General features: G+C 44.2%; 3 protein-coding genes, 1 long non-coding RNA gene and 3 pseudogenes across 7 annotated transcripts; 2 read left to right on the forward strand and 5 right to left on the reverse strand.

Moving 5' to 3' along the window:
* Window positions 1-1,219: 1,219 nt before the first annotated feature.
* LOC125344632 (E3 ubiquitin-protein ligase HECW1-like) lies at window positions 1,220-8,611 on the reverse strand. Its single transcript, XM_048337069.1, has 5 exons — window positions 8,595-8,611; window positions 6,807-6,905; window positions 5,841-5,970; window positions 4,631-4,777; window positions 1,220-1,465 (listed from the first exon to the last, which is right to left on the reverse strand). Exons 1-5 carry the CDS (start codon window positions 8,609-8,611, stop codon window positions 1,220-1,222), a joined length of 639 nt encoding a protein of 212 aa, XP_048193026.1.
* A 27,095-nt stretch (window positions 8,612-35,706) lies between these two features.
* LOC125345746 lies at window positions 35,707-45,321 on the reverse strand. Its single transcript, XR_007209784.1, has 3 exons — window positions 45,251-45,321; window positions 38,150-38,362; window positions 35,707-35,837 (listed from the first exon to the last, which is right to left on the reverse strand). It is a non-coding gene; the product is annotated as an uncharacterized LOC125345746 (long non-coding RNA).
* Window positions 45,322-66,250: 20,929 nt separating this feature from the next.
* Window positions 66,251-79,984, reverse strand: LOC125346665 (ral guanine nucleotide dissociation stimulator-like). 2 transcript variants are annotated; one of them, XM_048339407.1, is made up of 15 exons: window positions 79,819-79,984; window positions 74,150-74,343; window positions 73,592-73,651; window positions 72,655-72,848; window positions 72,172-72,301; window positions 71,165-71,379; window positions 70,289-70,504; window positions 69,928-70,031; window positions 69,414-69,474; window positions 68,674-68,742; window positions 68,175-68,258; window positions 67,653-67,685; window positions 67,246-67,367; window positions 66,959-67,054; window positions 66,251-66,641 (listed from the first exon to the last, which is right to left on the reverse strand). In XM_048339407.1, exons 4-15 carry the CDS (start codon window positions 72,676-72,678, stop codon window positions 66,383-66,385), a joined length of 1,413 nt encoding a protein of 470 aa, XP_048195364.1. In that variant the 5' UTR covers window positions 72,679-72,848; window positions 73,592-73,651; window positions 74,150-74,343; window positions 79,819-79,984; the 3' UTR covers window positions 66,251-66,382. The 2 variants fall into 2 exon arrangements, 1 of the variants encoding a protein (XP_048195364.1); XR_007209998.1 differs by lacking the exons at window positions 66,251-66,641; window positions 66,959-67,054; window positions 67,246-67,367; ... (9 more) ...; window positions 73,592-73,651; window positions 74,150-74,343 and adding an exon at window positions 76,580-76,967.
* A 1,914-nt stretch (window positions 79,985-81,898) lies between these two features.
* On the reverse strand, window positions 81,899-191,813 carry LOC125346666 (biliverdin reductase A-like). 3 transcript variants are annotated; one of them, XM_048339410.1, is made up of 7 exons: window positions 191,768-191,807; window positions 190,603-190,642; window positions 188,659-188,691; window positions 87,524-87,645; window positions 84,958-85,077; window positions 83,294-83,391; window positions 81,899-82,047 (listed from the first exon to the last, which is right to left on the reverse strand). In XM_048339410.1, exons 3-7 carry the CDS (start codon window positions 188,668-188,670, stop codon window positions 81,914-81,916), a joined length of 486 nt encoding a protein of 161 aa, XP_048195367.1. In that variant the 5' UTR covers window positions 188,671-188,691; window positions 190,603-190,642; window positions 191,768-191,807; the 3' UTR covers window positions 81,899-81,913. The 3 variants fall into 3 exon arrangements, with proteins under 3 accessions (XP_048195367.1, XP_048195365.1, XP_048195368.1); XM_048339408.1 differs by lacking the exon at window positions 191,768-191,807 and adding an exon at window positions 188,831-188,922 and having other exon boundaries at window positions 190,603-190,632; XM_048339411.1 differs by lacking the exon at window positions 190,603-190,642 and having other exon boundaries at window positions 191,770-191,813.
* Window positions 155,068-156,379, forward strand: LOC125342218 (annotated as a pseudogene).
* LOC125342227 lies at window positions 156,417-158,295 on the forward strand (annotated as a pseudogene).
* Window positions 176,231-185,837, reverse strand: LOC125342234 (annotated as a pseudogene).
* Window positions 191,814-213,470: the final 21,657 nt, after the last annotated feature.

The following is a 213,470-nucleotide window of genomic DNA, read 5'->3' on the forward strand; positions in this document are numbered from 1 at the left end:
GAGAAAATCAGGACTACAGAAAGAAGAATGTCCTGATGATGTTCTGGCCCCTAGGAGCTGCCTGTATGGGGCTTTCCCTGAGTCTTTACAGACTTGGGCCAGGATTATGGAAACATGAAGGAAAGTTCAGATGGAAGCAGAATAAGCACTAGCTATGCTTTGTAATAGGCCAAGGCTTATTTTTAGTTTTGGTACCAACCTGGAGCTTGAACTCAGGGCCTGGGGACTCTGCTTGAGCTTTTTTGCTCAAGGCTAGAATAGAGCTCTACCACTTAAGCCATACCTCCACTCCCAGATTGTTTTTGGTGGTTAGTTGGAGATAAGAGTCTTAGGGACTTTCCTGCCCAGGCTGTCTAGAACTGTGATATTCAGATCTCAACCTCCTGAGTAGCTAGGAGTACAGGTGTCAGCCACCAACACCCAACAGACCAAGGTTTTTTTGTGTGATAAATTGGGCTTGGAATGCATGTGGCTTAATGGTAATGTACTTGTCTAGCCAGCACAGGGTTCTAGTTTCAATCTCTCACACTGCATTGCAAATAAGAACAAAATCATGAAGCATATATACAGATGACAGATTATTACTGTCAAAGAAAAGAAAGAAATACTAAAATATGTTACCATGTAGATGACTCTCAAAACTGTATGCTAAGTCAAAGACCTGTTGGAAGCTGGTGGCTTAGGCCTGTGATCCTAAGCTACTTTGAAGGCTGAGACCTGTATGGTTATGGCCCAAAGCCAGCCCAGACAGAACGGTCAATGAGACTCCATCTCCAATTAACCAGCAAAAAGTAGAACTAGAAGCATGGCTCCAGTGGTAAAGCACTAGCCATAAGTAAGCCAAATAAGCTGAGTGAGAGTGTGAGATCCCTGAGTTCAAGCCACATTACCAGCAACAGACCCCAAAGGCAGCATTTGAATGATTCTATTTATACAATGTATGTAGAACAGTTAAATCCAAAGAAACCTAATTCAGACTGAGTTGCTGTAGGTTGGTGAGAGGAAAGAAAAATTGCTTAAAGGGTACAAAATTTCCTTTTGGAATGGTGTGTGTGTGTGTGTGTGTGTGTGTGTGTGTGTGTGTGTGTGTGTTTGGTCAGTCCTGAGGCTTGGGACTCAGGGCCTGAGCACTAAGCCACATTCCCAGGCGTGCACCGATAAACGTGTTTTAAAACTAGCTAAAGGGTATGGTTGAACAACATTACCAATGTCCTAAAGTCTATTGAATTGTCCACCTTAAAATGGTCAGCTTTATGTTAGTCAACTTCACTCCAACAACAACACCACCAATTTCCGAAGATTTCAATCCTGTTGGTGACAGTTTCACCGCCACCGCCTGGGTCAGCTCACCTCCCCGGTACTCCGTGTTGTTCCGCCAGTCGTTCAGGTCAATCTCAGCAGTCCCCGCTATCACTAGCTCCAGCTCCCTGGCATCAAACACTGAGACGAGTCTTGAATCTACCACCTGAAAGACAGATGGATTCAGCTCATGACCCAGGTATGCAGAAAGGGCACATTGACTATTTTCCTTCCCGTGTGTTACATTGAGAAACTGAGCATCATTTACAACTTTCCAACATGCAAGCACTTCTGAGTTCAAATCCAAGCAGTAGTAGTCTGTGATCTGAATGTTTATGTTCCTGGTAATTGTTGCTTTCAAAGTGGTGGTCATAGAGGGTGGGAATATTTGGGATGTGACTGGGTTATGGAGTCCCTAATGAATGATGTTAGAGGGCTCAACAAGGAGACCTGAGGGGGAATGCTGGTCTCTTGCACAGTGTGAGCACAGGACCAGAAGCTTCCATGTGTGGCCCAGAAGTGCACCCCCATCACACGTGGAATCTGCTTGTGGGCTGAGATAGGATTTTCCAGCCCCTAACACTGAGAGGAATAGATTTCTTTGCTTATGAGCTACCCAGGGTATAGTATTTTCTTACAGCAGACCGAATGGATGAAGAGAGCCATGGCGTTAAATATTTTAGAATGTAACCTATCCTGGAAAACAGGACATAAAGACTCTGTGGTTTTCTCCACCTGAGACATGCCTCTGCTGTTGATGTTCCAAACAAACCCAACTTCGCTCTTCACACTTAAGTTTTCACAGAACATGGAATATTAAAGGCAAAAAGTCTAGCAAGTCAGCTTGCAGTGACTGTATACCTTTCGCTCTACTTAACATGTATGTAAATTATGACTCATTCCTAAGATGGGACACAGAATACTAAAATGACTGGGCTTCCTTTCTCTCCTTGCTTCATTCCTCTCTTGCTCTCTTTTTTGTCAGTAGTGGGGCTTGAAGTCAGGGCTTGGTCATTGTCCCTAAGCCTCTTTGAGCTCAAGGCTAGTGTTCTACCACTTGAGCCACAGCACCACTTCTGGTTTATTTTTATTTTTATTAAATTCAACACACTAAGCTGGAGGTATGACTCAGGTAGTAGAGTGCTGGCCTAGCAAGTACAAAGGTCCTGAGTTCAAGACTCCAGTCCTGCCAGGCACCTGTGGCTCATGCCTGTAATCCTAGCTACTCAGGAGGCTGAGTTCTGAGGATTGTGTTTTGAAGCGGGATTAAGCAGGAAAGTGTGTGAGACTCTTATCTCCAATTAATCACTGGAAGTAGAGCTGTAGGTTAAGTGGTAGATCCTTAAGGAAGAGAATCTAGGTAGTGAGCTCAAGCTCCATCTCTCTCTCTCTCTCTGTCTCTGTCTCTGTCTCTCTCTGTCTCTGTCTCTCTGTCTCTGTCTCTCTCTCTCTCTCTCTCTCAGACACACACACCACACAGAGAAAAAGAAAGAAAAAAAAGGAAGGAAACCCTAACACACTAAACAGTTACAAAAACCATCTATCTTGCTTTTCGGTGTTTAACCCAAGAATTCCAGGCAAGTAGGCCAACTGGGTACCCTATGGATAGCCCTGCTGCTCTGCCTGCCGCTGTTGCAAGTGTTTTTCCATCTGCCCCACTTCTAGTTTTTGAGTGTTAATTGGAGGATAAGAGTCTCACGGGGAATTTTCTGCCTGGGCCTGCTTCAAAACAAGATCCTCAGATCTCAGCCTCCTGAGTAGCTAGAATTATAGGTGTGAGGCACTAGTGCTTAGCATTCCTCCCTTTTTAAAGATCTACAGGAAGTGTTTATTGGAGCTTTGTTCTTTTTTGTTCTTTTTTTTTTTTTTTTTTGGCCAGTCCTGTGGCTTGGACTCAGGGCCTGAGCACTGTCCCTGGCTTCTTTCTGCTCAAGGCTAGCACTCTGCCACTTGAGCCACAGCGCCACTTCTGGCCATTTTCTGTATATGTGGTGCTGGGTAACCGAACCCAGGGCCTCATGTATATGAGGTAGGCACTCTTGCCACTAGGCCATATCTCCAGCCCTGGAGCTCTGTTCTTTACATCCTCTGCAAGCCTGCCAGACTCAAGTTGTGTCTGCCATGATGCCTTCCTTGATCAAACCAGTGGTGGGTGGACACTAACCCATGTTCCTACCCATCCTGACAAGGCAAGAGAATACCTTCCAAGCTGTAAGAAAAGAATTCACAGCTCTTTTCTTCCTCCCTCCCTCCCTCCTTCCCTCTCTCCCTCCCTCCCTCCTTTCTTTCCTTCCTTCCCTCTTCCTTTCCTGTTTCTCTCTCTCTCTCTCTCTTTTTTTTCTGGCTCTAGAACTCAGGGCCTGGGTACTGTACCTGAGCTTCTTTGCTCAAGGCTAGTGCTCTACCACTTGAGCCACTTGAGCCCTACTTTTTTTTTTTTTTTTTGCTGGTGGTTAATGGGAGATAAGTCTCACAGTCTTTCCTTCCCAGGTTGACTTAGAACTACAATCTTCAGATCTCAGCCTCCTGAGTAGCTTGGATTACTATCATGAGATACCAGTACCTGGTCACCCTCTTATATCCAAGCTGGCAAAGAGTAAGTGTGTCATTCTCTTTTCTTTCTTTGTTGGTCCTGGGGCTTGAACTCAGGGCCTAGGCACTTACTCTGAGCTTCTTTTTGCTTAAGGCTAGCATTCTACCACTTGAGATACTGTGACACTCCCAGCTTTTTCTGAGTAGTTGATTGGAAATAAAGAGTTTCATGGAATTTCTTGCCTGAGCTGGCTTAGAATCGAGATCCTCAGATCTCAGCTTCCTGAGTAGCTAGGATGACAGGTGTGAGCCACCTGTGTTTGGCTAAGGGTGACATCTTATGCACAGGAAGCCTATCAGTTGTTGTTGTCTCTTTGATTTCTGGTTCAGCCAGGATTATGTGGCTGTCACAAAATTAAAATGTGCTGAGAGTGGAAATCATCTCCCAATGCCTTCCTTTCATGTTTTGTCTGTTTGTTTCAATTAGCCAGAGGAAACCTTAGTTGCACATGTGTAGAAAAGGGAGGCTGTGTGTTTCTGTGTCTGGCACAGCAGGGCCATACTAATGTCAGGCTTTTGAGAGTAGTTTCCACTTTTGATAAAAGCTAGGTTTCCCACCCCAGGTAGGCCTTCTTATATTCTGGAAAGGAGAGCTGAGCTCTTGGCCTGCCTTGCTTCTTTCTAATCTCCCAGACTGGCTTGCTGGTCTTCAAGAGCCTTGAGGAGCAGAGACCCCAGGACAAAGCTCTGGGGAGGCAGTGGGAAGAGGTCTGCCTCCTTTAGGCTGGCTGGGCCTCACCTCATAGAAGCCCCGCACCAGGGCCTCAGCCTGCTGCACCACGCCTCGCTCCACACGCCACTTCACCATCCTCTCGATGTACTCCTTCTTGTTCTTCTCCGTCACCTGGGTGTTGGCGCCTCCCGACTTTAGCTCCCTCTCTGTTACCTTGAGGGAGAACAGAAAGATCATGATGCCTGTCAATTTCTGCTTGTCTCCCAAGGAGCCATTGCGAGTCTAGGAGGATGACTACAGGAGAATTCCTCGTTATGTAATTTGACATGATCTCCTGTCGTGTCCTTAGTCCTTTGTCCTTTTGTGGAAGTCACTAGGAAAACTTTGGTTACTTGAAGTAGATTCTCAAGTACCTTGGAATAGCTACAGTATTTGTTCTAGAAGAAGGAAACACATTTCTTTAACTCAAAAGGTGTAATAGGAATAGAAGACAAAGAGAGTTAGAGTGGGGGAGAAGGCAAACTTCCTGTTCAATGCATATCTTAGAAAACTAGAGAAATTGAGGGGTGGGGGAGAATGATGAGAGAGGTGATATTGATCAAGCTGCACTGTGCTCATACAGTGACCTACTGAATGGTAACTCCTTTGTATGACTACTTAAAGACAAGAAAAATATAAATATTTTAAAATAGGAAATGTTCCAGGTTGTCCCTTATCTGAACAGAATGTGCAATGTGTACATGGTACTGCAGTCACATCTACTGAAATAGAAATGTCTACACATAATCTAGACATGCCTTCTCCCCTTCTCCCACTTAGATGGCCAAAGCAGAGGCTAAGAGAAGTGAATGGCTTTTTTTTTTTTTTGTCAGTCATGAGGCTTGAACTCTGGGCCTGGGAGCTGTCCCTGAGCTCTTCAGCTTAAGGCCAGTGCTCTATCACCTTGAGCCTCAGCGCCACTTCTGGTTTTCTAGTGGTTAATTGGAGATAAGAGTCCACAGGCTTTCCTGCTCAGGCTGGCTTTGAATCACAATCCTCAGATTTCAGCTTCCTGAGTTACTAGGATTACAGGTGTGAGCCACTGGTGCCTGGTATGAATGGCTTTCTAATGGATAGAGCTTCAGTGTTAAAAGATGAAAAGTTCTAAAGACTAGATGTCTAGCAATGTGAATACACTTAATAACACTGAAGTGGACACATTCATGATTAAAATGCATTCCATTCCATGCGTTTTTACAATATAGGACGCAGTTTGCCAAGCTCACATCACACAAACCTGTCCGAACACCTCTTCGTTAACGGTGAACGTGAGGTCCAGGATGTCTGTGATATTGTTGTCCTTCATCCACTGCAAACTCTGGTGAAACTCCTCATCCAGATATTCCAGGTCACTCAAATCGCAGGGCCTGGGGGAATCCAGGGAAAGGCAAACACTAGGGCTGAACAAAGGGCCGCCACACTTCATTCTAAAATGTGGTGATGTCATTGCTACCTAAACCATCACTGTCTTACTTGAATGCCATACTTTGAAATGTGCTGATGAGTCAGTACACTCAATAGATTTGGTTCATTCAGTAATTTTCCTTTGCAAAGGAACTGTTCAAATATTTACATTAATTAACATGAAATAATGATGGACTCATGGCTTTTCAATTTAAAACAACTAAGTTATAAACAAGTCAGTTCTACTTTAATAACATGCTTATAAAATTATAATCATCATCAACATATTTACTTATCATAATTTTGTATAAGCAGATTCATATACACTGTACAGTTTTGCCAGCAGTCTTCTCTTATCCCTATACATTATCTACAAATGCTTTTTCTTGTGTGTGTGCCGGTCCTGGGGCTTAAACTCAGGGCCCGGGTGCTGTCCCTGAGCTTTTTTGATCCCAGCTGGCACACTATCACTTGAGCCACATTTCTATATCTGGCTTTTTGGTGGTTAATTGGAGATAAAAGTCTCATGGACCTCCTTGCCCGAGCTAGCTTTGAACTGTAATCCTGAGATCTCAGCATCCTGAGTAGCTAAGATTGCAGGTGTGAGCTACTGGCACCTGACTTCAAGTGCCCTTTTATGACACCAAAAGATGGGTACCATGTAAGCACTTAGAACAGGAAACTACCAGGTGCCTAAAAAGAATGGTTGCCACAAAACAGGGACGAAGGGCATCAGGAAAGACAGTGGTGTCACACTGCGGGCAGAGCTGGGTGAACCCATGCTTTCCAGAACACTTACAGCCTCAGGAGTGCCTTATAGAAGGGCCTTGTGAAGAAAGCATCCAGAAGGTACTGATGGATCAAAGCCAGGCCAAGGATACGACCACTAAACCTGAACCTGGAGCACAGACAAGGCAGAGAAAATTGGCTGTCAGTAAGAACGTTGTCAAATATTTTAAACTGATATGTTTCTTGGAGTTTATATTTGTCACGATGGAGACCAAACTCAGAGTTTCTTATATTAGGCAAGTGTTCTGCCACAGGGCTATTTCCCCCAGCCCAATCTGATGTGTCTCTGTGTAGTAGTCATCTTTTAATCTTATTTATTTATTTATTATCTTTTAAGTAGTTGTACAAAGGAATTGCCATTAAACAAAGCAATTTATGAAAACCATGCATCTTGATCAATGTCACCCCTTTCAACATTCTCACTCATCGCTCCCCTACCCACGCCTTCCCTCACTTGCCTTACTTTTGTAGGTTATACATTGAATTCTAGACTGCATTCTTCCCTGCTTCTCCTTTCTCCCTGACCCCACCCTACCCCTTTCAAGTACCCACTTCTTGGTGCTTATTTTGTTGAATTTTGACTTGGCCTTTCTAAGGAATTACACTATTTGAATTCTCCCTGGAATCTACCATATGTCAGTTAATACATTTGTCATATCACCTAATGTCATTCTAATGCTTTAATTTACCCATTAGTGCTATAAGGGAGCACCTATCCTCTCTCTTATTCTTTACTATAAACAATGCTGTGTGCTTGATATGTACTTTATTTCATAATTTATTTCAGGTTGCAGTCATTTTTTTCCCCCAAATCTCTTCTCAGACATGATGATCAGAAGATTTAAGCAGAGCAAAGTTCTGGAGAAAGAAGAGGAGTGGAGGAATCTGAGATAAACACTGAACCTAAAGGGATCTAGACCTAAAGGAAACAAAGGCTTTCTGGAAGGTGATTTCGTACCTATCCAGACATTCTATAACATCACCTGAAGTCTGTGCTGAGGGGTGGAACACTTGAAAGAGAATGAGTCCCACACAGTTACAGACAGGAAGTGTTGCATCACATGATAAGAGAGAAGCTGAGCGAGGTTCACACCCAATGAACCAAGTCTTTGCGGGGAAGAATCGGTCATACCTCCAGATGTCACACTCTTAGTGATTTCAATTCTTGGAGCAATTGGCTGCCTAGAATTTTTGCTGGTGAACTACCTGGAGCCTGATCAGGTCCTTGCCTTGCTCCTAGGCCAGCTTCCAGTCTTCCAGGCCTGCCTAGTTCCCTGTGGCCATCCCATCATGCGGGCCTCACCCATCTTCATACCTACCCCAGAAATTGTGTGTGTGTGGCGGGGGGAGTTCTCTTTGCTCCCTATCTAATTAGGTTTTCAGCTACTCATGGACCTAGTTGCAACTTTGCTCAGTTCATTGGAAATGAGCTCAACTCCACTGCCTTTCATGAGGTTCTTTTTAGACTGAAAAGATTCTCTGCTGTGAGGGCATAGGGGCATGCATGGCTCACATTCAGTACAGGGCTTGTCTGTCAGGGGCCAAGTTCTGGGCTCTATCTCTGGTCCACTCACCCAATTATTTAAAAATTATATGAATGTAAAAGGAGGGCTGTTTTTGGTAGGACAACCAGCCAGAGGGTGATGAGGACGATGAGTAACATCAGAGTATTTTATATGTGTTCCTGTGAAAATAGAATAATAAAACTTTTTTTGAAAAAATAGGGAGTGGGTGCTGGTGGCTTACCCTACTCCTTCCTCTCTGGGGTCTTAGGAATCTTGTCTGTTTTATATGCTACCTTTGTTCCTGGGGCATGCTGTTTCTCCCCACTCCCCCCCTTTTTTTGAGAGGTTGTGAGGCTTGAACTCAGGGCCTGGGCATTGTCCCTGAGCTTTTTCACTCAAGGCTAGCACTCTTATCACTTTGAATCACAGTGTCACTTCTGGCTTTTTGGTGGTTAATTGGAGGTAAGAATCTCTCTCATGGATTTTCCTGCCCAGACTGGCTTTGAACTGTGATCCTCAGACCTCAGCTTCCTGAGTAGCTAGGATTACAGGCCTGAGCCATGAGGGCCTGGCTTTCTCTCCTCTTTCATCTGCCATTCTTCTTTTCTTTTGAGGCAAGCTTCTTTCCATTTTGCCCTATAGCCCAGGTTTTCCTTGAATTCATGATGCTCCTTCCTCAGCCTTACAAAGCTGGTATTAGAAGCATGCAACACTACACTTAGCTTTTGAAGTACTAATATGAGTGTGTGTGGTGTGTGTGAGTACACACAGGTGTGGCACCTTGAACTTAGGATCTCATGTGTATGCTCAGAGTGTTTGCTCATGGCTGGCATTCTACCACTTGATCTATTTCTTCAGTCTGACATTTTGCATTTTGCTTGTTAATTAGAGATGGAGTCTTGCAGATTTTTCTGCCAGGGATAGCTTCAAATCATGATCCCCCAGGTCTCTGCTTCCTGAGTAGCTAGGATTACAGGAGTGAGCCACCAATACCTGGCTTGAGCTGCCATCCCAGAGGCCTTGCTGGAGTGTGGCTCCTGTCCTCTCAGCCTCTGTACCCCAGAACCCCTTGTCTCATGTCATGACTGCCTACCACAGGCTGCCTCAGATCTGCTTTTCTGAATGGTCTGTGTTCATTTTAATTTAAATAAATTCCAGAGAATGAGCCCTCTGTCCTATCTTGTCCTTCTCCATTAGAGGAGATTCATGACAGAGTTGGTTGGGCCCTGATAATTAATTAATTAACGAATTTATTTTTGTGCCAGTCCCAGGGCTTAAACTCAGGGCATGGGCAGTGTCTCTGAGCTTTTATGCTAAAGGCAGGTGTTCTACCACTTGAGCCACAGCTCTATATTCAGCTTTGGTGTGGTTAATTGTAGATAAGAATCTCATGGACTTTCCTGCTCCAGTTGGTTTTGAACCATGATCCCAAGATTTCAGCCTCCTGAGTAGCTAGCATTACAGACATGAGTCACCAGCACCCAGGGGTGTACTGAGTTTTTATAGTGAATGTGCATTACTATTGAGTGGTTATTTACGTCTAATCTGAGAGGGACCAGGAAAACCAAGGATGGTGGCTTCTCAGAATTGAAGTGGGTAGCATTTCAGTAGGATTTTCATAGTGGTGGCAGAACAGGGTGAAAGAGAGATTAGCTTTCTGTGTTGGTCAATTTCAAATCAACTCAGATCTTGTTAGGTGAGGAAGAAAATGAGGAACAGGAGCCAGAAGTGAAGGAAGGGTATAACAGGTGAGGGTGGAAGAGAAGATGAACGGAGGTTGGCGGGGGACTCAGAACTGAGTGGGAGGGTGCACCATGAACAGTGCAGGAGCCTCCTGCAAGTCATGGCTGAGGACATTGTACTGGGCGTAGAAAATTGAGGTGTCCGGCTCAGGATTGCTATTCCAGCAAGGCCTGAAGCATTCCCCGGAAAGTAGGGGTAACAGTGGCTGGTAGAGGCTTCTCTAACAGCCAAGAGGAAGAGGTGCCAGTAAAAGGACCTGAGGGTTTTCTAGAGAATCTGCTGAGGTTGGAAAGCGCGTGTATGTCACCCCTCGTGCTGCAGGTGTAGGACAGGGCTCTGGCATTGCCCACAGGGCAGCACATGTCCATATTGATCCACAGCAGCGCCTTGTGTGCATCAGCAGGCCCGCAAGGGCGAAGGGGACAGAACTGTATGCACAGGGCAGTATGAGAGGCCTCCGGAAGGGTACGGGAACTCAGGGAGCAGCTGCACTGGGGAGGAGGTGAGAATATGCTACTGATTGATGGCTGGTGGGACTTTAGAGACTTCCATTTCTGTTGTGGCACAGTTTGGGGTGATAATGAGGTCAGGAGCCTCACTGATGGAACAGATGGCAAGAAAGAACATAGACCAAAGCTATGGGGTACAATAGCTTCCACCTATTCTCTGCATCCACCTTTATTCAGATAATATTTTCTGAGGGTGTTTAAAGAAACCCTTCCTCTAGGCACTGAAAAAAATTGTTTAAATACTGCAGAGGTAAGGCCTAATTGATTCTGGATTTCCATCACTTCTCTGTGGGATGCCATCTTCCAAACTAGCTGAGAAAACTCCAAGTTGCCTTCATCTGCCATGAAAGACTAAGCCAACTCAAGATAATGACAGGATATTATTTTCTGATTGCTAATTAGCAACTGAAATTAATGTTCACCCCTGATGTTGCCAATTCTGCCCCCACACCCAATCTGCCTACAAAGTCAGCCAGAGAGCGGGAAGATTTTCCTCAATACCACAGGCCAAGGGTGCAGCATTATTTTTTTAAAGAAAGTTCTGAAAGTTTCATGCAGATTTATACATGTAGCATGCAAACAACTTACTATCGATTTGATACTAAACTTCTAAGCAATTTAGCCATGGCAAAATGGGAATATTGATTTTTTTTAAAAGGTCTAAGTCTGGAACTTGAACTTAGTACCTGCCGCTTTTGTTCACTGGCTAGTGATCTACCAACGGAGACAAATTTCCAACCTCAGCAATAGTAATCTTTGAAAAAAAAAAAAAACACGTGAACAGTGTTTTGGGCATGGGGGCACCTAGCTGCCATCCTGGTATCCAGGAGGCTGAAGTGGGAAGATTGTGAGTGTAAGGCCAGTATGTGTTACATTTGTGAGATTCTACCTCAAAACCTATTAGAGGTACTGTGCTAGGTGCTGGGATAATTAGAGAAAACGGGGAAGGCCCCCAAGTTCCCATGGAACATATAATCTAGTAATGTGACGTGTCAGGAAAATATTGGAATTATTTAAACACTACCTATGTGTAAGCTGGAGTTGCATTTTGTAATTCTCACATGACTAGCATAATAATAAGGGCTCTGACAACATCCAGTTCCCATACTATCAAAAATCTATGGACTGATACAATCAGGACAGAAGACAGATTGAAGCTATTTAAGTAATTGGTTCTAGCAGGAAATACGCTTATATAAGTGAAACAAAGCAATGAAACAACAAGATATTGAACGATTATAAGCTCTGCAGCTCTATTGTTTTGAAAATTGGTCTACTGATTGGAATTTCCTTTAGATAACAGAATTAATGATGTGCTTTGAGATAAGAATATAAAGAAATTGTCTCTAGGGCTGGAGGTGTGGCTCAAGCAGTCAAGAACTTGCCTAACAAGTATGAAGCCCTGAGTTCAAACTCCAGTTGTGTGTGTGTGTGTGTGTGTGTGTGTGTGAGAGAGAGAGAGAGAGAGAGAGAGAGAGAGAGAGAGAGAGAGAGAGAGAGACAAAGGCCAGATTCCAGCCCTGCTACTCCAGAGGACTTTGGCTCATAAAGATCAGAGAAAAAAAGTGAGACCTTATCTAAAATCTAAAAACAAAAAACAAAACAAAAAAAACCCCCAAAACCTAAAAAACTAGACCAAAAAGGGCTGAAGGCATGGCTCAAAAATAGAATCCCAGCTACTCAGGAAGCTGAGTTCTGAGGATCATGGTTCAAAGCCAGCTGGGCAGGAAAACTCCATGAGTCTCCAATCTCCTATTAACCACCAGAAAATCAGAAGTGGAGCTGTGGCTCAAAGTGGCAGAACAATAGCTTTGAGAAGAAGAGCTCAAGGACAATGCCCAGGCTGAGTTCAAACCCTATGACACCCCTCACCCCCACCCCCACCCCACAAAATATAAGAGTTCCTCCCTAGCAACAGCAAATTTCTGGGCTCAAATCTGAGAGAGCAGGGAGGTGGGAAGAAAAGAAATCTGGTTGTGTGCAAAGCCAGTCTTGGAGTCTCTATCTGCTAAGCAGCACGTGAAAGCAGGAAGCCCTTCTTTGTCTGTCCTCTCAAGAGCCCGAGACACATGTCAGATCTGTTCTCAGCTTAGGTAGGGAGTCTACCACCTAGATTCTATCACATATCTTCTTAGAGGTCCAGAGCATTCCTATTTATTTTTTGTGATGATTTTCCTGATAGTTGGCTTTATATGTTATCATCAGTCTCTCCTTGTCCATATGTCCTGAGATTATCTGGATACCTTGCCTCTCTCCTCAGCTTTATTAGGGTTAATTGTCTGTTCTGGGTTCTCCTCTGCCAATGCCAAATTCAGTTCACTTTGTTTATTTAAGCTCAGCCAATTAGTCCCCAAATTGAGACCCAACATCAAATCCATATTTTTTGGTATGTATCTACATTAGGATTTGAACTCAGAGTGTCATAATCTCACCCAGCTCTTTTGCTAAAGTTGGGTGGTCCACCACTTGAGCCATGCCTCTAGCCTTGTGTTTTGCTACTTATTTTGGAGTTGAGTCTCAGAGAATTTTCTGCCCTAGCTGGCATGGAGCCTCAATCCTCCACATCTCAGTCTCCTCTAAGTAACTGGATTGTAGGTATGAGCCACCAGTGCCTGGCTCTCATAGTTTACTTTTGAACCTTCTCTCAATAGACTAAAAAGTCTCTTGAAGAAAAGACTCTGGCTCTGTTGATTTGATTTGACATCTAAGCAATCAGAAAATGAAAGGAATTCACGGAAAGTACATCTTTCATGACTTAAGCAGTAACTGGAACTCTGTCAAGACTAAGACTACTGACCACATATTCTTATCCATACTCAGATCTAATGTTGCTTGTATAGAACTATCATTTTCTTTGTCCTCAAAGAAAAACTTTGATATCGGCAGCATTAATTTCAATAATGTGATGCTAAAAAAAACCCACCAAACAAATAAGTTTAGGCTGGCTAATCAAATCACCATTTTAATGCTTAGTTGATATGTTAGGATGCTGACATAAGGAAATGAAAATAACTCAAGTTAATTATTGTGAATTCTTTTCAAGCCTTTCTTCATTTTAAAGCCTAACAATTTGGGAGGCTTAGCAATGACTTCTCCCATCCTTATGCAAGTCACAAACTCCTTCCATTCTCCAGCAACGGTTGCCTACACACAATTCCCTATAACTTATTTTTCAATGCAACAAGCACACAGAAGAGCTAAACAGACAACTGTTGCCTGGGATGAACGCCTTGTACACATTAAAAACTAAAAAACAAAGACAAAAACACCAAAGAAGTCTTTTCAATCTGAAGTCTGCATGGGCATGCTACAGCCTTTCCAATCCTCTCTTCTCATCTACAAATAAGGGATAATAATGCTAATATTTGCTTACCTACCTCACAGGGGAATTAAAAAGAAGAGTAATTTCATGTTAATAGGTGCTTTGAAGATTAAAAGCTCTTGATAATTGCTAAGTTCTAGTACATTTCAAAAATAATCTCAAAGATATTCTCTCCTTATCCTTAAAACATTGATTAATTAAAAATAATTATCCTTCATCAACATCATTTTTTAAGTATGTAAAACCTTCAGGATACTCCCACCTAGTCTGTTTTCATGCTTTACCCAAAGTTATTGCCATCATTTTTGGAACTTTGTGCTTTCTTTTCCCTCCCTCCCTCCCTCCCTCCCTCCCTCCCTCCCTCCCTCCCTCCCTCCCTCCTTCTCTCTCTCCCCCCTCTCTCTTTCTTTTTGTGCCAGTCCTGGGACTTGAACTCAGGACCTGGGCACTATCCGTGAGCAAAAAAACTCAAGGACAGCACTCTACCACTTGAGCCAAAGCTCCACTTGCAGCTCTTTGGTATTAATTGGAGAGACAAGTCTCACAGATTTCCTTGCCCAGGCTGGCTTGGAACAATGATCCTCAGATCTCAGCCTCCTGAGTAGCTAGGATTATAGATGTGAGCCACCAACACTAGTGAACTTTGTGTTTTTTAAACTCTCATGTATTGGGAAAATCTAATTTAAAAAACCCCAAACAACCATGTTGCTTATGCCTGAGATTGATTTCAACTCTAGACAAGAAAACTGAACAAAGAGCTAGCTTTTTCTCCTCTTATTTGATGGGCTCCCAATGATGGCAGTGTCTAAAGCAATATTTCTCAAATGGGGTGGTCTTCCCTTGGCATCTGAGTCCCTGGATTGTTTGTTAAGATACAGGCTTTAGAGCAGGTCATTTGTGGTCAAGTATGAGAATCTGTATTTGAAACAACTTCAGCATGCATCCCCCAGTCTGTTTTCAGAATGGAAGACGCAGCTTGGCAGTGAGATGTGACATTTTTGCCCTTGACAACACTTACCCAATTTTCTGCATGGCTACTGGAAGAGAGGATGAAGTAGAGAAACTTCATTTCCTCTTCAAGGAGGGGGTGTGGATGCACGTACGCAGCCTGCTCTCACCTCTCCTATCTGGCCTTTCTAGCTCACCAAGCACAGAGGAGTCTTGTTTTTGTCTTCATGTGTCACCAGCCTCTTCCCCCCTCTGGTTCTTCGCCTTCCTGTACCTCTTTCATCAATAAATAAGCACAACACTTCTGTGCAAATCATCCCAGCATCCCAGTTCTCTGAGAAGTGTGGCCTTTGTCTACTAAGCTTTGCCCTGAGTCCTGAAGAAGTGGAGGGGAAAAAATCAAAATGGAGTAGCACTGGTGAGGGGAACCTAAAATACAACTGGAAGGCTAGGGCAAGTGAAATTGCAAGCCAATTTGCTGCTCAATCTTTGCACAACCTGCCTGTCTGATAAGTTTAGACCTTTGAACTGAGCCAACTGCAGTTCACTATTCTTATTTTTTTAATTTATCATTTCTGAAAAACCCCTTGCCTTCTCTAAATGATGTCCAGATTGAAACAACACCTAATCCCTCAATTAAAAAACAGCTTAGGGGCTGGGGATATGGCGTAGTGGCAAGAGTGCCTGCCTCAGATACACGAGGCCCTAGGTTCGATTCCCCAGCACCACATATACGGAAAACGGCCAGAAGCGGCGCTGTGGCTCAAGTGGCAGAGTGCTAGCCTTGAGCGGGAAGAAGCCAGGGACAGTGCTCAGGCCCTGAGTCCAAGGCCCAGGACTGGCGCAAAAAAACAAAAAAAAAAAAACAAAAAAAAAACAGCTTAATTCTAATTAGTAATAATCATAGTTCTTTACAAGCAAATGACATAACCACCATCCCTTTGCAATTTTAAATGTTTAATATGGCTTTCTATTTGCAAAACCTTATACCAAGTTTTCAAGAAACGTTGAATCTATGGGACCCTAATCCACCCCCATTAAATGCACTTTTATTTGTTCTCAAGTATGCTGTTTTTTATTCTGTATATAGTCTTTGTCACGGAAAATAAATAATTAAAGCAAGTGGGAGATTCTCTATTGGATGGTCCAGAAAGGATTTGGGCTGGGTGTGATAGACAGTGCCTAGATGGGAGGTGGAGGATGGAAAGATCATGGTTCAAGGACAGCGTGGGCAAAAAAAAAAAACAAGTTCAGAAGACCTCATCCCAATGAGTGAACGGGCATGTCATGTGTGCCTGTTGTTTCTGCTACACGGAAGCATAAATAAGAGGATTGAAGACTGGGCTAGACAAGGTAAGAGATGAGACCCTATTTGAAAAATGTCTAAAATAAAAATGCCTAGGTTAAGTGGTAGAGTGGATGCCTCGCAAGTCCGTGGCTCTGTGTTCATATCCAGGAACACCAAAGAGTGAAGCAAAGCAGGAAGGAATCAGAACATAAAGGTCTGAACAACTACTCAGCTGCTCAACAACATGTATCCATAACCAGAGATGTCTAAGACATGACTTCCTTTGTCTATTCCTGCTGCTATAATATTGAGAACCTGGTAATTTACAAATAACAGAATGTCATTTGTGAATTATGGGAGGAAAAGGAGTCCAAGTTCAAGGCGGCAGCAGATTCCGAGTCTGGTGAGGCCTTGCTCCCTGCTTCCAAGTTGACACACAGAACAAGGGAAGAGTGGAGCAGCCAGGCACTCTTTCAGCCTCTAAAAGGGCACCAAGCCTGTTCATGAGGGTGGAATGCTACTGATGCAGCTATTTTCCAAAAGTGCCCACTTCTCAATATTACTGTGTTGGCGGTTAGGCTCCAACTTAGGAATTTTAAGGGCACATATGCATTCAAGCTACAGCAATTATTTATATAAGTATTTATTCCAAGGGTATATATATTTTTTAACTAAGGGTCTGGAAAAATATTCTTTGTCCTGCAAAATATTCTTGGTGTTAGATTTTCATTTTCCTTTCCCCCTTCACCATGTTTCCATATGAGGGCACACAGACGGTGGCTCTCAACAGTGGTATGGCCTCTGAGGAGACACTGGCAATGTCTGGAACCATCTTTGGTGTCATTTGGTGGGGGTGCTTTTATGCCTCATTGGCTGAGATCAGGGATGTTCCTATTTATCTTACAATGCACAGGATGGTCCCTACAATACCGAGTTTCTCAGCTCTCATTGTCAATACTGTGAAGGTTGGGAAATCTTTGGTTTGCAGAAAGCAATCTAGCTTTCTTTAATACTTTTAGATGTCCCTACACAATGTACAAATATTCTCATGGGAGAATGATAGCACCTGTCTGTCATTTTTAAGATGCCTACTAAGAGCCATTTTATTTTCCTGTCTTTCCAGCCACCCGGCAGAATAGGTGTGGTCATGGTGTGAACTGTGTCCTCCTCTCAATTCACTCCTAGTGCCTGAGAATGTAATTAGGTTCATGAGATCATATGTGGGAGGGTGTTAATCCAGTATGACTAGTGTCCTTATGAGAAGAGAAAAAGACGACACACACGTGAGGCCACTGGAAGAACACAGTCAGCCACAAGACTTGGAGAGAGGTTTCACAAGAAGTTATCCCCGAGAACATCCTGCTTTCTTACTTTTCAGGTTTCAGAATTTAAAATTTACATAGATATAGGGATCTCTACTTTCCCTCTTTCCATATATATATATGTATATATATATATATCCACACATATATGTATACATATGCACATATATATGTATGTATGTATACACACACAGAGTCTCCACTCTGTACTACTTTGTTACGGCAATTCTGGTAAACAGATACACAAACTATGCTGCTATACCGAAGAATTATAGACTACACAATTCATAAACAATAGACATTTATCACATTTCTAGAAGCTGAAAAGTCTAAGATCACATCTAGTGAGAGAGGACTTGCTACACTGCCTTCTTTCCTCCCTTCCCCCCACCCCCAGCCCTGCAGTTCTGAGGCTTGAACTCTGTACCTAGGCACTGTATTTTAGCTGGGGCTTTTGTGCTCAAGGATAGCACTCTACCGCTTGAGCCACAGCTCGCCTTCTGGCCTTTTGTGGTTGATTGGAGATAAGTGTCTTACAGACTTTCCTGCCTAGACTGGCTTTGAACCAAGATCCTCAGATCTCAGCTTCTTGAGTAGCTTGGATTACAGGTGTGAGTCACTGGTTCCTGGCTGACCTGCCACATTCTTATATGTTGCAAGGGAGTAAACTGACTCTTTAAACCCTCAATAAGGAGTCTAGTCCTAGCTGGGAGAGCTCTGCCTTATCTCTTAATGCTATGACACTGGCGATTAAGTTCTAATATAGGTGTTTGGGGAACACTTATTAAAATCATAACAAACCCTCTGATCTCCTCTGTATGGAGAGGCTGAGGTTCAGAGAGGGTAAGAAAGTTGCCTAGCAAAAAAAGCAGTGCAGGAGGTATCACAATACCAGACTTCAAGCTCTACTACAAGGCCATCATAACAAAAACAGCATGGTATTGGTATAAAAACAGATCGGAAGACCAATGGATTAGAATTGAAGACCCAGAAATAAAACCGCACTCCTACAGCCAACTGATATACGACAAAGGAGCTAAAGACATACAATGGAATAAACATAGCCTCTTCAACTACTGGTGCTGGGAGAACTGGGCAGCCATATGCAGAAAACTCAAAGTAGACCCAATCCTATCACCATGCACCAAGATCAATTCAAAATGGATCAAGGACCTCAATATCAGACCTGAATCCTTGAAACTACTGAAGGACAGAATAGGAAAGACGCTAGAACTTATAGGCACAGGAAGGAACTTCCTGAATAGAGTCCCAGGGGCACAACAAATAGGGGAAAGACTCGACAAATGGGACTACTACAAATTAAAAAGTTTCTGCACAGCTAAGGTCATAGCCAGCATAATAGAAAGACAGCCAACCATATGGGAAAGGATATTTACCAGCACAGCAACAGACAAAGGCCTGATATCTGTCATCTACAGAGAACTCAAAAAACTAAGCCCCCCCAAAGCCCAATAAACCTATTAGGAAATGGGCAAAAGAGCTAAAGAGAGACTTCACAAGAGAAGATATAAAAATGGCAAAGAAACACATGAGGAAATGCTCAACATCCCTGCTAGTAAAGGAAATGCAAATAAAAACAACCCTGAGATACCACCTCACCCCAGTTAGAATGGCCTATACTCTGAACTCAGGAAACAACAAATGCTGGAGGGGCTGTGGGGAAAGAGGAACCCTTCTCCATTGTTGGTGGGAGTGCAAATTAGTACAACCACTTTGGAGAACAGTATGGAGGTTTCTCAAAAAGCTCAATATAGACCTACCCTATGACCCAGCCATACCACTCCTAGGTATCTATCCTAAACAGCAAAACCCAAGATATCAAAAAGACATTAGTACTTCCATGTTTATCACGGCACAATTCACAATAGCCAAAATATGGAAACAACCCAGATGCCCCTCCGCAGACGAATGGATCCAAAAAATATGGTACTTATACACAATGGAATACTACATAGCGATTAGGAATGGTGAAATATTGTTATTCGCAGGGAAATGGTCAGAACTCAAACAAATAATGTTGAGCGAGACAAGCCTAGAACACAGAAAACAAAGGGGCATGATCTCCCTGATATATGACTGTTAACAAAGGGAGACGGAGAGACAATAGAGACCAAGTCTGTGAACACTGTATACTTTCTTTTTTTTTTTATATAATTTTTTTTTTTTTTTTGGCCAGTCCTGGGCCTTGGACTCAGGGCCTGAGCACTATCCCTGGCTTCTTCCCGCTCAAGGCTAGCACTCTGCCACTTGAGCCACATTGCCGCTTCTGGCCGTTTTCTGTATATGTGGTGCTGGGGAATCGAACGTAGGGCCTCGTGTATCCGAGGCAGGCACTCTTGCCACTAGGCTATATCCCCAGCCCTGTATACATTCTTGATACATTTTATATTGCATATGTGTCTACCTGACCTAGACAAGGGATGGAAAAACAGGTCGTAAGATATCACAAGAAATGTACACACTGCCCTACTATGTAACTGCACCCTCTTTGCACAACACCTTGTAAAAAAATTTATGTTCAATTAATAAAAAAATTTAAAAAAAGAAAAGAAATTAGCAAGATTCACATCTGAACAAACAAGCCAGATATTGTGATAGGCCTATAATCCCAGCTATTCTGGAGACAGATGGGAGGATCACTATGTGAGACTGGCTATGGGCAAAAAAACCCAAAATAACTTGATACCCCAACTGGAAAATAAAAAAGCTGGGGGCATAGCTCAAGCAGTAAGGCCCTGAGTTCAAACCTCAGTACCACCAGCAAGAGCAGCAACAATACCAAAAAGGTTTTATTGAGGTATGGAGATGGGAAGACTACAAAGGCAAATAAATACAATCATTCACAAAAAATAATAATAATTGAACTCATTGATTGATTTTGAGTAATTCCTTCTGTCTATTTGTTTATTTATTATTATTCTGGTACTGGGGTTGAACTCAGTGCCCGGGTGCTGTCCCTTAGCTTTTTCACTCAAGGATAGTACTCTACCACTTGAGCCACAGATCCACTCCCAGCCTTTTGGTGGTTAATTGGAGTTAAGAATCTCATGGGCTTTCATGCTGAGGCTGGCTTTGAACCATAATCCTCAGATTTCAGACTTATAAGTAGCTATAACTACAGCTATGAGCTACTGATTCCTAGCTTATCTTTCTGTTTAGTCATTTGTACCAACTGGTATTATGAGCACTTAGACTCTTTCTTCTTTTTAATATTTTATTGCATACTGCTTAGTCCACAGAGAATTAAAAAATTATTGAAAGCATTTGTATTTGGTCTAAGTCTATCTCCCTTTCTTAGAGGTAAAATTTCCCTACATTCTATCCAGTGAATTTGGAATATTCCTTTATAGACTTTTCATTAACTCCTGAAAACCAAGGAAAACACAGTAAGAGGATTGAAGCAGAATTTAAATAGTCTCAAGGTGTAAACCTGAAAGGAAAATTGTACTGCAAACCCCATTGCCTTTGGAATCAAGATACCAAACCATCTAGGGAGCTTCCCCATCTCACTCCCCACCAGCATTATAAAAGAGAAAACTTTCTTTTAGTCAAGTTCATTATGTAAACTGCTTTCATACTTAATGCCTTTTTTTTTTTTGCAGGTTGTGGGGCTTAAATTCAGGGCCTGGGCCCTGTCTCTGTGTCTCTGTTGAGTCACAGTGACACATCCAACTTTTTCTGAGTAGTTTATTGTCTTACAGCCTTTCCTAGTGGTCTAGCTTCAAACTGCAGTCCACAAATCTCAACCTCCTGAGTAGCTAGGATTACAGGCAGGCACCACCAATGTCCAGGTAACAAAAGTGTTTTTAAAGAAAAAAATATGAGCTGGGCACTGGTGGCTCACATCTGTAGTCTTAGCTACATAGGAGGCTGAGATCTGAGGATCAGTGTTTGAAGCCAGCCCAGGTCAGAAAGTCTGGGAGACACTTATCTGCAATTAGCTACCAAAAAGCTGGAAGTGACGCTGTTGCTCAAGTAGTAGAGTACTAGCTTTGACAGGGAGAGAGACCGACAGAGACCAAGACATTCAGAGAAAGAAGCCCTCAGGGACAGGGCCCAGGCCCTGAGTCTAAGCCGAAGGAAAGGGGCTCCAAAAAACCTTTGTAATAGGGGAGTAATTTTGTACTCTCAAAATCATTCTTGCCTTTGATGACTTGAATTCTTGTCCCAGTACTGCCAAAAAGAAAATAAAAACACAAAAGGATTTTTGCTTGTAAGTACATAAATACTTTGGTTTTCTTTGTAGCCTTATCTTGTAGGGATGATAGCAGATAAGATGAGCAGGATTTATCAGGGTAGACGCTAGAGTTCCTGTGGAGAGGATCGTATTATAATTTCTGTGAGTTCTGGGATCCCCTTTTGCCTTTCCAGTAGCCAAGAACACCCAGTTGGTCACGGAGTGCCCAGTGGAAGGTGTTTACCCTAGTTGCAGAGCCCAGTGTGGTTCTCATTTCCTAACACAGTATTTGTGAATTCTAGACTATGGGCCACTCCACTTAGTTCTTTAAATGGGACTCCAGTCAGTGTGGACATTGAGTATTGCACTATAATTTTAGGTCTTTCCCCCTCTTCTCTATATGGATTCTCCTACATTTAAAAAAAAATCCAGGAAGATAGAAGCTAAGCCTACAGAATTTCTCCACGAGACAAATCAGAGGCTTTTTTTCTGTTCTTTTCTATTGTGTCTTACTCACTTGTCATGAAATGTTTCATTATAATTTGAGGACAGAGCTAACAGACACACATTTTATTCACTGTCTACATTCCGCAAATGTCAGTCTTGCAAAAACAATTGTGAGATCTCTTCTCAACCAGCAAAAAAAAAAAAAAAAAAAAGCTTCATGTGGTCATGTGGTGGGGAAGTATCGGTCATCCCAACTATATGGGAAGTATAAATAGGAAGACTGGGTTCTCAAATTGGGCAAAAAGTGAGACACTATTAGAAATACATCAAAAGCAAAAAGGGTGGGAGGCACAACTCAAGTAGCAGATCGCCTGGGTCCAAATCCAGGGCCATACACAAAAATGTTAATTTTCACTGATTTAGGACTGTCATTTCTGTCTCAACGTTTCACATTACTTATTTTTTTCCAGTTTAAAAAGCAAGGTTACCACTAGATGGTGATAAATATTTAGGTACTTATTTTGATCAAGCCTACCAAACCTTAGAGAATCAGTTAAGTAATTGCCTGTCTTTAAAGAGTTTATAAAGATATTCATATAAATATACTCATATATTTAACTTAGAAATACTAGATGAAAAGTCAAAAGGACAAAGCAAAAATATACCTAATATAGTCCCACGTTCCCATTTATAAATTTGAAAAGACCAGTTAATTATGCTTCAAGAATTCCTACCTTCTGCCTATTTTTTCTTTCAATGTATTTCTCAAATACCTCTGTCAATGACTTCCAAGGTAGTTCAGATTCTGAAATGACAGTGTGCATTATGGTAATTGACTAGGTGTTAGGATTTCAAAAGCATTTGAGACTTCTGCATAGGATATGTTGAGTTTAAACATTCCACAGCAATATTGTTTAATGTTGGCATTTTGAGGGGGGAAGCTGTTCAGTAGTGGATCTGTCTATAGTAAATAGGTGAAATCCTTTGAAAACTGGACTCTGTATTAGAAGGAAATATAAAACACACCCATGATAGTTACTACTTAGAAAAAAAAAACCTTAAACAAAATAAGCTGGGAATGTGGTTTAGCAGTAGAGTGCTTGCCTAGCATGCATGAAGCCCTAAGTTCAATTGCTCAGCACCACATAGACAGAAAAAGCCAGAACTGGTACCTTGGCTCAAGAGGCAGAGTGCTAGCCTTCAGCAAAAAGAAGCCAGGGACAGTGCTCAAGTCCTGAGTCCCAAACCCCAAAACAAAACAAAAAAATACATTCTTTCTCCCTTATTTGTAGTTCTGAATTATGCAGTTTTCTATATGGACAGCTGTGGTCTGAAAATATTAATTGGAAAATTTCAGAAATACACTGTTCATTGCAAATTACTTTTTATTATGGTATTTTATTATAATTATTGTATTTTATTGTTAATTTCTTATTGTGCCTAATATATAGAGTACACTTTTTCTGGTAGGTATGTATGTTACAAGAATAAACAGTATACATGAAGTTCAGTACTCTCTAGTTTCAGGCATTCACTGGGTCTTGGAATACATCTCCAGCCAATAAAGGGGAAGGAACTGCTGTAATGACTTCATGCTGCTCCTAGTTTTATTTTTATAATTACTAGTGAGTGTATATATAATTTATTCAGAAGATTAGCTGCGGTTTAAGTGACTAGCAAAGTCCTACATCTTGTAGTCTGGTGAAGGGAAATGGAAATGAGCAGGCAAGAGAATGCATAGAGAGTACACACAGATAGTAAGTGCTCTGGACAGAGGAGTGAGCACAGGCCATGTTAATAAGTGGTGGGAGGAGGAACATTCCAGGCAGAGAGTATTCTCTGCAAATGACCAGACCCTTGTGCATGTGTTCACCACCAGGAGTGCGGTATGATTGGAATAGTGAGTAAGGGGCTGGGAAGAAGGAGTTAGGATGAGAGAATCACTAGGGGTCATTAAAGACTTTCAGTTGGAGTGTTACCATCTGTACTTTGAGGGGTTTGATCACTGTTTGAAGCCAACCTGGGCAGGAAAGTCTGTGAGACTGTTATCTCCAATTAACCACCAGAAAACTGGAAGTAGCACTGTGGCTCAAAGTGGTAGAACACCAACCTTGATCCAGAAAGCTCAAGACAGCACCTAAGCAGTGAGTTCAAGCCCTATGACCAACAAATAAGAAAAGAAAATAGGATCTGTGTATAGTGGAGGGTTTGACCACTGTAAGAGCACAGATTCTTTATCCATGGTGGCAGAGGGAAGGTTAGTAAACTTTGGCACAGATGTAGAGAAACTGATAGGTCTGATTGCTTCTCTTGTTTCAGTGAATTAAGAAATAAGGTCATCTTGGGGCTGGGAATATGGCCTAGTGGCAAGAGTGCTTGCTTCATATACATGAAGCCCTGGTTGGATTCCTCAGCACCACATATACAGAAAATGGCCAGAAGTGGCACTGTGGCTCAAGTGGCAGAGTGCTAGCCTTGAGCAAAGAGAAGCCAGGGACAGTGCTCAGGCCCTGAGTCCAAGCCCCAGGACTGGCATGCATGCATGCATGAATAAATAAATAAATAACAAAAATTATAAAGAAATAAGGTCATCTGTTGTGTCTGAGGGGTGGGAAAAATATGGAGATGAGAAGAAAGGAAAAGGTGTGATCCATTCATCATTAGACAAGAGAACTGGTGTGTGATTACAAGGCCACATAGAAAGCCCACTTGGAGTCTGTGGTCCTGAGTGTACAAGGAGGTCAGTCAGCAGTTCTATGTAGAATCTTTCTCTAACTAAATTTATTTGTGCAGATTAGATTTACGGTAGGATTTATCTGCTGATAGCGAAAGAGGAGGCAAAATAATTGGTGGGTCATAGTTTAAGCTAGTTGAAGGATAATGAAAACAGGGTAGGGTCAGTAGATGGAAGACTGGTGTTTAAAAATATGAAGGTATGATGGGTGCTAGTGGTTCACACCTATAATCCTAGCTACCTAGGTGGCTGAGATCTGAGGAGCATGGTACAAAGCCAGTCTGGGCAGCCAAATCCTTGAAACTTTTATTTCCAATTAACCAGTGGTAGAGTCCCAGTCTTTATTAAAAAAGCTAAGTGAGAGAAAGAGCATGAGGCCCTAAGTTCACATCCCCTGCCCCCAAAGGAGATAAGGAAGGTTGGTTGGAGAATGATATTCTAGAAATTGAGATTATAGAGAGCCATTTTAATGGTAATGACAGATACTAGAGTGTGCCTGAGGGAATGAATAACTCAAGCCAACTGGAGTACTATAATATGGGCAGACAGGATGATATCAAGGGTCATCTACACGGTTATCAATATCTTCATGTGTTCTGCTGGAGAGAATGTCATGACCATCCTGTAAGGATTAAGATTGAGGTGTCCTCTTGACCACTACAACAAGTAATTTAGGGGATGTTGTGGTCTGATAATGTGATTCTCAAAGCTAGGGTTTTAGAAACCCAAGATATCAAAAGGACATTTGTACTTCCATGTTTATCGCGGCACAATTCACAATAGCCAAAATTTGGAAACAACCCAGATGCCCCTCCACAGATGAATGGATCCAAAAAATATGGTACTTATACACAATGGAATACTACATAGCGATTAGGAATGGTGAAATATTGTTATTCGCAGGGAAATGGTCAGAACTCGAACAAATAATGTTGAGTGAGACAAGCCTAGAACACAGAAAACAAAGGGGCATGATCTCCCTGATATATGACTGTTAACAAAGGGAGATGGAGAGACAGTAGAGACCAAGTCTGTGAACACTGTATATGTGCTTGATACATTGTATGTTGCATATGGGTCTACCTGACCTAGACAAGGGATGGAAAAACAGGTTGTAAGATATCACAAGAAATGTATACACTACCCTACTATGTAACTGCACCCTCTTTGCACAACACCTTGTAAAAAAATTTTTTTATGTTCAATTAATAATAAAAAAAATTAAAATTAAAAAAAAAAAGCTAGGGTTTTAGAGAGGCAGGTAAAAGTGGCAATGAGAAACAAGAACACTAACCCTGTCTGTGGGCCTAACGGGAAGAAGGGTTTAAGAGAGAAGCCAGTCACCTCCAAAGAGGCCAGCAGGAGAGCCAGGTTTCAGCTGGCCATGGCTTCCAGCCAGGGTTGCTTGCACATTTAAGTCAATCTGGTAAAGTATGTAAACATTCCCTTTCCTGATTCCAAATCCTAGCAATTCTGATTCAGCCTGGGGTGTAGCTAGGTAATACTTTAACTCCCAATAATTGAGATGTGTAGCCAGGCTTGTATCCCTGTTTTACCTGTAGGAAAGAGGTTGAGTCATTGGGAATGGTAGACATGCATTTCTGATTGGACAGGCAAAAGGCTTTGGGAGTCTGGAAGGTTGCAACCCCCCACCTTTCCTAAAAAAATTCAAGACTGGGGCTCAAATCCAGGTCGTTGTGTATGCTACCCCTCATTGAGCCACATGCCCAGCCTCATTTTAAAATCTGTTGATCTTATAAATTATCTATTCTCAGTCACAACTCAATTTTCTCCTTTCTTTTGGTAAATGGTGGTTTTAATTTTGACGGGTATTTTTTGTATCATGTGAATGCTGAAGATGATGTGTCTAAATACATCACGGAATGAAAATCCCAATCACTGGCATCTAGATATTGTACTGGCATCCTCTTTTATCCTCTTCACTGCAGAATACTTTTATTTTTATTTTTTTTTGGCCAGTCCTGGGCGTGGACTCAGGGCCTGAGCACTGTCCCTGGCTTCTTTTTGCTCAAGGCTAGCACTCTGCACCTTGAGCCACAGGCCACTTCTGGCCATTTTGTATATATGTGGTGCTGGGGAATCGAACCCAGGGCTTCATGTATATGAGGCAAGCACTCTTGCCACTAGGCCATATTCCCAGCCAGAACACTTGATACAGAACGGTCTTTTGCCCGCTTTGAACAAGATATGTCTCTTTATGTGAAAGTGTACTGTGGGTCGCATGGTGTATCATGGAGGTCTAGCTGTGATACATGTCTTATTTTCCTCTTGAGACACATGGAATATACAGAAGAGGGCTTATAAAATCCAAGATAATCTTAGTTTTCATCTGAAAACCAGCCTGCTGGCAGTCCCTTCTGACTAGGAATATACAAAAGAACATGGCCTTTTCTGCCTGTGCCTACATTAGCTCTCTTCCTGGCTGACTGAACACGAGCTGTGTTGGTAAGTGGAGGTGTGCCCCAGGTAACAGGACCTCGCCTGGCTGGCAAGCTCAAGACTTCTACACCTGCATGATTGTGGTCTGCATTAAGGTTATAAGCTGAGTTAGAGAGACAAGAGCTTGAGGAATGGCACCATGGCTTTCCTGCCCTCTAAAATACATTGAATAAATATAAACTGAGAGTTTCTGCTTTATCAATTTTCCATATTAGAAAAACACCCTGAATTTTTAGTTGAATGAAGAAACAGAAGGAACAAGAAAATGAACTTCATTTTTCATTTCTAAAAGCTGTAGGACATTGTAATGAAGCTCTTCATTGCTGTAAAAAGAAGGAAATACCAATATTGCTTATTTTAACTGTATCTTTAGGGTGTATTAAAGAATAAAACGAATGGTGATGCCCCTCCTTCCTGCCCTGGTAGTCTGAGCACCATGAGTGCAGGACACTTGGCAATCCCTTCTAGCAGGTCTGCAAGATGGCTTTTTCCACCTACTTCAGACCACTCACTGTTGACAGCGCCAAGACTTTTTTGAGGCTCTCCAGAGCCCAAGACAGTCCTGGGTTGTCCTACCAACAGATCCATTCCTGTGGTCCTATCCAGTGCCTGCGCAAGTCACTATAATCCTGTTAGATATTGAAGGTACCACAGTTCTAATGCTTTGTGGAAGAACTTTTATTCTTTATATCAAAGAAAAAGAGTATCTGCTGACACAGTGGAAGAGGAGGAATGCCAATAGGATTTCAGTCTTTTGAGCAAACAGGCTGAGGACCACCGTGTATGGACTGCTGCAATCCCTGCAGCATGTGGGACTACGATGTATGATCTATAACATAATCCAGGCCATGCTAGATAGTGAGTGCTGGCCTATGTCTCTGGACTGAAAATGCACAATGCTCAAACAGTGAGTGGCAGGGCCACACGTGGAGACAGCATTCACAGCTGGGTGCAAACAAGCAGAGTTCATTACAGGTGTAGATCCTGAAGTCATGGAGTGGAGAGAGACTGGAAATAGAGGCACAGAAACTACTATTTGGGCATTCTACAGAGAGAGAGATTCCTGAGTTTGTTGACAAGCACTTTGTTGTGTGTGTGCGTGTGTGCATGTCTTTGTACAAAGCGTGGAAATGCTAGAAAGAGTTACTAAAAGAATTGAGGTGTGCTTCACAAATTTTTCTAATGGCTGTGAAACAAATGTTGATGGCAAGAGCTCCGGCAGCCATCTTGACTTTAAAATGGAAGGTACATGTTCAGAACAGCTGGCTATGAGGATGAGAAGAGCCCCTGACACTGAGCTACTCACTGGACTATGTCTTGGCTTCTTTTTGTTTAGAATACAATCAGTTTCTATCTTATATAGGCCCTTGGTAGATCTTGTTTTTGTTGGGTGTGTAGTTGATCCTAATGCTAACTAAGGAAGGCAGTGTGATAGAAATAGGATAAAAACCTAAACTGAACAGGTAGTGACACATTTTGTGATATTAATAGGACACAGAAGAAACAGACAGGTTAGGTTTGGTTTGCCTGTTAAACAACTACAATAATGATGTGGATAAACCTCTGTGATTTAAGAAAAAGTTTCATCCAAAAAAGATTCAAGTTTTACTTGAAAGTCTTTTGTTATCCTATGCATATACATTGACTTCATGCTCTAATTACTTTAGGAATTTGATGACTTACACTAATGTCATAGTAACATCAAGGCTTCTCAGCTTCATTTTCCTGTCTGCTAATGGAGATAGAATTCTCAGCCACATTCTTGAATTATAAAGAGATAAATTAAAATAACATGCAAGTATGCACAGTGCATTTGTGCTATTTATGTGGTGTTATTTTCTCTTTGGATTAGATCTCTAGCCTTATTCATCAATTGCTAAAGAACTTTTATCATATGTTTTGAAATTTCATGTGAAAATTATTGCTTCATATTTTGGGAAAATTAAATTTAGTCTCTCCCCTTAATTTATTACCATAAAACTTTTCAGTGCTGATACTTTTTTTTTTTTGGCCAGTCCTAGGCCGTGAACTCAGGGCCTGAGCACTGTCCCTGGCTTCTTTTTGCTCAAGGCGAGCACTCTGCCACTTGAGCCACAGTGCCACTTCTGGCCATTTTCTGTATATGTGGTGGTGAGGAATTGAACCCAGGGCCTCATGTATACGAGGCAAACACTCTTGCCACTAGGCCATATTCCCAGCCCAGTGCTGATACTTTTAAAGCAAAGATTTCACTGTGATTTTTCTTTTATTCTTCATGCTATTGGAAGAATGTTCAGGATGCAGGTATATATCAGTCTTCCCCTCTGATCTTTCTCCCTCAGGACAAATATGATGGATTTGTACTGGTGACTTGAAGCTTAAAGCTATCAAGGAAACACTTCAAAATGTCTTAGGCAAGCCCATTTTCTCTCTGGTGATATTAATGAAAGCTGAGGATTTCATGTGTTGTCTAGAGGATGGCAAACAAGTTGGCACATGAGAGACCCATGCAGTCTTTCCTAGTTATGACCACAGGTGGGAAACAGAACCTGTAAGGCATTTTCTTAGCTGGAGCTGATGTAATGTATCGTGGGAAGCAGTGGTTGAATTCAGCAAGCTTTGAAGATGTAATTTAATACCAGAAGATACTGCTAGAGAAGCACAAGGACTTTAAACAGTAAGACTACTGATGGCAAAAACAACAACAAGAAAAACAGGAGAATAAGATTAGGGGTCTCGGGCTGGGAATATGGCCTAGTGGCAAGAGTGCTTGCCTCGTATACATGAAGCCCTGGGTTCGATTCCCCAGCACCACATATATAGAAAATGGCCAGAAGTGGCACTGTGGCTCAAGTGGCAGAGGGCTAGCCTTGAGCAAAAAGAAGCCAGGGACAGTGCTCAGGCCCTGAGTCCAAGGCCCAGGACTGGCAAAAAAAAAAAAAAAAAAAAAAAAAAAGATTAGGGGTCTCTATGCAAACCCTTAGAAACCAGATGATGTATATTACACTGTTTCATTTTTCTTTTCATGTAAGACTCTCAGTACTTAAGAGGCCTAGGCAGGAAAATCTTTTTGAGGACAGCTTTAGCTATATAGTAAAACTTGTGTGGAAAATAATAATAACAGCTGGGTGCTCACACCTGTAATCCTAGCTATTCAGAAGGCTGGGATCACAGTTCAAAGGCAGCCTAGGCAATAAAGCCCATGAGACTCTTATCTCCAATTAATCACAGAAAGGTGTGAAGTAGGGCTGTGGCCCAAGTGGTAGAGTGATAGCCTTGAGAAAAAGGAGCTCAGGGACAGCTCCCAGGCCCAGACTTCAAGCCCCAGGACTGGCAACCAAACAAAACAAAAATGTAATAATAACAGGAAGACAGGCTAATGTCAATGTGGAAATCTGGGTATTTTATCAACGTAGTTTTTCATACTTGTATTATAACACTGGAGCCTTTCAAAATCAATGGACAGTTTTGTGTCTATAAAGATGAATAGCACTGTTCTGGTAGATAATTCACGAATCATCAGCGAACCATCCAAGGACAAAAAGTGCCATATGGCAGCCTGGTGACAATTGGGGTGATTCTCATATCACTTCCCCACCTGTTTCCTTCTCTAATTGAAAGAAAGCCAGGCTTATGTAGTCAAAACACAGTACCTTTGGAAAATTTTACGTAGGCAAACATTAACAGAAGCATTTGTTTAGTAAAAACCCAGCCCAAGTTGTTTGTGTTAGTAGAAATTTTATTCAAAATGAAAGCCAGATTTAAACTATTAATATAAAGTAAAACTGGTAAAGCGATTTTTATTTTTTAAGACAAGTACAAAACCAGTAAATATAGATAAATTATACTTAAACAGTTATCTTAGTTTTCTGCAATCATTCTTTGTAAGTAAACCATGAATGTATCATAGTTGACTATGTTTCTATACTTTTTCTAGCATATAAACCAAAACAGAAGCATTCTTGATTTTTGTTTTTGGTATTAACCAAAGGTTTGTTAAGGAATACTACTACTGATTTTATTTATGTATTTATTTATGCTGGTACTGGAGCTCACTTGGCTTTTTTTGCAATGCTCTACTATTTGAGTCACAGCTCCATCTTTTGACATTTCGTTGTTTTTTTTTAAGAGATGGAGAATTTCCGACTTTTTCCACCCAGGCTGTCTTTGAACCATGATCCTTTACTCTCAGCTTCCTGAGTAGCTAGCAAAACCTGATGTTAAGCAGTGGCCCACATATACTGCTTGAATAAAATGAGTGATTCTTGTATCTTTGATACAAATTATGTCATTGTTTTTCCAGAAAGGCACTACTGAATAAGACTCATGAAATTTAGGGTACTGAATTATTTGGCTACACAAAAAAACAAAAGGAAACAAAAAAATGCTGATGAGCTACCCTTTAATCTTATGAAAATCACAACTCAACCGTATTTAAGAGCATAAAATCTGGACTAGAAGCTACTTTTTTATATGTTTTATACAACCTAGGACACCATTTGAGTTCTCAATTTAAGACATTAATGAAATTTCTTACTACCAATAATAATGGTGAACTAGGTTTTAGAAATCATTTTTCCTGCTGAAAATAGTTTAAAATATATTTTTATTGCTGGGCCCTGGTGGTTCACGCCTGTAATGCTACCTTCTCAGGAGGCTGAGATTTGAGGATCGCAGTTCAAAGACATCCAGAGCAGAAAAGTCAGTGTGAAACAATGATCTCCACTAAACTACTCAGAAAGCTGGAAGTAGCACTGTGACTCAAGTGGTAGAGAGCTAGCAAAAAGAAACTCAAGGAACTCAAAAAACTAAGCCCCTCCAAGCCCAATAAACCTATTAGGAAATGGGCAAAAGAGCTAAAGAGAGACTTCACAAGAGAAGATATAAAAATGGCAAAGAAACATATGAGGAAATGCTCAACATCCCTGCTAGTAAAGGAAATGCAAATAAAAACAACCCTGAGATACCACCTCACCCCAGTTAGAATGGCCTATACTCTGAACTCAGGAAACAACAAATGCTGGAGGGGCTGTGGGGAAAGAGGAACCCTTCTCCATTGTTGGTGGGAGTGCAAATTAGTACAACCACTTTGGAGAACAGTATGGAGGTTTCTCAAAAAGCTCAATATAGACCTACCCTATGACCCAGCCATACCACTCCTAGGCATCTATCCTAAACAGCAAAATCCAAGATATCAAAAAGGCATTTGTACTACCATGTTTATCGCGGCACAATTCAAAATAGCTAAAATATGGAAACAACCCAGATGCCCCTCCACAGACGAATGGATCCAAAAAATATGGTACTTATACACAATGGAATACTACATAGCGATTAGGAATGGTGAAATATTGTTATTTGCAGGGAAATGGTCGGAACTCGAACAAATAATGTTGAGTGAGACAAGCCTAGAACACAGAAAACAAAGGGGCATGATCTCCCTGATATATGACTGTTAACAAAGGGAGACGGAGAGACAGTAGAGACCAAGTCTGTGAATACTGTATATGTTCTTGATACATTGTATATTGCATATATGTCAACCTGACCTAGACAAGGGATAGAAAAACAGGTTGTAAGACATCATAAGAAATGTACACACTGCTCTACTATGTAACTGCACCCTCTTTGCACAACACCTTGTAAAAAAATTTATGTCCAATTAATAAAAAAAAAAAAAATTAAAAAAAAAAAAAAAAGAAACTCAAGGACAAGGCCCAGGTCCTCAGTTCACTCTCCATGACTGGCACTAAAACAAACAAAGAATCTTTCCAAGAAGGCTAAGAAAGTGAGCCAAAAATGGAATTGCCTACCCAAAAGTACAGGGAGAATTCAACAAATGGCACTGGAAAAACTAAGCATCCACATATAAAAGAATGAAGTTGAAGTTGAGTACTGGTGGCATATACCTATATGGTAGCTATTCCTGACAAACTTCACTTTTTCATTTAAATTCTCTGCCCCCTCATCCCTGACACCTACCAGTGGGGCTTGAACTAAGGGCCTGGGCTCTGTTCCTGAGATTTTTATGTTTGTTTGTTTTTTGCTTAAGGCTAGTGCTCTACCACTTTGAACCAAGCTTCACATAAGATTTCCTGATGATTAATTAGAGATAAGTCTCACAGACTTTCCTGCCTGGGCCGATTTTGAACTGAGACGGTCAGATTCCTGAGTAGTTAGGTGAAGAGCCAGACTTTGAAGTCAGGCCCCAATTTTCCATGCGAACCTGAGATAAGCAGGCCCTGTGAGCAAACCCAGGACAAGGTTATTAGGGCCCAGTGGGTCAAGACCTCTAACCACTGGGAATGCCTAACTCTAACTACCCCCAGAATGCCTCGAGCCCTGAGCCAATCAGATTTGTACCCGTGTCCTAATCTTGCTTGCTTGAACACCTGATTGTACCAGAGAAAGAACATGGCTAGAGATGAACTTTTGTATTTAATCCATTATCTCTAAAGTTTGCTTACAGTAAGGTACAGCAACTCTTTATACATCAATAAAAGAAAATAGAAATATGGGGTGATCATATCATACATCATTCAGAAACAGTGTGAATTCCCTATAAGGAAATCAATGCAGAATTTATTCTAATAATGTGGTATAAGAAAGTAGGATTACTTCCAAGTTTTCAATATTAAAAGCAGAAACAAGTCTTGAAGACATAATTAAAGCACCAGTCATAAAATTTATGATACGTATTTTTTTATGAAGCTATACTACTTTTTAACAAAACAGCCAACACTACAGCTGGAAGGCCTATGGATCTGTCACCAAGTGAGTTGCATGCCAACTATCTCTGCTGGATCCCTCACCCCTACCAAAAACAAAAACAAAAAAACAAAAAAAACACCAAAAAACTGATTCAAACATGAAAGTAAAGGCATCCTGGCAATGTTTTCTGTTGTTATTGTTGCTATTGTTTTGGATTTAATGAGACGGGGTCTCACTATGCAGCCAAGGCTGGCCTAACACTTGCTAGGTAGCCCAAGTTAGTCTTGAATCTTTTATTGTCTTGCCTCAACTTCTTCAGTACTGGAATTATAAGCATGTAACACCATGTTTGGGCTGCAAATATTTTCAATATTTGGTTGAGTAAGAAGACTGGCTAGCTGGGTGTCAGTGGCTCACACCTGTAACCCGAGCTACCCAGGAGGTTAGGATCTAAGGATCATGGTTCAAAGCCAGTCTGGACAGGAAAGTCCCTGAGATTCTTATCAGCAGTTAACCACCAAAAAGCTGGGGGTGGAGCTGTGGCTCAAGTGGTAGTGTGTGTTCACCTTCAGCAGAAAAGCTGAGAGAGCGCAAGCACAAGACCCCAAGTTCCAGACCCAGTACTAACACATTCAAAAGAAAACAAAAACAAGAGTGTCTCTTCAAGGCCTCTTGTTGAAGGGTAGCACAAGTCAGATCAGAAGCTTGTATCACCAGACATGTGGGTGGAAATAGAATTACAAGACAAGGTAGTTCAAGTTTCTCTACAAGACCTGCATCTTCTATGGCAGGAGGAGCTTCTGTGCCACACTGAATAAAGCTCAGTTTTCTTACCAGTGTAATGTACCTTATTTACCTTCCAATTTGGAACAAGAAAATAATTTTGGAGCTTTACAATCTCATGTGTAGCTAGCTATGAAATACTACCATGTGGCCATATGCTAAAAGCTATTTAAAACATACGAGAAGTCTAGAAAAAGATTTTTAAAAATTCAAATTGGACATTTGACACGCAGGGCGCTAAGCCAGAGGGCACCCAGCGCCAGGGCTGAAGCGGCGCTCTAGCCGCTGGAGGACTCACTCTGGAAGTCTCAGCTGGGATGGCCCCGCCTCTTCGCTAAAGCCCCCTGAATGACCGCCTAGCTCTCCAGGGCCTTTCAATGGCTGCCAAGGTAGTCTGTCGCCACTCTGGAGTCCCCTTCAGCCCCTCTCGAGCCATTCACGCTGCCCCTGTCCTGCTCCTCTCCAGGCCGCGTTCGGGGAGCACCGAGCCGCTGCCCCTCGTGTCCCCACCCCCGATTTTACGGAGTCTCCTGGCATTCATGAGTGGCAGATTGGGGGTGAATGGTGGGCTGGGCCCTTGGGGCACTGGGACTGTTGTTGAGGTCCAGGTGACAGTACCTGAGAGGGGCTCTGCTAGGGGAGGAAGGCAATGCGGTTTCTGGTTTAGGAGTCCTAAAACCCTGCCCTGGTACCTTGAGGAGAGGGCCCCTCCCCCAGCAGGTGACTGCAGAGGGCTTCTGGGTAGAGTATGGATGCGAATATCCCCCGTGTCCTATTGGCCTACGTGTAGGTGACGTGTATATGGTATATCCTCCCATGACACCTGCGGATTGCAGATACATGGGTGTAGCAAGCATGTGTATGGGACCTGCAAAAGACATGTACATGACATGTACGTGCCACCAGTCACTTTCCACCCTCTGGATGTATGTGCTGACAGATCATACCTTCAAATCAAGATGAACTACATCATGAGTGTGTATAAAGTGCACACCTTCTAAAATCTGTCGCATGAGTCTCCGAACATCTTTTTCTTTAAAGGCATCTTCTCGGTCTGCGACACACTGATCAAAGATTTCACCCCCTGCAGCACTAGAGAAGGACAAATTAACGTAAAATGGGATTCATAGGAAAAGAAATAGTCACTGGATGTCAGTGTCTCATGCATGTAATCCTAGCTACTCAGGAGGCTGAGATCTGAAACTATGGTTCAAAGCTAGCCTGGGCAGGAAAGTCTGTGAGACTTTTATCTCCAATTAGCCACTAAAAAGGCTGGAAGTGGAGCTATGGCTCACTGGGCTTGAGCATAAAAGCACAGGGACAGCACCTAGGTCCAGGTTTACACATGTGTGCAAGCCCCCCCCCCCCACACACACAGAAAGGAAACAGTGAATGAATAATACTAAAGAGGGATCATTGGCCGACCGTAGATTGTGTGTGAACAGAGATGAAAAGAGCTGGAGAAGAAGAGTGTGAGCCAAGCCCATCCATCCCAGGAGCTGAAAAAGCCAGGATGATGCAGTGTGCTGTCCCCACTGCCTCAGGAGCTGCAGACAGCAAAGCAGTGTGGAGCAGAGGCTGTGGAATGGTCCCAGGCTGCGGCCCTGGCTCTGCAATCTGTCGTAGGACCTCAGGCTGATGATTTTTCCTGTGCCTTGTTTTCTCACATGTAGAAATCTTATTAGAAAGCTTAACAACATAAAGACTAATCTGTAAACAATGCCTACAAGGCACAAAGCAAATGTACTGGCTCAAGGCTTGACCAAGTGGCTGGGACAAATGTAATTCATCATGGCCAGTAAACTTTGTGCTCAGGAGCATCCTCAGGAATTTCTGGTAAAACACCGACAAGACACATCTCCTACGAGACCTTTAGCACCTGGGGGGTAGAGCTGTGTATTTTCAATTTTATATTATTAGTCCTGACAGCACAAGTCAGAGTGTCAGGAATAGGTAAACATAGTAATAATAAGCTGCCTGCTTCCACAAGTACAATCCATTAATGTGGTTGAGAAGTTTAATACCTCACTATCCAGGGTGTGTCTCTAGGCCTTCCTTTCTCAAACTGAAAACAGAGTGTAAAACCTTACAGCCAAATTGCACTAATCTGGGTTTTAGAAACCTGGTCACTAAATCCAGACAATCCACCTCTACAGTGGGCTTCTAAGCAAGATCAGCTTCAGCACATCTCTGTTTCCCTCACTTATCTCACAGCAGCAGAAGGGCCAACCTAGGCGGGGAAAGTCAAGGGATAAGGAAGGAGTTACTGGAGAGGCTGAAGGAGGCCACCCACTCATTTATCATGCATGACTGTTAATGTAGATAATGGAATCAAGGATGGCTGCAAGGTTTTCTGGCATAAGCAATGAAAGAAAGGAGACACCAGAGGAAAAGGGGAACAAAAGAAACATAGATCTTAAAGAGTCTGAATTTGCAATGAGTTAGAAATACATGTAAGTAACAGACAAAGCTACTCAAAAAGATGTACAGAACAAACACAAATAACAGCATCAATAATGGAACCATAGGGAGTACTCAAAAACAGAATACAGTAAAATTAAAACAAGGAAGAGTATAATTTTAAGAAAAAAATTATAGTACCATATTTAAAAAGAGTAAAGAAATGGAATGATCACTAAACTGAGCAGAGTAACTGTCAAAAAGGGCTAGTTTTTGGAAGAGCAGTGGCATTGAGTTGAGTTGTGAAAAGGGCACTGACTCTTGAGCAGGCGAATGGTTCAGTGAAGGAACACGGTGGACTGACAGAAGGGGAAGAGAGCTGTAGACCATTCCTGGGAGAAGTCATCATGATAGTTTAAGAGCCAAAGCTGAGGAGGGATTTCCAAAGAGATGGAAAGGACAGAGGGTGTGAGAGGACAACCAAAGGAAGAGGTCTGAAACCGCGAAAGACAGATCTCAGAAGAGGAACTATGAAGGACACAGATAAGTCATGGAGCTGAGAAGCTGACTCTCTTTCTTCTTTAAAGGGGAAGGGCAGGGGCTGGGGATATGGCCTAGTGGCAAGAGTGCTTGCCTCGTATACATGAGGCCCAGGGTTCAATTCCCCAGCACCACATATACAGAAAACGGCCAGAAGCGGCACTGTGGCTCAAGTGGCAGAGTGCTAGCCTTGAGCAAAAAGAAGCCAGGGACAGTGCTCAGGCCCTGAGTCCAAGCCCCAGGACTGGCCAAACAAAAAATTTTAAATAAAATAAAGGGGAAGGGCAGGAGGAATGGGGTCCCAAGGGTGGGCCTCTCACCATCTTGTTTCTTCCACAAAGGGAGAAGAGGCTGGCCAATAAAAGCTAGGTACAAGTGGCACAGTAAAGCAGAAGAAGGTGTTTCTGAGGATGGAAAGGTGAGACCCAGGCCCTGGCTCACCAGCCACAGGGAACACTACTTACTATTCCAGAACCAAGATCATTTCTGATGGAGTCTCATAGACTTCATGTAAGTTAATGACCCAAGGGCTGTCCTGGGCCAGCTCGAGCACCGCAATCTCATGAATAATTTCCATCCGACAGTCTTGGCCTTTTCTTCTTTTTCTCATGAACTGTGCTGCAAATTCTTTTCCAGAATCTTTCTTTACACATTTTCTCACCACTGCAAATTTCCCCCTAGGATCAAACACAAACACTCACTGTTAGAATGCAAAAATGTTCAGATGGTCAAGTTTTTCCTTCCCCAGCAGGGCCTGGGCACTGCTCCTTAGCTTTGTAGCTGAAGGCTTTAATTTGGCCCACCAATATCTATCTAACTTCTAGGTTTGGGCTCACTACTCTAGACTACTGATGTTGCTGAACAGAAGATCTTCCTTCCCTGCAACTGTTGACCACAAATACGCTTTTCATTCCTCTACATTTCTGTAACCATTTTAACAACCCCAAGTAACAGATAATTTGGCACAGACCTATGCCTGCACAACCTGCTGAGTCTACCCAGCACCACCCTTACTCAGATCAAAGTGCTTTTGTCTATAGAAATCATGAAGACTACCACCTCTTTTTATTGTATTCCCCAAAGTATTGAGTTGCACCTCCACCAGAAGCTTGGTTCCTAATGACCTGAGACCTTCTAAGAAAGAAAAAACTTCACTAATGATTTGATTCTCTTCATACCTATGTGTCACGAGAAGTTTCAAAAGAAGAGAAAGTTCGTGTGTGTGTGATTGTCTTGGGGCTTGAACTCATGGCCTGGGTACTGTCCCTGAGCTTTTTTGCTCAAGCCTAGTGCTCTAACACTTGAGCCACAGCTCTACTTCTAGCTTTTTGGTACCTAGAGATAAGAGTCTCATGGACTTTCCTGCTTGGGCTGGCTTTGAACTGCGAACCTCAGATCTCAGCCTCTTGAATAACTACATGTATAGGCATGAGCCACCAGTTCCCAAACAGCTGTTACTCTTAACCCTAATTTTCAACTATTAAAAACAGCTAAAGAAGAATCTTTGCTTTTGAGTGGCACAAAATTTGTCTGCAGTTAGCTGACCCTGCACCACAGCATGCTGAAGAAAACTTTCCACTTTTCTGCTACTGCACTTCAGGAAACGAACCATAAGATAGCAGAACACATGTCTGATGGAAACACGAGTGCCTTCACTCTAAATGACTGGTGTTATGGTGGGGTAACCCTTAAAGCCATTCAAGAAGACGACAAAAGGAGATTTCTTGGGTACAGAGTAAACCTCAGAGTTCCGAGGCCACACCTGCCAAGCAACCATAATGCACACCATGCCATGACTACATGGAAAAAAAACTGCTGTGTCACAAACCTTCACTGCAGATCATGGAGACCTGTGTAACACACACCACAGTACAGCGGGTCAAGGAGGATTCAAGAGCAGATGCTGTTTGTTGCATATTGCTTTTCTTTGTTGACTGAAACAGCCAAACTTTTTCCTGAATACTTTCAGAATTACTCATTCATTTCACTTATCTTCAGCTGACTGCCTGTGTACAAAATTGGGAATGCAGGTATTCATGGAAGAGTCTAGGGTAAAGTACTCAATGACACAATCCAGAGTAGAGGTAAAGAAAAGATACATATAAGGCAATTACTGCAAAAGGAAATGACGTTTCAGTGGTTGCCACCAGTCCAGTTATTGGAAGAGCAAAGATTGAATCTTTTTCATCTCTCCATCACCAGTGCTTACCACAGTGCTAGGATGGTGGGCTGAGTATCTGTGGGGAGGTATGACTTCCTAAGGAGTTTGGACATTTTTCTTGTGTGTGTGTGTGTGGGGGGGGGGGTGATCCTGAGGTTTGAACTTGGGGCCTGGGTGCTATCCCTGAACTTTTATGCTCAAGGCTATAGCATTCTGCAACTTGAGCCACAGCTCCATTTCTGGCTTCTTAGTTATTAATTGGATATAAGAATTTTGTGGAGTTTCCTTCCCTGGCTAGCTTTGACTTGTGATCCTCAGATCTCAGCCTCCTGAATAGCTAGGATTACAGGCATGTGCTACTGGTACAAGGCAGAGATCATTCCAATAGATTATGAAGAACATATTGCCAAATGACCCTAAATGGAGAAGCTATTGGAAGAACTCAAGACTGTGAGCTTGAACCCATGTAGCAGCAGTGAGGCAGGGAAGAGAGAACATTTATAAAACATTCAAGATTCAAGAGCACTGAGGCAGAAACAAGATGGTAGTGGTGGATACTGGCTTCTAGATTTTTTTTTAATGCAGGTATTATGCAACTGTACAGATAAATGCTATGACAAAGATTAGAAATGTGGCAACAAGGTTTAGCAAGATTATGTTTGGGATACAAGTCTGAGGTGTCTTTTGTGGTAAAGAGAATCCTTTTCAATGGATGTATATCAAATATCAGTTCAAGGGCTGATTTAAAGGCAAAGGTGAGAAGAGAATGTAGATTGTTATTTGAACAAAACATGGAGCAAGCAAAAATCAAGCAAGGTTCTAGGTCCTGTTTGAGACCAGCTGACAAAGGAATTATCTTGTTTAGACTTTATTTAATCAATCTGATATGTGACAATGTGTTGTCCCAGGGTCTTCTTTACCAGTCACCTCACATCTCTGTTGTACCAGCTAGCACAGTGGACCAATATCCGCCCTTTCATTTTACTGGACAAATATTTTAGGGCAACTTGACATCATAACCTTTAACCTGCTGGACTACTTGCTATCCTCCCTTTATTGAACTTTGCTGCTACTGTCAATGGCTGGTGCATCTTATATCACATCCATTCTTTATGGCTCTGTTCAAATGTGATTTTGCTATAGGATCTTCTGGTGACATGTCATCTTGCCTGTAAGAGGATGGTGACTGATGGGTTACATTTGGAAATGACTTTTAGAGCCCAGTGTAGTTTTATGTGCTTCACATGTAAGCATGTCACAGTCATACGTCACTTAGATGGTGGGGACATATTCTGAGAAATGTGTCCTCAGGTAAGTGACACCACATTACTTGCAAACCCAGATTAGAACCCAGATAGCACACAACATACTAAACAGAGCGGGTCACTATAACTCAATGCTATGTACTTGTGCATTAAAAACATATCTAAACTAAAGGGTCCAGTAATAATACATTATGAAAAATTTACTTTTAAGTAGTTGCAGTACAAAAGGGTTTCCAATTCAACAACATTTCTAAAGTGCATAGTATTGAGCAAATCCTAATAATCAGTATTTTTCCTATGCTGGACACTAATTTCAGATCTATGATATAATCAATCGTAATGATTTGTACAAAGTATCATAGAAGAGAGCAGAGGCCTCAAGGCAAATTTAGTTTTAAGTGGAGGTCAAATCCAGGCCTTGTGCCCATTAGGCAAATGGCTCTCTGCCACTACTCCCTCAAGCCTCAGGAGGTGATCTAATTTGAATTCCACACGTGCAAATTCACTTAATAAATTTAGCTCCTTCTAACTTACCCTAAGAAGTGAATAAATGACTATCACTGTTTAGCTAACTAATGCATTTGATTCAAATATCAGATGGGGGGGGCACTGAGTTTGCACTCAGGTACGCTACCATTTGAGCCATGCTCCCAAGCTTTTTCCTTTCATTATTTATTTGGTTATAGTCTCTCTCCTTTCCTCTCCTTTTCTTCCCTTTCCCTCTCCCTCTCCCTTTTCCTCTCCTTCTCCTTCTCCCTCCCTCCCTCCCTCTCTCTTTCTCTCTCTCACCCCCCTCTCTCTCTGGCCTAGGGCTAGCCAGATCTCCATCCTCTTAGTTAAACCTCCAGCATAGCTGGGATTACTCAGCTTGGCTGAGATAGGGTATTACTAATGTTTTAAGGCCCAGGTTGGCCTTGAACTGTGATTCTCCCATCATCATACCCAAGCCTCAGTGATCAGATTTCTGTTATTCATAGTTTTAGAAAGTAACTAGAATTAGTTTCCCTTTTATTTGTCCAAAATGATCAGAGTACCCCCCAATATTAAAGGAATGTGAAAGCACTTATAAAACTGTAAAGCCAGGGGCTGGGGATATGGCCTAGTGGCAAGACTGCCTGCCTCATATACATGAGGCCCTGGGTTCGATTCCCCAGCACCACATATACAGAAAATGGCCAGAAGTGGCACTGTGGCTCAAGAGGCAGAGTGTGAGCCTTGAGCAAAAACAAGCCAGGGACAGTGCTCAGGCCCTGAGTCCAAGCCCCAGGACTGGCCGAAAAAAAAAAGAAACACTTAAAACTGTAAAGCCCACGTACTTAGGAAGGACCAGTTTCAGAAAGGAGCTAATATTTGTAACTCCTTTCCCATATTAGGAAAATTCAACTATGAGTATGTAACACAAAGAACAAAACATGGTCATTTGGTGTGTGTGCATATGGTGTGTGGGGTGTGTGTGTCAGGATCAAATCAGGGCTTTTGCACGTTCTAGTCAAGAACTATTTCGCTAAGCCAGGTGGCTTAGTGCTGGTGGCTCACGACTATAATCCTAGCTACTCAGGAGGCTGAGATCTGAGGTTACAAGTTCAAAGCCAGCCAGTCAGGAAAATCTCTGAGATGCTCATCTCTAATTAGCCAGCAAAAAGCCCCTGGTAGTCCTGTGGCTCAAGTGATAGAGCATTAGCTTCAGCTAAAAAAACTAAGGAAGAGTGCCCAGGCACTGAATTCAATCCCCAGTACTGGCACAAAACAAAACATGCTACAGCCTCAGTCCTTGACCTAAATTTATAAACATGTTTAAAATAATGTTGTAGTTGAAGTCTAGACAAGGAAAATATATCTAAGGCATCATCTCATGTGAAATCAACATCATTTTAAACATAAAAAACCTTTCTGCTGCTCTATTACCAACAAACTCAAGGTGAAATCAACATGCAAAACTTCTAAGTACTCAAATCCATTTATCTATCTCATGCCTCAGTAATGAAATCATGAATGTGGGTTACATTGGCACACATCCGGACTTAGAGCAAGTCAAACTTGAAGCCATAGAAGAAAGCCTGACCTTTTATATCGACACACAAGAAAGGTTGCTATAGCCTCAGCTAGGCACATGAAAGAAGGTGCATTTTTTTTTTAAAAGATCAGCCTCACACCTTGTTACTTTGCAAACAACGCTGACCATCTTGGAACAGCCATTATAAGCAACACCTAAAAGAAATAGATTTCTGACTGAACACTTAGCTCTCTGAGCCCTTTTCCATTGTACTACATTAAAGTCTGTATTAGAATGGATATATCTTGTTTTTCCTCCCACATCACAGAAATATAAAAGAGGGAATTTTGCAAGTCATAAACAGTCCCATAACATATTAAATTTACTGAGGACTTCACCTCAGCTACGCACGGCCTTAAGGCTATAGATGTGTTTTCTTTCAACAACTCTATGAGGTAATCAATGTCGTGAGGCAATGTAACCAAGTGCACAGAATTATAAAAGCCAAGATTCAATCCCAGACCTACTAACTACAAAGCTCACACTGGCTATTCAAAGACTTCTTCCTGATTAAAAGAAGGGGACCAAAGAGGAAAAAAATGGATTAATAGTTTTATTGTTCAGTTTCAGGCTTTGACTTCAAGTATCTAGCTCTATATTGCTCAGCCACTTCAGAATTTACTCCTACACACACACAGCAACTTCAAAAAGTAAAAAACAGAAATTAAAAGAAAATTGGGGGGGGGAATCAGTACCCTAAGAGGTGGTAAGAAGAAAATCCAGCTTTTCATCTGAAATCACTCATTATGAAGTGTACAAGACAGGTCTTGCCACCTGAGGACGTTTGGGAATGCCTGACTTCCTTTTGTGGAACACAGCCAGACAACTCAACCAAACAATGGAAAACTCACTTTTCCCTTTTCAGGTAATCAGGGTTACTTTGGAATGTATGGAATCTCAAGGAATCCCAGTCCCTTGCTGAGTCTAGCTGAGTTTTCTCCTGGTGTCATAATCAAAGCCTGCACTGTGTGTCAAGGCCAAGAGAGAAATCAATATTGTTCTGGAAGGCATATTTCCCCCCCCTCTGTGAACATTAAAAAACCTTTTTAAATTTCACACCTGTCGAGGAGGGGGGGTGGACACTAAAAATATTTAAAAGAAAAAAGACAACATTCTTTCTATACTTGTAAAGTTACCTTAATGGCTGCCAAGATGGGTAATTTTGGGTTTCTGTTGGAACTAGAGCTTTTCCCAATACCCCATCTGCAGGCTGTCCTACCTGGAAGACCCTATTCCAGTTACAACACGGCAGTATTATGCAACTCTGACAAAACTTCACGATAACAAACACAAATGTGATATCCAGGCCCAGATGGCAGGAGGTCACAGGCATCGCGTCTGTCCAACCCACGCACGGTGAGGACGGCAAGTGAGACTGCTTATTTAAGGGCCAGACAAGCCAGGCTGGGGAGTCCACGTCCCCTACCCACGTCAAACACAAGCAGCTAACTTGGGACCGACCCCCATGCCAACGCACCCACCACTTCTTCCAACTGTGCTTCCGGGCGGCAGCCCACCCGCCCGCACCACGCCAGCTGCAGGCTCCGCCTAACTCCCCGAAAAGCAGCAGGTCAGGGCAGGGCCGGCTCTTCGCGGGGCACTGCAGCGGTGAGTCCAGGGCCGGGAACCGAACCCATGTGCACTCACTCCCAGGCAGGACTGACACATTCTAGAACTAAGAAAGGTACAAACCCACCAAGAGAACCACCGCGGCGGAGCCGCAGTGGCGGCGGGCCGAGGGCACCCCGCTCCCCTCCCCCCCCTCGGCGGCTGCGGGAACGCCAAGCAAGCCACCGAGCAGAGCCGAGGCAGGAAAAAGTCACCCTGATCCACGGGGACCTGGCTTGATTTCACCCCAGCCTCTGAGCGGGTAGGAGGTGCACACGCACCTCCATTAAACCGGCGCCTACTGCACTGCAGGTGCTGCAGGAAGGGCGCGGGGTCCCACCGCGGACAGCCGAACCTGGCTCCTTTCTAAGCGGCACACCCGGGCCAAGAGGAGACTCGCCGGGCCGCGGCCCCACCGCCCAGTCTTCGCCGCCCCCAACTTCGTGCAGTCCCCGGCGGTGTTACCGGCGCCCCTCACCTGCCCAGCTCCCGGCCCGGGCTCACTTTAGCTGTCCTGGAAGGGCTCGGTGCGCACCGCGGCGCGGATCTCCGTCAGCAACCCTCGAGCCTGGGGCGGCGGACCGTGACGTACCGTTCGACCCCTGCTGACCGGGCCCAAGCCGGAGGCGGCGGCCGACGAGGGGCGGCCGCTGCCGGGCTTGTCCAGCGGGATCATGGTGGTGTTCGGGCGTTCGTCTTTCCCGGCCACCCGGCTCGCTCCCGGCAGCAGGCGGGTAACCGGCCCACCTCCGCCTCCGGCTGCTGCTTCCTGCCTGCCCGGCGAGCCCTACACACCAGTCTTTCTCGCGCACTAGGAAGCGACCGCGGCCGGCGCCCAACCGCTATCCTCGCCCACGCAGGCCCGCCCCGCGCTCGCCACGCCCCCAACTCGTGCACGCCCCCTCTAGCCACGCCCCACGCAGGCCTGCCTCAAGCTAGAGTCGCCCCCAACGCATGCACGCCCCCACTAGCCACTTTTGAATAAAAGTGGTTCAATTGAATATGCAATAGTTACTGTCTCCTACTAAGATGATAGTTAAACTCATTATGATTAGTTTACCTGATAGGTGATTATGTGCTATTTTAATATAATAAGGTTTCCCCCCTCCCCCTCCCCCACCCCACTCCCAGGTTGTGCTGGTCCTAGGGCTTGAATAGAAAGGGACTGGGCAGTGTTTCTGAGCTCAAAGCTGGTGTTCTACCAGTTAAGCAATGGCTCCACTTCCAGCTTCTTTAGTAGTTAATTAGAGATTAGAATCTCATGGACTTTCCTGCCTGGGATGGCTTTGAACTGAGATCCTCAGATCTCAGTCTCTTGCATAGCCATGATTACTGGTGTGAGCTGTTGGTGACTGGCTCATATAATCGTTTCTTAAACTATTATGTGTTGTGTAATTAAAACAAACACTAGAATATAAAGAATTTGTTTGACAATAATGCCTCTTTAAAAAAGAGATAATTTGAAATCATTTCCACTGTATTCTATGATCTCAAAAGAGATGGCAGGAAATTATTAGGGCAACAATAATTCTCTTTGAGTCAGGTTGTTCCAGAATCAGGGAGGTTCCAAGGAAGCCTCCAAAAGGCAGGAGGCCTTTACCTGGCCCTCGTGTACCAGGTGGCTGATGTTATTGCAGAAGACAATGTGAGGACACAGTGAGGTAGAGACCAAGAAGGCTGGTTGGGGAAGCAGAGCCAAGGACGGCGGGGGTGGCACTCCTGAGAAGAGGCATGCCAAGTGCTGTGACATCAGGGGTATTTATGGTGAAAATGGGGATGATGTTTGTCACAAATTAAGTTCAAGCTTGCCTTGGTGCTCCCCTTGGTTCTGGGCACCTGGTACAGTTCATCCTCCTTACTGTAGAACTGTCATGGCATTATCCACTGGGTGTAGGGATATCCAGTCTGATCAGTCCACTAAATGTGTGTCACGCTGACATAGATGTCTGCTTTCCCTGACTATCCCTTTAAACAAAGAATGGATTTTATCAGATGCTTTGGGAGGAGGGGCTTCTCCAGATGTCAGCCTCCTGAGTAGCTAGGATGGTAGGCAGGAGTCACTAGCACTTGGTGACTAATAGGTTTATCTTTGAATTCCTGGTTTCTGTTTCCAATGCCTTTCTTCCCCCATCTGTTCTGCCTTGATGTGAATTTTTTTCATGTTCTTTGTATTTCCCAAACATCCTTAGTTGAATATATATGTATATGCGTGTGCATGCATGTGTGTGTATGTGTGTGTGTGTGAGAGAGAGAGAGGGAGAGAAAGAGAGAGACAAAGAGAGAGAGGGAGAGTGCTAGGGCTTGAAGACAGAGCCTTATGCTCTCATTTTATTCACTCAAGGCTGGAGCTCTACCACTTGGCCCATACCTCTACTTCTGACTTTTTGCTGGTCAATTGGAGATAATAGTCTCTCAAATTTGTTTGCCCAGGCTGGGTTTGAACCAGGATCCTCAGATCTCAGCCTTCTAAAGTACTGGGATTACAAATGAGAGCCACCAGCACCTGACTTTTGTAACTAATCAAAATAAACTATTTTAAAGTATATTCCCTGCATATAAAAGCTGTATTTTCCTTAAAATACGGCTAGACTGTATAACTATTTCAGTCACATCTACTCAGTTTCTCCCTGCCTCTCCCTTCCCTGATGAGGACTAGGCTCATATACTTCTTTTTCCTCATCAAGTTAAAGCTTCCTTATGCTGTTATTCCTCTTTATTTTTTTTTTTTGGCCAGTCCTGGGCCTTGGACTCAGGGCCTGAGCACTGTCCCTGGCTTCTTCCCGCTCAATCCTAGCACTCTGCCACTTGAGCCACAGCGCCGCTTCTGGCCGTTTTCTGTATATGTGGTGCTGGGGAATCAAACCCATGGCCTCATGTATATGAGGCAAGCTCTCTTGCCACTAGGCTATATCCCCAGCCCTGTTATTCCTCTTTTAAAAATATTAGCCTTCCAAGAGTGCCTGCCTCGGATACACGAGGCCCTAGGTTCGATTCCCCAGCACCACATATGCAGAAAACAGCCAGAAGCGGCGCTGTGGCTCAAGTGGCAGTGTGCTAGCCTTGAGCGGGAAGAAGCCAGGGACAGTGCTCAGGCCCTGAGTCCAAGGCACAGGAATGGCCAAAAAAAAAAAAAAAAAAAAAAACGAAGGGAAAAATATTAGCCTTCTACATGCAGCTCTTCAAGGAAAAGCTCATTTATGAGATTAGAAGTTCAGCTAAACACCGTCATTTCCTTTGACAGCTGCTGTATGAGTGAAAACCCTGATAGCTATTTTATACAGCAGGTTCTTGTGCCAGAGTTCACCTTCAGATGGCATGTGAGAGTGGACTCTGGTCTCTCAGAGATGAGTTTTCAGAATTTATCTCAGAAAATGGCAGCTTGTGCAGGTCTTCTCACTTTTCCTTTACCCTTTGGCAATTTCTAAACAAATATGATATTTGAAAGGATGGCAAGATTGTTGTTGAAGCTGTCTGTCCACAACAACTCTGGCAAAGAGATGTATTCTGAAATGAAATAGAAATGTACAGAGAGCCAAGGATCAGGAATGGGAGGCAGAAGAAGCTGAGAGAACATTCCTTGGGACAGTCACGCCATGTCAACAAACAGTTGCAGGGACATGATAAGCCAATAGCTTGGAAAGGCTGGTGAATGCGTTTCCAGGTTTAAGCTTTGCAGGTGGCTTCTGATTTATTCATGGACTAAGAAAAGAAATAGAAGGATTTATCATAATAGGTTGTATTAGGGTTCTCCAGAGAACCATAACCACTGGAAGTGTATGTGAATATCTATGTCTATGATGTATATGCTTATATATAATTACGAAAGGGGACTTGTGAGATTGGCCAGTGACTAAGGTGGAGTCTCTTAAACTTTTAGAGGCTGGCCTTGAATCACCACGCTTTGATCTCCCAAGTAGCTAGGATTACAGGCTTGAGCTACAGCAACTGGCTTCTTTTCTATTCTGAAGACATTATACAGGATTTTTGAAAGTAGATATAATATTTTACACTCCTGTCAGTAATATATAAAACGTGTAGTTGCTCCAGGTCCTTACCAATTTGTTGTTTTGTCTTAGTTTTAAACTATTAGTCAGTCCAGTAGATCCGTAACAGCTGCTTAATTTGGACGAAGATAGTTTCCCAGTTCTTTTATTTCACTGAATATTTTTTGTTCTCTTTCTGGACTGTCTATTCCTTTGCCATTCTGTTTTTTTCCCCCTTGGTGCTGGTCCTGGGACATGAGCTCAGAGCCTGAGAGCTGTTCTTGAGCTTCTTTTGCTCAAGGCTGTTGCTCTATCACTTGAGCCATAGCACCATTTCTGACTTTTTCTAAGTAGTTTATTGGAATAACACAAGAGTCTCACAGATTTTCCTGACCAAGCTAATTTCAAGACATTAGCCATCTATCTCAGCCTTCTGAGTAGCTAGGATTACAAGTCTGGGTCACTAGTGCCCTGTTCCTTTACTATTCTGTATGTATCCACTAGCCATCTGCAGTTATTTCAATTGCATTTAATTTCACTAAAATTAAATTCTTTAGTACACTGTCCGTATTTCAAATGTCCATTAGGTAAGTGTAACATATAGATACTGCCATATTTGACAGTATAGATTATTTTTATCATCTTAGGGAATTCTGTTAAAAACCACTTCTCTAGGCTGTCATTAACTTTTCTTCCTTTTTGGGGGGGCCAGACTTGGAACTTGGACTCAGGACCTGAACACTGTCCCTGGCTTCTTTTTGCTCAAGGATAGCAATCTGCCACTTGAGCCATAGCGCCACTTTTGGCCATTTTCTATATTTGTGGTGCTGGGGAATTGAACCCAGACCTTCATGTATACGAGGCAAGCACTCTTGCCACCAGGCCATATTCCCAGCCCCTAACTTTTCATTTTTAAAAATCATTTTGATGGTGCTGAGGATCAAACCCAGGGCTTACTATACATTAGGCCAGTATTCTACCACTGAACTACATCCCCAAACTCTTTTCTGCTATGATCACTGTAGGCTCATAGTCAGTCTTGAAAACAAATACATTCAGCCTTTCAGCTTTATCCTTTTATGCCTTTTCTAGCTTCTCTGAATTTCCACATATGTTTCAGAATCTGTTGATCAATTTCTACAAAAATTCCCCTTAGATTTTGTTGGGGATTGAATTTGGTTCATTTGACATCATCTTTTAGAAGACAGTCTGAGCAATAATAGATTTAAAAATATTTTTATAATTACCTTTCCAATTTTGATACTATAGTTGTATTGACTTTATAAAATGAGTTAGATTCTCATGTATTTTGTTGTTGTTGTTGTTAGTTGTGAGGCTTGAACTCAGGGCCTGGGTGCTGTCCCTGAGCCTCTTTATGCTCAAGGCTAGCATTCTACCACCTGAGCCACAGTGCCACTTCCAGTTTTTGAGTGTTTAATTGGAGATAAGAGCCTCATGGGGACTTTCTGCACAGGCTGGCATTGAGCTACAATCTTCAGACTTCAGCCACCTGAGTAGCTAGGATTACAGGCCTGAGTCCCCAGTGCCCGGCTCATAGGTATTTTGATAAGACTGACACATTGATTGATTTAGAAACTATCCAATGAATAACTATTCTTAACCAAAAACTATCTTAATATTTGGCAGTATAATGACAAAAGAAAACAGTATCTCTGCTTTCCTCTGTGCTTATGGAGGGGATGTATAATAAACAGATATAATATCAGCTAGCCGCAAGGGTATAATGAAAAGCATGAAATACGAAAAGGAACTAGGGAGGGACTAGAGGCTGTATTTTAGATCTGTTGGTTAGGAAAATTCTGGAGAGGAGTGATTTAAGAGGAGGAACTCTGGACTGTGAAGAAGAATGTGTGCTTGTATGTGTGTGTGAAGGAGGGAAAGCAGTTAGAAGATGGGAGAGACAGCCAGGGACATCTTCTGAAGGGTTTGCCTACTGATGGGAGACCATCATGAAGAGTGGCATGATGTCACTGGGGTTCTATGAATTGCTCTGACTATGCATGCTGGGAAGGGTGGGGGAGAAATTGGGTGCAGAAAGGCACATTAGGAGGCTGTGACGACAGTGCAGGAAATCACTGTGTAATGTAGAAATCTGTGACATAGATAGGAAAGCAGCAACAGAACTTGTATAAGAGAATGGAAATTCAAGGTTGGGACAACTGGAATTGTTGGTGCATTCGATGAGGAGCTTGAAAAAAAAGAATCTTTGGCGCAGTTTTCCTAAGTCCTAGATCAGGTACATCTGGGAGATCTATGGAAAAAAAAAATGTTTCTGGAAGCTCTCCCACATTTATGAGGTTGGAGGCAGTAAGTAGGGGTGTGGGCACCTTCATTGATTCTGGTGGGTTTCAGTTTATACTCATGATAAGATTTGCTTGTCCTGGTTCTCTATAGGTTCCTACTTTGCTTCTATTCCTGAATCAGGCCAACCAGAAGCCACACATGCTACCATATTTATTTATTAGCTTCCACAACCATATAAGATTTATCTTATTCCATGCCACATGGAATCATTATCTTCCTGATAAAAAAAACTTGGCTGATAGAAGTTCATTATGTCTGCTAATCAGCTTTCCACCAGTGTGACAAAAAAAAAAAAAAAACAAAGGAGACAGAGAGGTAGAAATCTATCTACAAGCCAAAACTCACCTGGAAACCACCAGCATATAGGACACAGGGATGGGACAAATACTCTAACCCTCTGACCATCTTGATCTCAAACCATCTGCTTTGTGTTCCTTTGTTTCAGCAGCTCTCTAAACCACAAGAAGGGGCTTGGAAGCAGGCCTCCCACTGCCTGTGGCACATTCTCCTATCTCCTCCACACACCTTACCATCCTGGCACAGTGCCTCCTGTTAATGCCAGGTCCAGAAGCCTAGGACCTTTAGGGATATTGTGACAAGGCATCCTTTTAGCCCCAAGATAAAGCTGCATGGCCCTGAGCAAGTCAGTTCTTTCTGTTTTAGGTTCTCAAAGCTCCAATATAAAACATACAGGCAAAAGTATTGAGGCCCAACGTACAAGATCAATGACTTGTGTGCACTGATAGAAGTCAGTCCCATCTTCTCTGATAGTCTGTTTGTCCTGCTAGAGAACCTACTTTTGTAACCATATTTAGACCACATCTTGAATGAAAATGAGTGTGTCATCTTTTTCCTGTTATCGTATGTAATTATAATGTCAGTATACTCCATGAAAAAATATAGCCAGAGAAATCAGGAGTTCCAAAGTCTAATCTTCATTTCAGAATAGTGGCCCCAGGTTAAATTAAATAATATAACTTATGCCTCTCTGTAAATTATAGTCCAGGCCAATTGTTCTTTTATGCCCAAAGAGAAAAATTGGTTTCAATCAGAAAAAATCTGAAGCAAGCCCAGCGTATTTATAAAACTATTAAGATTCTGCTGGGTGCTGGTGGCTAAAGCATATAATCCTATCTACTCAGGAGATTGATGTCTGAGGATCATGGTTTGAAGCCAGCCTGGGCAGGAAAATCCATGAGACTGTCTCCAACTAACCATCAAACAAAACAAAAGAGAAACCTGGAAATGGAGTTGTGGTACAGTGGTACAAGTGGCACAGTGCTTGCCTTGAGAGCAAAAGGCCATGGAAAGCACCCAGGTCCTGAGTTCAAGCCCCATACTGGCCAAAAAGAAAAAAAAAATCAAGATTCTGACTGAATCCTAGACAGTCCCTCTGTTTTTGTTCTCTCAATCTTTCATAAGAAAATTGTTTTCTTCAAAGAATAAATCAGTTTCTGATCACACAGTGAGAGTTGCATGCTTGGGCTTTGGAGGTGTGGAAGGGGGTGGTGGTCACTTTGATATTAAGGCGGATTTTGTATCAGCCAATGTCAACTTGTTCTTGCAGGAAGGACACACATAGACAGAAGCCCACGTCGTTTCCAGGGAAGTCTGACAGGTGCACTCCTGTTACACAGGCTGCTCCTTTGTTTATGAGTTCCTGACCCTACTCTATGGGTCCTGGAGCAATGATTGACTTCTGAGTTATGTTTCCCTCAGCCGTCTGTGTAGCTTCATCGAGATGAGCAGCAGGAGCACAGGCAGGGTGCAGATTGCCACGATGCCCTCCACTTCCCTTTGTAATAAGGAGCGTACACAGTGCCATACCAAAGTGAGTTTATTGACATTCCTTGGAGGTGCATGATGAAGAGAAAGCGGGCCTGAGAATCACGTGACATTTCTCTTGTCGATGTACGCAAAATCAGCCCAGTAAGGTGGGCTTCTCTTGCTATAGACTAGAACAAAGACTTTTTTTTGTTATTTTAACAAAATGTTACAGACATTTCTTTAGGTAATTTGGAAGCTGCAGGAAATAGGCTAATGGAACAATACTTACTCTACACACTACCTCTAGGCACCTTTTTTTTTTCCTACTAGAACAAAGGGACTACATGTCACTAACAGGAAAAGAACACTTTCTCTTTTAAACCTTGTGAGAATTAGAACTTCCATTCCAGATTTTTATGATTATAGTATTGCAGTAATTTTCATAATGAACACCAAAATACAGAATAATGATAATAAAAAAGCACCACGTTTGTTATGTAAAGTTCTAACTACTTTCATTTGAAAGTGTTTCATCTTGACTGGGAAAACCTTGGTAGCAATTAAGAAAAATTTCTGAATCCGTATTTCAGACACACGGCCTGATACATGAGAGGCTGGTTCACACTGGAACTGTCCTGGAAAACTTGGCTCCTTGGCTTGCCACATTCCTGATGGACATTGTTTAAAGCCTGGGAGAAGATCACATCTCTCCTAATTTTCTCATCACCCAGAAGGTTTTTGTGTATTGTTGTGAAAGAATTCACAATTTCCACCAGTTTATACACATAGGAGGAAGTCATAAAAATTTATAGATTCACATTGCTGACTCTACTGATTCAATTTTTATTTAGTAGATTAACATGGTAATATTATAGAATAAAATGGTTGTTGTATTCATGGAATTATTATACCTTATAGTGCTTTGAATGTATTTTTCAAAATTGTGACATAAAATTTCTCTTTATTGTTCTTGTGTTCCAGGCAAGGGTATTGTAATTTTACTAAAAGTAGACTAAAAAGATCTTGTTGTGGGGAGTTGGGCTTATAAGGTGATTATTTTTGTTTATTTATTTATTTACTAGTCCTGAGGCTTGAACTTAGGGCCTGGGTGCTTACAAGGCTAGAGCTCTACCACTTGAGCCACAACTCCACTTCTGGATTTTTGGTGGTTAATTAGAGATCAAAATTTTGGGACTTTTCTGACTGGGCTGGGTTTGAACCAAGATCCTCAGATCTCAGCCTCATGAATAGCTAGTATTATAGGCATGAGCCAGCAACTCCCTGCTGGTGATTATTTTTATAATTCCCTTAATGGAATAAACTCATGTTTTAGTTTCAAAACATCTCCACCTGGTGCTATTAATAGTAAAATTTAGTTCTACATATAGATAAAATGAAATCATATAGAATTAAAAATCAGCTTAACTGTGAAGTAAAAAGGATCCTCTACCACTGGCTTCTTGGCTTTGCTGCCCTTCATCTATGTGAAGCTGAAACAGAATGCTGTGGTTCCATCCCAGGTAACTTTGATGACAGCATCTCCTTATGGCATTTCTACAGACCTATTGCTCTTTTCTTGGTGAGATCTGTCTAGAGGTGGCTGACAATGAAAATAGGTGGCAAAGCCATTTATGCTCAAATTTCATATCCACTATAATTCCTATGATAATTTGTTCTTTCTGCATGTGGATAGAATATGAATTAATTTAATTAATGCATTAATATTGATGTAAGTTGTAAAGTTCTCCAGTATACATGCCTATGTTTCTTGTGAGCTGTCTTCCTTTGTAATACCTGACAAATATACAACCAAAGAGGCTGAATGCTTGAACTAGTGGGTATTTATATGTATCGCACCAAATTCTAAAGATGAAAGGTGCCCTGTATTAGACAAACTGTATAAATGTTAGAGTAGGGATATGGTGAAATGATTTGGATAATTCTTAGCATTTCATAAATAAATAAAAACTCTACTGGAATCCCTTACTTTTCTGATGTATACTGAATTTTACCTGTCCTTCAAGTTCTATATCCTGTAACTTATATATTCTACCCCATCTTATAAATCTGTTTAGACAATAGCAGAAGAGTAAGTCTCTCTAATGTACCCTCTGCTTGACATCAGCTACTTCATGCCACAAGAATTGCTGGTATTACAAATAATTCCCTCAAGAAAATATTTTATTTGGGAGTGCCAGCAACCTAAACAATGCACTGCCCAGACATAAACTGGTATACTGAGCCACAAAGCATAACATCATCTAAAATTGATTTTAGTCGTACCTTTCTTACCTTTCTTCCTTGCTTTAATAGACTGGAAACACAGGGGATATTGAAATAGTTGGGTATCTCGATTTTCTTTTCCCAGTGAAGAAAAACACTTTCATTTAAGACACATTTCTGACAACATGGATACAAGGTTACAAAAATAGCCAATGACCATTATGGTTAGGTTTCTCTCAAATGTAATCCAGATATCCGGCTGCTTTGGAAGCCTACAACTGCTTTTCTGAACACAAAACAAAACAACAAAAAACCATAGTTTTCTGAGATATCACTTTACTGAATGCTAAAAGAACTTGGATGTTTATTTGGACACACATCAACGTGCCTTTGAGGTTGCTATGGGTGAAGGAGAGGTACATATTGCCCTTGATCCCTAACAAGCACCATCGCTCTCTGCAGCTTCTTAGTTAGTATGGTCCCTGGGAACAGTCAGATGGGAAGGAACTTGAGCATTGTGTTTAAAACATAAATAAATAAAGAGAAAAAAGTACAAGGGAAAAAACCAATATCAAAGATAACAAGAAAGTTTGTCTGCAAAGTAAATAAATTTGGCTTTAATACAAATCATGAGATTATCTGTATGTGTGTGTGTGTGAAAAACCATAGCTAGACTAAACAAAAACAATACATAATTTGAATATTCAAATGAATGCAATATGTCCTTTCCTTTCCTCTGTTGACCACATTCAACACAATGGGGGTTGAAGTCTCATCCTTTGGGCTACAGGAGTCAAGAAAGGTTTCCTTCTTGGACATGTGCACAAGTTTGTGCTTCTGATGTGGTCAGCGCTCCCGATGGGTGCTTCTCCTCCTAGACTTGTCTGAACTTAAGTCCAGCCCCGGGTCCCCACAACCTTTGGGATGCACTGCCTTGTATCAGCAGGACGTGCTTAGCTTGCTGCTGTTAATTGTTGGAAGTGTCATATTTGCACCATATGTCTAGGCTAGTCCACGCTGATAGGACTGATGCCACATAGGAATCATGAGGCAAGTGTAGAAAAATTTCAGTCTTGCCCCTGCTGTCCTTCCGATGGATTGAATGCATGGGGTTGGGTGGGAGTAGAGTGGGAGGAAAACAAAGAGTTGATCAGCTCCTAGGTCTGGAGTTGGTTGTTAGAAATTATTAAAATAAAATGGTGGTTCTGCTCAGAGGATGTGTGTATATAAAAGCTTGGAATGCTTACGGCTTAAAATTTCCCCTACATGATAGAAATGGACGTAAACATGGATTGCCATTTGCTCAGGTGCAGCGTAACTTGCACTCATATTTCATTGTTAGTAATGGAGGTATGTGGGGATATGAACAGACCTTGAGACAGCTCTTAGTTTTTGTTGTTGTTGTTTAAATATTGCATACAGGCTAGCAGTTCATTGGAAACAGAGGAGATAAGTCTGAAGGTTAGCTCTTAGAAGAAGGCAGTTCTTCATGCACAGCTTGTGTCAATCCTGATTTGGTTTGAAAATTAAAAAAAAAAACAAAACACAACAAAACATCATGGAATACCAAAATCAAAGGAGAGTTGATACAGGGAGAGAGGGGAAAACGGTGATGTCACTGGCTGGGTCTATGTCCGATGGGGCTCCATTCCCTTATTCAAGTCCAAACGTGCTGGTTTCTTCTACAGCTGTTAATAGCTTCTCATACAACATGGAGTATGAGGGATAAGGTGGAAGGTCCAATCGATTGAAGCACGTGTGGGCCCTGAATGGAGGAGAGAAGATCAGTGAGAGTCTTTTGTGAATATTGGTGGTTCTGGATATATCTATGATTTCGAGTGAGTTGGACCATGATTTAGGACAACCACAATACACTGCAAATGACAATGGCTGTGTAGATGTGAATAGGTTAAGGGAATGAAACGAGAAGACATAGAGAGCTGGCATCTTTAAGCCAATATGCAGTAAATAGCAATCACCTCTATGCTATCAGCCTGGATTTACAACTCAAATATGAACTTAGACACAGCCAGCGAAGGATGTAGAAATATTAATTAAATGAATATAAATTCCTGAACAACTACTCAGCTGCTCAACAACATGTATCCATAACCAAAGATATCTAAGACATGACTTCCTTTGTCTATTCCTGCTGCTATAATATTGAGAACCTGGTAATTTACAAATAACAGAATGTCATTTGTGAATTATGGGAGGAAAAGGAGTCCAAGTTCAAGGCGGCAGCAGATTCCGAGTCTGGTGAGGCCTTGCTCCCTGCTTCCAAGTTGACACACAGAACAAGGGAAGAGTGGAGCAGCCAGGCACTCTTTCAGCCTCTAAAAGGGCACCAAGCCTGTTCATGAGGGTGGAATGCTACTGATGCAGCTATTTTCCAAAAGTGCCCACTTCTCAATATTACTGTGTTGGCGGTTAGGCTCCAACTTAGGAATTTTAAGGGCACATATGCATTCAAGCTACAGCAATTATTTATATAAGTATTTATTCCAAGGGTATATATATTTTTTAACTAAGGGTCTGGAAAAATATTCTTTGTCCTGCAAAATATTCTTGGTGTTAGATTTTCATTTTCCTTTCCCCCTTCACCATGTTTCCATATGAGGGCACACAGACGGTGGCTCTCAACAGTGGTATGGCCTCTGAGGAGACACTGGCAATGTCTGGAACCATCTTTGGTGTCATTTGGTGGGGGTGCTTTTATGCCTCATTGGCTGAGATCAGGGATGTTCCTGTTTATCTTACAATGCACAGGATGGTCCCTACAATACCGAGTTTCTCAGCTCTCATTGTCAATACTGTGAAGGTTGGGAAATCTTTGGTTTGCAGAAAGCAATCTAGCTTTCTTTAATACTTTTAGATGTCCCTACACAATGTACAAATATTCTCATGGGAGAATGATAGCACCTGTCTGTCATTTTTAAGATGCCTACTAAGAGCCATTTTATTTTCCTGTCTTTCCAGCCACCCGGCAGAATAGGTGTGGTCATGGTGTGAACTGTGTCCTCCTCTCAATTCACTCCTAGTGCCTGAGAATGTAATTAGGTTCATGAGATCATATGTGGGAGGGTGTTAATCCAGTATGACTAGTGTCCTTATGAGAAGAGAAAAAGACGACACACACGTGAGGCCACTGGAAGAACACAGCCAGCCACAAGACTTGGAGAGAGGTTTCACAAGAAGTTATCCCCGAGAACATCCTGCTTTCTTACTTTTCAGGTTTCAGAATTTAAAATTTAAATAGATATAGGGATCTCTACTTTCCCTCTTTCCATATATATATATATATCCACACATATATGTATACATATGCACATATAGATGTATGTATGTATACACACACAGAGTCTCCACTCTGTACTACTTTGTTACGGCAATTCTGGTAAACAGATACACAAACTATGCTGCTATACCGAAGAATTATAGACTACACAATTCATAAACAATAGACATTTATCACATTTCTAGAAGCTGAAAAGTCTAAGATCACATCTAGTGAGAGAGGACTTGCTACACTGCCTTCTTTCCTCCCTTCCCCCCACCCCCACCCCTGCAGTTCTGAGGCTTGAGCTCTGTACCTAGGCACTGTATTTTAGCTGGGGCTTTTGTGCTCAAGGATAGCACTCTACCGCTTGAGCCACAGCTCGCCTTCTGGCCTTTTGTGGTTGATTGGAGATAAGTGTCTTACAGACTTTCCTGCCTAGACTGGCTTTGAACCAAGATCCTCAGATCTCAGCTTCTTGAGTAGCTTGGATTACAGGTGTGAGTCACTGGTTCCTGGCTGACCTGCCACATTCTTATATGTTGCAAGGGAGTAAACTGACTCTTTAAACCCTCAATAAGGAGTCTAGTCCTAGCTGGGAGAGCTCTGCCTTATCTCTTAATGCTATGACATTGGCGATTAAGTTCTAATATAGGTGTTTGGGGAACACTTATTAAAATCATAACAAACCCTCTGATCTCCTCTGTATGGAGAGGCTGAGGTTCAGAGAGGGTAAGAAAGTTGCCTAGCAAAAAAAGCAGTGCAGGAGGTATCACAATACCAGACTTCAAGCTCTACTACAAGGCCATCATAACAATAACAGCATGGTATTGGTATAAAAACAGATCAGAAGACCAGTGGATTAGAATTGAAGACCCAGAAATAAAACCGCACTCTTACAGCCAACTGATATTCGACAAAGGAGCTAAAGACATACAATGGAATAAACATAGCCTCTTCAACTACTGGTGCTGGGAGAACTGGGCAGCCATATGCAGAAAACTCAAAGTAGACCCAAGCCTATCACCATGCACCAAGATCAAGTCAAAATGGATCAAGGACCTCAATATCAGACCTGAATCCTTGAAACTACTGAAGGACAGAATAGGAAAGACGCTAGAACTTATAGGCACAGGAAGGAACTTCCTGAATAGAGTCCCAGGGGCACAACAAATAGGGGAAAGACTGGACAAATGGGACTACTACAAATTAAAAACTTTCTGCACAGCTATGGTCATAGTCTTTCCTAGTGATGACCACAGGTGGGAAACAGAACCTGTAAGGCATTTTCTTAGCTGGAGCTGATGTAATGTATCCTGGGAAGCTGTGGTTGAATTCAGTAAGCTTTGAAGATATAATTTAATACCAGAAGATACTGCCAGAGAAGCACAAGAACTTTAAACAGTAAGACTACTGATGGCAAAAACAACAACAACAAAAACAGGAGAATAAGATTAGGGGTCTCGGGCTGGGAATATGGCCTAGTGGCAAGAGTGCTTGCCTCATATACATGAAGTCCTGGGTTCAATTCCCCAGCACCACATATATAGAAAATGGCCAGAAGTGGCGCTGTGGCTCAAGTGGCAGAGGGTTAGCCTTGAGCAAAAAGAAGCCAGGGACAGTGCTCAGGCCCTGAGTCCAAGGCCCAGAACTGGTAAAAAATAATAATAATAATAATAATAATAATAATAATAAAAAGTTAGGGGTCTCTATGCAAATCCTTAGAAACCAGATGATGTATATTACACTGTTTCATTTTTCTTTTCCTGTAAGACTCTCAGTACTTAAGAGGCCTAGGCAGGAAAATCTTTTTGCGGACAGCTTTAGCTATATAGTAAAACTTGTCTGAAAACTAATAATAACAGCTAGGTGCTCACGCCTGTAATCCTAGCTATTCAGAAGGCTGAGATCTGAGGATCACAGTTCAAAGGCAGCCTAGGCAATAAAGCCCATGAGACTCTTATCTCCAATTAATCACAGAAAGGTCTGAAGTAGGGCTGTGGCCCAAGTGGTAGAGTGACAGCCTTGAGAAAAAGGAGCTCAGGGACAGCTCCCAGGCCCAGACTTCAAGCCCCAGGACTGGCAACCAAACCAAACAAAAATGTAATAATAGGGGCTGGGGATATAGCCTAGTGGCAAGAGTGCCTGCCTCGGATACACGAGGCCCTAGGTTCGATTCCCCAGCACCACATATACAGAAAACGGCCAGAAGCGGCGCTGTGGCTCAAGTGGCAGAGTGCTAGCCTTGAGCGGGAAGAAGCCAGGGACAGTGCTCAGGCCTTGAGTCCAAGGCCCAGAACTGGCCAAAAAAAAAAAAAAAATGTAATAATAACAGGAAGACAGGCTAATGTCAATGTGGAAACTCTGGGTATTTTATCAACGTAGTTTTTCATACTTGTATTATAACACTGGAGCCTTTCAAAATCAATGGACAGTTTTGTGTCTATGAAGATGAATAGCACTGTTCTGGTAGATAATTCATGAATCATCAGCGAACCATCCAAGGACAAAAAGTGCCATATGGCGGGCTGGGGATATAGCCTAGTGGCAAGAGTGCCTGCCTCGGATACACGAGGCCCTAGGTTCGATTCCCCAGCACCACATATACAGAAAACGGCCAGAAGCGGCGCTGTGGCTCAAGTGGCAGAGTGCTAGCCTTGAGCTGGAAGAAGCCAGGGACAGTGCTCAGGCCCTGAGACCAAGGCCCAGGACTGGCAAAAAAAAAAAAAAAAAAAAAAGTGCCATATGGCAGCCTGGTGACAATTGGGGTGATTCTCATATCACTTCCCCACCTGTTTCCTTCTCTAATTGAAAGAAAGCCAGGCTTATGTAGTCAAAACACAGTACCTTTGGAAAATTTTACGTAGGCAAAGCATTAACCAGACTATGCAGGAATATCATGCAGTGGCTATTCAAATTTAGCTTCAGCCTGGTGCCAGTGGTTCACAACTGTAACCCTAGCATCTCAGAAGGCCAAGTTCTGAGAACCTTGGTGTCCAGCCAGCCTGGGCAGGATAAGGTGAGACATCTCCAATTAGCCACCAGAAAAGCTGAGAGTCGAGCCGTGTTTCAAGTGCTAGAGTGCTAGCTTTGAGCAAAAAAGCTAAGAGACAGTGCTTAGGCCCCGAGTTCAAGTTCCAGGACCAGCATACATACCCACAAAAAGAAAACAAAAAGTTTAACTAGATGCTTCAGTTTTCATTGCTTTAATATGGTTCATCGTACATGCATCTAACTTGTAATGATTCACTCATACTTATAATGAGGGAACAAGGATATATAGTGGAGGTGAGCTTCTCAGGGCTTCAGGATGCTAAACGGAGACTGCAGAGCCACAGTATGAATGAGAAAGAGGAGTTGCACAATAAGCACCTGCACCCTCAGCCTTTGCAACCCTTGCCTCCTGAGCCTGACAACTGTGTATTTTCTTGCCAAAGCACTTCAGCTTGTGGCATGGTGGGTGAGCTGGCAGGGGCACAACTTTCTCCTCAGCAAGATGGGGTACCAATGTCCACCTCCCCAGTGTAGGAAAGAGTTCAGGGAAGGCAGGAAGGACTTGGTAGAGACCGTGGTCCCCAGTAGCTGCTCAACCGGTGCCTAGATGAAGACAGCAGTGTTGGCATCCTGGCCTGGTCATGGACTCCTAATTCAGAAGGCTACATGTTTCCCCCTTTCTTTATTTGTGAACATCTTCAGAATCTTTAGTTTCTACAGATAAAACTAAAAAAGGGAATTCTGCTTCTTATCTCCTATAGCAAACCATTCCAAACAGAAACTAGCAGCTTTATATCCTGTATTAATAGTTTCACATAGGATATTTTGCGAGGGGAAAAGTGTCCTAAGCAAAATCATTTCCTCTCATGTGTAAACTAACATGTGGACTTGAGGAACTCTTTTCTCCTATACCTGGGCTCTGAATCAAAAACAAAGTTTGGCCTGAATATCTGTAACTAAAGAATAGTCATTGGTAGCTAAGGGTCTTGATGGAACTGTTTTAATAAAAATAATTGCAGTGAAGACTATAATGCTATCAGGACAAAGCCATTCTTTTCAGAATCGAAGATTGGTCAGACTTTGTCTTCCTTGTGATTTGATTTATTTTCCCTTTCAATACTATGAGGTCATTCTAATGTGGACAGTTTGTATCTATAGATACTCAAAACAATGTCTTCAATGAGGATCCAGGCAGGACTTAATCAAATGAGTTATTTTGCTACCATAGCTTATAGGACAGAGGCAGGATGTGTTCTGTGACCAGGTACAGGGAGTGCTAATGTAAAGTCAGTCCAGTAGGCAAGATACAGAGAAGCCACATTTTGAGAGGTCAGATTGGGAGTCTATTAAAAAGCTGCTGCCTGCAGGAAGACTCCTGTCACAGACCTGCAGCCCATAAATATACTTAACATTGTTAAAAAAAACTGAGCCATGACAGCAGAAGAAAGAGCAAAAAAACAATGCCAACAGCCCTGATCAGCCCCAGTGGGTTGATGAAGTGGGAGGCCATTTTGATCGGGGGAGAGCCAGGAGATGGGACACAGCACAGGAGGCCTGGCTTAATGGCTTCTGAGCTGTCTGACCCCAAGATAGGGTCAGGTCACAGGGCAGGGTCACAGGAAACTGAGAGTCTTCCAAGGCACTGGTTTGCAGGGCCACACCCATCACCTGGGAGGTGGGACTTCTCCTTCTTTCACCATGAAGACAGCACCAGTTAAACCCTATTCCCTATCCACCATGTGGCCAAGATGGCACCGGGAGATCCAGCATCCTCTTACTTCACTAAGATGCTAGAGATTGAGAGAATTGCAGTTTGATGCCAGCCTTGGCAAATGGCACTGGAGATCTGGCTTTCACACAATCTTAAACACAAATGAGGTCAGGTTAGAGAAATTCTTTCCTCTCCTGCTTCAGGGAATGTTTTCATCCTGTTTGGAAGTTGCACTGACTGTGTGAATCTTCCTCCACTGTCCATTGAGATGACCCTCTGGGGTTCTCCTTTATCCCATTGGTATGGAAATATGTACTCAATGAATTCCTGTGGAATGTTGAAACTACTGCATTCCCAGGTTAAGAGATGAGGACCTGAGGGATGTTGTTATCCTCTCTTGATCTCCTGCTGGTGTCCCTTTGCCACTGTTCTGTGCACGATTCTAGGACCACAAGCCCTACTTTCCTTCCTTGTCATGGTTGGAGTTTGGTATACTGCGGTTTTGTCCAGAGAAATTCTGCTTTTGTGAAGTCAAAGGAATTGGGAATGGCTCTGAAGGGGCCAGTCTAAAAGCCCAGCTGACTCCATTTTGACCCCAACCTAGAATGAACTCAGAGTCACCCTGGCTGATGTAGTTTTGCTCGAATTGAGCACAAACCAGAACATCAAGAGTGCGGAACTGCCCCAAAAGGGAGCGGCAATCATTTCCAGACACCTGGGCTGGCTCCTGGCAGCAAAGTCACAATAGGTGATTTAAAAAATAATTAACGATCAACTAGGTAACAGCAACAGTGCCATGGTGAAGTTCTCCTAGTATGATTGTGATCAAAGGTCAGGCATAGCCCTGTGGTTTGTGGTTTTTCCCTATAAAGTTAGCCTTTAAGATTGAGTCAGGGTGCTCCTGTTCAGGAGTAGTCCTGGCCCGTCAGTTCTTTCTTGATGCTTGGTGCAAAATAAAGCTCTACTTAACTTTTGCATCTTATCAGACTCATTCCTTTGTTTACGGACTTAACAATTCTTGCTCCGGCTTTCTTTTTTTTTAAATTTAATTCCTGATTTTATTATTGTTGTTTTGGTCAGTGCTGGGGCTTGGACTCAGGACCTAAGCACTGTCCCTGGCTTCTTTTTACTCAAGGCTAGCCCTCTATCGCTTGAGCCACAGTGCCACTTCTGGCTTTTTCTGTGTATATTGTGCTGAGGAATTGAATCCAGGGCTTCATGCATGCTAGGCGAGCACTCTATCACTAAGCCACATTCCCAAGCCCCCTGCTCCCTCTTGAAACTGTTTAGAACAATGATTAGAACTCCTCTTCCTATAATTGGCATGTGTCAATGAGGGCAACCATGCCTTCACTTTTTAGGTCAGAAGGCTCTACACTGTTTGTTTCACTGAGGTGATACAGAATATTTCCTAATAGTGTTATGTTACACAGGGATTCAACCAGGGGAAACAGAGAAGCCACATCTTCAAAGGTTGAATTGGGAATCTTTATTAGAAAGTTGGTGACTGCGGGTAGATTCCTTTCCCAAAGACCTACAGCCCTGAATGCAGTTAGCACAAGGCAGAAACCACATAACCAGCACGAGAAAAGTGTTATACGTAAGCAAAGCAAACACTGGGTAAATAAGGCAGAATGGGGAAAGAAAAACTCAACAGGTTTTTTAAACTGGTGAGGATACAGCACTTACAGAATGCTAGGCTGCACGCAGGTGGCCAATAGAGTTACAGTCTATCTCATAGTATGTTTGGACCAACCTATCATTCTAGTTAGAATTGCCGCATGGATTTGACATCAGGTGGATATGCCCACTCATGGGAGGGCACAGGTTCCCTTGAACCTCCCAGGCCTCAGATGGTCAATTTACATAATTTATCATAATTAAGGGGAACTTCCCTGGATAGGGTGAGGGAGATATTAGGGAAGATGTGTTGGGCTCTGGCTATACCTTTAAGGGGCAGTCCGCTCCGGAGAGGCCTGCCTCTTCTCCTGCCCTGAGGCTTCATGGCTGTTAACCACTCATAACTTCCCCACTGCCCCCCCCCCCCCACTCCCCTCTGGAACTGGAAAGGTGGCCCAAACCAGCCCCACCTCCCAACTGGCTTGGAGCACATAGATATCATAATGGTGCTGAGTGGAGCCCAAGGAGGCGGTTCTGTGAGCTGTGATCTCCGCCTCTGAGGGAAGCTCCATGATATCACTGTGATTAGCGCCAGGCTAATCTGAGCTAGGGACTCCAGGTCCCTCCCTTTCCTGCCTCCATTACTGTTATATAAACCCCTCCGCTGAGTTAAGCCCGTGGAAGTTCCAGCTTACCCCAAAACGCCCGCCTGACTCCCGAGTTGTTCTTTAAGTGTGCGAGGGGAGGAAGGGTGTCTCGCGACTACACACCACCAAGGTATGCACATTGGGCTGCACTCCAGCTTTCTGCCCAGAAGGACGGGGCGGAACACGCGCGAGGGTGAAAGGGGTCCCGACAAAGATAGAGTTGGCTTCTGCTCTAATCTGAGCTGGAGTCAATCTGACACCCCTCCGCAGTCAATGATGGTGCTGGCCACATCTGACCTCCCTATTACAATCATGACACATCTGCAATCCAAAAAATGTCCTCCATCACCTCTAGAGTTCTCAGAAAGTTATCATCAGCTACTAGCTTCTATTAAGATATCAAGTTTAGGTTACGTAGATCCAGTATCCATATTTCGATAGGACCGTTCCAGTTATGCTTTTGTGAGCCGCGGTAGATTGTATCTTCGAAGAATTATTTTATCTCGATGAAATCCCAAGGAAGGAGAATTTGAAACTTAATAACTTATCAGAGAAGCCATGTTCTGAGAGACCGAATTTTGGTGTCCTTATTGAAAGGCCTGGGAAGGCATAGGAGACTCCTGTCTCCAAGACCAGCAGCATGAAACAACTTGCACCAAGCTTTTAAAGACAAAGCTACTTGTTGGGTGGAGAACAAGCCTCGCCGAAACAGAGCACAAGGGGTGGGGGACCTGTTCTTCCATACTCTGCAAGACATGACCTCGAAGCCTGAGAAGATATCATCTTAGAATTGGATATGTTTGAGTCTCTACCATTAACTTAAAACCTACAAAACCTTGCTCTCATAGAAAAACGGTTTAAATGGACTAGGTGTGTTTTAACTCAACATTTTAATCTAAATCACCCACCCACCCACCCACCCTCCTTTATTGGTAAACCATGACATTTGAGGCTTTGCGCTTCACACACTGTGTTTGCCAGGATGCACTGGAAGTTGGTATTTTCTTCTGTTCAAATCTACACCAATGAGTGTATGCAGGCATCTGGGGTGAAGAGATGCAGCTTAGGTTATCTCCTCCTGGCCAACTCTCCTGAAGGTCTGGGGGCTCAGGAGTGGCAAGATTCCATCGTATTCTTGAAGTATCTTTGACCTGTAGATGTTTGGGGCAGAATGGTACAAATGATAGCAGTGGCAGCAAGGACGGGGTGAGTAACCCAGCTGCACGGTGGGTGGAGCGCTGCTAGTCCCACTGCGGAGCCGGTCACTTGTCTTCAACTGGGAGCTGCCATCTCTGCTGAGCTGTCTGGTAGGAGCCTGGAGACTGAACGGAGAGGCTGTCTTAATTCCAGGGACTCCCTGAGCACACATGGCTGCCCCAGACCCCACTGCCCTCCCACCCCCATGCCTGAGGTAGCCTTCATTATTCTGCTCCCTTCCAAGTAGCCCATCTGCCCAGTGCTCTGAGGGCCACCATGTGAGCCCAATGAAGAAAGTGAGCTGGGCAGAGCTCAGGACACACAGCCTAAGCACGAGGTGGCTGTGTGGAAGTAGGTGGGATGCCGGGGCCAGTTTCTCGGGTTCGCTATGCCACCATGCAGACCCTTGTGATTCCCTTGCCCAGTGGGCCCAGGCACTCACTGTCTTGAGGGCTTCCTCATGAGAGGGCTCCACCTGGGGTTCCTGTCCAGGAAGCCTGCCCTGACGGGAGGCTCCAGCTCCATAGACAGCTTGGCACTAAGACAGGAAGTGGCTGTGAGGATAGCAGGCTCCACACTGGGGCTCCCTCCCAGGAAGCCTGGGGACTCAGGAGCCCCTGCACCCTGCCTTCCATGGGCCCCAGTGCGATGCTGCCTCAGGATACAGGCTGTCAAGGTTGGTTCTGGACATCCCCATGTTTGCTGCCCCCAGGATCCGCTGCAGCTCACCATTCAGTTTCACTGAGGCGTTTCAGATTGGTGAACCATGACACAAAGTTCACCTCAGGAACCACATGGAGCTCCTGACACGTGCCCTGCAGTTCCTTGATGAGGGACATCACCTTGAACTCCTGGTTGAGAGAAAGGCCAGGAAAGTGATGGGCGTAGACCAGAGCAGGGTAGGCCTACCCTGGGGTCTTTACCTGGGCTTACTCTCCTCTCTCTGTCTCACACTCAGTGTTCTCCTCATTTTTCTGCCAGGATGCAGTGCCCACCCCCAGGAAGCTGTCCTAGATGCCCCCTCAGGACCCCATGTCCTATCCTCTGTACCAAATGTGGCCATCTTCAGAGGCAAGGAAGGACCTCAGGGGCCTGCACAGCTTGCCTCCCTGTGGTGGAAGGCTTCATCTTCTCACCTCTCGTCTTTGTTTCATGGATATCCAAGTGCCCTGAAAATCAAAGAGCCAATGTGTTTGGAAAATGGGGCTTCCACATTGAAGGCAGCCTGGTCACTTTGTGCCCCCAATTCAGGCCGGCAGAGGGCAGCATGGGTCCACACCTGGACCAGGGTTGCTCTCAGTCTAGGGCAAGGAGTCCCTGGGGTCTCAGGACAGGGATCTGACTGCTCAACTGTCTCTGGACATTGCGTTCACCCAGGCTTCCAGTGACAAGGCCACGCTAACCCCATAGGCTTTGTCACCTTAAAGACCTGGTGTCACATTCTCACTCTCCCTTACCACCCACTGAGAAATGTCCCCAAGTCATCAGCAACATTGGGGTGTGGAAGCTTGGGGAATCAGCAGGGGGGATGGCTGTGGTGCTTGGCACCCTGGGGCTGGGGAGGACTGGGTCTCTTGCTGGAAGTCAAAGGGTCAAGGTCAGCAAGACACTCCATTCCCCAATGTGATTTCCCAGCCCTGAGCCCCCTGCTCACTCACATTCTTGGAGTCCTTGTCTTTTTGCAGTGAGGCCAGGTGTGTGAGGATGGTGCCCAGGTGAGGGACCGTGCCCTCGGGATAGTCCTGTGGCAGTGGGTGGAGAAAGATCAGAAGGGTCCTCTTAGGCTCCTCCCTGGCCTCCCCACATTTACCCCATCCCCATGGAGCCAGCCACCAGGAAGATCTTGTGATACACAAGCTCATTCCCCCAATGATCCACCCTTCAAGCCCAACCCAAGGCCACAGCCCTGCATGTGGGAATCACTCTGGGTCTGTTTCATTCCTGGGCTGGCCCTTGACAGATGTGCAAGCTGTGTAGCCCAGCCCATCACCTGCCACTGGGGTGGCTGCAGCTCCACATGTTGACTCTGGCAACATGCCAAGTGGACGGAGGCCAGGTGTGATGGGGAATTCAGGGAGTGGGCCAACAGGTTGGCTGGGCTGTGGGAGTCCCCTCCACTCCTCCTCGAAGTGTCTGGCCTCAGGCATATACACTCACCAGTTCCTTCGGTTTCCTCTGGCCTCTCCTGAGTTTCTTCCAAATGGCCATATATTTGGATGGTCGCCCCTGGCAGGATTTCACATGCAGTTAGAAGACACTTATCCTCTCACCATCCAACCCTCCAGAGTCCCCACTTGCCATGTGTTGGGACAGCCACAGCCTGGTCTCTAGTATCTCAGGCTCCTGGTAGCCATCAGGACTCTTTCCTTGGGATGGTCAGAGATTCGACCAAGGCCTGTCTACACTGTGGTAGTGGACATTTGGATCCCCAAAAAGATTTCCCTCCGGCTGCCTGGTCCCGAGGACTCCCCACCCCTCCATCCCAACCCCATGTTCCTGGCAAGGCCTCTGTCCTGGGATGTGGATCCCACATAGAATTAGAGCAAGGCATGATTGGCTGGGTATAGAGAGGCTAGCCTCTTCATAGGCCACCCAGTAGGAGGAAGGTTGATAGGAAATCCCAGCAGGATGCTGGAGATCTCCAATCCTGACAGTTGCTCCACCTTCAGACACCCAAGTTGGCTCCTCTTACACTCATTCACTGTGTTGCCAGGGTTGGCCTTTTGCTCCCCTTACAATATACCCCATACCCAAGCATAGAATAGATGCTTCTGGTTTCTTAGGAGTCATACAGAATTCATACATGATTCCCACTACAATTTGGGAAAGGGAATCAATGGGGAGAGAAGTCTTGCCCTTCCTCCCCTGGACAAAACTTATTCCAGGGCTCACGGCACCTTGTAAATTGTCTCCTTGGAGAACATCCTCTTCAGCTCCTTGAAGACCGCGAGACTGTCCCTGGAGGATGGGCAGAGACAAGGTAAAGGTGGGAGAAGGAGGGAGAGGAGGAGTGTGAATGGATTTCCTTTTTGAGGACAGACTTTATCCTAATGGGAGAGGAACTTTGGGTGTGGCTCTTGCGGGGCCCTTAGGGCCCATGGTCTGGAGCAATGCCTTGGGGGAGAACCCACTGCCACCCCCCCCCCCTGCAAATTCCAGAGTGTCTTTGTTTGCAGAACCCTGTACAGACTGGTGTGGCTACAGTGTCTACAAAGGACAAAGTCCACTGTGGCCTTGTGCCATATGTGACAGAAAAGGAAGCCGAGTCTAGCAGGCAAGTCCTGGGCCAGGCCCCAAGGTGTCTGAGTTGTGCAGAGTAGCAGTGCCTGTGCGGGATATTGCCATGGGGCTCCCAGAGGAGGGCTGCTAGGCTGAGGAACCAACATTTGCCCAGGAGAAAGGCACACCCACCTGGACACAGCTCTCCACGTCCTCTTCAGGCCTTGGAGAGGGCTGCTCTGCAGAGCAGAGAGTACTGCGAAGAGGGAGCAGACATTCCTCAGCAGATGGCACTGCTAGGGATGAGAAATGTGTGAGGTGAGCTGTGGAGCTAGCTCCCGTGCTCCTGCTTAGGCCCTAGGGCTGGGCCTTGTCACTGGGCTGAAGGGTGTGGTGCTTGGGGGAGATGGCAGAGCAGGGTTGCAAAGAGCCCAGGCCAGGGCAGAGCATGGGCAGGGCTTCAGGCCTCAGGCAGGGGGCTGTGAGTGAGCAGCAGCCTCATGGCATGGGTGGGAGAGGGAAGAAGGGTGCCTGGGCCCCGGCTGCAGCATACCAAGGCCACCTCTATCCAGTGTTCCACCACCTCAGCCCTCTCTGCAGCCTGCACACTGTGGTCCCCCAGACAGGTGGTGATGACACAGCTGGCCACTTGGTCGCAGTGCGTCAGTATGGCAAGCACAGTGGGTGCCAGGCGCTCCTGTCTCTCATCGTTGGGGTCTGCTCGTACGTAGTGCAGGCAGTGGTAAGGCTTGAGCTTCTTGAAGAGCTCCTGGACAGAGGAAGTGAGTGGTCAGTGAGAGTCTGCCCTGAGGCACCCAAAGCCCCTGGCTGGGCAGGGAGGCAGAGCTAGGGACTGGGGCTCAGGAAGCTGACGAGTGTGTCTAGGGTTTCAGGAATCTCCAGGGTCTGCTTCTGGATCATTGAGAGCCCCGGGAATGTGGGTGAACCTAATGAAAGCATGGGGACACAGGAAGGAGGTCACCCTTTTACTAAGGTGATTTCTTTCTGCCAACCTCAGGTGCCTTGGCCTGCACGCCCCAGGCAGGGCCTGATTTGACTTTCCCCATGCACCTCCCTTCTGTCTCCAGTCCCCTGGCATTTGGGCTCCAACCTCAGGCTGATCCTGTGTGTGTGCCAAGAGATGTCTAGAGTCATCAGGACCCTAGTGTGGGCAAAGGGTGCAAAGGCCAGGGGAAAGACCAATGGGACTAGGGTCCTGCCTGCTCCTCCATGTCAATCCTGGAGCCTTTTGGATCCATGTGGACCCTGTGGCTCCCAAGGGCCCTGTGGAAGTGGAGATGGCTTGACTGGGATTGGCAACCGTCAAGCTGGGATATGGAGGAGAAATCTCCTGGGCAGGGAAATGATGTGTTTGGGCAGTAGAGGTGGAAAGGAAAGACTGCAGGCCCACACCTGCCTAGCTCCTCACCACTGTCATGAGGGAGAACTGCTCTGCCTTCAGCTCAGGCAGCCACTCCAGCACGTGTGCTCGGGTCAGGTCATTTTCAAAATCCTTCATGGAAATCTGCGACGGCTCCCTGGAAGAAACCTGAAAATCCTCCAGGTCCAGGAACTCCCTGGGAGCTGGCTCTACTTCAGCAGGCATGTCTGCCTCTTGAGCTGGAGGTGGAGCGGGCTCTGGCTCTGCAGCACAGAGCAGAGCAGGATGGGTCTCATCAGCCACTGGCAGGTCCTGCTGTGCATCCATGGCACCAGCTGCATCCGAGTCACCTCCTGAATCTGTGGCATCCACGTCTAGGTGTGCAGTTGGGACGGCTGCCACATCCAGGGTGGTGGGTAGAGGCTCTCGTGCAGATGGCTCTGGTTCCTCATCAGGAGGAGGAAGGCAGGCGGCCTCTCCAGCAAGCGAGCAAGACTCCTCTTGCTCCACACAAGGACCCAGAGCAGAGTCCAGTCTTCCATCGCCTGGGTCCTCTAGCTCTGGCCCTGTGTTATATGATGCAATCGCCTGGGGAGCCTCTGGCTGAACGGCACATGCTTCCAGTGCTGGAGCGCATGTTGCAATTGGTTCAGCCTTGCCCTGAGGTGGCTGGTACTTTGGAGTGGACACTGACATGGCCTCTCCTTCTGCATGGCCTGGGTCCTCTAGCTCTGGCCCTGTGTTATATGATGTAATGGCCTGGGGAACCACTGGCTGAACGGCACATGCTTCCAGTGCTGGAGTGCATGTTGCAATTGGTTCAGCCTTGCCCTGAGGTGGCTGGAACTCTGGAGGGAACACTGACATGGTCTCTCCTCCTGCATGGCCTGCTGCTTGGATTCCTGGCGCTGAAGTTGTTGGTGCCACTGGGCTAGGTGACCCAGGCACAGAGCTGCATGTCACCCCTCCTAAATCAGATAGAGGAGCTGAGTCTTGGAGTTTAAGCTCCAGACTTGGTGCTGGGGAAGGGGAAAGGCTGTGGGTCATGGACTGACCTGCAGATGGCTCCATCAAAGATGGTGCAGGGGAGCCAGAATATCCATCTCCCAGTGGCTCATGCTGGAGCTCCACAGCATGTCCTGGAGCTGAGGGGGGTTCTGAGGCTGTACTCAGTTCTAGATATGACTGAGATGGGAGGATTGCTTCCATGCTGGGTGTTGGAGCCAGTGCTTCAGGTGCCCATTCTTGTGCACTTGCATTGTCTGCAAGCATTGGGAATGTAGGCACAGCTGCAAGAAAAGATCCACTCCAGGACCGCCTTCCCCTCAGTCTTTCCTAATGCCAGAAGACCCTTGCCTCCCTGACAAGCACCAGTGCCTCCATTCCACCCCAGGGAGCCTTGCCAGGCTTCCTTCAAGGCCTCTGGATTCCCTGGCTTTCTCTCTCTCTCCTGGGCCCATGGTAGGCCTGAGCTTTCTTCAAGTGGACAGAACTCAGAATCTCACAGCGGTTGTCTCCTCTCCAGCCCATGTACTCACCCTCCAGCTCAGGCTGCTTGGCATGCATGTGCTCCAGCTGGGTGAGCAGACGGCGGGCCTGAAGCTCCTCCAGGGACCCGGCCATATTGTGGTGTAGGTACTGGACTAGCTGATTTAAGCAAGTCGCATCCTGTGCTTGAAGAAAGTCTTCTGGGTATTCCTTCATCCAGGAACCCAGGATGAATGAGAAGGCTCTAGTTGCAGGGTGGGAGGGGGGAACAGCAGAGTCACAGGCTGGACCTCTCCTCTCAGATCCCCTCAAGCACATGGGTGGGAGCTTTGCTCCTGAGCCTGCTCATGTCCATAACCCAGGGCAGGCCTGCTGACCTGGCTGGGTTCCAGGCAACCTCTACAGGAGGGTGAGACTAGACTTAGATCACAGGTGTGAGCACCACTCTCCCCTTCACCAAAGCCCCACACCCACCTCCATGTGTCCCTGGGTGCCCTTCCCAAAAGGTCAACTCTGGGCTGCGTGGTCCTGTTTCTTGGTACCCCCAGAACCCTGCACGTCCTCACTGAGGCACTTCCAGTATGCTTCATGAAGTCCTTGAGCCTTGTGTGAACTGTCTCTGTCTGACTCTTGATACAAGTAACACATCCTGACCCTTGAGCGCTCACTGAGCCCCAGGAAACCTACTGAATGCCCACAATGAAGCAGGGTGTGCCTCCCCCTTCTGTGTAGCCCTGATGTTTGCCAGGGCAGGCAAATGTGCCTGGGCTTTCCCGGTGCCAGAGGCCTCTCCCACTCTCCTCTGGCACAGAGGATCACAAACCTAGCTCCTTGTGTGGACACATTTCTGCCTGGAATCAAGCCCTCCTCCAGGAATCTCAAGTCAAGTGGGTGCCATTTGCCTTTGCCCAAGCCTCCCCAAGGCCGGCTCTCCAATGTACCCGCCCTGAAGACAGATGGTCTCCATCTTCTCCCAAGCCCACTCACTGTTGAAGCTGCTCCTGCGCTCCTGCCTCCTCATCATGACGATCAGCAAAAGAGCCGTATCTAGGGGACACCACGACATGTCACTTGCACTGTGTCTGCTGGTGACATCTACACTTCCTGGTGGTCCCTCTGAGCATTGGATGGAGCTCAGGATGACAAGAATCTCCCTGTTCTTTCCACTGAGTGGGGCCAAGAGTCTGCAAATGCATCCCCACACTAGACCGTGAGCCCACTAGCTTCCTTCCACCTAGCTCAATGGGTGCAGGGTCTCTTCGGTGTCCCCATTGGGCTTCCCAGTGTGGTTTAGTTAGGTCAGGAACTGACCTCTCTTCATGAGAGAGGGGGCAACTCCCAGCAACACCCACAGTACTGGCTACCCTGGTGTGTAAGGCCAAAAGTGGGAAAGTCATGTTGAGGGCCCATCCCACTGCTCCAGCCTCAGGCAGTTTGGATGTTGGTCTTAGCATGCTAGGTCCTAGGATGCAAGTGGATTCACACTGGTACAGCCCATGCCGAGCCCTAGCCCCTGGGCCCGTCCGAGTCAGACCTGGTACATACCGATTGAACAGTAGGCTCAATACTTGGTGGGGGGTTGAAAAAGTCCGGTAGGTCCCCAGAAATACGGGGATAAAGGAGGCATCGCCAAAGAGCAGGGAAGGCACCAAATGGTCGACTAACTTCTCCAACTTGCCTCCTGGAATATATCCTGCTTTGCAGGGATCTGAAAGGGTTGGGGCTAAAATCCGCCCATACTAGGGTGAAGAAAGGAGAAACAGATGAAACATGGAAACAACAGCACATTGGGCAAAGGCTCATGGCCATACAATGAAAACAGCCTGAGGCATACATCTGATCTGCATGTACACATAGGTAAGCTCAGTCACACTCACACACACACACACACACGTACACACCCATGTATCCACAGCCCCCACATAAATGGAAACACACAGGGGGTCTGAGGCTGCCAGAGAGTAGTAGGTGAGTGGAGTACCCCTCTTTCCTCTCCTCGGGCTCCCTAGATTCACCTGTGGCATGCATGGTGGATTTCTGCACAGACGACTGGGACAAGGGATGACCCAGCATTGGCGAATTATATCAAATTCTTCATTTGGATTTGATCTGCGAAATACTGGGCAGCAGCAGGAAAACATGTTGCTGCCCCCAGTTTTCCTACAACAGAACTGACACAGCCGCATAGAATTGTGGGCTCTGCCTTGCCCATTGTGACATCACCTTTGGATTTGGTGTCATCACTGGAAGTCCCTCCCTTTGAGCCTCAGTCTCAATGGACCTCCTCAAAGGTCCACTGTGTGCTGTCTGGGCCCTCTGGTAGGTCAGCAGCAAGACCAGAAGGACACACACCTCCACACACCTCCCCACTGTCTTCTGTCCATGGTTTGGGGGACACACTGACTTGGGTTGAGACTCAGTCACTTCATGCAGTTCAAATGCCTTCCCGGGCACAAGTGTTTTTGCTTCACAGGAGTCCCCAAGTCACCCCACTTCCTCCTAGTGCTTCCACTTAGCATCCGTTTGTGTGGATGTCCTACGCTGAGTAGGACCCTACGTCTATCCTATGATTGCGGATCCCAAGAGTTCATGTCACCATTTGCACTGCACTCATGTACAGATGAGGTTCCTGTACCTTGTGTCCAGAGAGAGAATAAACTGTAAACCAGTTGTGCAGGCCTCTCATTCCCACAGTGGGGAGACTGAGGCAGGAGGATCCCAAATTCAAGGCTAGGTTGATCTTTGCAAGAGTCTCAAAGTCATGCAAGACAACAATGAACCACAGAAAAAAGGGGGACCGGGAGTGTGTCCTAGTGGCAACAGTGCTTGCCTCGTATACATGAAGTTTTGGGTTCAATTCCTCAGCACCACATATATAGAAAATGGCTAAAAGAGGTGCTGTGGCTCAAGTGGCAGAGTGCTAGCCTTCAGCAAAAAGAAGCCAGGGACAGTGCTCAGGCCCTGAGCCCAAGCCCCAGGAATGGCAAAATAAAAAATAAAAAATTATAATAAAAACTAAGAACAAAGGGAAAAGCAAGACTTGAGCTCCACATGGGTGTCAGAAATTCACAAGTGCAGACACAGACAAGGACTTCTATATTTGGGAACTTTCCCATGAGAAACTCCCATGATCAATACACCTATCTATGGAGAGATGTACAAACAGGACCTCATAGATATAAACAGGGCACAATAGTGATGTACTCCCATCTACAGAGACACAGTGGTGATCATGTGTATTCCTCACATTCATGCATTGTAGTGAGATACTGAATTCAGCTCTGCTTGCTGCAAGGTCTGGGTGCTTAAGAAAGGATGGGTGAGAGGTGGGAAGCTCCGGAGGAAGACCCCTGACATCCGTCTTCCTCTAGAGTCCTAGGCGGGGCCTTTCCTTCGGCATTACATTCTCCCTTGCACCAGATGTCACAGTCAGTGCTGAAGTCTCTGATGATGGCAAATTGTACTCACTGCCACCATTCACACATTGAGAATCAAGGTAGTCTATGTATTCAGCCTGACTTGGAGCCATGGTACAGGCATTTTCTCAGGAAAACCCAAGGCCACCCTCTAACCCGGTGTGCACCACCATCACTGGGACTGTGCTGCCGGTCCAGCCACCCAAGGCGCTAATGCTGTACCCTATCCTGATGCCATATGGTTGACACCTCCTGCCTGTTCTAGGATGTGACGCCTGTGTGAGCGCTACAGGTATAATCCATGCCTGTGACAAAGTACTTGGTGTGCCTTTTCTCATTCTTTTATAATGATGTAGACTTATTCTTTTTTAATTTCCAAAAGCCAATATACCAATAACCTACTCCACGTCACAGCGCCGTAGGGAGGAGAAAACCGAAGCTGTAGTACAGAACAGTCAATTCAGCTTCACCGTGGTAAGTACTTTCTGTGTCTCCACCTCCAGGACCCCATCCCCATGTGTTACTCCCACAGCAAGTAGAGGCATAGGCATCATCTTTCTCCAACACGGGGATCAGGCTACTGGAAAGGAGTGAGGGCAACTCAGCTCCTCTTAAGAATGGAGGGAAAGGGAAACAGCTGAGAACAGCAAACTGGGATCCGGTGCTGCAGTGCCCATTGCTTCCTGTCCTACTTCTCTGGGCGGCAGCACATCTGGACTGCCTCTGCCAGCGCCAGGCAGTGAAGGATGTGCTTCCTTTCTGTGGACAGTTCCTTCTCAGACACCTGGCCTAAGAGCTTCTGGACAAACAGCTCTTGATCTTTCAGGAAAATCTTCTGGTTGACTCCTACGCTTGGCAGATTCTCCAGAGACCCACATTTGAAATGGAAGCTTCAAAATCTGTTTCGTTTGAAGCCAGGCCCCTTCTCCTCAATCCAGGTTAGTGGACTGCAAAAAGACAAGAGAATCCTCATGATAAAAAGCACATGACAGGAAAGAGGTGGGAAGGCTTGCCAACCTCCTGGGGCCAGGGCCTCTGTGGGCACCCAACTTCCTTGCAGCTGTGGCTCAACATGTTGGCTCAGTGACATCCAGATGTTCACCTCTTTGCAAGACATTAGGGACTGCGTTTCCAACTTTGGTGCCAACTGCTCTTGGTTACTTTGGTCCCAGCATAGCAGAATCTACTCATTGACTTTGTGGAAACAAGTCTGGCATTCAGACCTTTCCTTTTGTGCAGTTCTGGGGCTTGAACTCAGGGCCTAGACACCGTGCCTGAGCTTGCCTGCTATAAGCTAGGCTAGTGCTCTTCCACTTCAACCACAGCTCCCCCTGTGGCTCTCTTGGTGTTTATTTGGAGATAAGAGACTCATGGACTCTCCTGCCTGCAGTGGCTTCTTCATATGGGGTCCTCAGATCCCAGCTTCCTGAGTAGCGAGAAGTACACAACTAATCCCTAGCCCAGAGCCTCTCAGGACTTTTTTCCTGGAGTTTTATTGTTCCTTCCAGAGTGTTCATGTATGGAAGACAGGCCATCCAAGTACCACTTGCAATCATGTGTGTTTAAAGTGTGAACATTTCATGAGGAAGGATCCTTAGTGTTCTTCTCATCACAATCTCAATGACTCTCTCACCATCACCTCCCATGCAGGAAAATGCAAACTATTGGTTCAAAATCAGTCCTCTCTATTCTATTCAGATTCTCACTGGAGCACATATCAGAGCTCCTGAAAACCTAAAATCAAAGTCAGATACATGTCAGTTCTTCAAAGTGTGACCCTCCTTTCTCTGAGTTGCTTTTGGTTGTTTCTTTTCTGGATTTCAGGTAAGAGCTGTGATGTCTGCCTGTGCAAAAGGAAGAATCTTTTCCCAGGTAAATTCTGACCTAAAGGAGAGGCCTGGTCCATTCATATTCTGAGTGTGTACAGCAAGTGATTCCACATGGTCCAACAAAGCCAGACGTGGGCTCCCTAGGGCTTCCTCTTTTTCATCCCTCATCAATAGTGACAAATCAAATATTCACCAACCAGAGCACTGACAGTGCTTGTCCCCTTTGCAGGAAGCTGCCTGGCCACATCCTCTACCCAGTGTCAGCCCCTGTCTGTAGTGCTGCCGAGGTGGCAATTTTCTAGCCAGTCCTGAGGAACCAGGCAGGGCACAGGCCTGTGATCTCCTTCCACAGCACCTTGAGGACCCGGATGCAGTCGATTTAGTCACTGCTTATATACTGGATAGCTGCATGAGTTTGGCTTAAGCAATATCTGAATGCATAGCCATAAAAACAATTGAAAAACTGCCAGTAAGTTAGGAGGGACTAGAGTTTGGGAGTAAGCAGCACTGAAATGTCCTAACTCCCTCTGGGATGTGGGGCCGGTGACCCTTCCCCTCAATGCTAAGTGAGCACTGTGAGGAAGTACAGACAGTAACTCCCGAAGTCTAAACTTGGTTCAGTGTGCTTCCAGCACTGTTAGGGAGAATTCACACAGCTTGAGTGCTGCAAAAAGCAACTGGCCTAGGGACTTCAGAGCCCTGTATCAGTTAGTGGTTGAAGAGAAAATGGCTGCATAGTGTCCCAAGTTGAAGGCTCGCTCCTTTGTTGTGGGTCTATTTGGGGAGGTGCTGAAAACCTATGAGTTAGGGTCTAGTGCAAGGAGATCACTGGGTGTGTGTCTGACCCTGCCCCTTCATGGACTGTGCAGCCTGCTTTGGCCGCAGGAGGTGAGCAGCCTCTGCCACTGCTCACTCTTGATTTCATGATGTCAGCCTCACCACCAGCTCATCACAACTGTGCCTGCGCTGAAAGGCCTGAAGGGGAGCCAAAACACACCTTTCCTCCTGAAATCAATTTCTCTCTGTCATTTGTTCCAGACAAGGAAAGGTCTAACAGCGTCCTTGGGAAGACTTTTGGATGCCCACCTCACTAGGCTGGTATAAAGACTGAGTTTGCAAACGCTCGTGAATGGTCAAGCCATGCTAGCCACAAAGCATCGCCTTAGACTGCATTTGTACAACAAGGGTCGGATGGTTGACCGCTACTTTTCTAGGTATTCTGTGGGCCATTTTCACGATTACTTTGTGTTCTCATTCACTCAACTACACTGTCTGAAGGTAACTTGAGGAATTCTGTCCTACGACAACAATTATCAGTAGCTCCAAATGTGTGCCGTTTCCTTCTTGGAGCTGAAGTGTCTCATTCTAGCTTACAGAATCAGATAAGGGGGAAGGAAGAGAGAAAATAACTGGACACATGCCAAAGCATTCCTCCAAGGCACAGTCACAAGCCAGTCACAGGCTAAGAAGACAGCTGAAAGACAGTGGATAGAACCTGAGGTAATATAAATACTCTGAGTTATCTCAGAAAATTTCTCAAGTCCTTCAAATTTGAGGCACTGAAGAATTTTAAGATGTTTCTTACACATCCATTTCCACATCAATAAAGCTACAAGAAAGGAGCTGGGAGCAGGGGTGCAGGCCTAGAGTCAAACTACTTGGGAGGGTGAGGCAAGAGGATTACCTGAGCCAAACAGTTCGGGACCTTCCTGGGAAAACAGTGAGAACCCCATCTCTAAAGTAAGTACACAAACAAAACCACAGTAAACATGCTTCAATTCCATAAGCCACGACCCACTCACTGGCAAATGGAGACAGCACAAGTGAGGATCCTTCCTAGACTTTGGAAGCTGCCAGCTCTCTGCAGTAAACACCTGGCTGTGCCCCTTGGGGTTTTCTCTATTGTCATCCTTGTGAACAACGGACACATCCCAATGTCTCCTTCCTATTACTGTCTCTCACAACTTACCATTTGTCCTTGGTCTCCAGATGCACAGTCATTTTCATATATTGCTCCTCTTTTCGCTCTTCCAAAGTGGCAGACACAAGAGAAAGCTCACCAAAGAGGGACACCAGCCAAGTCAGACGAGAGATGGCACTAAATGCAGGAAAGCCAAACTGCGCCTCTTCCAATGGGCAAGCTGTGGGGAAGCACAAATACTGTGAGGACTAGCAAGAAGAGAATGCCTGACAAAGGGCCAGTGGTGTGGAAGCACAAATGCTGAGGGGACTGGCAAGAAGAAAATGCTTCACAAGGGAAAGAGTCCAGCAGCCAGGGGAGAGCAGATGGACACAGGGACCTTGCCTTACCTGGTGGCTAAATGTGGACTCACAAAAACAACTCCCTTTTAATTTTGAAATTCCATTTTGCTAGTAAAATGAGACGTGCTACTGGCAGCAGCACGCAATTCAGCTAAAGAGGGTAATAAGGACTTTTAGGCTTCTAATATAGTCAGCATATTTACATGCCCATACATAGCCCCATATGCGTGTGCGCACAAGTGCGTGCACACACACACATACACACATATCTCCATGCTCTTCAATAAATGATTGAAAGTCATCCAGCAGCCAAGCACAGTGGTGCAAACCTGTAATATCACCTACAGGACAGGGACACTTTTGCCCAGGCCAGCCTGGACAAAAGTTAGTAAGATTCTATCTCAAAAAGCAGGACCTGTAGTCCTAGGTACTCAGGAGGCAGAAGGGGTAGGAAGATCACTGACTCAGGCTGGCACCAGCTAAATGTGCAAGACCCTATCTGAAAAACAAACAAACAAAGCAAAAGCAAAAGCTGAAGCATGGCTCATGTGAAGCAGGTCTGAAGTCCTGAGTTATTTCCCATCACCACCCAAAGGAGACGAGCCACCCTCTATCGGCCCTGAAACATAGATTCTTATAAACTCCACAAGAAATGGCACACATCAGAATATCTTAAAAGACTGGAGAAAACAGCAATACCTTTCATCTAGTTCAAGGTCAACAAGCTGACAGAGTACAAAATGTTTCCTTAAGTCTTCATAAAAAGTACACTCAGGTATTAGGATTAAGTATTAGAATTTCTGCTCAAACATGATGCTCAATGCTCACCTCTGGCCTTAGCCCAAATCTTAAACAGAACCTAAACTGAAGACTGCGTATATGTTGCATTATGTTGATGAAACATTTGTTATAACTGTGACATTAACACTTAAAACAATGAGTATGCTGTAGAAGAAGATCCAGAGAATTTGGTAGCTCATGTCTATAAGCTAAGCTACTTGATTTGAGGCCAGCTGGGCCAGGAAAGTGTGTGATACTCTTATCTTTAGTTAACTTCCATAAAGCCATAAGTGGAGTTGTGGCACCTGTGGTAGAGTGCTAGCCTTGAGGGAAAAAGCAGAGAACATTCAGACCTAAGTGCAAGCCCCAGCGTGACACACAGAAAAGTTCTAAGTAAAAGCAAACAAAAGTAAGAGAAAGCACTAGGATCGAAGGGAAGCATCAGACTTAGAAGGAAAATCGGCTCTGTCTGGGTTGCTTACCATCTCCTGTAGTTCATCTCCTCTGAACACATTACTAAAAAGCTCCTGTAAGTTTCTGCCACATAGTGAAACTCCAGCCTGGCTTGTCACATGACTGGTGTGTGAGCTCAAGGCCTATGAGCATCTATTGTTTTACCTGTACCAAAGGTAATAATGGCCAACTTTACATGACTATCATATGAGTTATATGACACTTGAATTGTTATCCCTCCTGTCACAACTCTTGTATGACATTTTCAATGACCAGACAAACTATGAAGTTGCCTTGTTTTGAAACTATTGAACACATGAAGGATCTTACACTCAATGAGGTCGAGGATCCTAAAGATCTGCTTTCCCTAAGAAAAATCACTCAGGTGACTGAGTGATCACTCAGGACTCAGGTCCTGACTCCCACATGAGAATCCATCCATTCATGAGAACAGGAAGCTCTCAAAGAATGACTACCATACAGTATATAGTCCAATATACAATACATGAAATACTGTCCACCCAGCCAATGTTCCTATAACTTCCGGAAGAAGGAAAGGAGCTGGGCATTCAATGTGTCTGCACACTAAACTGACCTGTGAAGTGAAGGGATCCTTTCAGCAGTTCTTTCCCCACGACTTCTTTTTTCAGGAATGCAAATTCCTCCATCAAGAGTTCTATGTGCTCTTCATGCAAGACCTTTCCTGCCATGACAAAAATGGGAAACACAAGCCAGTTAGGACCACTGTGTACAGTTGCACATCTTGAGATTCTGTGTCTGCCTCAGGACAGGACACATGTTCCTTATAAATATTGCTCCCAGCAGGGTTCCAGTGTCTTACTGCTTGGTTGTAAACATGGCAGAGGGGTCCAGTGGGATGAATCTGGGCCCCTCCTCCCACAAACAGACCAATGCTTTTGTTTTGCCCTCACAGGATGGAAGTGGCTCTTAAGGGGAGTTCAGATCTTCTCTGTGTGAATGTGCCAGCCAGCCTTTCCACATTTCCACTGGGTGTGGGACAAAAGGAGGCCCACTCCACATGCCAAGTGGATACAGCTGGTTAAGCCTGGAATTCTAGCTTTTGTACTGAGCCTCATGTAAATCTGTTTTCTTTATGAGATACCAAGGCTCAGGGATTCGGTTACAGCAGGAGCAAGTAAAACACCTTCTTCAAGAGTTTATCTGAGCATTAAGTACAGTAAGTACATAAAAGAGTTTTCACATTCTTCACATACAGTGAACATTTCTAAATAGTTGTTACCTAGGTGAAAATGTAGAAACTATAGAAAATACACATAGAACAATCAAGTACTCTGATTGGGGCACTTTTCTATTGGCAATATAATCAGCAAAAAGTCCTGACTCTAGCTTGTGTCGAAAGAAACTACATATATATATATACTCATATATATGAAACATTTTCTATATGAAGCCCAAATATGTGGAAACGAAGGACTTTTTTCTGAATTTATTCTTTTTTGCTGACTCTGTATTCTTTACCTTATATATGGCGTATTCATATTTACGTCTGTGGCACGTGGGGGGAAGGCACAGAATCAGAGAAAAAAGGGAGAAAACGTGCAGCAGTGGAGTGCACGGACTGCACCGGACATTGATGAACGTGAACTATGCAAAGTGTGGGTGGAGCTGGGAGAGGGAGAACAGATGACATTGTGTGGAAGAGAATGTACTTATTTCTGGATGTATGTGAAGGACACTGCACTGTTTATCACCTCTAAAACAACAATAAAGTAAACTGGAAAAGAAAAGTTTACACATTTGCACCCATCCCTGTGCCCGCCATGTCCCTTGCTTGTGCATCCATCCATAGTGGAGGCAGAGCAGCATGGCTGAAATGGGTTCAGCTTGAAAGGTACAGAGATGAAGTCACACTCCTCAAGGTGGAACACCTTAGGAAGGGAGTCGTGCAGACAAAGAGCATACATCACCTTTCTCGTGCGCCAGGTCCCACACTTCCTGAGCGGCTGCCAGTGACAGTGTCATGGGGTATTCCACAAGGACGTGCTTGCCAGCACTTAGGAACTGCCTTGGAAAAACAAGAAACATAGCACAAGAACTGTTCAAACGAGTGTCACTCAGGGGATCCTCCAGATGGAGAATAGCATCTGTGTATGAATGATCACTGACAGGGTGGAAGGGAGTGCTGGGAGATGGCTGAGTACCCTTTGAGAGCCTCTTCAGCTCTGATATACATGTCCAATCAGTGGCTTTCAGTTACATACTATTTTTCAGTTACTGTGGGACACACATATATATGTGGGACACAAATATATTCTCAAACAAACTACTTCTTCCACAGTATTAGAAAGACTACAGACCCCATAGCAGTGAGCCGTCTCTGAAGCAGTCTGACCAGGTTTAGCCTAGGACATCTGAATTAGGTCCTGTTAGTAGAAGTCATTTTCCAGATTCAGTTTTGCCTAACATGTTTCTTGGCATTTTCTGAGATTTTTTCCATTTGCAAATTTTAGTGTGCTGGAGGTAGGCTGGGGAGGGGAGGGGATAGGGGGTAGAGAGAGAGAGAGACAGAGACAGAGACAGAGAGACAGAGACAGAGAGACAGAGAAAGAGAGAGCGAGAGCGAGAGCGAGAAAGTGCTCGCACCCGTGTGTGTGAGAACATAGTAGTCCCTGAGGACCATACTTTGAAAGACCTTCAACGCTGTCCTGTGGAGTGTGAAAATGATTGTCTTCATACCAGGCTGTAGGCATTTAGAGATACCAGAATAAATAGATCACCTTTTCAAGGAAATTTACCCTGGTGCCCAAGAAGTTGGAAGGGGACTCAAAGGAAATTTTATTGTCTACTTAGGGCTAAACTGACTCTCAGGAACAGCAGTAAGTGGCCTCTGGGTTTCCTGTGAGAACCCAGAAAGGAAGCTGCACCTCAGGGAGGCAGTGACAAGCCTTGTCACCTGGCCCAGCTCCTCCCTGGGCCTCCTCCCAGCGTACCAGGCCCTGCCAAAGGCTTGCAGAGCTCTGGGCTGTGCATCCACTCCCCGGAGATGCCCCACTGAGCTTCTCCTGCTCTGCAAGCAGAAACATCTCCTGTCTTCCAGCACACCATCTCCTTACACACATATGGCAAGAACATTTCAACATGGAACAATTAAAGAGCCAAAAGAGCTTTTGTAAATGTGCAATCTTTCCTGCCCTCCCATTTTTAGGGGCTTTAGGGGATCAAACAGACTTACTAGACAGGCTCTCTAAAAGGAGAGATGCCTCCCTCAGGCTTCTTTCCACCGGCTCCACACCTTTCCTCCAGCCTCCCCTCTCCACAGGCCACATAAGCTTCTCAAAATGAAGCCTTGTTGTGGTCCCAGTGAGTGCCTCAGGATCCTTGAGCAGGCTCTGAGCACCAGCCAGGCAGGGATATAGTGGCTGTGCATCCTAGATTCAGCATGCTGTCCAGGGACATGGAGAAAATCACCACAGTAACACACACTATCCCAGTAGAGGCCTGACAGCAGCTTTTAAAGATTCCAAAACAACCACAAGTCTTCTCTTAGCCTTAAAAACCCAGGTGCAGGGTTCTAGCTGGCTCAGCGCTTATTCCGTGCACAGGCAAAGACTGCCTCCAGCAAAGAACCCACCTGATGTAGCACTCATGGCTGGAGGTCTCACTGCAGATGAAGGCCACCTCGACCTCTGGGCTGGAAAGAGCATCTTCCAAAGACATCTGCTGCACGTCTGCGATGCTGCCAAGCTCCCGTCTAGTTCAGAACAGTGCAGAAAGGGTGCTCACAATAGGACTGCCCTTCATCCTTCCCAACAATGCCCAGACATCAGCCTTTGGAAAGGACCTAATGTCCTCCCTCCCACATCTGGGGCATTTCCCATGTAACTTTGGGTAGTCAGGGGATCTGGACCTGGGAGCCAACACTGCCAGTGCTGGTAAGAAGCCAAGAGAGGCTCTGAGTACTATTTTTCTAAAATAAAAGAATAATATCCTTTAATGTCAAATAAGTTCCAGACACTTAGTCAAACTTGGGTACAAAATATAGCCTAGATCCAACCAGAACATTCCTGGGGTGCCATTCACCTTCTGAATTCAAGCTCTTTTGCTTACTTCAAGGCCTGGTGACTGTCAAGCAGAAGGTGAGGGTCTCTGCCTCCTCTACCAAGTGCCACAGCTGGATGGGAGCAGGACCAGGACAGGAGCACAGGTACTCTGACTCATACAGGACATGGAGGAGTCCAGCGATGGAAGAACAAAAGGCATGGTAGTCTGTCCCATGCCCAGTGCTGAGGCTGAACAACAGATGACCTCAAGGGACAATGAAGGTGTGGGACAGGCCCAGAGTCAACCAGCTGGTCCCGCCTGTTTCTCAGTCCTTGGGCCACAGGTGGCTAAGATGGCGCGTAACGATGAACCCGGAGGCGATTCTGTGGGTTGTGACACACCAGCTCTTCTGCCCTTAGGACAGCTCATGCCTCCCCCCTTACACCCCTCCCCATCCTGCCGATCTTTGACCTGATTGGCTCCTCTGCCCTATTTAGCTGTATGTACTTCCTCAATAAACAAGATCTTGCACAGACTTGACTCCCAGACGCATCTGATTGTCCTCCCTGGAGGGAGGGCTGGGTGCCAGCAGTCTGTCGACCCTATCCTTTCTTGGCTCCTTGGTTGGGGCATGCCTTCCCCATCTCTCCCACAGGTCGGGGGAGCTGGAGGGAGGGGCAGGGCTAAAATCCCTGACAACAATGGACATAGCTACCAGCAGAGGCTCCAGCCAATCGCAGTCAAGGCAAGAGGAAGGAATTTGGGGAAGTTGTCTCCCCAAGAATAATATGCTATGTTTCCTTCCATGGACCATCCAACTCACTATAGGATGTGATCAGGATTAGTGCATGCCAACCATATGCTAGGCACTCTAGGAGAAATAAAATTAAACAAAACCCTAACCTTTCCATGAGCAGAAGGCACACATAGGCATACCCACCCCCCCCCACACACACAATGGAAAGCTGGCCACATGAGGAATGTGCTGAAAAGCAGGGGTTCAAGGATAAAAGGCAAAGAAGACTGCTAGCCTAGGGTTTCAGAAGAGGATTCCTGGAGGGTACAGCAGAAACAGGCCAGGGGGTAATGAGGAACACTGTGGTAATGGCAGGGTGTAAGCTGTGTGGGTATAAGGCATTGGCATGAACTGCCCATCTTCCTACCACTATGGGGCTGGGGAAAAGAAAGTCCACTTTATCCTTGAGCTGGAGTGGGGTTCCAATGCAGCCTCAGAGAAGTATACACAGGCTGTTACTGGGTGTGAAACTCTTAAAGTGTTATATGAAGAAGCTTGGCAAAGAGCAATTCTAGAACTTCTAGGGCTTCCTGGGGCTTAAAAGTTCACATTCAACACTTAGAGGAACAAACAGACTGTAAGAATGTGTCCTGATGAATTACAATATGAAGACTCTCCAGCATGAAAAATTACAATAGTCTGCTTATTTAGTTTAGTGTCTCCATCTAGCTGACTATTAATGCTGGTAAATGACATTGTACAGAATCAGCTTGGTGTGATGGTTGGTGAGTTTGTGTGTGTGAGTAGGGTTGGGGAAAGGAAGAAACAGAGTGATAGGCTTGGTTTCCTATCTGTTGTAGGAAATAAATGGTCTTTAAAGAAAAGTGGGTTTAAAAGTATTAATGTAAGAGAACACCCAGTGTTTAAAAGATTAGCTTTGGAATCATTCAGTCTTACATTCTTAGGTTTTCCAGGTTGTGATCTCTAGAAAACTACTTAACCTTCCTATGGCTCAGCTTCCTCATTGAACTAGTGATGTTGACTATGTATGGGACTCAGAATGCCAGAAGGTGTGTGACTCCTGGGGCCACCATAAGGATGCCTTCTCTGATAGCTGGTGGAATGATAAACTCCCACACATCCACCAGCCTTTTGTAGGCCAACCCCACCCTGTATTTACTGTGTCCCTTCTGTAGCAGACATGCCTGGTGCTCGTTTTCCCTGTTCTGTCTTGGGGTCCCCACTTGATGCCCACACCAGCTTAAGGCCCCTTCCTTTTCAGTTGCAAGTTCAGCTCAAACCTGAGACTTTGTGGGAAAGACTTGTATGGTTTTCTCATCTAGACGATGTCTATGTTTTGTTGCCTTATCTTTTACCATGCTTTCTGCAAATTATAGGGTACCAAGCAAGTCCAAGCCACCTGGAAACGAAGCCGATCAATTTCAGGCACACCGAGGATCCTTCTGGATTCTGCAAGTCCCTCATCCTCACGGATCCAGCTCTGCCAACACCAACCACCACCACGCCCAACTTCCTCACAGGCTGAAACACAACAAACCAGGTGGAGTTTGTCATTTAGCAGAGAACAGCAAAGGACAGCCAAGAGGAAGCAGGAAGAGCTACCGTCCCACAACACAGGCCAGCTGTCATACTGTGGCTGGACTAAGGTTCTCCTGGGCTCACAGGTAAGTCAGCTCTGCCCAACACATCCTGATGTGGCTTTACTCATGTTTTTGTGTGAAAAACTTTCCAAGTGCCCACCTCCAATTGGCTTTCTCTACCTATTGCCACCTCTCTAATGATGAAAGAATTCTCTGCTGAAAGTTCTGCTACCCAGCCTGAGCTGTGGCCTCGTCCTCTATCTTCCAGGGACGTGAGTATCTGATGAGTCCTTCAGCAGTTACTGCAGCTATATAAGATGCTGGCAGACAGGGGCACTTGGAAACAGGACCTACGTGGTTGACGTCCTTACTATAGCTCTCCACAGGTTAGCCACCACCATGGCCACTCTACTGTGACACCTTACATACCATCTCAGTGCACTGCAGGAGGCTACATGGATATTGATTACAGGGAATATCAGGTCTACATTTCTAGATTATGAGACAACTCAATGTAATCTGATTTCTACAAATTACTTCCATGTATCCCTTAAACCCAGGTGTTGAATGTTTCTGAGCACAGAAATAGGAATGTCACCTCAGACTTGTCCCTTCCCTTCACCTTTGTGATCTGTCACCAGCTGCCACCCCTGACACTGCCCCTCTTCTTTTCTCTTTTGCTCTAGCCTTAGCTCAGATTTCTTCCAAGTCTTTCAAGGTATGCTAGAAATGTTCTTATTACTGACATCTTATTTTGTTCCACGTGGCCAGAGAATATTCTTTCAATGATATAAATCTCTTGCAGTGTGCAGAGACTTTTCTTTTGGCATGTGTGCCAGTACTGGGGCTTGAACATGGGGCTTCATGCTCTCCCTTCCTTGGCTTTTGCCCTTAATGCTGGTGCTCTACCATTTCAGCCAGACTTCTACTTCTGATTTTTTGCTGGTAAATTGAAGAGCTGCTCAGATTTCTCTGACCAGGTGAGCTTCAAACTAGGATCCTCAGTTCTCAGCCTCTTGAGCAGCTACTGTGAGCCACCAGTACCCAGTTCTGAGACATGTTTTATGATACAGAATATAGTGCTATAATTTGGATCTGAAGTGTCTCTCCCAGAAGCCAAGGTATTCAGCATCAAGAAGTTAGCAATCCTGGATTGTGGGGAACCTTTATCAGGCAGGACCTAGCAGGAGGTCTTCTGGTTATTGGGGACCATGGCTTCTCCCTTCTGCTCATGAGTAAACGGCTTTCTTCTGAGACATGTGTCCTGTTGTGTTGGGGCACCTTGCCACAGGCCCAAAGGCAATAGGGCAAATGACCATTGACTGGCACCTTCAATTTCTGACCCAACATAGACCTTTTACTGTATGAACCAATTATCTCAGGCATTTGTTTCAGTAATGCTAACGTGAATAGCCTACTTGGTAATGTACAGAGCAGAACTGAAAAGATGGTATTAAAGAAATCAGTGTGGTTTTTGAGAAAGCACAAAGGGAACACACCTATTAATCATAAAAGTAAATCAAAGTCCTAGATTAAACATCCTCCCCTCCCCTCAGTCTATGAGACACTAATGTTTGGCACTCCAGACCTGAAAACAGAGTTCAAGAAAGTTAGCATTCAGAGCATTATGTTCCACCAACTTAGAGAAAGGAATCTTTATGAGATGAAATGTTTGGAGAAAAAAGGAGAGTCACTAGAAGTTTAAAGTAAAGTGAAGTGAGGACACAGGATGTGGCCATGGAAGAGATATTGAAAACCCAGGTTCTTCCTCTTTGCTTCCTGACTGCCATGAGGTAAAGAGATCAGCTCCTCCACGGACCCCACTGTGAGGTACTGGGACACCACAAACCTCAGAAACTTTGTCATAGTAAGAGAACACTAGTGAACATGGAGAGAAAAACAGGCAAAGGAAGAGCAAGTTAGAAATAGCCATCATAATAGAAATCGCACTTACCTTTTGGCTCCAACAAATCATACTCTGAGAGCGTATCCTACAAGCTACCCAGTAAAAAGAATTTGGCTTACCCTTGTTTATAAGAAGCCAATGATAAAAATAATCAGCTAGTAGTAGAGTAGTTATGTAAGCAATGTTGTATCTATAAAATTGAATATGACATAACTACACAAAAGAATGCATTGGTTCCCTATGTACTGGAAGTAAATACTCTCCAAGATATATATTGTTGGGGGAGAAAGACAAAGATACATAACAGTATAAATTCTCTGCTACACTTTATATATAGCCTGGTGGCTCATATCTGTAATATTAGGTACTCAGGAGGTTGAGATCTGAGGATCACTGTTCAAAGCCAGCCTGGGCAGAAAACTGTGAAATTCTCACCTTCACTTAACTGACCCCCTTCCCATCCACAAAACCAACAGAAAACAAAAAACAAAACAAACAAAAAACAATGGATGTGGACCTACAGCTCAAGTAGTAGAGTGCTAGCCTGGGGCCCCCAAATTCACAGACAGGGGGTGGGGATATAGCCTAGTGGCAAGAGTGCCTGCCTCGGATACACGAGGCCCTAGGTTCGATTCCCCAGCACCACATATACAGAAAACGGCCAGAAGCGGCGCTGTGGCTCAAGTGGCAGAGTGCTAGCCTTGAGCGGAAGAAGCCAGGGACAGTGCTCAGGCCCTGAGTCCCAAGGCCCAGGACTGGCCAAACAAAAAAAAAAAAATTCACAGACAGTGCTCAGGTCCTGAATTCAAACCCCAGGACTGGGACACACACACACACACACACACACACACACACACACACACACACACACACACACTAAATGGATGGATGAAGGGAGGAGTGCTTGTATGATTATAATCTCTCTGACACGATGGCCAAGAAGAAACTAGCCCCATGTCCTAAAGAACATGAGTTACTGGGGAACTGAGAAACAGAGGTAGGAGAAAGAGGAGGGTTCATCTTCAGTCTTTCAATGTCTTTTATCATTTAGAAATAGGGGAAAGCATAAACAACCAATTAAGATGGGTGTGGATAACTGAAGGGTGCTCAGAGGTTAACAAAAAACAATAACACCAGAGCTGGCAGTGCCTCTACTGACTCTCCTACGTGGAGTTCCTATGAGCTGGATGTCCTGTGCTGTTCCATCTCTGGGACTATCTTCGTCTCACCGTGTCCTAATCAAAACTCACTCCCAAATCATTCTGACTCCTCATGCATTTAGGTACAACTTTGGTCTCCTCTCACCCGCTGGGCTCACTGCAAACTTGCTTTCATTTCCACATGTCTCTGTTTCAGCAAGGAATGTGGGCCACAGTGCATCCAAACCCCACTGCCACATTCCAGATTCCTCAGCCACATGTCCCTGGACCTCACAAATAGCAGACACACCACTGGATCTTCTTTAAAACTCTCCTTCCTCATCTTTTCTCACCTCAGGCCGCTAAGGTTTGCTGACACATATCACCCTGTTCCTTCTTCACCCTGCCCTACAGGTGAGCTTATCTCCCTAAGCTCAATGGTTATGCCTCTGTGGTTGGCTCTCCCCCATCCCTCCAGAGTGGGGAACACCATTCTTCAGGCTTCCATGACCACCTCTGTGCTGAAAGGTTGTAAGGCAGCAAATTGCGTTGTGGGTTGTTCCTTTCTGCCAGATCCAGTTCCAGCACAGAATGCAAACTGGGAATTCTTCAGACTGTCTCATCATCACCTGGACATTCATGCTCTGCTGAATTCCAGTCTTTCACCCACCTGACAACCTTCTCACCTTCTGGGCAAAGACTCATGGCCACAGTTCTATCAGCCTGGAATGCTTGTCATCCAGGGTCATTCCTTAGGCAATCATTCTCTAATAACAAAGGGCTGGTAGTGCTGAGGATCCTCTGCCCTTTGCTCCCCAGCCAACTTCGGAGTCAGCAAGATTTCTTGACAATTTCTGCCATGTGATTTCCTTCCTCTACATTTTCACTGACCACTCCAGCCCTGGACTGGATGACTGGATTACGCAATAGCCTGGGAGTCACCCAGTCTTTTAGTCAACCAACATTCAGTGAGGACCAAGTGTATCTGAGGAATTCAGTGAGAGGCCATGGGGACACATGGAGGAACCAAGCAAGCTGGGAAGCTCAGCTTGAAGTGAGAGGATAGAAGATGAGGAGAGGTAAAGAAAGAGCAATGATCCAGGCAGTGGTGGCTCAAACCTGTAATCCTAGCTAGCCAGGAGGCTGAGATCTAAGGATTGCAGTTCAAAGCCAGCCTGGGCAGGAAAGTCCATGAGACTCTTATCACCAATTATCCACCAGAAGACTGGAAGTGGTGCTGTGGCTCACATGGTAGAGTGCTAGCCTTGAACTCAAGTGGCCAGGGACTGTGCCCAGGCCAGAGTTCAAGCCTCACAACTGACTAAGAAAGAGCAATGATGGAAGTGACAAGAGGGATGGTGTCCCCTCCAGACAGACAGCTCTGAGCAAACCCTTCAGCCAGCAGAAATGGCAGAACTGGATGGACAGGATTAGCTAGATGTGGACATGAACAAATGCATTCATCCCTGTCTGCACCTTAGCATCTCATTCCTATTCCTTACAGCAATTTGCGTAGCACTCACTCGCCTCATCCACAAAACACAGATGAAAACAGCATCTTTCTCAGCATCCTGGGGATAGGAGGAAATACAAGCACAACCCCATGGGTTTTACAGTGCCTAACTGTATGTTACACTTGGGATGCAGCACTGAATGGGAAAATGGGATGGAAAAATGACACAAATGTTAAGAAAACTGAATAATGTCAATTAAGGGTATATCACACAGTGGTTGTCAGGTATGAGGAGCAAGGAGAAAGTGTAGCTACAATCTGGGGATGAATTACATGCATGGTTGTACCCACAGAAGATACTAGTTTTATTTTATGTCATATTAAAAATTATTGAAACAAAACCACAAAACATTTTCATGAAAAATATAGTAATACAAAGGAAAATATGTAAGACATGAGGACAGATGTCTTTGCCAAGGTGAGAACAGGGATGTGGAAAAAAAAGGGACAAAAATAAACACACCTGGGAGGCCTTCCATGGATGACAGAGACAATGGGGCGTGCAGTCTGGAGGAGGGGTCATCTTGTGCTGGCAGGAGAGGGAGCAGAGGAGGGAGAGTGTGGCACAGGGTACTAGGTAAGGAATTAAGTGAGAAAGTGAGGAGGCAGAAGGAAACATCAGAAGTCAACAGTCTTGAGATGTTGCATCTTATGGCTGCAATTATAAGCAGTGTTCCATGAACAAACATGCCATAACTATAATGTTTTTTTACCACAAAGGTCTCCAAATCTGATCTAGAGCAACTCACAGTATGGAGTGATACAAACTTTTATGACTGGTGAAATCAGGGAGATAGCTGGAATTCTAAAATTGGGTAACTATCTGTTGGAATGAGGTCCCTGAGGAGGCGACTTGGGACTGGTGACATACTAAGACCAGGTTGTGCTATCATGAGATTGGAGTACCCATGGAAATATTCAGTGTGGATGAGCACCCGGCTGCTGATTATATGGAAAGACCTGCTTGAACAAATCCACTCAGGACTTCCCTACATACACAGCCTAGAATGAATGCTGTGGGAAGAGATGAGTGCACAAGGTCATGGGTAAGACAAGAAGTACCTGAGGAAATACAGACTTGGAAAAAAGAAGGCAAAGGAGCATAAGTAAGAGCTAAGGGAAGTGAGCAGGACACAGACACAAACCCCGAGGCACAAAGGATCAGTACTCACTCAAGAAGCAAGCAGTGATAGTTGTTCAGGGGCAGCATTCCCTCGGTACAGCAAATATCTGAGATAACCAAGGCATTATGAAGAAAGGCTTACCTTTGTGTAAAAAATAGTTTTGCATTCATTTTTTCAGAGCTGCTATGTCAAAAAGGCTAAGAAGAAAGGAAAGAGGCCTCTGGCCTCTGAAAAGACAAAAGAAGCTCCATCATTTGCTGCAGCCCTGTCTGATTCCTTTTGGCTACAGGCAGGGATGGTAATCATGACTAACAGTGAAATTAATAACCCTGATAAGTAACAAACCTTGGCTCTGGGGAATCCAGTCTGGTGTTGAGAAGATTCAGCTATTTCTTCCCTTTCCTTTGCTCCTACTGCCTTTAGAGGGGAGTCTCATGTGCCGGTACACACACCAGGTATACAGAGACCTTTCACAAGCTGCGACCTTTCCTTATCTAGGAAAAATTTTCACCATATTTTAATAGGTCCTAAAACATCTAAGTCCTAATCCTATAACAAGAAGTCTTAGGTTCTTTCTTTCTTTCTTTTTTTGCCGTCCTTGGGCTTGAACTCAGGGCCTGAGCACTGTCCCTGGCTTCTTTTTGCTCAAGGCTAGCACTCTGCCACGTGAGCCACAGTGCCACTTCTGGCCTTTTCTATATATGTGGTGCTAAGGAATCGAACCCAGGGCTTCATGTATATGAGGCAAGCAGTCTTGCCACTAGGCCATATTCCCCGCCGCTTAGGTTATGTTTTTAAATTTTATTTCAAGGACTTATTATTTAATTGGGTAAACATGGAAACATGTTTTCTGACTTTCAGTGTGATGTTCAAAAGTACTTTCTTTCCTAGAGAATTTTTGGAGTACACTTCAATGGTAGATTGCTTGCCTACCACTCACAAAGCTCTGTGTTTGATCAAATTTATAAACTGTGACTATAAGTGTATTGAATTTGTAAACTAAATTAAGGCAAATTAATAAGCCCTCCCAACCAAAGCATGGAATGCCTTGCTAGGAAAAAGGGGGAGGGAGAAGAAATCTTGAATGGGTTCCTGAATTACTACTAAGGTTCAAATGATAGCCAAGGTTGCAGTAGTTGCATAGAAATAAGAAGGGGAAGGTCTACACACTTGCATAAAATAACCTGTTTCCAGGCTTCTCCTCCTCCTGTATCTACTGTACCAGCTTTGGTGTTTGAGTCTTTGATTTGCGCAGGGACTTTGTCAACCCATCTCTGTAGAGATACAGTAGTATCTTGTGATACAAGGGACCACCATTTGAGGCTTGGCTGGATATTCACTGGCTATGTGAACCAGGGTCAGATAGGTGGTCTTTGGGCACCTTACTTCCTGAACCTAGAATAGGTTCAGAGGAACAAAGATGAGTTTCCATCGCTCCTCAGCCCTCTTTCATGCTGATAGACTTGCTCTGTAGTTCTCTCTTAGCTTAATTTTCTTGGGTGTTTGGCTTAGTCAACTCAAAGTTCTTCTCTTCTCTTGTGGTCCTGGGATGGTCAGACAGACCAAGTAAATTAGGTGCAGCCTCAAGTATTAGAGATAGGAAGCTGAGGTCACCCAGGCCCCAGGCACAAAATTGCTAAATGGATGCAATCAGTTCTGGCTTTGCCTTTCCCCCCCAACAAAAGCCATGCACTCCTTCCCCTATCTTTTTCCCAGCCCTTCCCATCTGCCCCATACCCTCACCACAAAAGCTTCTACCTTGCATTGAAAGGGATCTTCATGTAACAGGAAAACATGACATAATATGCTCATATGATGCCAACTGTTCTAAGGAATACATTTCTAGTATTTTAAAACTTGGAGTGAGCCTATATTTGAGAAAAGCTGATTATTAAGGAAAATGAGTGTAGAAAATACGCAACACAATTGGAAAACTGGGCTGAGAAGATGGGGGGAGGGTCCCACATGTGGTCCTAGGTGTGGACTATCCTCCCAGTCCAAAAGGCCAGGTGGAACCTTGGCCTCTATTGCTGCAACTCCGGCTCCTCCCAGTCTGGTGATAGGTAAAACAGGAACTGCTGGACCCACTGGTGGGGCCCCAAGGAATGCATATATTAACGTATCTTTCTTTTGTACTTGAGCGAGCACCCCTCTCCCTGTTGGATAGGACCCATGGCTTCTCCCAGGCGCTGTGGTTGGGCATGGGCAGCGAGGTCAGGGCTGGGCAGGACACGGTCCAGCGGTGGGGAGGCTGCCGGGGGCTCTGGGCCCCTGCTCTCTGTGCCACTCTGGTCCACCCGCACTGGCCCCCGCAAAGGAGACTGCAGGAGCTGATCCCCAACAGTGCCCTCGACCCCCATGTGCTCCGTCCCCAAGTGCGGGAAAAGTGAGCCTGCATGAACCCTGCCAGCATACTGGATCCCAGTGAATGCACGCCAGATGCCCGGGAGCGCGCCCGATCCCAGCAAGCCTACAGAATCCCCAGGAGCAGGACAGATCTCTGTGAGTTTACCGGGTCCCCGTGAGCATGCACATTTCTGCGGGCGCGATCCCCGTCAGTGCACAGGATCCAGAGGAGCTGGCTGATCCCAGTGCCCTTCACCCTAAGCCACCGAATTGGCCAGCTTGGCCTCTGGAGCCCGCCCACCTCGCAGCTGCACAGTTCTTCCCAAAGTGCTGCTGCCTAGATCCCACTGGCTGCAGTCTTGCTTTGGGCGGAGACACCTAGGGAGGAGGAGCCTTACATTCTGTGTTTTATTTATGGCTACAGGAAGTGGCACTGTGGCTCTTGCCTTGAAGGAAAAACCTTAGTGCCCAGGTCCTGAGTTCAAGACCTAGGAACCCCCTTCCCCCCCCCCCCCCAACACACACTTTATTTTTGGCTACAGGGAGAGAAGGCAAGTCTGCCTTCTGTCCACTGAATCTACCCCATCAAAACTATCATCTGCTTTGGTCCTAAATTCCTTAGTTTGGATGATTTCTTTCCAAAGCATTTGTGGCCATCTAACATAGTATTTATTTTTTTAGCTTACTGTTTTTCCATGCATCTCTTCTATGTCTCAATCTCTGTATCTCAGACTATGATAAGCTCTTTAAAAAAAAAAGTCCCTGCAGTGAGAAGTCCTCTTCTCACTGGCAAGGCCTGGGTCTCAAGCCTAATCCCAGAGTCTGAACATGAGAGCAGGGTGTTTCCTCTAAATGAAATGTTGAATTGGGGTACAAGGAGAAAGGATGCTGGTTTGGCAAAGTCCATGGATGATGACTTCCTGAGTCGGAAGAGCTTTGGGGAAGTCTGGACCCTACAAGTCCTTGAGAGCAGCGATTAAGCATGTGACCTCCACACCCCCAAATTCTTGAAATGTTATGTTAGGAATGGGTTAGTGCATGTTATGGTCAGTTCTGACTCTCTGTGTGTGTGTGTGTGTGTGTGTGTGTGTGTGTGTGTGTCAGAGCATCCCACTGCACAGAGTGATTACTTGTTAAAGCCTAAAGGATTTTGTGGTAGGTTAGGGATACAGTAATAGTTGCCTTAGCTCACAAAACACATAAAATCCCCATTCAAATAGTGTTAAACCATAAGAAAATAGCAACAGGCGGGGCACTTATGGCCCATGTATGTAATCCTAGCTTCTTAGAAGGCTGAGATCTGAGCATCAGGGTTGGAAGCATCCTAGAGAGGAAAGCCCATTAGAGTCTTCTCTCTAATGAACTCTCAAAACAAGTCCTAATCTCACATATGGGACTTAAACATTTCCCCAAAGTCCAGCTTTCAATCTGATCACGAGGGGTTTTAGGTTCCAATCTCCACACTTTGTAGGACACTGAAATTCAGACCATACCACATGCATCTCAGAACTGTTACTATAGGAACTGTTCACTGAAGTTCCATATGCTATCCTTTGCCAGCTGGAATCCTTTCATGTCCCAGAATCAACAAATTATTTACGAACTAATTTTGCTTGCTCTATTGCAGGTTTTTAATTGAAGGTATTGTCTCCCTAAATTTACTTCATTGAAATGTCAGACTTGTTTTGATTTTCAGTCTCAGAGATGCTGACTTCTATTTATGGTCACTTGCCAGAATTATTTAGAGGATTAGATGGTTAAAGAATTAGGAAACGTCTACATGAACTATTTGTCTTTCTCTTGTGTTTCCCAATAGAAAGTTTCCTACTGGATCCTTGGTCCCACAAGGGATAACATGAAAACACACTGGGTAAACAATCTGCTAGTAATATACTGTGCTTCGACACAAAAACCAGGATTTCACACCAAAAAACAGAAACACAATGAAACCTATTTGTACAATTACTAACCACTAAATAAAAAAAAAATCCACATTGACCAGTTCCAGCAGTTCCTGCCTCTAAGGGCATCAAGTATAATTTTAAGGCTATATAAAGTTGTGCCAGAAGTAGTCTCAGGTCTCCATCTATCTCCAGGATATTCTGGGAAATATACTGAATATAGTGTTTAGTGGGTCTTATTCTCTCAGCCTTCTATAGAATAACCAAGCCCATCACTCTAATGTTAGTATTTTCTGAACAAATACCATTTGCACTCATCCAAAGCATGAGGAAAGCATGTTAAAGGGATAGTTCTGAGAGAGAACCTTGAGGATATTGTAGTTTGGGAGCATCTCAGGCAGAAGCAAGGAGTCACTATCCAGCATGAACTGGCCTGTCTTTGGACCTTTCTGTGAAGCCACCTGAGGAAGATTCCACAGAGTAAGGTTTTGTATGTCTATTTAGAAGTAACAAGCTGGAAGAAAATGGGGGAATAAATACAAACATGCCCTTGAGAGCATCAGGGGGAAAAATCTTGTCACCCCCCAAGCCCAGTGGATTCTAGGGAAATCTGAAGCCAGGCTACCCTTCCACCAGGTGTACTTCCGCTGGGGGCCCAACAGGTGGCCAGCGATTTGTGCAAACACAAGGAGAAGCCCTACCTCATCTTCATTTGAATGAATGTCTGTTGGGATAGGTGCAGTCGGCCTGGCCACATTCCCATTCTGAATATATAAACTAGGCTGTTGAGCTTGGTTTTCAAGTCAGCTGGAAGACATTGTCCTGTGCTACCCCCTCGTGTTGTAACACCAGGCTACACAGAAGGCTTCTTCCTAGTGGTCTTGCTCTTTCTCCTTAGTAGAGCAGGCTGAGCTGAGACATGAAGAGAGGCAGCAGAAAAGATAGCAGAGCCACAGTGACCGTGAAGGCAAAAGCAGCAGCAGTGGTGGTGGCAGCAGTGGCAGAGGTAGCAATGGCCGCTGGCCCAGCAGTGACAGTGATAACAGTGGCAATGGCTGAAGACCAGCAGAGAGAGAGAGAGAGAGAGAGAGAAAGAGACAGAGAGAGAGACAGAGAGAGACAGAGAGAGAGAGAGGGAGAGAGGGACAGAGAGAGACCGAGAGACCGAGAGACCAGAGCAGAAACACCAGGGAGCAAAGGGAATGAAGACAGAGGGCTGTGATAAGGGGAAGATGAGAATCAGTGGGCTGTGGTCACTGGTAGAGTCCCAGAGAGCTGCCAAGCCTTATTATGACCAAGGTCTCAGGCACCCTAGGCCATGAGCCATTACACTTCCTGTGGAGGGCTGAGGATCCCAGCATTCTTAAGAACTGGAATACTTACTACTCTAGGCCTGAGGGTCGATCTCAGAGGCCTGTAAGAGAACACCACAACCTTAGGTGCCACCTCTTGCTGCTTGTCCACTTCCCACTGCTGATGGATGCCAAGAATTACAACAGCTGTCAGGTGCCAGGGGTTCTAAAGGCTAAAGCCCAGAGCAACAAGCCTCCAACCGAATGCCTAGAGCCCCAGAAGGCCCCTAGCTATTAGGATTTGGAGCTGTAGGCCTCTAGGTCTGCCAGTACTGACCCTAGGCCTTAGTCTATTATCGATTTTTTTATAGAATGAACAAATTTACATTTGTTTGAGAACACGTTGACAAATTGAAAATTCTTCCCAAAGACATAGAGAAGTGGAATGGCGCTCTCAAGATTATGTTGCTTCTTCTCAGAACCTCCCCCAACCCCGAATAAAAACAAAAAACCCACTAGTCAGAGGAAAAGGAAGATGACAGTGCAGTTTTGCTTCTGGGTGCCGTGGATACACGTCTACATAGCCAGGGCATTCCAGTATCAGTGAGTTGCACAAAATGTGATGTAATTAGTGTACCAGAGAAAGAACATGGCTAGAGATGAACTTTTGTATTTAATCTATTATCTGGAAAGTTTGCTTACAGTAAGGTACAGCAACTCTTTATACTTCAATAAAAGAAAATAGAAATATGGGGTGATCATATCATACATCATTCAGAAACAGTGTGAATTTCCCTATAAGGAAATCAAGACAGATCTCAGAAGAGGAACTATGAAGGACACAGATAAGCCATGGAGCTGAGAAGCTGACTCTCTTTCTTCTTTAAAGAGGAAGGGCAGGGGCTGGGGATATGGCCTAGTGGCAAGAGTGCCTGCCTCGGATACACGAGGCCCTAGGTTCGATTCCCCAGCACCCCAGCACCACATATACAGAAAACGGCCAGAAGTGGCGCTGTGGCTCAAGTGGCACAGTGCTAGCCTTGAGCAAAAAGAAGCCAGGGACAGTGCTCAGGCCCTGAGTCCAAGCCCCAGGACTGGCCAAAAACAATTAAAATAAAATAAAGGGGAAGGGCAGGAGGAATGGGGTGCCAAGGGTGGGCCTCTCACCATCTTGTTTCTTCCACAAAGGGAGAAGAGGCTGGCCAATAAAAGCTAGGTACAAGTGGCACAGTAAAGCAGAAGAAGGTGTTTCTAAGGATGGAAAGGTGAGACCCAGGCCCTGGCTCACCAGCCAAAGGGAACACTACTTACTATTCCAGAACCAAGATCATTTCTGATGGAGTCTCATAGACTTCATGTAAGTTAATGACCCAAGGGCTGTCCTGGGCCAGCTCGAGCACCGCAATCTCATGAATAATTTCCATCCGACAGTCTTGGCCTTTTCTTCTTTTTCTCATGAACTGTGCTGCAAATTCTTTTCCAGAATCTTTCTTTACACATTTGCTCACCACTGCAAAATTCCCCCTAGGATCAAACACAAACACTCACTGTTAGAGTGCAAAAATTTTCAGATGGTCAAGTTTTTCCTTCCCCAGCAGGGCCTGGGCACTGCTCCTTAGCTTTGTAGCTGAAGGCTTTAATTTGGCCCACCAAGATCTATCTAACTTCTAGGTTTGGGCTCACTACTCTAGACTACTGATGTTGCTGAACAGAAAATCTTCCTTCCCTGCAACTGTTGACCACAAATACGCTTTTCATTCCTCTACATTTCTGTAACCATTTTAACAACCCCAAGTAACAGATAATTTGGCACAGACCTATGCCTGCACAACCTGCTGAGTCTACCCAGCACCACCCTTACTCAGATCAAAGTGCTTTTGTCTATAGAAATCATGAAGACTACCACCTCTTTTTATTGTATTCCCCAAAGTATTGAGTTGCACCTCCACCAGAAGCTTGGTTCCTAATGACCTGAGACCTTCTAAGAAAGAAAAAACTTCACTAGTGATTTGATTCTCTTCATACCTGTGTCACGAGAAGTTTCAAAAGAAGAGAAAGTTCGTGTGTGTGTGATTGTCTTGGGGCTTGAACTCATGGCCTGGGTACTGCCCCTGAGCTTTTTTGCTCAAGGCTAGTGCTCTAACACTTGAGCCACAGCTCTACTTCTGGCTTTTTGGTACTTAGAGATAAGAGTCTCATGGACTTTCCTGCTTGGGCTGGCTTTGAACTGCGAACCTCAGATCTCAGCCTCTTGAATAACTACATGTATAGGCATGAGCCGCCAGTTCCCAAATAGCTGTTACTCTTAACCCATTAGGGTTTCAACTATTAAAAACAGCTAAAGAAGAATCTTTGCTTTTGAGTGGCACAAAATTTGTCTGCAGTTAGCTGACCCTGCACCACAGCATGCTGAAGAAAACTTTCCACTTTTCTGCTACTGCACTTCATGAAAGGAACCATAAGATAGCAGAACACATGTCTGATGGAAACACGAGTGCCTTCACTCTAAATGACTGGTGTTATGGTGGGGTAACCCTTAAAGCCATTCAAGAAGACGACAAAAGGAGATTTCTTGGGTACAGAGTAAACCTCAGAGTTCCGAGGCCACACCTGCCAAGCAACCATAATGCACACCTTGCCATGACTAATGGAAAAAAAAAACTGCTGTGTCACAAACCTTCACTGCAGATCATGGAGACCTGTGTAACACACACCACAGTACAGCGGGTCAAGGAGGATTCAAGAGCAGATGCTGTTGGTTGCATATCGCTTTTCTTTGTTGACTCAAACAGCCAAACTTTTTCCTGAATACTTTCAGAATTACTCATTCATTTCACTTATCTTCAGCTGACTGCTTGTGTACAAAATTGGGAATGCAGGTATTCATGGAAGATTCTAGGGTAAAGTACTCAATGACACAATCCAGAGTAGAGGTAAAGAAAAGATACATATAAGGCAATTACTGCAAAAGGAAATGACGTTTCAGTGGGTGCCACCAGTCCAGTTATTGGAAGAGCAAAGATTGAATCTTTTTCATCTCTCCATCACCAGTGCTTACCACAGTGCTAGGATGGTGGGCTGAGTATCTGTGGGGAGGTATGACTTCCTAAGGAGTTTGGACATTTTTCTTTTGTGTGTGTGTGTGTGTGTGGGGGGGTGATCCTGAGGTTTGAACTTGGGGCCTGGGTGCTATCCCTGAACTTTTAGGCTCAAGGCTGTAGCATTCTGCAACTTGAGCCACAGCTCCATTTCTGGCTTCTTAGTTATTAATTGGATATAAGAATCTTGTGGAGTTTCCTTCCCTGGCTAGCTTTGACTTGTGATCCTCAGATCTCAGCCTCCTGAATAGCTAGGATTACAGGCATGAGCTACTGGTACAAGGCAGAGATCATTCCAATAGATTATGAAGAGCATATTGCCAAATGACCCTAAATGGAGAAGCTATTGGAAGAACTCAAGACTGTGAGCTTGAACCCATGTAGCAGCAGTGAGGCAGGGAAGAGAGAACATTTATAAAACATTCAAGATTCAAGAGCACTGAGGCAGAAACAAGATGGTAGTGGTGGATACTGGCTTCTAGATTTTTTTTAATGCAGGTATTATGCAACTGTACAGATAAATGCTATGACAAAGATTACAAATATGGCAACAAGGTTTAGCAAGATTATGTTTGGGATACAAGTCTGAGGTGTCTTTTGTGGTAAAGAGAATCCTCTTCATTGGATGTATATCAAATATCAGTTCAAGGGCTGGTTTAAAGGCAAAGGTGTAAGAGAATGTAGATTGTTATTTGAACAAAACATGGAGCAAGCAAAAATCAAGCAAGGTTCTAGGTCCTGTTTGAGACCAGCTGACAAAGGAATTATCTTGTTTAGATTTTATTTAATCAATCTGATATGTGACAACGTGTTGTCCCAGGGTCTCCTTTACCAGTCACCTCACATCTCTGTTGTACCAGCTAGCACAGTGGACCGATATCCGCCCTTTCATTTTACTGGACAAATATTTTAGGGCAACTTGACATCATAACCTTTAACCTGCTGGACTACTTGCCATCCTCTCTTTATTGAACTTTGCTGTTACTGTCAATGGCTGGTGCATCTTATATCGCATCCATTCTTTATGGCTCTGTTCAAATGTGATTTTGCTATAGGATCTTCTGGTGACATGTCATCTTGCCTGTAAGAGGATGGTGACTGATGGGTTACATTTGGAAATGACTTTTAGAGCCCAGTGTAGTTTTATGTGCTTCACATGTAAGCATGTCACAGTCATACGTCACTTAGATGGTGGGGACATATTCTGAGAAATGTGTCCTCAGGTAAGTGACACCACATTACTTGCAAACCCAGATTAGAACCCAGATAGCACACAACATACTAAACAGAGCGGGTCACTATAACTCAATGATATGTACTTGTGCATTAAAAACATATCTAAACTAAAGGGTCCAGTAATCATACATTATGAAAAATTTACTTTTAAGTAGTTGCAGTACAAAAGGGTTTCCAATTCAACAACATTTCTAAAGTGCATAGTATTGAGCAAATCCTAATAATCAGTATTTTTCCTATGCTGGACACTAATTTCAGATCTATGATATAATCAATCGTAATGATTTGTACAAAGTATCATAGAAGAGAGCAGAGGCCTCAAGGCAAATTTAGTTTTAAGTGGAGGTCAAATCCAGGCCTTGTGCCCATTAGGCAAATGGCTCTCTGCCACTACTCCCTCAAGCCTCAGGAGGTGATCTAATTTGAATTCCACACGTGCAAATTCACTTAATAAATTTAGCTCCTTCTAACTTACCCTAAGAAGTGAATAAATGACTATCACTGTTTAGCTAACTAATGCATTTGATTCAAATATCAGATGGGGGGGGCACTGAGTTTGCACTCAGGTACGCTACCATTTGAGCCATGCTCCCCAGCTTTTTCCTTTCATTATTTATTTGGTTATAGACTCTCTCCTCTCCTCTTCTTCCCTCTCCCTCTCCCTCTCCCTTTTCCTCTCCTTCTCCTTCTCCCTCCCTCCCTCCCTCTCTTTCTCTCTCTCCCCCCCCTCTCTCTCTGGCCTAGGGCTAGCCAGATCTCCATCCTCTTAGTTAAACCTCCAGCATAGCTGGGACTACTCAGCTTGGCTGAGATAGGGTATTACTAACGTTTTAAGGCCCAGGTTGGCCTTGAACTGTGATTCTCCCATTTCCCACCAAGTAGATGTGGTTACAAGCATGCATCATCATACCCAAGCCTCAGTGATGAGATTTCTGTTATTCATAGTTTTACAAAGTAACTAGAATTAATTTCCCTTTCATTTGTCCAAAATGATCAGAGTACCCCCAATAATAAAAGCATGTGAAAGCACTTATAAAACTGTAAAGCCCACATACTTAGGAAGGACCAGTTTCAGAAAGGAGCTAATATTTGTAACTCCTTTCCCATATTAGGAAAATTCAACTATGAGTATGTAACACAAAGAACAAAACATGGTCATTTGGTATGTGTGCATATGGTGTGTGGGGTGTGTGTGTGTCAGGATCAAATCAGGGCTTTTGCACGTTCTAGTCAAGAACTATTTCGCTAAGCCAGGTGGCTTAGTGCTGGTGGCTCACGACTATAATCCTAGCTACTCAGGAGGCTGAGATCTGAGGTTACAGGTTCAAAGCCAGCCAGTCAGGAAAATCTCTGAGATGCTCATCTCTAATTAGCCAGCAAAAAGCCCCTGGTAGTCCTGTGGCTCAAGTGATAGAGCATTAGCTTCAGCTAAAAAAACTAAGGAAGAGTGCCCAGGCACTGAATTCAATCCCCAGTACTGGCACAAAACAAACATGTTACAGCCTCAGTCCTTGACCTAAATTTATAAACATGTTTAAAATAATGTTGTAGTTGAAGTCTAGACAAGGAAAATATATCTAAGGCATCATCTCATGTGAAATCAACATCATTTTAAACATAAAAAACCTTTCTGCTGCTCTATTACCAACAAACTCAAGGTGAAATCAACATGCAAAACTTCTAAGTACTCAAATCCATTTATCTATCTCATGCCTCAGTAATGAAATCATGAATGTGGGTTACATTGGCACACATCCGGACTTAGAGCAAGTCAAACTTGAAGCCATAGAAGAAAGCCTGACCTTTTATATCGACACACAAGAAAGGTTGCTATAGCCTCAGCTAGGCACATGAAAGAAGGTGCATTTTTTTTAAATGATCAGCCTCACACCTTGTTACTTTGCAAACAACGCTGACCATCTTGGAACAGCCATTATAAGCAACACCTAAAAGAAATAGATTTCTGACTGAACACTTAGCTCTCTGAGCCCTTTTCCATTGTACTACATTAAAGTCTGTATTAGAATGGAAATATCTTGTTTTTCCTCCCACATCACAGAAATATAAAAGAGGGAATTTTGCAAGTCATAAACAGTCCCATAACATATTAAATTTACTGAGGACTTCACCTCAGCTACGCACAGCCTGAAGGCTATAGATGTGTTTTCTTTCAACAACTCTATGAGGTAATCGATGTCGTGAGGCAATGTAACCAAGTGCACAGAATTATAAAAGCCAAGATTCAATCCCAGACCTACTGACTACAAAGCTCACACTAGCTATTCAAAGACTTCTTCCTGATTAAAAGAAGGGGACCAAAGAGGAAAAAAATGGATTAATAGTTTTATTGTTCAGTTTCAGGCTTTGACTTCAAGTATCTAGCTCTATATTGCTCAGCCACTTCAGAATTTACTCCTACACACACACACAGCAACTTCAAAAAGTACAAAACAGAAGTTAAAAGAAAATTGGGGGGGGGAATCAGTACCCTAAGAGGTGGTAAGAAGAAAATCCAGCTTTTCATCTGAAATCACTCATTATGAAGTGTACAAGACAGGTCTTGCCACCTGAGGACATTTGGGAATGCCTGACTTCCTTTTGTGGAACACAGCCAGACAACTCAACCAAACAATGGAAAACTCACTTTTCTCTTTTCAGGTAATCAGGGTTACTTTGGAATGTATGGAATCTCAAGGAATCCCAGTCCCTTGCTGAGTCTAGCTGAGTTTTCTCCTGGTGTCATAATCAAAGCCTGCACTGTGCGTCAAGGCCAAGAGAGAAATCAATATTGATCTGGAAGGCATATTTTTCCCTCTCTGTGAACATTGAAAAACCTTTTTAAATTTCACGCTGGTCGGGGAGGGAGGGTGGACACTAAAAATATTTAAAAGAAAAAAGACAACATTCTTTCTATACTTGTAAAGTTACCTTAATAGCTGCCAAGATGGGTAATTTTTGGTTTCTGTTGGAACTAGAGCTTTTCCCAATACCCCATCTGCAGGCTGTCCTACCTGGAAGACCCTATTCCAGTTACAACACGGCAGTATTATGCAACTCTGACAAAACTTCACGATAACAACAAACACAAATGTGATATTCAGGCCCAGATGGCAGGCCATCACAGGCATCGGGTCTGTCCAACCCCTGCATGGTGAGGACAGCAAGTGAGACTGCTTATTTAAGAGCCAGACAAGCCAGGCTGGGGAGTCCACGTCCCCTACCCACGTCAAACACAAGCAGCTAACTTGGGACCGACCCCCATGCCAACGCACCCACCACTTCTTCCAACTGTGCTCCAAGGCGGCAGCCCACCCGCCCGCACCACGCCAGCTGCAGGCTCCACCTAACTCCCCGAAAAGCAGCAGGTCAGGGCAGGGCCGGCTCTTCGCGGGGCACTGCAGCGGTGAGTCCAGGGCCGGGAACCGAACCCATCTGCACTCACTCCCAGGCAGGACTGACACATTCTAGAACTACCAAAGGTATAAATCCACCAAGAGAACAACCGCGGTGGAGCCGCAGAGGCGGCAGGCCGAGGGCACCCCGCTACCCTCCCCTCCTCGGCGGCTGCGGGAACGCCAAGCAAGCCACAGAGCAGAGCCGAGGCAGGAAAAAGTCACCCTGATCCAAGGGGACCTGGCTTGATTTCACCCCAGCCTCTGAGCGGGTAGGAGGTGCACACGCGCCTCCATTAAACCGGCGCCTAAGGCACTGCAGGTGCTGCAGGAAGGGCGCGGGGTCCCACCGCGGACATCCGAGCCTGGCTCCTTTCTAAGCGGCACACCCGGGCCAAGAGGAGACTCGTCGGGCCGCGGCCCCACCGCCCAGTCTTCGCCGCCTCCAAGTCCGTGCAGTCCCCGGCGGTGTTACCGGCGCCCCTCACCTGCCCAGATCCCGGCCCGGGCTCAGTCTGTAGCTGTCCTGGAAGGGCTCGGTGCGCACCGCGGCGCGGATCTCCGTCAGCAACCCTCGAGCCTGGGGCGGCGGCCGGTGACGTACCGTCCGACCCCTGCTGACCGGGCCCAAGCCGGAGGCGGCGGCCGACGAGGGGCGGCCGCTGCCGGGCTTCTCCAGCGGGATCATGGTGGTGTTCGGGCGTTCGTCTTTCCCGGCCACCGAGCTCGCTCCCGGCAGCAGGCGCGTAACCCGCCCGCCTCCGCCTCCGGCTGCTGCTTCCTGCCTGCGGGGCGAGCCCTACACACCAGTCTTCCTCGCGCACTGGGAAGCGACCGCGGCAGGCGCCCAACCGCTACCTTCGCCCCGCGCAGGCCCGCCCCGCGCTCGCCACGCCCAACTCGTGCACGCCCCCTCTAGCCACGCCCCACGCAGGCCCGCCTCACGCTAGACTCGCCCCCAACGCATGCACGCCCCCAACAGTGCACGCCCCCACTTGTCACGCCCCCAACAAGGCACCCTCCTCTCCACACACCACTAGCCACGGCCTCACGCGGGCCTGCCCCCCACCCTGCTAGCCGCGCCCCAACAGGCCCGCCCCGCGCAAACCGTTCTCCCACCCTGATAACCAGGCCTTGGTGCCTTGTGGGTCCACGTTCGTCGCGCGCTCCCTCTGCAGCTCAGAGGGCGAAGGTGCAGCCTAAAATACTGTAGAGCATGCCCAGCGCTCCAAGCGGCCAGGAAGACCGACTGCATCTCCCGGATTGCAAGTGCAGACCAGCGATTTATAAGGTAAAGGACTAAGGGCTGGAACTTTGCTGTCCAGCCGGTTGGGCTGGGGAGTTGCTACTAGCTCCTTCCTAACACTGGAAGCCAGAGGTTTGAATATGTTATTAAGCACACACACCAGCTCAATGAAATAGCACTAATAGGATACTGCCTTTGCGTCTGCGCGTGTGTGCGCGCATGTATGTGTGTGTATCTGTGTCCTGGGTCTTGAACCCAAAGCCTAAGTGCTGGCCCTCAGCCTTTTTGCTCGAGGCTAGTGCTCTTACTTGAGCCACAGCTCGTTAATTGCAGGTGAGTGCCCATAGGCTTCGGGGTCTGGGCCAGCCTCCAGCCGTGATCTTCAGAGCTCAGCCTCCTGATAACCTAGACTTACAGGATGATAGTGACTAGCCACAGTTTATTTTTAAGCATTGATTGAGAGTAATCTTTTAAGTATCCAAATCGTTGTATATATTTGCTCCACTCAAACTGTTCAAATAGAGGTTTGCTTCTACCAAGGATGGACTAATTTTATGATCCACACTTTTAATGAGAATTGTTTAAAAGGTTGAAAACTTTTAAACCTAAGTGTACTACCTCTTCCTGACAGCATCAAGGAACTTAAAAAGCAATAAAGATTTAAGTGACTGAAGTTCTGGACAGAAGTGCAGTCCAGGAAAGCATTATGCTTCTATGAAATATTCAGTGGGTGAGAAAAAGTCTTCAACAATCTTAGAGTATAAAAATAATGGATTCGCTTCCTGTTGAGGAAATATGCTGTAAATATGCAGGCTTTTGTTTGGGCATCTAAGGGCTACATCTTAGAAGTTTTAGTATACGGGACATAGACCATCCCTCACAAGGACTAAAGGCTATTCTGAAAAGGCACCAGAGATTCCCCTGGAGGAAAATCCTGTCAGTCACAGCCACACATGTGATGTATAATACCTTACAAATCATGTTAACACAATTAAAAGAAAAACAATTAAATTAAAAATTTTCATGTTTCTGGGCACATGGTTCAACTGTATAATCTTAGCTACTTGGGAGGCAGCAATTGGGTAGGTTGTAGTTCAAAGCTAACGTGGACATAAAAATTTTCAAGTCTCCATTTCACTCAATAGTTGGATACCAAGATGCATGCATGCCTCTTATCAGCTCATAGGCGAACAATGGCTGGGCACAGCGGCATGACTCTGTCATCTCCAGGGACATAAGGAAGCAAAAGTAGCAGGTTAATATCCCAGGCTAGCCAACGCATAAAGTGAAATCTTACCTTGAAAATAACCAAGGCACGAAAGGTTTAGAGGCATGATTCAAGTGGTCGAGCACCTGCCTGGCAAGCATGAGGCCCTGAGTTGAGTTCAATCTCCATACTGTTCTTGCATGTCAACAATGTTGTTGACAAAATTTAAAGTCAAGTAAATTGTACTTTTGTGATATGGATAACAATTGCATCCTAAATAAAGAACGTACAATAAGAGCTTCGCTAAAACTAGATTATAAAGAAGTCAAAGAAATTGGAGAGATTTTTTTTCTTTATTGTCAAAGTGAAGTACAGAGGGGTTACAGTTTCATATGTAAGGCAGTGAGTATTTTTCTTGTTCAACTTGTTACCTCCTCCTTCATTTTTCCCCTGCCTCCTCCTCCCTCTCCCCCCCGCCCAAGAGTTCTATAGTTGGTTTACACCAAATGGTTTTATAAGTATTACTTTTGGAGTCATTTGTCTTTTTATCCTTTGTCTCTCGATTTTGATATTCCCTTTCCCTTGCCTAGTTCTAATACTAGTATATACAGTATCCAGGGTACTCAGATGAGATACAGTGATAGAATGGGGACAACCACAGGAAGGGGATACAAGAGGATCATTAACAAAAAAAAAGCTATGGTTTCACATGGCATGTTGAAAATAATTACAACAATAATAAAACACTTGTTTCCATAACATGGACTTCATTTCACTCAGCATCATCTTATGTGTTCATAAGGGCATAGCTATTGGGCTCTTGTGATCCTCTGCTGTGACTAGCCTAAACATGTACTAATTATTCCCTATGAGGGAAACCATAGTGTCCATGTTTTTTTGGGTCTGGCTCACTTCACTTAGTATGGTTTTTTTCCCAAGTCCTTCCATTTCCTTACAAATAGGGCAGTGTCATTCTTTCTGATAGAGACATAGAATTCCATTGTGTATATGTACCTCTTTTTCCTGATCCACTTGTCTACTGAGGAGCATCTGGGTTGGTTCCATATTTTAGCAATGACAAATTGTGCTGCGATAAACATTGTTATGCTGGTGTCTGTGTGGTTTTTCTTGTAATCTTTTGGGCAAAAGTGGGGCTGCTAGGTCGTAGGGGAGCTCTATGTTTAGCCTTCTGAGGAACCTCCATACCACTTTCCAGAGTGGTTGAACAAGTTCACATTCCCACCAACAATGTAGTAGGGTGCCCTTTTGGCGATCCCATCCAGCATTTGTTATTGTTAGTTTTCCTGATAATGGACATTCTTACTGGGGTGATGTGGAATCTCAATGTTGTTTTGGTTTCCATTTCTTTTATGGCCAGTGATATAGAGCCCTTCTTCATGTGTCTCTTGGCCATTCTCATTTCCTCTTCAGAGAAACCTCTTTTTAGGTCTTTAGCCACTTGTTGAGGGGGCCATTGGTTCTTTGAGGATTTGTTTTGGAGGAATTTAATTTTTTGTGTTCTGAATATATTTTAGATATGAGGCCTTTGTCCGCTGTATGGTTGGCAAAGATATTCTCCGAATCTGTGGGCTTTCTGTTTATCTTGCAAGCTATGTCCTTTGCCCTGCAGAAGCTCTGTAGTTTGATGCAGTTCCATTTGTTCAACCTTTCTTTGATTTGTTGCGTTTCTGGGCCTTTATTAAGGAAGTTTTGTCCTGTGCCAAGGAGCCCAAATGTTTCTCTATTCCTTCTTGTAGTGTTTTCAGGGTATCTGATTTTACTTCAAGGTTTTTGATCCATTTGGAGTTGATTTTGGTGCAGGGAGATATATGAGGATTTTGTTTTAATTTGTTACAAGTGTTGAACCAGTTTTGCCAGCACCATTTGTTGAAGAGGCTGTCTTTCTCCGTCCTATTTTTTTTTTTTTAGCTCCTTTTTCAAAGATTAAGTAGCCATAGTTCTGCAGATTTATTTCTGCGTCTTCAGTTCTGTTCCTCAGACCTGGTCCTCAGGCCTGTTCCTATGCCAATTCCAAGCTGTTTATTATTATTATGGTTTCAGAGATAATTTTTAAAGAGGAAAACAGAAAGGATCTATATAAAAGACTCAAACTTACCAGGAATGAAGGAAATATCAGTGAACTAATCAGATTCCATATTGGCAGCAAAACTGGCAGAGATTTCTAGTGTAATTTAATGCCCAACATGATAATGGGAAGATAAAACACAGAGACAGAGACTTATGTGTTTTTTATTCTCTTCATTTATTCTGATTTATATTTAACTGTGCATTTCTGGAAACTTAGGTATCATTTTCTGTTTGTACCTGATTCTAGCAGTTTCCCTGGCCAGTCTGCTTCTGTATACAAACATGAGTTTATCGTAATCATGTTTTTTTCCATGCATACTTTTCCCTCTTCCAGGTTCAGTAAAACAGGAACCATTTATTTCTGTATCCTCAGTGTGCTTACATTGAAGTGCCAGACTTTGAAGTCAGGCCCCACTTTACCACGCGAACCTGGGATAAGCAGGCCCTGTGAGCAAACCCAGGACAAGCCCATTAGGGCCCAGTCGGTCTAGACCTCTAACCACTGGGAATGCTTAACTCTGACTGCCCTCAGAGTGCCTCGAGCCCTGAGCCAATCAGATTTGTACCTGTGTCCTAATCTTGCTTGCTTGAACACCTGATTGTTGTAACTTTGTTTTTTGCCTTTATAAGCCCTGTGTAATCACAGCTCGAGGCTTCCTCCTAACCTCCGCTGTGTTGGTGGGTAGGACAAGGCCCGAGTTGCAGCTAGCTTAAATAAAGCCCTGACTTGCTTTTGCATTTCGGAACGTCTGAGTCTCGGTGGCCTTCTTGGTCGTCTTGCGACTTGGCACAACAACATGACACTATAAAAATTGATGAATAAAAGTGGTTGAATTGAATATGCAATAGTTACTGTCTCCTACTAAGATGATAGTTAAACTCATTATGATTAGTTTACCTGATAGGTGATTATGTGCTATTTTAATATAATAAGGTTTCCCCCCCTCCCCCACCCCACCCCCACATTGTGCTGGTCCTAGGGCTTGAATAGAAAGGGACTGGGCAGTGTTTCTGAGCTCAAAACTGGTGTTCTACCAGTTAAGCAATGGCTCCACTTCCAGCTTCTTTAGTAGTTAATTAGAGATTAGAATCTCATGGACTTTCCTGCCTGGGATGGCTTTGAACTGAGATCCTCAGATCTCAGTCTCTTGCAAAGCCATGATTACTGGTGTGAGCTATTGGTGACTGGCTCATATAATCGTTTCTTAAACTATTATGTGTTGTGTAATTAAAACAAACACTAGAATATAAAGAATTTGTTTGACAATAATGCCTCTTTAAAAAAGGGATAATTTGAAATCATTTCCACTGTATTCTATGATCTCAAAAGAGATGGCAGGAAATTATTAGGGCAACAATAATTCTCTTTGAGTCAGGTTGTTCCAGAATCAGGGAGGTTCCAAGGAAGCCTCCAAAAGGCAGGAGGCCTTTACCTGGCCCTCGTCTACCAGGTGGCTGATGTTATTGCAGAAGACAATGTGAGGACACAGTGAGGTAGAGACCAAGAAGGCTGGTTGGGGAAGCAGAGCCAAGGATGGCGGGGGTGGCACTCCTGAGAAGAGGCATGCCAAGTGCTGTGACATCAGGGGTATTTATGGTGAAAATGGGGATGATGTTTGTCTCAAATTAAGTTCAAGCTTGCCTTGGTGCTCCCCTTGGTTCTGGGCACCTGGTACAGTTCATCCTCCTTACTGTAGAACTGTCATAGCATTATCCACTGGGTGTAGGGATATCCAGTCTGATCAGTCCACTAAATGTGTGTCACGCTGACATAGATGTCTGCTTTCCCTGACTATCCCTTTAAACAAAGAATGGATTTTATCAGATGCTTTGGGAGGAGGGGCTTCTCCAGATGTCAGCCTCCTGAATTGCTAGGATGGTAGGCAGGAGTCACTAGCACTTGGTGACTAATAGGTTTATCTTTGAATTCCTGGTTTCTGTTTCCAGTGCCTTTCTTCCCCCATCTGTTCTGCCTTGATGTGAATCTTTTCGTGTTCTTTTTATTTCCCAAACATCCTTAGTTGAATATATATGTATATGCGTGTGCATGCATGTGTGTGTATTTGTATGTGTGTGTGTGTGAGAGAGAGAGAGAGGGAAAGAGAGAGAGAGAAAGAGAGAGGGAGTGTGCTAGGGCTTGAAGACAGGGCCTTATGCTCTCACTCATTTTATTCACTCAAGGCTGGAGCTCTACCACTTGGCCCATACCTCTACTTCTGACTTTTTGCTGGTTAATTGGAGATAATAGTCTCTCAAATTTGTTTGCCCAGGCTGGGTTTGAACCAGGATCCTCAGATCTCAGCCTTCTAAAGTACTAGGATTACAAATGAGAGCCACCAGCACCTGATTTTTGTAAGTAATCAAAATAAACTATTTTAAAGTATATTCCCTGCATATAAAAGCTGTATTTTCCTTAAAAATATGGCTAGACTGTATAACTATTTCAGTCACATCTACTCAGTTTCTCCCTGCCTCTCCCTTCCCTGATGAGGACTAGGCTCATATACTTGTTGTTCCTCATCAAGTTAAAGCTTCCTTATGCTGTTATTCCTCTTTTAAAAATATTAGCCTTCTACATTCAGCTCTTCAATGAAAAGCTCATTTATGAGATTAGAAGTTCAGCTAAACACCGTCATTTCCTTTGACAGCTGCTGTATGAGTGAAAACCCTGATAGCTATTTTATACAGCAGGTTCTTGTGCCAGAGTTCACCTTTAGATGGGATGTGAGAGTGGACTCTGGTCTCTCAGAGATGAGTTTTCAGAATTTATCTCAGAAAATGGCAGCTTGTGCAGGTCTTCTCACTTTTCCTTTACCCTTTGGCCCTTTCTAAACAAATATGACATTTGAAAGGATGGCAAGATTGTTCTTGGAGCTGTCTGTCCACAACAACTCTGGCAAAGAGATTTATTCTGAAATGAAATAGAAATGTGCAGAGAGCGGAGGATCAGGAATGGGAGGCAGAAGCTGAGAGAACATTCCTTGGGACAGGCACGCCATGTCAACAAACAGTTGCAGGGACATGATAAGCCAATAGCTTGGAAAGGCTGGTGAATGCGTTTCCAGGTTTAAGCTTTGCATGTGGCTTCTGATTTATTCATGGACTAAGAAAAGAAATAGAAGGATATATCATAATAGGTTGTATTAGGGTTCTCCAGAGAACCATAACCACTGGAAGTGTATGTGAATGTCTATGTCTATGATGTATATGCTTATATATAATTATGAAAGGGGACTTGTGAGATTGGCCAGTGACTAAGGTGGAGTCTCTTAAATTTTTAGAGGCTGGCCTTGAATCACCACGCTTTGATCTCCCAAGTAGCTAGGATTACAGGCTTGAGCTACAGCAACTGGCTTCTTTTCTATTCTGAAGACATTATACAGGATTTTTGAAAGTAGATATAATTTTACACTCCTGTCAGTAATATATAAAACGTGTAGTTGCTCCAGGTCCTTACCAATTTGTTGTTTTGTCTTAGTTTTAAACTATTAGTCAGTCCAGTAGATCCGTAACAGCTGCTTAATTTGGACGAAGATAGTTTCCCAGTTCTTTTATTTCACTGAATATTTTTTGTTCTCTTTCTGGACTGTCTATTCCTTTGCCATTCTGTTTTTTTCCCCCTTGGTGCTGGTCCTGGGACATGAGCTCAGAGCCTGAGAGCTGTTCTTGAGCTTCTTTTGCTCAAGGCTGTTGCTCTATCACTTGAGCCATAGCACCATTTCTGACTTTTTCTAAGTAGTTTATTGGAATAACACAAGAGTCTCACAGATTTTCCTGACCAAGCTAATTTCAAGACATTAGCCATCTATCTCAGCCTTCTGAGTAGCTAGGATTACAAGTCTGGGTCACTAGTGCCCTGTTCCTTTACTATTCTGTATGTATCCACTAGCCATCTGCAGTTATTTCAATTGCATTTAATTTCACTAAAATTAAATTCTTTAGTACACTGTCCGTATTTCAAATGTCCATTAGGTAAGTGTAACATATAGATACTTCCATATTTGACAGTATAGATTATTTTTATCATCTTAGGGAATTCTGTTAAAAACCACTTCTCTAGGCTGTCATTAACTTTTCTTCCTTTTTTGGGGGGCCAGGCTGGAACTTGGACTCAGGACCTGAACACTGTCCCTGGCTTCTTTTGCTCAAGGATAGCAATCTGCCACTTGAGCCATAGCACCACTTTTGGCCATGTTCTATATTTGTGGTGCTGGGGAATTGAACCCAGACCTTCATGTATACAAGGCAACCACTCTTGCCACCAGGCCATATTCCCAGCCCCTAACTTTTCATTTTTAAAAATCATTTTGATGGTGCTGAGGATCAAACCCAGGGCTTACTATACATTAGGCCAGTATTCTACCACTGAACTACATCCCCAAACTCTTTTTCTGCTCTGATCACTGTAGGCCCATAGTCAGTCTTGAAAACAAATACATTCAGCCTTTCAGCTTTATCCTTTTATGCCTTTTCTAGCGTCTCTGAATTTCCACATATGTTTTAGAATCTGTTGATCAATTTCTACAAAAATTCCCCTTAGATTTTGTTGGGGATTGAATTTGGTTCATTTGACATCATCTTTTAGAAGACAGTCTGAGCAATAATAGATTTAAAAATATTTTTATAATTACCTTTCCAATTTTGATACTATAGTTGTATTGACTTTATAAAATGAGTTAGATTCTCATGTATTTTGTTGTTGTTGTTGTTAGTTGTGAGGCTTGAACTCAGGGCCTGGGTGCTGTCCCTGAGCCTCTTTATGCTCAAGGCTAGCATTCTACCACCTGAGCCACAGTGCCACTTCCAGTTTTTGAGTGTTTAATTGGAGATAAGAGCCTCATGGGGACTTTCTGCACAGGCTGGCATTGAGCTACAATCTTTGGACTTCAGCCACCTGAGTAGCTAGGATTACAGGCCTGAGCCCCCAGTGCCCGGCTCATAGGTATTTTGATAAGACTGACACATTGATTGATTTAGAAACTATCCAATGAATAACTATTCTTAACCAGAAAGTATCTTAATATTTGGCAGTATAATGACAAAAGAAAACAGTATCTCTGCTTTCCTCTGTGCTTATGGAGGAGATGTATAATAAACAGATATAATATCAGCTAGCCGCAAGGGTATCATGAAAAGCATGAAATACGAAAAGGAACTAGGGAGGGACTAGAGGCTGTATTTTAGATCTGTTGGATAGGAAAATTCTGGAGCGGAGTGATTTAAGAGGAGGAACTCTGGAGTGTGAAGAAGAATGTGTGCTTGTATGTGTGTGTGAAGGAGGGAAAGCAGTTAGAAGATGGAAGGGACAGCCAGGGACATCTTCTGAAGGGTTTGCCTACTGATGGGAGACCATCATGAAGAGTGGCATGATGTCAGTGGGGTTTTATGAATTGCTCTGACTATGCATGCAGGGAAGGGTGGGGGAGAAATTGGGTGCAGAAAGGCACATTAGGAGGCTGTGACGACAGTGCAGGAAATCACTGTGTAATGTAAAAATCTGTGATACAGATAGGAAAGCAGCAACAGAACTTGTATAAGAAAATGGAAATTCAAGGTTGGGACAACTGGAATTGTTGGTGCATTCGATGAGGAGCTTGAAAGAAAGAATCTTTGGCGCAGTTTTCCTAAGTCCTAGATCAGGTACATCTGGGAGATCTATGAAAAAAAAATGTTTCTGGAAGCTCTCCCACATTTATGAGGTTGGAGGCAGTGAGTAGGGGTGTGGGCACCTTCATTGATTCTGGTGGGTTTCAGTTTATACTCATGATAAGATTTGCTTGTCCTGGTTCTCTATAGGTTCCTACTTTGCTTCTATTCCTGATTCTGGCCAACCAGAAGCCACACATGCTACCATATTTATTTATTAGCTTCCACAACCATATAAGATTTATCTTATTCCATGCCACATGTAATCATTATCTTCCTGATAAAAAAAACTTGGCTGATAGAAGTTCATTATGTCTGCTAATCAGCTTTCCACCAGTGTGACAAAAAAAACACAAAGGAAACAGTGAGGTAGAAATCTATCTACAAGCCAAAACTCACCTGGAAACCACCAGCATATAGGACACAGGGATGGGACAAATACTCTAACCCTCTGACCATCTTGATCTCAAACCATCTGCTTTGTGTTCCTTTGTTTCAGCAGCTCTCTAAACCACAAGAAGGGGCTTGGAAGCAGGCCTCGCACTGCCTGTGGCACATTCTCCTATCTCCTCCACACACCTTACCATCCTGGCACAGTGCCTCCTGTTAATGCCAGGTCCAGAAGCCTAGGACCTTTAGAGATATTGTGACAAGGCATCCTTTTAGCCCCAAGATAAAGCTGCATGGCCCTGAGCAAGTCAGTTCTTTCTGTTTTAGGTTCTCAAAACTCCAATATAAAACATACAGGCAAAAGTATTGAGGCCCAACTTACAAGATCAATGACTTGTGTGCACTGATAGAAGTCAGTCCCATCTTCTCTGATAGTCTGTTTGTCCTGCTAGAGAACCTACTTTTGTAACCATATTTAGACCACATCTTGAATGAAAATGAGTGTGTCATCTTTTTCCTGTTATCGTATGTAATTATAATGTCAGTATACTCCATGAAAAAATATAGCCAGAGAAATTAGGAGTTCCAAAGTCTAATCTTCATTTCAGAATAGTGGCCCCAGGTTAAATTAAATAATATAACTTATGCCTCTCTGTAAATTATAGTCCAGGCCAATTGTTCTTTTATGCCCAAAGAGAAAAATTGGTTTCAATCAGAAAAAATCTGAAGCAAGCCCAGCGTATTTATAAAACTATTAAGATTCTGCTGGGTGCTGGTGGCTAAAGCATATAATCCTATCTACTCAGGAGATTGATGTCTGAGGATCATGGTTTGAAGCCAGCCTGGGCAGGAAAATCCATGAGACTATCTCCAACTGACCATCAAACAAAACAAAACAAAACAAAACAGAAACCTGGAAATGGAGTTGTGGTACAGTGGAACAAGTGGCACAGTGCTTGCCTTGAGAGCAAAAGGCCATGGAAAGCACCCAGGTCCTGAGTTCAAGCCCCATACTGGCAAAAAAGAAAAAAAAATCAAGATTCTGACTGAATCCTAGACAGTCCCTCTGTTTTTGTTCTCTCAATCTTTCATAAGAAAATTGTTTTCTTCAAAGAATAAATCAGTTTCTGATCACACAGTGAGAGTTGCATGCTTGGGCTTTGGAGGTGTGGAAGGGGGTGGTGGTCACTTTGATATTAAGGCGGATTTTGTATCAGCCAATGTCAACTTGTTCTTGCAGGAAGGACACACACAGACAGAAGCCCACGTCGTTTCCAGGGAAGTCTAACAGGTGCACTCCTGTTACACAGGCTGCTCCTTTGTTTATGAGTTCCTGACCCTACTCTATGGGTCCTGGAGCAATGATTGACTTCTGAGTTATGTTTCCCTCAGCCGTCTGTGTAGCTTCATCGAGATCAGCAGCAGGAGTACAGGCAGGGTGCAGATTGCCACGATGCCCTCCACTTCCCTTTGTAATAAGGAGCGTACACAGTGCCATACCAAAGTGAGTTTATTGACATTCCTTGGAGGTGCATGATGAAGAGAAAGCAGGCCTGAGAATCACGTGACATTTCTCTTGTCGATGTACGCAAAATCAGCCCAGTAAGGTGGGCTTCTCTTGCTATAGACTAGAACAAAGACTTTTTTTTGTTATTTTAACAAAATGTTACAGACATTTCTTTAGGTAATTTGGAAGCTGCAGGAAATAGGCTAATGGAACAATACTTACTCTACACACTACCTCTAGGCACCTTTTGTTTTTTCCTACTAGAACAAAGGGACTACACTAACAGGAAAAGAACACTTTCTCTTTTAAACCTTGTGAGAATTAGAACTTCCATTCCAGATTTTTATGATTATAGTATTGCAGTAATTTTCATAATGAACACCAAAATACAGAATAATGATAATAAAAAAGCACCACGTTTGTTATGTAAAGTTCTAACTACTTTCATTTGAAAGTGTTTCATCTTGACTGGGAAAACCTTGGTAGCAATTAAGAAAAATTTCTGAATCCGTATTTCAGACACACGGCCTGATACATGAGAGGCTGGTTCACACTGGAACTGTCCTGGAAAACTTGGCTCCTTGGCTTGCCACATTCCTGATGGACATTGTTTAAAGCCTGGGAGAAGATCACATCTCTCCTAATTTTCTCATCACCCAGAAGGTTTTTGTGTATTGTTGTAAAAGAATTCACAATTTCCACCAGTTTATACACATAGGAGGAAGTCATAAAGAATTTGTAGATTCACATTGCTGACTCTGCTGATTCAATTTTTATTTAGTAGATTAACATGGTAATATTATAGAATAAAATGGTTGTTGTATTCATGGAATTATTATACCTTATAGTGCTTTGAATGTATTTTTCAAAATTGTGACATAAAATTTTTCTTTATTGTTCTTGTGTTCCAGGCAAGGGTATTGTAATTTTACTAAAAGTAGACTAAAAAGATCTTGTTGTGGGGAGTTGGGCTTATAAGGTGATTACTTTAGTTTATTTATTTATTTACTAGTCCTGAGGCTTGAACTTAGGGCCTGGGTGCTTACAAGGCTAGAGCTCTACCACTTGAGCCACAACGCCACTTCTGGATTTTTGGTGGTTAATTAGAGATCAAAATTTTGGGAGTTTTCTGACTGGGCTGGGTTTGAACCAAGATCCTCAGATCTCAGCCTCATGAATAGCTAGTATTATAGGCATGAGCCAGCAACTCCCTGCTGGTGATTATTTTTATAATCCTCTTAATGGAATAAACTCATGTTTTAGTTTCAAAACATCTCCACCTGGTGCTATTAATAGTAAAATTTAGTTCTACATATAGATAAAATGAAATCATATAGAATTAAAAATCAGCTTAACTGTGAAGTAAAAAGGATCCTCTACCACTGGCTTCTTGGCTTTGCTGCCCTTCATCTATGTGAAGCTGAAACAGAATGCTGGGGTTCCATCCCAGGTAACTTTGATGACAGCATCTCCTTATGGCATTTCTACAGGCCTATTGCTCTTTTCTTGGTGAGATCTGTCTAGAGGTGGCTGACAATGAAAATAGGTGGCAAAGCCATTTATGCTCAAATTTCATATCCACTATAATTCCTATGATAATTTGTTCCTTCTGCATGTGGGTAGAATATGGATTAATTTAGTTAATGCATTAATATTGATGTAAATTGTAAAGTTCTCCAGTATACATGCCTACGTTTCTTGTGAGCTGTCTTCCTTTGTAATACCTGACAAATATACAACCAAAGAGGCTGAATGCTTGAACTAGTGGGTATTTATATGTATCGCACCAAATTCTAAAGATGAAAGGTGCCCTGTATTAGACAAACTGTATAAATGTTAGAGTAGGGATATGGTAAAATGATTTGGATAATTCTTAGCATTTCATAAATAAATAAAAACTCTCCTGGAATCCATTACTTTTCTGATGTATACTGAATTTTACCTGTCCTTCAAGTTCTATATCCTGTAACATATATTCTACCCTATCTTATAAATCTGTTTAGGCAGTAGCAGATGAGTAAGTCTCTCTAATGTACTCTCTGCTTGACATCAGCTACTTCATGCCACAAGAATTGCTGGTATTACAAATAATTCCCTCATGAAAATATTTTATTTGGGAGTGCCAGCAACCTAAACAATGCACTGCCCAGACATAAACTGGTATACTGAGCCACAAAGCATAACATCATCTAAAATTAATTTTAGTCTTACCTTTCTTACCTTTCTTCCTTGCTTTAATAGACTGGAAACACAGGGGATATTGAAATAGTTGGGTATCTCGATTTTCTTTTCCCAGTGAAGAAAAACACTTTCATTTAAGACACATTTCTTACAACATGGATACAAGGTTACAAAAATAGCCAATGACCATTATGGTTAGGTTTCTCTCAAATGTAATCCAGATATCAGGCTGCTTTGGAAGCCTACAACTGTTTTTCTGAAAACAAAACAAAACAACAACAAACCATAGTTTTCTGAGATATCACTTTACTGAATGCTAAAAGAACTTGGATGTTTATTTGGACACACATCAACGTGCCTTTGAGGATGCTATGGGTGAAGGAGAGGTACATATTGCCCTTGATCCCTAACAAGCACCATTGCTCTCTGCAGCTTCTTAGTTAGTGTGGTCCCTGGGGACAGTCAGATGGGAAGGAACTTGAGCATTGTGTTTAAAACATAAATAAATAAAGAGAAAAAAGTACAAGGGAAAAAACCAATATCAAAGATAACAAGAAAGGTTGTCTGCAAAGTAAATAAATTTGGCTTTAATACAAATCATGAGATTATCTGTATGTGTGTGTGTGAAAAACCATAGCTAGACTAAACAAAAACAATACATAATTTGAATATTCAAATGAACGCAATATGTCCTTTCCTTTCCTCTGTTGACCACATTCAACACAATGGGGGTTGAAGTCTCATCCTTCGGGCTACAGGAGTCAAGAAAGGTTTCCTTCTTGGACATGTGCACAAGTTTGTGCTTCTGATGTGGTCAGCGCTCCCGATGGGTGCTTCTCCTCCTAGACTTGTCTGAACTTAAGTCCAGCCCCAGGTCCCCACAACCTTTGGGATGCACTGCCTTGTATCAGGAGGACGTGCTTAGCTTGCTGCTGTTAATTGTTGGAAGTGTCATATTTGCACCATATGTCTAGGCTAGTCCACGCTGATAGGACTGATGCCACATAGGAATCATGAGGCAAGTGTAGAAAAATTTCAGTCTTGCTCCTGCTGTCCTTCAGATGGATTGAATGCATGGGGTTGGGTGGGAGTAGAGTGGGAGGAAAACAAAGAGTTGATCAGCTCCTAGGTCTGAAGTTGGTTGTTAGAAATTATTAAAATAAAATGGTGCTTCTGCTCAGAGGATGTGTGTATATAAAAGCTTGGAATGCTTACGGCTTAAAATTTCCCCTACATGATAGAAATGGACGTAAACATTGATTGCCATTTGCTCAGGTGCAGCATAACTTGCATTCATATTTCATTGTTAGTAATGGAGGTATGTGGAGATATGAACAGACCTTGAGACAGCTCTTAATTTTTGTTGTTGTTGTTGTTTAAATATTGCATACAGGCCAGCAGTTCATTGGAAACAGAGGAGATAAGTCTGAAGGTTAGCTCTTAGAAGAAGGCAGTTCTTCATGCACAGCTTGTGTCAATCCTGATTTGATTTGAAAATTAAAAAAAAATAAAACACAACAAAACATCATGGAATACCAAAATCAAAGGAGAGTTGATACAGGGAGAGAGGGGAAAACGGTGATGTCACTGGCTGGGTCAATGTCCGATGAGGCTCCATTCCCTTATTCAAGTCCAAACGTGCTGGTTTCTTCTACAGCTGTTAATAGCTTCTCATACAACATGGAGTATGAGGGATAAGGTGGAAGGTCCAATCAATTGAAGCACGTGTGGGCCCTGAATGGAGGAGAGAAGATCAGTGAGAGTCTTTTGTGAATATTGGTGGTTCTGGATATATCTATGATTTCGAGTGAGTTGGACCATGATTTAGGACAACCACAATACACTGCAAATGACAATGGCTGTCTAGATGTGAATAGGTTAAGGGAATGAAACGAGAAGACATAGAGAGCTGGCATCTTTAAGCCAATATGCAGTAAATAGCAATCACCTCTATGCTATCAGCCTGGATTTACAACTCAAATATGAACTTAGACACAGCCAGCGAAGGATGTAGAAATATTAATTAAATGAATATAAATTCCTGTGTCTCCTTGTTTAGGTCTGAGTTCTGGACCTCTGGCAACTACACGTATCAACAATGACCTAGAATTTTTTTATTTTTTATTGTTATCATAAATGTGATGCACAGAGGGAGTTTCAGTTACACAAGTCAGGTTATGAGTACATTTCCTTTTGAATAATGTTGCCCCTTCCCTTGCACTCTCTGTTCTGGAATCCTGAGTTCTACTTCTCCATCCATCTCAGGTAGACCCTAGAGACAAACCTGAATCCTTTGCCACAACAGAACATGCCCCACCTAGACCCCAAGTACTGCCTTTCCAAGCACACCTGAGCTTTGTGAGACAGCCTTTCCTCATGCTTTGTGCATTTTCATACCACCTCCCTAGGTCTGTCTTACTTGGTATGTATTTAGTCCTGTAAGCCCACACTTACTAGGGTTTGCCCTTGACCAGGGAATGCCTTCCCTGCCAGGCAGCTAACACTCAGGCTGGAATCTCCACTGTGGGTCTCCAGCAGTGAGTGACAGGCTCAGCATACACAACTTCCCTTGAGCCCCATTTCCCTGGCTGATGGCTTCCTTTGTTATTGCAGGTCTATGAACCAGAAGGAGTAAGAAAAGCAGATGGATGCAAACAGAAGTTCATTTTATAACTTTTCCTATCCAGGAGGAAATTGTGTTGTAACATTCTAAGATACACAGAAAAGGACTTCACAAAAATCACAAAACCAACCCATACACAAACAAAACTAAACTCTTCTCCTTAGAATGTCATTGGGTAAAATTCTTCTTTTTGATTCCAAGATCCCTTAGGAAATTTTTTCTTTTTTTTTTATTTAAATGAGACTACCAGCTATGTCTTGGATACAGAAGGAGGGAAGAGGCAGAGAGGAAGTGGAGTTCCCTGCACTAGGAGAATCTGGGAGATGCTGGTGTTTTGTTTTGTTTTTTTCAAATTTTTATTATCAAACTGATGTACAGAGAGGTTACAGTTTCATACGTTAGGCATTGGATACATTTCTTGTACTGTTTGTTACCTTGTCCCTCATGCCCCCCTCCCTCCCCCCCTTTCCCTCCCCCTCATCCGAGGTGTTCAGTTCACTTACACCAAACAGTTTTGCAAGTATTGCTTTTGTAGTTATTTCTCTTTTTTTACCCTGTGTCTCTCAAATTTGGTATTCCCTTTGAATTTCCTACTTCCAATACCAGTAAACACAGTTTCCAATACACACAGATAAGATTGCAGAGATAGTGTAGGTACAACCATAGGAACGTGATACAAGAACATCAACAATAATAGAAACTACACATACACATAGGACGTTGAAAGTAGTTACAACTATGATATAACAATTATTTCCATAACATGGAGTTCATTTCACTTAGCATCATCATATGTGTTCATAAGGGTATAGCTATTGGGCCTTGTGATGCTCTGCTATGGCTTGCCTAAACCTGTACTAATTATTCCCAATAAGGGAGGCCATAGAGTCCATGTTTCTTTGGGTCTGGCTCACTTCACTTAGTATAACTTTTTCCAAGTCCTTCCATTTCCTTACAAATGGAACAATGTCATTCTTTCTGATAGAGGCATAAAATTCCATTGTGTATATGTACCACATTTTCCTGATCCATTCATCTACTGAGGGGCATCTGGGTTGGTTCCAGATTCTCGCTATGACAAATTGTGCTGCGATGAACATTGTTGTGCTGGTGGCATTACTGTGATTTTGTTTGTGGGCTTTTGGATAGATACCCAAAAGTGGGGCTACTGGGTCATAGGGGAGTTCTATATTGAGCCTTCTGAGGACTCTCCATACTGCTTGCCAGAGTGGCTGAACCGATGCTGGTGTTTTGTTTCCCCACTATCCATCCATTCCACCCCTTGGTGACAGCCTCCTCATTGTTCTTAGGGGACAAAGACCTAGCTCTCACCACCAGCCCATTCTTCCAGCCCTCCCCCCCCCATCCTTTCCTGTTGTAGGACAGGCACAAGACAACAGAGTATTTGGCCATAGGTCTTAAGGACTTGATTGGGAGGAAGTATAAAAATAGATTATCTGAGTTATCTATGACCATTATCTAAGATTCAAGTTCAAACGTACACAGAAAATAATCACTAGAGTGTTTGGTGGACAGGGCAAAGAAAAGTAAACTAAATAAGACCATGATCACAGTGTTTTTTTCTGAAATTAGAACACACATGGGGCCATGGTTAATCAAGTTAAGTGGGCCAGGAAAATCCCAGGTGTGCCCTTGGAAATAGGTGAAATAGGAGTGAGATGTGAGCAGATAGCTTGATTTCCTTCCACTGGTCATTTTAACAGCCCTTGTGTGTAGGAAGAAAAATCTCATATTCACAAGTCAGAAAGAACTAAATTAACTCCATAGGAGATAATCTGGAGAAATAAACCAAAGGCATTAGCAGACAGAACTTGCTCTTGATGCCCAGTGCTTCTTTACCAGTTCCTTCTGTTGCATTCATCAATAGCCTTGATTAACTCCTGTAGATAAATTTGACTCTCTCCTAGAGAATGGATGAATATAACCAAGTCACGACTGGCTCCAGCATTCCTTCCTACTTGGCATCACCACCTTCCAGGCGTGGCTTGGGCAGCACAGGGTACTTGCTGACCTCATTGTCTATGCACTGGACCAAGAGCGGCCAGTTCAGTGTGGAGCAGTGGGTGAGCGATGGATCCAGGTGTGGAAGACCCCTTTTCAGATACCTGAGCAGCTTTATTACCCTGGGAAACCCAGCTAGTCCTTGGGAGCTCCAGTTTTCCCACTTGTAAAATGGAGATAATAATATGTGCTGTGTGCACCTCAGAGGGCTACTGGGAGGATGGATACACACAAATGCCTTTCATGACCCTCTGAATCATTCCAAGAGTCTCTTATTAATGCAGCCATCATTGTGAGAATGATTTTAGGAACTGGGTCATATTTGTGGTGACTTAAGACCCTGGCCTTTTCTCCCATGGCTTACTAGCCCAGTGAATCACCGTCATCTCATAATTAATGTTTTGAAACTCCTCAAGGATCTTTTCAATGCCACCATGTCAAATTCCACTCTGTTGATGCCAACATTCTCAAAATCTAACATTGAAACAGATGACTGGAAATTCTGCCTTCTTATTTTCCTGGCAGATTTAGTTCAGTAAACTTAGCTCTTAATGGGCTCAGGCAGTTGAGCTGAGGTTCTGCTGCTGACTCAAGTGAGGGCTGACTCTGAGAAGTGGGTACCCCCAATGCCCACCAGTACTTAGCAACATCAGATGTCCTTAGGACACCAGAAAGTTCCATGAGAACTATAGACCAGTACATCTCTGCATGATAAGGATTTAGCAAAAGTGTTTGGGTTGGGTTGTGGTTGGAATCTGGAAAAATGCCTGAAAAGCCTGTGTGTTGAAAGCATGGTCTCCACACGAGAACCAGGGACCAGGAAGCCCATCACTATTGGGAGGTGATGAGAACTTTAGAATGGGGAGCCTCCTGACAGGAAGTTAGGTCATTGGGAGCTTGCCATCAAAGGAGATGTGGAGACTAGTATTCTTTTCCCATCTGCTCATGAGTTGAATGAGTCTCTTCTTACCATGTGTGTTCTGTCACACTCAGGCCCAAAGCAATGGGACCAAGTACTAACAGGCTGAAACTTGCAAAATTGTGAATCCAAACACACCTTTTCTCTTTCCAAGCTGATTTATCTCAGGCATTTGTTACAAAAATGGGAGGCTGACTAACAACAAATGGCTACATAGGAACAGCTCTGAACTAAACAAACACTTCTTTTAAAATCAGGAAATACAAGAAGAAGAGAGTGAAGACTATCTTCTGTTTGTTGAGGCAATATTTATTACGGTAGCACCTATGCAGACTTGTCTGCCCATGTCCCTTATTCCTATCAGGAATACCGTACCCAGAGTGGCAGAGAAAGATCCTTGGTTGTATTGGGATCAAAAGTCATGGCATAGAGAATTGATACTGTAAAACTTCCTCAAGACCAATGCCTACTTTTCTGCATTCATCTCACAATGTTTTTTGATACTCTGCTACACAGAAACTAATGTAGAGACACAGGGAGTTATATGACCTCATCCTCACACAGTTTTAAAATTTATTCAGAAAGAAAATGATGCACACATCAAGTAGAATTTCTAGTGATATGATGTAGGTATAGATTATGATAGTGGAAGGGTTTCTTTGAGTTTCCAGTATTTTCTTTGTTGTGAGTACCAGTCCTGGGGCTTGAATTAAGAGCCTAGGTGCTGTCCCTGAGTTCTTTTACTCAAGGCTAGTGCTCTACCACTTGAGCCACAGCTCCACTTCTGGCATTTTGATAGTTTATTGGATATAACAGTCTCACGGACTCTCCCGCCCAGGCTAGCTTTGAACCATGATTCTCAGATCTCAGCCTCCCGAGTAGCTAGGATTACAAGTGTGAGCAAGTAGTGCCTGGCACTTCCAGCAGTTTTGACTAATGCCCTTGCTGTCCTTCTCCCCATGTTAAGACATTCCTTTTGAAATTAAGTTAGGCTACATATGGATTGGGAAGTGTTATGTGATTAGCATATGCCCTGAGACATTTTAGCCCAGATGCCATCAATCATCAAAAAGTCACTAAGGATATGGTGTCAACCCAAGTCTCAGGTACATCTCACTTGTAACTCTAATAACAAAAAAGTTGGAGGACAAGAAGGAAGTGAGGATTTGGGAAAAGGACAAAGCAGGCACAGGGAGAGAATGGAGCACAATAGGTATGTTAACCAAACTAGCTTAGGTCTGCTGATTTTGCTAATCATGGCTTTAGATATGTAGTTCTAAAACCACTTGTGTAACTAAATTAGGTCAGGTTTCAAATAAAAACACAGCTTTAGAAAATAGCTATTTTATAAAAGGAGTTTATATTCAGAGACATGTCCTAGGAGACATTTGCTTTCTATTTAAACAATTGGGACACTTCCCTGGGATATTCTTGCCTTATATAAATGTAGACAAGGACAGTAAAGGCTTGGCTAAGTCAGACCCTCCATGAATATATAGCATCTTATCGTGCTTTAGTTGTTCTGGTGTCTTACATTTCCTGGGAGAGTCTAGAACACCAAAGAGGATGAAGATGGACAGCAAACCTGCTGAAGGCTCAGGGTTCTCCCTGCCAGTTTCCCCTCAGAAGGAAATTCTGCCCTATCACAGTTGTTTTCCAGGTCAAGCCTAGGGTGAGGTACACTGGGCCCCGTGGCAGACATACTGATCCTCTCAGAGCATGGATGGGGAGACCAAGCTCAAAGATCAGTTAAGATAAATGATTCACTACAAATGGAAGAAACATCAAAGACGTGAGACAGTTATGGGGGCTGGGATAGAAACAGAGCAAACTTCCTAAAGGAAGTTTGGTGGGAGGGAGCACAGCATGTGTAGGTAGAAGGAATGGGGAGGACACATGTGCAGGGGAAATAAAGAATACTAAGTGGGAGGAACCAAGAATCCAGCTAGCACAGAGGAGAATCTGATGGGATGGGGAAGCAGGTTGGCAGCATTAGAGGCCTTAGGTGAGCACTCAACACCTTAGGCCAGCCGAGAGCCTCTGGGGGTTCTTGCGGCTGAGTGTACTTGGGGAATGAAGGATGCTGAGTTGGTGCCCCTAACTCTCTCTGTGTGTCCCTAACTCACTCTCTTCCTCTCTCTGTCTGCAGTATTTCCCATGAACAAAGAGTTTTGACACTTTTAAAAAGCATTAAACAAAACCCCCAACTCCTGTAAGTAATCTGTCGATAGGGAAGTGACTTGTTTTGGCATGGGTATTAGCAAAATACAAGGTGAATGAACAGTAAGGAGGGACTAGAAATTGGACTCAGACAGACCATACTTAGCCCCTGTGGTAGAAAATCAGGACTACAGAAAGAAGAATGTCCTGATGATGTTCTGGCCCCTAGGAGCTGCCTGTACGGGGCTTTCCCTGAGTCTTTACAGACTTGGGCCAGGATTATGGAAACATGAAGGAAAGTTCAGATGGAAGCAGAATAAGCACTAGCTATGCTTTGTAATAGGCCAAGGCTTGTTTTTAGTTTTGGTACCAACCTGGAGCTTGAACTCAGGGCCTGGGAACTCTGCTTGAGCTTTTTTGCTCAAGGCTAGAATAGAGCTCTACCACTTAAGCCATACCTCCACTCCCAGATTGTTTTTGGTGGTTAGTTGGAGATAAGAGTCTTAGGGACTTTCCTGCCCAGGCTGTCTAGAACTGTGATATTCAGATTTCAACCTCCTGAGTAGCTAGGAGTACAGGTGTCAGCCACCAACACCCAACAGACCAAGGTTTTTTTGTGTGATAAATTGGGCTTAGAATGCATGTGGCTTAATGGTAATGTACTTGTCTAGCCAGCACAGGGTTCTAGTTTCAATCTCTCACACTGCATTGCAAATAAGAACAAAATCATGAAGCATATATACAGATGACAGATTATTACTGTCAAAGAAAAGAAAGAAATACTAAAATATGTTACCATGTAGATGACTCTCAAAACTGTATGCTAAGTCAAAGAAGCTAGACCTGTTGGAAGCTGGTGGCTTAGGCCTGTGATCCTAAGCTACTTTGAAGGCTGAGACCTGTATGGTTATGGCCCAAAGCCAGCCCAGACAGAACGGTCAATGAGACTCCATCTCCAATTAACCAGCAAAAAGTAGAACTAGAAGCATGGCTCCAGTGGTAAAGCACTAGCCATAAGTAAGCCAAATAAGCTGAGTGACAGTGTGAGATCCCTGAGTTCAAGCCACATTACCAGCAACAGACCCCAAAGGCAGCATTTTGAATGATTCTATTTATACAATGTATGTAGAACAGGTAAATCCAAAGAAACCTAATTCAGACTGAGTTGCTGTAGGTTGGTGAGAGGAAAGAAAAATTGCTTAAAGGGTACAAAATTTCCTTTTGGAATGGTGTGTGTGTGTGTGTGTGTGTGTGTGTGTGTGTGTGTGTGTTTGGTCAGTCCTGAGGCTTGGGACTCAGGGCCTGAGCACTAAGCCACATTCCCAGGCGTGCACCGATAAATGTGTTTTAAAACTAGCTAAAGGGTATGGTTGAACAACATTACCAATGTCCTAAAGTGTATTGAAATGTCCACCTTAAAATGGTCAGCTTTATGTTAGTCAACTTCACTCCAACAACAACACCACCAGTTTCCGAAGATTTCAATCCTGTTGGTGACAGTTTCACCGCCACCGCCTGGGTCAGCTCACCTCCCCGGTATTCCGTGTTGTTCCGCCAGTCATTCAGGTCAATCTCAGCAGTCCCCGCTATCACTAGCTCCAGCTCTCTGGCATCAAACACTGAGACGAGTCTTGAATCTACCACCTGAAAGACAGATGGATTCAGCTCATGACCCAGGTATGCAGAAAGGGCACATTGACTATTTTCCTTCCCGTGTGTTACATTGAGAAACTGAGCATCATTTACAACTTTCCAACATGCAAGCACTTCTGAGTTCAAATCCAAGCAGTAGTAGTCTGTGATCTGAATGTTTATGTTCCTGGTAATTGTTGCTTTCAAAGTGGTGGTCATAGAGGGTGGGAATATTTGGGATGTGACTGGGTTATGGAGTCCCTAATGAATGATGTTAGAGGGCTCAACAAGGAGACCTGAGGGGGAATGCTGGTCTCTTGCACAGTGTGAGCACAGGACCAGAAGCTTCCATGTGTGGCCCAGAAGTGCACCCCCATCACACGTGGAATCTGCTTGTGGGCTGAGATAGGATTTTCCAGCCCCTAACACTGAGAGGAATAGATTTCTTTGCTTATGAGCAACCCAGGGTATAGTATTTTCTTACAGCAGACCGAATGGATGAAGAGAGCCATGGCGTTAAATATTTTAGAATGTAACCTATCCTGGAAAACAGGACATAAAGACTCTGTGGTTTTCTCCACCTGAGACATGCCTCTGCTGTTGATGTTCCAAACAAACCCAACTTCGCTCTTCACACTTAAGTTTTCACAGAACATGGAATATTAAAGGCAAAAAGTCTAGCAAGTCAGCTTGCTTGCAGTGTCTGTATACCTTTTGCTGTACTTAACATGTATGTAAATTATGACTCATTCCTAAGATGGGACACAGAATACTAAAATGACTGGGCTTCCTTTCTCTCCTTGCTTCATTCCTCTCTTGCTCTCTTTTTTGTCAGTAGTGGGGCTTGAAGTCAGGGCTTGGTCATTGTCCCTAAGCCTCTTTGAGCTCAAGGCTAGTGTTCTACCACTTGAGCCACAGCACCACTTCTGGTTTATTTTTATTTTTATTAAATTCAACACACTAAGCTGGAGGTATGACTCAGGTAGTAGAGTGCTGGCCTAGCAAGTACAAAGGTCCTGAGTTCAAGACTCCAGTCCTGCCAGGCACCTGTGGCTCATGCCTGTAATCCTAGCTACTCAGGAAGCTGAGTTCTGAGGATTGTGTTTTGAAGCCGGATTAAGCAGGAAAGTGTGTGAGACGCTTATCTCCAATTAATCAGAAAACTGGAAGTAGAGCTGTAGGTTAAGTGGTAGAGCCTTAAGGAAGAGAATCTAGGTAGTGAGCTCAAGCTCCATCTCTCTCTCTCTCTCTCTGTCTCTCTCTCTCTCTCTCTCACACACACACACACATACACACACACACACACACCACAGAGAAAAAGAAAGAAAAAAAAGGAAGGAAACCCTAACACACTAAACAGTTACAAAAACCATCTATCTTGCTTTTCGGTGTTTAACCCAAGAATTCCAGGCAAGTTGGTCAACTGGGTACCCTATGGATAGCCCTGCTGCTCTGCCTGCCACTCTTGCAAGTGTTTTTCCATCTGCCCCACTTCTAGTTTTTGAGTGTTAATTGGAGGATAAGAGTCTCACAGGGACTTTTCTGCCTGGTCTTGCTTCAAACCAAGATCCTCAGATCTCAGACTCCTGAGTAGCTAGAATTATAGGTGTGAGGCACTAGTGCTTAGCATTCCTCCCTTTTTAAAGATCTACAGGAAGTGTTTATTGGAGCTTTGTTCTTTTTTGTTCTTTTTTTTTTTTTTTTTTGGCCAGTCCTGTGGCTTGGACGCAGGGCCTGAGCACTGTACCTGGCTTCTTTCTGCTCAAGTCTAGCACTCTGCCACTTGAGCCACAGCGCCACTTCTGGCCATTTTCTGTATATGTGGTGCTGGGTAACTGAACCCAGGGCCTCATGTATATGAGGTAGGCACTCTTGCCACTAGGCCATATCTCCAGCCCTGGAGCTCTGTTCTTTACATCCTCTGCAAGCCTGCCAGACTCAAGTTGTGTCTGCCATGATGCCTTCCTTGATCAAACCAGTGGTGGGTGGACACTAACCCATGTTCCTACCCATCCTGACAAGGCAAGAGAATACCTTCCAAGCTGTAAGAAAAGAATTCACAGCTCTTTTCTTCCTCCTTCCCTTCCTCCTTCCCTCTCTCCCTCCTTCCCTCCTTTCTTTCCTTCCTTCCCTCTTCCTTTCCTGTTTCTCTCTCTCTCTCTCTCTTTTTTTTTTCTGGCTCTAGAACTCAGGGCCTGGGTACTGTACCTGAGCTTCTTTGCTCAAGGCTAGTGCTCTACCACTTGAGCCACTTGAGCCCTACTTTTTTTTTTTTTTTGCTGGTGGTTAATGGGAGATAAGTCTCACAGTCTTTCCTTCCCAGGTTGACTTAGAACTACAATCTTCAGATCTCAGCCTCCTGAGTAGCTTGGATTACTATCATGAGATACCAGTACCTGGTCACCCTCTTATATCCAAGCTGGCAAAGAGTAAGTGTGTCATTCTCTTTTCTTTCTTTGTTGGTCCTGGGGCTTGAACTCAGGGCCTAGGCACTTACTCTGAGCTTCTTTTTGCTTAAGGCTAGCATTCTACCACTTGAGATACTGTGACACTCCCAGCTTTTTCTGAGTAGTTGATTGGAAATAAAGAGTTTCATGGAATTTCTTGCCTGAGCTGGCTTAGAATCGAGATCCTCAGATCTCAGCTTCCTGAGTAGCTAGGATGACAGGTGTGAGCCACCTGTGTTTGGCTAAGGGTGACATCTTATGCACAGGAAGCCTATCAGTTGTTGTTGTCTCTTTGATTTCTGGTTCAGCCAGGATTATGTGGCTGTCACAAAATTAAAATGTGCTGAGAGTGGAAATCATCTCCCAATGCCTTCCTTTCATGTTTTGTCTGTTTGTTTCAATTAGCCAGAGGAAACCTTAGTTGCACATGTGTAGAAAAGGGAGGCTGTGTGTTTCTGTGTCTGGCACAGCAGGGCCATACTAATGTCAGGCTTTTGAGAGTAGTTTCCACTTTTGATAAAAGCTAGGTTTCCCACCCCAGGTAGGCCTTCTTATATTCTGGAAAGGAGAGCTGAGCTCTTGGCCTGCCTTGCTTCTTTCTAATCTCCCAGACTGGCTTGCTGGTCTTCAAGAGCCTTGAGGAGCAGAGACCCCAGGACAAAGCTCTGGGGAGGCAGTGGGAAGAGGTCTGCCTCCTTTAGGCTGGCTGGGCCTCACCTCATAGAAGCCCCGCACCAGGGCCTCAGCCTGCTGCACCACGCCTCGCTCCACACGCCACTTCACCATCCTCTCGATGTACTCCTTCTTGTTCTTCTCCGTCACCTGGGTGTTGGCGCCTCCCGACTTTAGCTCCCTCTCTGTTACCTTGAGGGAGAACAGAAAGATCATGATGCCTGTCAATTTCTGCTTGTCTCCCAAGGAGCCATTGCGAGTCTAGGAGGATGACTACAGGAGAATTCCTCGTTATGTAATTTGACATGATCTCCTGTCGTGTCCTTAGTCCTTTGTCCTTTTGTGGAAGTCACTAGGAAAACTTTGGTTACTTGAAGTAGATTCTCAAGTACCTTGGAATAGCTACAGTATTTGTTCTAGAAGAAGGAAACACATTTCTTTAACTCAAAAGGTGTAATAGGAATAGAAGACAAAGAGAGTTAGAGTGGGGGAGAAGGCAAACTTCCTGTTCAATGCATATCTTAGAAAACTAGAGAAATTGAGGGGTGGGGGAGAATGATGAGAGAGGTGATATTGATCAAGCTGCACTGTGCTCATACAGTGACCTACTGAATGGTAACTCCTTTGTATGACTACTTAAAGACAAGAAAAATATAAATATTTTAAAATAGGAAATGTCCCAGGTTGTCCCTTATCTGAGCAGAATGTGCAATGTGTACATGGTACTGCAGTCACATCTACTGAAATAGAAATGTCTACACATAATCTAGACATGCCTTCTCCCCTTCTCCCACTTAGATGGCCAAAGCAGAGGCTAAGAGAAGTGAATGGCTTTTTTTTTTTTTTTTTTGTCAGTCATGAGGCTTGAACTCTGGGCCTGGGAGCTGTCCCTGAGCTCTTCAGCTTAAGGCCAGTGCTCTATCACTTTGAGCCTCAGCGCCACTTCTGGTTTTCTGGTGGTTAATTGGAGATAAGAGTCCACAGGCTTTCCTGCTCAGGCTGGCTTTGAATCACAATCCTCAGATTTCAGCTTCCTGAGTTACTAGGATTACAAGTGTGAGCCCACTGGTGCCTGGTATGAATGGCTTTCTAATGGATAGAGCTTCAGTGTTAAAAGATGGAAAGTTCTAAAGACTAGATGTCTAGCAATGTGAATACACTTAATAACACTGAAGTGGACACATTCATGATTAAAATGCATTCCATTCCATGCGTTTGTACAATATAGGACGCAGTTTGCCAAGCTCACATCACACAAACCTGTCCGAACACCTCTTCGTTAATGGTGAACGTGAGGTCCAGGATGTCTGTGATATTGTTGTCCTTCATCCACTGCAAACTCTAAAACTCCTCATCCAGATATTCCAGGTCACTCAAATCGCAGGGCCTGGGGGACTCCAGGGAAAGGCAAACACTAGGGCTGAACAAAGGGCCGCCACACTTCATTCTAAAATGTGGTGATGTCATTGCTACCTAAACCATCACTGTCTTACTTGAATGCCATACTTTGAAATGTGCTGATGAGTCAGTACATTCAATAGATTTGGTTCATTCAGTAATTTTCCTTTGCAAAGGAACTGTTCAAATATTTACATTAATTAACATGAAATAATGATGGACTCATGGCTTTTCAATTTAAAACAACTAAGTTATAAACAAGTCAGTTCTACTTTAATAACATGCTTATAAAATTATAATCATCATCAACATATTTACTTATCATAATTTTGTATAAGCAGATTCATATACACTGTACAGTTTTGCCAGCAGTCTTCTCTTATCCCTATACATTATCTACAAATGCTTTTTCTTGTGTGTGTGCCGGTCCTGGGGCTTAAACTCAGGGCCCGGGTGCTGTCCCTGAGCTTTTTTGATCCCAGCTGGCACACTATCACTTGAGCCACATTTCTATATCTGGCTTTTTGGTGGTTAATTGGAGATAAAAGTCTCATGGACCTCCTTGCCCGAGCTAGCTTTGAACTGTAATCCTGAGATCTCAGCATCCTGAGTAGCTAAGATTGCAGGTGTGAGCTACTGGCACCTGACTTCAAGTGCCCTTTTATGACACCAAAAGATGGGTACCATGTAAGCACTTAGAACAGGAAACTACCAGGTGCCTAAAAAGAATGGTTGCCACAAAACAGGGACGAAGGGCATCAGGAAAGACAGTGGTGTCACACTGCGGGCAGAGCTGGGTGAACCCATGCTTTCCAGAACACTTACAGCCTCAGGAGTGCCTTATAGAAGGGCCTTGTGAAGAAAACATCCAGAAGGTACTGATGGATCAAAGCCAGGCCAAGGATACGACCACTAAACCTGAACCTGGAGCACAGGCAAGGCAGAGAAAATTGGCTGTCAGTAAGAACGTTGTCAAATATTTTAAACTGATATGTTTCTTGGAGTTTATATTTGTCACGATGGAGACCAAACTCAGAGTTTCTTATATTAGGCAAGTGTTCTGCCACAGGGCTATTTCCCCCAGCCCAATCTGATGTGTCTCTGTGTAGTAGTCATCTTTTAATCTTATTTATTTATTTATTATCTTTTAAGTAGTTGTACAAAGGAATTGCCATTAAACAAAGCAATTTATGAAAAGCATGCATCTTGATCAATGTCACCCCTTTCAACATTCTCACTCATCGCTCCCCTACCCACGCCTTCCCTCACTTGCCTTACTTTTGTAGGTTATACATTGAATTCTAGACTGCATTCTTCCCTGCTTCTCCTTTCTCCCTGACCCCACCCTACCCCTTTCAAGTACCCACTTCTTGGTGCTTATTTTGTTGAATTTTGACTTGGCCTTTCTAAGGAATTACACTATTTGAATTCTCCCTGGAATCTACCATATATCAGTTAATACATTTGTCATATCACCTAATGTCATTCTAATGCTTTAATTTACCCATTAGTGCTATAAGGGAGCACCTATCCTCTCCTCTTATTCTTTACTATAAACAATGCTGTGTGCTTGATATGTACTTTATTTCATAATTTATTTCAGGTTGCAGTCATTTTTTCCCCCCAAAATCTCTTCTCAGATATGATGATCAGAAGATTTAAGCAGAGCAAAGTTCTGGAGAAAGAAGAGGAGTGGAGGAATCTGAGATAAACACTGAACCTAAAGGGATCTAGACCTAAAGGAAACAAAGGCTTTCTGGAAGGTGATTTCGTACCTATCCAGACATTCTATAACATCACCTGAAGTCTGTGCTGAGGGGTGGAACACTTGAAAGAATGAGTCCCACACAGTTACAGACAGGAAGTGTTGCATCACATGATAAGAGAGAAGCTGAGCGAGGTTCACACCCAATGAACCAAGTCTTTGCGGGGAAGAATCGGTCATACCTTCAGATGTCACACTCTTAGTGATTTCAATTCTTGGAGCAATTGGCTGCCTAGAATTTTTGCTGGTGAACTACCTGGAGCCTGATCAGGTCCTTGCCTTGCTCCTAGGCCAGCTTCCAGTCTTCCAGGCCTGCCTAGTTCCCTGTGGCCATCCCATCATGAGGGCCTCACTCATCTTCATACCTACCCCAGAAATTGTGTGTGTGTGGGGAGGGGCAGTTCTCTTTGCTCCCTATCTAATTAGGTTTTCAGCTACTCATGGACCTAGTTGCAACTTTGCTCAGTTCATTGGAAATGAGCTCAACTCCACTGCCTTTCATGAGGTTCTTTTTAGACTGAAAAGATTCTCTGCTGTGAGGGCATAGGGGCATGCATGGCTCACATTCAGTACAGGGCTTGTCTGTCAGGGGCCAAGTTCTGGGCTCTATCTCTGGTCCACTCACCCAATTATTTAAAAATTATATGAATGTAAAAGGAGGGCTGTTTTTGGTAGGACAACCAGCCAGAGGGTGATGAGGACGATGAGTAACATCAGAGTATTTTATATGTGTTCCTGTGAAAATAGAATAATAAAACTTTTTTTAAAAAAATAGGGAGTGGGTGCTGGTGGCTTACCCTACTCCTTCCTCTCTGGGGTCTTAGGAATCTTGTCTGTTTTATATGCTACCTTTGTTCCTGGGGCATGCTGTTTCTCCCCACTCCCCCCCTTTTTTTGAGAGGTTGTGAGGCTTGAACTCAGGGCCTGGGCATTGTCCCTGAGCTTTTTCACTCAAGGCTAGCACTCTTATCACTTTGAATCACAGTGTCACTTCTGGCTTTTTGGTGGTTAATTGGAGGTAAGAATCTCTCTCATGGATTTTCCTGCCCAGACTGGCTTTGAACTGTGATCCTCAGACCTCAGCTTCCTGAGTAGCTAGGATTACAGGCCTGAGCCATGAGGGCCTGGCTTTCTCTCCTCTTTCATCTGCCATTCTTCTTTTCTTTTGAGGCAAGCCTCTTTCCATTTTGCCCTATAGCCCAGGTTTTCCTTGAATTCATGATGCTCCTTCCTCAGCCTTACAAAGCTGGTATTAGAAGCATGCAACACTACACTTAGCTTTTGAAGTACTAATGTGAGTGTGTGTGGTGTGTGTGAGTACACACAGGTGTGGCACCTTGAACTTAGGATCTCATGTGTATGCTCAGAGTGTTTGCTCATGGCTGGCATTCTACCACTTGATCTATTTCTTCAGTCTGACATTTTGCATTTTGCTTGTTAATTAGAGATGGAGTCTTGCAGATTTTTCTGCCAGGGATAGCTTCAAATCATGATCCCCCAGGTCTCTGCTTCCTGAGTAGCTAGGATTACAGGAGTGAGCCACCAATACCTGGCTTGAGCTGCCATCCCAGAGGCCTTGCTGGAGGGTGGCTCCTGTCCTCTCAGCCTCTGTACCCCAGAACCGCTTGTCTCATGTCATGACTGCCTACCACAGGCTGCCTCAGATCTACTTTTCTGAATGGTCTGTGTTCATTTTAATTTAAATAAATTCCAGAGAATGAGCCCTCTGTCCTATCTTGTCCTTCTCCATTAGAGGAGATTCATGACAGAGTTGGTTGGGCCCTGATAATTAATTAATTAACGAATTTATTTTTGTGCCAGTCCCAGGGCTTAAACTCAGGGCATGGGCAGTGTCTCTGAGCTTTTATGCTAAAGGCAGGTGTTCTACCACTTGAGCCACAGCTCTATATTCAGCTTTGGTGTGGTTAATTGTAGATAAGAATCTCATGGACTTTCCTGCTCCAGTTGGTTTTGAACCATGATCCCAAGATTTCAGCCTCCTGAGTAGCGAGCATTACAGACATGAGTCACCAGCACCCAGGGGTGTACTGAGTTTTTATAGTGAATGTGCATTACTATTGAGTGGTTATTTACGTCTAATCTGAGAGGGACCAGGAAAACCCAAGGATGGTGGCTTCTCAGAATTGAAGTGGGTAGCATTTCAGTAGGATTTTCATAGTGGTGGCAGAACAGGGTGAAAGAGAGATTAGCTTTCTGTGTTGGTCAATTTCAAATCAACTCAGATCTTGTTAGGTGAGGAAGAAAATGAGGAACAGGAGCCAGAAGTGAAGGAAGGGTATAACAGGTGAGGGTGGAAGAGAAGATGAACGGAGGTTGGCGGGGGACTCAGAACTGAGTGGGAGGGTGCACCATGAACAGTGCAGGAGCCTCCTGCAAGTCATGGCTGAGGACATTGTACTGGGCGTAGAAAATTGAGGTGTCCGGCTCAGGATTGCTATTCCAGCAAGGCCTGAAGCATTCCCTGGAAAGTAGGGGTAACAGTGGCTGGTAGAGGCTTCTCTAACAGCCAAGAGGAAGAGGTGCCAGTAAAAGGACCTGAGGGTTTTCTAGAGAATCTGCTGAGGTTGGAAAGCGCGTGTATGTCACCCCTCGTGCTGCAGGTGTAGGACAGGGCTCTGGCATTGCCCACAGGGCAGCACATGTCCATATTGATCCACAGCAGCGCCTTGTGTGCATCAGCAGGCCCGCAAGGGCGAAGGGGACAGAACTGTATGCACAGGGCAGTATGAGAGGCCTCCGGAAGGGTATGGGAACTCAGGGAGCAGCTGCACTGGGGAGGAGGTGAGAATATGCTACTGATTGATGGCTGGTGGGACTTTAGAGACTTCAATTTCTGTTGTGGCACAGTTTGGGGTGATAATGAGGTCAGGAGCCTCACTGATGGAACAGATGGCAAGAAAGAACATAGACCAAAGCTATGGGGTACAATAGCTTCCACCTATTCTCTGCATCCACCTTTATTCAGATAATATTTTCTGAGGGTGTTTCCCTTCCTCTAGGCACTGAAAAAAATTGTTTAAATACTGCAGAGGTAAGGCCTAATTGATTCTGGATTTCCATCACTTCTCTGTGGGATGCCATCTTCCAAACTAGCTGAGAAAACTCCAAGTTGCCTTCATCTGCCATGAAAGACTAAGCCAACTCAAGATAATGACAGGATATTATTTTCTGATTGCTAATTAGCAACTGAAATTAATGTTCACCCCTGATGTTGCCAATTCTGCCCCCACACCCAATCTGCCTACAAAGTCAGCCAGAGAGCGGGAAGATTTTCCTCAATACCACAGGCCAAGGGTGCAGCATTATTTTTTTAAAGAAAGTTCTGAAAGTTTCATGCAGATTTATACATGTAGCATGCAAACAACTTACTATCGATTTGATACTAAACTTCTAAGCAATTTAGCCATGGCAAAATGGGAATATTGATTTTTTTTAAAAGGTCTAAGTCTGGAACTTGAACTTAGTACCTGCCGCTTTTGTTCACTGGCTAGTGATCTACCAACGGAGACAAATTTCCAACCTCAGCAATAGTAATCTTTGAAAAAAAAAAAAAAACACGTGAACAGTGTTTTGGGCGTGGGGGCACCTAGCTGCCATCCTGGTATCCAGGAGGCTGAAGTGGGAAGATTGTGAGTGTAAGGCCAGTATGTGTTACATTTGTGAGATTCTACCTCAAAACCTATTAGAGGTACTGTGCTAGGTGCCGGGATAATTAGAGAAAACGGGGAAGGCCCCCAAGTTCCCATGGAACATATAATCTAGTAATGTGACGTGTCAGGAAAATATTGGAATTATTTAAACACTACCTATGTGTAAGCTGGAGTTGCATTTTGTAATTCTCACGTGACTAGCATAATAATAAGGGCTCTGACAACATCCAGTTCCCATACTATCAAAAATCTATGGACTGATACAATCAGGACAGAAGACAGATTGAAGCTATTTAAGTAATTGGTTCTAGCAGGAAATATGCTTATATAAGTGAAACAAAGCAATGAAACAACAAGATATTGAACGATATAAGCTCTGCAGCTCTATTGTTTTGAAAATTGGTCTACTGATTGGAATTTCCTTTAGATAACAGAATTAATGATGTGCTTTGAGATAAGAATATAAAGAAATTGTCTCTAGGGCTGGAGGTGTGGCTCAAGCAGTCAAGAACTTGCCTAACAAGTATGAAGCCCTGAGTTCAAACTCCAGTTGTGTGTGTGTGTGTGTGTGTGTGTGTGTGAGAGAGAGAGAGAGAGAGAGAGAGAGAGAGAGAGAGGAGAGAGAGAACAAAGGCCAGATTCCAGCCCTGCTACTCCAGAGGACTTTGGCTCATAAAGATCAGAGAAAAAAAGTGAGACCTTATCTAAAATCTAAAAACAAAAAACAAAAAACCAAACCCAAAACCTAAAAAACTAGACCAAAAAGGGCTGAAGGCATGGCTCAAAAATAGAATCCCAGCTACTCAGGAAGCTGAGTTCTGAGGATCATGGTTCAAAGCAGGAAAACTCCATGAGTCTCCAATCTCCTATTAACCACCAGAAAATCAGAAGTGGAGCTGTGGCTCAAAGTGGCAGAACAATAGCTTTGAGAAGAAGAGCTCAAGGACAATGCCCAGGCTGAGTTCAAACCCTATGACACCCCTCACCCCCACCCCCACCCCACAAAATATAAGAGTTCCTCCCTAGCAAGAGCAAATTTCTGGGCTCAAATCTGAGAGAGCAGGGAGGTGGGAAGAAAAGAAATCTGGTTGTGTGCAAAGCCAGTCTTGGAGTCTCTATCTGCTAAGCAGCACGTGAAAGCAGGAAGCCCTTCTTTGTCTGTCCTCTCAAGAGCCCGAGACACATGTCAGATCTGTTCTCAGCTTAGGTAGGGAGTCTACCACCTAGATTCTATCACATATCTTCTTAGAGGTCCAGAGCATTCCTATTTATTTTTTGTGATGATTTTCCTGATAGTTGGCTTTATATGTTATCATCAGTCTCTCCTTGTCCATATGTCCTGAGATTATCTGGATACCTTGCCTCTCTCCTCAGCTTTATTAGGGTTAATTGTCTGTTCTGGGTTCTCCTCTGCCAATGCCAAATTCAGTTCACTTTATTTATTTAAGCTCAGCCAATTAGTCCCCAAATTGAGACCCAACATCAAATCCATATTTTTTGGTATGTATCTACATTAGGATTTGAACTCAGAGTATCATAATCTCACCCAGCTCTTTTGCTAAAGTTGGGTGGTCCACCACTTGAGCCATGCCTCTAGCCTTGTGTTTTGCTACTTATTTTGGAGATTGAGTCTCAGAGAATTTTCTGCCCTAGCTGGCATGGAGCCTCAATCCTCCACATCTCAGTCTCCTCTAAGTAACTGGATTGTAGGTATGAGCCACCAGTGCCTGGCTCTCATAGTTTACTTTTGAACCTTCTCTCGATAGACTAAAAAGTCTCTTGAAGAAAAGACTCTGGCTCTGTTGATTTGATTTGACATCTAAGCAATCAGAAAATGAAAGGAATTCACGGAAAGTACATCTTTCATGACTTAAGCAGTAACTGGAACTCTGTCAAGACTAAGACTACTGACCACATATTCTTATCCATACTCAGATCTAATGTTGCTTGTAGAGAACTATCATTTTCTTTGTCCTCAAAGAAAAACTTTGATATCGGCAGCATTAATTTCAATAATGTGATGCTAAAAAAAACCCACCAAACAAATAAGTTTAGGCTGGCTAATCAAATCACCATTTTAATGCTTAGTTGATATGTTAGGATGCTGACATAAGGAAATGAAAATAACTCAAGTTAATTATTGTGAATTCTTTTGAAGCCTTTCTTCATTTTAAAGCCTAACAATTTGGGAGGCTTAGCAATGACTTCTCCCATCCTTATGCAAGTCACAAACTCCTTCCATTCTCCAGCAACGGTCGCCTACACACAATTCCCTATAACTTATTTTTCAATGCAACAAGCACACAGAAGAGCTAAACAGACAACTGTTGCCTGGGATGAACGCCTTGTACACATTAAAAACTAAAAAACAAAGACAAAAACACCAAAGAAGTCTTTTCAATCTGAAGTCTGCATGGGCATGCTACAGCCTTTCCAATCCTCTCTTCTCATCTACAAATAAGGGATAATAATGCTAATATTTGCTTACCTACCTCACAGGGGAATTAAAAAGAAGAGTAATTTAATGTTAATAGGTGCTTTGAAGATTAAAAGCTCTTGATAATTGCTAAGTTCTAGTACATTTCAAAAATAATCTCAAAGATATTCTCTCCTTATCCTTAAAACATTGATTAATTAAAAATAATTATCCTTCCTCAACATCATTTTTTAAGTATGTAAAACCTTCAGGATACTCCCACCTAGTCTGTTTTCATGCTTTACCCAAAGTTATTGCCATCATTTTTGGAACTTTGTGCTTTCTTTTCCCTCCCTCCTTCCCTCCCTCCCTCCCTCCCTCCCTCCCTCCCTCCCTCCCTCCTTCTCTCTCTCCCCCTCTCTCTTTCTTTTTGTGCCAGTTCTGGGACTTGAACTCAGGACCTGGGCACTATCCGTGAGCAAAAAAACTCAAGGACAGCACTCTACCACTTGAGCCAAAGCTCCACTTGCAGCTCTTTGGTATTAATTGGAGAGACAAGTCTCACAGATTTCCTTGCCCAGGCTGGCTTGGAACAATGATCCTCAGATCTCAGCCTCCTGAGTAGCTAGGATTATAGATGTGAGCCACCAACACTAGTGAACTTTGTGTTTTTTAAACTCTCATGTATTGGGAAAATCTAATTTAAAAAACCCCAAACAACCATGTTGCTTCTGCCTGAGATTGATTTCAACTCTAGACAAGAAAACTGAACAAAGAGCTAGGTTTTTCTCCTCTTATTTGATGGGCTCCCAATGATGGCAGTGTCTAAAGCAATATTTCTCAAATGGGGTGGTCTTCCCTTGGCATCTGAGTCCCTGGATTGTTTGTTAAGATACAGGCTTTAGAGCAGGTCATTTGTGGTCAAGTATGAGAATCTGTATTTGAAACAACTTCAGCATGCATCCCCCAGTCTGTTTTCAGAATGGAAGACACAGCTTGGCAGTGAGATGTGACATTTTTGCCCTTGACAACACTTACCCAATTTTCTGCATGGCTACTGGAAGAGAGGATGAAGTAGAGAAACTTCATTTCCTCTTCAAGGAGGGGGTGTGGATGCATGTACGCAGCCTGCTCTCACCTCTCCTATCTGGCCTTTCTAGCTCACCAAGCACAGAGGAGTCTTGTTTTTGTCTTCATGTGTCACCAGCCTCTTCCCCCATCTGGTTCTTCGCCTTCCTGTACCTCTTTCATCAATAAATAAGCACAACACTTCTGTGCAAATCATCCCAGCATCCCAGTTCTCTGAGAAGTGTGGCCTTTGTCTACTAAGCTTTGCCCTGAGTCCTGAAGAAGTGGAGGGGAAAAAATCAAAATGGAGTAGCACTGGTGAGGGGAACCTAAAATACAACTGGAAGGCTAGGGCAAGTGAAATTGCAAGCCAATTTGCTGCTCAATCTTTGCACAACCTGCCTGTCTGATAAGTTTAGACCTTTGAACTGAGCCAACTGCAGTTCACTATTCTTATTTTTTTAATTTATCATTTGTGAAAAACCCCTTGCCTTCTCTAAATGATGTCCAGATTGAAACAACACCTAATCCCTCAATTAAAAAACAGCTTAATTCTAATTAGTAATAATCATAGTTCTTTACAAGCAAATGACATAACCACCATCCCTTTGCAATTTTAAATGTTTAATATGGCTTTCTATTTGCAAAACCTTATACCAAGTTTTCAAGAATCGTTGAATCTATGCGACCCTAATCCACCCCCATTAAATGCACTTTAATTTGTTCTCAAGTATGCTGTTTTTTATTCTGTATATAGTCTTTGTCACGGAAAATAAATAATTAAAGCAAGTGGGAGATTCTCTATTGGATGGTCCAGAAAGGATTTGGGCTGGGTGTGATAGTGCCTAGATGGGAGGTGGAGGATGGAAAGATCATGGTTCAAGGACAACGTGGGCAAAAAGAAAAAAACAAGTTCAGAAGACCTCATCCCAATGAGTGAACGGGCACGTCATGTGTGCCTGTTGTTTCTGCTACACGGAAGCATAAATAAGAGGATTGAAGACTGGGCTAGACAAGGTAAAAGATGAGACCCTATTTGAAAAATGTCTAAAATAAAAATGCCTAGGTTAAGTGGTAGAGTGGATGCCTCGCAAGTCCATGGCCCTGTGTTCATATCCAGGAACACCAAAGAGTGAAGCAAAGCAGGAAGGAATCAGAACATAAAGGTCTGAACAACTACTCAGCTGCTCAACAACATGTATCCATAACCAGAGATGTTTAAGACATGACTTCCTTTGTCTATTCCTGCTGCTATAATATTGAGAACCTGGTAATTTACAAATAACAGAATGTCATTTGTGAATTATGGGAGGAAAAGGAGTCCAAGTTCAAGGCGGCAGCAGATTCCGAGTCTGGTGAGGCCTTGCTCCCTGCTTCCAAGTTGACACACAGAACAAGGGAAGAGTGGAGCAGCCAGGCACTCTTTCAGCCTCTAAAAGGGCACCAAGCCTGTTCATGAGGGTGAATGCTACTGATGCAGCTATTTTCCAAAAGTGCCCACTTCTCAATATTACTGTGTTGGCGGTTAGGCTCCAACTTCAGAATTTTAAGGGCTCATATGCATTCAAGCTACAGCAATTATTTATATAAGTATTTATTCCAAGGGTATATATATTTTTTAACTAAGGGTCTGGAAAAATATTCTTTGTCCTGCAAAATATTCTTGGTGTTAGATTTTCATTTTCCTTTCCCCCTTCACCATGTTTCCATATGAGGGCACACAGACGGTGGCTCTCAACAGTGGTATGGCCTCTGAGGAGACACTGGCAATGTCTGGAACCATCTTTGGTGTCATTTGGTGGGGGTGCTTTTATGCCTCATTGGCTGAGATCAGGGATGTTCCTATTTATCTTACAATGCACAGGATGGTCCCTACAATACCGAGTTTCTCAGCTCTCATTGTCAATACTGTGAAGGTTGGGAAATCTTTGGTTTGCAGAAAGCAATCTAGCTTTCTTTAATACTTTTAGATGTCCCTACACAATGTACAAGTATTCTCATGGGAGAATGATAGCACCTGTCTGTCATTTTTAAGATGCCTACTAAGAGCCATTTTATTTTCCTGTCTTTCCAGCCACCCGGCAGAATAGGTGTGGTCATGGTGTGAACTGTGTCCTCCTCTCAATTCACTCCTAGTGCCTGAGAATGTAATTAGGTTCATGAGATCATATGTGGGAGGGTGTTAATCCAGTATGACTAGTGTCCTTATGAGAAGAGAAAAAGACGACACACACGTGAGGCCACTGGAAGAACACAGTCAGCCACAAGACTTGGAGAGAGGTTTCACAAGAAGTTATCCCCAAGAACATCCTGCTTTCTTACTTTTCAGGTTTCAGAATTTAAAATTATATAGGGATCTCTACTTTCCCTCTTTCCATATATATATATATATGTATACATATGCACATGTATATGTATGTATGTATACACACACAGAGTCTCCACTCTGTACTACTTTGTTACGGCAATTCTGGTAAACAGATACACAAACTATGCTGCTATACCGAAGAATTATAGACTACACAATTCATAAACAATAGACATTTATCACATTTCTAGAAGCTGAAAAGTCTAAGATCACATCTAGTGAGAGAGGACTTGCTACACTGCCTTCTTTCCTCCCTTCCCCCCACCCCCACCCCTGCAGTTCTGAGGCTTGAGCTCTGTACCTAGGCACTGTATTTTAGCTGGGGCTTTTGTGCTCAAGGATAGCACTCTACCGCTTGAGCCACAGCTCGCCTTCTGGCCTTTTGTGGTTGATTGGAGATAAGTGTCTTACAGACTTTCCTGCCTAGACTGGCTTTGAACCAAGATCCTCAGATCTCAGCTTCTTGAGTAGCTTGGATTACAGGTGTGAGTCACTGGTTCCTGGCTGACCTGCCACATTCTTATATGTTGCAAGGGAGTAAACTGACTCTTTAAACCCTCAATAAGGAGTCTAGTCCTAGCTGGGAGAGCTCTGCCTTATCTCTTAATGCTATGACATTGGCGATTAAGTTCTAATATAGGTGTTTGGGGAACACTTATTAAAATCATAACAAACCCTCTGATCTCCTCTGTATGGAGAGGCTGAGGTTCAGAGAGGGTAAGAAAGTTGCCTAGCAAAAAAAGCAGTGCAGGAGGTATCACAATACCAGACTTCAAGCTCTACTACAAGGCCATCATAACAAAAACAGCATGGTATTGGTATAAAAACAGATCGGAAGACCAATGGATTAGAATTGAAGACCCAGAAATAAAACCGCACTCCTACAGCCAACTGATATTCGGCAAAGGAGCTAAAGACATACAATGGAATAAACATAGCCTCTTCAACTACTGGTGTTGGGAGAACTGGGCAGCCATATGCAGAAAACTCAAAGTAGACCCAAGCCTATCACCATGCACCAAGATCAATTCAAAATGGATCAAGGACCTCAATATCAGACCTGAATCCTTGAAACTACTGAAGGACAGAATAGGAAAGACGCTAGAACTTATAGGCACAGGAAGGAACTTCCTGAATAGAGTCCCAGGGGCACAACAAATAGGGGAAAGACTCGACAAATGGGACTACTACAAATTAAAAAGTTTCTGCACAGCTAAGGTCATAGCCACCATAATAGAAAGACAGCCAACCATATGGGAAAGGATATTTACCAGCGCAGCAACAGACAAAGGCCTGATATCTGTCATCTACAGAGAACTCAAAAAACTAAGCCCCCCCAAAGCCCAATAAACCTATTAGGAAATGGGCAAAAGAGCTAAAGAGACTTCACAAGAGAAGATATAAAAATGGCAAAGAAACACATGAGGAAATGCTCAACATCCCTGCTAGTAAAGGAAATGCAAATAAAAACAACCCTGAGATACCACCTCACCCCAGTTAGAATGGCCTATACTCTGAACTCAGGAAACAACAAATGCTGGAGGGGCTGTGGGGAAAGAGGAACCCTTCTCCATTGTTGGTGGGAGTGCAAATTAGTACAACCACTTTGGAGAACAGTACGGAGGTTTCTCACAAAGCTCAATATAGACCTACCCTATGACCCAGCCATACCACTCCTAGGCATCTATCCTAAACAGCAAAACCCAAGATATCAAAAAGACATTAGTACTTCCATGTTTATCACGGCACAATTCACAATAGCCAAAATATGGAAACAACCCAGATGCCCCTCCGCAGATGAATGGATCCAAAAAATATGGTACTTATACACAATGGAATACTACATAGCGATTAGGAATGGTGAAATATTGTTATTCGCAGGGAAATGGTCAGAACTCAAACAAATAATGTTGAGTCACACAAGCGTAGAACACAGAAAACAAAGGGGCTTGATCTCCCTGATATATGACTGTTAACAAAGGGAGATGGAGAGACAGTAGAGACCAAGTCTGTGAACAATGTTTACGTTCTTTTTTTTTTTTCATAATTTTTTTTTTTTGGCCAGTCCTGGGTCTTGGACTCAGGGCCTGAGCACTGTCCCTGGCTTCTTCCCGCTCAAGGCTAGCACTCTGCCACTTGAGCCACAGCGCCGCTTCTGGCCGTTTTCTGTATATGTGGTGCTGGGGAATTGAACCTAGGGCCTTGTGTATCCGAGGCAGGCACTCTTGCCACTAGACTATATCCCCAGCCCTGTATACGTTCTTGATACATTGTATATTGCATATGTGTCTACCTGACCTAGACAAGGGATGGAAAAACAGGTCATAAGATATCACAAGAAATGTACACACTGCCCTACTATGTAACTGCACCCTCTTTGCACAACACCTTGTAAAAAAATTTATGTTCAATTAATAAAAAAATTTACAAAAAAAAAAAGAAGTTAGCAAGGTTCCCATCTGAACAAACAAGCCAGATATTGTGATAGGCCTATAATCCCAGCTATTCTGGAGACAGATGGGAGGATCACTATGTGAGACTGGCTATGGGCAAAAAAACCCAAAAAAACTTGATACCCCAACTGGAAAATAAAAAAGCTGGGGGCATAGCTCAAGCAGTAAGGCCCTGAGTTCAAACCTCAGTACTACCAGCAAGAGCAGCAACAATACCAAAAAGGTTTTATTGAGGTATGGAGATGGGAAGACTACAAAGGCAAATAAATACAATCATTCACAAAAAATAATAATAATTGAACTCATTGATTGATTTTGAGTAATTCCTTCTGTCTATTTGTTTATTTATTATTATTCTGGTACTGGGGTTGAACTCAGTGCCCGGGTGCTGTCCCTTAGCTTTTTCACTCAAGGATAGTACTCTACCACTTGAGCCACAGATCCACTCCCAGCCTTTTGGTGGTTAATTGGAGTTAAGAATCTCATGGGCTTTCATGCTGAGGCTGGCTTTGAACCATAATCCTCAGATTTCAGACTTATAAGTAGCTTTGACTACAGCTATGAGCTACTGATTCCTAGCTTATCTTTCTGTTTAGTCATTTGTACCAACTGGTATTATGAGCACTTAGACTATTTCTTCTTTTTAATATTTTATTGCATACTGCTTAGTCCACAGAGAATTAAAAAATTATTGAAAGCATTTGTATTTGGTCTAAGTCTATCTCCCTTTCTTAGAGGTAAAATTTCCCTACATTCTATCCAGTGAATTTGGAATATTCCTTTATAGACTTTTCATTAACTCCTGAAAACCAAGGAAAACACAGTAAGAGGATTGAAGCAGAATTTAAATAGACTCAAGGTGTAAACCTGAAAGGAAAATTGTACTGCAAACCCCATTGCCTTTGGAATCAAGATACCTAACCATCTATGGAGCTTCCCCATCTCACTCCCCACCAGCATTATAAAAGAGAAAACTTTCTTTTAGTCAAGTTCATTATGTAAACTGCTTTCATACTTAATGCCTTTTTTTTTTTTTTTTGCAGGTTGTGGGGCTTAAATTCAGGGCCTGGGCCCTGTCTCTGAGTCTCTGTTGAGTCACAGTGACACATCCAACTTTTTCTGAGTAGTTTATTGTCTCACAGCCTTTCCTAGTGGTCTAGCTTCAAACTGCAGTCCACAAATCTCAACCTCCTGAGTAGCTAGTATTACAGGCAGGCACCACCAATGTCCAGGTAACAAAAGTGTTTTTAAAGAAAAAAATATGAGCTGGGCACTGGTGGCTCACATCTGTAGTCTTAGCTACATAGGAGGCTGAGATCTGAGGATCAGTGTTTGAAGCCAGCCCAGGTCAGAAAGTCTGGGAGACACTTATCTGCAATTAGCTACCAAAAAGCTGGAAGTGACGCTGTTGCTCAAGTAGTAGAGTACTAGCTTTGACAGGGAGAGAGACCGACAGAGACCAAGACATTCAGAGAAAGAAGCCCTCAGGGACAGGGCCCAGGCCCTGAGTCTAAGCCGAAGGAAAGGGGCTCCAAAAAACCTTTGTAATAGGGGAGTAATTTTGTGCTCTCAAAATCATTCTTGCCTTTGATGACTTGAATTCTTGCCCCAGTACTGCCAAAAAGAAAATTAAAACACAAAAGGATTTTTGCTTGTAAGTACATAAATACTTTGGTTTTCTTTGTAGCCTTATCTTGCAGGGGTGATAGCAGATAAGATGGGCAGGATTTATCAGGGTAGACTCTAGAGTTCCTGTGGAGAGGATCGTATTATAATTTCTGTGAGTTCTGGGATCCCCTTTTGCCTTTCCAGTAGCCAAGAACACCCAGTTGGTCACGGAGTGCCCAGTGGAAGGTGTTTACCCTAGTTGCAGAGCCCAGTGTGGTTCTCATTTCCTAACACAGTATTTGTGAATTCTAGACTATGGGCCACTCCACTTGGTTCTTTAAACGGGACTCCAGTCAGTGTGGACATTGAGTATTACACTATAATTTTAGGTCTTTCCCTCCCCCCCCCCTTCTCTATATGGATTCTCCTACATTTAAAAAAAAAATCCAGGAAGGCAGAAGCTAAGCCTACAGAATTTCTCCACGAGACAAATCAGAGGCTTCTTTTCTGTTCTTTTCTATTGTGTTGTACTCACTTGTCATGAAATGTTTCATTATAATTTGAGGACAGAGCTAACAGACACACATTTTATTCACTGTCTACATTCAGCAAATGTCAGTCTTGCAAAAAAAATTGTGAGATCTCTTCTCAACCAGCAAAAAAAAAAAGCTTCATGTGGTCATGTGGTGGGGAAGTATCTGTCATCCCAACTATATGGGAAGTATAAATTGGAAGATTGGGTTCTCAAATTGGGCAAAAAGTGAGACACCATTAGAAATACATCAAAAGCAAAAAGGGTGGGAGGCACAACTCAAGTAGCAGATCGCCTGGGTCCAAATCCAGGGCCACACACAAAAATGTTAATTTTCACTGATTTAGGACTGTCATTTCTGTCTCAACGTTTCACATTACTTATTTTTTTCCAGTTTAAAAAGCAAGGTTACCACTAGATGGTGATAAATATTTAGGTACTTATTTTGATCAAGCCTACCAAACCTTAGAGAATCAGTTAAGTCATTGCCTGTCTTTAAAGAGTTTATAAAGATACTCATATAAATATACTCATATATTTAACTTAGAAATACTAGATGAGAAGTCAAAAGGACAAAGCAAAAATATACCTAATATAGTCCCACATTCCCATTTATAAATTTGAAAAGACCAGTTAATTATGCTTCAAGAATTCCTACCTTCTGCCTATTTTTTCTTTCAATGTATTTCTCAAATACATCTGTCAATGACTTCCAAGGTAGTTCAGATTCTGAAATGACAGTGTGCATTATGGTAATTGACTAGGTGTTAGGATTTCAAAAGCATTTGAGACTTCTGCATAGGATATGTTGAGTTTAAACATTCCACAGCTATATTGTTTAATGTTGGCATTTTGAGGGGGAAGCTGTTCAGTAGTGGATCTGTCTATAGTAAATAGGTGAAATCCTTTGAAAACTGGACTCTGTATTAGAAGGAAATAGAAAACACACCCATGATAGTTACTACTTAGAAAAAAAAAACCTTAAACAAAATAAGCTGGGAATGTGGTTTAGCAGTAGAGTGCTTGCCTAGCATGCATGAAGCCCTAAGTTCAATTTCTCAGCACCACATAGACAGAAAAAGCCAGAACTGGTACCTTGGCTCAAGAGGCAGAGTGCTAGCCTTCAGCAAAAAGAAGCCAGGGACAGTGCTCAAGTCCTGAGTCCCAAACCCCAAAACAAAACAAAAAAATACATTCTTTCTCCCTTATTTGTAGTTCTGAATTATGCAGTTTTCTATATGGACAGCTGTGGTCTGAAAATATTAATTGGAAAATTTCAGAAATACACTGTTCATTGCAAATTACTTTTTATTATGGTATTTTATTATAATTATTGTATTTTATTGTTAATTTCTTATTGTGCCTAATATATAGAGTACACTTTTTCTGGTAGGTATGTATGTTACAACATTATACATGAACAAAAGTATACATGTATACAACAGTATACATGAAGTTCAGTACTCTCTAGTTTCAGGCATTCACTGGGTCTTTGAATACATCTCCAGCCAATAAAGGGGAAGGAACTGCTGTAATGACTTCATGCTGCTCCTAGTTTTATTTTTGTAATTACTAGTGAGTGTATATATAATTTATTCAGAAGATTAGCTGCGGTTTAAGTGACTAGCAAAGTCCTACATCTTGTAGTCTGGTGAAGGGAAATGGAAATGAGCAGGCAAGAGAATGCATAGAGAGTACACACAGATAGTAAGTGCTCTGGACAGAGGAGTGAGCACAGGCCATGTTAATAAGTGGTGGGAGGAGGAACATTCCAGGCAGAGAGTATTCTCTGCAAATGACCAGACCCTTGTGCATGTGTTCACCACCAGGAGTGCGGTATGATTGGAATAGTGAGTAAGGGGCTGGGAAGAAGGAGTTAGGATGAGAGAATCACTAGGGGTCATTAAAGACTTTCAGTTGGAGTGTTACCATCTGTACTTTGAGGGGTTTGATCACTGTTTGAAGCCAACCTGGGCAGGAAAGTCTGTGAGACTGTTATCTCCAATTAACCACCAGAAAACTGGAAGTAGCACTGTGGCTCAAAGTGGTAGAACACCAACCTTGATCCAGAAAGCTCAAGACAGCACCTAAGCAGTGAGTTCAAGCCCTATGACCAACAAATAAGAAAAGAAAATAGGATCTGTGTATAGTGGAGGGTTTGACCACTGTAAGAGCACAGATTCTTTATCCATGGTGGCAGAGGGAAGGTTAGTAAACTTTGGCACAGATGTAGAGAAACTGATAGGTCTGATTGCTTCTCTTGTTTCAGTGAATTAAGAAATAAGGTCATCTTGGGGCTGGGAATATGGCCTAGTGACAAGAGTGCTTGCTTCATATACATGAAGCCCTGGTTGGATTCCTCAGCACCACATATACAGAAAATGGCCAGAAGTGGCACTGTGGCTCAAGTGGCAGAGTGCTAGCCTTGAGCAAAGAGAAGCCAGGGACAGTGCACAGGCCCTGAGTCCAAGCCCCAGGACTGGCATGCATGCATGAATAAATAAATAAATAACAAAAATTATAAAGAAATAAGGTCATCTGTTGTGTCTGAGGGGTGGGAAGAATATGGAGATGAGAAGAAAGGAAAAGGTGTGATCCATTCATCATTAGACAAGAGAACTGGTGTGTGATTACAAGGCCACATAGAAAGCCCATTTGGAGTCTGTGGTCCTGAGTGTACAAGGAGGTCAGTCAGCAGTTCTATGTAGAATCTTTCTCTAACTAAATTTATTTGTGCAGATTAGATTTATGGTAGGATTTATCTGCTGATAGCGAAAGAGGAGGCAAAATAATTGGTGGGTCATAGTTTAAGCTAGTTGAAGGATAATGAATTCAGGGTAGGGTCAGCAGATGGAAGACTGGTGTTTAAAAATATGAAGGTATGATGGGTGCTAATGGTTCACACCTATAATCCTAGCTACCTAGGAGGCTGAGATCTGAGGAGCATGGTACAAAGCCAGTCTGGGCAGCCAAATCCTTGAAACTTTTATTTCCAATTAACCAGTGGTAGAGTGCCAGTCTTTATTAAAAAAGCTAAGTGAGAGAAAGAGCATGAGGCCCTAAGTTCACATCCCCTGCCCCCAAAGGAGATAAGGAAGGTTGGTTGGAGAATGATATTCTAGAAATTGAGATTATAGAGAGCCATTTTAATGGTAATGACAGATACTAGAGTGTGCCTGAGGGAATGAATAACTCAAGCCAACTGGAGTACTATAATATGGGCAGAGAGGATGATATCAAGGGTCATCTACACGGTTATCAATATCTTCATGTGTTCTGCTGGAGAGAATGTCATGACCATCCTGTAAGGATTAAGGTTGCGGTGTCCTCTTGACCACTACAACAAGTAATTTAGGGGATGTTGTGGTCTGATAATGTGATTCTCAAAGCTAGAGTTTTAGAGAGGCAGGTAAAAGTGGCAATGAGAAACAAGAACACTAACCCTGTCTCTGGGCCTAACGGGAAGAAGGGTTTAAGAGAGAAGCCAGTCACCTCCAAAGAGGCCAGCAGGAGAGAGCCAGGTTTCAGCTGGCCATGGCTTCCAGCCAGGGTTTCTTGCACATTTAAGTCAATCTGGTAAAGTATGTAAACATTCCCTTTCCTGATTCCAAATCCTAGCAATTCTGATTCAGCCTGGGGTGTAGCTAGGTAATATTTTAACTCCCAATAATTGAGATGTGTAGCCAGGCTTGTATCCCTGTTTTACCTGTAGGAAAGAGGTTGAGTCATTGGGAATGGTAGACATGCATTTCTGATTGGACAGGCAAAAGGTTTTGGGAGTCTGGAAGGGTGCAACCCCCCACCTTTTCTAAAAAAAATTCAGGACTGGGGCTCAAATCCAGGTCGTTGTGTATGCCACCCCTCATTGAGCCACATGCCCAGCCTCATTTTAAAATCTGTTGATCTTATAAATTATCTATTCTCAGTCACAACTCAATTTTCTCCTTTCTATTGGTAAATGGTGGTTTTAATTTTGACGGGTATTTTTTTGTAATATGTGAATGCTGAAGATGATGTGTCTAAATACATCACGGAATGAAAATCCCGATCACTGGCATCTAGATATTGTACTGGCATCCTCTTCATTATCCTCTTCACTGCAGAACACTTTTTTTTTTTTTTGGCCAGTCCTGGGCCTTGGACTCAGGGCCTGAGCACTGTCCCTGGCTTCTTTTTGCTCAAGGGTAGCACTCTGCACCTTGAGCCACAGGCCACTTCTGGCCATTTTGTATATATGTGGTGCTGGGGAATCGAACCCAGGGCTTCATGTATATGAGGCAACCACTCTTGCCACTAGGCCATATTCCCAGCCAGAACACTTGATTTTTATACAGAACTGTCTTTTGCCTGCTTTGAACAAGATATGTCTCTTTATGTGAAAGTGTACTGTGGGTCGCATGGTGTATCATGGAGGTCTGGTTGCGATACATGTCTTATTTTCCTCTTGAGACACATGGAATATACAGAAGAGGGCTTATAAAATCCAAGATAATCTTAGTTTTCATGCGAAAACCAGCCTGCTGGTGCCTTGTGACTAGGAATGTACAAGAGAACATGGTCTTTTCTGGCCTGTGCCTGCATTAGCTCTCTTCCTGGCTGACTGAACACGAGCTGTGTTGGCAAGTGGAGGTGTGCCCCAGGTAACAGGACCTCACCTGGCTGGCAAGCTCAAGACTTCTACACCTGCATGATTGTGGTCTGCATTAAGGTTATAAGCTGGGTTAGAGAGACAAGAGCTTGAGGAATGGCACCATGGCTTTCCTGCCCTCTAAAATACATTGAATAAATATAAACTGAGAGTTTCTGCTTTATCAATTTTCCATATTAGAAAAACACCCTGAATTTTTAGTTGAATGAAGAAACAGAAGGAACAAGAGAATGAACTTCATTTTTCATTTCTAAAAGCTGTAGGACATTGTAATGAAGCTCTTTATTGCTGTAAAAAGAAGGAAATACCAATATTGCTTATTTTAACTGTATCTTTAGGGTGTATTAAAGAATAAAACGAATGGTGATGCCCCTCCTTCCTGCCCTGGTAGTCTGAGCACCATGAGTGCAGGACACTTGGCAATCCCTTCTAGCAGGTCTGCCAGATGGCTTTTTCCACCTACTTCAGACCACTCACTGTTGACAGCGCCAAGACTTTTTTGAGGCTCTCCAGAGCCCAAGACAGCCCTGGGTTGTCCTACCAACAGATCCATTCCTGTGGTCTTATCCAGTGCCTGCGCAAGTCACTATAATCCTGTTTGATATTGAAGGTACCACAGTTCTAATGCTTTGTGGAAGAACTTTTATTCTTTATATCAAAGAAAAAGAGTATCTGCTGACACAGTGGAAAAGGAGGAATGCCAATAGGCTGTCAGTCTTTTGAGCAAACAGGCTGAGGACCACCGTGTATGGACTGCTGCAATCCCTGCAGCATGTGGGACTAAGATGTATGATCTACAACAGATAATCCAGGCCATGCTAGATAGTGAGTGCTGGCCTATGTCTCTGGACTGAAAATGCACAATGCTCAAACAGTGGCAGGGCCACACGTGGAGACAGCATTCACAGCTGGGTGCAAACAAGCAGAGTTCATTACAGGTGTAGATCCTGAAGTCATGGAGTGGAGAGAGACTGGAAATAGAGGCACAGAAACTACTATTTGGGCATTCTACAGAGAGAGAGATTCCTAAGTTTGTTGACAATCACTTTGTGTGTGTGTGAGCGTGTGTGCATGTGTGTGTGTCTCTTTGTACAAAGCATGGAAATGCTAGAAAGAGTTGCTAAAAGAATTGAGGTGTGCTTCACAGACTTTTCTAATGGCTGTGAAACAAATGTTGATGGCAAGAGCTCCGGCGGCCATCTTGACTTTAAAATGGAAGGTTCATGTTCAGAACGGCTGGCTATGAGGATGAGAAGAGCCCCTGACACTGAGCTACTCACTGGACTATGTCTTGGCTTCTTTTTGGTTAGAATACAATCCGTTTCTATCTTATATAGGCCCTTGGTAGGTCTTGTTTTTGTTGGGTGTGTAGTTGGTCCTAATGCTAACTAAGGAAGGCAGTGTGATAGAAATAGGATAAAAACCGAGAGCTGGCGCCGCTCCGGGACGCTCGTGTCTCCCGCCGTCCCATCTGGTCCCGTCCCATTCTCGTCCCGGACGCCGCCGCCAAGGCCGGCCAGCCATGAAGCCCTCCCCGGTACCAGAGCCCTTGCGACAGCGGTGCCAGCCTGCTGCCTTCCGGGAGATGGAGCCTTGGACAGAAGGGCAGGGCCGACGGGAGGCGCTCCAGGCCCGAAGACGCCGAGGATGGCGAGCTCCTGGCCGCCGACCACAGGCCCGAGAGCTTTACCACTCCTGAAGGCCCTAAGCCCCGTTCTAGATGTTCAGACTGGGCAGGTGCAGTTGAAGAAGATGAAATGAGGACCAGAGTTAACAAAGAAATTGAAGATGCAAAAGGAAACTCCTCGTCAATGACTTTGGAAGAGAGAGAAAATTGTCATCAGGAAGCTCTGATTCAAAGGAGTCTGCATCTGCTGTGCCTGCTGACGTGGAGACTGACCAGTGCGTCTTGATGAGAAGACAGAAGCAGATCAACTATGGGAAGAACACCATCGCCTATGACCGCTGCGTCAAAGAGGTGCCCAGACACCTTCGACAACCTGGAGTTCATCCCAAGACCCCCAACAAGTTTAAGAAGTATTCCCGGCGGTCTTGGGACCAGCAGATTAAACTCTGGAAGGTGGCTCTGCATTTTTGGGACCCTCCAGCTGAAGAAGGATGTGATTTGCAAGACATACACCCTGTAGACCTTGGAGAAATGGAGACAGAATCCATAGAAAGCAGCTCTGAATCCCAAACAAGCTCACAGGAAAACTTTGATGTGTACTCCGGCACACCCACCAAAGTTAGACATCTGGACTGCCCAGTGGAGGATGAATTTTATTTGGAAGCTTGTTTAATGGAACCCTTGAAAGACTTGTCAGCCAGGAGCTAACTGCCATCTGGCAGCAACCACATGAGCATTTCCTCCCCCTGGCCAGGTCAAGGCTGGAGTAGCATGTGCTGTGCATTTGTACTTGATGGCCTGTTAATAGATTATCTCATGATCACTTGTTATATTTGCCTTATTTTCTTAAGCAATGTTCATTTTATTTATAGTGTGTTATGCATGTTTTAAGTTGTAAATGGAGTTAAAGCAAGGAACATTGAACCAGGAAGCAATATTGCAACAAACTTAACTGCTGATGTCCAAGTCAGACTGCCAAGTGTACTTCAGCTGGTTTCCTTAATGTTTCAGACTTTCTGTTGCCACTTGTTTGATGGGTTGGTTGTCAACCATATATTCATGGGAACAGTCTGGAGTCAGATTCTTTTATGTATGTATCTGACAAAAGAATTCTGAGTCAGACTGTTACAGTGATTTTGAAAACTTTCTAGCCTTTTATCAATATGTCAAAGTAGGATGTCCCCCTCCCCCCATACAGAGCTCTGAAAAGTCAGTTAAACTGAATTGTTAAATTAGTGGGTTTTATGTTAGCTATGCAGTCTTAACTTGGAACTTGTAAATAATGCAAGATCTTAATACTCAAGAGTTAAGGCACAAATTTAGAACATATTTCTTAAGACCAGTTAATTTACCATGTAAAAGATAATGTGTACAGATTTTCTGTTGAAGTTTTCAATTGTAAACTTGTCAAGACTTGCATTTCTATTGCTTTTGTATGGAATGATGTTGCAGAAATAAAAAGCCCCTTCTGTAAAAAAAAAAAAAAAGGATAAAAACCTAAACTGAACAGGTAGTGACACATTTTGTGATATTAATAGGACACAGAAGAAACAGACAGGTTAGGTTTGGTTAGCCTGTTAAACAACTACAATACTGATGTGGATAAACCTCTGTGACTTAAAAAAAAGTTTCAATCATAAAAAGATTCAAGTTATACTTGAATGTCTTTTGTTTTCCTATGCATTACACATTGACTTCATGCTCTAATTACTTTAGGAATTTGATGACTTACACTTATGTCATAGTAACATCAAGGCTTCTCAGCTTCATTTTCCTGTCTGCTAATGGAGATAGAATTCTCAGCCACATTCTGGAATTATAAAGAGATAAATTAAAATAACATGCAAGTATGCACAGTGCATTTGTGCTATTTATGTGGTGTTATTTTCTCTTTGGATTAGATCTCTAGCCTTATTCATCAATTGCTAAAGAACTTTTATCATATGTTTTGAAATTTCATGTGAAAATTATTGCTTCATATTTTGGGAAAATTAAATTCAGTCTCTCCCCTTAATTTATTACCATAAAACTTTTCAGTGCTGATACTTTTAAAGCAAAGATTTCACTGTGATTTTTCTTTTATTCTTCAAGCTATTGGAAGAATGTTCAGGATGCAGGTATATATAAGTCTTCCCCTCTGATCTTTCTCCCTCAGGACAAATATGATGGATTTGTACTGGTGACTTGAAGCTTAAAGCTATCAAGGAAACACTTCAAAATGTCTTAGACAAGCCCATTTTCCCTCTGGTGATATTAATGAAAGCTGAGAATTTCATGTGTTGTCTAGAGGATGGCAAACAAGTTGGCACATGAGAGACCCATGCAGTCTTTCCTAATAATGACCACAGGTGGGAAACAGAACCTGTAAGGCATTTTCTTAGCTGGAGCTGATGTAATGTATCCTGGGAAGCTGTGGTTGAATTCAGTAAGCTTTGAAGAAATAATTTAATACCAGAAGATAGTGCCAGAGAAGCACAAGAACTTTAAACAGTAAGACTACTTATGGCAAACACAACAACAATAAAAACAGGAGAATAAGATTAGGGGTCTCGGGCTGGGAATATGGCCTAGTGGCAAGAGTGCTTGCCTCATATACTTGAAGCCCTGGGTTTGATTCCCCAGCACCACATATATAGAAAATGGCCAGAAGTGGCGCTGTGGCTCAAGTGGCAGAGGGCTAGCCTTGAGCAAAAAGAAACTAGGGACAGTGCTCAGGCCCTGAGTCCAAGGCCCAGAACTGGCAAAAAAAAGAAAAAAAAAATTAGGGGTCTCTATGCAAATCCTTATAAACCAGATGATGTATATTACACTGTTTCATTTTTCTTTTCATGTAAGATCCTCAGTACTTAAGAGGCCTAGGCAGGAAAATCTTTTTGAGGACAGCTTTAGCTATATAGTAAAACTTGTCTGGAAAATAATAATAACAGCTAGGTGCTCACGCCTGTAATCCTAGCTATTCAGAAGGCTGAGATCTGAGGATCACAGTTCAAAGGCAGCCTAGGCAATAAAGCCCATGAGACTCTTATCTCCAATTAATCACAGAAAGGTCTGAAGTAGGGCTGTGGCCCAAGTGGTAGAGTGATAGCCTTGAGAAAAAGGAGCTCAGGGACAGCTCCCAGGCCCAGACTTCAAGCCCCAGGACTGGCAACCAAACCAAACAAAAATGTAATAATAACAGGAAGACAGGCTAATGTCAATGTGGAAACTCTGGGTATTTTATCAACGTAGTTTTTCATACTTGTATTATAACACTGGAGCCTTCCAAAATCAATTGACAGTTTTGTGTCTATGAAGATGAATAGCACTGTTCTGGTAGATAATTCATGAATCATCAGTGAACCATCCAAGGACAAAAAGTGCCATATGGCAGCCTGGTGACAATTGGGGTGATTCTCATATCACTTCCCCACCTGTTTCCTTCTCTAATTGAAAGAAAGCCAGGCTTATGTAGTCAAAACACAGTACCTTTGGAAAATTTTACGTAGGCAAAGCATTAACCAGACTATGCAGGAATATCATGCAGTGGCTATTCAAATTTAGCTTCAGCCTGGTGCCAGTGGCTCACAACTGTAACCCTAGCATCTCAGAAGGCCAAGTTCTGAGAACCTTGGTGTCCAGCCAGCCTGGGCAGGATAAGGTGAGACATCTCCAATTAGCCACCAGAAAAGCTGAGAGTCGAGCCGTGTTTCAAGTGCTAGAGTGCTAGCTTTGAGCAAAAAAGCTAAGAGACAGTGCTTAGGCCCCGAGTTCAAGTCCCAGGACCAGCATACATACCCACAAAAAGAAAACAAAAAGTTTAACTAGATGCTTCAGTTTTCATTGCTTTAATATGGTTCATCGTACATGCATCTAACTTGTAATGATTCACTCATACTTATAATGAGGGAACAAGGATATATAGTGGAGGTGAGCTTCTCAGGGCTTCAGGATGCTAAACGGAGACTGCAGAGCCACAGTATGAATGAGAAAGAGGAGTTGCACAATAAGCACCTGCACCCTCAGCCTTTGCAACCCTTGCCTCCTGAGCCTGACAACTGTGTATTTTCTTGCCAAAGCACTTCAGCTTGTGGCATGGTGGGTGAGCTGGCAGGGGCACAACTTTCTCCTCAGCAAGATGGGGTACCAATGTCCACCTCCCCAGTGTAGGAAAGAGCTCAGGGAAGGCAGGAAGGACTTGGTAGAGACCGTGGTCCCCAGTAGCTGCTCAACCGGTGCCTAGATGAAGACAGCAGTGTTGGCATCCTGGCCTGGTCATGGTCTCCTAATTCAGAAGGCTACATGTTTCCCCCTTTCTTTATTTGTGAACATCTTCAGAATCTTTAGTTTCTACAGATAAAACTAAAAAAGGGAATTCTGCTTCTTATCTCCTATAGCAAACCATTCCAAACAAAAACTAGCAGCTTTATATCCTGTATTAATAGTTTCACATAGGATATTTTGCGAGGGGAAAAGTGTCCTAAGCAAAATCATTTCCTCTCATGTGTAAACTAACATGTGGACTTGAGGAACTCTTTTCTCCTATACCTGGGCTCTGAATCAAAAACAAAGTTTGGCCTGAATATCTGTAACTAAAGAATAGTCATTGGTAGCTAAGGGTCTTGATGGAACTGTTTTAATGAAAATAATTGCAGTGAAGACTATAATGCTATCAGGACAAAGCCATTCTTGTCAGAATCAAAGATTGGTCAGACTTTGTCTTCCTTGTGACTTGATTTCTTTTCCCTTTCAATACTATGAGGTCATTCTAATGTGGTATCTGTAGATACTCAAAACAATGTCTTCAATGAGGATCCAGGCAGGACTTAATCAAATCAGTTATTTTGCTACCATAGCTTATAGGACAGAGGCAGGATGTGTTCTGTGACCAGGTAGCAGGGACTGCTAATGTAAAGTCAGTCCAGTAGGCAAGATACAGTGAAGCCACATTTTGAGAGGTCAGATTGGGAGTCTATTAAAAAGCTGCTCCCTGCAGGAAGACTCCTGTCACAGACCTGCAGCCCATGAATATACTTAACATTGTTAAAAAAAACTGAGCCATGACAGCAGAAAAACAATGCCAACAGCCCTGATCAGCACCAGTGGGTTGATGAAGTGGGAGGCCATTTTGATCGGGGGAGAGCCAGGAGATGGGACACAGCACAGGAGGCCTGGCTTAATGGCTTCTGAGCTGTCTGACCCCAAGATAGGGTCAGGTCACAGGGCAGGGTCACAGGAAACTGAGAGTCTTCCAAGGCACTGGTTTGCAGGGCCACACCCATCACCTGGGAGGTGGGACTTCTCCTTCTTTCACCATGAAGACAGCACCAGTTAAACCCTATTCCCTATCCACCATGTGGCCAAGATGGCACCGGGAGATCCAGCATCCTCTTACTTCACTAAGATGCTAGAGATTGAGAGAATTGCAGTTTGATGCCAGCCTTGGCAAATGGCACTGGAGATCTGGCTTTCACACAATCTTAATCACAAATGAGGTCAGGTTAGAGAAATTCTTTCCTCTCCTGCTTCAGGGAATGTTTTCATCCTGTTTGGAAGTTGCACTGACTGTGTGAATCTTCCTCCACTGTCCATTGAGATGACCCTCTGGGGTTCTCCTTTATCCCATTGGTATGGAAATATGTACTCAATGAATTCCTGTGGAATGTTGAAACTACTGCATTCCCAGGTTAAGAGATGAGGACCTGCTGGATGTTGTTATCCTCTCTTGATCTCCTGCTGGTGTCCCTTTGCCACTGTTCTGTGCACGATTCTAGGACCACAAGCCCTACTTTCCTTCCTTGTCATGGTTGGAGTTTGGTATACTGCGGTTTTGTCCAGAGAAATTCTGCTTTTATGAAGTCAAAGGAATTGGGAATGGCTCTGAAGGGGCCAGTCTAAAAGCCCAGCTGACTCCATTTTGACCCCAACCTAGAATGAACTCAGAGTCACCCTGGCTGATGTAGTTTTGCTCGAATTGAGCACAAACCAGAACATCAAGAGTGCGGAACTGCCCCAAAAGGGAGCGGCAATCATTTCCAGACACCTGGGCTGGCTCCTGGCAGTGAAGTCACAATAGGTGATTTTAAAAATAATTAACAATCAACTAGGTAACAGCAACAGTGCCATGGTGAAATTCTCCTAGTATGATTGTGATCAAAGGTCAGGCATAGCCCTGTGGTTTGTGTTTTTTCCCTATAAAGTTAGCCTGTAAGATTGAGTCAGGGTGCTCCTGTTCAGGAGTAGTCCTGGCCGGTCAGTTCTTTCTTGATGTTTGGTGCAAAATAAAGCTCTACTTAACTTTTGCATCTTATCAGACTCATTCCTTTGTTTATGGACTTAACAATTCTTGCTCCGGCTTTCTTTTTTTTTAAATTTAATTCCTGATTTTATTATTGTTGTTTTGGCCAGTCCTGGGGCTTGGACTCAGGACCTAAGCACTGTCCCTGGCTTCTTTTTGCTCAAGGCTAGCCCTCTATCACTTGAGCCACAGTGCTACTTCTGGCTTTTTCTGTGTATATTGTGCTGAGGAATTGAATCCAGGGCTTCATGCATGCTAGGCGAGCACTCTATCACTAAGCCACATTCCCAAGCCCCCTGCTCCCTCTTGAAACTGTTTAGAACAATGATTAGAACTCCTCTTCCTATAATTGGCATGTATCAATGAGGGCAACATGCCTTCACTTTTTAGGTCAGAAGGCTCTACACTGTTTCACTGAGGTGATACATAGTATTTCCTAATAGTGTTATGTTACACAGGGATTCAACCAGGGGAAACAGAGAAGCCACATCTTCAAAGTTTGAATTGGGAATCTTTATTAGAATGTTGGTGACTGCGGGTAGATTCCTTTCCCAAAGACCTACAGCCCTGAATGCAGTTAGCACAAGGCAGAAACCACATAACCAGCACGAGAAAAGTGTTATACGTAAGCAAAGCAAACACTGGGTAAATAAGACAGAATGGGGAAAGAAAAACTCAACAGGTTTTTGTAAACTGGTGAGGATACAGCACTTACAGAATGCTAGGCTGCACGCAGGTGGCCAATAGAGTTACAGTCTATCTCATAGTATGTTTGGACCAACCTATCATTCTAGTTAGAATTGCCGCATGGATTTGACATCAGGTGGATATGCCCACTCATGGGAGGGCACAGGTTCCCTTGAACCTCCCAGGCCTCAGATGGTCAATTTACGTAATTTATCATAATTAAGGGGAACTTCCCTGGATAGGGTGAGGGAGATATTAGTGAAGATGTGTTGGGCTCTGGCTATACCTTTAAGGGGCAGTCCAGTCCGGAGAGGCCTGCCTCTTCTCCTGCCCTGAGGCTTCATGGCTGTTAACCACTCCTAACTTCCCCACCCCCACCACCCCCCCACTCCCCTCTGGAACTGGAAAGGTGGCCCAAACCAGCCCCACCTCCCAACTGGCTTGGAGCACATAGATATCATAATGGTGCCAAGTGGAGCCCAAGGAGGCGGTTCTGTGAGCTGTGATCTCTGCCTCTGAGGGAAGCTCCATGACATCACTGTGATTAGCGCCAGGCTAATCTGAGCTAGGGACTCCAGGTCCCTCCCTTTCCTGCCTCCATTACTGTTATATAAACCCCTCCGCTGAGTTAAGCCCGTGGAAGTTCCAGCTTACCCCGAAACGCCCGCCTGACTCCCGAGTTGTTCTTTAAGTGTGTGAGGGGAGGAGGGGCGTCTCGCGACTACACACCACCAAGGTTTGCACATTGGGCTGCACTCCAGCTTTCTGCCCAGAAGGACGGGGCGGAACACGCGCGAGGGTGAAAGGGGTCCCGACAAAGATAGAGTTGGCTTCTGCTCTAATCTGAGCTGGAGTCAATCTGACACCCCTCTGCAGTCACTGATGGTGCTGGCCACATCTGACCTCCCTATTACAATCATGACACATCTGCAATCCAAAAAATGTCCTCCATCACCTCTAGAGTTCTCAGAAAGTCATCATCAGCTACTAGCTTCTATTAAGATATCAAGATTAGGTTATGTAGATCCAGTATCCATATTTCGATAGGACCGTTCCAGTTATGCTTTTGTGAGCTGTGGTAGATTGTATCTTCGAAGAATTATTTTATCTCGATGAAATCCCAAGGAAGGAGAATTTGAAACTTAATAACTTATCAGAGAAGCCATGTTCTGAGAGATCGAATTTTGGTGTCCTTATTGAAAGGCCTGGGAAGGCATAAGAGACTCCTGTCTCAAAGACCAGCAACCTGAAACAGCTTGCACCAAGCTTTTAAAGACAAAGCTACTTGTTGGGTGGAGAACAAGCCTCGCCGAAACAGAGCACAAGGGGTGGGGGACCTGTTCTTCCATACTCTGCAAGACATGACTTCAAAGCCTGAGAAGATATCATCTTAGAATTGGATATGTTTGAGTCTCTACCATTAACTTAAAACCTACAAAACCTTGCTCTCATAGAAAAATGGTTTAAATGGACTAGGTGTGTTTTAACTCAACATTTTAATCTAAATCACCCACCCACCCACCCTCCTTTATTGGTAAACCATGACATTTGAGGCTTTGCGCTTCACACACTGTGTTTGCCAGGATGCACTGGAAGTTGGTATTTTCTTCTGTTCAAATCTACACCAATGAGTGTATGCAGGCATCTGGGGTGAAGAGATGCAGCTTAGGTTATCTCCTCCTGGCCAACTGTCCTGAAGGTCTGGGGGCTCAGGAGTGGCAAGATTCCATCGTATTCTTGACGTATCTTTGACCTGTAGATGTTTGGGGCAGACTGGTACAAACGATAGCAGTGGCAGTAAGGACGGGGTGAGTAACCCAGCTGCACGGTGGGTGGAGCGCTGCTAGTCCCACTGCGGAGCCGGTCACTTGTCTTCAACTGGGAGCTGCCATCTCTGCTGAGCTGTCTGGTAGGAGCCTGGAGACTGAACGGAGAGGCTGTCTTAATTCCAGGGACTCCCTGAGCACACATGGCTGCCCCAGACCCCACTGCCCTCCCACCCCCATGCCTGAGGTAGCCTTCATTATTCTGCTCCCTTCCAAGTAGCCCATCTGCCCAGTGCTCTGAGGGCCACCATGTGAGCCCAATGAAGAAAGTGAGCTGGGCAGAGCTCAGGACACACAGCCTAAGCACAAGGTGGCTGTGTGGAAGTAGGTGGGATGCCGGGGCCAGTTTCTCGGGTTCGCTATGCCACCATGCAGACCCTTGTGATTCCCTTGCCCAGTGGGCCCAGGCACTCACTGTCTTGAGGGCTTCCTCATGAGAGGGCTCCACCTGGGGTTCCTGTCCAGGAAGCCTGCCCTGACGGGAGGCTCCAGCTCCATAGACAGCTTGGCACTAAGACAGGAAGTGGCTGTGAGGATAGCAGGCTCCACACTGGGGCTCCCTCCCAGGAAGCCTGGGGACTCAGGAGCCCCTGCACCCTGCCTTCCATGGGCCCCAGTGCGATGCTGCCTCAGGATACAGGCTGTCAAGGTTGGTTCTGGACATCCCCATGTTTGCTGCCCCCAGGATCCACTGCAGCTCACCATTCAGTTTCACTGAGACGTTTCAGATTGGTGAACCATGACACAAAGTTCACCTCAGGAACCACATGGAGCTCGTGACACGTGCCCTGCAGTTCCTTGATGAGGGACATCACCTTGAACTCCTGGTTGAGAGAAAGGCCAGGAAAATGATGGGCGTAGACCAGAGCAGGGTAGGCCAGGCCTACCCTGGGGTCTTTACCTGGGCTTACTCTCCTCTCTCTGTCTCACACTCAGTGTTCTCCTCATTTTTCTGCCAGGATGCAGTGCCCACCCCCAGGAAGCTGTCCTAGATGCCCCCTCAGGACCCCATGTCCTATCCTCTGTACCAAATATGGCCATCTTCAGAGGCAAGGAAGGACCTCAGGGGCCTGCACAGTTAGCCTCCCTGTGGTGGAAGGCTTCATCTTCTCACCTCTCGTCTTTGTTTCATGGATATCCAAGTGCCCTGAAAATCAAAGAGCCAATGTGTTTGGAAAATGGGGCTTCCACATTGAAGGCAGCCTGGTCACTTTGTGCCCCCAATTCAGGCCGGCAGAGGGCAGCATGGGTCCACACCTGGACCAGGGTTGCTCTCAGTCTAGGGCAAGGAGTCCCTGGGGTCTCAGGACAGGGATCTGACTGCTCAACTGTCTCTGGACATTGAGTTCACCCAGGCTTCCAGTGACAAGGCCACGCTAACCCCATAGGCTTTGTCACCTTAAAGACCTGGTGTCACATTCTCACCCTCCCTTACCACCCACTGAGAAATGTCCCCAAGTCATCAGCAACATTGGGTTATGGAAGCTTGGGGAATCAGCAGGTGGGATGGCTGTGGTGCTTGGCACCCTGGGGCTGGGGAGGACTGGGTCTCTTGCTGGAGGTCAAAGGGTCAAGGTCAGCAAGACACTCTTTTCCCCAATGTGATTTCCCAGCCCTGAGCCCCCTGCTCACTCACATTCTTGGAGTCCTTGTCTTTTTGCAGTGAGGCCAGGTGTGTGAGGATGGTGCCCAGGTGAGGGACCGTGCCCTCGGGATAGTCCTGTGGCAGTGGGTGGAGAAAGATCAGAAGGGTCCTCTTAGGCTCCTCCCTGGCCTCCCCACATTTACCCCATCCCCATGGAGCCAGCCACCAGGAAGATCTTGTGATACACAAGCTCATTCCCCCAATGATCCACCCTTCAAGCCCAACCCAAGGCCTCAGCCCTGCATGTGGGAATCACTCTGGGTCTGTTTCATTCCTGGGCTGACCCTTGACAGATGTGCAAGCTGTGTAGCCCAGCCCATCACCTGCCACTGGGGTGGCTGCAGCTCCACATGTTGACTCTGGCAACATGCCAAGTGGACGGAGGCCAGGTGTGATGGGGAATTCAGGGAGTGGGCCAACAGGTTGGCTGGGCTGTGGGAGTCCCCTCCACTCCTCCTCGAAGTGTCTGGCCTCAGGCATATACACTCACCAGTTCCTTCGGTTTCCTCTGGCCTCTCCTGAGTTTCTTCCAAATGGCCATATATTTGGATGGTCGCCCCTGGCAGGATTTCACATGCAGTTAGAAGACACTTATCCTCTCACCATCCAACCCTCCAGAGTCCCCACTTGCCATGTGTTGGGACAGCCACAGCCTTGTCTCTAGTATCTCAGGCTCCTGGTAGCCATCAGGACTCTTTCCTTGGGAAAGTCAGAGATTCGACCAAGGCCTGTCTACACTGTGGTAGTGGACATTTGGATCCCCAAAAAGATTTCCCTCCGGCTGCCTGGTCCCGAGGACTCCCCACCCCTCCATCCCAACCCCATGTTTCTGGCAAGGCCTCTGTCCTGGGATGTGGATCCCACATAGAATTAGAGCAAGGCATGATTGGCTGGGTATAGAGAGGCTAGCCTCTTCATAGGCCACCCAGTAGGAGGAAGGTTGATAGGAAATCCCAGCAGGATGCTGGAGATCTCCAATCCTGACAGTTCCTCCACCTTCAGACACCCAAGTTGGCTCCTCTTACACTCATTCACTGTGTTGCCAGGGTTGGCCTTTTGCTCCCCTTACAATATACCCCATACCCAAGCATAGAATAGATGCTTCTGGTTTCTTAGGAGTCATACAGAATTCATACATGATTCCCACTACAATTTGGGAAAGGGAATCAATGGGGAGAGAAGTCTTGCCCTACCTCCCCTGGACAAAACTTATTCCAGGGCTCACGGCACCTTGTAAATTGTCTCCTTGGAGAACATCCTCTTCAGCTCCTTGAAGACAGCGAGACTGTCCCTGGAGGATGGGCAGAGACAAGGTAAAGGTGGGAGAAGGAGGGAGAGGAGGAGTGTGAATGGATTTCCTTTTTGAGGACGGACTTTATCCTAATGGGGGAGGAACTTTGGGTGTGGCTCCTCTGGGGCCCTTAGGTCACATGGTCTGGAGCAAAGCCTTGTGGGAGAACCCACTGCCACCCCCCCCCCCGAAAATTCCAGAGTGTCTTTGTTTGCAGAACCCTGTACAGACTGGTGTGGCTACAGTGTCTACAAAGGACAAAGTCCACTGTGGCCTTGTGCCATATGTGACAGAAAAGGAAGCCGAGTCTAGCAGGCAAGTCCTGGGCCAGGCCCCAAGGTGTCTGAGTTGTGCAGAGTTGCAGTGCCTGTGCGGGATATTGCCATGGGGCTCCCAGAGGAGGGCTGCTAGGCTGAGGAACCAACACTTGCCCAGGAGAAAGGCACACCCACCTGGACACAGCTCTCCACGTCCTCTTCAGGCCTTGGAGAGGGCTGCTCTGCAGAGCAGAGAGTACTGCGAAGAGGGAGCAGACATTCCTCAGCAGATGGCACTCCTAGGGATGAGAAATGTGTGAGGTGAGCTGTGGAGCTAGCTCCCGTGCTCCTGCTTGGGCCCTAGGGCTGGGCCTTGTCACTGGGCTGAAGGGTGTGGTGCTTGGGGGAGATGGCAGAGCAGGGTTGCAAAGAGCCCAGGCCAGGGCAGAGCATGGGCAGGGCTTCAGGCCTCAGGCAGGGGGCTGTGAGTGAGCAGCAGCCTCATGGCATGGGTGGGAGAGGGAAGAAGGGTGCCTGGGCCCCGGCTGCAGCATACCAAGGCCACCTCTATCCAGTGTTCCACCACCTCAGCCCTCTCTGCAGCCTGTGCGCTGTGGTCCCCCAGACAGGTGGTGATGACACAGCTGGCCACCTGGTCGCAGTGCGTCAGTATGGCAAGCACAGTGGGTGCCAGGCGCTCCTGTCTCTCATCGTTGGGGTCTGCTCGTACGTAGTGCAGGCAGTGGTAAGGCTTGAGCTTCTTGAAGAGCTCCTGGACAGAGGAAGTGAGTGGTCAGTGAGAGTCTGCCCTGAGGCACCCAAAGCCCCTGGCTGGGCAGGGAGGCAGAGCTAGGGACTGGGGCTCAGGAAGCTGAGGAGTGTGTCTAGGGTTTCAGGAATCTCCAGGGTCTGCTTCTGGATCATTGAGAGCCCCGGGAATGTGGGTGAACCTAATGAAAGCATGGGGACACAGGAAGGAGGTCGCCCTTTTACTAAGGTGATTTCTTTCTGCCAACCTCAGGTGCCTCGGCCTGCACGCCCCAGGCAGGGCCTGATTTGACTTTCCCCATGCACCTCCCTTCTGTCTCCAGTCCTCTGGCATTTGGGCTCCAACCTCAGGCTGATTCTGTGTGTGCCAAGAGATGTCTAGAGTCATCAGGACCCTAGTGTGGGCAAAGGGTGCAAAGGCCAGGGGAAAGACCAATGGGACTAGGGTCCTGCCTGCTCCTCCATGTCAATCCTGGAGCCTTTTGGATCCATGTGGAACCTGTGGCTCCCAAGGGCCCTGTGGAAGTGGAGATGGCTTGACTGGGATTGGCAACCGTCAAGCTGGGATATGGAGGAGAAATCTCCTGGGCAGGGAAATGATGTGTTTGGGCAGTAGAGGTGGAAAGGAAAGACTGCAGGCCCACACCTGCCTAGCTCCTCACCACTGCCATGAGGGAGAACTGCTCTGCCTTCAGCTCAGGCAGCCACTCCAGCACGTGTGCTCGGGTCAGGTCATTTTCAAAATCCTTCATGGAAATCTGCGACGGCTCCCTGGAAGAAACCTGAAAATCCTCCAGGTCCAGGAAGTCCCTGGGAGCTGGCTCTACTTCAGCAGGCATGTCTGCCTCTCGAGCTGGAGGTGGAGCGGGCTCTGGCTCTGCAGCACAGAGCAGAGCAGGATGGGTCTCATCAGCCACTGGCAGGTCGTGCTGTGCATCCATGGCACCAGCTGCATCCGAGTCACCTCCTGAATCTGTGGCATCCATGTCTAGGTGTGCAGTTGGGATGGCTGCCACATCCAGGGTGGTGGGTAGAGGCTCTCGTGCAGATGGCTCTGGTTCCTCATCAGGAGGAGAAAGCCAGGCGGCCTCTCCAGCAAGGGAGCAAGACTCCTCTTGCTCCACACAAGGACCCAGAGCAGAGTCCAGTCTTCCATCGCCTGGGTCCTCTAGCTCTGGCCCTGTGTTATATGATGCAATCGCCTGGGGAGCCTCTGGCTGAACGGCACATGCTTCCAGTGCTGGAGCGCATGTTGCAACTGGTTCAGCCTTGCCCTGAGGTGGCTGGTACTTTGGAGTGCACACTGACATGGCCTCTCCTTCTGCATGGCCTGGGTCCTCTAGCTCTGGCCCTGTGTTATATGATGTAATGGCCTGGGGAACCACTGGCTGAATGGCACATGCTTCCAGTGCTGGAGTGCATGTTGCAATTGGTTCAGCCTTGCCCTGAGGTGGCTGGAACTCTGGAGGGAACACTGACATGGTCTCTCCTCCTGCATGGCCTGCTGCTTGTATTCCTGGCGCTGAAGTTGTTGGTGCCACTGGGCTAGGTGACCCAGGCACAGAGCTGCATGTCACCCCTCCTAAATCAGATAGAGGAGCTGAGTCTTGGAGTTTAAGCTCCAGACTTGGTGCTGGGGCAGGGGAAAGGCTGTGGGTCATGGACTGACCTGCAGATGGCTCCATCAAAGATGGTACAGGGGAGCCAGAATATCCATCTCCCAGTGGCTCATGCTGGAGCTCCACAGCATGTCCTGGAGCTGAGGGGGGTTCTGAGGCTGTACTCAGTTCTAGATATGACTGAGATGGGAGGATTGCTTCCAGGCTGGGTGTTGGAGCCAGTGCTTCAGGTGCCCATTCTTGTGCACTTGCATTGTCTGCAAGCATTGGGACTGTAGGCACAGCTGCAAGAAAAGATCCACTCCAGGACCGCCTTCCCCTCAGTCTTTCCTAATGCCAGAAGACCCTTGCCTCCCTGACAAGCACCAGTGCCTCCATTCCACCCCAGGGAGCCTTGCCAGGCTTCTTCAAGGCCTCTGGATTCCCTGGCTTTCTCTCTCTCTCCTGGGCCCATGGTAGGCCTGAGCTTTCTTCAAGTGGACAGAACTCAGAATCTCACAGCGGTTGTCTCCTGTCCAGCCCATGAACTCACCCTCCAGCTCAGGCTGCTTGGCATGCATGTGCTCCAGCTGGGTGAGCAGACGGCGGGCCTGACGCTCCTCCAGGGACCCGGGCATATTGTGGTGTAGGTACTGGACTAGCTGATTTAAGCAAGTCGCATCCTGTGCTTGAAGAAAGTCTTCTGGGTATTCCTTCATCCAGGAACCCAGGATGAATGAGAAGGCTCTAGTTGCAGGGTGGGAGGGGGGAACAGCAGAGTCACAGGCTGGACCTCTCCTCTCAGATCCCCTCAAGCACATGGGTGGGAGCTTTGCTCCTGAGCCTGCTCATGTCCATAACCCAGGGCAGGCCTGCTGACCTGGCTGGGTTCCAGGCAACCTCTACAGGAGGGTGAGACTAGACTTAGATCACAGGTGTGAGCACCACTCTCCCCTTCACCAAAGCCCCACACCCACCTCCATGTGTCCCTGGGTGCCCTTCCCAAAAGGTCAACTCTGGGCTGCGTGGTCCTGTTTCTTGGTACCCCCAGAACCCTGCACGTCCTCACTGAGGCACTTCCAGTATGCTTCATGAAGTCCTTGAGCCTTGTGTGAACTGTCTCTGTCTGACTCTTGATACAAGTAACACATCCTGACCCTTGAGCGCTCACTGAGCCCCAGGAAACCTACTGAATGCCCACGATGAAGCAGGGTGTGCCTCCCCCTTCTGTGTAGCCCTGATGTTTGCCAGGGCAGGCAAATGTGCCTGGGCTGTCCCGGTGCCAGAGGCTTCTCCCACTCTCCTCTGGCACAGAGGATCACAAACCTAGCTCCTTGTGTGGACACATTTCTGCCTGGAATCAAGCCCTCCTCCAGGAATCTCAAGTCAAGTGGGTGCCATTTGCCTTTGCCCAAGCCTCCCCAAGGCCGGCTCTCCAATGTACCCGCCCTGAAGACAGATGGTCTCCATCTTCTCCCAAGCCCACTCACTGTTGAAGCTGCTCCTGCGCTCCTGCCTCCTCATCGTGACGATCAGCAAAAGAGCCGTATCTAGGGGACACCACGACATGTCACTTGCACTGTGTCTGCTGGTGACATCTACACTTCCTGGTGGTCCCTCTGAGCATTGGATGGAGCTCAGGATGACAAGAATCTCCCTGTTCTTTCCACTGAGTGGGGCCAAGGGTCTGCAAATGCATCCCCACACTAGACCGTGAGCCCACTAGCTTCCTTCCACCTAGCTCAATGGGTGCAGGGTCTCTTCGGTGTCCCCATTGGGCTTCCCAGTGTGGTTTAGTTAGGTCAGGAACTGACCTCTCTTCATGAGAGAGGGGGCAACTCCCAGCAACACCCACAGTACTGGCTACCCTGGTGTGTAAGGCCAAAAGTGGGAAAGGCATGTTGAGGGCCCATCCCACTGCTCCAGCCTCAGGCAGTCTGGATGTTGGTCTTAGCATGCTAGGTCCTAGGATGCAAGTGGATTCACACTGGTACAGCCCATGCCGAGCCCTAGCCCCTGGACCCGTCCGAGTCAGACCTGGCACATACCGATTGAACAGTAGGCTCAATACTTGGTGGGGGGTTGAAAAAGTCCGGTAGGTCCCCAGAAATATGGGGATAAAGGAGGCATCGCCAAAGAGCAAGGAAGGCACCAAATGGTCGACTAACTTCTCCAACTTGCCTCCTGGAATATATCCTGCTTTGCAGGGATCTGAAAGGGTTGGGGCTAAAATCCGCCCATACTAGGGTGAAGAAAGGAGAAATAGATGAAACATGGAAACAACAGCACATTGGGCAAAGGCTCATGGCCATACAATGAAAACAGCCTGAGGCGTACATCTGCATGTACACATAGGTAAGCTCAGTCACACTCACACACACACACGTGTACACACCCATGTATCCACAGCCCCCACATAAATGGAAACACACAGGGGGTCTGAGGCTGCCAGAGAGTAGCAGGTGAGTGGAGTACCCCTCTTTCCTCTCCTCGGACTCCCTAGATTCACCTGTGGCATGCATGGTGGATTTCTGCACAGACGACTGGGACAAGGGATGACCCAGCATCGGCGAATTATATCAAATTCTTCATTTGGATTCGATCTGCGAAATACTGGGCAGCAGCAGGAAAACATGTTGCTGCCCCCAGTTTTCCTGACACAGCAGCATAGAATTGTGGGCTCTGCCTTGCCCATTGTGACATCACCTTTGGATTTGGTGTCATCACTGGAAGTCCCTCCCTTTGAGCCTCAGTCTCAATGGACCTCCTCAAAGGTCCACTGTGTGCTGTCTGGGCCCTCTGGTAGGTCAGCAGCAAGACCAGAAGGACACACACCTGCACACACCTCCCCACTGTCTTCTGTCCATGGTTTGGGGGACACACTGACTTGGGTTGAGACTCAGTCACTTCATGCAGTTCAAATGCCTTCCCAGGCACAAGTGTTTTTGCTTCACAGGAGTCCCCAAGTCACCCCACTTCCTCCTAGTGCTTCCACTTAGCATCCGTTTGTTTGGATGTCCTACGCTGAGTAGGCCCCTACGTCTATCCTATGATTGCGGATCCCAAGAGTTCATGTCACCATTTGCACTGCACTCATGTACAGATGAGGTTCCTGTACCTTGTGTCCAGAGAGAGAATAAACTGTAAACCAGTTGTGCAGGCCTCTCATTCCCACAGTGGGGAGACTGAGGCAGGAGGATCCCAAATTCAAGGCTAGGTTGATCTTGCAAGAGTCTCAAAGTCATGCAAGACAACAATGAACCACAGAAAAAAGGGGGGCCGGGAGTGTGTCCTAGTGGCAAGAGTGCTTGCCTCGTATACATGAAGTTTTGGGTTCAATTCCTCAGCACCACATATATAGAAAATGGCTAAAAGAGGTGCTGTGGCTCAAGTGGCAGAGTGCTAGCCTTCAGCAAAAAGAAGACAGGGACAGTGCTCAGGCCCTGAGCCCAAGCCCTAGGACTGGCAATATAAAAAATAAAAAATAAAATAAAAACTAAGAAAAAAGGGAAAAGCAAGACTTGAGCTCCACATGGGTGTCAGGAATTCACAAGTGCAGACACAGACAAGGACTTCTATATTTGGGAACTTTCCCATGAGAAACTCCCATGTTCAATACACCTATCTATGGAGAGATGTACAAACAGGACCTCATAGATATAAACAGGGCACAATAGTGATGTACTCCCATCTACAGAGACACAGTGGTGATCATGTGTATTCCTCACATTCATGCATTGTAGTGAGATACTGAATTCAGCTCTGCTTGCTGCAAGGTCTGGGTGCTCAAGAAAGGATGGGTGAGTGTTGGGAAGCAGAAAAGAATGGGCTGTTTGTTCAGTGTTGTGTGTCCTCAGCTCTCCACTAATCTGGAGAGAGAGGAAGTGTGGCAGCGTGGGGACCAGGATTCTTTGGGGCCATTCTCAGGGCTCTTTCTGTGGGCTGAAGGAGTGAGGACCGAGGGCATAGAGAGACAGTGATTTCAACACCATGACCACTGAGGCAGAGACAGGAAGTGCACAGAGGGATCAGGCTCCTGCAATGAGGGCAGCTTAGCTTCTAGGGTTGAGATTTTCTGGTGCCACTGAGCATGGGGACAGGTGTTAGAGAGAGGCTAGATCCAGGTCATGGGGCTTGGTGATGTGGAGAGAGACAGGAGGCCTTTACTTTTCAAGGAACAGTGGATTGGATGAGCATCGCCACCCTGGGGCATCCTGGCTCCGGATTAAGACCCCTGGCATCCTTCTTCCCCTAGAGTCCTAGGCGGGGCCTTTCCCTCGGCACTACATTCTCCCTTTCACCAGATGTCACAGTCAGTGCTGAAGTATCTGATGATGGCAAATTGTACTCACTGCCACCATTCACACATTGAGAACCAAGGTAGTCTATGTATTCAGCCTGACTTGGATCCAAGGTACAGGCATTTTCTCAGGAAAACCCAAGGCCACCCTCTAACCCGGTGTGCACCACCATCCTTGGGACTGTGCTGCCGGTCCAGCCACCCAAGGCGCTAATCCTGTACCCTATCCTGATGCCTTATGGTTGACACCTCCTACCTGTTCTAGGATGTGACGCCTGTGTGAGCGCTACAGGTATAATCCATGCCTGTGACAAAGTACTTGGTGTGCCTTTTCTCATTCTTTTATAATGATGTAGACTTATTCTTTTTTAATTTCCAAAAGCCAATATACCAATAACCTACTCCACGTCACAGCGCCGTAGGGAGGAGAAAACCGAAGCTGTAGTACAGAACAGCCAATTCAGCTCCACCGTGGTAAGTACTTTCTGTGTCTCCACCTCCAGGACCCCATCCCCATGTGTTACTCCCACAGCAAGTAGAGGCATAGGCATCATCTTTCTCCAACACAGGGATCAGGCTAATGGAAAGGAGTGAGGGCAACTCAGCTCCTCTTAAGAATGGAGGGAAAGGGAAACAGCTGAGAACAGCGAACTGGGATCCTGTGCTGCAGTGCCCATTGCTTCCTGTCCTACTTCTCTGGGCGGCAGCACATCTGGATTGACTCTGCCAGCGCCAGGCAGTGAAGGATGCGCTTCCTTTCTGTGGACAGTTCCTTCTCAGAGACCTGGCCCAAGAGCTTCTGGACAAACAGCTCTTGATCTTTCAGGAAAATCTTCTGGTTGACTCCTATGCTTGGCAGATTCTCCAGAGACCCACATTTGAAATGGGAGCTTCAATATCTGTTTCATTTGAAGCCAGGCCCTTTCTCCTCAATCCAGGTTAGTGGACTGCAAAAAGACAAGAGAATCCTCATGATAAAAAGCACATGACAGGAAAGAGGTGGGAAGGCTTGCCAACCTCCTGGGGCCAGGGCCTCTATGGGCACCCAACTTCCTTGCAGCTGTGGCTCAACATGTTGGCTCAGTGACATCCAGATGTTCACCTCTTTGCAAGACATTAGGGACTGCGTTTCCAACTTTGGTGCCAACTGCTCTTGATTACTTTGGTCCCAGCATAGCAGAATCTACTCATTGACTTTGTGGAAACAAGTCTGGCATTCAGACCTTTCCTTTTGTGCAGTTCTGGGGCTTGAACTCAGGGCCTAGACACCGTGCCTGAGCTTGCCTGCTATAAGCTAGGCTAGTGCTCTTCCACTTCAACCACAGCTCCCCCTGTGGCTCTCTTGGTGTTTATTTGGAGATAAGAGACTCATGGACTCTCCTGCCTGCAGTGGCTTCTTCATATGGGGTCCTCAGATCCCAGCTTCCTGAGTAGCGAGAATTACACAACTAATCCCTAGCCCAGAGCCTCTCAGGACTTTTTTCCTGGAGTTTTATTGTTCCTTCCAGAGTGTTCATGTATGGAAGACAGGCCATCCAAGTACCACTTGCAATCATGTGTGTTTAAAGTGTGAACATTTCATGAGGAAGGATCCTTAGTGTTCTTCTCATCACAATCTCAATGACTCTCTCACCACCACCTCCCATGCAGGAAAATGCAAACTATTGGTTCAAAATCAGTCCTCTCTATTCTATTCAGATTCTCACTGGAGCACATATCAGAGCTCCTGAAAACCTAAAATCAAAGTCAGATACATGTCAGTTCTTCAAAGTGTGACCCTCCTTTCTCTGAGTTGGTTTTGGTTGTTTCTTTTCTGGATTTCAGGTAAGAGCTGTGATGTCTGCCTGTGCAAAAGGAAGAATCTTTTCCCAGGTAAATTCTGACCTAAAGGAGAGGCCTGGTCCATTCATATTCTGAGTGTGTACAGCAAGTGATTCCACATGGTCCAACAAAGCCAGACGTGGGCTCCCTAGGGCTTCCTCTTTTTCATCCCTCATCAATAGTGACAAATCAAATATTCACCAACCAGAGCACTGACAGTGCCTCGTCCCCTTTGCAGGAAGCTGCCTGGCCACATCCTCTACCCAGTGTCAGCCCCTGTCTGTAGCGCTGCCGAGGTGGCAATTTTCTAGCCAGTCCTGAGGGACCAGACAGGGCACAGGCCTGTGATCTCCTTCCACAGCACCTTGAGGACGCGAATACAGTCGATTTAGTCACTGCTTATATACTGGATAGCTGCATGAGTTTGGCTTAAGCAATATCTGAATGCATAGCCATAAAAACAATTGGAAAACTGCCAGTAAGTTAGGAGGGACTAGAGTTTGGGAGTAAGCAGCACTGAAATGTCCTAACTCCCTCTGGGATGTGGGGCCGGTGACCCTTCCCCTCAATGCTAAGTGAGCACTGTGAGGAAGTACAGACAGTAACTCCCAAAGTCTAAACTTGTTTTAGTGTGCTTCCAGCACTGTTAGGGAGAATTCACACAGCTTGAGTGCTGCAAAAAGCAACTGGCCTAGGGACTTCAGAGCCCTGTATCAGTTAGTGGTTGAAGAGAAAATGGCTGCATAGTGTCCCAAGTTGAAGGCTCGCTCCTTTGTTGTGGGTCTATTTGGGGAGGTGCTGAAAACCTATGAGTTAGGGTCTAGTGCAAGGAGATCACTGGGTGTGTGTCTGACCCTGCCCCTTCATGGACTGTGCAGCCTGCTTTGACCACAGGAGGTGAGCAGCCTCTGCCACTGCTCACTCTTGATTTCATGATGTCAGCCTCACCACCAGCTCATCACAACTGTGCCTGCACTGAAAGGCCTGAAGGGGAGCCAAAACACACCTTTCCTCCTGAAATCAATTTCTCTCTGTCATTTGTTCCAGACAAGGAAAGGTCTAACAGCGTCCTTGGGAAGACTCTTGGATGCCCACCTCACTAAGCTGGTATAAAGACTGAGTTTGCAAACGCTCGTGAATGGTCAAGCCATGCTAGCCACAAAGCATCGCCTTAGACTGCATTTGTACAACAAGGGTCGGATGGATGACCGCTATTTTTCTAGGTATTCTGTGGGCCATTTTCACGATTACTTTGTGTTCTCATTCACTCAACTACACTGTCTGAAGGTAACTTGAGGAATTCTGTCCTACGACAACAATTATCAGTAGCTCCAAATGTGTGCCCAGTTTCCTTCTTGGAGCTGAAGTGTCTCATTCTAGCTTACAGAATCAGATAAGGGGGAAGGAAGAGAGAAAATAACTGGACACATGCCAAAGCATTCCTCCAAGGCACAGTCACAAGCCAGTCACAGGCTAAGAAGACAGCTGAAAGACAGTAGATAGAACCTGAGGTAATATAAATACTCTGAGTTATCTCAGAAAATTTCTCAAGTCCTTCAAATTTGAGGCAGTGGAGAATTTTAAGATGTTTCTTACACCTCCATTTCCACATCAATAAAGCTACAAGAAAGGAGCTGGGAGCAGGGGTGCAGGCCTAGAGTCCAAACTACTTGGGAGGGTGAGGCAAGAGGATTACCTGAGCCAAATAGTTCGGGACCTTCCTGGGAAAACAGTGAGAACCCCATCTCTAAAGTAAGTACACAAACAAAACCACAGTAAACATGCTTCAATTCCATAAGCCATGACCCACTCACTGGCAAATGGAGACAGCACAAGTGAGGATCCTTCCTAGACTTTGGAAGCTGGCAGCTCTCTGCAGTAAACACCTGGCTGTGCCCCTTGGGCTTTTCTCTATTGTCATCCTTGTGAACAATGGACACATCCCAAAGTCTCCTTCCTATTACTGTCTCTCACAACTTACCATTTGTCCTTGGTCTCCAGATGCACAGTCATTTTCATATATTGCTCCTCTTTTCGCTCTTCCAAAGTGGCAGACACCAGAGAAAGCTCACCAAAGAGGGACACCAGCCAAGTCAGACGAGAGATGCCACTAAATGCAGGAAAGCCAAACTGCGCCTCTTCCAATGGGCCAGCTGTGGGGAAGCACAAATACTGTGAGGACTAGCAAGAAGAGAATGCCTGACAAAGGGCCAGTGGTGGGGAAGCACAAATGCTGAGGGGACTGGCAAGAAGAGAATGCTTCACAAGGGAAAGAGTCCAGCAGCCAGGGGAGAGCAGATGGACACAGGGACCTTGCCTTACCTGGTGGCTAAATGTGGACTCACAAAAACAACTCCCTTTTAATTTTGAAATTCCATTTTGCTAGTAAAATGAGATGTGCTACTGGCAGCAGCACTCAATTCAGCTAAAGAGGGTAATAAAGACGTTTAGGCTTCTAATATAGTCAGCATATTTACATGTCCATATATAGCCCCATATGCGTGTGCGCACAAGTGCGTGCACACACACACATACACACATATCTCCATGCTCTTCAATAAATGATTGAAAGTCATCCAGCAGCCAAGCACAGTGGTGCAAACCTGTAATATCACCTACAGGACAGGGACACTTTTGCACAGGCCAGCCTGGACAAAAGTGAGTAAGATTCTATCTCAAAAAGCAGGACCTGTAGTCCTAGGTACTCAGGAGGCAGAAGGGGTAGGAAGATCACTGACTCAGGCTGGCACCAGCTAAATGTGCAAGACCCTATCTGAAAAACAAACAAACAAAGCAAAAGCAAAAGCTGAAGCATGGCTCATGTGAAGCAGGTCTGAAGTCCTGAGTTATTTCCCATCACCACCCAAAGGAGACGAGCCACCCTCTATCGGCCCTGAAACATAGAGTCTTATAAACTCCACAAGAAATGGCACACATCAGAATATCTTAAAAGACTGCAGAAAACAGCAATACCTTTCATCTAGTTCAAGGTCAACAAGCTGATAGAGTACTAAATGTTTCCTTAAGTCTTCATAAAAGTACACTCAGGTATTAGGATTAAGTATTAGAATTTCTGCTCAAACATGATGCTCAATGCTCACCTCTGGCCTTAGCCCAAATCTTAAACAGAACCTAAACTGAAGACTGCGTACATGTTGCATTATGTTGATGAAACATTTGTTATGACTGTGACATTAACACTTAAAACAATGAGTATGCTGTAGAAGAAGACCCAGAGAATTTGGTAGCTCATGTCTATAAGCTAAGCTACTTGGTTTGAGGCCAGCTGGGCCAGGAAAGTCTGTGATACTCTTATCTTTAGTTAACTTCCATAAAGCCATAAGTGGAGTTGTGGCACCTGTGGTAGAGTGCTAGCCTTGAGGGAAAAAGCAGAGAACATTCAGACCTAAGTGCAAGCCCCAGCGTGACACACAGAAAAGTTCTAAATAAAAGCAAACAAAAGTTAGAGAAAGCACTAGGATCGAAGGGAAGCATCAGACTAAGAAGGAAAATCGGCTCTGTCTGGGTTGCTTACCATCTCCTGTAGTTCAACTCCTCTGAACACATTACTAAAAAGCTCCTGTAAGTTTCTGCCACATAGTGAGACTCCAGCCTGGCTTGTCACATGACTGGTGAGTGAGCTCAAGGCCTATGAGCATCTATTGTTTTACCTGTACCAAAGGTAATAATGGCCAACTTTACATGACTATCATATGAGTTATATGACACTTGAATTGTTATCCCTCCTGTCACAACTCTTGTATGACATTTTCAATGACCAGACAAACTATGAAGTTGCATTGTTTTGAAACTATTGAACACATGAAGGATCTTACACTCAATGAGGTCGAGGATCCTAAAGATCTGCTTTCCCTAAGAAAAATCACTCAGGTGACTGAGTGATCACTCAGGACTCAGGTCCTGACTCCCACATGAGAATCCATCCATCCATGAGAACAGAAAACTCTCAAAGAATGACTACCATACAGTATATAGTCCAATATACAATACATGAAATACTGTCCACCCAGCCAATGTTCCTATAATTTCCGGAAGAAGGAAAGGAGCTGGGCATTCAATGTGTCTGCACACTAAACTGACCTGTGAAGTGAAGGGATCCTTTAAGCAGTTCTTTCCCCACGACTTCTTTTTTCAGGAATGCAAATTCCTCCATCAAGAGTTCTATGTGCTCTTCATGCAAGACCTTTCCTGCCATGACAAAAATGGGAAATACAAGCCAGTTAGGACATCTTGAGATTCTGTGTCTGCCTCAGGACAGGACACATGTTCCTTATAAATATTGCTCCCAGCAGGGTTCCAGTGTCTTACTGCTTGGTTGTAAACATGGCAGAGGGGTCCAGTGGGATGAATCTGGTCCCCTCCTCCTACTAACAGACCAATGCTTTTGTTTTGCCCTCACAGGATGGAAGTGGCTCTTAAGGGGAGTTCAGATCTTCTCTGTGTGAATGTGCCAGCCAGCCTTTCCACATTTCCACTGGGTGTGGGACAAAAGGAGGCCCACTCCACATGCCAAGTGGATACAGCTGGTTAAGCCTGGAATTCTAGCCTTTGTACTGAGCCTCATGTAAATCTCTTTTCTTTATGAGATACCAAGGCTCAGGGAGCAGGAGCAAGTAAAACACCTACTTCAAGAGTTTATCTGAGCATTAAGTACAGTAAGTACATAATAGAGTTTTCACATTCTTCACATACAGTGAACATTTCTAAATAGTTGTTACCTAGGTGAAAATGTAGAAACTACAGAAAATACACATAGAACAATCAAGTACTCTGATTGGGGCACTTTTCTAGTGGCAATATAATCAGCAAAAGGTCCTGACTCTAACTTGTGTCAAAAGAAACTGTATATATATACACTCATATATATGAAACATATTTTATATATGAACCCCAAATATATGGAAACAAAGGACTTTTTTCTGAATTTATTCTTTTTTACTGACTCTGTATTCTGGATTCTGCAAGTCCCTCATCCTCACAGATCCAGCTCTTCCAACACCAACCACGACCAAGCCGAAATTCCTCACAGGCTGAAACACAACAGACCAGGTGGAGTTTGTCATTTAGCAGAGAACAGCAAAGGACAGCCAAGAGGAAGCAGGAAGAGCTACCGTCCCACAACACAGGAAGCTGTCATACTGTGGCTGGACTAAGGCTCTCCTGGGCTCACAGGTAAGTCAGCTCTGCCCAACACATCCTGACGTGGCTTTACTCATGGTTTTGTGTGAAAAACTTTCCAAGTGCCCACCTCCAATTGGCTTTCTCTACCTATTGCCACCTCTCTATTGATGAAAGAATTCTCTGCTGACAGTTCTGCTACCCAGCCTGAGCTGTGGCCTCGTCCTCTATCTTCCAGGGACGTGAGTATCTGATGAGTCCTTCAGCAGTTACTGCAGCTATATAAGATGCTGGCAGACAGGGGCACTTGGAAACAGGACCTACGTGGTTGACGTCCTTACTATAGCTCTCCACAGGTTAGCCACCACCATGGCCACTCTACTGTGACACCTTAAGTACCATCTCAGTGCACTGCTGGAGGCTACATGGATATTGATTACAGGGAATATCAGGTCTACATTTCTAGATTATGAGACAACTCAATGTAATCTGATTTCTACAAATTACTTCCATGTATCCCTTAAACCCAGGTGTTGAATGTTTCTGAGCACAGAAATAGGAATGTCACCTCAGACTTGTCCCTTCCCTTCACCTTTGTGATCTGTCACCAGCTGCCACCCCTGACACTGCCCCTCTTCTTTTCTCTTTTGCTCTAGCCTTAGCTCAGATTTCTTCCAAGTCTTTCAAGGTATGCTAGAAATGTTCTTATTACTGACATCTTATTTTGTTCCACGTGGCCAGAGAATATTCTTTCAATGATATAAATCTCTTGCAGTGTGCAGAGACTTTTCTTTTGGCATGTGTGCCAGTACTGGGGCTTGAACATGGGGCTTCATGCTCTCCCTTCCTTGGCTTTTGCCCTTAATGCTGGTGCTCTACCATTTCAGCCAGACTTCTACTTCTGATTTTTTGCTGGTAAATTGAAGAGCTGCTCAGATTTCTCTGACCAGGTGAGCTTCAAACCAGGATCCTCAGTTCTCAGCCTCTTGAGCAGCTACTGTGAGCCACCAGTACCCAGTTCTGAGACATGTTTTATGATACAGAATATAGTGCTATAATTTGGATCTGAAGTGTCTCTCCCAGAAGCCAAGGTATTCAGCATCAAGAAGTTAGCAATCCTGGATTGTGGGGAACCTTTATCAGGCAGAACCTAGCAGGAGGTCTTCTGGTTATTGGGGACCATGGCTTCTCCCTTCTGCTCATGAGTAAACGGCTTTCTTCTGAGACATGTGTCCTGTTGTGTTGGGGCACCTTGCCACAGGCCCAAAGGCAATAGGGCAAATGACCATTGACTGGCACCTTCAATTTCTGACCCAACATAGACCTTTTACTGTATGAACCAATTATCTCAGGCATTTGTTTCAGTAATGCTAACGTGAATAACCTACTTGGTAATGTATAGAGCAGAACTGAAAAGATGGTATTAAAGAAATCAGTGTGGTTTTTGAGAAAGCACAAAGGGAACACACCTATTAATCATAAAAGTAAATCAAAGTCCTAGATTAAACATCCTCCCCTCCCCTCAGTCTATGAGACACTAATGTTTGGCACTCCAGACCTGAAAACAGAGTTCAAGAAAGTTAGCATTCAGAGCATTATGTTCCACCAACTTAGAGAAAGGAATCTTTATGAGATGAAATGTTTGGAGAAAAAAGGAGAGTCACTAGAAGAAGTTTAAAGTGAAGTGAAGTGAGGACACAGGATGTGGCCATGGAAGAGATATTGAAAACCCAGGTTCTTCCTCTTTGCTTCCTGACTGCTATGAGGTAAAGAGATCAGCTCCTCCACGGACCCCTCTGTGAGGTACTGGGACACCACAAACCTCAGAAACTTTGTCATAGTAAGAGAACGCTAGTGAACATGGAGAGAAAAACAGGCAAAGGAAGAGCAAGTTAGAAATAGCCATCATAATAGAAATCGCACTTACCTTTTGGCTCCAACAAATCATACTCTGAGAGCGTATCCTACAAGCTACCCAGTAAAAAGAATTTGGCTTACCCTTGTTTATAAGAAGCCAATGATAAAAATAATCAGCTAGTAGTAGAGTAGTTATGTAAGCAATGTTGTAGCTATAAAATTGAATATGATATAACTACACAAAAGAATGCATTGGTTCCCTATGTACTGAAAGTAAATACTCTCCAAGATATATATTGTTGGGGGAGAAAGACAAAGATACATAACAGTATAAATTCTCTGCTACACTCTATATATAGCCTGGTGGCTCATATCTGTAATATTAGGTACTCAGGAGGTTGAGATCTGAAGATCACTGTTCAAAGCCAGCCTGGGTAGAAAACTGAAATTCTCACCTTCACTTAACTGACCCCCTTCCCATCCACAAAAAAAACAGAAAATAAAAAACAAAACAAACAAAAAACAATGGATGTGGACCTACAGCTCAAGTAGTAGAGTGCTAGCCTGGGGCCCAAAAATTCACAGACAGGGGGCTGGGGATATAGCCTAGTGGCAAGAGTGCCTGCCTCGGATACACGAGGCCCTAGGTTCGATTCCCCAGCACCACATATACAGAAAACGGCCAGAAGCGGCGCTGTGGCTCAAGTGGCAGAGTGCTAGCCTTGAGCGGAAGAAGCCAGGGACAGTGCTCAGGCCCTGAGTCCAAGGCCCAGGACTGGCCAAAAAAAAAAAAAAAAAAAAAAAATTCACAGACAGTGCTCAGGTCCTGAATTCAAACCCCAGGACTGGGACACACACACACACACACACACACACACACACACACACACATACACACACACACAGAGTAAATGGATGGATGAAGGGAGGAGTGCTTGTATGATTATAATCTCTCTGACGTGATGGCCAAGAAGAAACTAGCACCATGCCGTAAAGAACATGAGTTACTGGGTAACTGAGAAACAGAGGTAGGAGAAAGAGGAGGGTTCATCCTCAGTCTTTCAATGTTTTTATCATTTAGAAATAGGGGAAAGAATAAACAACCAATTAAGATGGGTGTGGATAACTGAAGGGTGCTCAGAGGATAACAAAAAACAATAACACCAGAGCTGGCAGTGCCTCTACTGACTCTCCTACGTGGAGTTCCTATGAGCTGGATGTCCTGTGCTGTTCCATCTCTGGGACTATCTTCGTCTCACCGTGTCCTAATCAAAACTCACTCCCAAATCATTCTGACTCCTCATGCGTTTAGGTACAACTTTGGCCTCCTCTCACCTGCTGGGCTCACTGCAAACTTGCTTTCATTTCCACACGTCTCTGTTTCAGCAAGGAATGTGGGCCACAGGGCATCCAAACCCCACTGCCACATTCCAGATTCCTCAGCCACATGTCCCTGAACCTCACAAATAGCAGACACGCCACTGGATCTTCTTTAAAACTCTCCTTCCTCATCTTTTCTCACCTCAGGCTGCTAAGGTTTGCTGACACATATCACCCTGTTCCTTCTTCACCCTGCCCTACAGGTGAGCTTATCTCCCTAAGCTCAATGGTTATGCCTCTGTGGTTGGCTCTCCCCCATCCCTCCAGAGTGGGGAACACCATTCTTCCGGCTTCCATGACCACCTCTGTGCTGAAAGGTTGTAAGGCAGCACTTTTAGCTGTGGGTTGTTCCTTTCTGCCAGATCCAGTTCCAGCACATAATGCAAACTGGGAATTCTTCAGACTGTCTCATCATCACCTGGACCTTCATGCTGTGCTGAATTCCAGTCTTTCACCCACCTAACTGACAACCTTCTCACCTTCTGGGCAAAGACTCATGGCCACAGTTCTATCAGTCTGGAATGCTTGTCATCCAGGGTCATTCCTTTGGCAATCATTCTCTAATAACAAAGGGCTGGTATTGCTGAGGATCCTCTGTCCTTTGCTCCCCAGCCAGCTTTGGAGTCAGCAAGATTTCTTGACAATTTCTGCCATGTGATTTCCTTCCTCTACATTTTCACTGACCACTCCAGCCCTGGACTGGATGACTGGATTACGCAATAGCCTGAGAGTCACCCAGTCTTTTAGTCAACCAACATTCAGTGAGGACCAAGTGTATCTGAGGAATTCAGTGAGAGGCCATGGGGACACATGGAGGAACCAAGCAAGCTGGGAAGCTCAGCTTGAAGTGAGAGGATAGAAGATGAGGAGAGGTAAAGAAAGAGCAATGATCCAGGCAGTGGTGGCTCAAACTGTAATCCTAGCTAGCCAGGAGGCTGAGATCTAAGGATTGCAGTTCAAAGCCAGCCTGGGCAGGAAAGTCCATGAGACTCTTATCTCCAATTAACCACCAGAAAACTGGAAGTGGTGCTGTGGCTCACATGGTAGAGTGCTAGCCTTGAGCTCAAGTGGCCAGGGACTGTGCCCAGGCCCAGAGTTCAAGCCTCACAACTGACAATGAAAGAGCAATGATGGAAGTGACAAGAGGGATGGTGTCCCCTCCAGACAGACAGCTCTGAGCAAACACTTCAGCCAGCAGAAATGGCAGAACTGGATGGACAGGATTAGCTAGATGTGGACATGAACAAATGCATTCATCCCTGTCTGCACCTTAGCATCTCATTCCTATTCCTTACAGCAATTTGTGTAACACTCACTCTCCTCATCCACAAAACACAGATGAAAACAGCATCTTTCTCAGCATCCTGGGGATAGGAGGAAATACAAGCACAACCCCATGGGCTTTACAGTGCCTAACTGTATGTTACACTTGGGATGCAGCACTGAATGGGAAAATGGGATGGAAAAATGACACAAATGTTAAGAAAACTGAATAATGTCAATTAAGGGTATATCACACAGTGGTTGTCAGGTATGAGGAACAAGGAGAAAGTAGCTACAATCTGGGGGTGCATTACATGCATGCATTGTACCCACAGAAGATACTAGTTTTATTTTATGTCATATTAAAAATTATTGAAACAAAACCACAAAACATTTTCATGAAAAATATAGTAATACAAAGGAAAATATGTAAGACATGAGGACAGATGTCTTTGCCAAGGTGAGAACAGGGATGTGGAAAAAAAAGGGGCAAAAATAAACACACATGGGAGGCCTTCCATGGATGACAGAGACAATGGGGCGTGCAGTCTGGAGGAGGGGTCATCTGTGCTGGCAGGAGAGGGAGCAGAGGAGGGAGAGTGTGGTACAGGGTACTAGGTAAGGAATTAAGTGAGAAAGTGAGGAGGCAGAAGGAAACATCAGAAGTCAACAGTCTTGAGATGTTGCATCTATGGCTGCAATTATAAGCAGTGTTCCATGAACAAACATGCCATAACTGTAATGTTTTGTACCACAAAGGCCTCCAAGTCTGATATAAGTGAAACTCACAGTTTGGAGTGACACAAAGTTTTATGACTGGTGAAATCAGGGAGATAGCTGGAATTCTAAAATTGGGTAACTACCTGTTGGAATGAGGTCCCTGAGGAGGCGACTTGGGACTGGTGACATAGTAAGACCAGGTTGTGCTATCATGAGATTGGGGTACCTATGGAAATATTCAGTGTGGATGAGCAACCGGCTGCTGATTATATGGAAAGACCTGCTTGAACAAATCCACTCAGGACTTCCCTACATACACAGCCTAGAACGAATGCTGTGGGAACAGATGAGTGCACAAGGTCATGGGTAGGACAAGAAGTACCTGAGGAAATACAGACTTGGAAAAAAGAAGGCAAAGGAGCATAAGTAAGAGCTAAGGAGCAGGACACAGACACAAACCCTGAGGCACAAAGGATCAGTAGTCACACAAGAAGCAAGCAGTGATAGTTGTTCAGGGGAAGCATTCCCTCAGTACAGCAAATATCTGAGATATCCAAGGCATTAAGAAGAAAGGCTTCTCTGGCCTCATTGAGTGGAGGTTCCAGTCCACGACCAGTTGTTCCTCGTTACCTGGGCCACCCCTAGCTCTTGAGTGTTGTGTCAGGATTCGCTGTCATGGAAAAGACTGAATCCACCTGAAGCTGAATGGACACAGATAAGAACCCAAGGGAGGCTAATTCTTCCTCTATCACCCACAAACATACGCACATCAGTAGATGAAAGGCCATATGTTTTCCAAGTTTGTGCTGGTCTTTCTGTAAGCTCAGCAGGGGGAAAGGAATACCCTTAGAAGGAGAAATAGGAGACTCCACAAATACACAACTCACCTCAGCCTCCATCTTGACCTCTTCTTTCAGGGCCTGTGAAGACAAAAGCAGGGGTTCATGCCCTGCTGACATTGCTCCAAACCCCATACTAACTCTCTCCTGTTAGTTCCCATTTTCCCCTCTGATCCTTTCTCTTCTATTCAGTCCCATCGTTCCCCAATGTCTTCCCCACCTCAGCCCCACAAGCTTGGCACTCAGGCTGGGATCTTCTGCTCTGAGGCTGGTGGCAGGGAACCATCTGGGACATCACATCAGCTACATCTCCTACAAAAGAAGGTTCCCAAATCCTGAGGTCCACCTTTCCCTGGGAAGACAGCTGGAAACACGAGGCCGCCACACAAATGGAATGTTCCCACAGCTGATGCTTGGCGATGCCAGTGTTTCATCGTACTGTCTTGCAAACACTGCAATAAGAAATAGTCATCCTTCTTTCTCTTCGCCTATCTGAGTATATTTTGCTAAAAGAACAATACTGGGCTACTGTGAACCCTTCACATGAAGGAGGGAGAAGCAATCAAGTGAGCAGGGGTCAGAGGAACCAGCAGACAAAAGGGAAGAAAAGATGACAGAGGAGAGAAGGAAGAGAAGTAAACAGCCCATAATGACACAGCAGTAGCACCAAACTCGAATGCCCTTATGGGCCTGCTTGACCAAAATGTAATTTTTAGTTCAAAAGGCCTTGAGTAGAGGAGAAGCTAAGAACCTGCATGTTCTTTTGCAGGTATTCAAATGGTCATTACACAGGTCAGAAGCCCCCCTCAGGAAAACACTACAATTGTGTAAAAAATAGTTTTGCATTCATTTTTTCAGAGCTGCTATGTCAAAAAGGCTAAGAAGAAAGGAGAGGCCTCTGGCCTCTGAAAAGACAAAAGAAGCTCCATCATTTGTTGCAGCCCTGTCTGATTCCTTTTGGCTACAGGCAGGGATGGAAATCATGACTAATAGTAAAATTAATAACCCTGTTTAGTAACAAACCTTGGCTCTGGGGAATCCAGTCTGGTGTTGAGAAGATTCAGCTATTTCTTTGCTTTCCTTTGCGCCTACTGCCTTTATACAGAGACCTTTCACTAGCTGCAACCTTTCCTTATCTAGGAAAAATTTTCACCATATATTTTAATAGGTCCTAAAACATCTAAGTCCTAATCCTATAACAAGAAGTCTTAGGTTCTTTCTTTCTTTCTTTCTTTCTTTTTTTGCCGTCCTTGGGCTTGAACTCAGGGCCTGAGCACTGTCCCTGGCTTCTTTTTGCTCAAGACTAGCACTCTGCCACTTGAGCCACAGTGCCACTTCTGGCCTTTTCTATATATGTGGTGCTAAGGAATCGAACCCAGGGCTTCATGTATATGAGGCAAGCAGTCTTGCCACTAGGCCATATTCCCCGCCGCTTAGGTTATGTTTTTAAATTTTATTTCAAGGACTTATTATTTAAGTGGGTAAACATGGAAACATGTTTTCTGACTTTCAGTGTGATGTTCAAAAGTACTTTCTTTCCAAGAGAATTTTTGGAGTACACTTCAATGATAGATTGCTTGCCTACCACTCACAAAGCTCTGTGTTTGATCAAATTTATAAACTGTGACTATAAGTGTATTGAATTTGTAAACTAAATTAAGGCAAATTAATAAGCCCTCCCAACCAAAGCATGGAATGCCTTGCTAGGAAAAAGGGGGAGGGAGAAGAAATCTTGAATGGGTTCCTGAATTACTACTAAGGTTCAAATGATAGCCAAGGTTGCAGTAGTTCCATAGAAATAAGAAGGGGAAGGTCTACACACTTGCATAAAATAACCTGTTTCCAGGCTTCTCCTCCTTCTGTATCTACTGTACCAGCTTTGGTGTTTGAGTCTTTGATTTGTGCAGGGACTTTGTCAACCCATCTCTGTAGAGATACAGTAGTATCTTGTGATGCAAGGGACCACCATTTGAGGCTTGGCTGGATATTCACTGGCTATGTGAACCAGGGTCAGATAGGTGGTCTTTGGGCACCTTACTTCCTGAACCTAGAATAGGTTCAAAGATAAGAATAGGAACAAAGATGAGTTTCCATCGCTCCTCAGCCCTCTTTCATGCTGATAGACTTGCTCTGTAGTTCTCTCTTAGCTTAATTTTCTTGGGTGTTTGGCTTAGTCAACTCAAAGTTCTTCTCTTCTCTTGTGGTCCTGGGATGGTCAGACAGACCAAGTAAATTAGGTGCAGCCTCAAGTATTAGAGAAAGGAAGCTGAGGTCATCCAGGCTCCAAGCACAAAATTGTTAAATGGATGCAATCAGTTCTGGCTTTGCCTTTTCCCTCCAACAAAAGCCATGCACTCCTTCCCCTATCTTTTTCCCAGCCCCTCCCATCTGCCCCATACCCTCACCACAAAAGCTTCTACCTTGCATTGAAAGGAATCTTCATGTAACAGGAAAACATGAGACAATATGCTAATATGATGCCAATTGTTCTAAGGAATACATTTCTAGTATTTTAAAACTTGGAGTGCGCCCATATTTGAGAAAACCTGATTAAGTAGAAAATAAACAACACAATTGGAAAACTGGGCTGAGAAGATTGGGGGAGGGTCCCATATGTGGTCCTAGGTGTGGACTATCCTCCCAGTCCAAAAGGCCAGGTGGTACCTTGGCCTCTATTGCTGCAACTCCAGCTCCTCCCAGTCTGGTGATAGGGAAAACAGGAACTGCTGGACCCACTGGTGGGGCCCCAAGGAATGCATATATTAACGTATCTTTCTTTTGTACTTGAGCGAGCATCCCTCTCCCTGTTGGATCGGGCCTGTGGCTTCTCCCAGGCGCTGTGGTTGGGCATGGGCAGCGAGGTCAGGGCTGGGCAGGACACGGTCCAGCGGTGGGGAGGCTGCCGGGGGCTCTGGGCCTCTGCTCTCTGTGCCACTCTGGTCCACCCGCACTGGCCCCGCAAAGGAGACTGCAGGAGCTGATCCCCAACAGTGCCCTCGACCCCCATGTGCTCAGTCCCCAAGTGCGCGAACAGTGAGCCTGCAAGAACCCTGCCAGCATACTGGATCCCAGTGAACGCACGCCAGATGCCCGGGAACGCGCCCGATCCCAGCAAGCCTACAGAATCCCCAGGAGCAGGACAGATCTCTGTGAGTTTACCGGGTCCCCGTGAGCATGCACAGTTCTGCGGGCGCGATCCCCGTGAGTGCACAGGATCCAGAGGAGCTGGCGGATCCTAGTGCCCTTCACCCTAAGCCACCGAAATTGGGCAGCTTGGCCTCTGGAGCCCGCCCACCTCGCAGCTTCACACTTCCCCCCAAAGGGCGGCCGCTGAGCTCCCACTGGCTGCAGTCTTGCTTTGGGCGGAGACACCTAGGGAGGAGGAGCCTTACGTTCTGTGTTTTATTTTTGGCTACAGGAAGTGGCACTGTGGCTCAAAGTGGTAGAGTGCTTGCCTTGAAGGAAAAACCTTAGTGCCCAGGTCCTGAGTTCAAGCCCTAGGAACCCCCTGTCCCCCCCCCCCCCACCTTATTTTTGGCTACAGGGAGAGAAAGCAAGTCTTTGTAGCTTGACATTAAATTTTTATCTCAAGTAGGACCTCCTCAGGTTCCACTCCTACTCACCTAAAGTACTTCACAATCACAACAGCACCATATTTGTACCCCAGATTCACCATCTCAGAGGCAACCCTGTTCTTCCAGTTGCTCAGGCCTGCAACCTTGCTGCCTCATGGGTATCTCCGCCCACCTGGGAGTCAGAGAATTCTCTGGACTGGACTTTCCTTATGTACCCAGAGTCTTCTCTATCATCTCCCACCTGGGGCATTAGTGTTGTCCTCCCTGACCTGTCCCCGCGCAGCAGCCAGACTGACCTTCAAACCCTAAGTTAGTTTCTATTCTCAAATCCACAAACTTCCCAGTGGAAGCTCTGCATCACCTGCTGCTCCCTCACCTGCACATCACCCACTCCTCCCTTGCTTTGGCTCTTTCTCCTCCCCTACCCTTCCCTCTCCCCCTCTTTCTCCTCCTCCTCTTTGGCCTCTCAGCTGTTTCTTGAACAACACAGGCAGGCTTCTGCACTTGGGCTTTGGATTGGCTTCTCTCCTTTTCGGGAATGCCTGGCGATCCCCCACTCTTTCTGATCTTTGCTCAAGTGTTAGACCTCATGGACAACCACTGAATCTACCCCATCAAAACTATCATCTGCTTTGGTCCTAACTTCCTTAGTTTGGGTGATATCTTTCCAAAGCGTGTGTGGCCATCTAACATAGTATTTATTTATATTTTTGGCTTACTGTTTTTCATGCATCTCTTCTATGTCTCAATCTCTGTATCTCAGACTATGATAAGCCCTTTTTTTTTCTCAAATTTTTATTATCAAACTGACGTACAGAGAGGTTACAGTATCATACGTTGGGCATTGGATACATTTCTTGTACTGTTTGTTGCCTTGTCCCTCATGCCCCCCTCCCTCCCCCCCTTTCCCTCCCCCCCCCAGGTGTTCAGTTCACTTACACCAAACAGTTTTGCAAGTATTGCTTTTGTAGTTATTTCTCTTTTTTTACCCTGTGTCTCTCGAATTTGGTATTCACTTTGAATTTCCTACTTCCAATACCAGTAAACACGGTTTCCAATATACTCAGATAAAATTACAGAGATAGTGTAGGTACAAACATAGGAAGGTGATACAAAACATTATCTATAATAGAAACTACACATACACATAGGACGTTGAAAGTAGTTACAACTGTGATATATCCCTTGTTTCCATAACATGGAGTTCATTTCAATTAGCATCATCTTATGTGTTCCTAAGGGTATAGCTATTGGGCCTTGTGATGCTCTGCTATGGCTTGCCTAAACCTGTACTAATTATTCCCAATAAGGGAGGCCATAGAGTCTATGTTTCTTTGGGTCTGGCTCACTTCACTTAGTATAACTTTTTCCAAGTCCTTCCATTTCCTTACAAATGGAACAATGTCATTCTTTCTGATAGAGGCATAAAATTCCATTGTGTAAATGTACCACATTTTCCTGATCCATTCATCTATGGAGGGGCATCTGGGTTGGTTCCAGCTTCTCGCTATGTTGCAGGATATAAAATAAACCTTCAAAAATCAACGGCCTTTCTCTATGCTAACAACCCGAAGACCGAGGCTGAAATCAGGAAAGCAACTCCTTTTGCAATAGCCCCCCAAAACATAAAATACCTAGGAATAACCTTAACCAAAGAAGTGAAAGACCTCTTTGAAGAGAACTTTAAAAGCTTGAAAAATGAAATTAAGTCAGAACTAAGAAAATGGAAAAACCTCCCATGCTCCTGGATTGGGAGGATTAATGTAATCAAAATGGCAATATTGCCAAAGGCTATCTACAAATTCAATGCAATACCCATTAATATCCCAACACCATTCTTTAATGAAATAGAGGAAGCAATCCAGAAATTCATATGGAACAATAAAAGACCTAGAATAGCAAAAACACTCCTAAGCAGAAAGAACAGTGCTGGAGGAATTACAATACCCAACTTCAAGCTGTATTATAAAGCTATAGTAATAAAAACAGCTTGGTATTGGCACCGGAACAGGCCTGAAGACCAATGGAACAGAATTGAAGACCCAGAATTAAACCCACAGAACTATGCCTACTTAATCTTTGATAAAGGAGCTAAAACAATAGTATGGAAGAAAGATAGCCTCTTTAACAAGTGGTGCTGGCAAAACTGGCTCAACACATGCAGCAAACTAAAACTAGATCCTTATATATCACCCTGCACCAAAATCAATTCCAAATGGATTAAAGACCTTGAAATCAAAACAGGCACCCTGAAGACACTAAAGGAAGGAGTAGGAGAAACACTTGGGCTCCTTGGCACAGGACAGAACTTCCTTAACAAAGACCCTGAAAGGCTACAAATCAAAGAAAGGTTGGACAAATGGGACTGCATCAAACTGCAGAGCTTCTGCACGGCAAAGGACATAGCTCTCAAGATAAACAGAAAGCCCACAGACTGGGAGAAGATCTTTACCGGACATTCAACAGACAAAGGCCTCATCTCTAAAATATATGCAGAACTAAAAAAATTACCTTCTTCCAAAACAAAACTGCAAAGAACCAATAGCCCCCTCATCAAGTGGGCTAAAGACTTACAAAGAAACTTCTCTGATGAGGAAATGAGAATGGCCAATAGACATATGAAAAAATGCTCTACATCACTGGCCATAAAGGAAATGCAAATCAAAACAACATTGAGATTCCATCTCACCCCAGCAAGAATGTCATATATCAAGAAAACTAATAATAACAATTGTTGGAGGGGATGTGGCCAAAAGGGAACCCTACTTCATTGTTGGTGGGAATGTAAACTGGTTCAGCCACTCTGGCAAGCAGTATGGAGATTCCTCAGAAGGCTCAATATAGAACTCCCCTATGACCCAGCAGCCCCACTGTTGGGTATCTATCCAAAAGCCCACAAACAAAATCACAGTAATGCCACCAGCACAACAATGTTCATCGCAGCACAATTTGTCATAGCGAGAAGCTGATAAGCCCTTTTTAAAAAAATAAAATAAAAAAGTCCCTGCAATGAGAAGTCCTCTTCTCACTGGCAAGGCCTGGGTCTTGAGCCAAATCCCAGAGTCTGAACATGTGAGCAGGGTGTTTCCTCTAAATGAAATGTTGAATTGGGGTACAAGGAGAAAGGATGCTGGTTTGGCAAAGTCCATGGATGATGACTTCCTGAGTCGGAAGAGCTTTGGGATGTCTGGACCCTACAAGTCCTTGAGAGCAGCGATTAAGCAAGTGACCTACACACCCCCAAATTCTTGAAATGTTATGTTAGGAATGTGTTAGTGCATGTTATGTTCAGTTCTGTGTGTGTGTGTGTGTGTGTGTGTGTGTGTGTGTGTGTGTGTGTGTAGGTAGAGCAACCCACTGCACAGAGTGATTACTTGTTAAAGCCTAAAGGATTTTGTGGTAGGTTAGGGGTATAGTAATAGCTGCCTTAGCTCACAAAACACATAAAATCCCCATTCAAATAGTGTTAAACCATAAGAAAATAGCAACAGGCGGGGCACTTATGGCCCATGCCTGTAATCCTAGCTTCTTGAAGGCTGAGATCTGAGCATCAGGGTTGGAAGCATCCTAGAGAGGAAAGCCCATTAGAGTCTTCTCTCTAATGAACTCTCAAAACAAGTCCTAATCTCACATATGGGACTTAAACATTTCCCCAAAGTCCAGCTTTCAATCTGATCACGAGGGGTTTTAGGTTCCAATCTCCACACTTTGTAAGACATTGAAATTTAGACCATACCACAAGCATCTCAGAAATGTTACTATAGGAACTGTTCACTGAAGTTCCATATGCTATCCTTTGCCAGCTGGAATCCTTTCATGTCCACAGAATCAACAAATTATTTACAAACTAATTTTGCTTGCTCTATTACAGGTTTTTAATTGAAGGTATTGTCTCCCTAAATTTACTTCATTGAAATGTCAGACTTGTTTTGATTTTCAGTCTCAGATATGCTGACTTCTATTTATGGCCACTTGCCAGAATTATTTAGAGGATTAGATGGGTAAAGAATTAGGAAACTTCTACATGAACTATTAGTCTTTCTCTTGTGTTTCCCAATAGAAAGGTTCCTACAGGATCCTTGGTCCCACAAGTGATAACATGAAAACACACTGGGTAAACAATCTGCTAGTAATATACTGTGCTTTTACACAAAAACCAGGATTTCACACCAAAAATCATAAACACAATGAAACCTATTTGTACAATTACTAACCACTAATTTAAAAAAAATCCACATTGACCAGTTCCAGCAGTTCCTGCCTCTAAGGGCATCAAGTATAATTTTAAGGCTTTATAAACTTGTGCCAGAACTAGTCTCAGGTCTCCATCTATCTCCAGGATATTCTAGGAAATACACTGAATAGAGTGTTTAGTGGGCCTTACTCTCTCAAGCCTTCTAGAGAATAACCAAGCCCATCACTCTAATGTTAGTATTTTCTGAACACATACCATTTGCACTCATCCAAACCATGAGGAAAGCATGTTAAAGGGATAGTTCTGAGAGAGAACCTTGAGGATACTGTAGTTTGGGAGCATCTCAGACAGAAGCAGGGAGTCAGTATCCAGCATGAATTGGCCTGTCTTTGGACCTTTCTGTGAAGCCACCTGAGGAAGATTCCACAGGGTAAGGTTTTGTATGTCTATTTAGAAGTAACAAGCTGGAAGAAAATGGGGGAATAAATACAAACATGCCCTTGAGAGCATCAGGGGGAAAAATCTTGTCACCCCCCAAGCCCAGTGGATTCTAAGGGAATCTGAAGCCAGGCTGCCCTTCCACCAGGTATACATCCGCTGGGGGCCCAACAGGTGGCCAGCGATTTTTTGCAAAAGCAAGGAGAAGCCCTACCTTACCTTCATTTGAATGAAAGTCTGTTGGGATGGGTGCAGTCGGCCTGGCCACATTCCCATTCTGAATATATAAACTAGGCTGTTGAGCTTGGTTTTCAAGTCAGCTGGAAGACACTGCCCTGTGCTGCCCCCTCGTGTTGTAACACCAGGCTACACAGAAGGCTTCTTTCCAGTGGTCTTGCACTTTCTCCTTAGTAGAGCAGGCTGAGCTGAGACATGAAGAGAGGCAGCAGAAAAGATAGCAGAGCCACAGTGACCTTGAAGGCAAAAGCAGCAGCTGTGGTGGTGGCAGCAATGGCAGAGGTAGCAATGGCCGGTGGCCCAGCAGTGACAGTGATAACAGTGGCAATTGCTGAAGACCAGCAGAGAGAGAGAGAGAGAGAGAGACCGAGAGAGAGAGAGACCGAGAGACGGAGAGACCAGAGCAGAAACACCAGGGAGCAAAGGGAATGAAGGCAGAGGACTGTGATAAGGGGAAGATGAGAATCAGTGGGCTGTGGTAACTGGAAGAGTCCCAGAGAGCTGCCAAGCCTTATTATGACCAAGGTCTCAGACATCCTAGGCTATGAGCTATTATACTTCCTGTGGAGGGCTGAGGATCCCAGCATTCTTCTCTTAAGAACTGGAATACTTACTACTCTAGGCCTGAGGGTCGATCTCAGAGGCCTGTAAGAGAACACCACAACCTTAGGTGCCATCTCTTGCTGCTTGTCCACTTCCCACTGCTAATGGATGCCCAGAATTACAACAGCTGTCAGGTGCCAGGGGTTCTAAGTGCTGAAGCCCAGAGCAATGAGCCTCCAACCCAATGCCTAGAGCCCCAGAAGGCCCCTAGCTATTAGGATTTGGAGCTGTAGGCCTCTAAGTCTGCCAGTACTGACCCTAGGCCTTAGTCTATTATCGATTTTTTATAGAATGAACAAATTTACATTTGTGTGAGAACATGTTGACAAATTGAAAATTCTTCCCAAAGACATAGAGAAGGGGAACGGTGCTATCAAGATTATGTTGCTTCTTCTCAGAACCTCCCCCAACCCCGAATAAAATAAAAAAAATCCACTAGTCAGAGGAAAAGGAAGATGACAGTGCAGTTTTACTTCTGGGTGCCGTGGATACACGTCTACATAGCCAGGGCATTCCAGTATCAGTGAATTGCACAAAATGTGATGTTATTAGTGTACCAGAGAAAGAACATGGCTGGAGATGAACTTTTGCCACCAGCCACTTTCCACCCTCTGGATGTATGTGCTGACAGAGGTAGAAGAGGAGGCAAAAATGAAAACTGCACGCTATGTGAAAGACTAGGTAGGAATAATGGAGTTTAAAACATGGCACTGGAAATGAAAACTTTAGTGCTTTTGTCAAGATACTGTGTAGGTAATCTCTCAGAAATTAGAACAAAAGGAGCGTTGGCAAATGAACTCACATGCTGGTGGCTTGTATCTGGTTTTGGACCAAAGCCAACCAGGGCAGAAATGAAATGTCCTGAAGACTCCATGTCCAGTAGACTAGCAACAAAGCTGGGCTGGAGGCTTGACTCATAGTAGAGTGCCAGCTGTAAACAGCCAAGACAAGTGAGATCAAGCACCCTCCCACCCCAGGGAGAGGAAGAGATTCATTATTCAAAGTTGGAATTTGCAAACTGAATGTGTTCAATAAATGTTTGGTGTAATTGACTAGTCTGCTCATATTTAGCCACTTCAGAAATTTCAGGACAGAGAGAAGACTGAAAAAAACAAACAGGTCCCATAAGAAAGACCAGGAATCCACTTTGGAATTCTCTGCAGCAACTTGAAAATGAGCAGACCAAGCAATGCCTTCAAAATCTTATGGAAGGTAGATGTTAACTGAGAATTGTTATATGTTGTCGAATTAAGGCCAGTTTTTAGACATTCAAGGCATCAAAACATTTACTTCTAGTGCCTTAATTAAAAGCTAAAATTCACCTTGTGTTGAAACTCAGGCCTGAAATCCTAGCTACTCTGGAGGTTGAGATATGGAAAATTGCAATATGAAGCCCAGCCCAAATAGAAAGTCCATGAGACCCCATCTTCAAAATAAGCAGCAGAAAGTTGGGTGAAGGCATGACTCAAATGTTACAGCAAGAGCCATGAGAAAGAACCTAATTGAGCATAAGACCCTGAGTTCAAAGTCTGGTACCAGGAAGAAAAAGAAAGAGAGAGAGGAAGACACACTAAATGAAAGCTAAAGGGCAACTTAAGAAATCCACTGGAGTAAATACAGCCTCTTGAACAAATGGTGCTGGGAAAAGTGACTAATGGAAATGAAACTAGAGCCCTATCTCACCATGTACAGGAAACAACTCCAAAAGGACAGAAGAACTAGATATAACATCAGAAATTCTGAAACTGCTACCAGAAAATATGGAGAAGACTCTAGAAGATGTAAGTAGGATTCCCAATTGCCTCGACCCTTCAGTCAAAATAGCAGTCACAAGAAATCAACAATAGGGCTGGGGATATGGCCTAGTGGCAAGAGTGCCTGCCTCATATACATGAGGCCCTAGGTTCGATTCCCCAGCACCACATATACAGAAAATGGGCAGAAGTGGCCTGTGGCTCAAGTGGCAGAGTGCTAGCTAGCCTTGAGCAAAAAGAAGCCAGGGACAGTGCTCAGGCCCAGAGTCCAAGCCCCAGGACTGGCAAAAAAAAAAGAAAAAAGAAATCAACAATAAATACTGGCAGAAAAGGGCAATGCGGTAGGAACCATCATGATGTTGGGAAACTAGTACAACCACTCTGGAATCAATATGATGATTCCTCAAAAAACAGCAAATATACTCACCTTAAATCCTACCACACCACGACTGGCATATATTAGAAAGAGAGTAAATACACATGATAGACATCTGTCCACCCAAGTTTACTGTAGTATGGTACACAATAGCAGACTGGTAGAATCAGCCCAAGTGCCCAACAACTGATAAGTGGATAAAGAAAAAAACAACATACCTGCCCAAGAACTATCTGCAATATGATATATTTATACCATGGAATATTACCCAAATGAACATAGAATATTAGCCATAAAAAGAGGTATGTCATTTGCAGCTAGTGGTTAGAGCTTATGATTATCATGTTGAATGAGATAAGCAAAGTTCAAAAAGCCAATTCCACGATTATACTCACTGGCAGAATGTAGACTTTAGTGTGTGTACACTGATACAGAACTTGATCATAACTATGGGATTTTTGGTGGAGACATGGGAGATGATGGAGAGGGAAAGAGAATGATGGAGTGTTTGATATCTCTCCTTGACAATGTAGATTACAAGTTGACATCACTATATCTGACTTGTTTGTTAAGATGGGGTCTTACTAATTTTTTGTCTGGTAGGGGCTTGATCACAATCCTGCTCACCAGTTCTCCAGTAGCTGTATGTATAGGTTTCTATCACCACTCTTAGATGTGATACTTAAAAATCCTATTGAACACTTTAAAGATTAGTCAGCAGGCACAGAAAAGGCTTTGCCTTTGAAAGTTCACATTGTAACTACGTGCAACTCACAATACCATTTTTCAATATTTGACAAATGTAATGAAATACCTATGATTCATTTACTTTTTCTAAATTCCATTCTAGAAAACTTTTCATTTTAATAGTTGAAACCATTACTGTTTGGAAAACTTTTTGTATTGTTTCAAGCATTTTTTTAAATAGGAGATTTGATATTTCATAAGCATTACATTCACGATTAAGATACATATAAAACATTTTCCTAATTACAAACAAATACTTTGAAATTAATATTCTCTAGCTACTTGTTGAGTAGACACAATAATTTTTATAATAATCATCTAATCAATAATTGAACTCATTGATTGATTTTGAGTAATTCCTTCTGCCTATTTGTTTATTTATTATTATACTGGTATTGAGGTTGAACTCAGTGCCCGGGTGCTGTCCCTTAGCTTTTTCACTCAAGGCTAGTACTCCACCACTTGAGCCACAGATCCACTCCCAGCCTTTTGGTGGTTAATTGGAGTTAAGAATCTCATGGGCTTTCATGCTGAGGCTGGCTTTGAACTATAATCCTCAGATTTCAGACTTATAAGTAGCTATGACTACAGCCATGAGCTACTGATTCTTAGCTTATATTTCTGTTTAGTCATTTGTACCAACTGGTATTATGAGCACTTAGACTATTTCTTCTTTTTAATATTTTATTGCATACTGCTTAGTCCACAGAGAATTAAAAAATTATTGAAAGCATTTGTATTTGGTCTAAGTCTATCTCCCTTTATTGGAGGTAAAATTTCCCTACATTCTATCCAGTGAATTTGGAATATTCCTCTATAGACTTTTAATTAACTCCTGAAAACCAAGGAAAACACAGTAAGAGGATTGAAGCAGAATTTAAATAGACTCAAGGTGTAAACCTGAAAGGAAAATTGTACTGCAAACCCCATTGCCTTTGGAATCAAGATACCTAACCATCTATGGAGCTTCCCCATCTCACTCCCCACCAGCATTATAAAAGAGAAAACTTTCTTTTAGTCAAGTTCATTATGTAAAATGCTTTCATACTTAATACCTTTTTTTTTTTTTTGCATGTCGTGGGGCTTAAATTCAGGGCCTGGGCCCTGTCCCTGAGTCTGTTGAGTCACAGTGACACATCCAACTTTTTATGAGTAGTTCATTGTCTCACAGCCTTTCCTAGTGGGCTAGTTTCAAACTGCAGTCCTCAAATCTCAACCTCCTGAGTAGCTAGGATCACAGGCAGGCACCACCAATGTCCAGGTAACAAAAGTGTTTTTAAAGAAAAAAATATGAGCTGGGCACTGGTGGCTCACATCTGTAGTCTTGGCTACATAGGAGGCTGAGATCTGAGGATCAGTGTTTGAAGCCAGCCCAGGTCAGAAAGTCTGGGAGACACTTATCTGCAATTAGCTACCAAAAAGCTGGAAGTGACGCTGTTGCTCAAGTAGTAGAGTACTAGCTTTGACAGGGAGAGAGACCAACAGAGACCAAGACATTCGGAGAAAGAAACCCTCAGGGTCAGGGCCCAGGGCCCTGAGTCTAAGCTGAAGGAAAGGGGCTTGAAAAAACATTTGTAATAGGGGAGTAATTTTGTACTCTCAAAATCATTGTTGCCTTTGATGACTTGAATTCTTGCCCCAGTACTGCCAAAAAGAAAATAAAAACACAAAAGGATTTTTGCTTGTAAGTACACATAAATACTTTGGTTTTATTTGTAGCCTTATCTTGTAGGGGTGATAGCAGATAAGATGAGCAGGATTTATCAGGGTAGACTCTAGAGTTCCTGTGGAGAGGATCGTATTATAATTTCTGTGAGTTCTGGGATCCCCTTTTGCCTTTCTAGTAGCCAAGAACACCCAGTTGGTCACGGAGTGCCCAGTGGAAGGTATTTACCCTAGTTGCAGAGCCCAGTGTTGTTCTCATTTCCTAACACAGTATTTGTGAATTCTAGACTATGGGCCACTCCACTTGGTTCTTTAAATGGGACTCCAGTCAATGTAGACATTGAGTATTACACTATAATTTTAGGTCTTTCCCCTTCTTCTCTATATGGATTCTCCTACATTTAAAAAAAATCCAGGAAGACAGAAGCTAAGCCTACAGAATTTCTCCACGAGACAAATCAGAGGCTTCTTTTCTGTTCTTTTCTATTGTGTTGTACTCACTTGTCATGAAATGTTTCATTATAATTTGAGGACAGAGCTAACAGACACACATTTTATTCACTGTCTACATTCAGCAAATGTCAGTCTTGCAAAAAATATTGTGAGATCTCTTCTCAACCAGCAAAAAAAAAAAAAAAGCTTCATGTGGTCATGTGGTGGGGAAGTATCTGTCATCCCAACTATATGGGAAGTATAAATAGGAAGATTGGGTTCTAAGACAAATTGGGCAAAAAGTGAGACACTATTAGAAAAATATCAGAAGCAAAAAGGGTGGGAGGCACAACTCAAGTAGCAGATCTCCTGGGTCCAAATCCAGGGCCACACACAAAAATGTTAATTTTCACTGATTTAGGACTGTCATTTCTGTCTCAACGTTTTACATTACTTATTTTTTTTTTTTCAGTTTAAAACGCAAGCTTACCACTAGATGGTGGTAAATATTTAGGCACTTATTTTGATCAAGCCTACCAAACCTTAGAGAATCAGTTAAGTCATTGCCTGTCTTTAAAGAGTTTATAAAGATACTCATATAAATATACTCATATATTTAACTTAGAAATACTAGATGAAAAGTCAAAAGGACAAAGCAAAAATATACCTAATATAGTCCCACTTTCCCATTTATGAATTTGAAAAGACCAGTTAATTATGCTTCAAGAATTCCTACCTTCTGCCTATTTTTTCTTTCAATGTATTTCTCAAATACCTCTGTCAATGACTTCCAAGGTAGTTCAGATTCTGAAATGACAGTGTGCATAATGGTAATTGATTAGGTGTTAGGATTTCAAAAGCATTTGAGACTTCTGCATAGGATATGTTGAGTTTAAACATTCCACAGCAATATTGTTTAATGTTGGCATTTTGAGGGGGAAGCTGTTCAGTAGTGGATCTGTCTATAGTAAATAGGTGAAATCCTTTGAAAACTGGACTCTGTGTTAGAAGGAAATATAAAACTCACCCATGATAGTTACTACTTAGAAAAAAAAACACCTTTAAAAAAATAAGCTGGGAATATGGTTTAGCAGTAGAGTGCTTGCCTAGCATGCATGAAGCCCTAAGTTCAATTTCTCAGCACCACATAGACAGAAAAAGCCAGAACTGGTACCTTGGCTCAAGAGGCAGAGTGCTAGCCTTCAGCAAAAAGAAGCCAGGGACAGTGCTCAAGTCCTGAGTCCCAAACCCCAAAACAAAACAAAAAAATACATTCTTTCTCCCTTATTTGTAGTTCTGAATTATGCAGTTTTCTATATGGACAGCTGTGGTCTGAAAATATTAATTGGAAAATTTCAGAAATACATTGTTCATTGCAAATTACTTTTTATTATGGTATTTTATTATAATTATTGTATTTTATTGTTAATTTCTTATTGTGCCTAATATATAGAGTACACTTTTTCTGGTAGGTATGTATGTTACAAGAATAAACAGTATACATGAAGTTCAGTACTCTCTAGTTTCAGGCATTCACTGGGTCTTTGAATACATCTCCAGCCAATAAAAGGGAAGGAACTGCTGTAATGACTTCATGCTGCTCCTAGTTTTATTTTTATAATTACTAGTGAGTGTATATATAATTTATTCAGAAGATTAGCTGAGGTTTAAGTGACTAGCAAAGTCCTACATCTTGTAGTCTAGTGAAGGGGAATGGAAATGAGCAGGCAAGAGAATGCATAGAGAGTACACACAGATAGTAAGTGCTCTGGACAGAGGAGAGAGCACAGGCCATGTTAATAAGTGGTGGGAGGAGGAACATTCCAGGCAGAGAGTATTCTCTGCAAATGACCAGACCCTTGTGCATGTGTTCACCACCAGGAGTGCGGTATGATTAGAATAGTAAGTAAGGGGCTGGGAAGAAGGAGTTAGGACAAGAGAATCACTAGGGGGTCATTGTAAAGACTTTCAGTTGGAGTGTTACCATCTGTACTTTGAGGGGTTTGATCACTGTTTGAAGCCAAACTGGGCAGGAAAGTCTGTGAGACTGTTATCTCCAATTAACCACCAGAAACTGGAAGTAGCACTGTGGCTCAAAGTGGTAGAACACCAACCTTGATCCAGAAAGCTCAAGACAGCACCTAAGCAGTGAGTTCAAGCCCTATGACCAACAAATAAGAAAAGAAAATAGGATCTGTGTATAGTGGAGGGTTTGACCACTGTAAGAGCACAGATTCTTTATCCATGGTGGCAGAGGGAAGGTTAGTAAACTTTGGCACAGATGTAGAGAAACTGATAGGTCTGATTGCTTCTCTTGTTTCAGTGAATTAAGAAATAAGGTCATCTTGGGGCTGGGAATATGGCCTAGTGGCAAGAGTGCTTGCTTCATATACATGAAGCCCTGGTTGGATTCCTCAGCACCACATATACAGAAAATGGCCAGAAGTGGTGCTGTGGCTCAAGTGGCAGAGTGCTAGCCTTGAGCAAAGAGAAGCCAGGGACAGTGCTCAGGCCCTGAGTTCAAGACCCAGGACTGGCATGCATGCATGCATAAATAAATAAATAACAAAAATTATAAAGAAATAAGGTCATCTGTTGTGTCTGAGGGGTGGGAAGAATATGGAGATGAGAAGAAAGGAAAAGGTGTGATCCATTCATCATTAGACAAGAGAACTGGTGTGTGATTACAAGGCCACATAGAAAGCCCACTTGGAGTCTGTGGTGCTGAGTGTACAAGGAGGTCAGTCAGCAGTTCTATGTAGAATCTTTCCCTAACTAAATTTATTTGTGCAGATTAGATTTACGGTAGGATTTATCTGCTGATAGCGAAAGAGGAGGCAAAATAATTGGTGGGTCATAGTTTAAGCTAGTTGAAGGATAATGAAAACAGGGTAGGGTCAGTAGATGGAAGACTGGTGTTTAAAAATATGAAGATATGATGGGTGCTAGTGGTTCACACCTATAATCCTAGCTACCAAGAGGCTGAGATCTGAGGAGCATGGTACAAAGCCAGTCTGGGCAGCCAAATCCTTGAAACTCTTATTTCCAATTAACCAGTGGTAGAGTGCCAGCCTTTATTAAAAAAGCTAAGTGAGGGCTGGGGATATAGCCTAGTGGCAAGAGTGCCTGCCTCGGATACACGAGGCCCTAGGTTTGATTCCCCAGCACTACATATACAGAAAACGGCCAGAAGCGGCGCTGTGGCTCAAGTGGCAGAGTGCTAGCCTTGAGCAGGAAGAAGCCAGGGACAGTGCTCAGGCCCTGAGTCCAAGGCCCAAGACTGGCAAAAAAAAAAAAAAAAAAAAAAAAGCTAAGTGAGAGAAAGAGCATGTGTCCCTAAGTTCACATCCCCTTCCCCCAAAGGAGATAAGGAAGGTTGGTTGGAGAATGATATTCTAGAAATTGAGATTTTAATGAGCCATTTTAATGGTAATGACAGATACTAGGGTGTGCCTGAGGGAATGAATAACTCAAGCCATCTGGAGTACTATAATATGGGCAGAGAGGATGATATCAAGGGTCATCTACACGGTTATCAATATCTTCATGTGTTCTGCTGGAGAGAATGTCATGACCATCCTGTAAGGATTAAGGTTGAGGTGTCCTCTTGACCACTACAACAAGTAATTTAGGGGATGTTGTGGTCTGATAATGTGATTCTCAAAGCTAGAGTTTTAGAGAGGCAGGTAAAAGTGGCAGTGAGAAACAAGAACACTAACCCTGTCTCTGGGCCTAACGGGTAGAAGGGTTTGAGAAGCCAGTCACCTCCAAAGAGGCCAGCAGGAGAGAGCCAGGTTTCAGCTGGCCATGGCTTCCAGCCAGGGTTGCTTGCACATTTAAGTCAATCTGGTAAAGTATGTAAACATTCCATTTCCTGATTCCAAATCCTAGCAATTCTGACTCAGCCTGGGGTGTAGCTAGGTAATACTTTAACTCCCAATAATTGAGATGTGTAGCCAGGCTTGTATCCCTGTTTTACCTGTAGGAAAGAGGTTGAGTCATTGGGAATGGTAGACATGCATTTCTGATTGGACAGGCAAAAGGCTTTGGGAGTCTGGAAGGGTGCAACCCCCACCTTTTCTAAAAAAATTCAGGACTGGGGCTCAAATTCAGAGCCTTGTGTATGCTACCCCTCATTGAGCCACATGCCCAGCATCATTTTAAAATCTGTTGATCTTATAAATTATCTATTCTCAGTCACAACTCAATTTTCTCCTTTCTATTGGTAAATGTTGGTTTTAATTTTGACGGGTATTTCTTTGTATCATGTGAATGCTGAAGATGATGTGTCTAAATACATCACGGAATGAAAATCCCGATCACTGGCATCTAGATATTGTACTGGCACCCTCTCCATTATCCTCTTCACTGCAGAACACTTGATTTTTATAAAGAACTGTCTTTTGCCCGCTTTGAACAAGATATGTCTCTTTATGTGAAAGTGTACTGTGGGTCGCATGGTGTATCATGGAGGTCTGGTTGCGATACATGTCTTATTTTCCTCTTGAGACACATGGAATATACAGAAGAGGGCTTATAAAATCCAAGATAATCTTAGTTTTCATGCGAAAACCAGCCTGCTGGTGCCTTGTGACTAGGAATGTGCAAGAGAACATGGTCTTTTCTGGCCTGTGCCTGCATTAGCTCTCTTCCTGGCTGACTGAACACGAGCTGTGTTGGCAAGTGGAGGTGTGCCCCAGGTAACAGGACCTCGCCTGGCTGGCAAGCTCAAGACTTCTACACCTGCATGATTGTGGTCTGCATTAAGGTTATAAGCTGGGTTAGAGAGAGAAGCACTTGAGGAATGGGCACCATGGCTTTCCTGCCCTCTAAAATACATTGAATAAATATAAACTGAGAGTTTCTGCTTTATCAATTTTCCATATTAGAAAAACACCCTGAATTTTAGTTGAATGAAGAAACAGAAGGAACAAGAGAATGAACTTCATTTTTCATTTCTAAAAGCTGTAGGACATTGTAATGAAGCTCTTTATTGCTGTAAAAAGAAGGAAATACCAATATTGTTTATTTTAAATTTATCTTTACGGTGTATTAAAGAATAAAACGAATGGCGATGGCCCTCCTTCCTGCCCTGGTAGTCTGAGCACCATGAGTGCAGGACACTTGGCAATCCCTTCTAGCAGGTCTGCAAGATGGCTTTTTCCACCTACTTCAGACCACTCACTGTTGACAGCTCCAAGACTTTTTGAGGCTCTCCAGAGCCCAAGACAGCCCTGGGTTGTCCTACCAACAGATCCATTCTTGTGGTCCTATTCAGTGCCTGCGGTAGTCACTATAATCCTTTTAGATATTGAAGGTACAATAGTTCTAATGCTTTGTGGAAGAACTTTTATTCTTTATATCAAAGAAAAAGTATCTGCTGACACAGTGGAAGAGGAGGAATGTCAATAGGATGTCAATAGGATGCCAATACGATCCGCAAACAGGCTGAGGACCACCGTGTATGTACTGCTGCAATCCCTGCAGCATGTGGGACTAAGATGTATGATCTACAACAGATAATCCAGGCTATGCTAGATAGTGAATGCTGGCCTATGTCTCTGGACTGAAAATGCACAATGCTCAAACAGTGGCAGGGCCACTCATGGAGACAGCATTCACAGCTTGGTGCAAACAAGCAGAGTTCATTACAGGTATAGATCCTGAAGTCATGGAGTGGAGAGAGACTGGAAATAGAGGCATAGAAACTACTATTTGGGCATTCTACAGAGAGAGAGAGATTCCTGAGTTTGTTGACAATCACTTTGTTGTGTGTGTGCATGTGTGCGTGTGTGCGTGTGTCTTTGTACAAAGCATGGAAATGCTAGAAAGAGTTACTAAAAGAATTGAGGTGTGCTTCACAAACTTTTCTAATGGCTGTGAAACAAATGTTGATGGCAAGAGTCCGGCAGCCATCTTGGACTTTAAAATGGAAGGTTCATGTTCAGAACGGCTGGCTATGAGGATGAGAAGAGCCCCTGACACTGAGCTACTCACTGGACTATGTCTTGGCTTCTTTTTGGTTAGAATACAATCAGTTTCTATCTTATATAGGCCCTTGGTGGGTCTTGTTTTTGTTGGGTGTGTAGTTGGTCCTAATGCTAACTAAGGAAGGCAGTGTGATAGAATTAGGATAAAAACCGAAACTGAATCGGTAGTGACACATTTTGTGATATTAATAGGACACAGAAGAAACAGACAGGTTAGCTTCGGTTAGCCTGTTAAACAACTATAATACTGGTGTGGATAAACCTCTGTGATTTAACAAAAAGTTTCAATCATAAAAAGATTCAAGTTATACTTGAATGTCTTTTGTTTTCCTATGCATATACATTGACTTCATGCTCTAATTACTTTAGGAATTTGATGACTTACACTTATGTCATAGTAACATCAAGGCTTCTCAGCTTCATTTTCCTGTCTGCTAATGGAGATATAATTCTCAGCCACATTCTGGAATTATAAAGAGATAAGTTAAAATAACATGCAAGTATGCACAATGCATTTGTGCTATTTATGTGGTGTTATTTTCTCTTTGGATTAGATCTCTAGCCTTATTCATCAATTGCTAAAGAACTTTTATCATATGTTTTGAAATTTCATGTGAAAATTATTGCTTCATATTTTGGGAAAATTAAATTCAGTCTCTCCCCTTAATTTATTACCATAAAACTTTTCAGTGCTGATACTTTTAAAGCAAAGATTTCACTGTGATTTTTCTTTTATTCTTCAAGCTATTGGAAGAATGTTCAGGATGCAGGTATATATCAGTCTTCCCCTCTGATCTTTCTCCCTCAGGACAAATATGATGGATTTGTACTGGTGACTTGAAGCTTAAAGCTATCAAGGAAACACTTCAAAATGTCTTAGACAAGCCCATTTTCCCTCTGGTGATATTAATGAAAGCTGAGGATTTCATGTGTTGTCTAGAGGATGGCAAACAAGTTGGCACATGAGAGACCCATGCAGTCTTTCCTAGTGATGACCACAGGTGGGAAACAGAACCTGTAAGGCATTTTCTTAGCTGGAGCTGATGTAATGTATCGTGGGAAGCAGTGGTTGAATTCAGCAAGCTTTGAAGATGTAATTTAATACCAGAAGATACTGCCAGAGAAGCACAAGGACTTTAAACAGTAAGACTACTGATGGCAAACACAACAACAACAAAAACAGGAGAATAAGATTAGGGGTCTCGGGCTGGGAATATGGCCTAGTGGCAAGAGTGCTTGCCTCATATACATGAAGCCCTGGGTTCGATTCCCCAACACCACATATATAGAAAATGGCCAGAAGTGGCGCTGTGGCTCAAGTGGCAGAGGGCTAGCCTTGAGCAAAAAGAAGCCAGGGACAGTGCTCAGGCCCGGAGTCCAAGGCCCAGACCTGGCAAAAAAAAAAAAAAAAAAAGATTAGGGGTCTCTATGCAAATCCTTAGAAACCAGATGATGTATATTACACGGTTTCATTTTTCTTTTCATGTAAGATCCTCAGTACTTAAGAGGCCTAGGCAGGAAAATCTTTTTGAGGACAGCCTTAGCTATATAGTAAAACTTGTCTGGAAAATAATAATAACAGCTGGGTGCTCACGCCTGTAATCCTAGCTATTCAGAAGGCTGAGATCTGAGGATCACAGTTCAAAGGCAGCCTAGGCAATAAAGCCCATGAGACTCTTATCTCCAATTAATCACAGAAAGGTCTGAAGTAGGGCTGTGGCCCAAGTGGTAGAGTGATAGCCTTGAGAAAAAGGAGCTCAGGGACAGCTCCCAGGCCCAGACTTCAAGCCCCAGGACTGGCAACCAAACCAAACAAAAATGTAATAATAACAGGAAGACAGGCTAATGTCAATGTGGAAATCTGGGTATTTCATCAACGTAGTTTTTCATACTTGTATTATAACACTGGAGCCTTTCAAAATCAATTGACAGTTTTGTGTCTATAAAGATGAATAGCACTGTTCTGGTAGATAATTCATGAATCATAAGCGAACCATCCAAGGACAAAAAGTGCCATATGGCAGCCTGGTGACAATTGGGGTGATTCTCATATCACTTCCCCACCTGTTTCCTTCTCTAATTGAAAGAAAGCCAGGCTTATGTAGTCAAAACACAGTACCTTTGGAAAATTTTACGTAGGCAAAGCATTAACAGAAGCATTTGTTTAGTAAAAACCCAGCCCAAGTTGTTTGTGTTAGTAGAAATTTTATTCAAAATGAAAGCCAGATTTAAACTATTAATATAAAGTAAAACTGGTAAAGCGATTTTTATTTTTTAAGACAAGTACAAAACCAGTATATATAGATAAATTATACTTAAACAGTTATCTTAGTTTTCCGGAATCATTCTTTGTAAGTAAACCACGAATGTATCATAGTTGACCATGTTTCTATACTTTTTCTAGCATATAAACCAAAACAGAAGCATTCTTGATTTTTGTTTTTGGTATTAACCCAAGGTTTGTTAAGGAATACTACTACTGATTTTATTTATGTATTTATTTATGCTGGTACTGGAGCTCACTTTGCTTTTTTTGCAATGCTCTACCATTTGAGTCACAGCTCCATCTTTTGACATTTCGTTTTTTTTTTTTTTAAGAGATGGAGAATTTCTGACTTTTCCACCCAGGCTGTCTTTGAACCATGATCCTTTACTCTCAGCTTCCTGAGTAGCTGAAGTCAAGCAAAACCTGATGTTAAGCAGTGGCCCACATATACTGCTTGAATAAAATGAGTGATTCTTGTATCTTTGATACAATTTATTTCATTGTTTTTCCAGAAAGGCACTACTGAATAAGACTCATGAAATTTAGGGTACTGAATTATTTGCCTACACAAAAAAGCAAAAGGAAACAAAACAATGCTGATGAGCTACCCTTTAATCTTATGAAAATCACAACTCAACCGCATTTAAGAGCAAAAAATCTGGACTAGAAGCTAGTTTGTTTTATATGTTTTATATAACTTAGGACACCATTTGCGTTCTCAGTTTAAGACATTAATGAAATTTCTTACTACCAATAAAAATGGTGAACTAGGTTTTAGAAATCATTTTTCCTGCTGAAAATAGTTTAAAATATATTTTTATAGGTGGGTCCTGGTGGTTCACGCCTGTAAGCCTACCTTCTCAGGAGGCTGAGATTTGAGGATCGCAGTTCAAAGACATCCAGAGCAGAAAAGTCAGTGTGAAACAATGATCTCCACTAAACTACTCAGAAAGCTGGAAGTAGCACTGTGACTCAAGTGGTAGAGCGCTAGCAAAAAGAAACTCAAGGACAAGGCCCAGGTCCTCAGTTCACTCTCCATGACTGGCACTAAAACAAAGAATCTTTCCAAGAAGGCTAAGAAAGTGAGCCAAAAATGGAATTGCCTACCCAAAAGTACAGGGAGAATTCAACAAATGGCACTGGGAAAACTAAGCATCCACATATAAAAGAATGAAGTTGAAGTTGAGTACTGGTGGCATATACCTATATGGTAGCTACTCCTGACAAACTTCACTTTTTCATTTAAATTCTCTTCCCCCTCATCCCTCCCACCTAGCAGTGGGCTTGAACTCAGGGCCTGGGCTCTGTTCCTGAGATTTTTTTTTAATTTATTTTTTGCTTAAGGCTAGTGCTCTACCATTTTGAACCACAGTTTCACATAAGATTTCCTGATGATTAATTAGAGATAAGTCTCACAGACTTTCCTTCCGATTTTGAACTGAGACCCTCAGATTCCTGACTAGTTAGGTGAAGAGCCAGACTTTGAAGTCAGGCCCCACTTTTCCATGCGAACCTGAGATAAGCAGGCCCTGTGAGCAAACCCAGGACAAGCTTATTAGGGCCCAGCTGGTCAAGAACTCTAAGCGCTGGGAATGCTGAACTTTAACTGCCCCCGAATGCCTCGATCCCTGAGCCAATCAGATTTGTACCTGTGTCCTAATCTTGCTTGCTTGAACACCTGATTGCTGTAACTTTGTTTTTTGTCTTACTTGAACACCTGATGGCTGTACCTTTGTTTTTTGCCTTTATAAGCCCTGTGCATTCACAGCTCGGGGCTCCCGCTGTGTCGGTGGATAGGACAAGGCCCGAGTTGCAGCTCACTTGAATAAAGTCTTGCCTTGCTTTTGCATTTCGGAACGTCTGAATCTCGGTGGCCTTCTTGGTGGTCGTTTTGCGACTTGGCATAACACTAGGATTACAAGTGTGATCTACCAGTGCTAGGCTTTAAGTTTTTTTGAACCGTATTCCAGTTACACTTTTTTCTCTCTTTGAAGAATAATGCTTTTCTCTGTTATATTATTTCCCTACAATTCAGAGTAATGAGTAATGATTTAAAGTGTTTATCAGGTCATTTTTCGATCCAAAAAGTGAAGTAAGGTTTGTCATTAACTTACTTTTGTAAAACCAACTAAAACATGTTTACACTTAATAGTTTTATCTTGTTTCACTGAGCAGAGGAGAAAGTGACTGGGTTGCAGTAAATGCATTTATCTATTATATAGACTGGCAGAATATTTGTCATTGTAAATGTTACCTGGCCTGTATATTGGAGAATTAAGAAATGTGGAGGGCTTTTCTTACCTTGAGGATATCTAAGAAAAACACCAAGAGGAATATCTGTTGAAAGTATACCTGGATGGTGGTCTTTCAGCCTTAAAATGACTGTCAAGCAAGCTATCGTATAAATTTTATCAGTTGTTTTGAATATACCTGTGGTTCACTATGGAGAGCGGACTAGGTTAAACAGAGGTTAGTCACAGAAAGTTTGCCCTTAGGAGTCCTAAAGATAAAGTTCAGTTACTGAGTCCTGCTCAATAAACCTATTCATCAGGAAAACTTTGCCCTTGACTCAGGCTGTGTCA

The sequence above is a fragment of the Perognathus longimembris genome, chromosome 2, assembly GCF_023159225.1.
Source record: "Perognathus longimembris pacificus isolate PPM17 chromosome 2, ASM2315922v1, whole genome shotgun sequence".
Lineage (NCBI taxonomy): Eukaryota > Metazoa > Chordata > Mammalia > Rodentia > Heteromyidae > Perognathus > Perognathus longimembris.

What these genes read in the sequence shown, in the direction of transcription:
- LOC125344632 (XM_048337069.1), bottom strand. An exon ending in ACGAAGAGGTGTTCGGACAG is followed by an intron (nt 4,778 to 5,840) that starts GTTTGTGTGATG and finishes TTCTCCCTCAAG; the next exon opens with GTAACAGAGAGGGAGCTAAA. An exon ending in TGGTGCGGGGCTTCTATGAG is followed by an intron (nt 1,466 to 4,630) that starts GTGAGGCCCAGC and finishes TCTGTCTTTCAG; the next exon opens with GTGGTAGATTCAAGACTCGT.
- LOC125346665 (XM_048339407.1), bottom strand. Translation starts at nt 72,678, where the DNA reads ATGCCAAGCAGCCTGAGCTGGAGG. An exon ending in ACGTGGAGAGCTGTGTCCAG is followed by an intron (nt 69,475 to 69,927) that starts GTGGGTGTGCCT and finishes CCCATCCTCCAG; the next exon opens with GGACAGTCTCGCGGTCTTCA. An exon ending in AGAGGAAACCGAAGGAACTG is followed by an intron (nt 68,259 to 68,673) that starts GTGAGTGTATAT and finishes CCACTGCCACAG; the next exon opens with GACTATCCCGAGGGCACGGT.
- LOC125346666 (XM_048339408.1), bottom strand. Translation starts at nt 188,905, where the DNA reads ATGTCCCAGATGGTTCCCTGCCACCAGCCTCAGAGCAGAAGATCCCAG. An exon ending in AGGTCAAGATGGAGGCTGAG is followed by an intron (nt 87,646 to 188,658) that starts GTGAGTTGTGTA and finishes GTTGTGTTTCAG; the next exon opens with CCTGTGAGGAAGTTGGGCGT. An exon ending in AGCCATGAGTGCTACATCAG is followed by an intron (nt 83,392 to 84,957) that starts GTGGGTTCTTTG and finishes TGTTTTTCCAAG; the next exon opens with GCAGTTCCTAAGTGCTGGCA.